Source organism: Alosa pseudoharengus, unplaced genomic scaffold (genome assembly GCF_046254945.1).
Source record: "Alosa pseudoharengus isolate Yale_2024_CS ecotype anadromous, Long Island Sound unplaced genomic scaffold, YU_APseudo_1.1 YU_APseudo_1.1_scf_14, whole genome shotgun sequence".
Classification (NCBI taxonomy): domain Eukaryota; kingdom Metazoa; phylum Chordata; class Actinopteri; order Clupeiformes; family Clupeidae; genus Alosa; species Alosa pseudoharengus.
Window position 1 is genome coordinate 26,807,180 of NW_027468609.1, and position 288,358 is coordinate 27,095,537.

Genomic DNA, 288,358 nt, shown 5'->3' on the forward strand with positions numbered 1-288,358 from the left:
GTAGCTTTTCTGCACTGAAATCAGCCCACTCTGTAGTGCCATTGAAAGCCAGTGAAGCCGAGCGTCTATGGGTTTTTTGCATGGTTTTTTGATAGATCGTGTTGTTACAGCAATGTATTACGGGTGCGAAATATTTTTTCAGCATGTTCTAGTTGGAATAGTAGGCTAGAAGCTGATGTAATAGTGTTATTTGATGCGATTTTCCGTGATATTTTAGAGGAGGCTGAGCTTCCCCTGTAGTCTTAGAGGAATCGCCTCTGGCACAAACACAACACACACTTATCAGGCCATCCAAATGATCAGTTAGTGCCACAGCTACTATCTCTCACCAATTCCAAAAGCTTGTAAGGAGATCACCTCCTGTGGTTGCGTCAAGGGATGTCTAAGCCAGCGCTACAGTTGCAGGAAAAGTTGCATGTTATGCAGCAGCACCTGTCAGAACACTGCTGGAGAGGAGGAGGATGAGGATAATTATAAGTGTGTAGCCTACCTCTTCATACCAAGAAGTTTAAAGAATTGATTAGAACAGAATGGATTAATTACTAAATAAATAGGTAAATATGCATTATTAAATAAATAGTTAAAATACAGATAAATAGATAAATACAGATAAATAATATAAATATATAATTGAAATATGGTAATCAACCTTGCTTCTAAACACGTTTCAAGTAAATTCTTCAGAAAGCCATCAACCTGTTTCATGGTCCTCTTTTTTCATGAATTATTCATTATCCGAGACAACAATTTTAACCATGTACATTAATTTCAAGCATTTTCTCTAGTGTTGATCTTAAATCTGAGCATGACATTGAATTCCCTATATGTGAAAACCTATAAAAGCACATTACATTCAGGTTTTTACCTTGTACAGTCTAAAAGATAAGTGATTAATTCGATTTTGACCTGGCGGCGGCGGCCATATTGGATTTCTCCATTTTGAGGCATTATGGGACATTTTTGAGCCTGGCATACAGAAGATTTGAATTCAGCACCCTTCAAAACCCCTAAAAATGTTGTATGCCAAAAATTAACATGATTTGCCTTCGGGACTTTAAAGGCGTAAAGGCGCATTCTTCCGGCTATTGCGCAAACGCCTCTTGTTCTGATATAACGACTATACAATAGCCTATAATATAATACAACAATACAATATAACGACTTGAGTTATTTGCTGTTTACATTGGAATTGACGTCCACAGTGTTATGGACCCATTTGTCTGCAACGCAACGTAGCCTACAACATTTTATTTTAGAAATACAGGAACAGCTTACTATGCTGACGAATGACGACTGCGCAACATGCGAGAATTTCCCCTACTCTCGGATGCGCATTAAAACGTATCTTTTCAGTAGTCATTTCCAACTTTTCACGCTGATGGTGCTCAAAATGCAACACAACCGTGTTCAAAGCAGGGATCCTATAGCAATGTATGGTTGGGGAGGCATAGAAAAGTTGGAGAACCTGTGGCCTAAAACAATATTGGTGGTTGCAGGGTAGATTTGAAGTGAAATGGGTCGCGATGGTCTGTCATTTTTAAAAAGTGGGTCGCCAGAAAAAAAGTTTGGGAAACACTGATCTACAGGACATAATATAATTAAAACATTCAGAGAATCCAGAGAAATCTTTGCAAACAAGGGATAGAGCTGAAAAACAAAATTGGATGGCCGTGGTCTTTTGGACCTCAGAGGGCACTGCAACAAAACCAGACCTGTTTCTGTAAAGAAAATCATTGTGTGGGCTCAGAAAAACCTCTGATAACTATTGTTTATGTGCACAGTTTGATACTCAATTCAAAAACATGCAACAGCCAAAATTGTATTGATCATGATGAGGTCAGGGGGCGTTTGTTCAAAAAAGGTTGAGAACCACAGAGGGAGTCCAGATGCTGAAATGGCCAGCAACTGCAATCCTATATCAGGCTGGAATGGGACAACATTTAATTCTCAAAACTCTGCCAACTGGTCTTCTCAGTTCCTCAACATTGAAACATGTTGCTGGCATCAAATTCAAAATGAACATATATTTTCCATTGAATAATCCGAATTTTCATTTTCAACATTTGTTATGTTGTCTTTGTCCTTTTTGGCTGCTAAATATGGGTTTACGAGACTTGTATCAAAGTCAAAGTGATATTACGAAATTACGTTTCCGACTATCCCCCGGTGGAGACGAGACATATTTTACCAATTAGGTCCACAGACAAACATAACATTCAAGTAATATCACATTATAGTATAATATCACATTCTGTTTTTATTTGCATTTTACACAATGTCCCAACTTTTTCTGATTTGGGGTTGTACAAGGGATATGTTGGTGCTTCAGCCTGGCATGGACTGACAAAAAATTGATGCCAACAGGTTCAGCCTTCCACAACTCAGATCCTGAGATCTCATCTCAATGCCTGACTGTGGTAATCCCAACAACATGCAGAGGCGATATCTTAACCTTCCAAACCCCACTAACTGGGAATTCATACACGATCAGTGGCCACAAGATCCTGTATCCATGCTGGTATCCAGGATTTGAATTTGCCTGGTAGTGCTGATCATTTGTTGGCTGTGTTAGTGTTTTAGTGGTGTTTGTTTTCTGCTGATGTTCAGTTTCACTGCTATGCTGATGACACCCAGCTTTATATGTCCACCAAACCGACTGCCTCCCTTCCTCCTGCTGCGATGACTGCCTGTCTGCATGATATAAATCTGTGGATGACTAACAACTACCTAAAACTGAACAGTAACAAGACTGAATTACTTGTTGTTGGCTCAAAAACAACACTGGCAAGGATGGAAAATAGACTCTCCCTATCTGTAGATGGCTCCAACATTGCCTGCTCCACCAAGGTGAAGAGTCTTGGTGTTATACTAAACAGCACACTTTCATTCACTGCCCATATTAACAGTGTGTCTCGCAGCGCCTTTTTCCATCTGCGCAACATCGCAAGACTGCACCCCTCCCTCAGTCAGCAGAGTGCAGAAGTACTTGTATACGCCTATGTTACATCCCGCATTGATTACTGCAACTCCATCTTCTCTGGCATTCCACAGAAATCACTCCACCACCTCCAAATAATTCAGAACTCTGCAGCCAGGATAGTAACAGGCACAAAGTCCACAAGCCACATAACACCTGTACTGTTGCAGCTACACTGGTTACCAGTTACCCAGAGAGTCCAGATCTTACTGTTGACATATAAGGCCCTGCATAACCTTGCTCCCAACTATATCACCGACCTCTTGGAGAGCTACACCCCTTCCCGCTCACTGCGATCCTCATCAGCTGGTCTGTTCAAGGTGCCCAATAGGGGTGGGCGATATGGACAAAAAATAATATCTCGATATTTTTTGTGATTTTGACGATAACGATAATTAGTCGATATCCTTTAAAAAATTGTTTTTGTTAAAGTCTGAGTTACTTTACAGCCCATTATTTATGAATAGCATCATTAGGCCTACAATAATAACCAATAACCTAACCTGTGACTTTTTAACTTAATCAACCAATGCATTGTCACTCTATGACACATTTCCAATTCTGCCCCCACTTGTGTGTGTGGCAATGACATGGTCTAGCCCAGAGGTTCCCAAACTGTGAGGCGCGCCTCCTCTGGGGGGCGCCAAATGATTTGAGGGGAGGCGCGGAAGGTTGATTAAAAAAAAAAGGAAAAACGTTTATTTCATGTTAGAACTATCTATGTTTTTTTTTTCAATGATTATGTAATTGTCAACATTATAAAATCGAAATAAATCATAGACGAGATGTATACTAAATCTTTGGGATAGTGGAAGTATTATTGATCCCTTGAGAATGTATTGTGCCAAACTTAATAACGTAATTTAGCAACAGTGCCGCCAGCCGAGCTAGCTGCAAGTTACCAGTGAACGGTAACTTGCAGCTTGGAGCTTGAGCTCCAAGCGGATTTGTACACGCACACTGTTTACAGCTCTTTGAGTCACGGTAAAATGTATTTTTTGGTACATAGCTAATTTAGATAAACTTATGGTGTGGGTGCTTGCGTTTCTTTAGGAATCCGCCGCCTTGGTTTATAGAAATGAATATTAAGTGACAGATACACGTAAGAGGTTGGACATACGTGACAGTAATATGTGACGTTCTGATAGCTAATTTAAAATGGACAGATTTGTCACAATCGCTGCACGGCCCGAGCCTGATATGGGCAACAAAGCCAAATGTCGAAAATATGATGAAAACTCATTGCATTGCATAGCATAGTATAGCACCGATTTAAGTGGCTTAACTGAAGTGAATATCATTATTTGAAAATTATTGTTGGGGCGCGGAGGTGTCACTGTTTTCAGAGGGGAGGCCCACATTGATGGAGTTTGGGAACCCATGGTCTAGCCAGCTACATTAGAGAAGATGAATAGGCCTAACAGTTTCCCAAGAGAAAGTCTGAAGCTGAAGTTCCTTTCAAACCTTTACATAGGATTCACTGTAAAACTAACAGCAGACCAACAGAGTAGCTTACATCTCAGTTATTTCCTTCTATGTTTTGTTTTAGAGCAATCACGTAGGCTATAGCATTCCAAGTTACAGAATAGAAACTAATGCGTTAGCTTATGGCTAATGTATATGAGAAATCCCATAGAGATGCTAACGGTTAGCATAATCGGTAAACGTAGATATTTAGAGCAAACTTCAGACCATTTACAAAAGAGTTACATGAGAATAGTTATTTGTTTACAACTGACTATTAAAATACTCAAAGGCTAATGTTTTCTCTCCATATAATACAGTGTAGGAAAAAACGTGACTGTCTCATCAATGCTACTTGAACAGAAGTAGCCGCATAAAATCCCAAGTAGGCTACTCTCACCAAAGATTGTTGACAATCTTTGCTCTTGCTGCACAAAATAAACATTAGGCTGCTGGGACAATGTTGTGACCCACTAGTGATCACGTGACACTTGCTCTGCTGCACTTCTCCCGCATAGCCTACCTCCTGGGAATGTATCTTCCGTGCGTGATTTCGAGGGTTTTTTTCCCCATAAGTAATTTAAATACTCGATAATGTCAATTTGCACATCGTTAAAACAACAATCACGATATTATCGCAGACGATATATATCGCCCACCCCTAGTGCCCAAGATGAACCTCAGCACCATGGGAGAGAGAACGTTCTCCCACACAGCCCCAAAGCTATGGAACTCACTTCCAAACGACATCAGGCAGTGTGAATCCACTGCCCAGTTTAAAAAGGAACTGAAAACCTATCTCTTCAGACTAGCCTATGGACTATGATATGGCTAAATGAACTATATATATATATTTAATTTTTTATATATATATAATTTTTCTCCTTTTTTTCTTCTTCTATTTGTTTTATCTGTGTAGCGACCTTGGGTGTCTTGAAAGGCGTTTTTAAATAAAATGTATTATTATGACCGCCGCGAAGCGGTCATATAGGGATTGTCAATTTTTTTTTTATTTTTTTTCGTCATCTACTTCCTGAAATTTTTGTCAACGATACCCGGGGCACCGAAACACCGGGGCACATGAAATTTGGTGGGTATGTAGCCCCACTAGACTTTTACGGAAAATTTTCGTTTGGTCCCCGGGGGCCACTCCCCATCTGCGCTGGGCCCCCCGAAACCCAAAAAATGCAGTTTTTCCTAAATAACTACCTGAACCGTGGCACCGAGGATGAAGACATTTTTATGGTATGTTGGTCTCAAGGGCCCACATCAACCTAGCCCATAATCACTCATTTGTGATTTGCAAATGTTACCCCCCCCCCGGTAAAAAATGAAAATGCAATATCATTCTGCTTTAATCGCCCCTCTCTTCAGTAAAGATGTTCAGAACTGCAACAAGTTTATGGGGTATGCCAAGTTTCGTAGAATTTCATCCATGGGGGGGTCTAAAAAATTAAGTTATGTGTACATTTAGTGACTGTACACTCATTGGCCTGTAGATGGTGGTGCACACATATACACACGCACACACACACACAGGCACGCATACCATCAGTATCGGCAATTAGAACGGCCGATACATAATTACAAATTCAGTAGGATTAAAGGAAAACCAAATATTCATCATAATAATAATTTGGCTGCATTTCCAGTATTGGCGTCACGTAGTCGTTTGTCCACTAGATGGCGCATCGTTGCAGTGAGACAGCGGTTCCCAAACTTTTCCTCCCGCGTACCACTGCCTACATTCCGACTCGGCTCGTGTACCCCCACCATCCGACAAATAAAAACCCCGCGTACCCCCCCCCCCCCCCCCCCCCCACCGAACCATAGTCACGGCTGAAGTGCCCTTGAGCAAGGCACCTAACCCCTCACTGCTCCCCGAGCGCCGCTGTTGATGCAGGCAGCTCACTGCGCCGGGATTAGTGTGTGGTTTACCTCATTGTGTGTAGGCTACACTGTGTGCTGTGTGTTTCACTAATTCATGGATTGGGATAAATGCAGAGACCAAATTTCCCTCACGGGATCAAAAGAGTATATATACTTATACTATACTTAACTACATCCACATTCAATATCTTATAATAGGCCTACAACAACGCCTGAGGATGTATTCGTTTGGACAACATTAGGCTATACAGCCTAGAAAGGCTTAGGCTACCTTTAGTTTGTTAAATGTAAAGCCTAGCTTAATGTTACCTTGTTCTTGCCCATCTGAAATAACTCCTAGCTTTGCTGCTTCCCTCCTTTCTGTTTTTGTTGTTTTCAAAAACCTGTTATATCCGCGAAACTTTCCCCCCACGGACCATCCGACGCATTCAAAAGTAACGCGTCATGTTTAATAAGCTGCCCTTTTTTATGAACACATACAGAGTTTATATCCTTTGATTTCATGTTTCCATATCATTATGACCTGATTCGAAATTATGTATTTATTCATGAATTAATTACAAAAGATTTAACATTTTCATTTTAACAACTGTCCGCCATATCCCTTTTCATCTCGCGTACCCCCTAGAAGCAGCTCGCGTACCACCGGGGGTACGCGTAGGCCTACCACAGTTTGGGAATCCCTGCAGTGAGGGATGACTGAGCAGATGAGGAAGTTAATCTAAAGTGGGTTGGAAAGACACTACGCTTCCTACAAGGACAAGACTGTACAGTAGTTTACCGCAGAGAACGTCTAAGGGTAGGATGATTTATGCATGACATGTAATTCCCATTTCCTCTTGAAGCCGAAATAAATCTGAGAATGTTTATCGGACATGCTTGTTTTTTACTGCAGGTAGGCTACGTTAATCCTATCATAGCAGAACGTAGGTAAAATAATGTTACCGTTAGCATGGTTGAGTGATGGAGGCCAATTTGATTATTGATGTATTTGTAGAAAACCATAAATGCGTTTATACTACCAAGCAAATTGATTACAGCACTAATTGTATCTTTCCACCGTCATCTCATTTGCTTATGACCATAACCTAGGCTAACAGGAGCTAAATGAGTTAGCCACAACACGTTCGCTACGTGATGGTTTTTTAATGGAAAATAATAGGCTACCTGAAAGATAACCTATGATGCATCCTAAACACCGGGCTGGGACATTTCTGCTCAAAGTCTCAAAAAGCATCTGAGTCAACACCCATATACTTCAATCCTCTATTTTCAAAGGTGATTCAAGTAAGGAAGAGCATGGCTCAAAGTAAAGTAACTGAAACTACATAAATTCGTCAAAGTGAATAATTTGTGTCAACTCGCAGCAATGTAGATTTATTAACGCACCCATGATGATCTACATCTCCATTTAAACCAGATGTTTTAGAGCGCACGTTGAGATGTATTCAGGGCAGGGCTGTACCTACACATATTTGTTGCACGTGCTACAAAAATCATTCTTTGCGATGGATGATTTAGTACCAACGTTATACACCGGTCAGCAGTTTTGCCTGGCTATTCCGTGAGACTGAGGCGCTTTTTGTTTGTTCGAAGTGCGTGTTTAGGGTGTGAGAGGGGAGTCGTGCTTTGATTCCAGCTTGGTAGTTGTAGTCTATGCGATTAAAAAACACGTGTGTGTGAAGTATCCAAACAATGATAACGCTTTCATTATGGCTGCTTTAGCCACAGACCTTGAGCTACTGTACAGTGGGTTGGGTTCCATTTAGAAGTGTCCACTTCATTCGCCCTTTCCGTGATTCACACAGCTACGTGAAATGTATTACTGATATGCAAAACTATTAACTTTTCGCCAAGAGGTAGCAGCTTGATACTGTAAGGTGTAAGCCATTGGTTCCAAAGGAGATTTTATTTGGGTCGCCAGCATAGCCTGTTGTGTAATAGGCCTAGCATATGGACTACCTTATATAGCTTATAGTTTGTTAACAGTCACGGTTTTGTCATAACTCCCTCTATGCATTTTTGCATTTAGAATAGCTCTGAAACCGGGGGGCGAACACGCCGCAGGGGGGGGGGGGGGGGGGGGGGTCGCCAGTGCGTGGATATCTCAATCGCAAAATTAAACAATATTTCTATCGGGCGCCTACCATGGACTAGGCTGGGTGAAAATCAAAAGATTGCGTCAACAGATTGAGCTTAACCATGGACCTCATAGTTGCAAAATGCAAGGGAACATGAATCAGCATATTATTTGCACAAATAATAACGGACAGTAGCTCTTCAACTTTGCCCGTTAAAATGTGTATGAACAGTCTCGCAACGCATTTCATGAAGGCCCTTTTGGACATGTCAGTTATTTGCACCACTGGGTAAAACGGCATTTTGTTTTAGACTACTGGTATTTCATTTGTGCATTGACAATAAAGCTGAATATCATTTGAACTAGATGACTAAACTTATGCATATGTAGAAGAAGAAACATTCACAAAAATCCATGACATGACCTCTCTTCTTGATAGCTGTTGAAAACTGCATGGAACTGACAGGGATTGTTTTGTTTAATAATAAATAAATAAATACATTATGCTGCTACCTTCTGCTTTTCCCAAATACAATGTAGCCTACAGGTGTACCTTTCATCAGTCCAGTTGCATGGATGGACTGTGATGAACTGCCCTACTTGTGATTGTTTAGAGATTTTAAAGGTTTTATAACAATGCTACAAATTTTTTGGCCCAAAAACAAATCTATTCACCTTTGCAGCGCCAGTAGGCTACTTTGTGAGCGGAATGTGTGCAAACACACATTCCAAACAAGCATACACAAAAGTTTCAAGAGTGGGGGATGAAGTAGAAGATGGAGACAAATTCATTAATATGATTTATTTTCGCGGAATGGATGTACAGGACTGAGCGGCGGTCATATTTTGTACCGCTATGCGGTACATCTAGTTATTATTATTATTATTATTATTATTATTATATTTTCTTAACATATTTATAAATGAATATGAATAGAAACATGGAGTCAATATCTTAATTCCTCATGTAACATCATATGAGGAAGTAATGTGCTGTCCAACACATGAGATGTACGAAGACAGCATAAATACCGACTTTTTCTGCCAGCAGAAAGCACATGCTACCTTGCCATATCACATGTAATTACTGTAGCTTTCATTTAGTCAGGTATACAGCGCTCATCACCACTCTCTAATGTATTTTGTGGTGCCCACAAATCAACCAATCAATCTCAAGTGTAATTGAATGGAGTCAACTGATGACAACATTAAAGGAATCAGAAGCGATCATGAAATAGTCAACCAACTAGTACAATATATTATAATAAGATGTTAACAACCAGCAAGATAATTAAGGGCAATCATTATTCTTCACTTAAAGAAAAATACTCTATTAAGATCATAGAGTATTACTCTATTTAATACTATTTTGGCAACTACTGTATAAGGCTAGGACAAGTTTAATAGTCTTGATGGTGAAAGTAACACATTAAAAGGTAACCAAAAGTAAAAGTTGCTTTCTAAGTGGTTCAAAGAAGCAGAACTGGTGCCCTGGATAATGGTTTTGTACTGGGGTTTGAGGCCAGGTGGGGTGACTGCTTTCTCCTTTTGCTATACTGTGATGCCAGAAGTGAAAGGGCTTGCTGTGATGCTAAAGGAAGTGTGCTTAAAGTAAGAGCTGTATTAGGGACCCTTGGGTTGACCCCTGCATTAGGGGCCCCCATGGAAAGGCGATGCATTAGTGAGGCACCCTGTGTCTGTGATGAACAGTGGATGGAAGGATGTACGAGGGGCACCTGTTTGTGTTGATGTGTAGGTTGCAAGGCCACTGGTTTAACAGTGTGAAGTGCATGAGTGTGCTTCATGAAGTTTTACAAAATGCCAGCACTATGGTTGAGTATGTGCCCTGACTACCATACCAACATCCATTGAGGCAACAAATCTTAAAAATATATACATAAAAAATATTATTATTACTATTGTTATAGTGTATATTTTTAATTTATGTTAAAATAAGAGCAAGTTAATAAACTGTACGGTCAAATTCGACTGTGAACAGTAAATAAAGGGGGGTAGCAACGAACAGTGTTTAAAGGTTAAAAAGGCGAAAAGTTCCACCACAAAACATATGCCGGAATACCAAATCAATCACTTCAATCAATCATCAACACTTTTCCTCCCTTATGTGCGCATAATACTCCTACTTTTCCCTCAACCTTCCTTTATCGTTGGGTAAGACAAGCAGCTCTCCTGTGCTGGCAAAATACCTTTTCACTCATGTGCCATCTCTTCATAGTCTACATAATGATGCCATGTTTTAAGGCGCGAATAAAGCATGAAACAGGCACTATTCTCTTGGTACATCAGCCCCTGAGATGCGAAATAGGTGGTTCATAGGTTTTGAAGGGGCTCTCCATATCCTCTCTGTGCCTCTGTGTCTGTTCTGTTTCTTCTGTGTCTGTTTTGTTCCTCTGTTTCTATTCTGTTCTTCTGTGTCTGTACCTCCGTATCATTGTCTCTGTGTCTGTTCCTCTGTCTGTATCCCTGTGTCTTAGTCTCTGTATTTCTCTGAACACTCACCAGAACACTCTGTTATGCATCGTCCATTAGCAGCCTGGGGCGTATTGGCCATTTCCCCTCACTTTACTGCTGGGGCACTGTGTGACATCAAGTGCTACAAGTTGTGAGGGAGCCTGTCACCATCTGTACATTTTCCCATTTGTCAGAAAACCAACCTATTTATGTTAACTCCCCTGACAATGATTGAGTGAAGTGTATATGTCCGTCCATTAGAGTGCAAGCCAGGCAATAAACCATCATCATATAGGCTGAGAGGCTTGCTTACCTAATGCTTCTGTGTTTCTCTTGAAAATTACTGGTGCTGTGCACAGCCCTGATAAACGTGTACAAATGAGTATAAGGTTTTTTTTGATACTGGCATAATTTGTCCCATATATCTAAGCATGTGGTATAGGCAGCGTTCATTATGTTCAAGTCTATATCGACAAATACTTAAAAATCAATCAAAATTTGCTAGCCTTGTTGGTGAACATCCACTCATAGGCTGCCAGCAGAATAGATGATGGACCGAGGAAAGATTATTCCTCAGTTGTCTGTCTGCACTAGTGAACAGTGCTGCTCTTAACAAAAAATACACCAGAGAAAGATAATGATGAAATAGCCATCTTTTAAGACCTCACACTCTCTTTCTCTCAAGCACAGGGGGCAGAGGGATGAAAACCGGCAGGTCAGTCCTTTGAGGTAGGCAAGAGGGAGACTGTAATGACAGGTACCAGAATAGCCGCAGACATTAAAAACATATAAAAAGATAAAAGCTGTGAGCGCAAGAGTCCTAGTCACTGTCAGCAACGCTGGCTCATCCAGTTGAACTGCACACAAGGGAGGCAATGGAGTGAGTTGCAAAAACAGTGTCGGTGGGATGGGTAGGAGGGATGTCGAGATAGAATGGCTCGGGGCAAGGTGGCCCAGGGCAACAGTAATGTGACTGCCAATCACAACAGGCAGCTACAGCTACGTCCATTTGTGTGCACTGTGATTTAGAACAGGCAACCTTTACACTACTGCCATCCTCTCAGTCAATTTACTGGTATAAGGGGATGTACTGGCTCTGGGATGAAATAATATGCTCCACAGCTAACTCCAGCTGCCTGTGGGAGAATAGAAAATACATGCAATGCTAACAAGACTGATTGATTGCACATGTGCACTGCTGTTGGTCCGGCAGGCTGTCTATTGTGGAAACGACAACCTTGTTGTTGACCATGCCCAAGGCCTTAGACTCACAAAACCTTGTAACACCTTGAAAACAGACAGTGAAAAGAGCCTTGTTATCAATCTCTGTCATGCCTGACCGTTTTGATCAAGTGTGTGATAAAGTGAAACTATTTATTGGTTTCAGTTGTTCCTGTAACTGCAAAACAAATATTGTTTTTCCTCTTATGTAGCACACTGCACACACACTATTTAGATGCTGCAATCTGTGGTGTACTAAGTAGTGATTATACATTGAGCATGATTCGAAAGTGAAATAAATAGACACGAAATAGAATTGAGAGTTTGTGGTGATGTTTAAAGTTCTTTGAGTTCAATAGAGTATGGTGCATGATATTTATGTTTGTCTGTGAAACAGCAGCACACAAAACAAGCAACAGCAACGCTGCATCTAACCTCAGATTACCTGCTTGATAAAAAGTGTTTATATTCTTGTCAGATGGAATCAAATGTCACTGCTATCTCTCCTTTTATCTGAGCTGTCTCAAAGAACCTTGACAGGAAATGTCTTTGAACCTGCTGCACGGTTGAATCGCAAGTGTGTAGTCTGATCTCCGACTTGTTTTGACATATCAGTGGACTGTTTCAGTCCTTGTAACATTTAGGGTTTTAGAGATAGATGGCATCTTATTAAAAATGAAATAACGCTATTTCCGTTGGTGAGCAGATTGCCCCTGAAAGTACCCAAGGGGGATGAGCTGTAAAAATGTTCTCAACAGTAGATGTCCCCGTGTCAAGCTATATGTAAAAAATCGCAAGGAATATCCACACACTAGCTCCCCTATTGTTCTTGTTTATTAGAGTTTACAGTGTAGAAAAAATATAAAAAATAATAATTATATATGCACACACACACACACACACACTATAATGTACAAACCATTCTAATAAAGACAATGTACAAAAAACATTTACACGATTGAGAAAATAGACATACATTGTAAATAAATACACCTCTTTTGATATTTGTATGTTTAGTGACCCATCCAGCATAGGTTACTTTACTTTAGGCCTCTATAGCCATCATATTGGCAAGCAAACTATACGATCCAGGCGTCTTTACAGTCTAACAGTTTTTACTTTCATTCATACTTTTATCTTTCAGTGTGAAAAAGCACATTCCAGAAAAAAAAAACATTCCAGTATGGGAGAAACTGATCTATAAAAAGGGTCTAAAGCTGAACTCTTCATTTAACACTCTATATGTAAGCCATAATGTCTGGCCCGTGAAATAAACGGGGTGTTGAAGATGGAACTGTCAAGCACAGCTATTGTGCTCTGACCTCCATTTTATGACAAACCGTTGAAAAAATACTGGACGTGGCTGTCGTCAAAGCGCAGGTCAATGGGCTCCTGAGGATTTAAATGGTACATCAAGAGATACTGCTCTCTGTTCTGTTGTGTTGTGTGAATGCTGATCGGTATATCTGGCAAATGGATGAAATTAGATCCTGAAAGTAGCTTCAAGTGGGCACAAGTAAATGATGCCCAGACTGGTGTGATGGACAGGATGCAAGGTTGACATTGTCCAAAAATGTTCTCCGGAATAATGGAGATATTCCTGAATTTCACCTTGGGGATCAATAAAGTATCTATATATCTATATATCATCTATCTAGATATTTTACAGTTGTCAGGACCCGGTTAGTGTACAGGCAAGGTCAGTGCAGCAGAGTATGTTTGGGCAACGGATGTTGGATCTAACACTTACCACCTGACTAGAACTCACTCTCGATTGTTTAAAAACAGCACTCACTGATACACTTATTCTTATTATACTACACCTTTTTTAAAATTGTTCTAGAATTGTTGAAAGAATTGCTTTAAAAAGCTTAAACTGTTTATCATGTTGTTAGTCGCTTTGGTTTAAAAAAAAATGCATCAGCCAAATGTAATGTATGTTGTTTTGCGCACAAGTGAAACAACAAACCAAGGCCCCACACTAGGCCTCTAATGTGGAGGCTCTCCAAAAATACAGCATTATAATCACAGTGGCTGAAGCTTACACAGCTTCTTCAACTCTGTGCAAAAAAAAAATATATAATGTGTCTCAACAACTGCACTGCACTGTACAGCAGGCTGTGAACGAGTGGGAGCTGTTATCTCAGAGATTCAATATTTCAGGCTGAATCAAGAGCCCGAGGTTGTCATGAGAAGACGCGAGTGTCGAAATCTTGGACAAACACTCCACAGAGAGAGAGGGGGGGGGTGGGAGAGAGGGAGAGAGAGGGACGGAGAGAGAGGGATTTCACTCCAGCTCTCACAAAGCAAGATAGGAGGTGATGAAGCTTGTGCTCTGATGGAGAACGGTAGCACTACAGTCTCACAATGACAGAGTCTGGAGGAATGATAGAGAGAATGAGAAAGAGAGAGAGAGAGAGAGTATGAGAAAAATAGAAAGAGATATAAGACTGGACTTACTGAACTAAAAGGGTCTCTAGCAGCGTGGTGTATGTACAGGTGGTATTTCTAAAACTAAGTTATGTCCAAGTAACAGCTGGTGTCTGAGCACAACAGTATAAGGTTACTGTAGCTAATACGATCATTTTGCTGAGAGCAGAGCAGATGTTTAGATACTCGAATGTGAATAACCTATAGATTCATTCTAGACTGCAGAGTTGCGTATGGACACACAAAGCCCTGAACATTTCACAGTTTAAAATGCATACGTCTTTTTTTCCAGAGTTCTGCTTTTTAAGCACTTTTATCTGTGTTTTTCTCTTCCTCTTCACACCGAATCAACTCAAGAGGAAGTGAGCAATTCAACATTTGTTTTTGGCCAAGCATATCATTTAACAGATCAGCTGAGAACTCCTCTTTAACTCAACGCAGAAATGTGTTGCTAAACCTCACCATCATAAACAAATGCTTCATCATCACGGGGCTACAGCAGCATTATACAGACATGGGGAATTAAACTCTGGGAGCTACCCCAGTGTACATTATCTTTTGTTTTTACTTTATAGTATACTTTGTCCTGCACCTGGCCTACATATAGGTGGGATGTGCACGCATTCACTTTACCAGACTTTGAGGAATGGAACCCTCCCATACAATCCCTGGACACACACAATTCCCGGAACACTTCAATAGGCCTATACTGTATTAAGAATGCTTCATGATAATGCCTTGGCATGGGTTATTGAATGAGTAGTGGGTGGAGTGGTCATAGAATGGACACACAGGATCACTCGTACAGCATATTGTTCCCCTTTACATCATCTGTTTTATTTTTTAAAATCCTACGGCTGTACGCTCAGATTAATTGCATTTTGATGTCTGTGTAGATTGTTCCATGGATGTGTGATGGTGTCTGCTTTGGCCTTCATTAAACAAACATAGAATTGGAACATGGGGCAAAATCGTCACAAATCCTGAAGGAACTATGGAACAGAATGCATGCCCAGTGATATGCATCATTGTACTCTGCAAAGTCTGTAACAGGGTAATGTAATTATATGAAGGAAGTTAGAGTCTTGATGGAAGGCAGTTGTCTTGGTGGGTGTAGTTGATGTTTCTAAAGAAAGGGGATTGGGACTTTTTATAAAGCTAGCTCCATATCAGATTGGCATTGAAGAGATGAAATTACAAATCAAAGAAACCTTTGTAAAGCTGAGCCAAAGGAACTCTGGAAACTACCTCTGGCACCCTTCTCTCTTACCCGAAAGTAGGGCCTACTTTAAAAAAATACATCACACGCTTGATGGACACTTGTTGCTTTATCACATTATTTGCTTGCTTTTCGTGGCTATGAAGAATTGCCCCACCTGCTCCCCTTCTTAGAGTGATTAACCTGGATGGTTGATCTGGGCTGCAGGCTCGTTCTCAATATGAGAACCGCATTAATAACTCAAAGCCGTGAAATCCTGAGGATCCAGTAAAAGGTTCATTCTCCTCGTTACAGCTGCATAGATGTGGATATCTGTTTTTTTCCCCAACCTCAATCTGTTCCACTCTGCATGCCTTTATGACATTGCTAAGAGACCTACTAAAAGAGTCAAGACCTTCTGTCTTTACAAGCGTTAATATTTTACGCTTCCCTTCTTCACATGTATATCCACTGCTGTCCTCCCTGCCCTTGTTATAATGTCTACCCACTGTTCAAAGGCTAAACATCAGATGAATCTTTTTTTTATTATTATTCGTTTGGTAATCCGAATGACATCTTGCCCTCGTCACTCCCAATCGAATCATCCTCTTCTTTTCTGGGCGTAAAAGGTACCGTCTCCTACTGTTACTCTCGCACCCCCTCTTTGCTAGCTTTTATCTTCCATCAATGTCCCGCGCTTAACCTCTGCCCTCCCTCACTCGTTCAATCTAGAGTTTCCTTCTCTTATATCCACTGGGTCATGGCTGTGTTTCCCCCCCAGTTTCTTTGAACAAAGCCTATGTTGCAAACAGCTTTGCTTTTTTGCATTCAATCATAGGCCTACTGTAATTGGCCACATTCATTCAATGCAGAATTTAATGCAGGAACAGTAGGCCCAAGTGGTTTCAAATATTGCTTCTCATCACTGGCATTCGTTTCCATCCAAGTCACTAATTCCTTAACTCTGGATCGTTCAGTCCTTGCTGGTTTGCAAGCATTTACTCACCAATGTGCACATTGCAATGAGCTTCCACCCTGTCCCTTTGTAAAAGTTTTCTCGATTATATCTACACTATGTCTGTCTTTCTCTTAATCACTATCCTTAAATGTTGTTTTCTTTTTACCCAAATAATTAACTGAAATAAATTTAGTTTATCGTTCAGGTTAGACCTGTACCATGCTGAAAATAGCAGAGGGGGCCTTTGGAAGCCTAAAGCCTCATTTAATTTCATCCTTAGACGAACTTCATGCTATATTAATAGGCCCAATAATTGATACAATTACTTCATGTTTTTATAAAGAAAAACAAATAGATATTGTAACGAATACTTCCCCTCTAGTGCCAGTGGGGCCACAAGACCGTCTTAGATCAATTTCATTATTCGGCTGACCGCGCTTTACTGAGCTACTGATCTTCGACACAACTTCGAAGTCACTAACCCACGCCTTCCACGATAACCATTGGCTTGATAAGTAAGACATTTGCATAGGTTACCGCAGGATGGATATTATTGGACGGTCGGCGTTTCAATCTCGAAGCGGTGGCTGCAATCGCAGGACATGGTGTGCAGCTGCTGAGAAACTAATGGGTAATGTGCAACAGACGGGGTTAGTCTGTATCAACCGAACGAGACTTGATCAGCCGATGACTCCAAAGGACGCGTTGTACAGAATCTAATCTACATTAACGAAATGCGTCTTACTTGGAAACGATGGACTGTGTGCACCATTAGTATTCTCTTGATTTTTTACAAGACGAAAGACATAACAACAAGAAGTGGGGAACATCAGGAAGCCCAACAACTCAAAGGGTAGGCTACGACACGTTCTCTTTGCTATTGACACCGCTGATCGAATAGTCCATCACAGAAGGTAGCTGATGCATCGCTGTGCTTTTGGATATGTCATGTTGCTTTTCTAGTTGCCGTGAATAGTCTGCTTATGTTAGTTAATGAGTTTGCTGGATGTTAGGCTACCAGGTAGCAGTGTCCTACTATTGGATCCTGCGAGTGGTCCTGCCCATGGCAATTGTGTCGGGATGGATGGCTATTTTCCTTTGTTTGGGCTAGACTGATTATCATTTTGCCACTGGGAAATGTTCCTTCTAAGCTTTCCGTCTGTGAGCTGTCTAACTGTTTTGCCCGCACTGGATTTCCCCCCCTTCATCCAGTATATCATATACATATTGGGCCTATTTTAAATCTACTATAGTTGGTGGTGTCCTGTGAAAGATGACTTTTACTTCTGTTTTCAAATTGCTTCTCTGCTTGGGGCAGTGGTAGCCTACAAGTCTACCATTTAGCCTAAGATTAAGTAATTGTAGATAACAATACTACTGTGTGTGTGTGTGTGTGTGTGTGTGTGTGTGTGTGTGTGTGTGAGCGAGAGAGTGAGTAAGTGAGCAAGATAAGATAGGTTTCAGAGCCAGGAAGGAGGTGAAAAAAAGATGAATGCCGTTAATTTGATCAGATCTCATGTTTTTAGTTTTTGACATGCTCCAACAGTCCAATCTATATATCCAGCCATAGAAAGCCTACATGCAAGAAAGGCTGCATACCGGTATCCTCATCCATTTGTTGGATTAGTTAGTTAGCTCACACTCTCACAGCTAAGGTATTTAGACATGCTGGTGACAGAAAATAAACTGACTAAACTGACAGTGTGTTTACTCTTTTCCTCTGGTTTCGAGAGTGTGTTTGTGGGGAGAAAGGCGCGCATCAAGGCCCAAGACCCAGACAGCACTACAACTGTTTATGAGACTGTGGTTTCCCTTTTCGTGACGAGCAGCAGGTCTTTCATGATAACCACATAATTACAGAACAGAAAAAAAACACCTAGCACTCCATGTCTGTCAACGGTCCTCTACATAGTAATTTCTTCTCAATGTGAAATGGAGATTTCAGAGTACATTTTGGAGGGTCATCCCTTTATACAAAGGGGCTAGGACTAGATGTCTTTATTACCACATTCACTAAAATCATCACCTCATCTTTTGAATTTACACACAAGTTATACTTATCACAGAGCACAAGAGAATCACAGGAACAGTGGAACAGTCCCCCAGAGAATTAGACACAAGGAGGGCGAAAACCGAGACGAGAGTGGCGAGGGATTGCGTGTGAAGGGCTCTCTCTGTGAGACAATAGCAATACTTCCTGTGGTGAACTATGACGCTCTTTAACATACTCTCAAGGCACAGTTATGACCTATCGGGAACATGTTGCATGCAGATCAAGATCAAAACTCTCTGTTAAGTCAGTTCTCCGTCACTGTAGTTCTTGGGAAATTTTCATACAGACTTGTCTTGTCTTGTGCACAATGGTTGATTGCTTCCAGAAAAGCAGTGCAGCCATTAGGAAGTTAGATACAGCTGTACTTGCCTCAATCTCTGCCATTCTGAGGGGCACAAGGATGTGGTTTTTGGTGCTTTACAAACACTCATATTGTGTCTGCACTGGTTTTGCAAGATACCTGGTGTCTGATAAAAAGGTGGGTAAGAGTTCATTAACTGTAGGCGTATGTCGGTATTTGACTGCAGTCATGATATCTCCCAAGCCAAGCATGCTGTGGCATGTTGTAGCAGAAATGGTAGGGAGAAGGATGGGCAAATTATTTCTGTTTTCTTTTTAAACATGTTATTCCCCACATTCTCAGAGCTTGCTTATAATTTCTTTTCTTTTTCCTTTTTGGAATTTAAATACCATTTATAGCCTATCGGCTCATGTCGTCATATTACCAAGAAAGAGAGTTTCCTGTAAAGAAACCATTTGAATCTGTTTGTGTTTGTAATGCCGTGTGTGTTCTCATTGACAAGCATACAATACTCCCCTTAGATACAACTGACACATGCTTTGAATACAGTGAGACGAGAGATCCGTATCACAGCATTCCCCCTTCTCCTCTCCCTCCATCAACCCTCTCTTCTTTTTTCCCCCTCTAGGGATGGTGAGCTAATAGCCTTCAGACTAATGGTCAATAGCTCGGAGAAAAGCAGCGGGAGGACCGTGCCCGATGCCCCCCAGCCCTCGGTGGACGGCTGGCGGGTCAACTCCTCGCTGGTGCTAATGATAAGGTGAGTGGAGCGACGGGGCACACCAGCTATTTTTGAATGCACGAGTCGAGCCGCCGATGTCACCTGATCCACTATTGGGGCCGACGGAGAGTGGAGAGCCACAGCAGCAGGAAAGGGAAGGGAAGGGGGGGGGGGATCAAGGTCACTACTCCTGCCTTAATTCAGTGCCTCTCCCAATGGTCAGTAATAAGGCATTTAAAGCCTACAGAGACCAGAGGCTGAGGCTGAAAAGATGAAAACGGCAGAGAACATAAAATGGCAGTGAATCCTTTTTTGCCTTTGACCTAATTAAAGCAGAAATGAAGGAAAGGGAATACACCGTGTGTGTGTGTGTGTGTGTGTGTGTGTGTGTGTGTGTGTGTTTAGACATCTGTTCCTCCTGAATCTTTCTCCAAATGCTGTTGCACATTCATTTTATCAAAGGTAATTAATAAAGTTATTATTGTTTTAGCTAGCAAATGAAAATGTAAGTATACAAGTCTCATAAAAAAGGTAGAACTAATATGGCTGCAAATGTGTCCTGGACTGCTAAGAATAGCTCCTGGTCTGTTTCTGGCTGTGGTGTTAAAAAAGTAAAACTAGCCTTGATGGGACATATATATATACACACACACACCCCCTTACTACACTGAATAAAAGTTGTATATAAAAGCAAAACTCCCTCTGCTGGGTGATATTCTATATGGCTTGACTTAGTTCCTTTGCTGCAGTTTCTCTGAGTTATGATGCTGCATTTCCTTTAATGCTGCATGCTGAAATTCAATCAAGATATGGAAATTAGATTTATAGTAGGGCAGGCCCATTTCCTGTGCATGTGAGTTTTTGTGGACACAGTTGCATTCTGTGCTTTCCCGCACAAGTCCATCACAGCCTTACCATTTTGTGGAGTCAGTCTTACAAGGTTAGAGGAAACCGTTGTCTTGTGATCCATAGTATCCACTCATCGCTGAATTGCATTGCACTGGAGGATCCAGGACACAGTATTCACTTGTGCATGAAATGACTTTGTTTGAATGAGATTCGATTATCATATTATAATCAGCATTTGATGATTATCATATTTTAATCAGCATTTGATAATTGAATAAGCCTACATACAAATCACTCTCTCAAACACACACAGCTTTGTTGGTGGTACATACTTGTTTATTTTCACAGTGAGACCGGAGTGGGCAATTTGAACATCATGTGAGTCACAGGGTGGTGTGTGTGTTTGTCTGTGTGTGCATGTGTGTGCCAGCACTGTCGGGACCACGGACCACATGCCACGCCAACGGGGAACACAAACAGACTCATGTGATGGTGGTTGTGGCTGTTTCTGGCAGCCTGTGACTGTTGCATCAGATATCACTTAGAAGAAGGATATGCAAGTGCTGTGACGTGTAGTTGTTGTTTTTCTTTTCTTGAAAGAGGAACAGCACAAACAAACATAATTAAAAGTGGTTAAGTGTGACATAGCAGAATATCCCTTGCAAAATGCTAATAGATTTGGAGAGGTAGGCTAGGACAGCTGTGAACTAACTTTACGCCAATGTAATCTAACAAATTTGCTGCTGTTTCTTTACACGCTCCCCAACTTCAACCCACCCTAACCACCAAAAAAAAAATAATAATCAGAAAGGACATCTTACGATTCCTGGATGCTGAACGGGATGTGTCTGTGGTGAAGAGCAGCCTGAAGCCTGGTGACACCATCCACTATGTTCTGGACCGGCGCCGGACGCTCAACGTCTCGCAGACCCTACACAAGCTGCTGCCTGAGGTCTCTCCTCTAAAGAACCGGAGGTTCAAGACCTGCGCTGTTGTTGGCAACTCGGGGGTGCTGCTAAGTAGCGGATGTGGCCAGGAGATAGACAGCCACGATTTTGTAATACGGTATGTTATTTCTGTTCTCAGCTTTTTCTTCCTGTCTTTGTTTCTTGGATGCCTTAGTGTGTGTGTGTGTGTGTGTGTGTGTGTGTGTGTGTGTGTGTGTGTGTGTGTGTGTGTGTGTGTGTGTGTGTGTGTGTGTGGTGTGAGAGGAAGCCTGACACTCATCTTACCACTAAAAGCATCTTGCGAAAACATTAATTTTTCTTGGCTGACAGGGACATTTGGGTGTGTTTGCCAATAAATCCACTTTGTAGTACAATTCACAGGCAACTGTTTAAGGAAGGTGAAAAGGCCACTTCTGTTTTGAACACCTGCAACCGTCTAACTAGTATTCATTCCTTTTTGTGTCGCACCTTACTCTGGTGGTGGTAGTGCAGTGGCCGGGCGGGGCTAGCATGCAGTAGCTTGAATGAGATGGACGTGCCCGGTTATGGGCTCAATTCCCAGCTTCCACATCTTCGTTTTTAACTCCCCTTGGAGTGCTGCTGTAGCACCAGGCTTCCCCTGACCAGATTTGAACCTGACTTTTTTTCTTTTTCTGTGTGTGACCTAAAACAACATCCTGAATAGAAGTGGGTATACACTGAGCGCTTTAGCAAATACTGGTGCAGATACGCAAGAAAGGGCTGTTTCTTGTTTTTCATTAAGGAAACCAAACTGCCACGTTAGCCCTCAAACAGAATATAAAAATGTTCTAGAATCATTGTAGTTGAACTTATGACACCCTTCACTGTTATTCACACACTGATGTTAAAATCCAGTGAAATGGGACTGTATTAATTTTCTAAAATGTCCATTATCCATAAATATCTGTAGCTTAAACAGTGTTTGTATTATTATTACTTGTATATGAGATGGATTTTTTCATCGATAGCTAGCAGGACCATGTCCCTAAAATGGACTGTCTCTGAGTTCCTAGAAAATGAAATGGGGTAGGGACAGCAATAACTGTCTGTGTGGAACACATAGAAAATATTATTCGGTTTCACACGGCCGGCGTTACTTCAGGCTCAGGTGGTTCCCCAGGCTACCTGCTAGACCCCTTGCATCAGTTCTCTGTTTGGTGTGATTGCCTCTCACCTGCATAGAGACAGAAATATAAATTAGATTTTAAAAAACTTGGCGTGAAAGAAGCTGGCTTGATGGATGGCGCATAGCCACATGTTATGACAAAAATAAAATTAACTCGCAGAAAACACTAACACAAAAAGGCCTGCAGATTTTATTACTGTTTCACCCTGCATAGTTTAATACTGCCTCCTATGTATCAGAATCTAAATTGCATTTCTGCTGTCAGTCTTTCTGATAACCATCTCAGGGGGAGGGTGTGATTTCATTGAAGAATTGTTTTCTTTTTTCCCTGCTTCAATTCTGATGCCTTGTGGTTTTTCATATTTTCGGAGTACAGAAGATTGCCTCCTTGAGCTCTATTTTTACTACCCTCACAGCATCACTTCTCACCTGCGTGATAATGCCTCTATAGATGGAGACTGCTGATTTGCCCCTGAAAGCCAGCTGAGCTTTTCCTGTCTGAGAGCTCCAGCCTAGCTGGATGTGAAGGTGTTCACTGCTGGGTGATTAACGCATGTCCTTTGCCTTGGCGCCTGGGTCATGGTGCTCTCTCTCTCTCTCTCTCTCTCTCTCTCTCTCTCTCTCTCTCTCTCTCTCTCTCTCTCTCTCTCTCTCTCTCTCTCTCTCTCTCTATATATATATATATATATATATATATATATATATATATATATATATATATATATATATATATATATATATATATATATATATATATATATATAATGTAAAAAATAAAGAGAGAGACAGATAATAATAAAAGAGAGAAAGATAATATATATTTCTCTCTTCTCTACCCAGATGTAACCTGGCCCCGCTGGCCGAGTTTGCGGCCGACGTAGGCCTGCGCTCAGACTTCACCACCATGAACCCATCGGTTATCCAGCGGGCGTACGGGGGCCTGCGCAATGCCACGGACCGTGAGCGCTTCGTGGAGCGGCTGCGGGCGCTCAACGACAGCGTGCTGTGGATCCCCGCCTTCATGGTGAAGGGCGGCGAGAAGCATGTGGAGGGCGTCAATGAGCTCATCCTGCAGCGGAGCCTGCGTTTGCGGACGGCCTACCCCTCGCTGAGGCTCATCCACGCTGTCAGGGGGTAAGCATCATTTTAGCTATTTACTTTAAGACTCATGGCGGTATTATATAGAACTGAGAGTGAGGAAGTGGCACCCCCATTCATTTCAAAAGCCAATGCTAGGCTAGCTAATTCAGCCAAAAATATACTCAATGGGCTGCCACCATCTTTAAAAAAACAGCGTCCGACATGCTGTTCACTGGTGTCGTGTTGATCGCCAACTGGGATGCTAACTGACTTGAGCTAATCCTCCCAATCCTGTCCCCCTGATAAAAACAATTTGTTTTGTGTCATCCTTTCCCTTCCTATTTCATCCCAGTCCAATCTGCCAAACTTTACTAAGATTAATGAACTGAGCAACCACTCTGATGTACGTGTATGTTGATATCTGTTTTGAAAAGATGGTATTTTCCATCAACCTGCATTAAATTGAAATGGGGTGGGACACAGAGTGGGTAACAGAATTAAGCAAGAGACTGATGAGGAAATGAGTCGGTGAATAGAGAATTACAACAATGGCTGAATGGAAGAGCTGGTAATACCTTCAATTTACAATATAAATAGGCCAATTATCTGTCATAAGTCATTTGACTCTTGTTGTGCAGCAATCTTTGCTTAAATTGCAGAGTTATCGACATATAAACAATGCCTCGCCAATATAAACTGCAAATATATAATATAACAATATAAACTGCAAATAAACTGCCATTGCAGAGGAATCTGCAGTAAACACCAGATGCCCAGTATAGACATAGAGAGTAGTGGGTGCCTATGTTTCCTGTGTGATTGTCAAACCAACAGACCACAACCAGCACATTTGTACAGCACAAAGGCCACAATGAAGACAGACCAGACAAATATCATAAAAGATTAGTTTTCCTAGTTGAGGAAGCCATTTACTGCCTCTCTAGAGATAGCCGTCTCTTTTTTTTATAACAGACTCTATAAAATCCAAACTTCAGTGGCAGACGTATCAGCCCCATACTGGCACAGCACTTGTTGGCTCCCGCCAGCAACCCCTGCATCAGTCGGCTGTAAGAAAAACAGTCCCTTCTGGCGACCCCATTAGAATCAAAGCAGGAACAGAGAGGTCTCCTGTGGTGAGGCTGCGCGAGATCGTGCTCACAGCGTGATGAGGCAAGGCTACCCACCAGCCTTTAGTCTGTCTACACACAGTCAACAGGCAGACTTGTGGTGCAGATCACCCCTCCATCCCAAGCCCATCTATAGCTTATCTATACGCTCAGTGCACTAATGCTCGTTTGATGGGTGTGATTGACGTCTGTATCAGGATGCTCTTTAGGTTCACATACTGTGGAAAGGGTGTGTGGATCAAGGATTCAAGGTTGTGATCAGAGTGTGATCTGTTTGTTGATGCAGAGGAAGCCAGGTAGACATTTTGATTTGATGGGTCTGCACCCAGTGTTGACAGCTTGTCTGGTTTGTATGAAATAGTGAATGACAGAAAGAAAATGATGTCTGGTTCTTATCTGGGCTCTGTTGATTCCCAAAAAAGGGCAAGTGTATAAATGCTATGCCTTGATCATAAAACAATCTGATTGATCAGACAACCATGATAAAATGTTATGGTATAAACCAGGCAAATGGGGGGAAAAACTTGGACTCACACACTCAACACGAGCAGGCTTTTAAAAGGCTGATCTTTGTATTACCATACAATTTCAATGTTCATATGCTAAACTATGTAAATGTGATGGTAGCCTAGTCCAGTTATATGAAAATTTGCATAAGCCGGGTGAGTTGTGATTTTGCTCATTCTATCAATTCCATATGGAAATGGATGATGGCTATGTAATTCTATTGCTGTGACCGATGGCCTTGAGTTGCCATAGCAGCCATGCGCCATTCTCTTACAATGACATCCTCTGGCTAGCCTGTCTCACAGCTAAATATAGTTCTTTAAAGGAGTACTCTTAACAGTCAGGTTCAATGGTACACAGGTTCATTGTAGTTGTAAGAATGGCACAGACCTTGAGTATAATTTAGTCAACTTTTTTTTTCTCATTCTGCCCAACTGGATCATCTACATCAGTGGTTCTCTGTGAAGCAAAATGAGGTGTGCAGTGTAATTTTGAGGCACGCAATGTGTTTTCATACAGGCTCAAGAAATAGGCTGTAGGGTCACTAAAGGGCCTTTGAGTTTTAGTTTGACCTAGTTTGACCTTGACCTTGGAGTTTTAGGGCCCCATCATGACAGTCTAAAATGCATGGTCACAAAAAGCTTATTTAAATTTAGTGGGACGTCCAGTCCACATTGGGAGTGTTCTCGTTATCGGGCGTAACATCGTGTTTCGGGCGTAACATCATTTAAACCAATGAGAATGACATCCGTCATTCTCTTTAACAGCACGCAGCACAATTTTAAACAGCTCAGCAGTTTTTTCATAGTCAGTGGCCCATTTGAAAGAATTTGCTTGCACGCGAGACTGTATGGAACAGTTATTCCACTAAACCAAGCTTTACTAAAACCTAGCATAGTATAGCCTACATGCATTTGCACTTGTCTATTAACTTCACCGTGTTGTCAGTCAACGACAAAACGGTAAATACACAGTTAATTACTTTCACTATTGACTGACAATGGGTTACCATCGAAAACTTACTGTAGCCTTGGAAAAAAAAACACTTGCCCCAATAATGTTCAAATGACTGAATAAAATAGTTTATCCTGCAGAGTAGTTGCTTACATCTGGTGACGATGTGTCTTCAGCTGTGCTTCTTATTTGCCTCTCAGTCATTACCAATTTGCAAACTACTCGTTGTGAGATGTATTTCGGAATATCTTTATTCTAATTATGTTTCCCATTGTAATCGTGTAATTTGTAATGTTTTGCATGGATGTGCGTTTGTGGATGAGAAGCATGGTGCGTTGTGACCCCCCCCCCCCCCCCCCCTATATCACTGTTGATAATGCGATAAGAATAATAAGAATTTAAACGTTGCGCCAAAAGTTGAGAACCTCTAATCTACATCACCGCCTCCTGCATCCAATAGAAATGAATGGAACACAGAGCTTCACTTCTCTTGCATGTATTTTTAGTGTTAGTGATAAGTAGCCTATCTTGGGCCTGTAATTAAAAATGGAGGTCTCCGCAATCTATTGCTTTCCATGAAACTGAAGAGGGTGAATGTTATGACCTGAATGTTACTCACTGAATAATGATTGTATTTTACCAAATTAATATTTTGGAACTGTATTCCAGGAAGGTTTTATTTCAGTTTGTGTCAAATTGCAGCAGAAAATATATTCAGTACACATACTTCAACAGGCTTTTTGCATTGACCTCTCCAGAATAAGTCCCGCCTCCGTAACTTCCGTATCCATCCAACTTCCGGGCGTGGATTGTCTATGAGAAATAACATGGCGTTTCGAAATATCATACCGGTAAAACATATGTAGGTAGCGAAGTTGAAAAAGCTGGTGGGCAGATTGGCCTACACACTTCTGCCATATAGTTTCCACTGGATTTTTTGATTGTCGGTGCCGTTTAAGTAGTATACTATAGACTATACTACTTAAACGGCACCGAAAATCAAAAAATCCAGTGGAAACTAGATGGCAGAACTGTGTAGGCCAATCTGCCCAGCAGCTTTTTCTACTTTGTCACCTACAGAGTTTGACAGGTACGATCTTTCAAAACGCCATGTTATTTCCCATAGACAATCCACGCCCGGAAGTTGGATGGATACGGAAGCTAGGAGGCGGGATATATTCTGGAGAGGTCTATTTAGAACTAATTACACTTCCAGGTACAGATTAGTTAGTTCAGACGGTTCTCTTTCGATTTTGTTGATTGTTCATGTGTAGATTGAATAACCAATTAATTTAAACTTAAACCTTTATTTTAAATATTTGATATACTGTATATAAGATTCAAGAACAACACAATAATACAGTGCTTCTTGAGTGCTTCTCTCAAGGGTTGGATTGAGACTACATCACTTAACTACTGCCAAATATTCAATCTCATTACAGAGCAAAATTACTTGCTACATCTAGTTACACTGATGAATAACTTCATCGGAGTATTGCTGAAAATCAGCTGTTATTGGGACAGTTAAAGCTCAAATGAACTACAGCAAGCAATTTATTACCTGATATTGGAGTCTAGTATTTTGTTGTAATAGAAATGAGCCTGTAACTGGTTGGTTGGATGGATGTAACTGATATATTTTGTCTTCTAGGTACTGGCTCACCAATAGAATTCACATCAAACGGCCAAGTACTGGATTACTCATGTACACCTTGGCCACTCGTTTCTGTGATGAGATTCACCTCTATGGCTTCTGGCCCTTTCCCAAAGACACACATGGGAACCCAGTGAAGTACCACTACTACGACACACTCAAATATCGCTACTTCTCCAACGCAGGGCCGCACAGGATGCCATTGGAGTTCAAGACTCTGAAAACATTACACAGCAAAGGTGCTCTGAAGCTGACGACCTCAAAGTGCGTGCAACCTTGAAGTGCTCTTTGCACGCAACCTTGAAGTACTGATCATGATGTCGTTTGGTGGCATTCGTGATTGATATGCTATTTGGAAGAGAGTGTATGTACTCATAAAGAGATCATGGAAGAGACTCATTAGGCCATGGTTCAGTTTGTCAAGAGAACAGGTACTGAGTGTGTTGCCTGAGTGCCTTCAGTATTGGAACCGTTGAATGACTGGATGTTAAGACTGTTCGATAATATAAATTGTGTTTTGGATGCAGTACATCGCTATGGAACTCAAATTCTGAGTTCTGTGACCTCTTTCAGAGTCAGACACTGTAATTTCCGCAGTCACTTCTGGTTTCATTGAACCATTACACATAAATTACAATATTCTGAATTCCCCTATTTGTCTTTAGTATACACGGATAGAAGGATATATGCCAAACGACCTATTGAAGCAATTTGGATGTTCCAAAAGGGACTGGGTTCCCTTCATTTTAAACCCAAAAACGGTCATTTCTGTTTCACTTTCTTTTAGAGATTGTATTGTTCTTCAATGCTGTACTTTTTAGAAGTTAGAGGCCTCAGGTCAAAAATTATTTTTATATGTTTAGATAGTGGCCAATGTGAAATTTCACACATACTATTTATATAATTGATTCAGCTTCTTACACTAATGTGCATTTCCCTGGATAAATTTCCCCTTTTGTAAAACTTGGATGTAAAACATTGCTGAATGTACAACTGCCTAAGCGATGTGGGCTATACTGTCTTGTGTGCTGTGTAGATGATAGAAAAATTATTACTTAAGAGTATTAAAATTACAGTCACTTACTGACACTTGTCTTTTACTCTTCTCCATATTGATGTCATCATAGGCAATAGATTACACAAAGAGTGTAACACCAATCATACTGTTTCCATCATCTGAATTCTTGTGCCAACCGACTGGCCTGCTTTTGTGAGACATAGCCTAACTGAATAAGATAATTATACTATTGGGCATACATTACCCTCTGCATTCAAATAGTGAGGTCATGTGTTTAGCTGCTGATGTTGGCACATTGAGTCTGTCTTACATGCTCATCCTTCACAACAATGTTGAAAAGCATGTTCTGAAATACACAAGGGTATGCCCCCATCCAAGAATGTGCCGTCGAGGAACATATTTGCCAGAGGGAATTGCATTTAATTTCTTTCTCGCATCATTTGTTGTCTTTTAAGGTCAAAACCACTCAAGTCAGGTATCAACAATGTGAGTATGTACATACATGATAGTCTATTGAATATAGAGCAACAGGAATGAATTGGAATGTCTCTCCATTTATGTAATGATTATGTAATAAACTGTGATCTGCCTTTTGTAAAGAATATCAGTATTCATTTAGAATGAATAAGGAAAGGTCATTTAGATAATGATGTGCATCATGCCTTTTATTGTAATATATTTATTTATTCTTTATTCATGTGAAATCTGCTGTGTTGTATATTATTTTTTATATATGTTCATATGTCTGTAATTTATATTAATGTAATGTTTTTGTACTTCAATCAAGCCGACTTAAGGTGTTGAATGTGATAGTTAGCCTATAGGATTTGGATCATTTGTAAAAGAAATTTGATACTTTCCCTCTTACATTTTAGTTACAGTTTTTGTTCGAATTTGTTTTTATCAAATTTTTATGTTTGTGAAAATGCATTTTAGAAATGTTGATTAAATATGAATATTTACTATGGAATAGTGTCATATTTATTATGAAATATTGAGTTAGAGCCAGCCAGATAGATGGTGACATCTCCAGCCAAGGTCAGCCTGCATTTGAGTTAGCTCAGCCTAGTCAAACTATCACTATCTCTGTAACAACTCAGGACAGTCTGTTGCTCGTGCTGGATGACTAACAGGCTGCTACTACAGCTAGGCATAAAAAAAAGAAATTCTTGGGTTCCGGTTTCCGACCGACCCTGTCAATTTATGTGCGACCCAAATTTATTTTATGAGCATGGGGAAGAAATAACACTAAATAGTCTAGGCTACATTAAATAAATCCACAAGTAAAAGGCGAACTATAATTACATTAATTACCCCTTGCGTTATGTATAGGGATGAGCGTATTCTCTCTTTTACAAAGTAGCCTATGCACAGCTGTTCACGAAGACGATTGTTTTCGTTACCAAGGCACTCGCAATTTTGTCCAAACACCGCAACTTTTTCGCAAATTTGACCAATCATCGTAGTTTTACAGTGAAATTTCACCTACCACAACAGTCCCTCGCGCAAAATATTGAGCCAGATAGCACACTTACTTCTGCATATGACACCAAAGACTGCCCTAACGTGTTCGTTTTTCTGCAGTTTTGATGATAAATAAAAGGCTAACGTTAATAATCTGCTTACTTGCATCTCTCAACCTGGTGTTGCTAACCAACCTACCTAGGCTATGAAAGTAATTAAGTAAGCCTACTTGGTTTACTGACATTTGAGTAGGCTATGCAACCCATTGGCAAACATTTAACGTTACCTGGATATGTCCTTTTAGCGTCATGTTTGCTAGCTTGGGCTTAGTTTGAGTAGTGCTACCAAAATCATAGAAATTAATAAAATTGCAAGACATTTACCTCTTCTATGATCCAAGAATGATTTCATTCGAGTTGTTTTTTTTAACATTTATTTTAACTAATGACATAAAAGACATTCCCAATTGCATCCACATATCGTAGGCCTAATGCACTATGCAAAAAGTGATTTACACTCGTAGCGCTCTAGAATCTTTGGTCAAGAGCTTAGAACGTTAAGAATTTTAAATATTAACATAATATTGCTGACAGCATGGTGACATTTGGCATCTAAGGTATTTGCATCTCTTATAGTGTCTGAAGTGGCTACTTGTTTGCCATCAATAAGTTACTATTATCCATGTTGTGTGAAAGTATGGTTGATAGGATAGCTATGAACGTTAACATTAATGTCAGCGTTTCGGTTGCTAACGTTGTGTAATAACTGATGGAAAAACTTCACGTTACGTTATATTCCAACTATTTGCCCGTCTTTGGTTATTGGTCTTTTACGAAGGAGTAACATTAACAAACAATCAAATTATTTTATCTTAAATACCAATGGCGGTTACAACAGTATCTTAAGTGCTAACTGCTAAGTTATCACTAATGCTTTAAGATGAATTGTCGTTAGGTAGGCAACGCTCTGTTATGACTAGAGCCAGCTCTGCTAGAGCGCAGACATGAATTGTACAACCTTGACTGACAATGCACATGATATTAATGGGAGATGCAAATATGTAAACTAAGCAAAGGACTTGTCAGTTTCCCTTTCCACTAAATTTAATCTGCAACAGTAGCCTACTTTTTAGTTCCTTAAAAAAAATAAGTAGGCTATGTATAGCTAATAAGTCAATGAAGAGGAAAGTTAGGCCTAACTGTTTTTGTTTGGCTTTTGGTTTCCTCAGATAATTCCTCATTTTTGTCCAGAGAGGGACAGCTGATTTTTTATTTTTTATTAAGCAACAGTTCCAACAGTGACAGACAAGGAACACCATTTCCAGTTTTCAAACAAGATCAAGCTCAGTGTTTTCTGTAAACCAGATCAGAATATACCATTCTTTCCCCTTGGGAATCCAGAATCAGAACTGAGAATCTGCAAAGCCATCCTTATGCCAAGCTGTGGCTTTTGTTTCAATGCATGAAATTCCTTGCTTCATCTCACACTAATACCTGTTTGGGCACTCAAAAACTATCCCTGCTACACTGTTTATCTTCTCGTGGCCATGCAGTTGTTGCTCGCAAAAGGCTGTTGTGGTATGACTCCACATGATGGTTCCATCGTGGGTGGCCTTTACTTTATGATGGTGGGCGTAATGCAGTTGGTGTTTGAGGCAGGCAACCTGCGCATTGCCCTGGTAGGGCCTGCCAATGGCACCGATGGCACAGAGGTCCCTGCCATCGGCATCTACTGCTACTACTCCTTAATCGCCCTGGAGTTGGTCTGTATTGCGATGGCCGGGCTGCTGCTTGTGTCGACGTGGACTCGCCGGTTTCTGGGCATATTGGCCTTCGGCACCTGGCTGATTTTGTTTGACCTGGCCTTGGTGGCAATCACCACTCTGCTTCAAGTCGAACTGAGGAAGGTGGGCTTGAAGCTGGACACGTTGGCCTGGTGTGGCGTGGCTTGCCGTATCATTACTGACCCCTTCTGGCTGGCGTTCGTCATTACACACGGGCTGAAGTTGAGAGAGGAAAAGACGCAGCAAGAGGGTCCCAGGAGGAGGGCAACCAGTGAAGGTGTAGCAGGCGTAGTGAAATTCAAGGGCTTTGACATTGGCATCTGACCTGAAGAAACAGACAGAAAGAAAGAGGTAAACTGTAGAGGCTGATTATGTCATAATTGTCAACTACTACAAATTGAGACTCATTTTTGTTTGTGCTATATATGTATTTAAAAGCCTTATTTCTGTTTCTTACAGGTAAAAAGCAGTGAAACAATGAAATCAATTAAAAGGAATTAAAGTTCACTTGAAATGTTTATGTTGACAAGTGTATTATTTTATTTGCCTTTTTTTTAGGCAAAATGATTGTTAGGATTGCGCCCATATTTCTCTGGTCAGTGGTCTAACATGCATTGTGGTGTACTGAGTAAATGAAAACATCATCTTGAATTTGAGATCAGTTATAATTTAGGGTTTCGGTGTCAGGGTCTGTGAATTGATTTTCTGAATACTAAAAAAGACCCCGACCATTTGTTACAGTGAGTGGCAAAAGTACATTTATCTTCATATCAACACTCATTCAGTTCTTAGCCCTAAACAATGTTTGTTTATCCCTAAGGCTTCTATTGCATTATGCTCCATTGTATACAAAATAAATGGTGTGCATTACAAATGACTTGACTATGAATCAATAATTATAGGGTAAATACCTACTACTGAACTTGACTGAAGGAGAATCTAGGTCATATCACGTGGCCCATGTGAATAACAATAGTGTAAGGAGGCCCCGTAACAATATGGCTCACAGCTTTTTGTTAATCATCTTTGTTCGAGGTTTCTTCTTTTTGAAATTTCTCTAATGCAAAACTCCAATCCAACTTGACAGGCATTGCCCAGAGCTTGGCCATTTGCCCTCAAAGGACACTGACAAAGCTCAAATAGGCCTACTAGCTTTACCAGTATCTTGGGTAGCATGTTGACTAACGCAGCACGCAGTATGTGTGTTTGTGGAGGCACATTGTAGATTAGATTTAGATTTTAATTATTTGTCTGTTAATTTCCTGTTTCTTTTATTATACCGTAAGGTGTAATTTCTAACCAGGAAAATGTTAAAGATGCACAACTGATTGATAACGGTTGATTTCTTGAATGTTAGTTTGTGCACAAACTTTTCAGAATTTTCTGTGTAATAGTTTCTCTTATAGCTGTACAAAAAGGAAAGCTGACTTAATTGTTACAGAATGAAGATATTAATATCAGTTATATGACTGTAAAATCCCCTCAATCAATGTAGATTCTTCTGTCCCTGTTTTAAGACTGTTGCCCATTAAATGTGGAGGCATATTGTAAAATAATTTAGATTTTAATTATTTGTCTGATTTATTTTTCTTATGAAGTGTATACAATTTCTTACCCGGTGAATTCGTAACAACAACTTTAGGTTTGCAAAGACTTTAAATTAAACTGATTGTTCTAAAGCTGTGTGATTAATATCCCTTGAGCAATATTCTTTATGGGTGATTATAACATGTTATAGACTTAAGTAAACAGAAAAACATCCAACTCTACACTTAGCATTGGCTTCAATAAGTTTATGTGTCATAACTGCTCATAAGAATATAATCATGTGTCAGAATTTAAAATCGCCCAAAAGGAGCTGAAAATGAAACTTTCTTTCCATCCTGTGTTCTAATGAATTAGATTTCTGCAGGCTAACATTTTTACACTGAATTACTGAGAGTTTCAGTAGTTTTCTCTGTTTTCGGCTTCTGTCTTTTACATGTGACGATTGATATTACAAGCCCTTACAACAAACACTAATATCTGTTTAATATAAAAAATATTGTGTTTTGTTTTCCAAGATGCATTACATGGGGTAACAAAACGCTGTCCTGACGTCACTACCCGGGGTTTCCACACTCGACATCGTTTGAGTGTATGAGCTCGACGGCGTCATGGCGGAGGCCGGCTGTCGAAGGACCCATAGCTAAAATGCCTGCAATCTTTAACAGTTAGTACTGTTCAGCGATATACTACCAGTTACCACTTGGAAGTTTTAAAGGAAGACAAAGTTCCTCGTTTGAAAGAAGAAACCAAGGGAGCTTGGTTTGATATTGTGAAGGACCGCTGGGTTGCTCTCCCTGGGAGCAAGCTAGCGAGCTAGCAACCGTTAGCTGCTAGCTCAAGAAAATAGAAAAAAGGACCTCGGCGTCGGACGCGGAGACGGAGTGGACCCTCGCTTGAGTGAGGTAACGTTACTATCAAAAGCAAAACAAGGCTGAAGTGTGATGCGTTATGCATTGGATTAGCATTGCTGTGTCTCTGTTTAGTGTTTATCATTAGCTCTTAAGATCTTCTCCCGGTTATAATGTAACTAGTACAGAGCAGAAGCTTTTTGGTTACATTTTGAGAAGTAACGACGGATGAAAACAACTATTCGCCTGGTGGTAACGTTAGCTAACGTTTACTAGCACTGGTGGCTACGAAGCTTGTAGTGCAGTGCGGGATTCAGCAAACCTGATGTGTTGATATTGGGATCTCGATAAGTTTAGTACATATTATGTGGACTTCAGTGTTGTTATGATAAATAGTAACATCAGCCAACCTATCCACAGTTGGTTTGTTAACTTTCACTTTGATATCAAGTTAGCCAGCTATAGCTAAATAGCCACAGTAGTGAATTCTTACTGGCGTTGTCCAATGCTATCGTATGTTAGCCTGCTAACAGTCCTTCATTTCACGCCGTGACCTGGTTTGCTTGATCTCGCTAACTAGCTAAATATTAGCCAATAGCCTGCTAAATCATATGACCGCGTGAAGATGTGCTCTTATGATCAATTAAACTTGACATTACACCGGCATTGCAAGAATTAACCTTTTCCTCTTCCTTATATGAGGCTATTTATTCTATTTTGCAAAACACTGGGAAGAGCTTGTTAGTTTAAGTTGGCTAGCAAGCATGCTTCTCATGAGCTGTGATGTTGGCTACCTAGCATTCCCTAGCTAGCTGGATAGTTAGCTACTTAGCAACTTTTCGCTCAGAAAGTAAAGACACAATTTCAATCATTTGCTGGATGGTTACGTTAGCTTGCGTTACAAGCTAACTTACATTTGAAATATAGCGCGAAATACGCCTCTTTGGGTCTATTGGAAATATTCCTCTTGCTTAACAGTTGACAAAGTTTGGCGATCATATAGTCTTTTTTAAGGTGTGCGCAGCTCGCCTATCGTTATTTTATTGCTAACTGCGAATGGCTTGCGATTAAAGAACGTCCTCAGAGTCGGTGCTCTATTGCCTCCTACTCACGTTCTCGTCTTGGGGGCATTGTCCAGGAGAGTCCGCTAGAGCCCTATTGCTTCTCAGGCCTGGTGCAAGAGGCCTTTGCGGTCTAACGCGATGTTGCTTGGTTTTTATTTCATTGAAACACATATGACGGCGGACTGATTGAGTTGCTAGTTGTTTTTAACAAAACATCCTGAAAAGAAAGTTACAGTCCGCGGTTACATTTCCTAATATTTTTACTAATTGTGCGTGGAAATGATGAAATCGCGTGTTTGTTTGTCACTGTTTATTTTATCAAACGGGTCATGCCGTGAGGGCAATTCATTGGGTTTTAAACCAACATGTTATTTTGAGTATTCTACAGATCTGCACATCTGTTATTGTAAAATGAACTCCAAGGTAGTAATTTAGGTTCAAATCCTATCATTTAATAACGTATTTCTGGAAACTCGGGCAAAGCTGTCGCCGCTGTCATTTAGGTAAAAACGGTATTATTACAGTACACCTTAATGTAACCAGTACAGTTTAACTAGACCTAGCTAGCAGTACTAATTAGCTGATGTGACATTATAATTGATTGCTTTATTGTGCTGACAAAAATGTATAAAACAAAGTTTTTCCACTGCTACTTGTAATTGATAAAATATTTGATTGACTTGATGATTTTTAGAGGCACTATACTGTATGTGTACCTCTTTTACAGTGATACTGTTATGTGTAATCTTGAAGGGATGTAAGGCTACAGATTTTCAGCGCAGGGTTTAATACACATGTCAACACTACCCCAAAGGTAAACAGTTTACCTGGTCCTTATTGACAAACAAAATGCAAGTGTTCTTTAGATTTTCATCTGTGTTGTTGCACTGAAGGTGTTATGAAAGTCTTTAGGGCACCTGTAGATAAGACACATTGAAGCTCATGGCTATTTTTTCTTGCAGGTAAACTACCCAGTAATTAGTGTACTGGGCGAGACCACATTTCTGAGGCCGTCTTTGGAGACTCCAATATGGACGGACGCAGTGAAGACGAAAGTGTGAGCAACAGCAGTGGAGAGTCAAGGTAGTACCTAAATGTGCAAGCATTTCATTGTGGATGAGGTGGATGACCTGCTCTTTAGCCAAACTCAGTGTGGGCATTGGAGCCCGAAAAAGTAAACACTTGATTCACAATAAAACTATGAGTGTCTTGTGTAATTTGAGACCAAAAGCAGAGACTTTCTAATGTGGAGACACAGCACTCAAAAAATACTCCATAGAAATGCATGGGGCTAGTTTGTCACGCCAATATGGCCGTTGTCTACACATATCCCACCCCTTCCTCGGCAAAACGTTGACATGTGAATACATTGAGCCAATCATATAGTGTGTTGTGAAGACATCGTGCCAATCATGTGTTGTGATCTCGCCGCTGGAGCAAGATTGGTGTAGTGAAGCCTTGCGCACGCGCAGTTCGACCCAAAGACTATGCCCGATGAGTGCCCATAAAACGTTGGTATATGGCCGCTGAGTGGAGGGACTTGCCTAAAAGGACTTTGCCAAAAGACACAACTTGGAGTGAATATTGATAGTTTAGCATTTTGTATTTTGTAATACACTTGGCATCTTTAAAGTTATATAATTGTTTTCAAGATTTCCTGTAACAAAAATTGCTGCTGTCTGAGTGCTATGTTGAAGGATGCTGCAGACTGTGATTGATACAAGCCTCCCAGTCCCCCTGCTGTGCCAGTCATTCCATTAACTTAATACTCGCATCATGGAGGGTTTAGCCGATCACCTCCAGAGATGCATAGTCAGACTGATTCATTTTGCTAGGGTCATTCTTGTGCTCTCCTAGCTTGCTGATTTCTTTCCACTGTGCCATATTGTTAGAGTGGACCTGCACATTTCTGTGTATGACATTACGTTTTCATCTTGTGTTGACAACTTGTCCACCAGTAGTTGGTTGATTTGGTTTGCAGGCAAACGTTCCCCTGCCAAATGTGTTGTTGTTGTTGTTGTTGTTGTGCCTGTATTGTTATGATATTGCATTGTCCACTGATGTGCCCTGGCTGTGTGTTGCAGTAACTCTGATGATGAGTCTGGATCCGGATCGGGTTCTGGGTCAGGCTCCAGCTCCAGCAGCAGTAGCTCCAGCAGCAGCCAATCAGGGAGCAGCGACTCAGGAAGTGGCTCCGACTCCGGCAGCCAGTCCGATTCGGACTCGGAGAAGTCCAAGAAAGCTGAACCGGCAAAGATTGATGGGGCAGAGGTAAAACACCACTGTGTTAACTTCTCTTATTGCTACATGTTAATTTGTGACACAATTGTAGTTTTTATGACATAGAATCACATTTGAGGTATTTGATAAACTTATTTCTTTTGCTTTGTCACAGTTTTGGAAGTCAAACCCCAGTATCCTGGCAGTGCAAAGGTCAGCCATGCTCAGGAAACAGCAGCTTCAGCAGCAGCAGCAGCAACAACAGCAGCAGCAGCATCAACAGCAACAGCAAAGCTCTTCAAACAGCTCGGATGAGGTAACATTCCCTAGTCTCTTAAGATGCACTTCTTATTTTTAAACACTTGAATGGGTTAGCTGATTCACTTGTCAGAAGTTTTACCTGTGCTGGAGTGCTATCTAAGTGCTAGCCAGACAGAGTTGACACAGGCATCTTTCAGAGTGTTTTAAAACTGCTTCTGTTCTTTTAGGACTCTTCCAGCAGTGATGACTCGGATGATGATTCGTCGAGAGAGAAAAGCAAAGGGTGAGTTCACTGCCACTGAGATGCACAACCAGCCACCTTGAAGCTACAAGCGAGTCAACCAGGAGTCACTTCCTGTTGCTGTAAAAAAGAAGAAGAAAGTCATTGTTGTGGAACTTCTGGTGAATGTTCATTATAGTGTGCTGCCTCTTTGCTTTATCTTCAGATGAGTCAAACAGGGCAGTTGAGACAGATGCTGCGTGATGATCAGGTCTACAGTTCAGTCCAGATAGGCAGGAGGATGAGGTTGTTGTATGTTGTAATTGCCTATTTACGTATGTTTTGGGGTTGCAGGTCTGGTTCAGGCTCGGATTCAGATTCCGGGTCAGGGTCTGATTCTGGCAGCAACTCTGGTTCTGATTCCTCTGGTGAGGAGCAGGAAGAAAACAGTGACGCTTCCGCATCAGACTATGAACCAAGTCACAAAGTCAAGAGCCGCAAGCCACCCACCAAGTGAGTTCCTGAGCTCTTAGCTCCTTACGCTGAGTAGCGAATCTATTGTTATTATGATTGAATTGACGACTTGAATCTCCAGCACATGTGCTAATCTCCCTCCTCTGACAGAATAGCTTGTGAAGCGCCGAGCCTGTCCCTCATTATATTTCCACAGGCTGCATGACAAGTGAAATGCCCCTCTGTGATTGACCGCTGATTGAATTTCCTCTCTTTCTGGAGTGCCAGAATAGGCCATTAATGAGAAAGAAGACAGGGGGGGGGGAAACACATGCCTATTTTTTTGCACTCAAAAGCTTTTGTCTACCCAGGGCCAATGCCAGGAATGGCAAAAAGAGTAAAGCACAGAGGAAGAAGCCGCCGGGGGGCTCTTCCTCGGACGAGGATGACTTTGACAAGAAGGCGCTGGCCGGCCCACGCCGGCAGGCTACGGTCAATGTGAGCTACAAGGAGGATGACGAGCTCAAGACCGACTCGGACGACCTGGTGGAGGTGACCGGCGAGGACGTGCCGCAGCCTGAGGAGGACGAGTTTGAGACGCTGGAGCGAGTGATGGACACGAGAGTTGGCAGGAAAGGAGGTGAGCAATTAGAAGGGTGGGGTGAAGGGACTTTTCCTTGTTGGTGTAATTATGGGCTACAGTTTTTTATTTTATATATATATATATATATATATATATATATATATATATATATATAGGTATATATATATAGGTGCCTCCTTTTTAAAAAAAAATTTTTTTTATGAATTTCTGGCACTTGATCAATTTGAACACATAAATGCACACACACTCACTTGTATTTGTGATCTCCTCTTACCATAGCTTTGTTTGTTTTTTTGCAGCCACGGGAGCCACCACTACAGTGTATGCGGTTGAGGCGGACGGAGACCCCAACGGGACCTTCAACCCCCACAAGGAGGCTGGAGACGTCCAGTACCTGATCAAGTGGAAGGGCTGGTCCCACATTCACAACACCTGGGAGACCGAGGACACACTCAAGCTGCAGAACGTCAAGGGCATGAAGAAACTGGACAACTTCAAGAAGAAGAAGTCAGAGGAGAGGAAGTGGTGAGCCCCACGTTTTTATTTCTCTTGATGTAGCACAGCGTGTGGGTTGGCTTCAGTTAGGTGTAGGTGTACAGTAGCTTTTTGTCAAAGCTTTTGAGCTGGCTGTCACCTGCATTTCCTGTTAATTTGAATATGTGCATCCTGGAGCGCTCCTGGATTGCATGCCTTGTTAAATGCTAAACATGTGGTGATCTGGCGACTTTATTTGCTGTCATTGTTTGAATGAAATGCATTTTCTCACTTCAGGCTAAAAGCAGCATCACCAGAGGATGTTGAGTACTTTAACTGTCAGCAGGAGCTTATGGATGACTTGCACTCTCAGTACCAGCTTGTGGAGAGAATTATTGGTGAGGCTTACAGAAATATGTTCTGAAATACACACATTCAATAGTCAGAAGTCACATTTTTTTAAGCCTTACACGTGCAGTGTAATGAGATGTCTTATGCATTGGGACTAACAGGCCACTCAAATCAGAAGTCGGCAGCAGGTTATCCTGACTACCTGTGTAAGTGGCAGGGGCTTCCTTACTCCGAGTGCAGCTGGGAAGATGGCGCCCTCATCGGCAGAAAATTCCAGAAGTGCATTGATGATTACATGTGCCGCAACCACAGCAAGACCATTCCTTACAGAGACTGCAAGGTATCAGCATCCAAGCAATTTTTACTGTCTTTTTTTAGTCTCACTACTGATAATAAACATGCTACTATTGAGCATAATACAGGGAAGGGAAGGGAATAAACCTTGTTCATTTCTGACCGATATGTGCACAAGTGGTGATGCAGTTTATCATGTTTCTAGGTTTTGAAGCAGAGGCCGAGGTTTATGCCCATGAAGAAGCAGCCCAGCTATATCACAGAGGGCCTAGAGCTGCGAGACTACCAGCTGGATGGCTTAAACTGGATGGCTCATTCCTGGTGCAAGTATGTTGAGATTGAATTGAACTGAATTTGCCGCCACGGTAATTTAAGTCAGTCGTGAACCATCTTAACAAAACACGAAACAATATTTTGTCAGTCTGGTGTTGATGCTAATGGAAGTGCTGTGGTTTGCTCACACCAGTCAGCCTCTATGATGAATCAGCATCCTGTACAGTCGGTGTGCCACAAGATTCGCACATCGAATTTGCTGTGAAAATGCAGGGTTGAATTACTATAAAAAGTGAAACACAGTGAAATAATATATAATGCCAATTTTTGGAATTGTGCCCTGGCTGTAATTGCACCATTTTCAGAACAGTTAATGTACTGTAATGTAGTATGTATAACATTACAGTAATGAGTGTAATGTACTGTAGTTAGTTCTGTAACATTGCTTATACCTATCCGCAGAGGGAACAGCTGTATCCTGGCAGACGAGATGGGGCTGGGGAAAACCATCCAGACCATCTCCTTCCTCAACTACATGTTCCATGAGCACCAGCTGTACGGGCCCTTCCTGCTGGTGGTGCCCCTGTCTACCCTCACCTCCTGGCAGCGCGAGATCCAGCTCTGGGCCCCACAGATGAATGTGGTCGTCTACCTGGGCGACATCAACAGCAGGAATATGGTAGGCTGTTGCACACAATAGCACTTTATTTTTTTGTGGTTGAATTTCTGACCTCTAAATCCTCAGGGGGTCACTAAGGGCAATATTCAGGTTTAGATAAGGAAGAGGTGCAAGATCAACAGCAGTTGGACACAAAACTAGAAAGGAAACGAGACACCAAAAAAGTGAGCGTTGTTGTACCCAGTAGCACCTGTTTTTTTTTATATCTAAATGTGACATTTGACTCCTCAGTGGCAACATTCAGGTTGAGGAAGTTAAGAGATGCTCTGTTTGTTTCCTGCATGAATGTGGCCAGATGATTTGAATTCATTCTCCCTCATTAGCTGGTCCTCCTGTTCAGGAGCTGCGCTAACATGCAAGTCCAGATTGTTGATGCAGCCTCTGGGCAAACTTCCATGTCCCAAATAAAAAAAATTTCACCTCTAGTGGCACCTTGAAAATCAATCGATAAGGGGAAATATTTGAGCCAGGGAACCAAACATTGCAATTATGCCAGATGTGCTGCTGATCTACTGTGAACATTTGTGCAGTGTTTACTTTGAGGAGCTGGAACAATATTAACACCATGTTTTATTTTTCTCATTTTCAGATCAGAACGCATGAGTGGATGCATGTTCAGAACAAGCGACTGAAGCTCAACATATTGCTCACCACTTATGAGATTCTCTTGAAAGATAAGGTACGTAGTAGTCATTACTGCACTCTTCTACTGAGAGTTTCTCACGTGAAGAGATGTATATGAGTGAAAAATGACCTGGCAGTTGGCCACCTCCAAGTGAATTCTCAGACACTTTTGAACGGTTCTTTCTTGTTTCGCATCAGTCATTCCTGGGGAACGTGAGCTGGGCCTTCATCGGCGTGGATGAGGCCCACCGGCTGAAGAACGACGACTCGCTCCTCTACAAGACGATGATCGAATTCCGCTCCAACCACAGGCTCCTTATCACAGGGACGCCACTGCAGAACTCCCTCAAGGAGCTCTGGTCGCTACTGCACTTCATCATGCCAGAAAAGTAGGCCCACCACCCATACACACGTCATTCGATGATGTCTTGTTATTAGGGCTGTCAACGTGAATGCGTTAGTTGCGATGCGATTAAGGACCAAGCATAACACGTTCTTTCCTTTTAATCGCGTGCCGCCAAATATTTTTTATTTTACACCATCACTTGTTCTGTTATTAGTGATTCTCTTTGGCTGCTACTATTTTGATCCTTTGATGCGCCATTTCTTGTCCTCAAATTGAATTAAATGGAATTAAAATATCACTGAAGCACTTCAAGTTTAAGTGTAAGTGAAATGTGCTGTAGGCCTAGACTACATTTTGCACATGCACTTGCAAGCAGTGATTTTTGCATGCACTTGCATATTTCTCAATTTGAAAAGTTTTTTTTGTTCGTTATGCCCTTTATAATGTGTGTACATTTTGTGCATGCACTAATGCTGTAGCATTTATTTCAGTTTATATCGGCTATATTTCTAATTGTGTTGCCTCAGGCCCACTGCACATCTTTTTAAGTTTGATTTGAAATAATCAAATACATCTTAAAGTAAAATACAATACGTTCATAAAGTAACTTTCTTTGCATTGATTTGATTCCCAATCAAGATAGACTGATAATAATTGATTTACATTGTTAATATGGACTTAATTATTTATTTTTTTAAATGCAAAGTAATAGAATTTTAATCATGTGATAAAATATGCAATTAATCGTGATTAACTTTTTTGAAATTCAGCTGTTAATCGGTAAAAAACCGCATTGTTTGACAGCCCTACTGATGTTTTTATATTGGAATTATATGAACGATAGATGGTGTAAGATGTGATGGAATGTGCCATTTTTCTCATTTGGTTAAATTTAAATGTAACACTTTTCGTACACCCCTCGGTGGATTGCCTACTATATGGTGTTCTTGTCTGAAATGTCACACCACATATAACCTTGCTCCATTGTTCTTGCTGGGATTGGTGGGACTGGTAAGGTTTCGCGTCTTATCACTGGATAACCTTTTAAAGCGTGGTTGTGGCTTTGCTCGATGTCCCCCCGTGGTGTCAGGTTTCACTCGTGGGAGCTGTTCGAGGACGAGCACGGGATGGGCCGCGACTCCGGCTACGCCAGCCTCCACAAGGAGCTGGAGCCCTTCCTGCTGCGCCGCGTCAAGAAGGATGTGGAGAAGTCGCTGCCCGCCAAGGTGGAGCAGATCCTCCGGGTGGAGATGAGCGCCATTCAGAAGCAGTACTACAAGTAAGAACAGCGGAGAACGAGAGCTCTACCCTGTTTCGGCCCTAGTCTGTCCCCATCTGTCATGTGTAGACTGGCAAGTCTACAAAAATTAAGAAAAAAAATATATCAAAAGACATTATAATTCTTGAATAGCTCTGTAATGGATATATTGCTTTGTTAAAGTTAAGGGAGGCGAGCATCACCACATGGGTTTAGATGAGGGCCTAATTGCTTGCTTTGGCCTCCGTAGGTGGATTTTAACCAGAAACTACAAAGCTCTTAGCAAAGGCACAAAGGGCAGCACGTCAGGCTTTCTCAACATCATGATGGAGCTTAAGAAGTGCTGTAACCACTGCTACCTCATCAAGCCGCCAGAGGACAACGAGTTCTACAACAGACAAGAGGCGCTGCAGGTAACCCAGCAGTTCTTCGTCCTCAAGCTTAGAGCTTCAAGCCTTGGCCCCGGCAGTGGCGCAGCTGGCTGGGGCACCTGCACTGTACGCCAGTGACCCGGGTTCGATTCCCGCCCCGTGGTCCTTCCCGGATCCCACCCCGAGACTCTCCCACTCACCTCCTGTCATTCTCCATATATATATATATATAGAGCTTCAATCTTCCCTTACTGACTGACATGTTCCCTGTGTGTGCCTAAGGCATGGAGAACATACCATTTTCTGATCTGATTCTAATGTGAAAACCTTCATTATCTTTCAACGCATTCGTTTATTCATTCACGTTCACAATTCATTAACTTTACGTGATGTTGTAATGTAAAAAGTGTGGAACTTATTTCCCTCCTCTATGTTTGTGTGTGTGCAGCACTTGATCCGTAGCAGTGGGAAGCTGGTGTTGCTGGACAAGCTGCTGGTTCGGCTGAAGGAGCGAGGCCACCGTGTGCTCATCTTCTCTCAGATGGTCCGGATGCTGGACATCCTGGCCGAGTACCTGAAGAGCCGGCAGTTCCTTTTCCAGGTTTGTGTCGCACTGTGCCCAGTTGGTTGTGTGTTTCTTTGGTTCTGTGTTCTCTTAATAATAGAAATGGGTGCCAGCACCTACCCCCACCATGTGATCCATACCCAGCAGGGTTGTGCACAATTTGAATTGCAATTCTGCTTCCTGTGTGCTACCTCAATTGAAATGCAAGTGAAATTCAAGATTTGAATTGGAATTTAAGAGCCAGTTTCAATTCAATTCTGGAATTTTGCACAAGCCTGATACCCAGGCCCTTGTAGTATAAGTATAAGTATATATACTCTTTTGATCCCGTGAGGGAAATTTGGTCTCTGCATTTATCCCAATCCGTGAATTAGTGAAACACACTCAGAACACAATGAACACACAGTGAGGTGAAGCACACACTAATCCCGACGCAGTGAGCTGCCTGCAACAACAGCGGCGCTCGGGGAGCAGTGAGGGGTTAGGTGCCTTGCTCAAGGGCACTTTAGCCGTGCCTACTGATCGGGGTTCGAACCGGCAACCCTCCAGTCTGAAGCGCTAACCAGTAGGACACGGCTGCCCCCACCTATGAGTGTGTTCCTCATAGGTAATCATGTGCTCTCTCTGCAGCGGTTAGATGGCTCCATCAAAGGCGAGATGAGAAGGCAGGCACTGGATCATTTCAACGCAGAGGGCTCTGAGGTAACCAAATCCGTTTCTTATTTATTGTATGCATATTTGTCCAGTTTTTTTTTTATGCCTCTGCGTCAGTGATAGCCGTGGCTGAAGGCATTGTGCCATCTGTCCATCCCCGATCTCGTGAACGCAATATCTCAAGAACGCCTCAAGTCACATGCTTCAAATCTGGTACAAAAGTTCAATTAGACTTAAAGATGAACTGGTTCATTTTTGGAGGTCAAAGTTCAAGGTCACTGTGACCATGAAAGCCCCATTCTTGTGAACGCAAATATCTCAAGAATGGTGTTGGTATGAATTGTTCACTTGGACTGAAAGATCAACTGGTTGATTCCTTTCAGCTCTGTAATCTATGTATTTCTTCTCATCACAGGATTTCTGTTTCTTGCTGTCCACGCGAGCTGGGGGTCTGGGTATCAACCTGGCATCTGCAGACACAGTGGTGATCTTCGACTCTGACTGGAACCCCCAGAATGACTTGCAGGCTCAGGCCAGAGCTCACAGGATTGGTCAAAAGAGACAGGTACCCTCACCTAGTTCTCATCTCTGCTCAACACCATTTTTTTTATTTAGCAAACACTTTTACAAATTCAAGTAGATTATTGTATTTCCTCCCTCTTAGAGACCTGTAGTGGACCAGCAATAGTGTGTCCAACAGAGCAAAAGAGTGTTTGCAACTCTTTAGCATTACTTTAGCATAACTATGAATCATCTGTTATCTTCACTCCATCACCTTTCTCGGCTGCGTCTAGGTGAACATCTACCGACTGGTGACCAAAGGGTCAGTAGAGGAAGAGATCATCGAGCGGGCCAAGAAAAAGATGGTGTTGGACCACCTGGTCATCCAGAGAATGGACACCACCGGCAAGACTGTTCTACATACGGGTGCTGCTCCCTCCAGGTAGGGTTCCAGGTCTTTGTAGTAGCAGGGCTCCAGAGTGCGACCAATTTGGTCGCATATGCGACCTAATTTTTCAAAAGTGCGACTAAAAAAAATCGGAGGTCGCACCGGTGCGATCAGCTATTCGAGAGAGGAAAATGTGTCCGCATTGAAACTCTCTACCTTTGGTTCAATAACAGACACATATTTGGCCAATATCGTGGTTTAAACAAATCACAGATAGAGAAGGGCGGGACCTCCCCTCTGATTGGCCGTGGCCCAGTGCCTGTGTGTAAATTTGAAAATGCGTGTGCTGCAGAGAGAGCGAAACAATGCATACAAGGCCTTCCCGAACGACAGAGATACAGATATCGCCGAAAAGGAGTGCGTCATTGACCGCAGTTACATGCAGGGAGTAACCCGGTTTTCAACAGCAATATTCGTTTTGCGCGCGAGTTGTGTAAACTCATTCTGATGGCATCAATCAATTAAATCCGGTATTTGGCACAAACCGAATATCGCTGCTACATTTAAAGCCCGAATATTCCCTGCATGTATAACTGTGGTCATTGTGTACGGTGAATTGAATGGACACATTTAGATCGAGCATGGCAAGTCATTGCAATAGCCTATAATAATAGGCCTACCATTTCGTTACTGCATTAACCATAGTGATGTTCTTATTGAAAAATTAAAAATACTAAAATTAAAAAGTAAATTGCATTGTGGGGCTGTCAAATGATTATTGCAATCATCATTGCAAAATCACATAAAAATCCCCCAGGCTACTTGGAACATCTCTTTAAATTGTGCTCATACATTTCTATGGACAGTGTTGGGCAAGTTACTTCAAAATCGTAATGTACTATGCATTACTTATTACTGTCATTTCAAAGTAATTTGTTACATTATAATATTACTGTCTCTGAATTGTAAGGCATTACACTACTATTGCATTACTTTTAAGTTACTTTCACCAAAATATCTAGAAATATGGATTTGCCATTCTAAATGCAGTTTATTACGCTCAATGCAGCTTGCTCTTCCAATGGAGGGAGATGTGGTATAGCATAATGACTGAGCTAGGCTTAAGGCAACAGTAGAATGCAATAGGCGCAGTGCTCATAATGCAATACAAGGAACAATCATAGTCAGAATTTTGTTAAAAACCGACAAAAGGTCAAAGTCTGGTAAATTGTGATAGAAATACTGTAACTTTAAGGCCTAGGCCTACTCATTAAAATCAATAGAGAGCCTACTATATTGTAAATCAAAGCTTAAAGGAACCGTATGTAAGATTGTGTCCAAAACGGGTACTACAATCACTTTCAAATTACTGTAGAGCGGTGTATCCCCTTCCCCTCCCCTCTGACTGGCAGAGTTGGCAACCGGATGACGAAACACTACTGACTTTGTGATTAGTAGATAGGTGGAGGGTGGCGCATTAGGCCAAAACACAACATGACAACATCAACATCAGTTGAGGGCTGCAACTTCACTTTTTAAATGACAATATCCTGGCCAGACTACTGTTGTCAGTGATATAAGTATTTGAAATGAACATGATTTCTTAATGTCTAGTGACATATCAGGGCAATTTTATGATTAATTGAAATACAATTTTTACATACGGTTCCTTTAATAAAGACATGTCAAGATGGTGGCCTGCTGGCCATTTCCGTGCCCTAAGTGAGTGGCTTTGAGTGAGTGACATTTAAATGATAACTCAAACACCTAAAGTAAAATAAAAGGCCTATTATTTACAGACCATTACTGTGTATTTTTAAACATTAATTTCTGAAGAAATTCTGTTTTACTTATAAATGGTGCACTGTCAATTTAAGAGCATTGATCTTTACGTTGGCATAATGCCCTTTTGCCAGCTCTTGTTTACAAGCCTTATTTGTTTGAGTTACATTGATAGCACAATATTAACAATAATAAGCACAATGTTAAGTTGTTTTAAGCAACCTTCATTGCTTTGGAAATGGAAGTATGCAATGACATGTTGCTTCACATTTCGTTTTGCGAATAAAGTGAATTATGAGCCTGGTATCCACCTAGCTATCTGAATGGAATGCATTTCAGTCGACTCAGCATATCATGTCCTTCATGTAGCCTAAATGCTTGGAAAACGAATGATTGAAGACCCACCAATTCTAGTACTACGTGGTGATTGAGAGAACCCAAAAGGTATCAAACTTGCATGTAACATCGTGTTAGTGCATTTTGACATTGTAAACGTTATTGATGAAGAGTGAAACGCAGTTTGCAGTAAAGCTACTATTCATTGGTTACATTTGGGTGCTCCCTCTGTCCTTTGGTGCCCAATGCAAAGTGCGTGATGCGCGTGGTGGGAGCGGTGGCACTGCCAGGCTACACAATGTTTTTCTGCATTTCTATCCCATATTCTCTTCAATTTAAGTTCACAGCACAAAGCTGACATGCACAACAGCATAGTTTGTGTTTTTATCAAGAATCAAAAAGATTAGCGTGGCACTATAGATGTTTCATTAATTTACTTGTGCTATTTCGCGAGCTGAGAGATCTTTCGGTTTCGCACACAAAGTGCACTAACTATTATGTTCTTCATAGCCTTGTCTCTGACAAGCTGAAAATAATGAGCGTAGGCTTATGTCCATCCCGCAAATAGAGTCCGCCTGCGAGTCTGCTGCAGCCACAGTCATATTCAACCAGTATCAGGAGATAACGTTCTACTATTTTGCGCGGATTTTTTCTCCTCTGTTGTTCTCGCGTGGTGTTTGCGAATTTGTATCAAAACCAAAACAAGCGCTTAATTTTGGGTTAAACTGCATTGTAACGCGCGTTACTGAAGTTCGTACCGAGTAAATATTACCCAATTTTTTTTTTGTAATGCCTTACATTACCGCGTTACCGCAAACAGCAATATATTACAGTAATTACATTACTTTTGTAACGCATTACTCCCAACACTGTCTATGGAAGATGCTAGCATGGCGAGCTGGTTTAGCCAAGGCTTAAAGATCATGAAGGATAGTATGTAAGACATTGAGCCATGAGATTTGAAGCCCTTAAAAGACATGCACTGTTAATTTACTCACTGTTATTTTTATTTAATTCATCTTGAGATGTTTTAAGTTTACATTTCAGCTCAGTGAAGCACTTAAAGCACCAACACTTCATTAAGTTACTTTTCTTGTAGAATTGTAAATCATAAGTCATAGGACAACCTATATAGGACAGTAATTAAGGGAAAAAAGTGAACCTGCTGCGGTGTTAAATGCGATGTGGTTGAAAATTTGGGTGCACCTAACTTTTGTGCTGGTGCACCTAAGAAAAAAAGTTAGGCGCACCAGTGCAACCAGTGCAAAAAGTTAGTCTGGAGCCCTGAGTAGGGTTCAGACATGCTTGTGTACTGATGTTGTCATTCCCAGCTTGATCATTGCTAGGCTAGGTTTGTCTTAAACACAAATGTATTTCATAGTAATTGAAAGAATGAATGGCAGGTATACTTTGATTTTTGGGCAAGCTGTGTCTAGCAGGCTGTTTCAGGGTCAGTGTTGTATCTCGTGACGGATACATGTTGTTGTTGTTGTTGTTGTTTCTCCTCCTTTCAATTCCTTAAAAAATGATTTTTCTTGCTTTCACTTGATACATTGAGGTCGTTGGTCACAGCATTGACCTTCCAGCGCCACCACAATCTGAGATTTGCAAAGCAAACAGCAACCATCTGGCACTGTCAGAGAGTCAAAACATTTGATTTGAGATGATCACTGATAAACCACAGGCCTATATTTACTCACAGATAGAAGAATGAGTATCTATCCCTTTGTGGGCTCGCACGGCGGAGACGCCACACTAGACAAGGGGAAGAACAGGGGGCGAGAAACTGTAGGGTGTAAAGGAAAAAGCCAGTTCTTCAAGAACAAGGCCCACATCTGGAGTTAATTAGGTGTTTTATGGGTATGTAAAAATTGTGAACATGCTGCCAGTCCTTTCCTTACTGGCTCTCAAGTATGCCTTGAGGTGGAATGTGTAAGAGTGAATATATATGCACAGCTTTTTTTTTGGTTTGCCTTGGTTGCCTGGGAAATTGCAAATTTACACTGATTGCATTTTCTTTGTTTCGGTCCCGATCCTTGTGCCTTTTTCACAGTCGCACGGTTAATGGTTTGAAATTGAGTGTCTCGTGCTATCGAGGTCAGAGGTATTTGCCTCTGAACCCTCGCCACCGCACTCCACAAATGAAACATCCCAAGAATGCAATTGGATCTCCTCTGCCGCTCAGTTTAAATTTTTCTCTCTCGCCTGCAGTTCCACCCCGTTCAACAAGGAGGAGCTGTCAGCCATCCTCAAGTTTGGTGCAGAGGAGCTCTTCAAGGAGCCCGAGGGGGAGGAGCAGGAACCACAGGTTAGTCCACCCACAGGACATCAACCTGGCCAGAGTTGTGCACTTTATATGTAATCATGGTTGAATTCTAAATTGAGGCTATTGAATAATTTACCGCCAAAAGCAGTTCAGATTAGTGAACCTTCTCAGGAGACTCTTGTTGACCAAGAGGCCTCAATCAAGTTGGTGTGTGAACAGCCACTATGTGATCTCTTTCTGGCTTCAGAATTGCATATTTTTACTGACCCCCTTATAGTCTATATTTGTCCAATACGAATATCCAGTGATGTAGTGTGCTTTAGTCCCCAACATCATTGTTTTTGTGTGTGTGTGTGGCAGGATATGGATATTGAGGAGATCCTGAAGAGAGCAGAGACCAGGGAGAATGACCCTGGCCAGTCAAGTATAGGAGAAGAGCTCCTGTCTCAGTTCAAGGTATTTTCTCTCTTCTTGTTTCTCTGTTCTGCACATGGGCTCTGACACATGGTTCTAATAACATTTCTAAGACTTTTTGAAAACCTGAAAACCTTTTTGTGCCTCCTTACTTGATTTATTTACCATTTTGCCTGGTTGATGGGGTCTGTAAATGGGGTTTGTAAATTCCCGACCTCCAAAGTGGGGCATGACTGAAAATGTTTAAGAACCACTACCATAGGGGACCATAAACAACTATCTCACATGTCAATGTAACTGTAAGGCTTTAACAAAGCCTAATTCTCAACAACCTGCCGAACAACTCTGAAGTGTCAACAAACCCTTTACTTAGCCCTAACTACAATGGCTTTTTGTACTGCTCATTGTCAGCAGTCCCTCAACAGGTGGCTTCATGATGGTTTATGACGGGCTGCCCGAATAAAGTGACACCCACCCACTCACTCTGGACTCACGTGCATGTTCCAACTGTGTCCTGCAGGTGGCAAACTTCTCCATGATGGAGGAGGAGGAGATGGACATGGACCCGGAGCGGGGCCACAGGAACTGGGACGACATCATCCCCGAGGAGCAGCGGCGGCGCCTGGAGGAGGAGGAGCGCCAGAAGGAGCTGGAGGAGATCTACCTGCTGCCGCGCATGAGGAACTGTGCCAAGCAGGTGAGTGCTCTTCTAGAACATTCCATGTGGTTACTGCTGCTGCATTCACAGAATTTTCCAAAGCTCACCTGGAATGTTATGTGACACAAGCAAGGTACTTGATCTGTCATTTATGTCAGGGAGGTACTTCACTGGTGTTGTAGTGTTTGATGTTAAAATGTACAATGTGCATCTGTGTTTTTTATAACAATAGAACATACCATACAATTCACATAGCCATGCAACGTATCTGCACACTATAGTCATGTTGGCTTAGGTTGAATAGCAAGTAGAAACATTGCATCTGTGAGTTGACAAGACTTGTTTTTTGCCAGTTCTGGGAATATAATAAAATGACAACACAGATACTGTGAATAGCTTGTCATGCTGCGTCAAATACTTCTTGCATTCCATACAGGTTGGAGTGCCTCTGCCAATTAACTTCTGATCAGTCTTGTGTACGCGAAACTTTCTGAACTGCCAAGCCTTTTATGTGGAGAAAGTTGAAATCGGATGAGATTGAGGCCTTGTAATGGTTCCCTTGGCAATAGTGTTATGTAGTTCTTCTTGCATTATGATGAGGTCATCCTGTCCTATGATTGATTTGGTTCTGTAGGCATAAACTGCAGGGACTGAGAAGAGAAGGCCTAGCTTCTGTGAATATGCACTGAATGAGGCAATAATACCTGCCTCATAGATATTTTGTTATGTTGATATATTCTGAATAATATTTGCTCCTTAATCTTGAGGTATTACCCAGCTCAAGTGTCTTGTCAGACCTGTTTTCGTCGCCCTTTTAGACCCCCATGCTTGTTTAATATCTCCAAATAGTGCCTTGGCTGCCCTGGAGCCATTTTTCTAAAAACAGTTGACCTTTAGCAAGGCACGCTCTCAGCACATTGTGATCCTTGTAGTTCACCACACATAACATCTCCACTTTGAGCTTTTTGAGTGACGTGCCAGTGTTGCAGTCGGCAGTTGTTTATTTGTTTGTTGTTATTATTTACATTTACATTTGGCTTTTCAGATAAGCTTTAACGGGAACGAAGGCAGACGCAGCCGGAATCGGAGGTACTCGGGCTCAGACAGCGACTCCGTGTCCGACCGCAAGAGGCCCAAGAAACGCGGCAGGCCTCGGACCATCCCGCGAGAGAACATCAAAGGCTTCACAGACGCTGAAATTCGAAGGTAAAAATTATGATACTGTGGAGGCTATACTATGATACCTCCATAGCCTCCAGTTGCATAAGTCCAGTTTGAGAGGCCTCACAATGTTTTTAAATATATGCTTTCCTCCTGCAGATTCATCAAGAGCTACAAAAAATTTGGCGGCCCTCTGGAAAGGTAACTGCTCTCCTCTGTCTTTATTTTTACCTAGTTCCTTTCATCTAAATCCAGTCAACTTTTACTACCTTTAACTTTAAATCTCTTTAAAAGCACTATAAAAATCAAGGCATTGCAAAATCACTCACCCTTCTGATGGATACCAGGTTAGATGCAATTGCGCGAGACGCAGAGCTGGTGGACAAGTCGGAGCACGACCTGAGACGACTGGCGGAGACGGTGCACAACGGCTGTGTGAGGACGCTGAGGGAGAACCCCTGTGGTCCAGAGAAGACCTCAGGTAGCGGATCACTCGCACATTACACAACAGTACACACCTCACACATCTCTCACATCTACCAACAGTCTTTAACAGCTACCAGTGCTCACAGTGTTAATGAAGATGTAAAACAGGTGTGGTGAAGAGGCTGTGATCATCTGTCCTGCTTCAATATTAGCTTGCTGTTTCAGTTAATATGATATTAGGTTGAATCATTGATTTATTTAGTATGGACTAGCCAAGGGTATGTTTCATGTATACCTTCGTTTGGCATCTCACCCCAAACAGGAATAGCTCTGCTCAGGATGACTTCTTACCGTGGTTATTTAAACATTTGCAAGGCTAGCTCACTTTGCCTATTTGGCTGCTAGAGCCTGTTTTCAAGCACCTTGCTATTGTTACAGATTTGAATGTGAAGGATACTTGAGTGTCAGGGTTAAATGGATACACAATCTCAAGTATGTTAAAGTAGGAACTTGCTCAACACTTCTGCTTGAGTTAACAGAATTTGCACCCACAGCCTCATTCTCCCAGGCTGTCTGTGTGGTAGATCTCAGCAATGATTGTGATTTATGTGTTTTTTTTTTTTTTTTTTTACTTCACTTTTCTGCTTGTGCAATCGCTTTTACTCATACAATGCAAGGTCTGTCCTAACAGAGTGTTTAACTCGAAACACTAGCCAAACTGGGTATTAGATGCACAAGTAGTTGTCAATAGCTTTTCTTCCTTTTTTGTTCTTGCTTTATGCTGTAGTGTACTTTTAAAACTGAGAAGTCACTCTCCTTTAGAATTTACACAAACCAACTTCTCCTTTCCAACGAGTGTTGTCGCTTGTGTGTTTGGCCGCAGGAGGCAGACGGGGTAAAGTGAAGGGGCCCACATTCCGAATCTCCGGGGTCCAGGTGAACGCCAAGCTGGTCATCTCCCACGAAGAGGAGCTAGCTCCCCTCCACAAGGCTATCCCCGCAGACCCGGAGGAGAGGAAAAGGTGCGGACGCCCCTTAGCTCCTCTTCCTCAGTTACTTTTGACAGATGGTTAAATTCTGCAGTGGATCCAATCCAATTTAGTATAGATAGAGGCAGTATTGTGGGGTTGGAAAACAGTGCGCATGTTGTAAGCTCATGATCTAGGCTTATGTAGAGCATAAGTGTCTGGTATTTGAAAATATCAGTATTTGCATGTTACAAGCCTTTTCTGTTATTTTGCTTCAGGTATAAATTACCTTGCCATTCAAAGGCAGCTCACTTTGACATTGAATGGGGCAAAGAAGATGATGCCAGTTTGCTCATAGGCATCTATGAGTATGGCTATGGGAGCTGGGAGATGATCAAAATGGACCCAGACCTCAACCTGACTCATAAGGTAAACCATGGACCACAACATCCCTAGCCCCAGGCATGAAGCACTGTTAGCACTTGAATGTTGTGTCTACACAAAGCTGTTCTCTGTTTGCCTAATGGTGCTTGGCAAGCTCATCACTTAAGGCATCCCATAGCTATCATTCCCACACAACCAAAGCAATCTTTGTGCTGGTCAAATAAACTCCACCCCATTCATACTAACCGCTAGGCCTTGTAACGACCACAGACACTGACAAGGCAGAGATTCCACAGCAGAGAGATTGTATGTACCCTCCCTGTGTGTAAAAATAAACTGGAATGGAGCTAGACTTGAATTGACGCTTGTGTTTTTGCCCCCGAGCAGTTGTTGCCTGACGACCCCGACAAGAAGCCCCAGGCCAAACAGCTCCAGACGAGAGCGGACTACCTCATCAAATTACTGAGCAAAGACCTGGCCAAGAAGGAGGCGCAGCGACAAGCGGGCACGGTAAGCCTCGGGTAGACAGCACCTGCACACACCTGGGCCCACCTGTGGTCTGTCGACCTGGGAAGGGTGCGCTTGTGCTGAGTCTGCAGTAGAATAGGAACATGTGGTGAAAACAATGGTGCCTCTGCAAACAGGTGCTTCCTGGATTTACACCTGTAACTCGCTCAGTCTGAGCATTTCAGACGGATTGTTTGTTTGTTTGTTTATGTACATCATCTTCAGCTGGTTTGAGCTGTGTCTGACCAAGAAAGCCTTGATATCTGGTGTGTCAGATTGTCGAAAGACATGATCTCCCTGCAAACAGCCTGCTTGTGTGTTTAAAGGCCAACTCTCGGAAGAGGAAACCCAGGGGCAAGAAGAACAAAAATGTGAAGCCAGCAAAGGTGGACGAGGCGGTAAACAGCATGTCCTCAGCGCCTCCTTCAGATAAGAGCTCAGAGGAGGAGGAGGACAAGGAGGAAGAAAGGGTACGTTGGGATCAAAACTTGAGATGGACTCGAGCCGCACATTCAATCCATAGAAAAGATGCACCACATGAGCTCTCTGTTCTGATATGGCGTTAAGCTATCACTACATTTCTTTTACTAGTGGGAGTGGAAATGTAATTTGCATTTTAGTAGGTTCCCCATAAGGTATTAATGAGAAGAGTCTTCTAGCTAATTGGAGTTGTGCACGGCTTTGTTCTCAGCGCAGTCCGGCGTCAGAAAGTAGTTTGGTGTCCTCTTAGTTTTTGAAGGCCTGACTGTAGGTGAACTTGAATCCTCTGACCTCATTTCTCCTCACCTTTACAGGAAGTGGCCCCAGTGAAACCTCCCACCAGAAGGGGGCGGGCGGAACCTGTGGTCGTCAAGCAGGAGGAAGAGGAAGAGGAGGACTCTGAGCCTGAGCCCCTCACCCCCAAAGAGCCCGAGGAGAAGGAGAAGGAGAAAGAGAAGGACAGGGAGGTGAAGAAGGAGATCAAGAAGGAGAAGAAAGAGGATGGTCGCGACGGCAAAGAGAAGAGGGAACCCAAGGAGAAGAAGGAGGCCAAGCCCCCAGAGCCTGTGACTCGGGTAGAGGAGCCACCGGTGGAGAAGGTAGGCAACCTCCAGGGGAACCGCACTGGTGTTCTCACAGTTTTCTGTAGTTTCATTCTGGACATGCTTAGAATGCATGAATATTCTCAAAAGGCAATGCATTTATGTAAGTCCGCTAGCTAAGCAGCAATCTGATTTTTATTTATTTATTATCTTTCATTATTTAGTTGTTTTTTTTTGGATCCGTTTGCCTCTTGACCACAGAATTGACAGTTGAAGTGATACACTGCAGAAGGAAATTCACTGTTTCACCGATATCTCTACAGCATACTCACTGACATGATTGACAGATGATTTAGTCTGGAAGGTGCAAGAAGCCCGTGGCTGATGTGCATGTCTGACATACGGTTGAGCAAGTTTTCGGTGTGGGCAAAGTCAAGTGTCTGACACTGTGACTGATTGGCAGATGGTGGAGATAAAAACCGAGGTTCGGGAGAAGGGAGGGAAGAAGGCCGACACGCCAGTCCACATCGCTTCAGGGGGAGAGAATGTTCCCATCTCAGAGGAGTCAGAGGAGCTGGACCAGAAGACCTTCAGTGTGGTGAGTTATTGTTATTGTTTTAGTTTTTTGCAGGCACTGCAAAAAGTCAAATGACATGATATCAAATCAAAAGAGGGAATGTTCAGGTTCCCAAGGAGGGGAAAAAAACCTTCAGACAAGTGAGAATGCTCTGACGTAACAAAAACAAGTATCTTGGCAGAAACCAAACAAGGATATAGTGTCTTGACTGACTGGTTTACTTCCTTTTGTTTGTTGGACATTCCTGAGATGATTTGATCTGTCAGCAAATTTATGTTTTGCTACTCTTTGCTATGTGAACAGCTAGTAAGGAGAAATGCCTTTTACCTTAAAGTAACCTGTCTTATCTCTGGTGAGCTATGAAGATATTGTCGTTCCTGGTTAGTCTATCCTGACTGACGTAAGTGTGTCTGAATTTGCCACAGTGTAAGGAGCGCATGCGGCCGGTGAAGGCAGCCTTAAAGCAGTTAGACCGGCCGGAGAAGGGCCTGTCGGAGCGCGAGCAACTAGAACACACCCGCCAGTGCCTCATCAAGATCGGAGACCACATCACTGAGTGTCTGAAGGAGTACACCAACCCAGACCAGATCAAGCAGTGGAGGAAGTATGTTGCTGACTCACATATGAAAATCCTGTCATCCTGTCAGGCATTCATTTTACCATAGTGATTTAGCTGTGTTGAAGTATATAATTATTAAATTGTATCTATTTGTAACTAATTTATTTAAAAATATATATATATATATTAATTTATTTCCCTGATTTAAATAAATAAATCTGTGCTGAACTTGAAGGCAGTAGGAACATGATGTACATTATTATGTTGAACCCATATTCTCAGGTAATGTCCCTATGGAATATCCTTGGCTAAATGTGGATCTTTTCATTACAGAAACCTCTGGATATTTGTGTCAAAGTTCACTGAATTTGATGCAAGAAAATTGCATAAATTATATAAGCATGCCATAAAGAAAAGACAGGAGAATGCTCAGGTCAGTTTCCATTTTCTTATATATTTATTGGCCGTCAAAACTAAAGTGTGTATTAATACTGTTTTGCAATGTTGGCCATAAAGCCATAAAAAATCAATTAGTCCAAGATATACTACAATTATACTCTATTTGTGTGCAGTTATTACACTGTTAACAACTGTGTCTGTTTTTGTTGTAGGCAGCGGACCAGAACACTAGCACTGTAAATACTCAAAGCTTTAAACACTCGGGTATGTTGTCTTGTGTGTGTTTCTATGGTCAAGCCAAGCTCTTTCACTATGAAACGTTTACAAATTTTCACTCACTCTTTTGTATGGTCAATCATTAGTTGTAATTCTAAGTGATAAAATCTATTCAATTAATTCATGTAATTAAATCCCTAATGCTATGTTCTGTTCACATTTGACTAAAAATAAAAACTCATTGCATTGTCTCTATCAGACATTGAAAGGTTAAAGGACAACTCGCACCAGGACGACAGCAGCAGGGACAGCTACAGTTCAGACCGTCACCACTCGTCGTCAACGCGCTACCACAGCGGCAGCGAGCAGAGCAAGGAGCCGCGGCACGTCAGCGAGTCGTACAGGAAGGGCAGCGACACCCGCAAGAGGCCCTACTCCTCCTTCAGCAACGGCAAAGACCTCCGGGACAGGGACCGAGAGAGAGACAGAGATCGAGACCAGTACCGATCAGAGCGTCAAGACAGCAGGTACACTACTGAATTGTCTGTGTGGCTTTATGGCACTAGGCTAATGAATTTAGACCTCTTGTTTAAATCTGAAGGGCCATGTGCCACTGCTTCATGCTAATAGTCTGCTAGACCTTAGAAAGGAAGTGAAAATGAAATATTACACCATGTATTTCACTGACTCAGTGTGTTTCGTGGTTAGAATAAGTGGGTTTCCTTTTTTCCTATCCTTTAACACTTCTCTTATTATAACGCAACATATAGTACATGGTCTGCCACAACTTCTTTAATAGTCGGTTTCACTCAAGCTGAGTCATTTGCATGCTTCATATATGTTTACTGCCCAGTGTGGTGCTGCTCTGACAGGAGTGTTGTGCAAGTATCAGCCATTTTAAATTAGCACAGAGTAGCTGCTGGCATCTGAACCATTCGCATTCATCTCTCTCAGATACTACAGCGACAGCAAGCACAGGAAGTTAGACGACCACCGCTCGAGCCGAGATCATCGGGCAGAGAGCAGCTCCAAGGACCGGCACTCCGACCACCGACATTCAGACCACCGGTCCGACCGCCACTCAGGCTCGGACTACAGCAGCCATCACAAGTCGTCCCGCGACTACCGCTACCACTCGGACTGGCAGTCAGACCACAGGGCATCGGGCAGCGGGCCCCGGTCGCCCCGCGACCAGCGCTCCCCGTATGAGTCACGCTCGCCCATGGGCCACCGTTCGCCGTTCGAGTACTCGTCCGATCACAAGAGCACGCCCGAGCAGATCTGGAGCAGCCGCAAGACATAACGAATGCCACCTGTGTTGAGGGTTTAAAAAAACCCTAAATGAACGATTGATCGAACGAGCGAACAAACGAACAAACTCGCTGCAGACTCACTCAGCCATAGACACAACTGAAACACAGGAAATGCCTTATGGGACTGTCCAAACGCTGTATCATGCACACACTGCGTCTTTATGGGGGTCAGTGTGGACGCCTTCTCTCTATCTCTCTCTCCATCTCTTTCTATCTATCTCTTTGTATCTGACGGGTGTCTCGGTATTAAGTCCGAGGAGTGACGGGATTTTGGATGCGTGGGGGGGGGGGGGGGGCACAGACATATTTTTGTATTTAAAAGCAATGCTGCACTGTTTCGCAAAGGCTGCGGCATAATTTTTCCCTTTTTTAATTATTATTTTTATAAATGAACTTTTTCTTTTTTTTCTCCTTTTTTAAAAAAGACAGAAAATGACCTGAGTGCTACCCACGTCCCATCAACCAACACTGGATCCTGGCATTGGCTCATCACTAAGTCAATGTGGTTCGTGGCTTATTTAAGAAGTGTTCAGACACAGTTGAAAAAGTAGCGCAAAGTATCGTCCTGTTATCATGCTAAGTGTGGATTTGAATGGTCTTTTTTCGAAAGCAGTCTGAAGGACTTGGGTTCACCTTCCAAAGTACCTCGTTTACAGTGTTTCCTGTGACCACCTTGCCGATGATTCTTCTTCGTTTTATTTTTTTTTCCCTTATTGCATCATGCTTGAAATATTTAATTTCTGTTTCAAATGTAAAATAACCTGGATTTTTTAGTGCACATCTGAGAAATGTCCCTTTTCACACAAATTGTACTACTGTAAATTATTGTATAAAAGTAAAATCAAATGGGCTTTTTTCTCTCAGGCTTTTTTCAGTTTGTTGTTGTTTTGACTCTACTTTTTCCCCATCAACTCAGGCTTTTTGTCAACTGTAAGAATTAATGATCAAGTTCTTGTTATGACAGTTAATGATAAATATTCTATTTAGAATGTAACTCGGGAACTGGCGGGGGTGGGGGGTCTATTCCATTTGTGTATGCCTCTGGGGGTTCTTTTTTTTTTTTTTTTTTTTTTTTTTTAAGTCTAGTCTTTGGATAATTCTGAGTTGTGAATATATGTCAGTAACCAGATGGCAAACCTCACGTTTTAAAGCATCATGTGATAAAGTGTAAGGGGTCTATCGTAGATAGAGGCACTTATATGATCTCAAATAAACTAGAACATTTTTATGGACTTTCCTTTTTCCTTCCTTTTTTGTTTTCCTTCCTTTTTATACATAATTGTAGGCAATAATGTCAAATCTATGCAGCCCAAGTGTATTTCTGGCAAACGGCCCAAGCAAGTCAAATGCTGTTACAGTACACACTGATGTATATAGATTTTCTCTATATTTCAAATTGAATTTACACTGAAAAATGCATGGATTTTTAAAAGATATTGTTTTATATAATTGTTTATAAAGTCATTAAACTCGAATCACTGTTCTCACTTGTAATCTGGAGTTGTGTACGAAAATTCCACTTTAGAGTGTTTCCCTATGGTATTCTTGCCAGGTATAGATAAAAGAAATACTTACACTTTAAAGAAGCCTGTGTCTAATCCTTTCTGGCAAAACTCAGGGAACATTTCATGAACACATGGCCAATCATTTAGGTGACAGCTGGCATACCATGATTCTGTTCATCACCACTGACCTGTGTGGATGACTGGACAGTTTTTTTGCCTCTTTAGAACATGTCGCTGCCTGCAAGAAAGTGTTCATTTCTCCTGTGAAAAATCTTGTGGTTTTGATATGATCATTTGACTTCTGTGATGGCAAAATTTACATTTTGAATATTTTTTGTTTTCAGCAAATGTTTCCCGATGCTTGGCAAAATGGGATGTCATGACTGTAACTTATTCATTCTCACAATGAAAGTGGAAGTGTAGTCACGTTGCTGTGTTTGTGTGTGTCAGTTTTTACCAGGCACAGATTTTTGAAGACACTGCGTAACTGGAGATTGCTGTTAAAAGCAGTACAAGTTAAAGAGGATCAAAAAACTACAATACTTCATTGCACATGTGCACTACCTGTTTCCAGTTCCACTTAAAACCCTTTTTAATTCACCGTAGAATATAGGGAGCTTCTGCTCCAGTTATTTGAATGGGCAACGTTCACCAGGTGTATTGTCTCCCAAAGACACACCTCTTCATTTGTTTGACAAATTATGGTACAATCACTTCTTCCGGGGACATGCACAAAAGTACACTTGCAAAAGAGACAACAGACTTCCTACTAATGAAATTCTCTCAAAGTTTATACCTTTACCTCACTGGTTCAGTTCAGTGCTACCTTAGTTCTGTCACACTGACACAAAAAAGACCAACCAACTCCGGGGGTATAAAACTACATTTACATGAGGATTTTTTTCTCATCAGAAGTCTGGATCTAAAGATCTTTTCAGCTCTTTAACCCAGTTTGTTTCATACCAATCAGAAGTCCACTGAAAACCTGTATTGCCATCACAATAGTACACTGCACAGCTGATGTTGAACACATGGTCCAGTCCGCCACATCTAACAAAGCAAAAGACAAACGAAAGCAAACTCTGGAATGTGATCAGTAAGACTTGGTCACTTGGGAAATCACTGTTAAGAGTACAAAAACCTTTGACTGATTTTAAGTGTGTATATAAAGTGAGAAATAAATGTTGATCCAAACTCATGAATAAACAACACAAGATTCAAACAGAGAACAAGGCTGCATTTTAGGACTCCAACACCGTGGTAATTTCTAACTTTAACAAACTGCAGTTGTTTTGTCTTAAATAGACAGCCATAATGTTCATATGAAAATGACTTAAGTGATGAACCAGTTTGACCACTTTTGGCTTTATTTAGATATTTTAAGCATAGCAAGAGAACAAAGTGACTTTCAGCATTAGGATATACAATTTAAATGTTGTGAAATTGTCTTGCAGATATCCGACTGCATCCAAAAGGCCTTAAATTAGTTATAATGCTTAGGTCTATTTGTTTTTACCTTCAGAGACAGGAGAGGTGCAAAACCAAAAGCTATCCTCCAGTTTTGTTTTATAAAATAAACATTTAAAAAAAAACTTCAAGGCAACATTTATTAAGGTATGTGACAGACATTCTCCTCGGGTTTTCAACGATTGATATGAGATCCACTCCAGGATTTTCCTTAGGTGCTCTTCTTCTCTTCGAACATGATGTTGGCTGTGGCTCTCTTGGCTGCAAAACAAAAACCAAAAACCTTTGCTGTAATGGGTGGTTTTCACAAAGACTTTCTCAGTAAGAGGTTTTTATGAGAAAAGTAAAAATACAATAAAGAATGAGATAAAACACCTTAACTGACATTAATGTAAAATGTCATAGAAGTACAGGTGTGTAATGTATGGTAAACTGTTACATTGTAAGGTATGGTAATGTGACAATACATCGGTCAGCAACATGGAAATGATCATGTGTGTTCACTTCATTACTGAAATGATGTCAATTGGAACAAATGACTTTGGATGCTCTTAAGCTTTGTCTTTCGTGTGTTCAGCATAGAAGGTAAGAGGTCACAAATCATTACACAAACTAAACCTACATGACATCAATTTTAAACAATGCTCATGTATCGACACATCCCACAGAGTACCAAACTGACTGTTTGCACTTCCTCACCCTCATCTTTGAACTTGTCAGCTGCTTCGGATGCCTTGTCTTTAATATCCTTCATGGCACTGTCAATCCTGGCTTCATTCTTCAGGAAGATGGGACGAATGATGCGATTGTAAATCAAGATGGATCCATTGGAGGGAGTGGGAGCCATGCACCACACCAAGAAAGCACACTGTAGAGTACCAAACAAACACAGATCTTTACATTGTACATTGTGTTTTTTTCCTCATTCCAGAAACCATTGTTAAATATATCCATGCAAATAGTTTTATTAGATCAAACACTGGTGGTTCAGTGGGGGAAAGGGTTGCCATGGAGTTTTTGATAAGGCTACAAAAAAGAATGTGCATGGGACTGGTCTGTGGTTGGCAACAAATAAAGCACTGTTTGTCAGTGCTTCTCAAAATACTTTTTGAAATAGACATTTATTTGTCTTGGACATAACATTGTGAGAAAATTTAGGAAAAGTGCAATAATGCTCCTTTTAATGTAGTAAACTACATACGGAACAAAAAAACTAAATATAACATGAATGCAATTTGATCTTATTGTTTGAATAGCAGGTATTTGCAATATAAGTCTGTCTTAGCTAATTACATTACTGAATACACTGAAGCCAACCCTAAATCAAATATTTGCCCTTTACCTTCAGCATATAGTAGAATGGGAACCAGAACAGGAAGAGGTCAGCGAAGAACTCAGCCACACTGAACACCCCATATACCACCCAGTAAGTCAGCCATTTTGTGTCGTCATCTTTGGTTATACTTTCAATTGCTTTAATCCTGAAAGTGACACAACCTCATTAAGTGGATGCCTTAACGGGGAAATAAGCACGTAGAGACAATGTAATTACCTTGTCAGTATCATAAATCGAACAACAGGAAAAAACAAGTGTGCCGCCTAACCATGTTACAGGCAAATACATCGCTCACAATTTGGGTATCCTCTCCTTGACACACTTCTCAGTGCCTTGCCACTGACTCACTGTTTTACTATGAAACTGGGCTATTACATTGAACTTTATACAGACTTTGTGTGTCTGTAGACTGGTGTCTACTTGAACACTAAGATGCATGTGGAACCAACTACCATGCAGCTGTGGTCACTACTGACGGAGATGAGTCACTTGCCTTCTCGTGGTTTGGTAACCCTGTATTTCTGTGCTTTGTAGGCCTACATATTCTTGTGTAACTACGGACTTACCAAATCACTACAATTCTACAGCAGTCATTTTTGCAAAAAGTACAGCCATTTTTTTGTAATTCTTTTTAAGACCACTTGAAGAAAATGATTTGACACGCTACTCTGTAATCTTTTATCTCAACATTTTATGTAATACTCAACTATCACAAAGGCTTATGTTATCAACATGTGAAAGGTGTATCCCTTTAGGTAAAGGCCTACAGGTCTTAAATTAATGGAAGGGGGCAAGGCACTGATGGTGCAATATCACCCTATCGATTGACATCCTCCATTTAGTGTTCCCAAGAAAAATTATTCACTGGGTGGGGAGGCTTAACACAACTGGTAACGTTGGCCTATAGGCCTGAAACAAACCAGTTACTTCCTAAAGGTTAGCTGTATGATCCTACATACATTTTCATAGGCAAAGAAAGGTGAGGTCGACCACGTGGTCCACATCTGTGTGCTACTGTACGTCACGTCTCCCACTTTGCTATCACCAAAAGCTACCATGTGTTTAGAGGGTGTGTATGACCTATCCATACTCATCACGGCAGTAGGCTATGGCCCGTAGGAGGGTGAGTGACGTAATTCACTGACAATTGTTCCGGCAATGGCTTTTTCATTTGTAATGTTACCATGCTACTGCAGGTTATACAAGACACAATATACTCACGATATATATGCTGGGTAAGCGAATCCAATCAGATTACACAAAAGAGAAGCTCCGTATCCAATCACGAGATATATAGCAATAATGGCGATGATGGCTGAAATAGAAGGCAGCGTGATGAACATTTTAGATCTATGTCAAAATAGAACGGACATTTTATTCACATTATGGAACTGTGGCGGCAGAATACATCGTATCTTACAGGGCAATCAACATCTATTACCAATGACAAAAAATGGTGTAGGCTATGCAACGCATGCAACGTTTTATAATGGTTGAGATACATTCACATATACGATACAATAATGTGTCCAAATTATGTACAAAAACTATTGCTATCAGAATACTTGATTTGGTAATATTGGAAGAGAGAGCGTATGGCCCTATGTACAGCATACAGCATAACGGCTTTTTTTTCTCAGTTCTTGATGCCGTGCTGCGCTAGTGTAGGCAACTTACCGATTGAAATATAGGACCTATTCACTCCCGTTTTCGTTTCAATCTTCTCCAAAAGATCTGTCATAAGATTTTTCTCATGAAGAAACTTATCAAATCGTTCCTTTAATCCGTGTGCCATGGCGCCGTTTCCTGTATGGCCGTGTCAGTTGATTATTCAATAAACTTCATAAACTGCGACACCCATGCACAATAGCTCTTTTCTGCTTCACCCAAAATGATGGAGTGAGCGTAACAGGGTACGTTTTGCTACGTAACGGCGCAACCACACCCTTCCTTGTGGGCAAACAGTATTGTTTATTTCTTGTACATAAATTATGTCACTATAAACATTTCTACTGCTAACGTTGCTCATTAGCCATGTATGTATTACTTAAAAGAGGAATATTAAGTGCGCATCAGTGCAAAACGTTAACAATATTATGGTAGCAGCTATTACATTTTGACTGCGCCTTTACTGTTCATGACTCAGTATCAACATACAAAGTCATGATGTTCTGTGTCTTGTATTGTTGATAATTGTTTATACTTTTATTTGATGCACTGGGATCTCTGCATAGACTGAGAAAGAAGCTTAGAACTTAATTTTATGATAGCTTTCCTCCTTTCCTCTCCTTTCAAGTTATTTGGCATCGTTGTGAATTTTGATTGGATTTGCGAGATGCCTGTCATATATAGCTTAATATTACTGGTTCGATATTTTTTATGAACGCCCTTATTTATCAACCATTGGTTGAAACGTTAATATGTTCGTGGTTTGAGCCCACCCTGCATGGACAATAACGTGAATTTGCGCGGCGTCTCACTGTATTTTTAGCAGAGTGGCTAACTAGCTAACTACGTAGCTAGCTAATTTCCGATGTAGCTAGAATACTTTCTAGGTTGTTTTATGAACTTTGCTAATGTATAGCATGGCTATGTCTCTCTGCCAGAACTGGCTAATGTTAGGGTAGCAAAAAGAGTAGCTTTGCGCTGTACACCTTCCAAAAATAGTTTGGTTGTTCGGGATGTTTTTATCTTTAACATGGAGACAAAACGAGGGGATATTCCCAACGGCGTATTGGACGACCTTTGCAGGTAATGTTAACTAGTTAGTTAGAAAGGGTTAGCTTGAACTATCTAAAGTAGTCTTAGAGTGGCTATTAAACAATAGGATTGCAATGAACATTAGCATACCATTAACGTTATGGCTTTCAAACGCATTCAAGCATTTTAGCTGTAGCGAATATTGAGCGATTGAGATGTTTTTGAGGTGGAGAAAATTACATATTCTACCCCTTATTTGTTTGTATCTACATAGGTTAACCTGATAATAACATTAGCTTACCTGCAGAAGCCAGCTAACGTAACTTAGCTGTAACGTTATCCTTTTAAACTGATTTTTTTTTAATAGCAACAGTTAGCTTGGCTGTAAATCTGAAATGTGAAAACATTAACTGTATGCTTTATAACCAAGCTAACTCAAATTGTTATATCTGCCTCCCATTTTATTTTCAACCAATTCAGCTAACGTTACTCTAAATGTGAATGTGTCATTTGCAATGTTATTTGGGAACGTAAATGCTAGCAAAGGTTAGCTAGCAAAGGAATCCTTAGGTTGATTCCTTGAAGTTACACAGCGTATGTCTAGGGGGGAAACGAAACCTCCTCTTACGTCTTGTTAGATATCTGCCACCCATTTTATTTTCAACCAATTCAGCTACTCTAAATGTGAATGTGTCATTTGCAATGTTATTTGGGAACGTAAATGCTATCAAAGGCTAGCTAGCAAAGGAATCCTTAGGTTGATTCCTTAAAGTTACATATTTGTCTAGAGGGGAAACGAAACCTTCCTCTTATATGTCTAGTATGTCTACCCATACAAATATTTAGCACGTTAGCCTTACTTTCAATGAAATATTAAGTTGTTATTGTTGATTTGAAACATAAAATGGCGCGTTAATTGTTTCCTTACGTTTAGTTCGAGAGTTACAGTATGTGTTGCCTTGATATCCAGAAGACTGGCTATCAGCTAATGTATGAGTCATTTCCTCTTAAGAAATTACACGCCGCGAAATGATGATACCTCTTGTTCTATCACCTAATATTCTATTACCTTTTAATGTATGTATGCACGCATCCATATAGCATTTTATTCCCAACCTTGTAGCATATTGAGATAGAGTACTTGTTCTGTTTTACTTACTACATGATTTATATCGATGAATTTCTTTCTCACTACAGCCGCTTCATCCTTCACATCCCCAGTGAAGAGAGAGACAATGCCATTAGAGTTTGCTTCCAAATTGAGCTCGCCCATTGGTTTTACCTGGATTTCTGCATGCAGAATGCACCAGGACTACCTCAGTGTGGGATAAGAGACTTCGCCAAGGCTGATATCCTTTGTTGTTGCTATTTTGGTTGTTTTAATCAATTTTGTCCTTAGATACCAAATCTGTCCTTGCATTGTATTTTATTGCGCTGTGCTTTATCTCTGAGCCACAAGGCCTTGAATACTCACTTTCCTTAACTATCATACTTTTTAATCATTGTCCCTTTCTGCTGCCGCATGGGGAGGACGTACAAAAGGTTTTAGATCAATGGAAGGAATACAAGATGGGTGTTCCTACATATGGTGCAATTATCCTAGATGAGACATTGGACAATGTAAGTAAAACATTGTATGGGCCCATGAAGGCCTACGGTCACTTGACTGCTCTTGGGAAAGTCTAGAAATTCTTGGAAAGTTTTTATTTTTAAGAAAGGTTAAGTTTTCAAGTTATGCCTCTACAAAGAATCTCCCTTAACTAACAGTGATTTTTGTTTACCAATGAGGGAACTGAGCACATTCTCTAGTCTAGACCATCATAAGAGCTGTGTGTGAGTTGGGCCTGTATTGTCTCCTGCAGGCATTGCTAGTTCAGGGCTACCTGGCAAAGTCAGGATGGGGTTTTCCAAAGGGAAAAGTAAATGAGGATGAGGCCCCCCATGATTGTGCAGTGCGTGAGGTGAGAGATTAATTTTTTTTCTCTCTCTCTCTCTCTTCTGATATTGCAATCACATGAAACATTATCATTACTGGTAATATGCCGCTGTTCCTGTGTAGTATGTCTTGATCTGTTTGAATGCAGTTTATGTACCCTTGTGAATTTCTTATGGTTGGACCTATTAAAGGAAAATTCCAGTGATTTTTCACAATAATCTCGGTTTCTCAGACCTACACTCTGGGGTCATGTTCATGAGCCCCCATGTTCATGCCCCTAGAGTGTAGCGCTCTAGCTGCTGGCTGTAGCAACTCAAGCCAGCTAGAACCGATTGTTTTCAGGGTTTTTTCATACCGACAGTACTCGGTGACCTTGAGAAACAGAGATCTATGTTAAAAATGAAGGCAATCAGTAAGAATTTCACCCTGTATTTCAAACTTTATACTAAATTTATTCACTTTTGATGTTTTTTGTGTAGGTGATGGAAGAGACGGGTTTTGATATCCGAGATCGTATCTGCAAAGATACGTACATTGAGCAGAAAATCACAGACCAGTTGGCTCGACTGTACATAATACCTGGAGTCCCAAATGATACCAAATTCAATCCCAAAACAAGAAAGGAGATTAGGGTACGAAGAAATTCTTGTCAAGTTGCATATTTATTTTTATTTCCACATTATAAATACTGGAGAGGTTGATTTATTTATTTATTTGTTCCTTTCCCCAGAACATAGAATGGTTTGCTGTTGAACAACTTCCATGTCACAGGAATGACATGACTCCTAAATCCAAACTTGGACTAGCTCCCAACAAATTTTTCATGGCCATTCCATTCGTTAGGTCTGTATATAATGGCTTTCTCTTTTTTTTTTCAAGTGCAGTAGCTATTGTCTGACACACATAACTCTGGACTGTATGACAAATGTTGCATTGTTATCAAGTCTATGACAAACTTTAACTAACGAAAGTAATACGCTGAGAACTGAAAGGTGAAAACCGTCTCTTGGATGTCCACAGACCTCTCAGAGAATGGATTGCCAAGCACAAAGGGGAGTCTACAGACAGTGATGAGGATTTTGCTTCCAATGGCAGCACTCCATGTAAACCACATACCCGGTAAGCCATATGCCATGCAAACAAACATATTTTCAGAAAGCAGTGTTTTAGGGAGATGGTTGGATGGATGGGAGAGGGTTGTTTGAGCAGTTGAGTAATTTCTTAAATATTTATTTTATAGAAATTAATATGATCTATACAGTTGGTGAGTTCAGCAGTTTTATCAAACAGGCCTTATAATTATCTGTAGAACAGACACTTAGTCAAATATAGTGTAATAGGCTCTTTGCACATACGGCTTGTTTGTTTCCCGGTGGAGCCAGGTGTGTTTTTAACCTGCCGCTATTGGTAATGTAATTAGTGTCTACACGGACCCGTTTGGGTGTTGCACCCAGTAAATCAGCACTTTACGATAAAAAAGTATTTATGCAAATTACAACACAGTTAGTGTTCCACCAGAAACAAAGCAGCCGCATTGAGAGACTTTTGTGCAAAGAGCCCATTGCTACGTTTCCTCATACTTCCCTCATGTGCATACTTGAGCCTCACTCAGTATAGTAAAATGTCTTGCAAATTTGCAGTATTAATATTTGGACTGTTACTTCTGTGAATTTTAGGCTTGCATTTGAGCTCTTTAAATTGTCCTAAAGTCTTTCCTGGACCATGGATGGATAACTCGAAGAATATGTTTTTTTGTGAATCAAACCGCATTTTACAATCAAGATACATCTGCCCTTATTAGATTGCAAGTGGGTTTGGGGTATATGATAAATGTTCCTGTAACCCACCCTTTAACACGGTCCCTTTTTGTTTATCCTTCTCATTTTTATTTCAAGGTCTAAATCCAGACGCACCCCATTGTTGACTGAAGCATCCCCAGGAGATGTCTGGTCCAAGCAAAAGCAACAAAAGCCGTCCGGGCAACCAGCACAGGAAATCAAGGTTTGTGCAAATATGTTCACACGTTGCCCTGGTAAATAATTCAAGATATGTATTGGTAGAGGTCGCGTCTGACTAGACAATGGCTTTGTAGCAGTCAAAATTATTTTTAATATGTTTTAATATATCCAATGACTGATGATTGTGTGTGTGTTCACAGCAGAACCACAGTGCAAAAGGCAATGGGAAGAAGAACCAGGGCTCTCCCAACATGAAAAAAAGATCAAACGGGGTCAGCACACAACAGGTGAGCCCGACTTCAAAGAAAACATAGACTAGGGCTGGGCTGAACAAAGCCATCCCTCGCCACCTGTGGTCACATGCTTGGCATGTTGGAGAGAGAGGTTTTGATAATGGCTGCCTTAGTTAACAAATACACCTAAACCACCATAATGTGCAGTTTGCAATAGACTACACCTACACCATCATAGTATGCAATAATGCCTTTAAAGTAGGAGTCATTTGTGTTATTTGTTTAGTAATTTGTGAGCAATTTGAGTTTGTTTATGTAATTAGAAAACCCAAGATGGGCTGATTTGGAGATCTACAATGTTTATGGTCTTCTGGACAGTCATTGTTTGCATAGCTTGGTGAACAGTAGTGGGTGTAGCTGCCAAGGAGACAATACGATACCATCACGAGGATATTTGGACAACAAAACCATTATTTATATTCTACCATCAAGCAAGTATTGTGATTTGATTCTGTGATTTAAGGTTACGTTTGGTGTACTGGGAATCTCTACAGCCATCTTAACATGGTCAATTTGTTAACTGCTTTTTCTGACTTCCTTGTTCTGCAGTGAGACAGCAGATGAATGAGGTCTTGTGCCATCTTGTGGAAGTCAGAAGCAGGCACAAGACTGCAGACGTTTAACAATAGAGTTGCTAATCATATAAATGAATATATACCTTTAATTCATAACCTTATCATAGTACTACACTGTATCAATTTTTTTCCTACCTCAAATAAACAGTGAAGGTGTTTTTTGCTAGGTAATGTTAAGAGATACCATGGAAATAGTTGGAGAGGTACAATGTCTAGTTTGTTCTGTACCTGTAATTCAGTTTATTGCAGTGGTTTCATGGCTGTTTATGGAAAAAAACAACTCCATTCAGGGCTCCAGAGTGCGACCAATTTCTAATTTTTCAAAAGTGTGACTAAAATAAATCGGAGGTCGCACCGGTGCGATCAGCTATTCGAGAGAGGAAAACGTGTCCGCATTGAAACTCTACCTTTGGTTCAATAACAGACACATATTTGGCCAATATCGTGGTTTAAACAAATCACAGATAGTGAAGGGCAGGACCTCCCCTCTGATTGGCCGTGGCCCAGTGCCTGTGTGTAAATTTGAAACTGCGTGTGCTGCAGAGAGAGAGAGAGAGAGAGAGAGAGAGGTCAGAGACCCGTCGGATAAACAGTGTGGGTGTAGTTGCATTACAGTGTGGTCACATAGGCCGAGATAAATGTCCCTCTCCTCACTGCCTTTCGGCGGCTGGCAGCAGCAAACCGATCAGACGAGCCCGAGATGATGATCAAGTTTATCGTTGCCTACGATAGATAGGCCTAGTGAAACTTCCCTTCACCAAGTTCAGTCCGAAATAATTATTCATCAGAAAAATAGTTTGAACGTAAACCCGACGTACAGGAATGCCACTTGTGCCAAATGTATAGGAGTCATTGTAGATTAAAAGACGTCTTAAAATTGCGAACAATGCATACAAGGCCTTCCCGAACGACAGAGATACAGATATCGCCGAAAAGGAGTGCGTCATTGACCGCAGTTACATGCAGGGAGTAACCCGGTTTTAAACAGCAATATTCGTTTTGCGCACGAGTTGTGTAAACTCATTCTGATGGCATCAATCAATTTAATCCGGTATTTGGCGCTAACCGAATATCACTGCTACATATAAAGCCCGAATATTCCCTGCATGCATAACTGTGGTCATTGTGTACGGTGAATTGAATGGACTCATTTAGATCGAGCATGGCAAGTCATTGCAATAGCCTATAATAATAGGCCTACCATTTCGTTACTGCATTAACCATAGTGATGTTCTTATTGAAAATTTAAAAATACTAAAATTAAAAAGTAAATTGCATTGTGGGGCTGTCAAATGATTATTGCAATCATCATTGCAAAATCACATAAAATCCCCCAGGCTACTTGGAACATCTCTTTAAATTGTGCTCAAATACATTTCTATGGAAGATGCTAGCATGGCGAGCTGGTTTAGCCAAGGCCTAAAGATCATGAAGGATAGTATGTAAGACATTGAGCTATAGATTTGAAGCCCTTAAAAGACGTGCACTGTTAATTTACTCACTGTTTTTACACACATTTTTATTTAATTCATCTTGAGATGTTTTAAGTTTACATTTCAGCTCAGTGAAGCACTTAAAGTACCAACACTTCATTAAGTTACTTTTCTTGTAGAATTGTAAATCATAAGGCATAGGACAACCTATATAGGACAGTAATTAAGGGAAAAAAGTGAACCTGCTGCGGTGTTAAATGCGATGTGGTTGAAAATGTGGGTGCACCTAACTTTTGTGCTGGTGCACCTAAGAAAAAAAGTTAGGCGCACCAGTGCAAAAAGTTAGTCTGGAGCCCTGCCATTTGAAAATCTGAACAAATAAGTATAGTATGCCTATATGTTGTACCTTTTTTAAAGGGTTACACTAGACAGTCTGCAGCCAATAACAGCAGGGTACAAAAGTGCTATATTGGGTCGAGTGTTTCTGCTTGCTTAAATAACCAGCGAGCCAGGGGTGTATTTCAGGTGCGTGGTTTAGTGACCTAGCTAAATTAACCCAGAGGAAGTGGTACATCCTCTAATAGAGGAGCCCTATGGCTGTATTCCCCCAACAAAGAAAAGCCAAAAAGTTCTATTAGGAGGTTTACTGCTTTCTGTTAGTCATCTTGCCCAGGTTATTCACTAAACTACTCAGCTCACATCTGTTCATTTTGGATAATTGGTTGTCATGTGTGTATTGCTGTTATCATTTTGAAGCCCCTGAAGCCACCGGGTGGCAGCAAATCTAATATGCAAATACTGACATGACATGCACTTTTGCCTAAAGGGGGCGCTACAGCCTTTAAAAAATTGCTCTTAGATCCACAGAGCATGTTATGACACTATGATGGCAAATTACTACTTGGCCCAGTACTACTTAAAATTGGGGAATCCTGTGTGTGCATGTGTGATGTATTTATGTCAAAATTTCTGTTGTGCAGAAAGATGAAAGGAGACTTCAGCCTAGAAGACTACAAGACAACTTCGACACAGGTCAGTTCATTCATGTTGTTTTATTATTTCTGGCTCTTTCGCGAGCATGCTAGGAATAGGACTCGCGCTTATTTTTCATGCCACACGCAAGCGTGTTGGAAGCGTTTCCGTTCAAAACAGTGAAGGAAAAAAATTACGTGAGAAAGAGACGTTTTAATTGGCAGAGAGGCCGCCGCAACGCCGCATCAGACGCGCTTCTGGTAAGCAAAGACATAGAAAACGTTCACGTCACGTTCCTGCTTTGAAACAGGCCTAACTGTGTCACGGTTTGTGTTTGTACAATGACTGTTCTCACTCTCTGCCAGCAGTATTTGGACACTGAGAGTGTATGGTTTCTGAGGCTTTTTCGTTGTAGTTTCATTCTGTAAATCTCTCTCTCTCTCTCTCTCCCTCTCTCCCTCCCTCTCCCTCTCCCTCTCCCTCTCTCTCCCTCTCCAGATGCTGTCTACAACTCGTACGGCCTCAACGGCCAGGTCCCAGGCCAGCCGGGCGCCATCAATGGAGACTCCGAGCACATCCTATCCTCACGGTCCTTCCTCACCTTCAAGTTTGACAGGGAGGCCATCATGAAGTGCTTTGACTCATGAGGCTCCACGTCCACAACGCACACCCACTCACAGTATTACCCCCCACAATGACACTTTACTCGTCGCTGGGCAGCACATAGCTATTCTCTCTCCAGTCAAAACAAAGGAAACCCGTTTGCAGAGGTCAGAGTAGGGGATGGGGACAGTGAAGGGCCTGAGAGGTCTGAATCGTACCAACTTCTTGAATAAAGTGGAAGAAGTGTTCATGTGTAGATATATATTTTTCCACCCCTGAAAAAGGCAAGAATTATGGTTGGGCAATTGGCTCTGGAGCCGTTTGTTGCTGCACTGTTGGTACCAGCTTCCAGACTTGGCGTCTAGGACCGAGTGAGGTGTGAATGTGACTGCAACTGCATCATGTCGTGCACACGTGGAAACCACTTGGGGAGAGCCCACCTGGCATGTTGAGTGCACCAGTTGTTGACTGGACGGGCATGTGAGTGTGTGTGTGTGTGTGTGTGTTAATGGGTGCGCTAATGGGTCTGTTATAATGTTGTGTACCCATAGCCAGCTGCGCCTCCTGCTTCCTCTGTGTGTCAGATATACGAGACATCTGCAGGTACTGTACTGCGAATATTTTGCACCAACGCGCTAAGTACCATCAATAGTTGAGGGGCGGGAATTGTTGCAGAATCATCTCTGTGAAGGTCTTGCAGAAAAGAAGGGCGAAGGAACTCTTGCACTTTTTCTAATGCTGTCGAGGAATTGGTCCTCTGGTGATGAATGTTACTTTAACAAAAGAAGCAGTTTGTTCGAAAATGATGAGGGTTTCTTCAGGGAACTGTTCTCCTCTTCTGCCTCACCCTAAACATACACTTCCACCCATCTACTCAATAAATGCATTAGAAAGTCACTGTTTTAATGACCACATGGTTTAAGCAGTCATTTTTCAGCTTTTTCTGAGCCATCGGTGACTAGTACTGAAACCTGATTGTGGATCTGCGATGGCTTTTCCGATCATCATGATGACTCATCATTTACTTATTTGCTTCTCTTACATTGAGCTTTTAAAAGTGTCAGTTGTGAACACTGTACTGTACATTTCTAGCAGTGTGTCTCTCTTTGTAAAAAAAAAGAAAAATGCTTCCTTTATTTTTTATTATGTGACTGCTTGTGTTGTGTGAGATGTCATCAGGAAAAAGTCATTTCCACGTTGTTGTCAATGTTGTCTTAAGTAACCTTTCAGGTTTGCTATTTGTATTCATATTTGAACCGGCACTGATTTTGTTTATTGTTTTTCTCATTTTGGTTTCCTTTTACAGTAAATGCAGTAACGTTTGGACTGGATAGTTTGAAAAATGGAGTTCCATCAGTATGCAATGTGGTTCGCTTAGTTACCGAGCCTTGGGGGGGGTTGCGTTTGCTGTATATCGTCTTTTGCAATAAAACCTCGTCTCTTTAGAGCTAATGATGCTGTCTTTCCTGTCTTCATTTGGGAGATCTAATCATGGCCTTGTCTTTTTCACTGAAGTGGAGCATCATAATATACCCATAGACTTCATCTGATAAAAATAATCCCAACAGACTTTTTCAGCGCACTTCAAAAGACTGTCAAAGAAGTCTCTAAGCCGTTATCTTGACAGGACTGGAAACTGATTGGCTGGCATTAATTTTGGACGGAAAATACATTTAATGAATTCATTAGTTTTATATATGTATGTATGTATATATAAATATATATGTTCAGTATTGTGACACTCATGTAGGTCTTGTTTATGAGCTATACAAGTTAAATACGTTGGGTCTGGTGTTATAGATGCCCAAATACCCCAAGTGGACTACAGGGACTCTGCAATGCTTTATTTACCCACAGATTTGATGTATGCCTTGGCGCCGAACATCCGAGTTTTGTGGACCATATACTTTAACAGATAGCAGGATCAAATAGATAATGTCAGAACAAGGAGTTAAAAATCAACCAGGAATAGACTGATGGATAAACGGCACCCACTCTATGTAAATATTGTGATAAACCATCTTGTTGCATGTGAAAGGCATGTAGCACACATATTAAAAAACCGTTAGCAAGGTCCCCAGAGCTAAAACATGAGGCCAGTGGGTCCACATGTACCCTGTCCCTGGATGTCTGGGCTTCTAAAGGGACACAGCTATAGGTAAACTGACTTGGCTAATGAGTCGTACGGAGTCGTAAAGCAACCCATGCTGTCTATTTTAGAAAGTGTAGGTTCTCGTGCTTGGTGTAATCAGTCAGTCTTGGGGAAATTGCTCTCCCTTGAGATATTCTTATGAAACTAACAAATAAAAAAGAACATTTCTTGACTTGGAAAAAAAAAGACTAGCCACACAGATGCACAAACTACATACAGACCTCTGGATGTCAATGGAGGTTCACAGCTCAGTGTTTTTTTCAGTGGTCATTTTCTAGATTGTGTAACACCACTCTTGTAGCTACAGTATATGTAAATCAATGAACCCAATGTAACATCAGTGGAACATCAGTAAAAATTACTTTGAATACTTTGATTCTTTTATTACACATCTTAATTGCTTTTTAACAACTGCTTACTCACGTTTTACAAACTGCACTTACAAAATACAAAACACTACAATGAAGCCACATGTAAAACAATTATTTACTTTTTAATCTGATTATATTTTTCCAAACTTGTTTTTTGAAGGACAGTGCCTTAAAAAGTACACAAGTATTTAAGGTCTGACCTTAAAATTTAAACCATGGGTGTAATGTTTTGCAAAACGTGTTTTATGACATTGAAGCCTGAGTCAAAAGCTGAGAATTAGCATATGGTTTTGCAGATTTGGTGTAGGTTTTTTGTTGTTTGAGTGACAGGTTTCAGAAATTGTCTGAAAGATTTTGTCTGTAGCAATTCATGAAAGCTGTAATAAGGAACCATATAAAAACGTCTTGCCTGCATTTGTTATGGTTATGGGATTTGGCAGATGCCTTTGTCCAAAGCTACACACAAATACAAAACAATATAATACTTAAAAATTGTAGGTGTCATTTTCACACAGAGAAATATGTGAAACCATCAAGTATTGTCTCAAAACTCAGGTCTGAGTTTAGCCAGTTCATTCAAGTAGAAACCTTCTCCTCTCCTGACGTAATTGGACAGACAGAAGTTATTCATTAAAAATTCTCTTGAGGAAGGCGTGAATTTAATGAGGGATTAGTGCACTGATTGGGGCTTTTGATGCCCTTAACTTCGTCTGAAGGCATTGTTTTTCCTCATACTGGAGGAAATAAGACCACATACACCAAGGGGTCACTTGTGCAAAGTAAGGCTTGAGACAGCTGGAGAGGAGGGAATAAATCTTGTGAACGTGTTTGTGAGTTATAGGTCACTTTCACCTGAAGTCTGTAAGCCCTGTGGGTGAATTCAGTCCTACTCTTTTAGTAAATCAAGTATGCTCACCACCATATGACTTTCAGTCTCTGCCTCCCTCTCTCTCTTTCTACCTCTGTCTCTATCCCTACCTCCATCTACAATTCATCCTCCCTTTTGATGCATCCCTCTCCCCCCAACACTTCATTTCCTCTTTCTTTTCTCCACCATGCATCCCCCACTTTTTCTTTCTTCCCTCATCCCCCCTTCTTCCTTTCCTTTCTTCCTGTCTGTCTCTGACCTTTCAGGTATGTTATCTCTCTCTCTCTCTCTCTCTCTCTCTCTCTCTCTCTCTCTTCCATGTGAGCCTCTGTGAGACTCAGACCCATGCCTTAGAGCCAGAGACGCGGAACAAGGGTGACTGGTTGTAATGGGATCCCTCAAGTCTGGGGGTGTCCCCTAGGTGAAGAGTTAATTTATAAGACACACTCTGATGACCAAAGACTGCCGGTAAAGTTGGACACATGTACTCTCTAAGCTCCACTCTCAGAGGAGGAATCAAGGAAATTGCATATGGTCCTCAGTCATCCTTTCATACTAGTGAGCATGTTTGATTCATGAACGGTAGGGTCATTTTAAGGTTAGAGACACAAGGCCATTTTTTACTGGCAGACGAGACATTTTTAGATTAGGAGGAGAAAGTCTCCAAAAAAGAGAACTGCTAAAAGTGGATGGTCAAGTGTGGTAAAAGACATCTTCCTTTTCATAGAAATCTTACATTAACCTTTACTTTCAGAATGAGCTTTAAGAGGGAATTCTCTTTTTTCCCCAATTCTAGGAATCCTTAAGCTGACATAAGCAAAAGCATTTCAAGAAAGATGAGTTAACCCAGAAGTGACGAGTGCTTGAATCATCAACGTGCAGAAGGCAATTCTCTCTGTTTCTCTGGGACAGACAAACTTTAGCTGCATTTGGCAGAACCTTTGCATGTCGTCAAATGGACTTCAGAGGTAAGTAGCAGAAGTTCTGAACTTCTGACAGCACTCGGACACACGACTCTGCTGCATGTTGGAGCGGGTTCTCTGGGCTGCCACACCTCCACCCCTCCCACTGAACGACACTCTGGACTTTGCTCATAACCAAGGAAAGGGGGGTGGTGACATGCTGGGTGTGTGTGTGTGTGTGTGTGTGTGTGTAGAAGTGGGTTTGTCTGGTTAGCCAGAGGGCTGAGACCAGCCGATTAGATTAGGTTGCACTTTTTGCATGGGTTAGGAGCAAATCTGAAAAGGAGAAAGAGAGGGAAGGGGAGGGGGATGGAGAGAGAGAATGTAGAGGGTACCTTCAGTGGCCTCAGGGCCCTGATTGGCCCTTGCTCCATCCTTGGGGGGCCTCTATTTAAAAGTCCAGCCCAGGTGAAAGAAGCCCAGAGTTGGAAAGCAAGACGGCGGTTAACAAGAGCCTTTCCAAGACGTCTAGACATCACCACACAGCCCAGATGCTACGAAAAGCCTTCCTCACAGTCCTCTTTCTCCACTGTTTGGTGTTGAGTTTAGCATCTTCCTCTTCATCATCGGAGGAAGATGATGGTAGCAGCGAACAAGAGGGCGAAGAGCACAAAAGTAAGTCTGAGTTCTTTACACTGCTGTTTTGTTGTATTCTAAGAAAAGGATATCATTTAACAGGAGTTTTCCTGAAATAAGATTTCTAGGTTGTATACAGATGTACATGTCGAGGTTTGTGAGTGTTAGCCTTGGAATTGAATTGGGAGACTAAATACAAGCGGTGCTCACAAGCACTTTAAAAGGCAGTGTGTCTGTCTAGACAATAGACATTAAATAGACAGACAATGCATTCTGAAGGCCATGGCATTGCTGAACCAGTTCCTTTTTGTACAACTGATAAGCCAGCCAGGTCCTCCACAGTCTTGTTTGAGGAGTCTAAAAAAAAGCCTTGTGAGACTGATAAGGCTAAGCAGCAAAATATTGCATTTCCCTGTACTGGACAGTTCCACTTCAAACATTATAACTTGTGGTGTATCACCACTGATATAGCTGCCAAAGGGAAACGACTGTGTATAATTATTACAAACTAATTGTTGTGTTGAATTCATTGACATCAGGCTGTTTTCTGTGATTTATGAATGAAAGGTAAAATAATGTATGACTGTGTGTGATGATGCATGACAAATTAACTAGCATGAGTTTTAAATTTCATTGACATCAGGCTGTTTTCTGTGATCTATGAATGAAAGGTAAAATAATGTATGACTATGTGTGTGATGATGCATGACAAATTAACTATCATGAGTTTTAAATTTCATTGACATCAGGCTGTTTTCTGTGATTTATGAATGAAAGGTAAAATAATGTATGACTATGTGTGTGATGATGCATGACAAATTAACTAGCATGAGTTTTAAATTTAGTAGCATCTATAAACAGTGGAGTGTCACTATAGGGGGAATAATATCAGAGAGAAAGATAAAGATGGGAGATAGCATGTTAGTTTCTCCTAATTTGTGAAGTCTAAGCTTGATAGATTTGACTTTGTTGGCTTTTATCAACTTTGTTCCCACCTTTGATACTTGTTCTTGTGGTAATAGATTTGTTTCAAAAATGAATAATCAATCAAAACACAATATTTCTAAATCGCACAGATTGTGAAAAAGTGAAGCCATCAGGGCATACTTGTAGAGATTATCAGTTAATACAGAATTTATCTTAAAGGCACAGTCCCGGACTTTAACTCATTGTAAACATTGTGACTTTAACACATTTTCGGTTACACTTTAATTGACGGTATCTACATAAGAGTGACATGACACTGTCATGAACGTGTCATAAACATGATAAACAAGTCACAAATGTTTATGACATAGCGCTTCTGTTATTAAAACGATGGTTCGGAGTAATTTCACCCTAGGGTCCTTTGCACCATGACCCCGAGCCAAACACCCTCCCAGAACCTGTTTTCCCTTGGTCGAACCCTGGTCGAGTAGCGCTGTCAGAAACTAATGAGTTTCTGCAGTCTAATGGTACCAACTTTTATCTCGTAAATTACCCCACTAATAATGCCCTGAATGGTATGAAACGTCTACAGTATGTTCTTTACTCATAAAACGAGGCATTGAAAAGTTTGTAAATACACCAGGAGTTTATTTAAATAAGACTTGCCTGATGGATGCTACTATCTCTCTCTCTGTGTCTAATATGTGTGTCAGGGTGATGTGGAAAATAGCTTATTCCCTTAGACATTCTGTGTGACACGGATGCTGTGGACACCCTGTGGTTTTTGTAGTAGAGGCTTCCACGTCTACGTGCTGTGGAAGGAGTACAGCCAGTCCCGGACGAGTCAACGCCTGAGTCCTGTCTTTCTGTGCCAGTTAGGACATCACAGGCAGGAGCTATGTTAGCGCAGCTTTAGAAGGATCATCAAAGTCTCACTGTGGGACAGATGGAAAAAGACACATGCATACAGGCGCACACACACAGAGACACACACACACACGCACGCACGCACACACACACACACACACCTTTCTCTCTTTCCTATGCATACACACACTCACTCTCTCTTTTGTAGCCACAGGCAGGCAGACATATTCACACACACACACACACACACACACACACACACACACACACACACACACACACACACACCACATTTTTCACAGCAGACATTTTTCACACCAGGGTGCAAACAGTGAGACCAGAGAAGATCAGTTATTCATTCATACGACAAATTACCAGCAGGATTGTTCAGAATAAGCAGAGACTGTATTAACACAGTGCTGGCCAGTCTTTTCCTGTTAACCATCTCAGATGGACAAAGACCTCAGCTGTCCACATAGTACACAATGACTTCACTTCAAGCACCTTCTATTCTGTTGATTTAAAACTGTAAGGAAAAAAGGGGAAAGGTCTGATAAAAGTGAAGTCACAAGCACAGACACTCCTTGATTGATTGGTGTCAGTTAAGGTACAGGGCAGGGGCCTGGTGGGTGTGTGCCGTGTTGCCAAACTCCTTTATGATCACGTGTGCAGAATCACCCCAGCTTTGCCCAGGGTATGATTCTGCTGCGTCATTACCACACAGCCTGAGATAAACCAGGAACAAGGAATGCTTTGGGCCGCAGATATTCCAGCTTGCAAGATTTAAGTGGGAGAATCTTGGCACCCCTCACAGTTGCACAACAAACAACAAAACAGATTGACAAGTGTTCACCCAAGGCCAACGCCTGCCAGTGCAAATTAACAGCTTAATTAAATGTTTTCTGTTGGTTGCAATAATTTCTTTCAACTAAGCAATCCTTTAGAGTAGGCTACTTCCAAACCATGGTCATGGTTTTGTAACCATATAAATGAAGATATGGAACACAATGATTCATAGGCTAGCCTACATGTATAGAATGCTGAAATAGGATTTGGAAAAAAAGATTTATAAACTTTAGTTCACACCCAATTTCCTGGATAATTCCTTCTGGTATGCTGACCTTTCCTCTGTTGTGTATGTTTTATTCCAAGAGAAACCTTCACATCATCTAACCACAAAACATAGCCTATTCCATGTTTTTTAAAGGTTTGATGTGTTTTGGTCTACATTGCATTAGCCTGGGGAAGCATTTGCAATAGGTGTATGGCTTGTATGGACCAGTTTGAAAATGAAGAACATGAGTTTTAGCAGGAAACGCAGACTAGTGAAGGTGAATGCGAATCCTCTGAGTCAGCCACATCAGCTGCTGGAAAGGGGAAGTGAATTCCATGAACATAGCTGCCAAGGTTATCATCATTACAAGTTTCAGTGACTTCAACACTTACCACATCATTTTACTGGAACCGGATTATACAGTGGTGGAAAGAGTTCTCTGAAATACAGGAATACGTGGCCCTGAATCATAGCCTTCCCATTTCAGGACAGTCCTGCCCGTACGTGCGCACAGTAACGTAGCCCTGTGATCTGCAATGTTGTATGACTGGCTGACTGCAAGTAATTCACGTAGCTTTTCAAATATAGGGCAGTCTGTCTAAATTCATCCGCGACTGATGGATACAAGGGACTTAATATTTAAGGAACAGTTTGCAGAGGTGATTCCCAGCCAGGTCGGCTAAATACAGGGTGTTGGACGTGGCGAGCTTCGTGGTAGGTAAACCAAGACAGCTGTTCCAGTAATGCTGTCCTGAATTATGAGTCAAATTGAGATGGCCACTTGTTTAATATACAGAAGATCTGCCAAGATGTGGTGGAACACGTGTGAGGAAAAGGAAAGTTTCCCTTCAAGGTTTGCAACATTTGCTTCTATGTGGTCTGCAGCAGAGCCTTCCAATCCCAATATATTGGGCTGAACTACCTGTTGGGGAAAATGGTGCTTATTCCAGAATGACTTAATTGAACTCACTGTCCACTACATCATTTTCAGCGCTCATGTAATTTCCACATCTACCTTTACAAACTTAAAAAGAGAAGTTACACACTGACAGTCACATGCTAATTCAAGAAACAGCTGTTGCTAGACATCCTTACATTACTATCAATACAAGTGGTCACACAACCACCAAACATCATGAATCCCTATATTCAGATTCCTGGATGCTGTGATGTATCAACTCACACAGGTGAAATAAAGCCTCAGCTCTGTCTGCAGCTGCTTTATTATGTGGTGCTGTCTGGGCACTTTTAACATGAGGTAGCAGGTAACCTGACAGTGGACCTGGGGGGCACACAATGGGCCCAACACTCTCAAGGGTTCCGGAATGGTCCTGCGTTCAGCTGGAGCATAATGGTGGTATTCAGCTTCACTCATGAAGGGGTGATTGTGTTTGTCTGCCGGTGTGAGTCGGTGTGGAGGAAAGCTACGGGTGTTCTGTGCCTGCAGGGACAGCATGCACTCTGTTAACTCTTAGTCCCTTCTTAAGGTTTAAGGCTGCTTCACTTCAGTTGTTTTGTTTCATGGATTCCATAAAGTACCTAGGTGCAAACAAATCAATGCAATTACCAATGTGAATTTTTGGGTCAAAGTTTTCTGAGCTAGCAAAAAAAACATTTATTAAACTGAATGTACCCAGGGCAAAAATGTCTGGCTGTGGCTGTAATTGGGTCATTCAGTATTACACAGCCTTTCTTCTTTGAACTGTTTTTATTAGTGTCGTGAAATGCGTGTTCATTTTATAGACTAATATAAACTCAGTTTAGTATAAATACTTTGTCTGACAAAAAACTTTGCATAATAATGAGTGACTGAAAAGTGAGGTTGCATAATCTGGAAGGGTAGCCTACAGTACATCTGATTACAGTACATCTGCCAGTGATCTTGCAATCATGTCCAATCTTTGGAAAACAAGCTAGATGACATGATGGCAAGATGGACAGAACAACTGATTCTGGTAAAACCAGAGGAGAGGGTGTGTGCATCATGTTGAACAATAAGTGGTGTGATAGTAGGAATGTAACCGCACCGTCAAGACACTGTTCACCTGGCCTGGAATTCATCACAGTCCAATGCAGACCCTTTTATCTACCACGGGAGTTTACATCGTGACCGCAGTTTATATTCCACCTCAAGCGGACACTGACAAAGTACTGATGGAGCTTTGTGGAACTCTCAACAAGCATCAGAGTGACAATGTGGATGCAGCGGGATAGTGGCAGGGGATTTCAACGAGGCCAGCCTCAAAAAAGTTTTGCCTAAATTTTACCAGCATGTTAAGTGTAGCACCAGAGGGGAGAGGACACTGGACAGTTCAAAGAGGGATACAAGGCTCAGTCACTTCCACCTTTCGGCAAGTCAGATCATGCTGCTGTATTCCTTATGCCCAGATACAGGCAGAAATTGAAAAACGTGAGCCTCCAGCCATGTGAGAGATCCAGCTCTGGGCAGAGCAGAGTCCCCTCACCAGGATGCGCTGGAATCTGTGGACTGGGATATGTTTAGACGTAGCTCTGATGACAGCATCGACAAGTTTACAGAAACAGTGTTGGCGTTTATCGGGAAGCTTGTGGATGATGTTGTCTCCAAAGTCACCATTAGAACATACCCAAACCAAAAGCCATGGGTAAATCATTCCATCTGCGAGGCCCTGAACAGTCACACTGCTGCTTACAACTCGGGGCTAGTATCTGGGAACATGGAGAAGTACAAAGCTGCCGCGTACAAGGAGGAATGTTAAAAAAGACACCAAACAGCAGGATGGGGCAAAGATCCAATCCCAGTTTGAACAGTCTGACACCAGATGCATGTGGCAAGAACTAAGGGCGATGACAGGCTACAAAGTGCCTGCTTCCACCATCCTGAGCACTGACGCCTCACTGGCAGATGAACTCAATGCGTTCTACGCGTTTCGACACAAACACCACTGATAACATCCAGGCAACATGAGGGAGTCCTGCCGATAAAGGAGACTGCACTCACCCTTTTAGAGCATGACGTGTGGAGAGCGTTCAGAAGCGTGAACACCAGGAATGCAGCAGGTCCAGACGGCATTCCTGCACGAGTATTCAAAACCTGCGCAGATCAACTTGCTCACAGAGATATTCAATCACCCTTTAGCCCAGTCAACTGTAGGCCTACCAACCTGTTTTAAAAGATCAACAATTGTTCCTGTTTCAAATAATTCACATCCTGACGGCCTGAATGACTACCGCCCTGCAGTGAGGTTAGTCAAAAACTGCATTTGCTCCTCATTGCCCCAAAATCGAGATCCCCTGCAGTTTGCCTATCAGTCTAATAGATCTACTGATGATGCCATTAGATCAAGCAAGCCCATTATTGTTCTTCTTAAGGGTACAAATTATGTAAAAAAAGATGGGACAGCGCAAAGCCAATCCATGTCAAACAAATCTTTGTAGATCCACAGTAGACCATGTACATGACCTGGATTGGCTTTTCGTGCTGTCACATCTTTTTAACTTGAACTGTATACACATGGTTTGGCTTTAACCCTAGCAACCACCATAGCAACCACCATATGTACCCTAGCAACACCCTAGCTACCATCTTAATTTCCCTAGCAACAACCTAGCAACCATCATTATAATATGACCCTAGCAACCACCATAGCAACCAACATGATTACCCTAGCAACCACCATAGCAACCACATTATTCAGCATTGCAACCACCATTTGTACCCTAGCAACACCCTAGCAACCATCTTAAAGATGCTATAAGCAATGCTGGCTAACGTCACTTCTGTTGACGTTCAAACAAAACATACTCCAACAACAACCTAGCAGCCACCACTATAATGTCAACCTAGCAACCACCATAGCAACCAACATGATTACCTTAGTAACCAGCATAGCAACAGCATTATTTAGCAAAGCAACTACCATATTTACCCTAGCAATGCACTAGCAACCACCTTAATTACCCTAGCAACACTCTAGCAACCACCATAGCAACCAACATGAATACCCTAGCAACCACCATAGCAACCGTGTTATTTAGCATAGCAACCACCATATGTACCCTAGCAATGCCCTAGCAACCATCTTAAATACCCTAGCAACAACCTTGCAACCACCTCTATAATGTCAACCTAGCAACCACCATATCAACCAACATGATAACCCTAGCAACCACCATAGTAACCCCGTTATTTTGCATAGCAACCCCCATATGTACCCTAGCAACACTCTAGCAACCATCTTAATTTCCCTAGCAACAACCTAGCAACCACCATTATAATGTGATCCTAGCAACCAACATGATTACCCTAGCAACCACCATAGTAACTGCGTTATTTAGCACAGCAACCAGCATATGTACCCTAGCAATGCCCTAGCAACCATCCTAATTACCCTAGCAAAAACCTAGCAACCACCACTTTAATTTGACCCTAGTGCCACTATAGCAACCAACTTGATTACCCTAGCAACCACCATATCAACCACATTTATTTAGCATAGCAACCACTATCTGTACCCTAGCAAACACAATAACAACCATCCTACTATAATGTGACCCTAGCAACCAGCACAATTAACCAACCAGCATTCGTTTGGCTTATTGGATGTTGCGTTAATGCAGATAACTTTTGATCTGTGTGCCCAATTTTGAGGTACTGTTGCAATCCTTTTGGCAACCTGCACCTGATCAAGCCCACTCTTTATTCAATTCTAGTTTTATACTGCACACTGCCTTAGCCCACCTTGATAACAGGGGAGGGAATTATGTGTGAATGCTGTTTATAGATTTCAGCTCGCCATTTAATACAATTAAACCTGTTACACTCATCACTAAGTTGGAAGATCTTGGACTGCATCCATCTCTGTGTAAATGGATTTTCAATTTCTTGACTGGTGGTGAGGGTGGGTAGCCACACCTCTTCATCCCTTACCCTCAACACAGGAGCACCACACCACAGGGCTGTGTTTAAAGTCCACTGTTGTATTCCCTTTACACACATGACTGTACGGCAGTACATGACTCCAACATCATTGTCAAGTTTGCTGATGACACAGCAGTAGTTGGCCTCATTTCTAAGAACAATGAGCAGGCTTACTTGAATGAGGTAGACAGACTATCAAACTGATGCCAAGACAACAACCTACTCCTAAATGTTGCCAAGACTAAGGAGATGTTTATATATTTCAGGCGTGGCCAGCAGAAAGTTTACCAACCACTCCAGATCAACGACTCTTAGGTGGAAATGGTAGAGAGTTTTAAATATCTTGGTGTTCATTTTTCTTAATATCTAACTTGGACCAAACATGTTAATACACTGGTGAGAAAGGCACACCAGCGTTTTTTCACCTCAGACACTTGAAGTACTTTAGGCTACCTCAGCAATTACTTTTACAGACAACAACTTTTACAGAGCCACCATTGAAAGTATTATTACTGGGAATACAACAGCTTGGTATGGAAACAGCACTCAGCAAGACCGTAAAGCCCTAAAGAGAGTAGTGAGAACGTACTACCAGGAGTGCACCAACCTAGAGGGAATATAGACATCAGGAGAGTCCAGAGTAAAGAAAATCACCAGAGATTCCAGTCACCCCAACAACTGCCTCTTCTCTGCCCTACGCTCTGGGAAACGTTATCACTGCCTGAGGGCCAACATAGAGAGAATGCGGAAAAGTTTGTATCCCCAAGCTATCCAGATACTGAATGAGGACTGTAGCAGGAGCACAAGCATGTTGGAAACACCTCATGCACTTTAGACATTTCTTCTTCTCTTCTTTTTCTATTTATTTCTCACATTGCACAGCCATGGACAAAGCATTTCACTACAAATACTCTGTATACTCTGTATAATTTTATGTGACTAATACATTTGAATTGAATTGAATTGAAATTATATTACTGTGGACAACATCACTGCCAATGAACCTGTGCATTTGGAATGTTTGCTGAACCAGCAGATTAAAACAGTGTTTTGTGTACTTATAAGAATAACCTTGTGGTAAAAATAAAGTATTAGAGAGGCAAAAAGTAACGCACAGGCAAGCCTACCGTATGGCAAAGTACAAAGCTTTATTCACAACGCCGGAGACAGGTTACGAACACACAAGCATCCTAGGCAAGCATGAGAGCAACAAGTCTTTCGTAGACAAAGTCTTTCCGTTATTTATAGGGCTAAACACGCTATTCTTTAAGGATTACATGAAATAAAGAAAAAAGAGCTGTCATTATAAAGAAAAACTATTATCACTCCAGACTCCCAAGGGAGGTTGACCTCAGAGGTCTTGGACAAGAGAAAACCAAAATAACTGAGATCATCCTTTCAATGTCTACATTTCTATAAAGTGTAGCCAATTGGACAACAACAACCCCAGCAGACATTTAACAGCTAAAGTATTTCCCCACAACCTAGTTATACCATGTCTTTTTTCTATTTACAGAATCACACTCACATCACTGGGGCTACACTGGTAAGTGTACAAAACCAATCTGTAAAGTGGATATGCAATAGTAGTATATACTATTATGATTAGAGATCATTTACATTGATTTACCTGGCAGAAACTTTTACATAAGGCTGATTACAATCCAAGTAGCAGTAGGAGAATTGCCACTTTTGGTCTAGTTATAACCCCAAGTTGCTTATTCATTTCCATCCTCATGCAAGATTCTATTGAGATATTGTATTAGTGGTGAAGGACAGACTGCATCTGTATCACTGAATGTGGTCTGATAAAATGTCCGATACAACGTCATTAGAAGTTCCTGTCATTCAGGATTGACCTTGAAATCGACATTCAATCAGTACTGCGATCTTGATAAAGTGAACATAATTCTCGGAAACATACTCTCCCTATCATCTCTGATAGACTGAGATCACGGTCTCACAGTTTATCGATTATTGTTTTGAATATCATTTCATAATTGTGATACATTGCACAGAGTGGCATTCTTACGCCATACCAAGGCCTTGAGGAAGGATTGTATAAGATTATGATCAAAAGATGGAAAACAAAATGGCCTTTCCCTCTTTGGCTGACACCTCTTTCTTGCCACTTGGTCTTCATTCTTCCATGTGCTGTGATAGCATTGCTGACCTTCTGTCCTCACTCTCCTCTAGACCAAGCAACATGGGGTTCTGTTTTCACTGACTGCAATGGAAAATCCCAGTCTCCCATTGACATCAACACCAAGACAGCCATCTACGACGACAGCATGCCCTCTATCAAGCTGGAGGGCTACGACCTGACCGACAGCCCTGCTCTCACACTGCTGAACAACGGGCACACACGTAAGAATCAGACCCAAGATAATGACACAGCTGTTGTTGTAGGTCTCAAACTGTGACGATTAAACTGATACAAATCAAACAACATAGTAATTCAAGTATGATCACATCTCTTCTCCACTTGAAATCCCTTGAAGCCACATAACTGCTTGCATTCCCAGCATGCAGCTGCAGTGAGTGTAGGCCTACTGTAAGCAGTGTTTAAACAGGGTGCTGATGAGTGATGTGATGCCCTGTGTTTGACCTGCCTGTAGTGCAGCTGAGCCTGCCCCGCAGCATGCAGATCGTCAGCGGCTTCGACCGGGTCTACCATGCGGCCCAGCTCCACTTCCACTGGGGCTCGGTGGAGGAGCCCGGCTCAGAGCACACCATCGACAACGTCCACTTCCCTGCAGAGGTGAGAGAGAGAGAGAGAGAGAAAATAGTTAAACAGAAATGGATGATCAAAAGGAAGAGTACAAAGAAAGGAAGAGAGGAGAGGAAATTAAGAGAGAAATAAAAAGGTAACAAATGAACAAATGCATGAAAAAATAAAGAAAGACAGATAGAGATGTAAGAATTATCTGTTATCTGAGTAGGACTATGTTTTCTGGCATGTTGTAATGTCGAGTTGATATATCTCTCCCTAGATCCATGTGGTCCACTACAACTCTAAGTATGCCAACCTCTCAGAAGCAGCCTCTAAGCCAGATGGGTTGGCCGTCCTGGGAGCCTTCATCGGAGTAAGTACCATCAATTTTCAGCAAGATACTTTCCCACACAGGGCTTCAAGTTCTCATATCACAGATATCAGTGGAAACTGGACTGAGTTTGGCCCAGATCTGGGCTGCATGTGGCCCGGTTCTGATGTTTTTACCAGATCAGGACAGGAGTGGATTTGTGGCTGAATTAGTCACTCTCTTGGAAGAGAGAGAGCCATTCTGAATGTTCAGAATGTGCTAGATGTGCTAAACAACCCATATGGCTAAATGGATCATTGATCTGAACTCATTTTTGAGGTAATTGTGTTCCTGTTGTCCAAGTCCCTGTCCTAATCAAACTCTTCTTTAATTCAGATCGGTCTGCGTGAGAATGAGAACTATGAGAAGATCCTATCAGCCCTCACGGATGTCAGCGTGGAAGGTAACATATCACCTCATTATTCCTTTCTCACAACACAGACTTACTTGGATGTGTGTGTGTGTGTGTGTGTGTGTGTGTGTGTAGGGGGGTGTAGCCCCAGGGCCTGAGCAAATTTACCACTGAGCAGGACTGAAATGATGCTCCACTGGAATAACGTCTGGGCAGAAGTATTCATGGCATGTCAGGCATACCTGAAATTCTTATTTCTTTTTTGTTTCAGAAACTAATACAGAAATCCCAGGGTTCAATGTCCGTCATCTGTTGCCAAACAGTCTGGAGCGATTCTACAGATACACAGGATCCCTGACCACCCCACCCTGCTTCCAGACTGTCAACTGGACCATGTTCAATGATACCATCACAGTGTCCAGAAAGCAGGTCAGTTGGCTTTGTTGAAAGTGATATTGTAATAATGTAATATTGCATCGGCCAAGTGCAGTGTAAGGGTATTGTTAGTTTGGTTTATTGGTTATCATCATAAAATCCTCAGAAAAAAGACTGCCAGCAGAAATCATTCTGCTGGTATTTTGTAAGTGATAGAAAGTAGAAACAAATGACATATGACAATTAAAATGAACACAGTCTCTTCCTGTTAACTCGGACTGCCATCCAATTTCGTTGTATTCTGTGCAATGACATTAAAGAATTCTATTATATTCTATTCTATTAACGAGTGGAGACTTCCTGGAACCCTCCATAATCCCCCCTCTCCTCTCTCCACCAGCTGGCAGCCCTGGAGGACACGCTAAAGATGGAGCAGAACCAACTCCTGCGCTTAAACTTCCGGGCTCCGCAGCTCCTTTATGGCCGACAAGTCCTCTCGTCCTTCAGCGCGTCGCCTGCTCAGCCGAGTGAGTGACCACTACCCCCCACCCCCCCCATCCCATGTTTCCGCATACATGTGGCCATTACATATTAACCATCTACTCACCCCTCGTAGTGTTGAATCTACGAACCTCTGATCCAAATCCTCTTAAAGTAAGCCTGAGCTTAAGGCACAAGTTTCATAATTGTTTGAGGTAAACAGTGGTTTGTGTGTGTGCGTGCATGGGTGTGTGTTTTTTTTTTTTTAAATGCAAAACATCTCCAAAGAGACTTCTGCGGAAGCTTTTTTCTCACAGCTTTTCAGGTGGCTCTTGAAAAAGAACCTTATCTTCTGGGAGAAAAACACTTCACACACATGCACTGTCTGTGGTTAATTCATGACAACATGCAACCTTTGGAGCCTGAACATCCTAAAGTGAACCGTTCATGTGCTTCCAGACTGATAAAACCCCCACAGCCACACGTGCATATGTGATGGTTCTTATGACCTGTATGGGACAAAAATATATGAACGAAACCTCAGACACACACACACACACAGAGAGAGAGAGAAGTGTACTGCATCAGCTGCATGTGTCTTGTAATGAGGATTAGCTCCTTGAACAAGTGTATTTGTTTTGCAGGCCCCAAAATCGTTCCTCTGACGGAAACCGATACCAACAACCCGAGGGTTAGAGCATCCACCGGCGGTCTCGGTGAGGAGCAGACACACGTTATTTTCCATTGCTCAAAGAACCGCTCTTATCTAAACGTTCCCATTAATGTCCTCAAGCCATGTGGGCATACAGCAAACTTCATCTCATGTATACATTGCCATAACCGGTGTTACGTAAGCAAAGACAAGGTTTGTGCAAATACATGCCGTTCATTTCAGACTGGCAAAGTGCATACCAAATGACCTCCAGTTTTCACTGATCCTCGAAATGTATATGCAGACAGGTGTATATAGCTAGGACAAAGTGCAGTTGACAAAGACTAGGGGCTTTGAGGACATACATTGCATAATGTGAATATATATAATGTGTGTACCTGTATTAAACCATTACTTTATGTTCTGTCTTTCTTTCTCTTTTGATACAGCTGGACTGTCCAGAGGTATGTATTTAGTTTCATTACATTACTCATAAGATTGAAAAGAATGCACTTGACAACGCATATCTCAATGTCCGCCCCCTTAGAATTAAACAAACAAGTCATTTCATATGTGCTGTGAGCTAAGAATGGATGTCTCTCTTCTTAGGTGATATCCTAGCCATAGCATTTGGAGGACTCTTTGCTGTCACTCTTCTGGCTTTCTCATCATATGCCTACCAGCAACGGAAAAAAATTTCCAAGTAAATATACCATCTCTCCTTCATCTCATTTAGTTATTTAACTTACGTACATGACTGTTTAATTTGGGCAAGGCAAATATATGTCCTACTTATCGCTGATAAATTGTGAAACAAAATGTCCATATGTGTGGTGAGGACAACTGATTACTACTGGGAAAGAAACGTAACTTCTGCTTCTTCAAAACATTTTTACAAAAGAGAAAAGTCAAGTATTTTGTTGACCTTCTGTTCTCTGGCGTGTGGTCAGAAACCAATTTATCTTCATTAAACACACAGTTGTATGCCATTAGACATGTCAATATTTAACTGCATGTGTGTATGTGTATGCTTGTGTTTTATTTGTTCGAATGTGTGTGTGTGTGTGTGTGTGTGTTGAGAGACTGACACAACCACCTTTCCAAAGACTAAACTTGTATGTTTTGTCTGTGCAGGATAAAAAAAGATTCCCGTCAGAATGTCATCTATAAGCCAGCAACCAAGGAGGAGGCATAGACCCCAAATCTAATTTCCTTACCACTCACTTGCAATATTTATGCTGTTCTTTTAGGATTATTAGAAAGCTTTTATATTGTGCACAAGTATTAACCAGTACCATGCCTGGTGAATGTGACATGTCATAGAGGTAGTAGTGTGTACAAGAAGTGTCCTTACTGTCTAGACATCTTGTGTCATAAATGTTTGAAGTTGGTTAGAAGTAGGCTGAGGTTGCTGTATTTATTTTTCACTCTGCATAGTTAGATGTCCCACACAGAGTTCCTCTAAATTACCTCATAGATACTTAAGTTTGTGATGCAGACGACAAAAAAACGTGTACTGTACCTTTAGAAATCTGTACTTAGTAAGGAAGAAGGTCCAGGTTTGTGTTAATATTTAAGAAAGACTGAATGTATTTAATGTATGTATTTTTATGTCTTGCTATTGTTATGCAATTGTGTTAACCCTTGAAGCCTACAATATCTTCTTCTCATCACTATGCTTTCAGATGTATGAAAATTTTATGTTTTTGATCTGTATATGGAACAATAAACATGTTGTGTTTAAGTTTGCCCCCTTTTGACTTTAAATTATCATGATCACCAGCTGTCTCTTTAACCTCAAAGTCTGCTTTAATGTCAATTTCTTCACATGTCAAGACATACAAAGAGATCGAAATTACGTTTCCCACTATCCCACGGTGGAGACAAGACATTTTACCAATTAGGTCCACAGACAAAACATAACATTCAATTAAACAATATAAAAAGTAGATAAGAAGGCACATACAGTGAAGAAATAAGAGCAGCAAAAAAATGGGTTGAAATTGTGCAATTGTGCATACAGTAGACAGTCAATATAGTAGTGCAAAAGTCAGGCCAATAAATGGCTGAGGTAGTTCTGTTTGACCTAAGTATGCAAGTGGCATAGTGGTGCAAGTTATGTAAGAGCAGCACTGAAGTGTGTTCAGAAGTGTTTTCAGGACACAGGACAACAACAACAAGTTGCAAAGTGTGCAAGTGTACAAGTGGAGTAGTGCAAGGCAGCCATTGTGGGTCCAAAAGTCCAGGATGTTATGTGGCTGAGGGTGGAGGGGGGAGAGGGGGGAGAGAGTTCAGCATCCTAACAGCCTGGTGTATGAAGCTGTTGGTGAGTCTGGTGGTGCGGGAGCGCAGGCTTCTGTACCTCTTCCCAGAGGGCAGTGGATCAAACAAATTGTGAGCGGGGTGACTTGCATCACTCACAATTGTGGTCGCCTTGCGGGTGAGGTGGGAGGTGTAAATGTCCTTCAGGGAGGGGAGTGAAGCGCCAATAATCCTTCCAGCTGTGTTCACTATGCGCCGCAGGGCTTTCCTGTTGTATTCAGTGCAGCTTCCGCCCCACACAGCGATACAGCTGGAGAGGATGCTCTCAATGGTGCCTCGGTAGAATGTGGTCATGATGGCTGGTGGAGCACTTGCTCGCCTGAGTTTCCGCAGGAAGTACAGGCGGCGCTGAGCTTTCTTCGCCAGTGATGCAGTGTTGGTGGTCCAGGAGAGGTCTTCACTGATGTGCACCCCCAGGAATTTGGTGCTGCTCACTCTCTCCACCACAGCACCGTCGATGGTCAGTGGCAGGTGTTGGGTGTGACCTCTCCGGAAGTCAACAACAATCTCCTTGGTCTTGCTGACATTCAGCAGGAGGTTGTTGTCCCTGCACCACGTGGTCAGAAGGTTGACCTCCATCCTGTATTGAGTCTCGTCGCCCTTGGTGATGAGACCCACCAGAGTTGTGTCGTCAGCAAATTTCACTATGTGGTTGTTGCTGTAGGTTGCAGTGCAGTCATGCGTCAGCAGGGTGAAGAGCAGCGGATTGAGCACGCAGCCTTGGGGGGCCCCCGTGCTCAGTGTGATGCTGCTTGAGATATTGTTGCCAACACGTACTACTTGAGGCCTCTGACAGAGGAAGTCCAGTAGCCAGTTGCAGAGGTAGGTAGTGAGTCCCAGTTTGTCAAGTTTGCAGATGAGTTGTTGTGGTATTATGGTGTTGAATGCAGAACTGAAGTCTATAAACAGCAATCTCACATATGAGTCTCTTTTTTCCAGGTGGGTGAGGGCTGGGTGGAGGGCAGAGCAGATTGCATCCTCTGTGGACCGTTTGGCCCGGTATTGATGGTAATTTGGAAGGGGTCCAGGGTGGGGGGGAGAATGGATTTGATGTGTGACATGACAAGCCGCTCAAAGCACTTCATGATGATGGGTGTCAGTGCCACGGGGCGTTAATCATTGAAGCAGGATGGAGCAGTTTTCTTCGGCACAGGTATGATGGTGGCAGCTTTGAAACATGATGGGACGATGGCTTGCTTCAGGGAAGTGTTAAAGATGTCTGTGAAGACATCCTTAAGCTCCTCAGCGCAGTCCTTCAGCGCACGACCTGGGATGTTGTCTGGGCCTGCTGCTTTACGGGTGTTGATAGCAGCAAGTGTCCTCTTCACGCTGTCGGCAGAGAGGCACAGGGGCTGTTCGTGTGGAGGGGGAGGGGACTTCTGTGGGCAAGTGCTGTTTTGTGCTTCAAAGTGAGCAAAGAAGCGGTTCAGGTTGTTGAGCAGAGGGATGTTGCTCTCACAGCTCTGTGGCACGGGCTTGTAGTCCGTGATGGCCTGAATGCCCTGCCATAGGCTTTGTGCGTTCCTGCTGTCTTTGAAGTGGGTGGTTATCTTGTGAGTATATTCCTTTTTTGCTTCCTTGATGCCACGGGACAGGTTGGCTCTCGCTGTTCTCATGCCAGCTTCATCCCCAGCTCTGTAGGCTTTGTCTCTGGCCCTCAGCAGCCTGAGGACATCCCCTGTCAGCCATGGCTTCCAGTTAGCCCGAGTGATGATGTCTTTTGTGTGGGTCACATCACATCATCAATGCACTTGGTGATGTAAGAGGTTACAGTGTCTGTATACTCCTCTATGTCTGTCTGGTTGTTGTAAGTGGCTGCCTGCCTTGATCCGATCAAAACCACACAATCTCCCACTGGGATACATGGCTTATAAAGTTACATGCAATAACAGTACTATAGTAACAGTAACTATTCATGAAGCCTCTTTTCATCTACCATAGAAATAAACTTAACTCAGGGATCCGTCAACAATCACACAACTCAAGGCTAAAAACAGGTGCCCACCACAGTTCACTCCAACTATATTTATGAGATGACAGTTGTTTTGCACACAGGGGCCTCTGAGACACCACAGATTTATGGATTGTACATCCAGCAGAGATTGTTGGTGCATAAGTAACTGTCAGAGAATGTTTTGAGTGTCTAGGGTTGAAAGGTCAAGCAAAGGGTGGGAGTTCCACAGGCTGGGTTTAGAAGGAGTGGTCATTCTTCTTTAAAATGTAAACACAACAGATGTGTGTAGCCCATGTGTCACTGTTGAATGAAAAGGCGGATCAGCTGCCCTACAGAGATATGAAAGAGGCAAAACCATATAAGAGCTTCCTCTTATACATGACTTCCTCTGAACATGACTTGTGGTTTCTTTGCTAGTGGCTCAGGATACGTCAGAGTATGAGACAGAATTATAACCAGCACTCCTCCAGCTGAGCTTGAGGAGATCATGCACACAATGGCAAAAGTAAAACAAAAGTGGTCAGTCAGCTAAAACACTATAGCCAATAATGATTCAAGCCACACAGAATTGTGGTAGTGAATAAATGCACTTATTTTAGTCAATTGTGTTGGGGAAGTAGCTCATAGTGTTAAATTGTAGAAGTAAGAGTGCTTTGCAACAGCTCTTTTGACCTATATGGTTCCCATATTCACTATCTGACAAAAGGACCCTGAACAAACTGATCAACATCTTGGACAATGAGTGTCACCCACTCCACAGCACTATTGTTAAGCAGAAGAGCCTGATCAGCTGGAGACTTCGCTCACTGCCTTGCACAACTGACAGACTGAGAAAGTCATTTGTCCCCAGGGCCATTGAACTGTTCAATGCCTCACTTAAGGGAAGAGGAGAGATAGACTTCTCTGCATAGTCTGCCTGCCTCTTCACCCCCTCCATGTTTGGTACTGTCTGTCCACTATAGCCACCTGTACCACTGTCTTTTTGCCTCACTGTTTGCGTGCTATATTAGCACATTAGCACATATGCATAACCCCCCCCCCCCCTCCATGCCACAGCAAACTGTGGCCACACTTATACATTTTCTTAAAGTTAAATATATAGATATATAGACTTTACTTTATTTCTGCATTGTTGCACTGTTGACTTACTCATTTGCACTATCACCATGACCACTATCACCATTGCACTACCACCATAACACTCATTCACACAGAGCACCTTAGAGCACCTTACCTTACCTTACTATGCACAGAGAATCACAGGCTCAGTCCCTGCCTCAGTCATCGCAAGCGCCTCTGATTTATTAATCACCACTATGTGGATACTGTTTTTAGAATTGATTTAGATTAAGTGTTAGTATAATTTGTATTTTTGTAATTTGTATTTTAGTATATTTTTATATATTGTATTAAGTGTTAGTATAATTTGTATTTTAGTATATTTAGCATATTCTTTATCTTCTACTGTCCTTACTGCTTAGTTGTGTTTTTACATTATATACTTTAATTACTCTTTCTGCTGTTAAAGAATGTGTTTGTGTTGTATGTATGCTGCTGAGACCTTGAATTTCCCCTGGGGATCAATAAAGTATCTACCTATCTATCTATATTTTTCCCATAACTGTGCTATCACACAGGGCGACATGAAACAGTGTCCTAACAGTCTGACCAGAGGTACATCACCAGCAGTATAGCCAACATATACAAAGTATGTTGTTACACAAACCCAACATGTGTCATATATGTAATTCTGGCCTCTCTTAAAACAAGAAATGTACATGATCAAGGATCTGTGCAGTTAAACCAGAGGTTAAATAAATGAAATATATGAGCATTATCACATGTGACCAGCTGGGGATGGGTGTGTTGCATGTGTGCATGAAAGGTTTTATGTGTGAAATGTAACTGTGTAATGTAAATGTGAAATGTTTTCACAGATGGTTACATCGGTAGTGTATGGAGATGTTTAAGGACGACTTCTGACATCAGTGTCTCACACAGACCTTCAAAGTTCCTTTCAAAAAGACCATGCTGGCATGAAATGTGCCTTACAAAGAAGCTTTAAAAAAAAATCTTGGAAAAAAATATTTACATGTAACCCTCATCAGCCCTGTGAGGGTGGGGTGAAGGTGCCTTTCTTTAAAAACACTATATACGGGACAGACAGTAAGTAATATGGAAAAACAATCAACATCACTATGAATGATATCAGTTGTTTTTAATATCAAATTGCAGGTATGTATCAACACATTGTGTCTTTAGGTTTTCTGTCCACCTCATGTTGAACAGGAATCTCCAGGATCCTGATGAAGAAGAAGACGCATGGTGTATGCGTGGTGTGAGACATGTGAGCGGAGCACAAGACATCTCCACCTCCACCAGAGCCCATGCCAGCCGTCTCAGACATTCCACCGGGCAGATCCATTACACTGAGCAGTCAGCCTGTCAAAGCCTAGCGCAGACTCATCTGTACACATTGCCATTATATAGAATATACACAGTAAATCTTTAGGATTAGTACATAGGTTTCTGCCATGAATCAGAGGCATACAGATGGTGTGGTTGTGGGGGGGGGGGGGGTTAGTATGGGACAATGGGTTAGCAATCGATTGTGTAGATTTTTATATTAACACACTAGTAGTCTGTTCACACAGCAGACACGGAAAGAAAATGCCTTCAGTTAGAATGTCAGTGCAGTTGAATGCGATTAGCATTAGACAGTGCATAAGTGGTTTGGTATGGGATTCAAATGGTGGTCAAGAACCAACCAAGAGGATGAAAATACTCAATAGGGCACTGAGTATGTCATATGTAACTAGTGACAAAAAGTCTAAAGGCTACTGATTCACTTATACTAATGAACAATTCACAATTCAATGACACTCTACAGATTGAGGATTTGCTTTTCAATGTTCTGAAGCTTATTAAAGTTGTGTACAAGAAATTAATTATAGATTAGATTTTGTACATTGCCATTCTTAAAAAAGGAAGAAGTACTATTTAAAATATAGACGTTTTGAAAGAAATCACTGTTTAATGTTGTGTCACACCATCCAAGAAAATACAGCACACTTTCACAAGCCATTTTTTATTGATGGGTTAAAGAAATTGTTTGCTTTTTTGTGAGAAGGGGAGCCTTTTGGCACCAGTTACAAATTCTATAAAGCAGCAGCATTTAAACATCACGTATCCAATATTGCACCAATCACTGGAGTAAATATTAGTTAAACAATAGTCAGCACCAATTCTGATGACTGAATTCAGATTGACAAATTCTGAGGAAAACCAAAGGAGCAAAAATCATTCGATAGAGATTCTTTTTTTTTTTTTACTTACTAATTCTACATTCTACCTTTGAATACGAAGTTTGCCCATTTGTAATGATTTTAAATTGTGATTGAATTTGCTTTGTTCTAAAAACATATACAAGAAAGATGGTGGGGTATGAGAAAGCCATGACAATAATGACAACGGAGTCAGTGGGAAGGCTAACTTCAGCATCTGGTAATAGTGATCAAACATCTGCAGTACTTTGCACACATTCACATATTGGTTGCCAAGACAACTGGGCACATCTTTTCCCCAAACACTCTCTGCCCCAATGAAATGTCTGGAAACAGACACCGTCACACAGAGGTGACGTGCAGTTGCATACGCAGACAAAAAAAGAACACACACACACACACACATTAGGCAGAAGTACTCACACATTCTGAAAGTCATAAAGCAGAGGACCTTACACACGTACATGTACCCATGTGCACGTACACACACACACAACCATTTTCTGTGGAATGTCTACATTAGTCACTGACTTTGTAGAGTCTGAGATTGCCAGAGCCCCTGGCCATGCCCGTCTTGCGTCGTGGCACTGCTGAGCGATGCTGACTCCGACACACACACACACACACACACACACACACACACGTGACAGGGCCTGGCACAAGTGCCATGGGAGAGTGGGTTGAGCTGGTGCCAAACCAGCCCAGCTGCTGGAACGCTCCGCAACCTCTAATGCTTGAGTGACGCAGAGGTGACTTGGCGCTCTCCTCTTCGTTACATTAACCCAAACGGGCATGTGATAGGCCCTGGTGACGCAGAGATAACAATTCCAACGAAGGCAGAGTAACGTACAAATTGTACCAGAGAGAATTGGATTGTTGGAAAAATAAACACTGCCACACATTCTAATGAGCTTAAATATTTCTGGCCTAACTTAACAGAATTGCTTCAAGTTGAGCAGAAAAAGATAGATCACAACACCGGGTACAAAGGCCTGGCAATTAATCCTATCAAAGTAAAAAAAAAATATGCATCAAGGAAAGCATGTCATGATTTTTTTATGCACCTAGAAAGCACCAGAATTACACTACAGAATGTCCAGAGAAAAGAACAGTATTTTGTCGAAGATATTGCTTGTATTTGCTAGAATGGTTTGACATACCTATCATACTTTGACATATTTGACAAATAATGATCAGACATTTTAACTCTCATCCTGAAAGATGTATATTAACAAGTATGAAATGTCCACTTATACTACCTGTGTAGTCTGTTAACTTTGAAAAATAGAATCATCAGAAGTATAATATTTGTACAGGTTGTGGTAAATACCCTACGTAGTGCAAAAACTAAAAGTTCAAACATAATGCAAAACCAAGTAAATTAATGCCATTAAAGTAAAGATTTCATTAGGGGTATTTTTTTTCTCTATTTTCAATTACAGAGGTTACATTTCCTGAAAACTCCAAAGCTGGGAACATGATGCAATTTTCTTAAACAACTGAAAATGTTTTCTACAACTGAAAATTCTAACAATCTGTGAAGCCAAGAGTACAGCTCACACATGTGGAAAGACCCCAAAACTAAACCCAGTTGCATCTCTTGCTGGGAAAGGTGTCAGTGAAATACAATACCCACAACTCAGCTCTGCGATACTCTTGAAACAAAGGCCGTTTTAATGGACAAAAAGGATGTGTAACAGAAATGGATCTGCTTACAGTGCTTGGCTGTTCTGTTGGTCAGTTAGATAGATGGACATGATTTTGAATCATGAGTCAGTGTGCATGTTATCCTCTGACGGAGCTTGTGTCTGAAGACCCCAAAACTTCGACCATATCCTTCAGAAATGATTAGAAACATGGCTCCCCATTTTTTTTTTTTACTCCAAATTTTTTACTCCTTGAGGATGTGTGTTACAGAGATGCATGAGTAAAAAGGAAAATTAAAATCAGAAAGGAAAGAGAAACATCTACACAGAAGCAGGTTCAGAGTCCAAATGAATCCAGTCCAGAACCAAAAAGGGGTGGAGACGAAGGAGGAGGAAAAAAGAAAGAAATCGAGGAAAGACAAACCACCTCAGTTCCGGTGTGTCTAGAAAGTTCTTTGAACCACACAGGCCTGTGTCTGACGATGTGCACGGGTGTGTGTATCTGTGTGTATGTGTGTGTCTGTGTCTGTGTGCATGTATGTGTGTGCGTCTGTGTGTGTGTGTATGTGTGTGTGAGTGTGAGTGTGAGTAAGGTATGTCAAGCTATTTACAGTGAGAACGATTTAAAGAGAGATACGTTCTACAGTCCCGACTCCCCAAGAGCCTGAGGAAGGCTGTAAAAAAATGATGGGCGTTTAAAGGTTTTCCTCCCCGAGAGAGACACACACATACACACGCGTGATCCAGACGATTGATGCGTGGCTCCTGCGACGAGCGGCTTGTCTGTTCCACTAATGCACCGAACTCAGCAACACAATGTCCTGTCCTCCGACTCCTTGAGTTGTCAAAACAAAAACCAGTTAGGAGGAATTCACATCAGTTTTCCTACCTGCAACGAAAAGAACAAGACACATCGAGTAAAACTGCCCGAGAAGAACAGAAAAGGAATCATACTAAGCCCCACTGGGCGACTTATGGTCACTCAAAGTCACCAAAGGACAGCCCAAGTGAGACCAGGGACAGATCATTGTAAGAACTGACGTATGTAAGTTGCTTTGGATAACAGCGCCAGCCAAATGAATAGAAAAGTAAACACTAAAGCTCCTACAATGAACTGGTAAAGCAATAAAACCAGTGGAATGGGATTGGTACTTAGGCAAAAAAACAGGTAGAAAAATAACTCCCACAGCAGAAAAAAGCTCCTATTAATAATTGAATGTGTGTGACGTCTCAAGCGTACTGCTCTTATTCAAACTGCTTTTTTCAGGTACTCAGAGAGCTAACATACTGATGAAAGTGTATTACGTCTTTTGAGTAGCTTTGAAGAAAAGTGTGGAATTAATACAGGAAAAGGCGAGGGGGTTTTATTCTTTGGTGACCTCTCTCTGTCCCTGCCAGTCTTGAGTCTCATGATCCTAAATGCTTGAAAGAATCTTGGTGAAGGCCATTGTGTCAAACATCACAATGACTAAACAAGGCAAGGTAGCGATGTGAGGTCATACCTAAGGATACACAAACAAAAGGCCACACTAATCATTTTCAAAGGCAATTAGTGCTTCCCCGAGGCGTAGCGCAGAGTGACTGCTAAACACATCTTAATAGCTAAGACTCCACAGACGTCAACGTGAAAGAACACCACGTCTGAGGCGTTATAAAGAGAGACTCATGTAATGAATACATGTCCTATATTAAATGGTACAGACATGTTACATAACACATGTTGCTTTGAGTGTGCCGCATGCCGACGGAAGAAGCAGTTGGATTTTTCATCAACACCCAACAGAAAACAAAAGGGATTAAATGAAAACTATAAAAAAAAGTTACATAAAGTCTGGTGGTTGAGGAAATTGTTCCAGTGACCGAGATCTTCAACTGGCCAATATATTTTCTGTTTATCATAATTTTTACTATATAAAATTAATACAGTGTCGTTTATGTACTGAATTGTAAATACTAAGGTCTCCTGATATATTTTTCAATGTTTTCAAGAAACCACCGTGGAAAACAAATCTTACTGTTCAACCTGCATTACTCTTAATAGTTTGTCATATGGCCTAACTGACCACATAAAAATGTACTAGGACGTCAGCACCATTTTTTTCTTTCTTTAGTATGACCTTTTCCATTGCATTTGCTAAAAAGAGTGTCTATTTGAAATTAAACAAACCAAGAAAGAAAAGACCAAAGAGACACCCACAAGCTCATGGTGTACATGAGCAAATAAACAATGACCTCAGACAAAAAGCTCATCTAAACACCCTGATTTCAAGCTCATTTCAAGAGAACGCAGTGAAAACTATAAAATGAGTCTGTTCAGTTACATAAGTTCAACCTGTGAGGCACTGTCATGTAAAAGCAGCCCTGAACCATTGAAGGTAGGCAACTGACATGTGACCAAGCACAGATATAAAAGCTAGTCTTCTGAAAGCTTGCTCTATTCCAAGACTCAACGTCCCAGAGCCTAACGTACGTATGTTCTAAACGTACCCCTGGCCGAACTTGAATGACCTTACCTGGGGCAACCGGACCACTGAGAAAAAGCCTATATGATGTGCTTACGTGGGTCTGCGAAGCCCTAGCACAGTGACAGCGTATCTCTATCTGCACAGGCTAGCTGCCTTAAAAACAAGCGGCTTGAACACATTCCAAACATTCCCCAAATCAGCATCTCACGAGGCTAAGCCACTCTTGGAGTGGTCACCGCACACCCTGTGATTTTCCCACTTTCAGGTCTTCTGATGTTGGATGCGAGCACTTGCTTGGTAATTTAGTGTTCCCTTGGTGTTCCCTTGGTGTTCCCTTGTGGATTTGAAAGGGAGCTAGAGGCACTTTCGCACATCTGTGGGCTTTGGCCTCAGCAGACTCTGCGGATAACACTGCTGTGTGCTGGAGTTGAATTGCACTTCTTGTGATCAACAATGCGATGTGACAGAGAAAGCAGTAACGTTTTATTGTAAACAGGCTTACTAGACAAGATATTTTGAATTTTTCTGTTCTAACTTTAGAACTTTAGAAACAACGAATGATTATGTTCACAGTTGATTAATCTGTCAATGTCAGAAAACTGTGAAAAAATGTAAGGACAAAGATTATGCCCTCAAATGCCTTGTTTTGTCCACAAGCCCAAAATGTTACGTGTACTGTCATAGCGGAGTCAGTAAAGTTAAAATAAGTTTAAGCTGCTAACAGAGATTTTTTTAGTTGTCTATTAATGTAACACTAACAGTTAACAAATAATCAATGTTGTTGCAGCCCTGTTTAAAACTACAACCTTGATTTTCAGTCCATAATTGTAATCCAGTAGTTTTTGTCAAATTCATTGTATTGCTCCTCATAGTTCTCTAGCTGTATGTTCTGTGTGCTATAATGTAAGTGGGACTTCCACAAATAAACAAAGTAGCGTAGACAGCCATACATTATTCCAGCCAAACAATACATTGTTTTAGAAGTATGGCAGGAAAGGATGTCATTTGATTGGCTGTTGGGGTCAAATATCAATAACCCATGCCTAGAATCAGACTGTTCCTTTAATGATAATAAATAATGTACTGTACTGAACAATGTCAATTTATCTGTTGTGGCTTCTATCTCACACAAGTATCTAACTTCTGACACTTTCATACATCCATCAAATGTCATGCAACTCCTCCACAACTACATACACAAACTGCCTCCACAAACGGACAAGAGAAACTGATGGAGTGTCTTACGTGAGCAGAGCTGGGTCACACTTGCTAGCGAGCCGCCGGCTGAGAAGAAGGCCCAGACGGCCATCAGGACCATGATGGCGTAGACGGGCGGCAGGCTGCCAGAGTACAGCGGGTTCAACAGAGACTGGCAAAGAGGAAGCAAACAGGAAGACAACGGCAATTAACGCACAAGTTCATTTCAAAGAAGTCGTTAATCATTAATCTAGTGATTCATCTAACATTTACAAACACTTAGACAACTGGATTTTGAATTGACAGCAGTTTTGTATAATAAAGTACCTAATAAATGATGGATTATATAAATATTTCCCTTGACTACTACAGGCCCTGGCTAACAATCAAACCCACTACAGGCCTTTCCCAGCAGAGAAACTGATGCAATTCTGGACAAAAGCCCTGCTGTCAGTTTCAAAATGCATTTCTCTAACGCAACAGTCTTAGTGATGTAAGGTTTAACACCACACCTGTTCTCACGAGTCATTCCGTGTCAAATCAGACAAAATCCAGGAAAATGGTTGCAGCACTGACTCCGATTTCCCTCAAAGTTTGTCTACACAATGTTTAGGTTCCATAACTAAAACCTGTAAAATATTTTTATTCAATTCTATTGATTTCATTGTCTTTTTGCCCTTGATTGTTTACACTCTCTAAAATACCTTATCTTGGAGGCCATGTTTGGACATTCATATCTTAAAAAGTAGTTTTCCTAGCCTGACCAAACTTTGTAGAATGGAAGACAAACATGTTTTCAGTACCACAGTCTCATTGGTTTTATAGAAGTCCCTAATTTCAGAAAAAGATGGTGCAGCAACAACCTTATCTGATTTGACACGGAATGACTCACATTCAAATTAATCAATCCCCTATGTCATACAGAAATATGTGTTGTCAGTCATTGTAAATGTAGTGGCCACATTAATATAAATATACATAAAAGAGGTTTGTCTAAAATGAGGACTTTTTGTTTCTCTGGCACCAACGGGCCCAGGCTGTAGCATAACCATAAAATAACTGTAGCCAAGTCTTCCTACATCAACCTTTGACCAGACTATAGTATAGGAACCAAAAACAACCTGTATGTATAGAGTGAATCATTCCTTTACACTGTTCTGGAAAACACCCCTTGTCAGCTTTTAAAAACTCAGTGATTAAACATACATCCAGAGTGAAGTAACTGGCCACGTTTGGACATCAAGATTGAGGTTACACCACAAAGTAAAAGCAGCTAGGCAATACTATTACCGCTTCTGAAAATCATAACAACAAAATGTCAAGAAAGTCAGAAAACTACTAGCATGTAAATGACCAAAGAGTCTTTTGGAACGAGATCTTGTCACACCCCTATTCTCTTACTGTCTATGAATTCTCCAAGAGACAGATTTGAACCTTGACATATTTTATACAGTCTATGACCTTGACGAGAAATATTGTGACATTTTTGTATCGCCAGATCTTGTCACACCCCTCCATTTCTAGGAACAGATGATAATCTGCCCTAGATCTGCCCTAGAGCAGTGTTATTCAACATTTTATGAGCAACGGTACATTTTTTACATTAAGAAAATCCTGCGGCACATCACCAACCAAAAATGTAACAGAATTACAAACTGTGGCCTAATATAGCAAAAATAATGACAATTTAGTCTCTCATTTGTTTACAGTTCAGTTCAGAGTCTGCATATTTCCTTTTCAAGTAGGCCTATTTATCCATTGCTGTTTTAGGCCCTACGTCTTTTCACCTATAGATATTAGAAAGCTAGATACCGGACTGTCCGTCGGATTCTAGCCTATTAAGTAGCATAGGCTACGTGAATGCGGCAGTCATATTGCTGGAAGCAAACACCTTACTGTCTATGGGCAACACCTGTTTCTCCATTGGCCTCCAGTGATTGTTGCCCCCACCATGATCGCAGCGCTATTTACGTATGTTCTGGAGCCCAATGTGGTATCTAGCTTTCCAATATCCATTTTTCACCGCCAGTTTCGTGCACAACACTTGATTAACAAGGTCATTATTGCGCTACCTACTGCCACCCACTGACATGAAAGAGTATTTATTTACTTAGCAAGTCACTACTTTGCAGGCACAGATGCTCAACAATGGCATATCCTAGCCTACTACTTGCAACAACTAAATAGGCTAGTAAATGTTTTGGGACCGATTAAGTGAAATTGGACAAATTCCCACAGCACACCTGATGACACACTGGTGTGCCGTGGAACAGTGGTTGAAAATCACTGCCCTAGAGGAACGTGATCAAAGTACTCCCTCCAGTGGAGAAAGCCCAGTTCATCAGTGAGGGCCCTTTAACCGACTACAGAGTACTGACCCTTGTTGTTGATTTGTCTTTCTAAAATACACACTTCAATACTAGTACACACCAACATTAAATGCTTGGGTACTGGGCAGTGTGTGTGTGTGTGTGTGTGTGTGTGTGTGTGTGTGTGTGTGTGTGTGCGTCTTTACTCACCAGACAAGACACTAGCAGGTGTAGCGCAACCACAACACCGATCACCCACCACCGGCTTTTCTCACATCCCTCAAAGAACACCACGCCCCAGAACGTGTGGAGTAGGGTAATGGCCAGGGTCATGAGAGCTGTCAAAGGTCAACAAAACAAAACTCAGTCTACATGCCAAAGGGGTACAAAGACAGCAGAAGCACAATAACAAACATATGACTTATATGAACTCTGAATACTGGAATTGCAATTGTATTATGTGTACTTTGCGTGTGTGACGGAGAAGCGGTAATGGTAGGTTCCTGAACTTGCCGTTGCGAATCAATGTCGCTTTGCATAAAAGCATCTGTGAAACGTCAGTTGCCCAACTTGCCCAGATCTTTTCTATCCAGTTCCAAACTTCAGGACCTACCTGAGGTGATGAAGTAGTATTGGGAGTCTCCGAAGATGCCCACGGTCCCCGGCCCCAGTGAATCGGAGAGGATGTTGATCATGGAGAAAGCACCGCTCATTATTCCAAAGCCCAGCCCAGCAACTGTAGCCACAACAGTGCAAGGTCATCATAACAGCCAAGACAAGATTAAACTACATCATATTCTTTCTCCACACAAGAGTATAGCTGGCTGATTTGATTATACTTTGGAAATGTCAGATGTTATACCGGTAATGTTGGTTCTTAATGAACAGGTAGACCATCTATCCAACACCGTCTCATCATGACCATAGACATTTACACAGTTTACATTTTAGCAGAGACAGACTATGTCATGGGTTTTAAAAATATCAAAATCTCTGCCAAATTGTGCTGCTTACATTGTACTATGTGGCCCATTACGAATGGAAATATGGAAAAAGTCAAAAACCTCTGCATGAAACCTTTTTGAACTTATCTATCTATTGTGTTTGCTTGTGTCTTGAAGATGACCTCAGTCCAGTAAGATAGACCCCCACCCACGCACACACTCTCCCCATATGTTTATGAGTCATCAGCGGATTACATTGTGAAATGATAGCCATCATGCACCTCTCCTCAACAACCAGACTGATATTTCATAGCATATTTCCTTACTGTCTGCTTAATAAATGAGGGATGTGAGAAAAGTGACCTGAATGAGATAATGCGCGCAGGCAACCTCGAGAGAAGTGTTTTTTAGTGGATGAGCTGCTACTACTACTGGGAGGAAGCATTACCTCATCTCTGTAAGCTCCCCCTGTTCAAATTATGCCGCAAATCATAAGGTAAAAGGGAGATTTGATGGAACAACCAAAGCCACAGTTGTAATTTGAGTGAGGATTAATTTCACACTTCGAACACTTTTCATTAACACGTCCTCTTCCACAACGATTAATTCCATCTGAGTAATTACAATGAATGACAATCAGACAAGAGGCATGCCACCATGAGAGCTGACATTTAGTGTATGGCTTCTTATAGCTTTTTTGTAACTGGTAAGATAATGTGTCACTTAACAAGAGATAGCCAGAACCCTAACAAAACAACTTTTGTTTTATTTACCACTTTTCAAGCAACACAATTAGTGCCATGCCGATAAAACTCAATCTCACTCAAGATTGTGCTGTTATACCGAACATCCCACTAAATCATAGCTGTTTTCTTATTCATTATGTAGGTAAAGGTACGCAAATTCATACCAAACCGTTTAGGTACAGGACGTTAGGTTTAAAACATCTTCTTTAACAGTAATCAACAAAAGGGTTCTTTTGCTTGCAGATCATGTTTTACTAGACGCAGTCTAGTTTGCACTGAGGATGGTCTGAATGGGACCGAAAACGTTTTGCACTTTGGGAGCACTTTGCACTGACTGGATTAAAAAATTGCATTGGCAACATTGGTGTGCGAGTTCATTCTAGACTGAAGAAATTTGTGTTCCCACACAAACAAGTGTTGGACCATATGTCAGTTTAGTCAATTTACCTAAAAAAACATTTGACACCTTTTTAAAATACTATTCCCGTTGTGCATCAGCAATATGGTCAGTGAATTTTATGTTAGCAGTACCAACAGGCTTACTGTACCGAATATTAACCGAACAGTGACTACAAAAACAAGGTACACACTGAACCGTTATTTTGGTGTACCATTACACCCCTATCGTTATGACAGTGGTCTCTTTAGTATAGCTTGAAAGATGTGCTACAATATTTAAGCAAGGCCATTAAATCATGTAATGCGTATATGCGGCCTTCCCTGGACTAGAATGTTCCTTTCTCTTTCTACTTGACATGAGCTAAGGCATACATGCAGTCAGTGTGAACTCTGAGAGAAACTCTGAGACCAAGAGAAGGCACTCAGATAGAACAACATTAACCGTACCGTAAGCCATCTGCCGGACCGATATTGTGGAGCTTTCATCTTCACTGATTGCAGCCAGGCCTTCATTCGCTTTCCTGATTGACATGCACAGAATTGACAAAGGTGTTAAAATCAATACAATGAGCTACGATTGTATCCATTAAATTTGTGTCCATCTGAGGGACGCACAACTATATAATGTTTACAATAGGGAGGAGATAAACTTTGTTATAGCAGCAAATTAACAATTATGCACAATATACAGAGATGTAAATAAATATCTGTACAAACAAGATATTTAAGAGTTCTTTACAGTATCTTTACCAGCTACTTAAAAAAAACACCCTTGAGATAAAAGAAAAGCTTTTATATAGGCCAATCTCCCTAATGTGTGACGCAAAATGTCTAGGGTCATTTATGAGGATAGAGCACAATGACCTGACTTGTCATTACTCTGGCTGTATATTAACCTTAAGGCCTTAATACCACTAGAGTACATGCACGTTTCCTTATCATTTTTTTCTGATAAGGACACAAGAAAACTATCAACAGGGGAGCCACAGTGGAGGCTTATTTTGTTGGTTTCCATTACCCTTCATCATATGGAATTATTATCTAACACACAATACTAAACCTATGGTCTAAATGTGCCTGTATTAGAGTGAAACCGGTTGGATGAACAATTAGGCTGATAGGTTGGTCAAAAGAATAGTTCTTACCTCAGTATCCTGTAATAGGCGTAGCGGAATACCTCCTGCAGCAATACAGAGAATATGCCCCCAAATATCAGCAGGCCTCTTTGTAGACTTGGATCATCTGAATTGCTGGCCTTTACAGCAATGAACCATACCAAAGAGGATAGGAGAAGGGAAAGAAGCCAAAAGAATGCCCTGTAGAAAAATACAATACATATTATCACACAGAAGAATAGCTTTTTCGAATTAGTTTTATTAGATACTGTACATATTGAATATCCATATTTATTGTTAAAATATATTCTGTTAATACACTGCATAAATCTGTATTATTCTTACTACTCTTGTTACTGCTACTACACTGCACATATCTGTACATGTTGTTCATACATTGTTCATACAACATAGCCATATCTAATCCGCTCTTATAAGGTTACTGCTAATACACTGCAGATATTTATATTTAATTTATATTACTGTAAACTACCTTCTGTAAACCAACTGTATACTACTGTCCGCACTATATATCTTGTTCTGTCTATGCACCACCTGTCTATACTTTGTATATCATATTGCACTTTCCTGCTTTTTTGCACTTCTGGTTAAACGCAAACTGCATTTCGAAGTTGAAGTTGAATCGAATCTAATTTAGATCATAGTGTAATGTAGAAAGGGACAGTGAAGTGACGTCTGTGTAAACCGCTTCCCAATTTCAGGAATATTTTCATTTGACAGTAACAACAAAGACTATTCCAGTTATTTAAACTTTAGGACATAAAGAACACTGGGAAACGCAACGATGCGTCACTGAAAAGGGAAGGAGGGTAGAAATCACATCAGCTGGTTTAAGTCATGTGCTACCGGGGTGTTCACCTGAGGATTACACGTTGGTTAAAAAGTCAAAGATCACTTACCCAGCAATAAGGATGATTACTCGAAGGGGGTCCTTAGCAATTGTGAATATAAAAAGAGAGAATGCTGGCCCAAATGCAATAAATGCACACCCGAAAAACACCGCAACCGTCATCGCTAGCTATTTGTACCGTAAAAAAGGGCGAGAAGAACAACGAGCTACACTGCCGTTAGCTACCACAAGTCCTTCACTTGAAAGCTAAATATTACGAACTGAATACATATTAACGATAATGTTAATGGAAAAAATAAAATGTTGCCTATAAATGCCAATTTCTCGCCTAACGTTACAGATCCAATATCATTGAAGGAACAATGAAGCGCTAGGCTATTACTGAAAACCACTTGCATTCCTCTATACACTTGATCACTTAAACGTTGCCTAAGCAGACAAGTTAATCTATAAGCATTACAATCTGCAATTATTTATACGCACAATAGCACAATTTTTCGCGTTAAGTCTACTTTTTTGACATCATTATCACATATTTTCTTTCAATGATGAGAACAAAACACTTCCAAACTTAACGTTTTACTTCCTCTTTCTCATGAAATACTTGATGCGTGAGGTCATTTCCTGGGATTGGCTTTGTTGTTTTATTGTACTTCCGGGTGTCTTCATCCCTGTAGTACTTTGTCACAGGCACAGGGGGCCGCAGCATCCTCTTGCTTGCCTTCTCCATTAATGATGATTCAGATAGACTAATATGAATCATGTTACAAGACAAAAAGTGTTTGTTTTAAGTGAATGCACGTTATTGAAAAAGTAGCCTAATTAACCTATGGTGCAAGTGCTAGTGGCTCATATTTGAGAGCCTTACAGTGGGCCTTGAGCTGCTGAGATGTATGTTGATTTTGTTTATTATAATTTCATTTGGAGCTACTATGGTTTAAGGTTCACAGAAAATATCTGAAGAGAGAGCCTAAACTAAATGGCCAAGGCCTAATAGGCAATCACTGGGTTAAAGGAAATATAATAAGTAGTCTGATTTAAACAAACAATGCAACAAGAATTGTTTTGTATAGGTTTACATGTAGTGGCATTTACCAAACCTGGCAATCCTCACTGAGCAGCACTCACTGCTTTACTCTTAAGCTGCCATTGAGGGAAGACAACTTTGCATGACTGCACCCACCACCTTGTCCTCCATGAAAACTGATACCACACACTAGGCAGCCGACACATGTAGGCTACTGCCAAAAGAGACCTTGACTAGTTAACACTCACCTGTTTATGGTTCGTCTTCCTCTTTACAAGAATATTGGCTGGGCAACTGGGTCGCAGGAGTTATGTTTGGATAATTACTATGTGTGCTCACAGCTTTTGTTTTATACATATTGTGGACTGGATTTGACAGTACAATGAAATAATGGTAATACTGATATATTGGGAATAAAAGGATCCATAGTCCTATACAGTTACAGCAGGGGTGAGGTTGCAGAGATCATCAACAAAACTTGAAGCTTGTTTCAATATATTATGTTTTATTTTAATTTAATTTTTTTATTGTAGGTCTATTACTTACAGTATGTGAGGGAGTGTGTTGATAAATTCACTGCAGAACAGAACTTCTCTCGATCATATGAGGCTTGTGGAAATTGGACATTACAGTCCTGATTCTCAACTTACTGGATTTCAATCAATGTAAACATTGTAACCACCGTAACTTTCACTCAATCGAAGGGATTGATGAACTGAATATACTGAGAGTCACTGGGTCAAATGTGAATGTTGCATGGTGTCATGCATACACTATTGCTCCATATACTGCTTGTGGAATATCTCTCAGGCATTTTGACCTACATTATATTCACTCATTTGTGCCTAGGTACTTAAGGTCAAGGTTGAATTGTGTCCAGAGCCATCAGTGTTCATTTGATTAAAATCCTGATACTGTGTTTCAACACAGCATCCAACTCAATGGAAACATGTATAAACAGCATCACTTACTCACTGTGGTAACTGGTTTACACAGTAATGTTTTACTCATTGCATTCCACACATTCCACAGACTACACACATAATTACCATGTACATATATTGATATGTATTAAAATCAATATACTATATTATATATAATATATATGATATATAATATATGATATGTATTGATATATTTTGCATTTAATCTTCAGGTATAGAACAGAATATTGTTGGATTTCATAATCAAGTTGGAGCAAGCACAGGTTACTGTCTGGTTTTGGTTTGGAATGTATAGTTTTCAGAAAATGGTGCATCATCCCAGGAAGTGTGTCTTTTACATGAAACCACAATAGTTTGTTCATGACATACATTAGACAACCATATACAACAGTCAAGAAAGTACACAGAGTAGCCATTGTCGTTGCCTTTATTTTTCCCCCATCTTAAAATAGCGTACATAACAATTTGCATAGAATACATAAGTGGGTTGTAAAAAGAGGGCAAAAAATGTCAAATACAAAGGTTAAAATGTATTTCATTTTTTAAAAGTGATCAATTCCCTTTAATCTACTTGCAAATTTCAAATGTCATTTTTTTCCAGAATTTACAAAAGGATGAAGTAGAACATTATATCTACCAAAAAAGGCTCAAAGGACTGTGACCTCAAGAGAGACAACAACAAAGGAAATGCTTAATAGGCAAGTAACCAATCAAGAAGGAAATTTCATCGGTGACCTCACAAGAATCTTTTAGTAAATTAAAGCAATTGTTTAAGACTTAAAGTACCAAACCAAATGTGGAATAAGTTGTTGAATTTCACTGGAACAAATATGTTTTCAAGTGTAACCCTACATTTCTATATCAGTACCATATTCCAACTGGTACAGACATTCATCTTCTACAAACTTCTAGAACTGCATAGAAGTTTATGTTATTAGCCAAATCGTAAGACTGCATCGATTTAATTCAAGTTCTGGTCCAAAAACCTGATTGAGGGCCACAAAGATCACCAAGCACTTTCATTTTACTGTAAAACATTTGTCTGTGATACAGTAAAATCCTCTGACTTAAGACTCAGAGCAAAAAAGCAGACAAAATGTCAGAAAAAGAGTGGTTAGGGAAACAAAGCACAAAGCGATGCCAGCACATTTGGATTTAGTAGTGTTCAATACAGTAAAAAAAGACACTGAACCGAAACACAACGTTGTTAACAGTCTACTAGCTGCACACAAAAAATGGCCGTCAGTAGTGGAACTTTGGTACAGCACGACTGATATTGGCTTGGGTGGCAGCAACAAGCTGGTAGTTTGGATTTCATGCGTTTTGGTGTTGATCTGTCCACATGCTTGATCCCTACGAGAAATGCTTCAGAAACGCCATAATGTCTGGGAGTTAGCTTTTCACATTAAGCATCCAATTTCAATGGAACTCTCTGAAGTGCACGCTTATGCAAAATGCCAGCTGTGATGCACTTGGACCTTTTTTCTTTGTTTGTATTTTTTTTTATATTTTGTAAAGCTAAGTGTGGTTTCAGACTCTTGTCTTGGATCGTAGCGTTAGAGCTTGCTTATAGATTGTTGAGCTCCAGTAGAGTCTGGTCCAGCACTTGGTGCATGCCCAGGTTCTCTTCTTTGGCATGGGACAGTTTCTCTGGTGATGGGTGAAGGGAGAACAAAAGAACAAAAGTCAGGTCATGTTTTTCCCCCAAAAAAACATTTGCTAGGAACATTAAGGAAATGTGTATATGTGTGCAGAAAAACAGATTAAAATAGACAAAAAAACAAACTATGGGAAAAAAATCAGCGAAAATATTGCCATAGGAAGTAGTTCATTTAAAATAATAAAAACAAAAATGCTATTCACTGGTCCTCAATAGTGTGGTTTAGATTGGTCTCTGTCTTAGTATTGGTCAATGTAGTACTGAGGTGTCTTTGTGTCAGAGCAGCACAGTGGTCTGAGTGTGTGTTGGGGAAATGTCAAGTGAGGTTTGAGTTTCCTTCATTACAATGGGCCACTCACCTAAGGGAGCATATGCTGTGTGTGTGTGTGTGTCTGTGTGTGCGTGCGTGTAACAAATAGCCATCTTAGGTGTTAACAAATATAATTATTCTATCAGACATTTTACACCAAAGTGCATGTGTTCTCTTGAAGTGCCTTGAAACCAACATTAATATAAATTACAAGTATCTGTGACATCGTTGATTTTTTGACATTTGAAAATGAACAAACATCAAGTCAAGTTTGTAATTATCCAAAAAGTGAACTCTTTTTTTTCCCTGAGAAAAAAAAACAGCGCCCTTTATAAAAAAAGTATTGCACTACATGCTAACATCAACAAGAGGTTGTGCAATAGTGCATACACAGTGGTACAACAGCTGAAAACATAGTCTTTCAGAAAAGAGTGGAGGCATGCTGGTCCTGAAATCAAACTAATCCACACGGAAGTACCAACAAACATGCTGAATCATGACCGTCTGCATAATGTATCATACAACATAGATAACATTTTGAGGAACATTGAATAGAAAGTTGGTACAGTGACTAAATTGATTCAGCAAAATTAATTAAATTAAGGAAATTGATTCATTTAAATGGAATGCTTTTTTCAGGATAACGTAAAAGTAAAAAAAAACTTAGTGTAACAATATACAGCTTACATGTTTTTGCAACATTAAGATAAGACAAGTCTGCTTTCAGACCTGAAAATTGAAGTGATCTTTGGATCAAATCTAATAGACCTTATACGCTCAAATTGAGAAACTTCTGTCTCAGTTGTTATACAGCATCTAAAAGGAATATTCCAAGTATTTCCAGTAGCAGAGATGGTTCAATAAATTACTGTGCAAACTCAAACTGACAATGTAATTGTGTTTAAGCACATTGTTACTATGCCCAGTATTTGAACAGCTTTAAGTGTATTCAGATGCAGTGTACTGCATCCATGCAATCCTTCAGAGATCCTTAAGAGCCAGTGGATGGCTTCAGCTGCTGTTAAAAGCTATTTTTCCAGTATAATATGTGTGCACCATAGTACCATAACATCACTAAAACATGTGCATTACACTATAGCATCACTAATATACTATTTGACCTACAGTCTGGAACTGGCCGGTATTTTGAGGCTAAGACAGCAGGTATCTGCGGTACTAACACTAGCAGGACGACAGGAAGATTAGAAATGTACAGACAGAGCTTTTCTCGTGATGCGAGGTGGACACAGATGAAAAATTACTCGAGGAATGTAGTAAGCTGGGATAATTCAAGATGCACAACCCTCAGTAATATTCAAAAAAGCAGTGAGTAAAAATCATTATTAATAAATGAGGGAAAATGTTTGCAGTCATACTCTATGTCATATTAAAGGAATGTTGAAATTGTTTACTACTTTGGTAGTTTTAACTGAATGTTGAGTAATGCGTAACAAATCAAATGTAGAGCGGAGACATTTTGTCTTCTTTGACAGTGTTTTTAAATCTAACGTTCAGTCATACTGAATTGATACCCCAGCTCATCTACAGTTTGTGGCCTGGTACTGGTCAGATTCAGCTGTTTAGTTCATTAAGAACGACCCTGAGTTCGTTATTGAGAATGCGATTTTTCTCCACCGTCGAATGGAAGCGATCTGTAGCCACGGTAACATCAGTGAAAGCCAAGGAAAAGATTCAGAAAGAGGGAGGAAGAGAGAGAGAAAAAGGGAAAGGAGGGAGAGAAAGAGAGAGGGCAGGGTTAGTGCAGTGAAGATCAAAAAGGTATTAGCTGACAGAAAAGACAAATAGCTTTTTAAAATCTTTCTTAGCAGTAGGAAACAACACTCAAATTCACAACACAGCTCAGAGAGTGTAAAAGCAGAGGACATTGTAAAGATGGAAACTATAGATGCACACCTATGGATTTCCATAAGGTGGCTTTAAGTTTACAATGTGGTGGGACCATCAGATACTAGACACCAGAAATAACAGCACAGGAAAAATGGAAATCCTTTCACTGTAAATGTGTGATGCATTGCTTATAATTATACACTGTTTGCTTTACAGCTCACTGATACAAAGACTGTGGAGCAACCATTTCAATTTCTACAGTTTAACACTGAGATATCACAGCTAAAATCCCTTCAAAAATATCTAGAGATGACACTAAGTTGTACACAACCTATATTTCTGCTATATCTAATGCATCCAGGTGCATTTTTCAGTTGGAAATAAAACGAGTAACACACACTATAAAGTATATAGTTCTGGTTTGGTTTGGGGTTGAGCAAAAGAAGAGAAATGCACTAAACACAACCAGAAAATAAAGAAAAGGGGAGAAATCAAGTGAAAGGTTTTTTAAAATGTTTATTAAAGAAGGAACGACAGAAAAGCAGAAAAAAAGGGGGGGGGGGGGAGAGTACAGCAACACAAAGATCCACTTATAGCACAGTGTCTCATGAGAATTGTCAACATTGCAGCAGTGTCTTAGAGCCTAGAGGGGGATAGGGGCAATCATCATTCTCATCATATGTGTACTTAACACAATGATGGGGAAGAGGTTAACTGCACAATGCTGAAACCTCCCAACACAGAGTGCTACAGAAAAGGAGAGGGGGGGGGGTACACAACTCACTCTTCACCACTCTCGCTCAGTGGCAAACTACACCCAAATATGCTCCTGCACCTCAACAAACAGCCTATGACGCAGAACTGTCTGAGTGCTATATCCTTAATATGAGTGGCAGAATGACAAACTGACACGGAGGAGTGAACCGAGGGACGAGAAGGATGAGCCCCTGAAGACACAGATGGAGGGGGGGAGAGGAGGAGAGGAAGTGAAGCACAGAGGAAAAAAGAAAGGAGAGAAGAAGGGAGGGGAGGAGGAGGAAAGAGGAGGAGCAGAGAGGAGCGGAGGGAAGGGAAGGGACTGCGTCTAGAGGGTGGTCATGTCGTTGAGGGCCAGGTCCAGCTCCTCGCTGAGGGCCTTGCCCTTCAGTTTCTGAGCGTACACCTCGTCTGGACAGAGGGATGGAGAGAGAGGACAGGACAGGATCGGACAGCCACAAAGACCCGGACAGGAAGGTGGGAAAGAACATAAACATGGAGAGGTCAGAAAAACACTAGAACTCAAAAAATCTTCCATGCCTTCAGCTACAAACTTAATCTACAATCTTACTTCGCCACCACACTCAATGCCTCAAGACCATCCATGCAAACGCCTTTTATATATGGCCTCAATATTGTCTCACGCAGTAAAAGAAAATCCTCTGTGTTAGAGAATGCACCACATCTTCAAAAACCAAAATCGGCAAACCTCACTGATCATGTAAGTCAAGCCACCAGACTGCACCTCACACAGGGTTAGTGAAACGTCACAAGGAGCTCTTCCTGCCTTCCAGCAGGTGCTGCAGAAACCTGATGCCTAATGCATTAGCAACCGCGCAAACAGGTTAAAAATGTCAGTCTCAGCTGAGCTTTCTATCATACAGACACAACAGGAAACAACTATATTAGGTCATTGGTAAGGCATACAAATTAAGAGTGAGTTTCGCACACATTCATCACTATTCAAGCTGACCACTGGGCCACCTGCGGGGGAAAAAAAACATACCTTCCAAGTCATCAATGGTCTTCTCCAACTTGGCCACAGACCTCTCAGCAAACTCAGCACGGGTCTCAGCCTGGACAAGGGACAGGGTGCATTTGAAGTGAATCTCGCTCAACACGTGCAACATGTCACAGCAAAATTTAAGATGAGAAAAACGTCATAGAGGAATGAATTAACATGACATGAAGGCATCTTTAGGAGATACAACCTTGAGACGGAACCTTTAGGAGTCTAAAGACCATACCCACCTCTTTAAGTTTTTCAGTAAGGATTTTGATTTCTTCTTCATATTTGTCTTCCTTTTGTGAGTACTATAAATGGGATACACAATACCGTTAATGTCTCTCAAAGGCATTGCTCAAAACAACACTAAAGTATTATTCATGCTATCAAATACTTCAAATAAAACATTAGCAAGATGAAAAAGAGAAAAAACAACACCACATATATTAATGTCTGGGTAAACATTTCTTTAAAGGAGTGATCTTATCACTGACAGTCAAGAAAGGCAGTAAGATGTTTTAACAGTTTAGATAAAGGGAAACTTAAAAAGGGCTGAGCCAGTATAAGAGCCAAAAAGCAAAGCAAAGAACCCTTACAACTGGCAAATTCCGAAGGTGATCTAAATTCACTTCTAACTTCATTTCCTAACGTAAGAATTCTACCTCTAAATGAATAAAACTCATCATGAGAAAAGAAATCCCTAAATTATGTGTGAACTGGAATGAACGTGAAAAGCTCTTGACTTGATGGCTATTCTTCTGACTTCCCTTTAGTGAAGGACTGAAGTCACAAAGGTAAGTAAAGGCAGTCACAACCTTTCTCATCTAAGCTTGCCTAATTTGTCAGGACAGTCCTGGCAGATCTTAAGTCTTTGTTATTGCCAAGTTATGCTCTGTGCTTCTGTTACACGGTCTCCATGACGACTGCAAACCTCGGATTAGACTAGAGTGGCCTGTGCGGCTGTGGGATACATTTGGCCGAAAAAGCGGTAAACTATCACAGCTGTTGCCACGGACAGCTTCATCCCTACACGTACAAATGATGTTCTTTCAAAAATGTTCATTGTGATTTGCAGGTAGGATGGTTCGAGTGCAAACCTGCACCGCTATTGACAGCTTTGACCCCCTCCTACCTTCTCAGCCTGCGCTTCCAGAGACTTCAAGTTGTTGGTGACATTTTTCAACTCTTCCTCAAGGTCACCAGATTTGCTAGGTGGCGGTAGCAGCAAGGAGAGGCCAGGAAGGAGAGAAGAGAACAGGAGAGGAGGGGGGGAAAAAATGGAGAGAGGGAAAGAGAACGAGAGCAATTTGAGAGCATGGAGAAAGCACAAGTAATGCTGAGGAAAACGCCCTTCCCCAGAGGGGAGAAAATGACCCAGTCCCCAATGTTTAATAGTCCATGTCTGACCAGCACAGGGACATCTTAAATCCCCTGTGTGGATCCCATGGGAGAAACAGGACTCCTATGCTTACAAAATGCTAAAAACAATGAAGACTGATAAGAGATATTTTCAAGGTTCAAATGGGTGATTATCTAATTAAATGTCTTGGAGTTTCATTTAAATTGCACAAGAAGTATGATTTCTAGTTCTATAATCTTTTGTTGAATTTGAACAAGTTTCATATCTAGGATCTAATCTGTATAGACTGTATTTTTTATTTAGATTATATAGCAGTCTTCTTTGGCCTACAGCATTAGTCTAAGCTAGTGACTGGGTCATCTTTGATTAACAGTTCATAGCTGATATGTCCCTCAGCAAAAGCAGCAAGCCACAAGAACCTTGCACACCTCAGGAGGGCAGAACAGCAAAGAAAGAAAAGTCACAGGAATCCAAAGAGTCATACAGGGATGCTGAAGGGGAAAGTACAAGAGACCTCTAGCATAGAGGAGGCAAGCAGGTTAGTCACTATGACAACCAGGAGGAGAGGCGAGACAAGGCGGGCCGAGGAGAGGAGAGATCCGCTATTGGTGGAAAAAAGGGGTGGGCGTGGTCTCAGGTCAGAGTACCTCTTCCTCTCCGCACATCATGGACTTCATGTTCTGGTCCATGAGTCTAAGCTCCTCCTCCAGTGTTCGGCCACGACTGGGATTGGACCACGGTGGACGGGGGGTGGGGTGGGGTGTAGGGAGGCGAGGGGGGAGTTCACAAAACAAGGCACGTCCCAGGTGATGGATGCATTCAGGCATGCATTACCACAACACAACAAAAAAAAGGGGAGGGGGAAAGATCCAGGGTGCTTCACTGTGGTTAGTGTATCCAATGGCTCCAGTTACACACACAAACACAAAAACACGCTCTGCATACTACTCCACTACAAACCGGGAACAGCAATGGGGAAGTTTTACAATAACATGCAAATGTCTGGAATTCCCATTCATACTTACAAAATCTGTATATATTTTCATTTAGAAAATATAAATATGAATAAATCAACTCAAATAAGGCATGTAATCCATTTAACCATGCTGTTACAATGAATTCAAATCGATCAAACGATCAAAATAGTGTACTGTGTCAGTACACTGGATTACAAGCAGGACGATTCAAGCTAAATTAAATTAAATTAACAAGCTCATAAAACAGTGGGCTCTACACTTTAAATATGAAGCATGCAGTGGACACTGCATGCTTTGTGTAGACCCATTTAGGTTCTTCAGTTTCTTCAGACAAGGTTAAGAGTTCTTCAGTTTCTCCACACAAGAGGCCTTAAAGTTTCCATTACTGAACTACATATTTTACAGAACTCTTCTATGGATTCTTTCATCATCATCATCATCACTACTATACCCATCTGCGATAAAACCTACATCAGTTACAGCCTGTGGATTCTTGTGTGGGAAAAAGGCTCTAGATTACTTAATTTCAGACAAATTGATGAAGAACCAAAGGAACCAAAGAACCTTCTCCCTCTGAGCATGTTTGTAAATACGTCGTAAAGAGGGTCCACTTACGCCTCAGCCACCTCAGCCCTCTCCTCAGAGCGCTCCAGGTCACCCTCAAGGATCACCAGTTTACGGGCCACCTGCAAGCACAACATCAAGCTGGTCTCATCACATGCACATGTCAGAGGCAGAGCTCCACACTAGACACCTCATTTGACATTCAGGGACAGACTGACAGGGGAAGACCTGCCAAGTTTATGAGTTTACATATAAATACCACCAACATGGAAAGGTCAATTTACCACAGGCAGCATGAGAGTTAGATTTCTTAGATTCTGAACTTAACAGGGAAATGGACATCTCTGTACAACCCCATTGAAAGCAATATATTTCATTCTCTCTCTGTATACATACTGATCCTCATTTTGTAGACATAGGCATCCAATGTACACTGTTTGAACTAAATAAACTGGAACATAGCACAAGCTAACAAGTCTTTAAAACAGCCATGTTTAGCGGTGTGTGTGACCGTGGGGGTCTACAGAATCAAGAGATTTAAACTCATTGAACCCGTCAGCGCCTAAGATAACAACTTCACACTAGCAGAGCCCCCAGCGTGCCTATACCAGCTGGCCTAGCCACAGGGGGTCCCCACAGGCGAGTGTGTGTATGTGTGTAGAGAGGCCATCAATGACAAGGCCTCAGTCAGTGTAAGAACATTAAGAGCCTACTTCATCTGTCAGTGTAATCTGCTGTGGGGGCAACGACCGTCCTCTAACAAACTGGCGCTAAGCCCCCAGACAATCATGTGCAAACATGTTTCTCCGTTCCCTTACAGAGAGGGGATATACTTATACTGGCCCAAGAGGGACAGTGGGGTCCTAGTGCTATCATTTTCCTGTCTTTTCAAAGGTAGGGTAAGCGATGCGAAGAGATATCTTTTTGCAACATTCAGCGAATATCTCACGATTTGCAAGCTCTTCATTCTCTTGAGTACATTAAATAAAACAAAAAAATCTTCTTACACAGCCCTGGCTTCATGGACTGGAAAGTTGGGGGCAGCCTGTCCCTCAAACAATAACAAAACACTGTGTGTAGTTTTTTTGGGAATCACTGAAGTGTGTTTTGTTTGTTCTTTGGTTCAAGTATAATGTAACGTAAAGCATCTACTAAGAAACATAAACATGAAACATCATCCAACATCGCTTACCCTTTAACGGATATTTATAAACACATGTAACATACGTGTGCTGTAACTGGGATGCCTGATGGGAAAGAAGTGAGCGGGAGCACAAACTGTGCGGTGGTCACAAGGGGCCCGTACAGTTCTCCAGTTTACAGCTTCCTCAGGCATCATGGGAACACAGACTTAAAGTGTTCCCAGACGCGACGTCTGAGGGAATCCCTGGGCTAAGTCCGCTCTCACAGTATAGAGTTAATGCCTGGGCGAAGGTTAATGAACACTAACAGGCATGGAGAGAGAGACAGACGTGACCGCCCTCTTTCACCCTTGAAACTACATTCAGTGGTCAAACTTAATGGGAGTCTCTCTGTGCTAATGAAGATATTCCATTGACAAAGGTGGTTAACGACCCATATACCATGAGGAATATATGGTATTTTGAGATGATTAGATCCATGATTAGATACAACATCCACCAAAAATGAGTTTGAGATCCAGAGCAAACTGTGGGTTTGTATTCTATAAACGAGGCTGTCGAAAAGGAATGGTGAGGTGAATAACATTACAAAAATTTTAAGTTTCATCTAAAACCTAAGCTAAGATCAAGGATAAACGGCTGCTCTTTGAATCCAGAATAAATTGTTGGACGTCTGGAACGAGCAGACAGACGGGCGGGCAGGGGCCAGAGACGGACCTCCTCATATTTGCGGTCGGCCTCCTCAGCGATGTGTTTGGCTTCCTTCAGCTGCATCTCCTGAAGCTCCATCTTCTCCTCGTCCTTTGTCGCTCTGTTCTCAATGACCTTCATGCCTCTGAAGACAAAAGAGAGATGATAGGAGAGAGAGAGAGAGAGAGAGAGAGAGAGAGAAATGCAAAGAAAAAAACAATGAAGAGATAAAAGGTGAGAGCGGAGAGAGAGAAGAGGGAAAAAAACAGAAGCGTTCAGAATGACTTTCCCACCAAACAGGCCTAGTCAGTTAGACAGGTCAGGTTTAAGGTTGGCTTTAAATGGAACAGTCCTGTCCTATCCAGTCAGAAACTTGTTTGTGGAGACCTCTGTTCTCATCAGACATGAGAGGCATGCAGCCAGGCAGCTAATCCTAGGAGAATTGTCAGACTCCACCATTTATCTGTCTCTCTCACACACACACACATACACAATAGGAGTATGATAAATGCACATACATCAAGGACAACTGGAAAGGGAAAATGGCCATTATTATTATGGCCATATGAATTAACAATGTGAGTGTTATTAATGATCATTTTGTTTTATTGCGCTGTTATAATATAGAATTATTACTTAGTAGACATGAAATAAATACCACGTCAAAGTTTAATGAAAATATGACTCCCCTGCAGTCCCCTGCCCCCCTCTTTAAAACAGGAAACAATAACAGTCTGTTCCTAGACAAGTGTACGGTGCAACTATGCAGTAATAATTGATGGGAGCCAGTACAGTCAGCAAGCCAGAAAACTGACCATTGTGTTTTGAATAATACTCAAAATTAATGGTACTTTTGGTCTACATACATATTTTTCAATACTGTATGGTTTCAGTATATTGAGTGAAGCAACTTTTGTCTTCCACTCATCTTTGTTGGACTCCAGATTACTGTATTGTTTCATTGGTATGTTAAGGTTTTGACTGAGTGTGCAATTTGTCAATGATTATGCCAAGCACAAAGTACACATTCATTGTGAAGCCCTTATCAAGATTATACAACTGTATGAATGAACACAATGAACAATCTATGTCCATATGTGAAACAATAAGGGGCAAGTACCTACACTGAAAAACACATTCACACACATGAAGTGAACAGCCATGTGTGATGGCATGTGTAACTCCATATAAGATCACAATCTGGGAATATGTTTTCACTATGGGTACTTGGCCCGCAAGGATTCATTCACAAACAAACACATTTACAGGTGATGATCAGCCATTTTTGATGGTTTGAGCAATGCATCCTGAAGGAGTGTGTGTGTGTGTGTGTGTGTGTGTGTGTGTGTGTGTGTGTGTGTGTGTTCACCTCTCGCTCTCATCAGCAGCCTTCTCTGCCTCCTCCAGCTTCTGCAGTGCTGTGGCCAGTCTCTCCTGGGCGCGGTCCAACTCCTCCTCTACCAGCTGGATACGTCTGTTAAGGGAAGCGACTTCAGCCTCAGCCTGTAGGACAAGACAGGACAGCGGTCAATCGCACTGGACTGTACGTGACAATCACTCTGAACGTTAATCTGGAGACATTCCACTGGGGATGTCGGGAAGTTTCAGAGAAATGTGTAAGTCAGTATGTCAAATCAATATGTCAGTAGTAGGACACGTCATACATTCTGATCAAAGTGATACTCGGTGACAACTCCGTTTGTTTGTAAATGCCATGTTTTACAAAAAACAATCACTTAAACGACAGAATCAAATTTCATTCAGAAGAGATCGTTTATTCAGAAAGATATTGGTAGGGAAGAAAAGATCAAACTCAGCCAAGTTGAAGCTACTTGGAAAAACCCCTGCTCCCCAATCATGGTCCCCTGACAAGGTTAAAAGCTCACAGCTGAAACATCAACATCTTGAGGCAGAGACGGCTAAACAAAGGCTGCCACTCAGTGGGGGTATTATAGCCCCTGCACCGTATGGCCATATAGGAGCAACACCGACATTCCTATGCTGTTCAAACGGACACACATTAGTGTAGTCTCGTGACTCTGGCCACTGGCTTGTGGAATGTGCACGGTTCGTTAATGACTTGCAGGGTCTCCATTATGCTCGCGCCGCCCCCAGACAACACCGTTTGCGCCGAGAGGCTTGAACAATCCCAGCTTTCAGGCGGTGGGAAACTCGACGCGGCCGAGCAGCAGCACATGAACGAACGAGGTGGCGCTGGTGTTTGTCTAGGGGAGGGGCTCGCTCACCCTTGATCTAATATGTGTTTGCCGTTGGAAAACAAGACCTGCCTTTGGACCAATAATAGCATGAGCTGGCTGACCCTCCTCATATGGACACACTAAATTAACCTTCGATATAAAATCCTTCCAGGACACTGGGATAAAACCTCTTTGGACAGTTTCCCGTGCAAGGAATAGACTAGAGTAAAAGCTTGACTAAAAGCTTTTTGTCAATGGAGATTTTACTGAAGTTTCCCTTTTAATCTCAGACTAAGCTTAAGCCATGTAGGAGAAACAGGACACTTATGGCTAGACATAGGGTCTCAAGTCTACCGTACTATCTACATATTATGATACTCTTACAATGACATGGATAAAACTGTCAATGGGCAATGGGCTCTCATGAGTAACTGTACAGTATGTGTGTAACTATGTGGCCTTAATCAGTCTCAACACCCTTCCTGGTCTCCAGGTGCATGGCTGAGACAGCATCGGCCCTATGAGTAGATTCCGATGACAGAAATGATTTGGGGAGGGGAAGCTCTTGCACATTCCAGCATTCCAAGATCTCCACCCCCCGCCCCACTGTCCCAACCCCACACTACAACCTCCCCTTGAGAAGATCTGTGGCTCTTCAGCCGAGACAAAGGGGGGACTGTTTTCTGACCATGACAGAAGATGGCTAATCATGCCGCCCCCTCTACAAAAATCCCATAAATCTCTGGGCTCATTCCGACAGCGCGCTTCTGGGGAAGAGCTAGAATGTTACTGGCATTCTGAGCATTCCAGAATCTTTGCATTGGTCCTGTTAATAGTTTGGCCCGCTCGGTTTCACTGGCAAACTGTATGTGTTATTTTGGCACGAGCTTAATTACCAATTAAGACCAGACCATGAAGCCCTCTGTAAAAACTTGGCAGACTATCAAATTATCCACTTATTTGATGAGCATAGTCTGACTATCAGGAGTGGCTGGGATGGTAACAACATTACATTCATTCAAGCTCCCTCAAGAACGAATTACCTACCCACATTAGCTTCTGAGTGTCTCTTGCAGACCTTTCAGGGTTTCTTATTATGCTTAACCGATGCAGTTATAAGGGGGTGGAGAGACTTGGGGATCTTCCATCTCTGTACTAGCCCATTAGCGCTGAGGAAATGATTAGCCTAAGCCCCTCCACAGAGAGAGAGGACAGAGCAGGGCAGTGTCTGGCAAACACACCAGAGGACAGGGGCTTAGCATGTAGACACACAGAGTTGACCAAACAAGTGATTACAAGTCCACCACTCTAAAGAGAAGGAAAACCCCTTTTTAATAAAGAATGGCAGAGACTGCACTGACCCCACCTGCCCACCTCAAAACTTTCAGAATATTGCTGATGAAGGAGCAAGTTACCACAGATATGGCTGTGTAAGTAAAACTCCTGTATATAGAGAGCCTTACTGCAAAAGTACACAGTCTGTATCAAATAGGCGAATACTAAGGACTAACTTCACCACTTATACTTCACAAAAATGCAGGTATCCACTCTATAAGACATTCGTAAGGGCTTGTTCTGCTATTGACAAGACATAACGTCATCCAACACACAGATCTCTTGATATTAGACACCAAGCCCAAAGATGGAATTACGCCGAGCAGTGAGTGCTTCTTTAAAAAAAAAAATCCAAAGTTAATATCCTGACCACTATTTTATGGCAGTGATAATCTGAAATGTATACAATAGCCTATAACTGGGTCGACTCGGCATGTTATGGCCTGTTCATTATGTTGATTTTAATTAAAGAAGAATAATAGCTTTAGGCGGCTGAAATGCTGTTCACTTCAATGTCATCTATTGTAGGCTACTCTCTCTCAGTGGAACCAGTTTCAACTGGGCTACTACAATAGGTTAAGCTCATCTGAATGGAGTCGATGGTCTGACACGACCATGGACACGACAGACAGATATTGGATTTTTTTACAATAGGCAGAACGTTTAAAGTAACAGTCGCGCTACATGATTCGCTAGGCCTATTAAAACAGCCACATTTTAGGTTAAAGAAAAAAGCCCACAACTAACTAATTAGCCTTTATCTGTTTGTCTATGGCATGGTAAGTGAAAGCTCGACGACAAAACGTATATCTGTATTACCCTTTCTCTGGCCTGCCTCTCGGCATCCACCTCTCTTTGAAGACTTTCGGCACGGTCTTCGGCATCGTCGGCTTGTTGCTGTAGAGTCTGGATTTTCCTTTTCACAGCCTCAATAGATGACCCTGCCATTGTCGTACCCGATGAGTGACCAAGTTGTATCAAAGTACCGACGAGCTCAAGAGTAGCCTAGGTTATGCGTCTTTGTAGCTTTCGTCGCTGCACGGCGACACCTTGGAATTCTTGTAGATCCAAAGCACTCCTAAGCCTTCGCGCACTGACGACGGAGTGACTGAATGCAGACAAATGTGAATCCGATGTTTTATTCCTTGCAGTTTACTTCCGTATTCATCTGAATAACTTGCGAAATCTGCAATGCTTTAAAAAAAAACGATGCTCGTTATGTGTGCATGTGCCCACCCGGGACCAGGTAGGCTAGTCGGAATTCTCCAGCAAACAGTGAAGTTGCTCTTAGCTACATTCCCCACTCTCCGCCCTCTCTTATCTTTTCTAGCATGATGTCACAGGTCACAGGCCGTTCACGTTTTAAAGAAATAGTGGCCTACTTAACAGCAGCGTTACGCCCAGCAATATGCTTAGACTTCAAGTCTCTGGTGGTGGCTAAAGCTTGCAGAAACACAACTATAATGCAGGCTCTTTGTTAAGACTCCATGTTCAGGCTGCACAATCAAGTAAAGAACAATTGAAGGGAATAGATGGCCTAGACTATAATATAAATAAATAAAGAATAAACTAACTCCACAGTTTATACTGTAGTCCATGTTTATTTGTATTTTTAGAGCATGTTTGTAGTGTTAATATCAGAGATTTGAACGTAACAACATGGTCTGTAAAGAATGGCAGGGCCTCATAAAGCTCTTTACAGATCCCTTGAGTCTCCAGTCATAATGATTCATGAAGGTCAGAGTACTCTGAGCTGACCTCAGATCAGTCGAAGAGCACAAAGAACTTTGCAAGAGAACCACCAACATCCTGGGACTGCGGTTCTCTTGTCAAATCTCCAGACATGTTATGTCTGGTAACTACGGTGGCGCATTGCATTCACATCACAAAAAAAATAAATAACCAGGTTATCTCATAATTATGAGATATTATCTCGTAATTATAATTACGAGATAGTATCTCATAATTATGACATATTATCTGATAATTACGAGATAATTATCTCGTAATTATGAGATAAGGATAGGATCCGTGCTGAGGATGTACAGTCTTTCAATAAAAGCAAAGCAAGCACATATTTCCTACTGATTTCCTGCTTTGAATGACTTTAAGATTAACATGTCTTTAAGTGGCATGAAACATAAGCCAACAACCCCAAAGCAAAGAGTATAGAAGCTAATTCTGTAACTTGAAATGCTAGTCTACGTGATTGCTCTTAAACAAAACATCGAAGGAAATAACTGAGATGTACTCTGTTGGTCTGCTTAGTTTTACAGTGAATCCTAAGTAAAGGTTTGAAAGGAACTTCAGCTTCAGGCTTTCTCTTGGGAAGCTGATAGCCTAGGTTTATCTTCTATAATGTTGCTAGCTAGACCATGTCATTGCCACACACAAGTGGGGGCAGAATTGGAAATGTGTCATAAATCATAATGATCTCGTAATTACGAGATAATTATCTCGTAATTATGAGATAATATGTCATAATTATGAGATACTATCTCGTAACTCGTAATTATGAGATAACCTGATTCTTTTTTTTTTGTGATGTGAATGCAATGCGCCACCGTAATTTTAAGAGTAGGCCTAGGGCTTGTGTGATTGATAGTATTTGGAGTGTGTGATTGAAATGTTAGGAGTAATAATAAAGTAAAAAAAAGATCTAAAGCATACCTCCCACCTCATCTCATATTTGAATTAAAATGTATAATATATATTATATTATACATTATATTATATTATATTATATTGGACACTGTAAATTGACACTTATTACCCTGTACCTAAACATACATTCACCAGATGTGATATTAAAATTCTCAGCATTTATATAAGCCTTTAATCTTCCTTGGAACCATTTCCGTTATACTTCGGAAATGTTTTATCCGCCACCCCCCCCCCCCTCTCTTTCTCTCTCTCTCTCTGTGGTGCAGCAATGGCTAGAGCATGATCCATAATCCTCCATAACTGACCTCCCGTGGACCCTGCCCCTGTGGGTCCCACCCTGGGTATGAGAGAGCCCTGAATCAGCCCTCCACCACCACCACCAGATCACCGGGAGGTCAGTCTCTCTCCTCCACCCAAAGACTGGGTGTCACATCCAGTCTGATCTATGATCTGCTTCTATGTTCTGCTTTTTTCCCTTCTTATTACGCTCTGGTATTTCCTTTTTAATACACTGAGCATATAGAGTTGTATTTCTTGGAGATGTTTTTAGCTTGTGTCAATATGGGGTTGGCCTTAAGTGCCTCTCTCTGACAGAAGCTTGGGTTAGTGCTTATATGTATGTATGCATGTATGTACAGTATATCATACTTATACTGTCTTTACAACTGTGTTGTATTTATTGGAATATAAAGCCCTATAAGCGTAATGCACTGTGGTTGGATGAATTCCATCAACATATACTTTGTAAGGAGATCAAATTTCTTAACAGCACGTAGCCCATAGGTCCTGTTTCCTGATGTACAAATCAGTGATTGATTAAAAACGTGGGTGGCTGACTTGCACAGTCTTGCTTTGACAGCGGTGTCTCACAGTCGTGTCTGGGGAAAAGTCGGTAAGTAAGAAGCCACTAGAAAGAACTGGAAAGCATGACTTCACCTCACCATAAACAAAGGCCTGCATTCCAGCCATTCTTTTCCTTCTTTGGTAGCCTCACTTTAATACTATGCACTCCTGGTGTTACCCTCAGGAGCCTGCCAAAGACACATTCATGCATTCTGATTGGATGGGTGATTGTAGTGGTGTTGTACACAATCCATGTCGGTGATGGTGACAACACAATGGGATGGCTAATGACTGCTCTCAGAGGGAATTTTCTAGTCCCATCTTGTTGTAGCAGGAAAAAGGTCGGCAATCACTCATTCCATAGTTTTATGAGCAGCTGATTACATGAATGTCTTTTAGGAGGAACTCTGGTATTATTTGTCGTATAACTATAGGGCCCCTGCTAATGTACTGCTAAGGTCTCCACAGAACCACAGAGGAAGGAGCCAACACAAGTAGTCCTCTGCACCATTACATATGTGTCATGTAAGCTGATTATCATGGGTAATAGGTCATAATTCTGCTGATTGGTGTTTTAACAGGCTGGAAGTGAGGGAAAAGGAAGATGACCTGTCAAGGCGTGGGGCAGGAAAAGGAGAGGCCGATGAGTGATGCTTTAAAGGTTATATTCCCTGACGTCAACATTACACGGTAACAACGACATGTTGATGAGCAGACAGATTATGTTCAGAGTTAAGTCACCAGTCATAGCAGACAGAGTGGACCATTTTTAATTATGATCATTGCATTCCTGGTAGAGACACTATTGGTTGTATTAGCAGCCAGGGAATAAATCTACTACATGTTAACAGTTATTAGGGAGTTTATTGGTGTGTGTGTGTGTGTGTGTGTGTGTGTGTGTGTGTGTTTGTTTGTTTGGAGGTTGTTAGGGAGAGGGAGAAATCAACCTAAATATGTATATATCAGAGGGCGACCTGTCAACAGCACTGTGTGAGGTCACTTATTTAACTGAGAGGCCCAAGACCTCTGCACAACATATTTTACATATCAATGTGCAAGATAGGGAACAGGCCAAAGAAGTGGTCTAGAGGTCTAGAGAAAGAAAAAAAAAAAGCAAAGTGAGCTCCCTTTCTGCTATCTTGTTCAAATTCATTCAAACTTGGGGAATTCACCGGAGGGCGCTGACAGGCTTTATGATGTGTTTACAGAACCTGATAGGAGGGTGTAGTTTTGGCACTTTCCCCCACAGCTGTCAACAGCAAGGTCAATGCTCAGCTTGGCTCCAGTTGGGAGTGGAGGCAAAGGAACTGGAAGGGGTGGCCTTTTTGATGGACAGGCACAGACTGTCGGTTTAGGGCATTATGGTGTTTCGCCACTAGAGGAGGACAGACATCTCAAACCTTGACTTGAGTTCTTCAGGTTGTGGATTTATATGTCAGCATTTACATTGTGTTGCTTGACAGATAAACTGCAATTAGACTACTAATGGGGTAGTTCTAGTATTGGACCACATTAAATTAGTTGTATTTAGGCTGTATTTAGGATGGCCTGTTTTAGCACACTGTTTAAGGAGACATAATGTATGCTATTGCATGATTCATGCATAAGTATTTTTGTGTGATTATAAATATGTGTTTGTGCATGTACACGTCTGTGTATCCCTGCATGTATATGTGTGTGTGTGTGTGTGTGTGTGTGTGTGTGTGTGTGTGTGTGTGGGGGGGGGGGGGGGGGTTGTGAGGTTGGGCTGAGGGTCGGGCTGAAGGTGTGGCCCTCTTGTGACTTGCATCTCAGTGTGAGAATGTGCGACCGAGTGTGACTGTGTGTGCATGTCTGTGTAACCCTGCATGTATATGTGTGTGTGTGTGTGTGTGTGTGTGTGTGTGTGTGTAATGATGCTTTGTCTGGGTGTCACTCACGTCTGCGGCCTTCTTCTCGGCCAGCTCCAGCTTCTCCTGCGCGTCCTTCAGGGCCTCGGAGTACTTGTCTAACTCATCCTCCACACCCTTCAGCTTCTTCTGCAGGGCCAGCAGCTCCTCTTCAAGCTAGGACATAGGCACACATAGGCACGCACACACACACACACACACACACACAGTTCAAGTAACAATAGGAATATGGAACGTTTGTCGCAAGTGACAAGTTGTTCCACTGACGCAATCAAACAAATATAATCATGACACATCATCTGTCGGGGGTTTCTCTCAGAGTCCTCTCTGAAGCACATAAAATACTATTATATACTATTATTATACGACTGAAGGTGCAAAAGGACTTAAGTTTCAATGTTACTTCCTCTTCCTCAGAGTCTGTGGAGTTGGCTGCTCTGGCACCATTTAGCACTAGAATGTGACTGAATGTGAGGCCATGGCAGTTCCCATATAAGGTGCAGCAGTGCATCCGAGTGTGACTCACTCAGCTGAGGAAGAATCTTCCAAACTGCGCCTGTGACTTCAGTGGAACTCGAGGGGGGGCTCTGCTAATCACCATTTTCATAAACAGACTTAAAGGTAACATAAGCTAAGCTAAACCAGATTAGACAGCCACTCTGTCATGTACTTTTATGAGGGCAAGGTGACTGGACCGGCAAAAAGAGAATAATGTTTCAGACCTTAGCTGTCACTTTCTTGTATTGAAAAAAAGTGTGCAAGTTTTGACTTTGTCAAGTTTTGACAAAGAGTTGATTTATCACTTACGATGAATGTGATTTACCATTTGATTTTTCCAAAATGGTTGATATAATGATAATTTAAGATTCTTACAGAATTTCAATGAACAAATCCTGTATATGTGTGACCAATAGTTGCTCTTATTCTAAATAGGTATCTTTCTAAATCTTTTATTTTGGACGTAAGCTATGACTGCTGCTAGATCTCATCCTCTTGCCTGCGTGCTGTTCATAAATTCTCAGGTAGCTGACCTGTGGCTCAGACCCTGGCCAGGTGGGTTATGGCATAGAGAGAAGCAGGATTATAAAGAGAACTGCCCCGCCATCAACTGCTGTTCATGGGCATTAGAACCATCAGAGCTGCCTGCAGATGATGGTCTCTGGCCTTTCAACACTCCAATACCTCCCTATCCCTCACACACACACACACACACACACACACACACACACACACACACACACACACACACACACACACACACACACACACACACACACACACACACGCACGCACACACACGCACACACGTGCACTTACTCATCAGCCACACTCCTGTCAAGCATAAAATAGTTCTGTCTCATAAAATGTATTTATTGTGTTCTTATGACATTGTAGTTCAGTTTGTGCTTCTGTAAATGGAAACAAGAGCCACCAAGTCAGTCATGGAAGTGGACAACTGTTCATAAGCCAACCAATCATAAGATAGCTATTTCAGAGACACCATGGTACTTAACCAGGAGATTAAGGCAGTATTTGTGGGAAAATGTCAGTCCCCTCACTGCATTTTCATCACTGACCAAACCCACATACTGAACCCCATTCAACAATACACACTAATACCTTGATTAGCTAACGTCATAATCATGGAGATCTATAAAAAGGCGCTCTATGAATGGCAAGGGGGCGTATACAGCTCGCACACAATGTGCTCCTGATGAATGTCGTCCTTATGTTACATCTGACAGATCCTCTTTGGTGAACTGGGGTCCATGTATGCCAGGCATTGTGGCTCCAGGTTCACAAATAGCCCAGGCTGCTCATACCCATCTGGGGGCTGGCAGTGGAGTGCGCAGGGCCACAGTACTTTTAATGCGGTTTGCAGAATGACGTCTCTGACCCTTCCCTGGATAAAGGCTTGACCCCCTTTTTGTGCGAAGCAAGCATCCCACAATGGTGTGTGTCACTTAAAAAAGAACATGGAATCACACACACACATAAACACACACACACACACACACACACACACACACACACACACACACACACACACATCACATACACACACACTGGGGCCGAGAGATTATTTACTTTTTTTGCTACACATAGTAAGGAGTCAAAAATGGAGTCAAACAGCATAGTGTGAGAAAAAGTAGAGCTGAAAGATCCCTGGGGTTTCTGTGATGGCCTGCCAGTGTGCAGCATTATAAATATGTAGACATTAGCTATCTGATACCTCAGTGGGATATGGCCTCTATTGTATTACAGAACTGTGCTGGGGATTGGCATGCGTTCAAGGACATGGTCTCTCTTAAGTTCCGCTGCACTGATGGCTCTCTCTCCCTATAAGGGATGGGACTAAGCAAAGCCATGAACTCCAAAGAAGTCAAAATGTCCAAACACGGTCGAGTTAATTGTGAAATGTATTTACTTTTGTTTGTGCAATGGGTTTTTTTGGTCTGTTTTAATAAGAGGTTGTAGAAGCCATAAGTTACTAGTCATTGACCTCTCTTGATTCTCTCTCTGAAGTTCAGATTTTCCAGACTAAACTGTTTCAAAGAGATTTCAGAAGACAGACTATATTTGGAAAGTGTTTGATGGGAAATTATTTTTCTAATGTAAGACATACTACAGAAAATACAGGACTATGTGTATTTTAAGACAAAGCACTGGTAAATCAGTGATAAATCTCCATAACAGTCAGACAACATTGGAGAGGGCAGTTACTTTAGAGAGATTAACATGTTTAATATAAAAAGATGTCCCCCTCAGTGGTCAGCATTACTAACAATGGCACAGTCCCATGAGAGAGACACAGAGAGATGCTGACTTCACACCAGAGGCCTCACAGACCTACCAGGATCCACACCGATACAGTAATGGAAACAACAGGATCCTGACAACTGGCTGACCCCACCCCGCTGTCCAATACAGACAGGATGACCATCCATCTTCTGAAACCTGCTCCTGCACTGAGCTTTTTGGCTGTAATAATATCCAACCAAGTCTCTAACTTTCAAATCCTTGGCTTGGCCTTCTGTGACCACAAACTATTTTATACATTCAATATCTATGGGATGGTGAGTTCAAAAAATCCAGGTTCGAGGCCTCATTAGATCCTAGCCTTAGGCGCAGATTTATGGTTGACAGTATGGGGTTGGTAAAGGCATGTAACTCATTCACATGGAGAATGTGACACTGCCTATAATAACTCTCAACTAGCTGGCTTGTAGACCAGTGCCACTTGCTAGTTCCCTGTCGTATTCAATCAAATAAGCGAACGTGTCACACAGACGCAAAGATGGGGCCCCTCTATAATCAAGGCCATAAGCCGGAACCACCATATACACTCTCTCAAAGTGAATACTAACACCCTATGTATTGGGTGTCTGTCACTCTGATTATTTATAGTTGCCACGCCTTGTGAAATAACAAAGTGTGGAAAGCAGTGTATTGAATTCATTTTACACTAATGATGTTCAGACACCCCCATGTTGTACACTGGTCTTATAATCTCCCCTAAAGTTACTGAGTTTTCCCAAATCCTTTAATCAGAGATAAATTACAAAGTAGCCTACAAAATAGCAGCCTAATAGGGGATGCAGACTTGCCATATTTATACTACACAGTGTACCCTAGACTTTTTGACATTTGCACTTAATTCTGTCAATTATGCTTTGAGGCCAACTACAAATTCCTAAATGGGTGTTACATTCCCTAAATTAAATCTCAGAGAAGACAATGAAGGAATGAGCTTGGCATACCAGACACCAGACAGATTCCTAGTAGTCTTTGAAAAATAAAATCCCTGAGTGCAGGACAGTTTTGATAGGCCAAAAAGACCCTATAAACTTCAGTGGCATAAATAATATATTTACCTGCTTGCATTTGTCCTCTGCTGCCTTTTTGTCCAACTCTGCTTGTTCAGCCCGATCGATGGCATTCTCCTTATCCAATTTCAACATCTGCATTTTCTTCTTGATGGCTTCCATGGTTGCGTTTGGTGTGTTTTCCCAGTACCAGGAGAAATCGGGACAAAAAGCAGAGTGCCTCTCGACTGTGCGGGGAGAGCCCTAAAGAGACGCGGAGGACAGAAGAAAGCTGGACCTGCACCGCGAGCAGAGTGGGATGGCGGAGCTTATTCGGATTGGGTGATGCGCAAGGGAGGAATTCTGTCCGCGCACTAGACTTTTTTGGAAAGTTCTGTCCAAGTCACTCCGTGGGCTAGTGTGACGTCGGGCGCCTGTGATTTGCCCTTCGGCAACCACTTTGAATTTAGCACTAAGATTTTGCCCATCTTTGGCAGGCTTTGATTCGACGTAGCTAATGTATTAGTGTACGTCTGACAGATTATTGTATCTGTAATTATCTGGATGCATTAATGAGATGATCCCAGTCCGAATACGATTAGGATATGTAAATGTCCGTAATCATATGGTCGTATGATAAATGTCGATAATTTGCCTTAATCAGACTGGAAACTGCATTAAACAATCTAGGCTTTAGTGTTTGCCTAGCCAAACTTATGCGTTTAGTTATAGACTGCATGTAGCCTATAAATTCATCCTAGTCTGATAAAACATTAATCCAGGAAATCTGACAGAGCCCACTAAAATCTGAGATAACGGAGATAAGTGATTTAACAGTCGCTAAAGGACTGTTATACTGTTTATAATAATAATATACTACCTAATATGATAGCCTAGGTTGCTTCTCTGGTCGTAGAGATTGAATGTCTTCATAATTACTCAGAAAAATCACAGGGGATGCCATATACTTTTTTTGGCATACGGATATTGTACAGCAGTTTATTCTGACAGAGAAAAGGTACTACTGGATGTCACCTCAAGGCACAAGCACTAGCACAGGTGCAGCGTCATCTAATTTGACAGCTGTGCTCTGAGGTAAAAAACTGTATCACCATTACCAGATTGACCACCCTCAGTAGGCCTGCACAATATTATTATTGGCGTATGAGAAGTTTCCAACGAGGGCGGCTTTATATTTTTTATTTAGACAGCCCAGTAGTTCACCAATGATATTTGACCGTGTAAGGAATAAAAACATTTAATTTTAGGCAAGAAAAGCAACTTTATTGACCCCCATGAATAGGTCTTTAACAGTGCTGGGGCAACTATCCCATTGCACTACAAACAGTAGGGTATCAAAATGACAATCACTGAACAACAAGAGTGAAAATAATATGTGTAAAAGAGTGGATTATCTGTGGTTTTCTTTAAGTTAAACAAGTGCACAGTGGAAAATAGGAAATGTTAACAGTTAAACAGATACTGTTATAAAAACAGATTTTTGAAGGCACTTTCAGATGGACTGATATGTTCAACAGACACAACCATGTAATAACGAAGCCTTGTAAATGCTCTGAAAACACTATACCCCAACTATGAATTCATATTCCTTGTTCATCTTGACTAACAGTCAGATGACAGAGGAACCACTCACTTAATATGAACTCCCTCCCTCCTTTCTAATATTTGCATATACCTCCATGATGTACATCCACATCTCAGAGAAAGCTCTACCACATAGCACCAAGTAGGTCCGAGTAACAAGACAAGGGCTGAGTAATAAAAACAAACCAAGAGAAAAAAATATGGCTTTCCAAACTTGACCTCATTCAAACACAGAAGGTCAAAGTGACAGACGCCCTGACTAATAGAAAACGAACACCCACAAACTCTCTTTTTTTATTAACATAGACATTTAATAGAAGATATTATTTGTAACACAATTCATAGCTTTATTATTTTTTCTTTTCTTAAAAAATGATATGTTTTCTTTCTTTGAATTGTTTAATCGCAAAAAAAGGTACTCATTGCACTGCTGGTCCAAATTGCCACACGATGCAGTTGACTGTCCCTGGGTTAAACCACCAGAAGAAGAAAGGCTATGGAGGCCACTCACACATTCACAACAATCTTCTTTGGAACCTGACTAAATGTTAGACATATCTATGGAACAAATACTTTTTTCTTCTTTTTTTATAATTTCCACCCCCCAGAAGTTGATGAGTAGAAATAAAATAAAAAAGACAAAGTTAAAAACATCATTGTGCTCGATGATATAATATTTTTCTTAGCCGTGTTAACTGAGGCCATTTTACTTTAGTGAATTGATTGAGTAAATTAAATGTGTAGCCTCAGTTAAGACCCGTGCATGCTAGGTCCAGACAATCTACTCTATTGGATCTAATGCTAAATTAAATCACATGGAGCTATTAAAAGCGCAGTTACTTTAGAGATTTGCATAAGTTGTGCATACATTATCCAAAAGACACAAACAAAACAATAAACAGTTAAGTCATGGCACGGCAATGCTTGTAAAAGTGACAAATAGAAAAAAGAACGGTGAAAACAAACAAAAAAATAACCCAAAGTTTAAAATAAACATCCTGATACATTTGTTCACTTTTTACCCCTATTTCATCTCTTAGAATTGCTTTGCCCAGAATGGTGCATGGTCATCATCATAGTTACACTCTTGAACAAAAATATATAATAAAACCGTGGCACGGGTCCAAAGCCCAAGCCGCTGATTTGTCTTTGCTTGCATGGCATCTGTGTGTGTGTGTTGTATGTGTGTTAGCAGACAAACAGTGGCGGTTCTCATTGGTCTTCCTCCCGGAGCTCCGAAGGCAGGAACTTGTACTGCTGCTGGCGGATCATGGCCAGCTTCTTCCTGGCCTCGTCCAGCTCACGCTCCTTCCTCAACATCTCCTCCTGAGCCGCAATAATCTAAAACACACACACACACACACACAACAGGCTCAGGGTCACATCGCTTATTTAGTCACAGTGCCTAAGTATGTGGTACCACCTAATACCACCTAATACTTAGGACCAATTAACATTATATAGGAAGATGATATTAATAACATACATAGAATAAATTAAATACATACAACAGTACTAATAATAGGCTATATGCTATTTAAATCGGTGACAATTGTGTAACATAGGTGATGTCACATAAACAGTGAGATGCACAGCCCAAAAAAGACTTCACTGTCCCATCATTGGCTCAGTAAGGCTCTTGAGCCCGCTCTGTTACATAATAATAACACATCCTCATAAAGAGGATGTCTTTATGAGGATGTGTTATTATTCATGAGGAGGCGCAGTTCTACTGGCAAATGCTACAACTGGCTACTTTCCAGCATATACAATGATTTATAAAACAAATATACAATATTTCTGTTAACAGTTTAATGAGTAATTACAATAATGCTGCGTACATTCATGTATGCATTTACACTTATGATACTATATCAGATATGTACCATGTACCATTTCATATGTTTAAAACACACTCTACTCACAACATACCACTAGAGCCTAGACTGTTAAGAGTATTTAAACAAAAATGCGTTTCTATTTATTAAAATGTCAGGCTAGACTCTTCGTCATGAACAGGAACCTAATGCTATATCCAGACTAAGGAGATGCCAGTATGCTGTGACCAGGATTAGAATCAGAATCAGGTTCATTTGGCCAAGTGAGTTAGTACATATAAGGAATATGGTTCTGAACATTCCTTGTGTGTACTGTGACTGTATGAAGACTTGCTTCAAATTCTCTGGATCGAAGTCTAAGGCTTCCAGTGTGTGATTTATGCCTACCTGAGCGATACCGCCCACCATCTTGCTCTTCACCATGACGGCCTGGTCATCCTGGGCATCGAAGGCGGCCTTCTGGGCGGCCTTCACCAGGTTGTCTGAGGCCCTCTTGACAGCGTTACCAGCAGCCTGCAGGAACAAACAGCACAACCGTTGCAACAACAGATCAGACACAAACAAAACCACAACCATTACAGCAACATTTCTGCAACACAAACAAAAATCACAAATTTCTCAGACAGACAAAATCACATCAGTTACAGCAACATTTCTCAAATGACTGAAAATGTAGGTCTGGTCTAGCAACTTCTTAATCACAATTGTCCTCAGCTGATCTTCAATGGGCTTAGTGAGACTGGAGAGTACTCATTGCTTGCTCAGAGCCACCTCATCCGTAGTAATATGCCAGGACAAAGCTTTGTGGTTCAGACTTAAATTCTCTCTGATTTCACACAAAAATGTAGCCTTCTGAGTTATTTTGTCTGTTTGGAAAGGTTTGCAGCTGCTGCCAACACTGACGCAGAACACAAGCATGAGGAAGACATCCAACCCCCCCCCCCCCCCCCGCCCCCAACATCACATACTCCCACAATTCACTAATACATACACAAACTCACACACATTAAATCACTAATACAAAGACACACTCACAGTCTCTCTCTTTCTCTCTCTCTCTCACACACACACACACACACACACACACAGTCTCCTTCCTCCATCTCCTCCAGAGCCAGCACAGGAGCCGCCCCCTCCCCTGCTGGTAAGGATAACGCCAGAATCTGTCTGAACTGCTTGTCAACCATAACACTCCTCCAGACTCCGAGGCCTAAGGATGGCTTTAAAAGGCAATGCTGGAGTGAAGTAGCCCAGGCGCTCATCGTGAATCAATTGAAGCAAAACACACACACACACACACACACACACACACACACACACACACACACACACACACACACACAGACAGACAGAACACACACGCGTTCCCGCACACTCATTTGGCAGCCTTTCGCAAACACTGAGTGAGCGTTTTTTTCCCTTTGTGTGCAGGGCCCTTTAGAGGCCTTTGCGGTAGAGCAGTGGAGTTGAAGGGAAGATGAGGAGAGAAGACACCCTGCTGGTCAGGGCCTACCCCCTTTGCTGCCGCGGCTGGCCGGGTCTCTCGCTGTCTCAACGGTTGATTTATGGTTCTTATTAGCATGCCAGAGTTAGCCTGGCCCTGACACGAGCCACAAGCCAAACTCAAGGCCAAGAGGCTTTTAAAAAAAACACACACAAAAAAACAGCTGCTACTCAGGATATTTACATCCTTCATCTCAAGACCAGTAAGGCATCTCCTGTGATGTGATGTTAGCCTTCCCTTAACGTGTCTTGCCCAAAACAGCACCAAGTGTCATAAACAAAACATACTACTCTGTTCCGTCACTTGAAATGGAAGTGGTCGCTTTATTTTTTGTAGCATTGTAATTATATAGCATCACACTGTACCTGATAATGGTCTGATATGGCTCCTCTCTAATTACAATACTTTGATGTGAGATTAGCTGTGCATTGTCAGGGTCCAGGAAGTGTGACTATTTAGGCCACCTGTGTCAGGCCATCGGACCACCTGCTGCTATTGCTTCAGACCACTCAGTCTCGCTCACGCTTGCGCGCGCGCGCACACACACACACACACACACACACACACACACACACACACACACACACACACACACACACACACACACACACACACACACACACACACACACACACACACACACACACACACACACACACACACACACACACACACACACACACACACACACACAAATATTTCTTCTCATGTGAAGTACCATTTATGTGAACTCACTCTTGTATGGCACTACTAAGTAGACTTGTGTTGGCCATGTTGTTCACAGACGGCCTCAACTCTTGAGTCAGCTTCCTCCACCGTTTAGCAGTAATTAAAGATGCTAGTATGACTGTTAGGGGGAGGGGTACAATTTCCACTGACAACTCTGATATTTGGAGAGTGACTCAGGTGAGGGGGGAAACTCAATCTGGAGAAGTAGGCTTTGCCCAAGGAGCAGCTGTGTGTTAGGCTACACAGGGGAATAAGACTCGGGTGGTTAGTTAGGCCAGAGGAACACGAGACGTCCCTCAGGGCAGGGCAAAGCTGAGGGGATGCGGCTATGGAGCTATGCAGCACGGTGCCATTCCCAAAAGTGCAACCGCTTGAGAGGTCACGTGACCAACGACCGTGATGGACGCTGAAGACTAGAGCTCCTCACAACCCTCCACTTTTTTGCTAATTTATCAGGTCTTTTTGTTACTTTTGCGGTTAAACGTATTTCTACCACCACAGCCAGTAAAAATGCAGCGATCAGCGAAGAAAACGGCATCTTTATCGTCTAAATTAGCAGCAGAGAGGGAAAGATCCACCAACACAGCTAACGACAACGCGGAGCTAAACATGGAAGCCATCATCGCTCAAGTCCTGCAGCAACAACAGAGTACGCTCGAATTTGTAGTCCAAAATGCAGTGAAAGGAGCACTACAAGAAATCAACACCTCCCTGCAATATATCAGAACTGAACTCGAGAGACATGACTCCACTGTGCAGGATCTTAAGCAACAAGTGGATGATAACAAGAGAAAAAATAAGGAGATTAGCAAGTCTGTCAAAGCCTGTGCTAGAGACCAGAAAGAACTCGAGCAAAAGCTGGCTGAGTTGGAGGACCGCTCTCGTCGCAATAATATACGTATTACAGGGCTAGAGGAAGGTCGTGAGGCAAATGATCCCATCGGATTCCTACAACGACAGATACCCGTGTGGATACCCACTCTACAGAACAGACCCACCATTGAACTGGAGAGGGCACATCGAATTTATGCGAAAGGAAAAGGTAGAAAACCGGGATCCCGTACCATGATTTTCAAATGCCTTAGATACCAAGATCGCCAAGCAATCCTTAATGGGGCAAGGCAAGCACAGAAAACCGGGCCAATTACGGACAATACAACGACAACGATCCGATTCAAAGCAGACTACAGTGCGCACACCATGCAGAGACGCCAACAGTTTGTGGATGTACAAAGTAAGCTGCATGCGAAAGGGGTCTCAAACTTCCTCATCTATCCCGCCACATTAAAAGTGACCCACAGAGGACAACAGCGACTATTCGAGACGGCCAAAGAAGCTGAAGACTTCTATGAAAACTTGGGCGAGGAGGATTACGCGAGCGACACAGACATGCAGGTGCGACCTCGTCAGGATCATCAGGCGAGTATGAGCGGACGCCCGGAGGAAGAGATGACCTCATCAGAGATGCTGCGACAAGAGTCGTCTGAATCATCTCGACCAAGCTCACCTAGTGGGAAATGAGAACTGAACTGTTGTGGTAAAGTTATTCCAGAGGATTATGTAAGTGCAGCCGCAATTCTAACGTTCTAAACTGAATGGACAAAATCGCAAGTAAACGGCGATCATAGGCTATGCTTTAGTAGGCCTATGTCATATGACTTTATCAATTTCAGTTACTCCCCGTAAAGGGCTTACCATTGTTACTGTTAATTGTAAGCCTACTTTTACAACTTAAAATGTCCGAAACTGTTACCTAACTGTTTACTTAACATGTGGAAACCATAAGACCTGTGTTTTCTTTTTCTCCGTTACGTGGTGGAGGGAGGAGTGGGCTGGGATTGGCGTTACCTGCGTTTGATGTGGCCACGTATCTTATTTTTGTGTGGGGGGTGTTGCGGTCTCGGGGGGAAAGGGGGATTTTATATTTTATGTTTTTATCACACCTTGCTTATTTTTGTAACTATACAGTCTGTCAAGAAAATTCTTTTAGTAGAGAAGTCAGGTAGAGTACATTTCAATCTGCAGCAACATTTAGAAAATGGCTGAACTTTCTGTTATGTCTGTCAATATTAGAGGTCTCAATAGCCCAGTCAAACGTCACAAGTTTTTGGATTTTCTAAAAAGAAAGTGTATAGACATAGCGCTCATACAAGAAACACACCTGCGCCAGAAAGATGTGAATCGCCTACAAAATAAACATTACAAAGTAGCAGCTTCATCCAGCGACAATACCAAGACCAAGGGCTCCACTATACTGATATCAAGGAAGTGTGGCCTTACCATAGATAAATGTAGCAAAGACATCACTGGAAGAGTATCTTATATATGCACCACCATAGGGGAGAGGAAAATTGCTTTTGTCTCTGTATATGCACCAGCCATATTAGATGAAACTTTTTTCCCAAGGTTAACTAATGAACTGCTTGCGCTTTCAGTAAGCGAATACTCTTTAATTGTTGGAGGAGATATGAATGCAGTGCTGGATTTAAAACAAGACAGGTCAGGTGCTACCCACACGACAGCTCAACAACAGGTGTCAGAGTTGTTTAAAACAACAGTGGACAGTTTGCACTTAACAGACATTTGGAGACTTCATAACCCAACTAGCAAAGATTACACATTCTTCTCCACGCGTCACCTATCACATTCCCGCATTGATTACATGTTGTGCTCTACTGAATTGAGACCAATGTTTCCATCTATAGTTATGGATCCAGCTATCTTATCAGATCACAGCCCAATAATATCAACATTTAACTGTAATACTTCAGGGGGAAAATCTAGAAGGTGGCAATTTAATACATCTCTTCTTCAGAACACAGAATTTGACATAGAGTTTAGAGCAAAAATGGCCGAATTTCTAGTAATTAATACAGCTTCAACTGCAGACCCAGCATATGTATGGCAAGCTACAAAGGGGTTTATTAGGGATTTTACATCCTCCTTTTCAGCCCATTTAAAAAGGAAAAGACAAGAAAGGGTTAAAGAGTTAGAGAAACAGTGTCAATCTTTGGAGCACAAACTTAAAAGTAAATTTTCTAGAACAATTCATAATGATCTTGTAACAAACCGAGCGGAACTAAATGATTTACTGAGAAGGAGAGCTGAATTCTTAATGCATAGAGTAAGACAAAACTATTATTCCAATGGCAGCAAACCAAGCAAACTACTTGCTCTCAAGCTAAAACAAAATGAATCCAGGGCCACAATTAATAGCATATTCACAGAGAATGGCATCTCAACAAATTACCAGGATATTAACACCACCTTCAAGTCATTTTACTCAGAATTGTACAAGTGCCCAACCAATTCCAACACAGCACAATGTCAAGAATTTCTTAAAAATCTGGAGCTACCTCGTCTGAGTCCAGATGAGGCTGAAAAATTGGGCCAACCAATCTCACTAGAGGAACTTAAAACTGCATTAAAGGGCACTAAAAAGGGCAAAACCCCAGGCTTAGACGGAATCCCATCAGAACTATTATTGCAGTATTTTGATATTCTTGGACCTACAATCCTACAAGCTTTAACATCAGCTATGGAGAGAGGCACTTTTCTACAACAAACAAATACTGCACTTATATCAGTCTTACCCAAAAAAGGCAAAGATCCAAAACATTGTGCCAATTACAGACCTATAAGCCTACTGGGGACAGATATCAAGCTGTTTTCCAAGGTGTTGGCATTACGCTTGGAACGTGTCATTGAGAAGTTAGTTCATCCCGACCAAACTGGCTTCATACCCAACCGCCATGCAGCGGACAATATACGCAGACTGCTACACATAATCCATGAAGCCAAAAATCTCACAACACCTGCAGCAGTTTTGTCTCTGGACGCGTTCAAAGCATTTGACCGCTTATCGTGGAGCTATTTGTGGCAAGTATTGGAGGAACTTGGTCTTGGGTCAAAATTCATTGACATGGTGCGCACCTTATACGCAAACCCAACTGCTATTGTCTCAACTAATGGTCTACACTCACTGCCTTTTCCTATCGAACGTGGCTCCCGACAGGGATGTCCACTATCACCCCTCCTATTTGCACTTTCTTTGGAACCGTTGGCCCAAGCTATAAGACAAAACAAAATCTGCAATTACCCACTCAAATCGTGTGACAACTCAATATCCTTATTTGCTGATGACCTCTTATTATATATAGCCGACCTTGAAGACTCCATACCTAAAATCCTACAAACCTTCAGTATATTTGGGTCAATCTCTGGTTACAAAATCAATTGGGAGAAATCTAATATGCTTAAACTAAACAATATACCAGTTAAAGGGCCAGTTACTCATCCAATTCCATTACAAAGCAAAATCACTTACCTGGGTGTTACAATTCATACATCTATGAAGAAAATTGTCCAAGACAACTATGAGAGTATGCTAAATAATGTGCAGAGAGATTTGAAAAATTGGGCAGCACTACCAGCATCATTCAGATCTAGGGTAGCGGTGATTAAAATGAATATTCTGCCCCGTGTTAATTTTTTGAGTGCAATGATACCTCTAGCACCACCGGTAAAATACTGGAAGAGACTTGACTCACTTATCAGACAATACATATGGAACAATAAACAACCCAGACTAAAATTTTTAACGTTGCAGCGCACCACAAGTAATGGAGGATTAGCTCTCCCCAATTTTAAAGTATACCATCTGGCCTTTCAATTACGTGCTCTTAAGATATGGTTGGACCCCTTAGCTACTGTTCCATGGAAAGATATAGAACAACAACTTATTCATCCTGTACGAATAGAGGACTTGGCCTTTGCATGTGTTAGTCTGAAAAAATGTTCTTTAAGCTATGGTCCTATCATCACAAACACAATATCCATTCTTAGACATGCAGAGAGACTTTTGGGCTACACAAATAAATGGCATAAGCACACACCTTTATGGCACAATTCACACTTAGTGTCTGGTAATAAACCCTTTACATGCAAAATGTGGAGTGAGAGGGGTGTGTATACATTGGACCATATTGTCAATGAAAAAGGTTTACTGAGCTTTGAAGAACTTAAAACCAAATTTGATATCCCCAAAACAACATTCTACATGTATTTATGCATACGATCAGCCCTGAAAAGTCAGGATATATCATGGGGAACTCCACTTGACACACACCCCATTTGGAAATTGTTTTTTTACTTTCCAGTAAGGAGAGTGGCATCTACTGTCTATAAGACAATGATGGAGGCAATTACAGGGAAACTTCCTATAATTCAAGTATGGGAACGTGATTTGAATATTGGAAACGACATGATTGACTGGGAAGCGGTGTGGGATAATATTTTTCATTGCTCTAAAAACCCAAACCACCAACATATCCACTTTAACATCTGTCATAGGACATATTGGACTCCTCAGAAAAGGTTCATAACAAAAGCCATTCCAAGTCCCCATTGCACTTTCTGTAAACCAGAACAAACTGGGACCTTTCTACACATGGTATGGGAATGTGAAGAAATACAGGAATTTTGGCACAAAATAGCAAAGACTATAGGTGACTTAATAGGCCGTCCAATTCCTATTGACCCCATTATATGGTTATTGAATGATGATTCCAAACTTCAACTGTTTGAAAAACAGAGGAAAATCTGGCTTGCGGGGTCAACCGCGGCCAAGAAAATGATCGTGCAGAGATGGTTGCCACCACACTCACTTTCTATGCAGCAATGGATGGCTTATTTCTTGGACATTGTCCTACTTGAACTTTCTACAGCAAGGATAAACAAGGCAAAACGGAGAACCATTAACCTATGGAAAGACGCGGCTGAGCAGATCTCTGATATGTTGAATTCTATTGACAAGGAACCAGGTGATACTTCTGTAGAGACTGATTAGACATGGTGTGATTTATGTTTTTCTTTTTACTTTTATTTTGTTTTGTTCTTCTTTTAAATGTGTGTTTTTTTTTCTTTTTTTTCTTTTCTCTCAGCAGACCGCGGGGTGGGGGGAGGGGGGTTATGGGTATATGGGAGGGTGGGGGGGAGGGGGGTGGCGGGTGGGGAAACCTAGTTCTGTGTTCATATATCATTCGATGTGATTAAGGAACTTAGTACAAAAAGACGTCAATATATTACACTTGTACAGGAAGATTTTGTAAACGTAAAACACGGAAAGCAAATATTTGTAAGTGTTGAATATTACAATTGATGTCAATAAAAAAATTGATCACAAAAAAAAAAAAAAAAGTGCAACCGCTTTCAACTGCAATGTGTCTATGATATATTCTATTACAGAATGTAAGTCATGTTTCAGTGTTTATTAGGAATCCTAGAACCAATTAAAAACTCAAATGTGAAAACAAATTAATAGCCAAGTTTAGTCTGTCTGAGGCACGGTTCTCCTTTGTGTTAAGAGAGAGAGAGAGAGAGAGAGAGAGAGAGAGAGAGAGAGAGAGAGAGAGAGAGAGAGAGAGAGAGAGAGAGAGAGAGAGAGAGCGCACTATTGCAGAAGCTATTACCGTCCTTTTAATACCATTTACCATCTATCCTTTCATTATTATTATTATTATTATTATATATATATTTTTTTTTTTACTTTCCTTTCATTATTTCATTTTATCTCTATACCAATACTTATGTAAAGTTGATTATTAACATGTTATACTTGTAGCTTTGGCAACAGTGACTTTACTCATTCATGCCAATAAAGCACCATTTGATTTGATTTGAGAGAGAGAGAGAGAGAGAGAGAGAGAGAGAGAGAGAGAGAGAGAGAGAGAGAGAGAGAGAGAGAGGGGGGGGGGGGGGGAGGGGTCTAGAGGTGACAACAAGATGCTTTAGCTGAGAGATACCACATCTTGCCATGATGACTGCCTCCTGGCACACTTGCCAAACTCTCTCTCACTAATTCAAAGCCAGGGCTTAACCAGGAGGGACACACTGGACACTAAAACCACTGCTGGCCAGGACAGAAGCCCGCTCTGCTCTATTATGCTAAACACAAGGGTCCCCATGGACAGAGGTCCAGCCTCAGCAAAGGGGTAAATTTAGCCAGGCTAAAGCCCAAGGTGACAGCTGGACACGGGTGAGCAGCCCTGTGTAACCCTAGAAACAGAGGCCTCCACCTATTTCTGGCCTTGGGTTCCGTGCTCACCCCTGTAATTGTTGACCGGACAGAGAGGGACAGGCGAGCCGTGAAACAATAGAAGGATTTAACAGAAGGGAAGACCCACAAGAGATGCCTGACTGCCTGTGGAACTCAAACAAGGGTGAAAGAGCAGCGATGTGATGGCTGTTTGGTCTCGTCTTTTGGGTGAAGAGATAAACAGGAGGACTAAAAGAGGTGCTGCACTCAGCTGCCAACCCTATGGCTCCTAGTTCATAAGCCATGATAATCCTGGAGTGTTAACGTTCTTACATAACATGGAGAGTAATGGATTTTGAGAGAGAAAGGCACAGAAATGTAGCAGGAACGGAGAGAAGTAGAGGGAGAGAGATGAGAGAGAGTGGGGGGGGGAGAGAGAGAAAGAAGAGTACTCAACCAAGTAGAGAACCTAACAGAGGCTGGCAAAGTGAACGCCAAAAACTGCCATGATGGCAGGCAGAATGTTAAAGTGTCCCTCACGTGTCCCCCTCATTCCACTGACCTGCAGCCTCTTCATGGTCTGGGAGTCCTGGTCAGCCTTGACCTTGCAGGCCACCAGGAGCTGGGCGGTGGAGGCGGCCACCTGCTTGGCCGAGGAGATGAGCTTCTCCTCGCTGGCGTGACCCTGCACCGCTGAGTTAGCCGCCTCGCACAGGTTGTTCGTTGCAGCAGCAACCATGCGTGCCTACGATGGCAAATACAGTCAGTATACAGTACATTTGATATGGCAACACTGCACTTAGATAGCCTGCCTAAAGACATTTTATAGATGGCTTGTTGAAATTCAAATTTAGTCTTGGTTGCTCAACATTTACTGAATATTACCTTAACCAAACCCATCACCTTGAGTGTTTGTTATCGGAGAATCTGTAGATCTAAATCTAGGCTAATGGAGACCATCCAAGTACCATCCAAGTGTGGTTGTTTAGAGTACAGTATGAGTACTGTAACACTGTTATTCATCAAATTTGGTGTATAAAGAAATGCTGCAGGTTTCTGTAAAACAGAATTCTCATCAAGTGGGCCTCAAAATAGTTAATGAAAAAAAGAAAAGAATTGAGACACTCCTGTATGAAGCTAATTGGTTGTCCATTTTCATTCTTACTTTTTAAAAGTAAGAATGATACAAAGTAAGCAGTACGCTTAGCACTCTAGCACACTCCAACTTGGCCAGGGAAAGAGTAAAAGGCAGCTAACTCTATAATTACAACGTCACCTCAGTGATATTTCAGTCTACTCTTTTTCTCCCCACAGACAGTACATCTGCTCAGTTATAAATAAACATCCAGCCTCTTTAATTATTGGTGTGGTCTCTCTCTCTGTCCCTCTCTCTTTCTTTCTTTCTTTCTCGCCGTTCATTACATACAGTAGGCTACACCACCTGCTGGGAGTGATTAACTATTATACTAAATGCTCAGCTAATTCATCTTAAAAAGTTGTTTTTTTATTTAGTGAAGGTTGAATCTTACAGCAGAAATGAGACCCTGGGACCATTGTCCATCGTCCACGGCATTGGCTTGGATGGCCCCAACCTGGACAGAGACAGAGAAAAGACAGAAGAGGAAGGTTAAGAAAAGTACTACGGGTCGACATGCAACACTAAGAGCTCTTTATCATTTTTCCAACAAATCATGATCATGATATGAATATAACTTCTGACGTGTAAAAATGAGAAATTATGCTTATGCTCAAGCAGCTTTGGGTAATGCTGTTGTGAAAAGACTAAATATGGATGCAAAGAAATTATTTTCGCTTTTCCAAGAAATACAATTATAGTCACAGTAGCAGGAACTCCTACGGTTGTTGTCCCAAACTAACCTTGCCCTGGGCCACCAATTCCCTCTGGGCGGCCGAGGCTGCCTTAACCAGTGCACTGGTCGCCGCGGCAATGGACTTGGCCGCCTCCAGGATCTGCTCCTCAAAGTTCAGACTCTCATCTGCCTCCTGTGGGAGCAGAAAGCGGGATCTGAGTGGGCGACATCACCACTTACAGTACAAGAGACGTGAGACTGAGCAAGACCGGGACAGAGACAGAGAGATGTGAGAAACAGAGAGATGTGAGCATGCTAGCATGCTGACCGATACATACATCCACAATCGGAGGGTTACCTTCCGTCCATACCTTGCAAACTGCGTGATATAGATACAAGTGAGAAAGGGCAGTGTAGAGTAGATCATTATGTTATCACGTTAGAAGTTCTTAACAAGACATAGTAGTAGGTTATCCAAAAGTACTTCATCACATTGATTAAGTATAGATAGATCATCATCATCATCATCATCATCATGCTTTATAGAAAGGCCCAGAAATCAATCCCCTTTAAGCCGTAACATCCATGAGGTGTTAGTCATGTTTTACACAATGCAGTGTGGTTCTAATTCTGAAGATAAAGGCCAAAAGGCCAACCTTTTGTGCCCAATTAGTATCTCTGCTGACTTCGTAAAGTCGTAAAACACATGCAATGTAAACTGTGGCCCACGGTCACTAAACACATGTGCAAGTGTGGTCTCTGTGTATACTCTGTACATACATGAATGTATGTGTGTGTTCATGTATCTGTGTGTGTGTGTGTGTGTGTGTGTGTGTGTGTGAGAGTGGCTAAGCAGGGGTGGAGGTGTGAGCTATGAGGAGCTCTCCTGACTTGGCAGGAAAAAAAAACACCCTCGTCCTCCCCATCTCCTCCTCCTCCTCCTCCTCCTCCTCCTCACCTTGGGTTTGGTCCGCGGCCTCAGCTGCTCCAGTTTCTTGGCGGCCGCCTCGATGGCCGCTGCTGCACCCAGCAGCTCGTTCTCGGCGATGACGGTGGGGTCCTCGGGGTCCACCCATTCCGTGCCTGTGAGGGGAGCAAGGTTACCAGGGTCAGTGTTCATTAAGCAGTTACTGATCACACTCACACCCGGGTCTGGGGTTAGAAATAACAGGGGTCCCGTTATTTCTTCAGATAGTTAACACAGAAGGGATGTGATTCTGTGACACATTGTGGCTTAAAATGACATGTGCTAGTCAGTGAAGACTTATGGGAGATGTAGGATTTTCTGATGAGGATTTAACACACCGAGTTGGATTCAGTGTTATCTAAATGTCTGAAAGTCTTTGACATTTTAATTGCTAAATGACTTTAGCAGCAGAACCTTCTGTTCACCTTCTGTCTGTTGGCTCCTCAGGTCCTCCTTATTCTGACTAGTGCAAACTAAGCATTGTTTACTTCACTAATTCACTATTTACTAATCATTGCATACTTGCCATCAAGATTGTTACGAGAAGACAAATTAAAATTAACTAGATATAATGAGCACCTTTTGTGCCTGAACTGTAGCCCCATATGAAGGGATGCCCCCCACCCCTCCTTGCAATGTTAACAGAAACCTGACAGGGGCTTAACACAGGCTTGAATGGCCTGACCTATCAGTGGAATGGCCGATTCAGCGCCTTCCATTCCAGTCTAAGGAGAAATAGAGCGGAGGGGCTGTAACCACCTCTTACGATATATATCCATCACCTTGTCCTGACCAGCACACACACACACACACACACACACACACACACACACACACACACACACACACACGTAAACACATGTAAACACATGTAAACACACACACAAAAAGACACACAGACACACACATAAACACATATAAGCACAGACACAAACATACAAAGAGACACACACACACATAGCATCTGTTAAATCAAGGTGTGACATTAGTGCCTTCAGGCCCAAGAGATAGGGGTTCACTTTTATTCTCGGAGGCGGGGTCTATGAACCCAGAATAAGTGAGTGTGTGTGTGTGTGTGTGTGTGTGTGTGTGTGTGTAATTGAGGAGACTAGTTGGAAAAACTTGTGATGGAGTAAGGGGAGGTGGGTGGGTGGGTTTGGCCTGAGTGCTGCTGATGGACTCCGTCACCAGGACCTCCACAAAGCCAAGGCCAGCACTCTGCCACCCCCAATAGCTAATTGCAGCACCCATTTTCTTAGGCATTCACTTTTTAATAATAGCTGTCTAGTGTTACAGCTTGAAGATGGAAGAAAGGGGTCATATGGAACCTGATCCAGGGACAGTTAGAGGTAATTAGGTGGTAATTTGGGACCAATCAGGTGTTTAGAAGCAAGTGGGGTGGGTTGTTTTTGATGGTGACTTGTGGAGTTTATGTACTCGGTGTGATCGGAGGTCAAAGGTTAAGATACCTTTCATGGCCTCGGCAGCCTGGATGAGTTCGGTCACAGAGCCGGCCACACGCTTGGAGTAGACGGCCAGCTGCTGCTTCAGGTCGTGGGTGGGCTTCTGGATGATCTGTGGAGGAGGAAGAGGAGGAGGAAGAGAGGTGGAGAATGAGAGGAGAGGACGAGGTGGTGAAGAAGGAGGTGGAAGAGGAGAGGGAGAGGAGGAGGAGGAGAGGTCGAGGAGAAGTAGAGGAGGAGAGGTGGAGAAGGAAGAGAGGAGGAGGAGAGGAGAGGAGGAGGAGAGGTGGAGAAGGAGGTAGAGGAGGAGGAGAAGGAGAGAAAGAGAGGGAGAGAAAAGGTGGGTTAGGATCTTTTGGGCCCTCTGATAAACCTGCTACGACCCTCTGGACTTTGCGTCCTTTTATTCTGGTCTATAACGATATCAGGTGCTCCCCTACACACCAGATGAACTAGTTTTAGAAACAGATATGAAAAGTGTTAACCACCATCCTACCTCTTCATTGCAACTTTCATTCCCAAGGCTAACATTAATATCTCATGGAGGATCGATTTCTAAATCCATGTCAGATGAGCCAACTCGTAATGAGAACTTCTGCCTATTAGCCAGGTCATTAAGATGAAATGCCAGAAAAAAAGATTTGCGTTCATGCACAAAACACACACGTTTCGCACAGGAAGTTGTCCACCAAACCAAGCAGTGAAACATATATCTTACAGAGAGAGAGAGAGAGAGAGAGAGAGAGAGAGAGAGATAGATGAGAAGAAAGAAGGCACTTTCAGACCTACACTTAAATGTAATGTAGCTATAGCTGTCTCTATGCATGCATGCATGCATGCATGCATGTGTGTGTGTGTGTGTGTGTGTGTGTGTGTGTGTGTGTGTGTGTGTGTGTGTCTGAGAAAGAGGGACGGAAAGAGTATGACAAACGCCCTCGGACTGTCCTCTACAGGGCTAGTGGGGTGTCCAGCCAAAAGCAGATGACAGGTGCGGCATTAACAGTGCTCGTCGTCTACCCATAATCCCGCTGGGCTGGGGCATGCCACAAGTGTGTTCAGATGAGTGGCTAAGAAAAGACCAGCGACCCATGAGCACAGTGTCACAAGCATCAGGGGAATGGCCAAGCAATGGCAGGGATGCACACACAAGTACACACACATGTATATGCATGCATGTGTCCGCACACACACACATCCATCCACACACATGAATGGGCATGCACACAGCACGCACGCACATTTATGAGTATACATTCAAAGAAACACACACACAGTTGCAATGTTCATATCAGCATTAGTTTACGTAATTCCTTGAACTGTGCTAGTACAAAATGTGCATTCAGTGATTTTCTGAGGTTAGGTTCTCCAACTGTTAGTCTAGTACTGTAAATGGCTGATGGAGGTTTCACAGACAGCTGTTCGGGGGCCTGAAGGCCTTGAGGATGTGAGTGGTGGGGGGTTTGGGGAATAGCTCCCTGGGGCTCAAACAGTGCAGCCACACAGTCGTGCAGGTCAATCATACCGTGTGTCTTACTCACCGGCTACCGGGGTGAATAAGGGACAACACAAAGCCAGGATAAGAGAGGGACAGACACAGAGACAGATATTCAGACAGACAGACAGAGACAGACAGACAGACAGATGGATAACAGTGAAAAGTGAGGAGAGAGTCAGGGTGCAGATTCAGAGATGGGGATGTGCTGTAGTAGATGACTGGACAATTGCCTCATAGCTGACTCTCGCATATGATGACATCTTGGAAAGTTTTATTTTGAGAGTGATGTTGGTGATGTCTATGATGTCAGGAGGGGAGTCATCTCTCTGAAATTGACCTCTAAAACCAGGATTAAGGGGGTAGCTAAATTATGCTTGAAGAAATGTTACACTTCTATTATCAGGCATTAGCATAATTTGATATGGCCCGTCACATCCACGCCAACATTCTTGGGAAAGTAGCTTATTTGTCATCTCCCCCAGAGTTAGATAAAATGGTACATACCCTTTTCCATCTCCCCCAAAGTTAGATAAAATGATGGTACATACGCTTTTCGTCTCTGTGCGTGCAGTAACTCAGTCTGACACAACCCCTGTTAGCCTAGCTTAACATACCTCATTGATGTGGTTGGAACCAACTAGCCAATAGCTCCCAAAAGTGACAAAAGGGCTCCAACATTTTCCGATTTTCATGTTGTGACTTGTATAGTTACAACATGTACAAATAGCAATGCAAAATGACAGCATGTCTACATAAGGTGTGAGCCATGTTTAAAACTGAGGGTGTGTCATAACAAACTATAAATCATCTCAAGCAAGACAGTTACTATGAAAATGACAACTTCATAAACTGGTGACTAACAGGTCAGGGGACCAGTGACCGAGCAACCTCTCAAGATCAGGGAAGGTAGGGGTGTGTGTGTGTGTGTGTGTGTGTGTGTGTGTGTGTGTGTGTGTGTGTGTGTGTGTGTGTGTGTGTGTGTGTGTGTGTGTGTGTGTGTGTGTGTGTGTGTGTGTGTCTTTTATGGCCCGAATGTGACAGTTAAACTAACAGAAATGCAGTGTGGGCTCACCTCAGAGTGACACATCTTTCTGTGGTTACCCTTTACAGAAGGATCTTGAAGGATCTTACACTTTACAGAAGGACTGTGGCAGAAACTTAAGACGACTGGCGTTCACCACCATGATGGTGCACTGGACAACTTTTGGGATACCACTGATAGATATGGTAACCAGGCGACATTGCTGTAACATGTCTTAAACATCTGCTAACAACACCTCGGTTATGAGTTTCTATCTCAGGGAGGATATGCACTGGAGAATATGCCTCTCTCACCTGTATTAAAAGTCACTAACCCCTAACCCTGGATGAAAAAAACATCTCCTAAACCAATGACTTTCCACTGAGTTACTCAAGTGACTCAAAACTTGCCCCTTATCTAGGTTATTACTGAATACTGACATTAGCTTTCTTTTGTTTTACTCTGTGCAATACTGGCCACAACCTGAAGTACTACAGAGCATTAATACAACAAGTGATTTTCTGTTGTTACCAAAGTAGCCCTGATAAAGAAAGGCAAGAATCATGGGAGGACTTACCACCAGGACGTGCTCCAGCAGGCCCAGGTATCCGGTGGCACACTCCGATCCGAAGCGCAGGGCCCGCGCCTGCACCTCCTTACTGACCTCGGGGTGATATGCCGCTTGCTGTGGGGCCACAACAAGGACATGTATTCAGAGGATGCCATGTTGGCTTCATTATCAGTGTGTTATTAACTCAAAAGTCACACATCTCAATTGTGTCTGGTAACTCATACTCGTTGATATGAAACAGGTAACCATCAAACAAAAATACTTCTACTGTAATTTCCCAACTATTAGCCGCGGTTTATACATCGACTTCGCATCATTTCTTCAGCTATGAGGTTAATACACGGGGGCAGTTAATATGGTATTAATATGGTTTTGTTTTTTTTACCTTGCATAACACACTGTCCTGCGGTTTATACACAATGCGGCTAATACACAGGAAATTACTGTATAGCAACAAAAACATATTTTTCCATTGTATATCAACGTTAGTGGTTTTAAATTTTCTAAAGCAGATAATCCAGACACAGACGTAAAGGGCTGTTCACACCAAGAACGACAACTAAAAACGAAAACAGCAAAAAAGTATCGCTCTAGGTAATATGAATGACAACGTCTACACATAAATTATAATGATAATGACATAAAGAACGATATTGTCGGGAATAACTTTCAGAGCGATCCAATCAGCCAATCAGGTGTCCTTTCCCGTCTCACCTTGCAGGAGTTGAGCATGTCTGCCATGGCCCGCCTGCTCAGGTTAGCCGTGGCGATGATGTCCTCCTGGCGACAGGAGTTCCCAGCAGCCACTGCTTTGGCAGTGGCCAGCGTAATGCCTTTGGTCATGCGGATGAACTCCTCTGGAGTGGTGGTCTTTGGAGGAGGATCGTGGCTCTTGAACACCTGGGGGAAGACACCAGCAGACCAGTGAGATGGCAGGGCTTTAAACAAGGGAACAGGTAATGCCAAACAGGTAGAAAAACATCATCTGTAATACAAAGTCCTTGTACGCATATCTCCCTTTCCAGATGTATATTCATAAATCTTTGTACAACTTCAAACTTTCCTTGCACATTTTCTCACACTTAACCAAACTATCCAGTTGCAAAAAGCATTTTGCTTTTCTAAAATCATATCGCTCATATCGTGTTCTCTTTTCTCACTGCAAGCTAGTTAGGTCCCTGAGATGCTGGGAGCAGTGGTCCATCACAGCAGGCACTTGGCATATTACAAGTACCAACACCAACATAAAAACAAACACGAAAAACACCACAGGTCTATAATGTCAAGTCTACATCATATTCACATTGCCAATTAGACCAGGATTAAGCCATCGGGTGCCACTTACGGACAGCTCCTGCTTGATGTGCTCGATGGTGGCCTCCAACGCCCTGGTCCCCTTGGTGGCCTCGTCCTCCACCGCCTTCACCGTCTTCAGCAGCGAAGTCACATTGGTCACCATCACCTGCACGACACCGGACAGACATGCTGATGAGTGACGGCCCTCTCCCCAAGTCACACCTTTACCTTACTGCCTTCGCAGAGAGAGTGTGTGTGTGTGTGTGTGTGTGTGCATGTGCGTGAGTCTCAGAGCATCTCAAGACGATTTTCATGGGGGTTTTGTTTGAGGTGATACTTAGAGAGAGAAAAGTACAGAGGGAGAGGGAGAGAGAGAGAGAAAGAAGAGAGAGGGAGGGAGGAAAACAAAGATGGACATGGAAATAGTTCAGGGAGGGGGCACAACAGGGAGGACACAAAAGGGGACGCTGAAGGACACATGCCCGGATCAGATTTCTCAACCTATGCTGGATGACTAAATATAGGATAGAGATATACAATGTAAAAACATAATGCCATCTCAGAGACAAAGATACAGAGAGAGAGAGAGAGAGACAGAGAGAGACAAGGAGAGAGAGAGAGAGAGAGACAAGGAGGGAAAGAGAGGGAGAGAGAGAGAGAGAGAGAGAGAGAGAGAGAGAGAGAGAGAGAGAGAGAGAGATATTGTGAGAATCAGATAAAAGAGGTGAGACAAAAAAAATGGGCACTCTTGCACAAGAGGCAGTGGGGTGAGTGAGTGTGTGAGTGTGTGTGAGTGAGTGTGTGTGTAAGAGTGCCAGGAGATGCCCCTAGTCCTGAACTCTAGTGACTGGCTGGGGCGGCAGGGGGGGGCTTTGTGTGGATTAGGTTAATGTTACCCAGCAGCTGCTGACAGGGATCCCTGCACCCTTTTAAGTGACTCATGTTAGACAAACCAAGATAGAAGAAAGAAAAAAAAAAAATAAACAAAAAGGTGACAAAATGTGTCATTTTTAATTTTGTAGGCAACTGACTCGGGTTCAATTTGACCATGTAGTCATGTATTTTATACACACCGCCAAACCCAGTTGTTACTGCATTTATAATGTCTTTAAGCAGAACTTTTCAAAGATTTTAAAGGAAACTACGTTTTTTCAAATCTTACAACAGGCCAGCCCACACCAGAATTCTGGTATAGAGCCTGAGAACTTTAAGCCCTGGGCATGCATGTAAGGTCATTATGTGAATGCTATGAGAGGAAGCCTTGGTTCAGACCTTCCTGTGGTCCCTTTTTACCTTGGCTGAGTTTTTGAGCTGCAGCATGGCCGGGTCATCGTGTGGTTTGCCGGCCGCCGCCTTGGTGGCACTGATGAGGTCGCCCAGAGCTTTGGCCACATCTTTGACTGCGTTGATGAGGACCACCTACAGGGGGAGCACAAGAGCAACAGTCAGAGGTCTGCACACGAGCGCGATGGCACACTGACACCTACTGACACCAACTGAGAAGACCAAACACACACACACACACACACACAAGCAAAACCATACGCAGAGGAGAGAGGAACAAGGCACAAACAAAGACGCTGTGATCCACGCAAGAGACAAACCCTATTTGTTTAAATTCAAAGCATCCAAGATGTCAAACTACAATCAAAAGTAATGTGAGGATGCCATGGAGAGATTAAGCAGCTAGTGGTAATAGCATATTGCAGGTATGAAATGAGAGAGTGCAGACCTATTACACTATCAAACACTGATATTAAACCTGACATTCACAATAAACAGAAACAAACTTACAGGGAAATAATGACAGTAATGAAATCAATCAAGCTTCCTACCGAGTTCTAACGCACATAAAATAATTTTACTGTGCCCTCCTTAATCCAATAAAACATTATGCATGCTGACTAAATGCATTCCTATTCCTGAACACCTATTCCTACATGACTAACTGACATGAGTAACTTAACCCTTCCTTACAGACTAGTCAACATTTGTTGTTGTTGGTTAATCATTAATGAAAGAGCCAGGCTCTACAGTACAGTAACTACAGTCTGCCAAGGCAATCACTAGGAGCCAAATCGACATGTTATAAGTGAATGCACTGCAGTTGGAGACCCCAAGTAGGTGGCTGGTTAGTATCTTGCAGTCATAGCATTACTGTGGTAAGATCACGACAAACCAAATGCTTCCAATTACGACATCTGTTACAACATCAGAATGAACAAAGACCTCACAAATAGCTCTCATTTCTTGGATCGACACTCGTCTGTGTGGTTGAAAACACATTTATTTGAGCCACCAGAATGCAGGGCAGAGCATTAAAAAGAAATTCCATTCCATGACATTAAGTGCCAATCACAATAGAAATACCATTTCAAGCAAACTACTTCGTTTAGCCTTTAGCCTCCTCACCAGACGGAGAAGAGTTAGCTATATTTAGCCTGTCTAAAATATCGTTGTTGTTTTTTTTAAGTGGTACCACTGTTCAGGCGTGTTGCCATGAGAACATGGCAGAGAACCCTCATTTGGATTTGGCCATGGTGTAGCAGAGTCTTTCTGTGATATCTGTTCAACAGGTGGTGGTGTTGGTGGGACCAGAGCTACAGGGGTGATGAGTACCAGGGCACTAATCCATAACAGGGAGCTTGTGATCCCAACAGTGCAGGCTGCCAACTGCGGTCACCACTTATGGCTGTGTTGGGGTTTGTGAGCAGAGGTTTTGCATAAATGCTCTTCTTTGTTTTAAAAAACAGAAAAAGGGTAAAAACTACAGATCCTTTACTCAATATGTGTGTGTCTTTCTCCATCCTAATGCAGTTTAACCACCCATACTCCACAGAGCACAGAAAGTATACTTAGTAAATGAAACACAACAAAAACACATATGTCTTGAAGTTACATTCGCAGAAAAACACAGAGAGAGAGAGAGAGGAGGGAGGGAAAAAACAGACAGTGGAGTTCATTTCCAGACACGAACAGTACCCACATCCTGACCAACAGCAAACCCGCGGAAAGAAAAAAATGCCTTTTTATCCCGAGAGAGGAGGAAAGAAGAAGGGAGGAGGAAAAAGCCCAATGCCAAAGGAGGAGAGAGAGAACAACAAGAAAAGAAAGCACAACATTAAACATGTAACAGATACAGACAGACTCATCATGCAGGCCTGCTGCACAACTGTAATGAAAGAAGCAAATCTCAAACCAATGTCATTTCATTTCATGAATGCCACATGTTTGAGAAGTGGCCAATATTTGAATGGCTAACAGAATATGGCTTACAGTATAAGAAGGATTTAAAAAAATACACAATAATAATACACAACTTAAACAAAGACAATATATTGTTTAAAATTCTGAGGCATTTTATGAAGGCATTACATCAAGCTGATGAAGTTCTATGAAAGTTCAAATCTCTAAGTACCCCTAGTACAGGCGTGCACTACATAGTGTACTAATGTATTATGTGTACCGCTCCATAGTAACTAACTGTATAGTGCACTATGTAGTAAATGATTGGATGTTCTGAATGCAGGCTGAGACTAACACTGTGATGGTGGCGGTGTCCTACCTGTGTCTCTGGGTCTTCTGCGCCTAGGCTGGCGGCGCCCAGCTTGACCACGTCGGCCAGCTTGGTGATGGTGCCGACGGAGGACTGGGCGGCCTGGGCCAGCTTCTCCTGGCTGGCACCCGCCCCGGACACCAGCAACTTGGTGTCCTCCACCAGAGCTTTGGCCGTCTTCAGGATGTGCTCCCTGGAGGAGGAGCGAGGGAGGGGGAGCGTGAGGAGGAACTCCGTTTTCATCAACGTTTGGAAATACATTTCATTTTCCGTTTATGTCCTTTTCCCTGTCTTTTCAACCACGCAGCCAAAGATGACTGAGAAGTCCAACTAAACTGCCCCCATCCACCCCATAAAAAAGACACCTACAGTCTATAAACTGATTCATTTGAACTGTGATTGCAACTCTTAGTCCCTAGACTGTGACATGATAACGGTGGCGTACCTGTGATCAGCGAAGGTCTCGGCGTTCTCGCGGTTGAGCGTGCCAGCTGTGGCAAACATGATGGTGGTGTCCAAGTCAGCGATGATGCCAGACACAGCGCTGGCGGCTGTGATGCAGGCCTGGGTGCCACGGTTACCCGCCTGGAGGGCGGCCAGCACGTGGGACACCTGGGGATAGCGAGTGAGAGGGAGTGTTTCAATGTGAGCTAAAAGTTCAGTGATCCAATAATATTGGTTCTCTTGCTCAAAATATTCTAGAGGTTTGGAGCTAGTTTAACAGAGCATGTTCATTAAAACGAATAGCATCAATACATTCAGTGATTTGTTTTACTAGTAGATTATTTCACAGAATGTTTTGTGTAATTTCAGATGTATCTAATCAAACATAGTGCATACAAAATGACCACATCCCGCAAACGGTCATCACTTTGACCCTGAGACTGTGGTCTGAGGTCCCAGAGACTGTGCTCACCTTCTCGGAGACCTTGCGGGCACTGTCGATGAGCTCCTTCTTGGTGAAGCTGTCGTTGGGGCTGCACTGGAGCGCTCCGGCCTTGGTGACCAGCCCTGTGCAGCTGTAGCCCAGCTCCCCAACCTGCTTCTTAATGTGGGAGCCAATCTGCAGAGGGCCATGGGAACAAAACATCAGCACTCACTGACCCATCCTCAACATCATACTCATATGCAACATGACATATACACAGAGGGTGTTTTTGCTTTCAGTCAAGGCTATTTTTTAAATGGTGTGTCTATGTAGACAAGCTTCCTGATAGCGCATGGTTTTTGTGGCAAGCTATTTTACTTTTTCACCTTCAGTCTTGTTTTGGTTTTAGACAGAGGGTACCTGTTGGAGTACGTCATATGCACCCAAGTCACAAAATAATCTCATCTTCAGATTTAAAATAGCACTGTTGTGCCTTGCTGCTTTTGACCTCAAGAGTGTAGCTGCTGAGAATGCCTGTTAACTACATATAGAGGTTATTTACCAGTGTGTAGGCTTAAGGTTAACTAAGTCAATCTGAGCAAGGCTAAATCTATGTGCTGACAGAAAGATGGGTACCATAAAATGGAGCAAGAATATATTACATTACATTTAGCAGACACTTCTAACCTAATTTAAATATTGTGTTGATGGTAAGGAAATTAATTGTATGTCATTTTACCTCATCATTCTCTGCAGTGACGGCGGCACCCTTGGCTTCAGAGGCCAGCTGTCCAAACTCAGTGGTCAGCTGATTGGCCAGGCCACCAAGCTCATCAGGGTTGGTGTTTGATTTGGTGACCTGAAATAAAAGAGAGAGTTGTTACATTAGTCATTAGGGAGAAGTCACACATATTTCATCAAAGTATCATTCATTTATATACATGGTTGCCTGTGTAGATTTCAAAGGAGAAGAGGTGGCATGGAGTTTTTTTGTTCCTTTTGATGTACTGCTGATTTTATCTTCTGATGTACTGTGAATTTATGTCAAGCTGTTTTTAGCAGTTATCCCGTGTTCCCTTTCCCAGTAGAGGCTCTCATGTGTAGCAGCACAATATCACTTGAATTGAAATCGGTCTTTGACTAGTTGGTACTCCCTTACCATCTCCTGCACAGTGACTGCGATGGCCTTGGCCGTCTTGACCATGGTGGTCTGGTAGTCCACGAAGGTGCCCTCGGGCTCCACACTCCGGCCGTCCTCCATGGTGTTGATGGCCCCGGTGATGGAATCCACCATGCCTCCCACGGCTCCGGCGGCGCTGGCGGCCTCGTTCAGGGTAGCGGCCAGGTCGTCCACCGCCTCCTTCATCATCTGCACGGACTCCTCCAGGGCCTCCTGAGTGTGAGCCGCCTGGGAGAGCGAAGAAATAGTGTTAAGTATAGACAGGAAAACACAAACATGTAAACATAAACAAAACTACACTAACATCGATATATGAATGTAGACATACAGTATGTGGGCACACATAGACACACAAACAGTCCTATATGGTGTGAAATAAATAATGATGCAAAACCGCAAAATTTTCCAAAGTACATTGCATTAACTATATCTGTTAGTATATAAATGACAATTTCAGTGCGTCAAACCCATTTCTTTGTATGTAAATCACATTTAACAGTGCTCGTTATAATCTGTTACTAATTGCTTGATTTTTGTTTGTTTGTTTTTCAGGTGCGGTCACCTTGGGGTTGCCTCCGGCCTCTTTGGCCGTGTAGAGCATCTGGAGGGCTGACTCAGTCAGGGTCTTGGTCTGGTCCAGCACGTTCATCTGCTGCTGGCTGTTGAGGATCTTGGAGGCGGTGCCAATGGAAGCCATGATGAGAGGCTCAAAGTAGCTGACCATCTGAGACACCTGAGGACAGGACACAAACAAGACAAAACGAGTCAGAGAGGAAGGTCTCACCGGTAAACAAAACACAAAACGACTCCAACCAACCCAAAATAACAGTTTCATTAGACTAACTGCACGTCTTAAAAGCACTGAGCTTGCTTCATTGCATTAAACTGTAAGAAGACAAAGAAGTATAAAAGTAAACTGGGCATACTGCCATGACCCAGAAAATGACAGGAGGTCAACATACAGTATGTAGTAAATAAATGAAGACTTGAAAACTAGAGCATAAAAGAAGAAAAGGAGAGAGTGATCGACTGAAGGCAGTCACGGTAAGCATAGCCCAGACCAGGGGCGTCACTAGACCTTATTCACTGGGGCACGTGCCTTAGTAAAAGTCTCCAGTGCCCCAGTAAAATTCTAGCGCGGCTCTCGCTGGAAACGGCATTCATGAGCGCATCTCCGTGCATGCTTTAGTCATGACTCGAGCCTGTCACTTACCAGTCAATAAAAAAAAAAAACAAGGAATAAAGAAAGGGGCCATAATAGCCAATCAGGAAATAGCACCTCCGTAGCTGGGTAAGATTGAACGCAACAACCAATGAAAATCGTTCACATGATTCTTCCGAGTGTTTTGTTGTAGGCCTACTGCACACACATACACTGTGGAATCCGCTGGAGCGCGTTACATCACTTTGAGCAGAGTAAGTCGTCCCCTGTTTAATGTTACAACAAATTCACAACTTGTTTGCTGTTAAAGAGTGTTGCCCACATAACTAGCATCTGTTTTTCAATGCTTAGCGTCATTGTAGCCTAAATTTAGCAACAGTTTACCTACCAGATTGTGCTCTATCCCTCACACACACACACCATGCTACAGTAGGCTGCATGCACACATGCGGACAATTAATAATGATTTATACGTATACTGTAGAGAGTCCTGTAAAAGTAGCCTATACTGTTTGTGAAGCTGTCCTACTGTAAAACTAAACATAGCCTTCTGATAAACTATTCAGAGATGGACATCAGAAAATTCTTCCTGAACAGAGGCAGAGGGAGAGGAACAGTGAGGAGGATGAAGGAGGTATGACAATTTTGCCCACATTAACGGTAACATTAACATTTATGCTGGTAATGGCCAGTGCTGTGATTTGATTAATTGTTTAATGGCAAACTTAAATAAGTTTACTGCATTTGCAAATGTAGCCTAAGAATCAGAATAGACATCTGTGTAGATTATTATAGGCTACATTTGCTAATTATCACCAAAAGTCAGTATGAAGGCTTTAGTAGGCTATTTAAGCTACAAAGAACTGCAGTATTGCCAGGATGTCTATAGGACCCTTGCCTGGGAGGGAAGTATCTCAATTTTGACTAAAAATAAGCTTCCCTTGTGTTAGTAGGAAAGCCTATTAAATTCATGCAGTGAGTATAGGCCTACTTATGCCTATGTGTTTGGATGTTGCTGGATAGTGGCTGCTACAACAATTGAGGGAGAGAGTGCTGGAGGAGGAGAAGGTCGAAGAGAGGGAGAAGAGAGGGGAGAGAGAGCACAGGCTGGGCAGTCCAGTACCAGGCAGGGGGAGGAGGAGGAGGAGGAGGAGAGACATGCAAGAGACGGATGAGGACATGATGGGGGCTAGACGTAAAACTATTCAGAGTATGGAGGAGGATGTCTGTGACCTAGGGGAGATATATGATGGTCCAAATCAGGCTAGCCATTTATTTCATATTGCGCACACAGTTAATTTTTTTGTTTTTTAATGTATTGGGAGTTGGGGGCCTATGCCCCAGCAAAGCTCTAGGTCTAGAATCGCCCCTGGCCCAGACTATGGAGATGACTGGGGCCAATAGAGATGGAGCTGGAGGAGAGGGAGGAGCGTCTCACCTTGTGTCCGAGCTGAGAGGCGTCCGAGCGGGCGGCGATGGCCACTGGCTCGATCAGGTTGCTGATCTCCTGCACCGAGGCGGCCATCTGCCCATGAAGAGCCTAGAGCCGGACACACACACACACAGTCAGTCACTTGTGCTAATTTCTCTTGTCAGGCTGACCCGAGTGACCAACTTGGTAATGACTACCTAAATTGGCCTACATGTAATATGTGAGTCTGTATGCAAACACTTGTTTATACAGGTCGCAGAGGTTAATTGTGAGTATATGAATCTAGGATGAATTGAGTTTATCATTTTGAGTGGGTTTCTGTGCATGTGTCCACATGTCTTTAGAGGACATCTGTGAGTGAGACCAATGTCCAGCCGTACCTCGTGGGAGATGCCCTCCCGTGGGGTGAGCTGCTGGCTGATAGCAGCCAGAGAGGCCTGGTCCACGTCACGGATGCAGTTGTTGAGCACCTCGATGGCCTCGTCACACTCTCTCTGGCCAGGAGCCTTATCTCTGCACGCGCACACACACACACACACACACACACACACACACACACACACACACACACACACACACACACACACACACACACACACACACACACACACACACACACACACACACACACACACACACCACATACACACAGAGAAAACATGTTATAACAACCACCAGGCCAAAAGCCTACAGTGTAAGAATCTATCACTGCTACATGTTTCATTACAGTAGTTAAGGTTAAGCAGCTGCAGTAGTGTGTAACCCTAAATAGTGATATTGTTAGAGTACTGGTCTAGTCCAGAGGTTAGTAGTGTTATAGTGATGTTTTAGGCATTGCTATATACCGGTAATTGGTAATTCTGCTCTGTTTTAAAGAACTGACTGTTCTGCACTGATCTGCACTCACTGTACCTCATGTTGGTGATGAGCTTCTTGATGGAGTCGGAGACAGTTCTAGAGTGGCCTGCAAGCACTGACCACTTGGGTGGGTCCTTGGGGTTGACGGCCAGGGAGCGGGCCGTCTGGATCAGGCCAGTAGAACTCTCAAGCATGGCCTTTGCCGCGGCAACAATGGGCTCCATGGCAGCCATACCCTAAACAGAAACACCCACAGGCAGATAAGGCACAAGCACAGAGCATGACTGCTGTTTCAATTAAACAGAATGCATCTAATGCGCCATGTTGTTGTCTATAAAAGTAGAGCCAATAATTATAAGATAATGAACTATTATAAACAACTAGTCATGTACAGTATAAAGCATTTGTTTATTATGTTTTTTATTTTGCTAACATTAAGGCAAAATGGGAACTTACTCAAACACTCAAATGGGTGTTTTATTCCAGTAACATAACGACTTTATCTAATACACTCACCCCAGGAGTCTAGTACTGATCAAGATGAGCTGGGTGGTTTTAAGAGCTGCGCTGTGTTTTGCACAGACAGATGGCCACGCTGCTGTAAACGTTACCTCTGGGCTGATCTGGGCAGGCATGCTGGCAAACTCCGGGTTGGAGGCGAAGGCAGTCAGGTTGTCCACGGCCTCAATCAGCGGGACAGTGGCGTCTTTGCACTTTGCACGGTTCTCCTCATTAAAGGCTCCGTCCAGGGCCTGGTGAGGGGGTTATCAGAGTCAGTGTTCGCCCACACACAAAGCTCTCTCTGAATGCAATTTCTATACATTTCTGCCATTTCTGTAGTGTGTGGTCATTACAATGCAGAGCCTGCACCCTTTGAAACACTACCAGAGCTACAGAAGATGTTTTTGAGCTGTACACTGTTCATCTAGAACCTAGAACCACACAGTCCTAGAACCACACAGTACTTCATCAGACTGTTCTAATAAGTGTTCTCAACTGCACATTTGTTTCACAATTTCAAGTATTCTTAAAATGTGCTAACTGAACCTTTTAGCTCACCAGGATTACTTTGTATTTCCATCTGTGTACTGACTTTTCCAAGATGACCTTCAGACTTTTATGTTACACAATGTTCCCATCCACACACCCAATCTCACTTGACTCACACATTCCAGCTCCAACTTACACCCACACACACATACAAACACACTCCTCCTTGAATCACGCTCCAGCAAATACATGCCCACGATATATTCACATACATTCGCTCATGGACAATAAACACACCCACACAAAACTGTTTACATGTTATCTTACGGCCACACAAACAAACGTAAGTGCACTCTCCTAATCAAATGAAGCACATACATACTGTACATTCCCATAAGAACCAGTGTATAAACATCTACAGACAAACTGTACTGTATATACAGATCTATTTATGGTGTTTACTCTCTCTCTTTCATATGACCCCCCCGCCACACACACACACACACACACACACACACTCTCCCTGTGAAATGTCCTGTTTTGTTTTGTCATCCTAACCCCTCATTATCAGATCAACAAGAGCATCTCATTATCATTATCAGTCTCTTTGCCAGTTCTCTCTCAACTTGCGTTCACATCCCACCACAGGACTGACAATAATGACACCAGCCCCCCTGCCCAACCCTCCCCCGCTCTCCACTCACTTTGATGGACTTGACGAGGTTGGCGGTGCTGTTCGCAACCTCCTTGGCTGACTGGACGAACTGTCGCTTAGCAACAGGGTTGGATGTTTTGGAGGAGGCGAGGCGGCAGGCGTTGCAGAGCGCAGACGTGTGTTTGGCAACAATGGTGGCGGCGGAGAGGACCTTGGGATTCCAGAGAACAACGAACAATTAAACACAACAGAAATGACCATAGACATTATGGCAATAGAGGACAAGCCCTAGTTTTGGGACAATGACACTCCATCAACATGCCACCCTGTCAGTGAAAGTGAACCACTGATGTTGAACACTTAAATCAGCTGTGGAGTCTAACAATCACTATCTCTTCCCCAACCAGGCAGGTAACTAAGCCATAAACCTAAGAAGGGTTGACACACAGGAAGTGTAGCAAAGTAAGACCTAGTAGAGTAGAGTATCTAGTAGAGTATGCTTTAATTACAGTCCTCTAATAAGTATACTGTATTTTCTACACTGTACACTGTATTGTGAGTCACTTCAGATGACTCACTTTAGGCATCTGCTAAATAAATGTAAATAGAAAATCTCCAGAGCAACTTGCAGAATAAATGAATCCACCTCAAATACTTTTAAATACAGAGTTTAAAGGCGTGGGAGAAAGTGCTTTGAGCCCTAACAGAGTTTCGGTTCAGTTGCCCCTACCTGGGACTGCGTGCAGGCGGGGTCCACTAGGTTCTGGCAGGCCATCTGGATAGACTGCCTGGCCCGGGCAAACTGGGCTGGGTCCACCAGGCCCTTCTGTCCAGCGTGGCTGTTGGGGTCAGAGACGCCCACCAGGTAGGCGCCCTGAAGCACAAACAAACAAACAAACAAACACAAACAAACAAACAAACAAACAAACAAACAAACACAAACAAACAAACAAACACAAACAAACAAACAAACAAACACAAACAAACAAACAAACAAACAAACAAACACAGCCATCGGTTAGTCCAGTCGGGTAGGGCACAAAGAAGCAAACAGTTCACCGAGTCGGCACAAACACACAGTCACTCACTCAACAACAACAACCTTCAGCGGTCGGTCACGCAGATAGAGCAGTGAAAGCCAGAGGGCTCAAGGAGGTCAGGGGAGGAAGAGGAAGATGAGGAAGGTGACGAGAGGAAAATTAGTATGGTTGAAGACCTGTTGCAGGGAGAAGACTATACATAGGAACTATACACTAGAAAGCCTGGTGATTAGAAATAGAAGTGGTGTGGTGTGTGGTAAAATAATAGCCATGTGATGGTGATGGCAGGTTTTAGAGCTGCAAATGTGTGTTTGTTAGGTTTCAACAGTTGTAAAGCATTCCAGGCTGCAAGAGACATAAGGACGCTGTTCTTTTTTTCTTTTCCACATCCTCCAACTTCTTATCAGAGTCGCTCACCCACCAAGTTTTTTCTGGCTATCTGCCATGGCAACACCGACTGGACTTCACAATCACTAATAAGCACCCCCACCACTCCTAGCCCCACAGACACGAACACACGAACACACACACACACACACACACACACACCTGCATGTGCATGTGAACAAACACTGCTGACTGAGACTTCTGAATCATAACGGTGTGTTTCTGTATAATGAGACGTTCTAAATGCTGTAAAAGTGGGGAGCACACAAAAAGATCGGCGCGAAAGCTTTTAGAGAAGCCAGAACGCGGAGCATTTAAAGATGACTCATTCCTCACTCACTCTCTCTCTCTCTCTTTCCTCCTATTTCCCTCACTTCCATTAAGGCCCAGTGTGAGGGTCGGAGAGCGAGGAGAGTGACGGGCAGGTGGGAAAACAGTGAGGGGACGAGAACGAGAGAACAGCAGAGGTGAGGAGAGGAGGCAGAGCGGACAGCTTGAGAGACAGAAGGAGGATGGAGGGAGCGAAGGAGAGACCGCAGCCAGTAGAGGATGAGTGAACTAATGAATGATGGGTAAATAATAGGCATAGAGGAAAAGAGAAAGACACACTGAGAGAAGCTTGAGAGAAATAATAGAGAGAATGAAACTGGGTGGGTGAGTGAGTGAAACAGTGAGTGAGTGAGTGAATGCGTGAGTGAGTGAAACAGTGAGTGAGTGGGTGGGTGAGTGAATGAGTGAATGCGTGAGTGAGTGAAACAGTGAGTGAGTGGGTGGGTGAGTGAGTGAGTGAGTGAGTGAAACAGTGAGTGAGTGGGTGGGTGAGTGAATGCGTGAGTGAGTGAAACAGTGAGTGAGTGGGTGGGTGAGTGAATGAGTGAATGCGTGAGTGAGTGAAACAGTGAGTGAGTGGGTGGGTGAGTGAATGCGTGAGTGAGTGAAACAGTGAGTGAGTGGGTGGGTGAGTGAATGAGTGAATGCGTGAGTGAGTGAAACAGTGAGTGAGTGGGTGGGTGAGTGAATGCGTGAGTGAGTGAAACAGTGAGTGAGTGGGTGGGTGAGTGAATGAGTGAATGCGTGAGTGAGTGAAACAGTGAGTGAGGCAGCAAGAGAGCATGTGTGTGTGTGAGTGAGTGAATGTATGTATGTAACGTATGTATGTATGAATGTATGTATGTAACGTATGTATGTATGAATGTATGTATGTAACAAGCCCCATCAGACAAATCCCATTTGTGTTCATTTGTGATGCACTAGTAAGTCCAGATGTTGTTTTCAGTAGTTTGTCCAGAGCATGCATGGTTAGAGAAGCAGGCTAATTATGTAGCACAAGTGGAGTGGAAATCACGCCGACTGCTGTCTGCTCGTCATGAACTGAATGTTTTCCCACACATATCCCATTACACGTAACGAAAACACTCTAGTGATGCATGCTGGGGTTCTCCACAGTGTGGGAACACCAGCTGACAAAACACTTGTGATCTTCTGTCCCCGTTAGCTTCGCACCTCAAACAGGATGAGTGTTACCGGTTGCGATACTAAGGTGCTGTCTGATTCTTTACACAGTGATGGAGATTACGTAACGCAGAGAGAAACACGGAGGATGGAGGAGGCAGATGGACCGTGCGGCGCAGTGCATTGTGGGTTGTGGAGAGGAAGGGGAAGCTCGGTGGGGCGTACCTGGGCGGCAGCCTCGGTCAGTCCACACAGGGCCTTAGAGCCCGAGCTGACGGAGTCTCCAAACTCGGGCAGGTTGCTGTTCTTGGCGTTGTGGGAGATTCCAGCCATGGCTTCACCCAGAACCTATGATGGAACAGTCAAGAAAACACTATAAATGTAAGTCATCTAACAGTGTTGTATTAGTAATAATGCCCACTTTTAATTAACTGAAATTAATTAATGCAGTCTGTGTCTTTAGGAAAATGCTATATTTTTTACTGTAGAAAGTCAACGTAAATAGTTCATTCCAATACTCGCACATACATATGAAAATTATGAAGGAAACATTACATGAAGTCTGCTACATCACATACAGTATGCTGCTATGGTGCTGAAGGCATTGAAATGGCGTAATCCACATAATACAGCATTAGCATAGTAAGCATAACACAGCATTACACATCCCCATTATATGTAATAGGCCTACCATCTTGCTATATAAGTAGTTTTCATAGAAGGGGGGGAAGATGAGACTCCTACCTTGGAGTTCTCCATGACACTATCAATGCAGTCAAAGTAGCCCATGTCGTTAACAGCTTCAGTTGGGTTCTCCAACATACCCCTCACCGTCTGAGATGGGGCAGCACACACACGCACACACACACACACACACACACAGTTAGAGAGCGAGAGCGAAAGAGAGAGAGAGAGAGAGAGAGAGATGGCAATATGTAAGGGATAAATGACTCAAGCATGCATATGTATATTGTAATTAAATCAATGACTAAACAATTTGACTACAAAGAAAATATGCATAAAATATCATACTGCTTTCCCAAACATCAACTCATATTTTGGATGCAATATGCCAACAAGACAATGACAACATCAGGGCATATGTTTTGTAGACTTTGCTTTAGCTTCCAGCCTTCTGTCCCCTTCTGCTACCCATCACTCAGCATGTGCCATACAAAGTAAAATATAATCTACTTAGAAAACAGAAAGAGTGCATAAACAACATTTGCTTTCCATATAAATACTGAAGACTCTGGGAAACAGACTATGCCACATGCAGGATACTTCTGCACTTCTGCAAGTAAAATAATAACAATAATAAAAAAAATCTGACTCATTCACACGCAAACTGTTCGTGGAAAAAAGATTAAGGGACGGAGGGGTGGGGGGTGTTGGGGAGGGAAAAGAAAAAAATGAAAAACCCAAAGAAGAAAAGAAAGAGAGAGAGAGATGAGCGGTACCTCGAGTTCCCTCAGCGCGTTGTCACACTCCTTCTGGCCCGGGGCCTGCTGGGTGCACATGGTGATGAGCTGGTTGATGCTGTCTGTGACGGCTCTGTGTGTGTGAACAGAGTCAGAGAGGAAGAGAAGAGAAGGAGGGAGAGAGGGAGGGAGGGAGAGAGAGATAGAGGGGAACGGGTGTTAGTCATAGAGAGCGGAGTTGATAATGCAGAGGGAACGAGCGCGAAAGAAAATGAGAGGGAGAGCAGGAGGCAGGGGGATGGAGAGAACAGAGAGAGAGAGAGAAAGAGAACGAGAAAGCTAGATAGAGAGATGGTGTTCATCGTGGGCGGGCTCGCCCCCACACGAGAGCCTGCTCATCTCCCATGCTGGTCTCTCTCTCTCTCTCTCTCTCTCTCTCTCTCTCTCTCTCTCTCTCTCTCTCTCTCTCTCTCTCTCCCTCTCTCTCTCACTCTCTTCTCTGCCTGCAGGAATCATAAATGCCATAAGCAGGAATCATTGCCTCTCTCTTTCCCTCTCTGCCAGTTTCTATCGGTCCTCCTGACTCTCTTGAGCTACTCCAAAGCCCCAGCTGCTTTGTTTGTGGTGGCCAGACTTTGAGAGAGAGAGAGAGAGAGAGAGAGAGAGAGAGAGAGAGAGAGAGAGTGTGTGTGTGTGTGTGTAAAAAGAGAAAAAGTGAGGGTATACACACAATTTTTCATGTTACTGTTTCCTGTAATGCTGTCAATGTTCTAATTGTTATGCTGTTTTAATTGTGCTTTGGCAACACTGTACTTACTTACAGTCATGCTAATAAAGCAACCTTGAATTGAATTGAATTGAGAGAGAGAGAGAGAGAGAGAGAGAGAGAGAGAGAGAGAGAGAGAGAGAGAAGGTCCCATCAGTTGTCATAGTGTTCCGTCAGCTGTAGTGAAGTGGGATACAGCGAGATCCCCGGCACCAACACACCAACACCAGTGCTTCCTCCCACGGCTGCCAGAACGGCCACCGGAGACGCTGGCAAATAAAAAAAGCCAGCTTCTCCACCAACCAATCAGGTCGCCATTATGCAACCCTACCCAATCCCATACCAATGTGTGAAGAAGAAAGACGAATAGACATAATCTATGATCATAAAGGCTGGAATAATATGGGCCAGTGTGTGTGTGTGTGTGTGTGTGTGTGTGTGTGTGTGTGTGTGTGTGTGTGTGTGTGTGTGTGTGTGGGGGGGGGGGGGTGGTAATGTTGGATGGGGTGGGATCTGTAAACACATTAGATCAGAAACACCCCCTCACTGTTGTCTTGACCATGTATGTGTGAAGAGCGAGTGTGTGGGTAAGGTCTGCACACTCAGGGTGTGGGTGTGTTTTGAAAACTGGAAACTGCTGTTTGTCTTCAGTGTTGCTTGTGTAACACCTCCCTCTCTCTCTCACTCTCTCTCTCTCCAATAGGCCTATCAAGACAATTCAAGAAGACTACAAGATGCGAAAGCACTACACATATTCACAGTCTCAATGAAAAGACTGCAAAGTCACCGTGTCTTAAAACATCATGTCATTATTATACGCTACCTTAGTGAAAGATATCAAATTGTTTTCGTTTTCTGTGGTCTGCTTACAACAGACAGCTATGGATAAAACAGATGGAAATTCCCACTTCCTTGACCAGTTTTTCAAACAGCGACCTGTGTTTGCAGATTGCACACAGCTTTTGAACCAGAGGATTAAACTACCGAGTACACCCGCTTGTTCAGTACATTACTGTAGTAAAAATGTAGTGGTTTTCCTATGGCACTAATTAGCAGACTAGTACTGGTCTGGACCCCCGATGCCATCCTATTCGGACTCCAAACCCAACCTAAAAGTAACCTAAATTACCGAGATTCATTTTCATAAAATTTTTGTGGTAATAAAAACAGAAATGTTCCGTATAACTTCTGTAGCTTCAAGAACCATCATCTCGCTTGCTGCTACTCTGCCAATCAAATCTGTGCATCTGTGCAAGTCAAGTCAGTGAGTGGAGTTGCTATGGTGACGAGACTCACTGACAGCCTGACAGGAGAAATGAAAGACGAGAGGAGAGAAGAGGAGACGAGAGACAGTAAGAGGAATCTCTGGCCTGATTGAAGAGGGGGGTCTTTACCGAGCGGCAGCGGCCAGCTGGTTCTTAAGGTTGGGGGAGTTGGGGTCAGTGGCAAGCGCTTTGGCGGACAACAGCAGCTTGCTGGAGGACATGGAGATGGTCTTCAGGTTGGTGACCACCTGTGTCTGATCCTCCTTAGACTGCAGAAGAACACAAAGAGCAGAGGTGACCTTTAGTTCAAATAATTCAACAAGATGACTCATTCAATGACTAATTCAAGAACTGACAAAATTCTGCAGTTTCGTCATTAATTCAAAGCAGAGGCCTATGTGCAGCACTAATTGATGCTAGCAGAAGTATGACATTTGAACTAAACTTTGAACTTAATTTAAATACAATCAAATGTAATATGTGATCATTCAAACCAAGTTTCTCAGTAGGTCTAAAGCCAATGAGGGTTCAGTAAGAAGTGGGTCCACATTGCAGCAGTACCTGGGACTGTCCAGCCATGTCCACTCCGGCCTCCAGGAAATCGTTGAAGTTATTGCCGAACTTGCCCGAGGCCTTGGCCAGGTCCTGGGTGGTGCCGCGCGAGGCCTGCACCAGCTCGTTGGCCGACTGGTTGAGCCCAGCGGCAGCCTGGTTCAGGTTGGACTGCGCCTCCTGGAAGCTCTTTTTGCTCGGTGGGAACTGTGGGAAGGTGGAGGAGAGAGGGGGGAGTGAGTGAGTGAGTGAGGGAAAGAGGAGGAGGAGGAGGAGGAGAGGCAGAGTGTGAGAATAAAGGAGCATTACTCAGCTTGGACATGTAGCATCATGTTTTAGGGCATGTTTTCTCTTGAACAATGAAACTGTGAGAGTGGGACAAGAGGCTGAATGCTCTGTTTACATACAAGTCTGTTATTGTCACTCAAAGTTAATAACTTTGAAAAAGCTTGTGAGCTGTGAAGCTTATAACTCTCTTAACAGTCTGTTAGCAGCCGTTGCCTACTGGTTAGCGCTTCGGACTTGTAACCGGAGGGTTGCCGGTTCGAACCCCGACCAGTAGGCATGGCTGAAGTGCCCTTGAGCAAGGCACCTAACCCCTCACTGCTCCCCGAGCGCCGCTGTTGTTGCAGGCAGCTCACTGCGCCGGGATTAGTGTGTGCTTCACCTCACTGTGTGTTCACTGTGTGCTGAGTGTGTTTCACTAATTCACGGATTGGGATAAATGCAGAGACCAAATTTCCCTCACGGGATCAAAAGAGTATATATACTTATACTATATAACAGTAGTAAAAAATGAAATGTTCTGTTCTGTTTAAATAATATAGTTAAATAGAGTTAAATAGACAAATTAAAAAACTGTGCAGAGTCACTGCAGGTCAGGGGAGGACTTCCTACATCACCAGTACACTCACTGAATCAGCCAGGAGTTTCTTGCTGGCCTCTCCGACAGTCCTTAAGGCGTTGTCCACATCTCTCTGTCCAGGCAGGCAGTTCACGCTCCTGTTGAGTGCCTGGGACACGGCCTTCGCCACCTGACACACACCAAAAAAAATTAAGCTCAGACAGTATTCCACATGCAAGCACACGCACTAAAGTGACACATAAAAATGCACCGTGCAAGTTCCTCCTTTTCTCACTGCATTAAATGACCCATCATGGATTATCTCAGCTTCTTGCAACCTTCTCAAGTATTTCACCAAACTAACATCTCCTCTCTAATGCCAATTTACCCATAACACTGTGCATTCATCACTCCAACTCAGTCAAGGCCAGTATAGTGTACCATAGAAAACATTACTGCAGACCCAGCTGTGCCTTGACATCTTTCCTATGTCTGGTTCTGTGCTGTATTTCTGAGTGGATGAACAGTAGTAACAAACAGAATGAAAAATGACTCACTTTCCAGGGTCAGTGTGTGCTAGACTAAGGCACTACCCAAGGACCAATCTCTTGCTACAGTTTGCAGTACTGTATTTCACTTGCCTGCTTTAAGCAATGAGAGTCTATGATTTTTATAGGCTAACTTACCATTCTGGCTTAGCATATGAAGCAGTAACTCACTAAGCAGGAATACTGCTGAACAACAACCATCATTAAATGCTTAAAAGTGAGTGCTCAAAATGATAGCCTAAGCGGTCACAGTGGTCACTCAAGGATACTTTCAGGAATTGGCGGCCAGTAGGGTTGATATCAGTTAACAACCAACCTGGGCCAGTCTCTGCTGGCTGTCCGGGTCTCCAGGTTTGGCGATGGCTCTCTTGGTCTCCTCGATGAGGTTGGCCGACTTGTCCATGGTGTCGCTGGCACAGTCCAGCATGGCGTTGCGGGCCTGTGGGTCATCCGTGTTGGCTGCCACACCACGAGCGGCCGAAGCCAGGGCGCGTAGAGCCTGGGCAACATCTCTGGCAGCTTGGCCTGTGTGTATGTGTGTGTGTGTGTGAATGAGAGAAAGAAAGAGATGGAGCATGAGAAAGAAAGACAGACACAATGATTATATATACACATATGTGTATGTGTTTGTATATATATGTATGTGTGTGTGTGTGTGTGTGTGTATGAGTGAGAGAGAGAGATAGATAGATAGAAAGAAAGAAAGAGATATATACACAAGGCATGCTATAACATGAATGACAGACAGGGGGCACTGTAGGACACTGCAACAGCACATCTACTTCTATACAAAACAATCCAAAACTAGACAGCTACATCTGCAACAACTGACATCTTAATTCTGCCCAGCTGTTCACAGACGCACATGGACGCTCACCTTATCAGCCTCAAGGTCAAGCTAACGGACAGCGAGCAGTAAACTTTTCTGGGTCAGTATGTCCCCTCAGCGCATACTTAACTGTAGGTCAGCAGTACACACATACTGGACTTACGTAAAACTGTTTAGGTTTCTGTCCCACCATGATATATGTTCTGGGTGTATTTCAGGAACACTGTACATGCATATGGAGGCCTGTGCTGTCCTCCTGCAACATCCCCACACTCATCAATCACACTCTCTCTCTCTCTCTCGCTCTCTCTTTCTCTCTCTCTCTTGCTCGTCCTTTTGATTTATGCCTTTAACGCTCTCACTGCTGTGAATAGCTTCTCACTGGATTATTTCTCACACCTACACCTACACAGTTTCACTTAAAGTCCATGTCCTGCATATACTACACCATCTTAGTCACTTCTGTCTTACACTTGTACAGTTTGACCACATCTTTTATAAAGCATTCCAACATTCACTTTCTCTTTCACACCTGCTCAACTCTCACCCACCCTCCCATGTTCCCTCTCTCTCTCTCTCTCTCTCTCTCTTCACTCATGAATCCCCCCATCGCTCCTGCTCCCCTATGTAATCTCCTCCAGAGCCTCCCCACCATACCTGTTAACACCCCCGTTTTTCCCAGGTTTCTCCCGTATTTCAAGGTCATCTCCCAGCACCCTGCCGTTTTGTTATTTCTCCCAGAAAACTCCCGTAATTGCCATCAAACTTTATTTTAAAATCATCATCATCCATTAAGGTTGCCTGACTGTGTATGAAATACACCCTACACATACACAATCACTTAGTTTCAATTTCAACCGTTTTGTCATAGGCTAAAACCTGGCAACCCAAAACCCAAATAAGGAAGTGGGTGCCGACTGCGCAGCCTGAGTCTCGTCGTAAGCAAGCGGGCTAGTTGAATGCCCTACTCCAAAACTACCTGTTGTGAAATTGTTGGGAATTTAATTGATTAACACAACACATAAACTGTTATTGAGTGTTGTTGATACACTGAACTTGTGCCCTCGGAACCAAATCTGACAGCAAGCAGCTTTGGAGTTTTGGAAGTAGGCTGCAGGCAGGCAGCTGGTGGATACATAACTGGCATGCGTAAGGTAATGGTAAGGTAAAAGCAACGACCGAAATGCAGTGTTGAAACACGTGTATGAAACGTATTAAATATGCAAACACAGATCCGGTATAAACAAACCCCCCCCCCCCCCCCCCCCGAAAAAAAATCTCCCGTTTTTTGAAAGCTAAATGTTGACAGGTATGCTCCCCACCCTTCCCTTCCCTTCACTCTCTCTTCATCAACTCATTCGTTCATTTGCTCACTCACTCCCCCCCTCAGACCCATGTCCAGTCCTGTCCCTTACCGGCGTAGTTCTCGTTGCCCTGGGTGGCCTCGCTGAGCAGCTGGGCAATGGCCGAGCTCACAGCCTTGGTGCTGTTGCCCAGGTCCTGTGAGCACTTCTCCAGCTTAGGACAACAACAACAACAACAACATGTTTACTCTCAGCTCTGCATACTTACTGTTTATATATCTGCTCACTCATTACTGCACAGTAATGGCTTGTAGTAGACACATTGTATAAATTATGATTGACAGTACTCTGGGGACCTCCCACATCAGCAGAAGCCTACAGCACAACTCATAACTACTTATTCGCTACCATCATGCACCATCAAGTGAACTGTTTGGAGACTTTAGTCGTAAGGCACAGACATGAAAGTTGACTGTTTGCACTGTTGTACAAATGCAGCAATAAATAAATATAAAGCATTAACACTCATACTGTAGCAATTTTGCAATCTCAGCAAAATACTAAACAACAGAAGTTGAAATGTTCACTATAATGTTTTTGTGCTGTGAATATTAAGAGAAAATACAGGTTAGAAGTGTAATGTGTTAGGCCTGAGCCATTTCACATGGCGTTATTTAAAACTGAGGACAAGCACTCTCGCTGCTCGCTGTGGGTAAGGGGGGAAGCCACAAACGGCTGCACAGGGTCATGTGACAGGAAGTAGTGCTTGTTCCTGAGTGGGGGCTAGATGGGAACATGGCCATGTTTGTATGTGTGTGTACACGCACCGACACAAGGAACTGTGTGTGTGTGGAGGGGAGGTTTGAAAGCAGAGCCATAAAGCTGACAAGGCCTATTTGGAACTACCTAACTATGACAAAGGTCACATAGATAAACAATTTACTGATTTACTTCAACAGGATTTTGCGTAATTATCTGAAGTTATCTCTTAAATGTTTGTAATTGAGTTGAATTGAATTACAAAAGCTATATAATTAAGTAAAATATTCAAGACTGGGTGTGTGAACCCTATACTTCAGAAAACTGGTGTCTTGCATCAGAAGTGTCTGTGTCTTCCGTGTGAAAAGAGGAAGGACTGGATGTACATTTTGTATTCAGAATTTACCTTTGTATTCAGAACTTTGTGTGTCTGCATGTGCATGCGTCCATGTGTGTGTTCGTTCGTGTGTGCGTGAGAGAGAGCGAAATGATATACATGTACGTGTGTGTGTGTGTATATATGAATACGAAAGAGTAAGGGTGCATGACAGTTTGTGTGTGTGTGTGTGTGTGTGTGTGTGTGTGTGTGTGTGTGTGTATTTAGTGGCCACCACTCACCGTCTCCCCGGGCAGAGGCCTGAGTTTGCCCTCGGCCGCTGAGGCCTTGGCCTCCTGCATGTCCTTCTCCAGGCTGCGCACAACGGCCAGCGCGTTATCAATCTCCAGTGGCCCGCACGCTTCCTGAGCCTGCGCCCCCATGGCCACCGCACGCAACCCAACAGGAAGTGAGAGGAGGAAGGATGGACAGACAGAGAGCAAGGGTGTGTGTGTGTGTGCGTGTGTGTGTGTTTGTGTGTGCGTGTGTGCGTGTGTGTGTGTGGGGGGGGGGGGTGTAGAGACACAAACAAGTTAGGACAACATTGGACCATGAGACTCAAACAGTTCCAAGAAACAGTCACACTCATGGGTCACTCACGAGGAACACTGCTCATCATTTAGCAATATTTTGACATTTATAATATTTCAAAAACATTGCATCTTTTTTAGTGTCAGAAAAGCTGACTTGAGTGTTCAAACATCTCTTGGAATCTAAGAACTCTATTTAACTCCATTTAAGGTCTGGAATGGAGACAGCTGGAAACCTTGAGCCTCCTTGTATATTTTTTTCCCCTTTTTATACTGTCCAGTCAAGTCAAGTTCATGATTAATGCCTTGAATTAAGGAGATTGCTACAACAAATTAAGATTATTACCCACCATTGATTAATAAACCACTAGCTTTTCTTAATTACTACTCCATGCCCCCTGGACATAATCCATCACCCCCTCCCCTCCCCATTTCTCTAGGTCACTCTCTCTGCCCATTACATTACCTTCTGAGCGGCGGTACGAAGCTCGGCGAGGGCACTGGCCAGGTTCTTGGCACACTGGCTGAGCTGCATGGCAGAGGCCTGGTCGCCAATGGTGGGCACGGTGGCCTTGGCAGCGGTCACCATCTTGGCACCAGGCTGGAGGCAACAGCAGCAGGGGTAGTTATTTCAGATGCCTCTTGTTAACGTCTCAGGATTCAAACATTCATGCATGCATTAATGCCTATATCCACCCAGAAATGCATGTAGGCACTAAATGTATATATCGACAACCACAGGACTAGAAGGATCACGTACCATACATTTGCTTCTTCATCTGAAGGCAATTAGCTACTTAACGTTTTTCTCACCTCCTGTACAAGAGAATGACTTAACCCGCTGCACTGGCAGGTCGATATCTAACAGGGTTTTCTTTTCCTCATACACTGGAGTTTGTCACACTGCCAATTCAGAGCATGTTCTTTCTTCTCCATATGGAGTTTTATGTCGCGGAGTAGCACTTAACATTTCTCTCATGCTAAACTCCACTTGCAGATGTTGGCTTGGTGCTTGAAATGGTAGGCATGCTGAACAGACCATGTCAAGAACAGGGCCTCCCAACAGAACACGCACACCGAGATCCAATGTTATTCTAAGCAGTTAGTCACTTCCAAATGCCGCTGGATGCCTTTGAAACGACACTGTTGAACTAATAAAAAGACTTTGTAGCACTGCCAATTGATTGTATGTTCTTTCCTATCTGTAATATATACACGGAAACAAAACCATGAATTCTATTTCTGTCCATATTCTAACTTTGAAGAGAGTGCTGAACTTAAACAAAGAAAATGTGTGTCGTTAGCAATTAAAGAAACTACACAAGTAACAACTGCCTAAGAATTGTCCTATTGACCTAGCACCCTAACAAACCAACAAACACAGCTATGATCGCGGTCGGTGATGGTGACTGATCAGTGACAGTGCTGTGGGTGGGCAGTGTTACCTGGAGGAAGTTCTGGCTGGCTGCGATGAGGGCGAGCTGAGCACTGGGGCTGTCGGGTTGGGACTGGCTGCCCCTCACTCCCTGGACCAGCATGGGGATCTGCTCAGCTACCCCCTGTGATGGGAGAGGAGAGGAGAGTTGACATTTAGATGAATTACACAGACCCAGCCTTGGGTTTGTTTACCTTTCAGAGGTATTTATTTGAAGTGACTTTCAGTAGAGGGATGGAGACCTGTGAATGCCATTGTTGTGCACCTTTGGATTCAAAACAATGCCCTCAAATCGAGTGCATTAGCATCTTTTTCTGACCTATAGTTTATTTACCAACACTATGTCTGTACACTTCTAACCTAAAATGAGTATCTGCCAACACTATGTTCTGGTAACAACATGTTCTTACAAATATTTTTGTGGCTTCTTGGCAGAACCATTTTAGCTTACTTTAGCAAGCTAACAACCACATTTGTTTAAAAGTGTTGTTGTGTGACCATCCATTTTCCCACAGCTAGGCAGTGAGGGAGAGGCAGCGTGAGATGTGTCCTCATGTTCACCTCAAGAGGGCAGGAAGTCGCGGCTGCCACAACACTCACCTTGCAGCTCTGCACAAGCTGCTGCTGGGCCGCAGGGTTCTTATTGGACGAGGCGGCATGTTGGGCGGCGGCAATTGTTTGAGTAGCGGCGGCGGCTGCCTGCTTTGTTGCGTTCTGCAAAAACAAGAGCGGCAGATTACAATCAAACTCGCAAACTCACTCAAAATACAACTCACAACGCTTTCTTTCACACATGTGCATCTTTCTAGTGCCAATGTGCTCAAATATTTGTCCACACCAACCAAGTTTACTATAAGATCTAACATTTTAATTGCAATTTCAATGCAGTTTCAAGACAGTTGGAATTCTGGAATTCCATGTTAATTTCTTCATTGAATACCATCGTGGTCATTAGAAGTAAAAAAAGAACACTTTACTCGCCCCACGTTTTCCTGCAATTACAACAGAGTAAACAGTGTTTTCCGCAATGCATTTCAAGATTGAAGATTTCAATGGTCACAACCGTTTAAAGGTGATTGCTTCCTCATTCCACTTTGTCTCAAGAGAGAGAGAGAGTGTGTGTGTGTGTGTGTGTGTGTGTGTGTGTGTGTGTGTGTGTGTGTGTGTGTGTGTGTGTAGGCGTATTTAAGAGGGTGTGTGTACAGTGTGTGCAGACTGCTCCACTACAAAGCCCTAAATGCTCTGCAATTCAGGGCTATTTCAAATCAACCTTTACAATGAAATACCTTGAGAGTTGCCCACAATAGAAATGCTAGATCTCATCTTATCTCGAATAAAGGAGAAGGGACTGTATTCACAGGCCATCTACCTCGGCCTCTAAAACGCAGCTTCCTCCCACGCTAGCACCGCTAAACAAGTCGAGACACGCCTCTCATCCGAACGTCGCCAGTTCAGAGAAAAAGCAGCCATTTTTTGCTGATCAGCAACCCCCCCCCCCCCTCCCCCCAAACACACACACACACACCCACCCCCATCCCTGTACACACAGGCAACATGTTGTGGCCAGTTGTTCAGCATTTTGTAACTTCCCCCTAAGGCTATCCACAGCACTCACAAGAACAGTTGCATGGGTTCAACCTCCTCTGCTCTCGAGGTTTTTTTTGTATCGCTTAAAGGCCCTAAATCTGCCTTCATGACATCTGATGGAACACACACTCATGATAACCAATGACATTTACTCCATGCTGACAGGCTCTAACAATGCCCATGTATGGAAGAGCTAAACATCCAGGGTATCGGAGAGACCCCTGTGGCTATTTGGGTTAATTACAACCTTCACAGGAGTCATATATCTTCACCATATGAAGACACCTTTCAATTTAATAGCTGAAAACACCCAACAAGAGGTTTGCAGCATACAGGAAATGATATGTATATAAGACTGTGAGGGTCTGCATACATCACCGTGTGTTTGTTTGTGCTTCAGTGTTTGCGTGTATGTAAATGAGATAGAGATAGATAGAGAGAAAGTGCATGAAAAAGAAAGGCCTGTATACCTCCAGCTTGTTGATGAGTCTCTTCTTGATGGCGTTCTGGGCGGCAGCGTTGGTGGCCATGCGAAGACCCTCCGCAGCCTCACGCAGCTTCTGCTGCTGCTCCTCACTGTCAGGGTTAGCTGCAGCTCCCTGTCCACACACACACACCAAAATGTTGACCGATATCAAATATCCATTACTTTGAGAAAGACTCAACCTCAATGCAATCAAGAACAGGTAAAGCAATGAGGAGTACTTTAAAAGGGTTTGCAATGATGTACTGTTCAATCACCCAAGTGCGTCAGTGGACCTAAAAGTGCTGGCTAGCACAGCCTGTCTTAAAAAATCTTGAAAGAAAGCTTTTTCAACTATTCAAACGCTTCCCCCCCTGCCGTTCTCTTTATTTTCGTCTTGGCAGCATTTAAAGCAGAACCACTTAAAAAAACAACCCCCCACATAACCCTAATGCTGGTTCCAACTTAATACAGTGTCTTTGACAACCCCCCCCAACATCCTTTAATGCGCCCCCAACCTCCATAGGCTGCAGCAATAAATTGAGCTGCCGAAGGTAGGGGGGTGGGGGAGACAGGAGGGGGAGCCATCAGCAGCCAGACACCCCCACCCCCGCCAATAGTTCACGTCTGTCCCACAGTACCTTGGCAGCCTCCACCATCTTGGCGGTGGCATCGGCCAAGAGCTTGGCGGCCGACAGCAGCTTGCGGGAGTTCTCCAGGTCGGTCTCGCCCTCCGCGTCCGCTTTGATGGCGTTGACCAGGTCGGAGGTCGCCTGGGCCAGGATGCGGGCCTGACGCACCATCTCTCCTGTTGGGAGACAAGAAAAAGGGAAGCCATGAGTTACTGTGCTGTAAGGAGAGAGAGAGAGAGAGAGAGAGAGAGAGAGAGAGAGAGAGAGAGAGAGAGAGAGAGAGAGAGAGAGAGAATTGAAGAGTTTGTAAAGGAGTCATATGGGACAAGGCTGCATGGGGTTGTCGATTTTTGGCTCTGTCTAGACTCATCGGCTGGGGGGCCATTTCAAATCCTTGTGCTCTTGTTCAGAAACTCCATATAGACATTTTGTGACACGGCACACTTCGTAAACTGGGATCTTCAGAATGCATTTTTATTGGAAACAGAGTTCAAGGAGAGAGAGAGAGAGAGAGAGAGAGAGAGAGGGAGGGAGAGAGAGAGAGAGAGAGGAAAGGAGGGGGCACTTGAGAGTCATTTCGAAACAGGTTACATAATTCAGATTTTTTAAATCCTCCGGCTTGAGCCTCATCTGTCAGATGCATCACACTCACACAGCGCTGAAGAATTTGGCAGAGGGAATCAATTATGTGGTTCACCCTATTCAGACTCATCACATCCAAACAGGGCCATTTTTCACACAAGTGCACACGCACGCGCACACGCACACACACATGGTGTGAATGTTCATCTGAGACCTAAAGTTTTGCAATTTTTATATATTTCAGCCTTTATGAAATAAACTAAGTTTCTATATTGACGAACTTAGCTGAGTCATTGTGAGTCTGAAGAAACATGCACACAATCTAGGGCGGCTGTATAACCAGAAGTTAAAAACAAAGCGGAACTGCTGTGACTTTTCCTATGACATTTCCTGCTGACAATATATTTTAGAGAATGAACTAGAATTAACTTGTTGTGTCTGACCCACTCTGTTAGAGCTGCATGCTATAGTACTGAAGCTTATGACATGAAAGTATCTCCGTGAGAGAACAGCATTTTTATTCATATCTAGAAGGTCATTTTTTATTGTTGTTTGTTTTCCATGACATGGAGTACATTGTAAAATGGCTTAAAGTGACAATAACATTGTTTGTCGCAATGTTTCTAGGACAATATCTCACCCACCAAAATGCAGCTACTGCGACAGGTCTAGTGGCACATGTTGAATACAAAAACACACCCTGCGGCAGCGCCTTGTGGTACCTGCATCTCCCATGGAGCTGAAGATGTTCTCGGTGACGTCCAGGATGCGGTCGGTGGCCTCGCCGTGGCGTCCGATGGGCTGCCCGCCGCTGGCGTACTGCTTGATGTGCTGCAGCAGCTCGTTGAGCGCCTGCGTGACGCCGGTGGCCGCGGCGCCCACCTGCCTGAGCAGCTGCTCGTCATGCGTGGCTCCCTGGGAGGCCTCCACGCAGCCCTCCACCGACTTGGCCACCAACTTGCCTGCCTCGATCAGCTGCTCCTGGCACACCGGCGAGCTGATGGTGGGGGCAACCACCTGATGGAGGAGGAGGAGGAGGAGGAGGAGGAGGAAGAGGAGGACCCGAGGTATAGAGTTGGAGAAGACAGACAGATAGATCATTGTCCATCTTCAAGGAGATTTGTTGCCACACACTACACTATACTGAGCCTCACATCTACATCCAAAACACATTAACATAATAAATACATGGTGGAGGAGATGGATATGTAGGAGAAGGGAGAGAAGGATAGGAGATCTAGGAGATGGGTGTTGGATAAAGGGGGGAGCAGGGAGGGAGTGGAAGGTTTAGGTAAGGGCACCAGAGGGGGATGAGGTGAAGGATGGAAGAGCAACAAGGGTGAGGGTGATAGGAGGGAGGGGGGATTCAGAGGGAGAGAGGGAGGGAGGGAGGGAGGGAGAGGGATGGGATATGGATGAGCATCTGGCCGGCCTGCGCAAGTTTGTCTGTTCACATTATCTACAGCTGACTGGACACTGAACAGACCTCTGGCTGGGTACACTTACATAGATCTAGAGACTTCAGCCCATTTTTATTTGGATTTTGTTCCACCTGTCAGCACTTACCGAGTTACAGTTCTGACAGTGATCCTAAAAAAATGAGGACCCATGATAGCCATGACAAATAGTAGTCTTTATGGTGCTGACCACCACCCTCAATCATGTATTTATGAGACAAATCTAGAGCTTTCTGCAGAGTCATCATCCTATGTTGACAAGCTGAGTGATCAATGGACACTGGCAGACATTTTAATGGCCACCACAGCCACAGAAATTAACAGCATGTCGTCTGTGTGTCGGCTCTTACCCGGGTGCAGGCCACCAGCTGTGAGGTGGACAGGGCGCACTGGGTGGCAGCGGCGATGACTCGGTTCTGCTGGGCGGAGTCCTCGGTCTTTTGCGCCACGTTCTTGGCCTTCAGCACCAGGGCAGCGGCCGCGTTAGCCACAGCCTTGGCCAGCTGCATCAGCATATCCTGCAAGGGGGAAATGCCGCACCAGCAAAGAACAACAGTTAACACCAACACATCATCTACATACGTCTCCTAATGCAGCAGGACTTTAAAGGGAGGATTAGATGAAGGTGAAAGGAAAGATTAGTCCTGTGTAATCATACATTTCTGATGTTTGTGGATTTTTGCATTATAATTATTAATTATGATGTGAATCTATATATGATTTGTTTCTTTTAAATAATCATGATTCAAGAGCATAGACTCCATCAGCATTATGGGCCTATCACATTATTCACAATTTTCCTAATGGACGCTGAAGTAGTCAGCTTCACTGGGCTTTGAACAAGAGTCATTTATAATGACTAACTCATGGAACTCATGGAACTATTCTCCAGGACTATTAAATTAGCAGTGAGTTTGTATAGTCACCTTTGACTATGGTGAATGAAGAGAATGTAGACAGAAAATCATGTTATCTACCACCATTAACATTTCAGAGTACTTCTGTTGCGCACTATGCTATATTTAAAATGCCACAGCGGTATCTGAGGCATGCAGGATAATGAGGCAAGTTCAGGGAATTTGATATCCGGGTGACTTCTGGCGGGAAAGATAATGACTCTTTTAGTTGACAAGTGCAGGCTTTGTGCAGTGTTTCTTCTAGACTTCCAAAATTCTGGGCAGAAATGTGTCTATTTTCGTCTTTTCATACTTTGACATGCCACACTATATAGTCTTGCTATCCAAGACGTCATATCTAGAAATGTACAGGCTGTCAAGTACATGTGTCAAGTGCATGTGTATACCCTGTATGTCAAAGTTGTGTCGACTAAAGGGGTCAGCGAAAGCTGCACAACTTTGATTAAAAGCACCACACACATTAACCGACCCCCTTGCAGTCTCCTCAATTCCAGGGATTCTTAGCATGCCGGTTAACTGGGGGTTCCAGCGGTCTGGACACCTCTCAGACACAGATAGCAGCCATGCTGCTACTTTCAGGGTGTTCATGAGCGGAGAATGTGTGAAGACGAGAGGCACGCAGAAGCGTTACGTAATTTGCGGCCGCTGCGGTCAGGCCACATTCCAGCATGTGCTATAGAATGGAAGGTAAGCAGCCGTTTCATGCCTGCAGGAGATGTTCTTTGCTCAGTCGCTCGTTTTCAAAAACAGTTTCTTTGGAGCTGAGCCAGCGTCTCTTAACCTGCGGGCGTCTTCCCCCCCCCCCTCTCCACTGGCCCTTTCATTCCACTGTTCCACAACTCCGGCCAAACCCGGTTATAAAGACGTGGCCATATTTGTTTTTATATGTCTCAGGAGTCTGATGTTAGATCAATGAATTATTACAAATATGAGTTCTTAGAAGTCTCGTACCAAGTATTGAATTAACTCACTTTAGGAAATTAAGAGACCTTTATCAGCATTCAATGGACATCCACAGGTATGCCTGTACACAGTTGTCTGATCAAATTATCCCAAATGAGGTCGTTTCAAACACATAATATTTAATTCAATCAGTCTGAGGTTATTTTTTTTTTCAACAGATAGCCATTTTATGGCAAGGGCAACATTTAACTGTTTTTGGTCTGTTTGTTTTCTTTTCTGGAGAAACTTTTTTTCTGACTCTTTCATGGATACAGACTGCCTGTGGATGTACAGTATAGAGGTGAACAATCCCAGAGAGATCCAACTACGGCCTAAACCTCAGGACCTGTCAATCAAGAGGCCCAGAGGCTATAGGGTAGTCTAGTAGTGGATAATTACTAAGACAGACTACTGTTTGCCCTGCGATTTACCCATGGTTACTCCCAATATTAAAAGAAAGATTTTAAAAAGTGCTTCAGTTCCTGAGAAATGTTTTAGGTGCAAATCTTACTAACAAATTAAATTCAATACTTCTATGATCTTAATTGGGAATAGATTAAAAAGTTGCAGCAAAAGTTCACTGTTTTGCACATAAACTCACACAGGAAGAGAGCACCAAAACAAAATGTCTATACCTACAGTATAGGGAAATTGTTGTAATTGATCTGATAGCCATTAGTTTGATTGTCCATTCAAAGAGATTTGCACTTCTTTGACGGTTGTTTATTTGCTTTGTTTTGTTTGTTTAGTTTAGTTTTGTTACCAGCATTTGACCACTACTGAGGGTCTTCCGCCTGGAACCCCTGAAAGCTCCGTTACCTAGAGACTGAGTGATGCAGTCACAGGGGAAAGAATGGGTTATAGGAACATGACATGTTGTTACTTATTTCACACACTAGTGGACCAGTTTACGATATCCTGTAGCATAATATATTAACCAACAAATAGATAGGGAGAGGACAGTAATCCATGCATTACCAGTAGCTACTGTATATTAAATTTCGTGGTGTGTGTGTGTGTGTGTGTGTGTGTGTGTGTGTGTGCGTGTGTGTGTGTGTGTGTAATCCACCTGGAATCGTGGGTCCGTGTCACTCTCTCCGATGTGCTGCAGCAGCTCTCCGCTGGCCTGGCCAACGTTGCCGGCCGCCTGCAGGAGGTTCTGCCGAGGCTGATGGGACCAAAACAAAAACAACATCAGCAAAACTACAGGCTAACACTGACATTCCTTCAAAGATTTGACTTCAAAATGAATCACTGGTAACCATTTCAACAAGAGCACCAGTTTGGTTACTCAGCCAAGATTCATCAAAAACACAGTCATAACATCCCATTATTTTGAAAGAGGCAGTGGCTTGTGGATCTTCTTGTGGTCTGGCAGTTTATGAGTTCAGGCACAGATAGACCCCAACATCCCCACATCAGCAAGAGGTCCTGCGCTATTTTCTATTATCATTACTAAATGCTTTTCCGATGATCTCAGGTATGGTGGTATCCTTCTGCAACTGGGTCTGAACATTAAAATTCATAAAACGTGTAAAAACATACGAAATACCACAGTCTCAGCAGGGGCCCTCCAGGGCTACAAACAGTATCCAGCTGACATGCAGTTCAACCACACTGCACGCACCACTTGATACCTTGTGGCATAGCCTTCCTTAGTATATAATGTGAACTTAGCTATTAACTCAATTCAGATGGACATTTCTGGTTGGATCTGAAACCAGGGGGAGCATGCTTCTCTGGAGAATGGACTAAGGATGATGGGCAGACATCTAACACGTAATCATTTACCACCACTCTGACTTGAGGCACGTTACCATAAAGGAGAGAAATTTATCTCTGTTGGTGTTGCTTTGCAAATTAATCCTTGACCTTGGGCAACAGTTAGCGGCCTTGACTGGTGTTAAACCTGCAGTAGCTACCTTTCACCACACAAACCTGGGCTTTTGCACAAGATGGATAACATCCTGCTTTAAGACGTCTACAACTGGTTGTCAGCTGTATATCTGCAGCTGTCTGTTGTGTATCTGGAGTGTGGTGGAGCAGAAGCAGCACTGCTGACTAAGAAACAGTAAGCTCCAGTTTGTGGAGTCTCTGTCACCTTGGGTAAAAGCTGCTAAATCCCTACTCACTTTACTTCACTCTAAGTTTGCATGTTAAAACACCCTCCCATCATCTCCTTAAGGAATTGAACCCCTGACCCTGGAACTGCTTGAACACATGCTTCACCCTCTGACCTGAAAAGAAAGTTGCACCCATCCATCTCTCCCCCCCCCCCCCCCCCCCCGCCCCTCACACACACACACAACCCCAAACACCTCTCATGCGACCCCCATGGTGGCACGACCTACCTCGGTGCTGGCGGGCTGGGCAGTCTTGAGCATGTCGGACACGGCGCAGGCCAAGTTCTTGGCAGCGCCAAGCAGCTGCTGCCCGTTGGCGCCCTCGTCCTCCATGAGAGCGGCCAGCAGCTTCACGCCCTTGGACATCTCCGTGAGGTTGGAGGAGATGGTGGTCACCGCGCAGCCCACTGCCGTGTAGTCCGTCTCGGCAGGATCACCTGAATAAATGTGGAGCAGTGCAGACGTATGGTACATGAATAGATGCTGAAAGTAGGGCAAGGACCACCTGTCTGAATGTCTATGCAGTGGATCTTTATCTGCATTTAACTGCATTACCCCCCCCTCCCCCCTCCTCACCACACCCTCATCCAACTGGTTATCACGGATCCTTTCAACAATTCATCTCAATAGCCACACAGACACACTAATTGATAAAACAACAGCAAAACATCTTACATCTACAAATAAAAGTACTTCATAATTAGCCTTTAAAAGATTGAAGGAGCTACTTATAAAAAAAAAAGTTGATGCGTCTATGACATCCATCCAAGTTCTGGATGAAGATTAGAAAATCAGAGGATTAGATTAGAAGATCAAATGCTCACCTGCTGTAAGGTTGACCATTGAGGCGGTTCCAGCAGTGATGGCATCCACTTGGGAGTGGATCTCATGCTTGGACTCGTCCATTTTGTTCTTACGCCATGCTTGTGAAGCCTGACAGGCAAGCAAGAAAAGAAATGAAAGACATTATCCACACAGAAAAGTGTTTTATAATGGTCTTTAGTCTTGGATTCATGACTATAAACTTTAAGAGGCATAATCACGTTCACCACCAAACAACTAACAACAAGCAAAATAATATTTCCACATCACATTTTTTTTGGTCTTGGAGAGCTGAGATGAAAGACAAACTCTATTATTGTCACAAAGAGAATTTACAGTGGGGCCACCATAATGAGAAACATAACGGAAGTCTAGACTAGAATATGGTAGCCCGACATCCCAGCTGTAAACAGAGTAGGATAAATACATTTGAAAGAGAACTTTGGACAGTGACCACAGGAAGCAGTGTGTTATTCTACAGAGACCGGTATGTTACGCCTGCTATAGATTCCCGCCAGTAAATGCTGAAACATGCAGCATCAGAACTATGACTAGCACTGTTAAGCAATAGCTGGGAATTGCATGGGAATGTGGCTGAAATGGAGAAAAGTGGGTTCTGACCGCGTCGGTTCCCAGGGGAGGCAGCTCCGACACCTCGCCCAGAGAGGCCTGGGCAGCCTGCACCGCTTGCATACTGGAGTTGATGGTGCCAGTCAGGGCCTGCTGAGCTGCCGTCTGAGAGAGGGAGAAAGGGTGAGGAAAGAGAGAGAGAGAGAGAGAGAGAGAGAGAGAGAGAGAGAGAGGGGGGGGGTTGCCATACATGTGTAAATACACACGTACATGTACACAAACATAGCATGAGAGGGAGAATAAATATGTGAGACACACACACAAATCATAAGAGGGAGAGTGCAGATAGTGTGCTCACATAAACACCCCGCCCCCCAAATATGAGTCAATGTGAGTGTTACAGCAGTGTTTGCATGTGTATTGAACAGTATCTTGTGTAGTATTCTCCAGGAATATTGGCACTTATTGATCTGTAAATACATTTTTGTGTGTGTGTGTGTGTGTGTGTGTGTGTGTGTGTGTGTGTGTGTGTGTGTGTGTGTGTGTGTGTGTGTGTGTAGTACCAGAGGGGGCATGTGTCCGCGGTGCATCTGCCCGCTGGTGATGTGCTGCTTGGCCTGAGGCATGGAGCCCATCTGGAAGCTCTCCGGTCCCCCGGCCCCTGAGCGCATGATGGCCGGCAGGGCCACGGAGCCCGTCTCCACCTTCCCCATCTTATTGAACTGCTGCTGCAGCACTGTGGACCTGGGACAGGACAGGGGCCACACAGTCAGACAACATAGATATGCCACAATGGTGGCATCAATGCATCATCAATACAGTGTCAAAGTATTCCACTGTACTGTACCGTATACAAGCCATACTACAGAGGCCTTTATACACACACAGAGATATAAATCATCCTAATATTTACACATAGATATACTTAATGTATTTATAGTACACAAAGCTATACAAGTGGATCTTGTAATATACACAGTGACTAATACTGTAATAAAAGTGTAAATATTCCATTTATGTTTTAAATAACCCAATGAGTCCTTGTAGACTTTAAAGGGCGAGAGGTTGGCTGTGTTAAAAAACACTTTCAGCCATAACTCTTTCAGCTCACTTTTTGGGTGACACAGAGTCCTCGAGCATGGTGGATTCTTCATCGCCCTCTAAGCCAAAGTGGTCTTTGCTCTTTTTCTGTTGGGAGTGAAGCGCAGAGGAGGATGAGGAGGGGAAGAGAGGGGGAAGAGAGAGAGAGAAGAGAGAAACGAGAAGAGAGGAAAGAAAGCGAGGTTAAGAGGAGTAGAGGTTGGAGTGCTACTTCAGACAGCGGAGGGCCTGAATGAAGTGCTCTGTTGCTGCCTGAGCCCCCCCCCACCCTCTCCTTCCCCCTTGAGCCCCTTCAGGTCAGCGGCGGAGGTTTGTTGTGGAATTCCTCGCACCACGGTGAATGGCTGCAAGCGCTTTCACAGTGGAGGTGCAGAGCAGAGCAGAGCAGGGCTGAGCCTTGGGGCTGAGCGCGGAGAAAGACCCTAAATCTCACAGATGAAGACGTGCTCAGGAGCTCGACCCAACACAGCTGGCTTCCATCACGGGCCTGCTGCCGTGGATTCATCAACGGCTTACAGGATTGATAACGCAACCTGACACTTCAGGAGTTCATAGTAGCCTTTCAAAACACACGAGCACACAGAAACTGCAGTCCAGGGTAGCTATGAACTGAATAATAATCATCATAATGTTACTCTTACCCCCCACACTATGGAGAACATAAGACACAAAATATGTTTGGTTCACATGACAAACAACACAACAACTACTCTGGTGAGGCAGGTGGTTTTTTTACCGCAAGATATTTATGGCATCCAGGTTAACCAGGGATATATTTATCTGCTTAAAAGAACTACAGGCCACCACATTACCACAGTCTGATGGTAGGACATACCTTTTTCAGAATGATGTCAATGTATCCAGCAATCAGCTGCGCGATCTGCTCTCCTTCTGTGGTCTGCACGGAGTAGTATCCATCTTGGTAGTCTCCAAAGTCCTGAGAAAACAGGGTTTAGGGGATTAACAGCACATATTAGTAAACAAGAATGTCCTAAACTGTGCCTGTAATTGGTATCCCAATCTTTTTCTACACATTGGTTTGACATATCAAGGAATCAACACTGAGTGTGTGTGTGTGTGTGTGTGTGTGTGTGTGTGTCTACAGGTGTCCATGAAGTTGTTCTTTGACAACCATCCTTATTTCTCATGAGTGCACATAACTTTATTTTGGCACTAAAAAACATATGTGCTCACTGCCTTAGCTGTCTAGATAGGGTCAATTTCCCAAAGGTTCCATTTTAACGCTACATTCTATCACCATGCCTTCATCAATCTAGAATGAGTGGAAAGGCTTCTAGCCCATAAACGACAGGGGACCAGCACAGAGACAATACACTAGATAAGAAACAGCCTGTGAGGAAGTGGGACCCAAAGTCATCTTTAGCCCAGATGTCAGCAGAAGGCAGCCAGTCCTGACCTGGCTGCAGCTACCCGTGACTGGCTCTCTGGTGAAAAATACCGTCTGGCATTAACTCAGATGAGTGTGCTCAAATCACCGACTGACTCAGTGCGGCTGGCTGGCTGGCTGGCGGCATGCTTTAGATGAAAGCTCACGGGCTAACCTTAGATCTACAATCAAAAAGCCATCTCTTTCAGTGCCTCCTTGTCCTCCCCAAAACACAAAAAAATAAGAGCTAGCGGAGCCAGCTGCTAATCCTCTGGTGATTTGCCAGGAAATACTTGCCTGAGTATTTCCCCAGACCTAAAAATAAAAATAAATACGGACGCACGCACTTTCGATCTCGGGAGCCGCAGAGAAATAAAAGAAAGGGGGCCTCCGGAACAAGGAAAAAGGGGAAGTGGATGGGTGGATGGAGTAGGTTCCAAAAAAAACCCCAGTTTGTTGATTCAATGGTCTTCAATATTTGAAAGAAGAAAGACGAGCAAAGACAATGAAGCGCGTTCGTTATGGAGGAGCGTTGGCCGCTATCGCAGGTTCTGCTTCCCTTCTCTCTCTAATGGCCCGTGACCAGCGTCTGATCCGCTGGCTGAAGGATCACAGGGGCCACTCAAGAGACACCCGCCACAACGCTAAGCCCGCGATGACAGAAATGAACCCTGTTATTATCCTGCACATCAACTGGGCTCTTCTGCCTTTCATTTTGGGAACTCTTGTGAAGCATCCAATAATATTATTATTATTACCAGTTATTGGGCTTGTTTCATAAGAGCAGGTGTGGCAGTGAGACTATTAAATAATAACTATTAAACTCAAGTCCACAAAGCTGTTCACAGAAGTGTGGCACAATCACAGTAAGAGGTACAAGGCACTCATCATACTTGGCTTCTCCATCTTCACATTTCATGCACATCAAAGGGTTTGTGAGCAAGGCGGAAAGAGACAGAGTGAACCTGACGCAAACACTTTTACATCGCCACATCCTGATATGGGTAAACAAGGAAGTGTCAGGCCGAGAGGTTAGGATTGAACTGAAATGCTGACTGACCAGCGTGAAGCTCTTGGGGGAGGCGGCCCAGCGTTTGATGTTGGTCAGGCTCCACTCCTGCATCACCTCCTTGGTCTTCTCGTCCACACGCATCACGCTCTCCTTGGTGATGCCCAGCAGACGCGGGACCAGCTTGTTCTTCCCCTTCATTTTCTCCTGCAGATGGCAAACGGACAACAGCACAATGACATGGCCCACCGAAGTCAGCACTATTTCTATCATTATTATCCAAACAACAGGTACAATATACCTGACAAACGCCCTGAAATTAGTTCAGTAAAACACCGCAATGAGTCAAAGGGCCCTAATTCAAATAACGGGCAAAATCTAAGCAAAGCTAATATAATTCCATATCTTGGCAAAATCTATTTGTTAATCCAATACCAACTAAACACTTGTTTGTTTTCTGACTTTGCACTTTGCCCATGATTTAGATTATTAGGCCCACGGTGATACTATAGGGAAGTGTAGTTTTTGGATTCTGTAATGTTTATGATGCCCTTACCTTGACCAGGAAGAAAGACACTCCGTAGGTTTTGAGAGAGCGGGCCAGTTTGACATAGCTGACTTTGGCCTCAATCTCAGTCATGTTTTGGTAGTTCTTGTGGGCCTGTTGGAATATGGTCATATTTACATACAGCTGTTCCAACTCACACAGCACCGTGATGACCGATGTGTGGGTTTAACAGTAAATAAGCAATGCAAACATAGACAAACCTGGTCATATTTTCAAACATACACAACTATTGAGTTTCAGCGGGGTCATTGTTATATAGCCAAGGCATAGTTCCCTTTGATTTGATGTGGCTTTCCATAACTTCACCACTTCTAAACTGGCGCTGACCTTAGGGGGGACCAGCACACACTGAGCTGCAAATGGTTCAGATTTGCCTGTGTGCTGGGTCATGTGTTTTTAGTCTGGGTTTTCATCCCTCCCAGGAGCAAAATAATAAAATAAAGAGTCCTCGCCACAACCACTGAGGAGCTGCACAGCGCACAATACTGATGAACTGAGAGCGACCTCGGTGGGAAACAGACTCTACACGTTCACAGTCTCAAACACACACACACGCGCACATACGCACGCAAGTCCATTACCTGGAAGATCTTCCTCTCGCCTTTGTTCTTGATGTATTCTTTTGGAAGGAACTCTTTCATACTGTAAAGCAGAAGTAGAACAGAGTGAACTCAGAGACGCCTTCACATGACTCCGCAGAGACCAGGGATCAGTGAGGCCACATTCACATGTGCTTTTGCCCTGAGTGGCGAACTGGATCGTTTCAGTGGTGCTAAAAAACAATACTGTGGCCCCCGTGAACAGAACATGAACTCACTACATCTATTGTTAGACTTGGCCCGACTCCGTCTCATACTATACTCACTAAAGGTTTGGCACAAGATCAAGTCATAATATTTCAAGTACATTTAAGAGAAGACAAAGACAATCAAAAGTTAGAGGTGGAGAGAGAGAAAGAAAGACAGAAAGTTAGAAGTGGAGAGAGAAAGAAAGAAAGAAAGAAAGAAAGAAAGACAGGTGGAGAGAGACAGAAAAAGCAAAGGGAGGAAAGACCAGACAAAGAAAGAAAGAAAGAAAGAGACATGGAAAGAGAAAAAAGAAAGAGAGAAAGAAAGAAAGTGCAGGAAAGGGTGAGGCAAATGAAAGACAGAAGCTCTCCGTACTCCAGGAATCCTGGCTTATGCTTGGTCTCGTTGTGGTCTCCAAACTGGATCTGGCACTGGAAGCCGGCGAAATCGCAGGCCTTGTCGAAGGAGACAGGATGCGAGCCGTTCAGGATGTCATCACGGGCCTGGAGAGAAGAGGCAAAGCAAAGAGAATGGACAAATTAGTGTCTTTTTATTTCCCATTTCACGCTCTTCGATTTAACTGAGATTAAACAGAATTCAATCTACACCCCTGTGCCACTCTCCAACTGTGATGGTCATGGGCAAAATGTGAAAAAGAGTTTAACATTTTACAATCCAAAGCCCAAATTATAAACAACACCATAAAAATTAAGGGTGTCACGATTTCGATTTTATTTCGAAATCGATCGAAATTACATCTCAATCTCGAACTTCGAACTTAAAAGTAGAATCGACGATGCAGCCACACCCCCAATATCACGTCCAGCATGTATGCCAAGACGCACAAACACACATGCACGTGCTGAACTGCAGCATCAACACTCCTCTAATTTTAGGCTGCAGCCAGTTAAAATATAGGCCTACACATCAACCTACCGAAATCAAAGCCCCTCTTGCTACTTTGAAATCACCGGTGTGGAAGTATTCGTTCATTCACGTCAATTAAACCTAACTTAGCCTACTCAACTTAGCAAGTGAAAAGATGGTCTAATTACAGTCCAAAGTTACTTTAAGGCTTAAAATGTACATTTATAAGTACATATTCCATGAACACTATTGGGTCTCTTCGGAGTGTGCTGAAACAATCAAATTAACATTCTGTGTTGTTTCATTTTACTATGTTCACGTCTGTTTTAGCCTAATGTTAGTTCTGTTTACATTACAACCTCGCGGTTGGAACGGTTTCAAAGCGGTTTCAAAATAAAAGCCCCCTGAAAAAGAAAAGGAAAAGGCCAAAAAGAGTAAATAACATATAAGGAATGCATTAATAGTAATATTTTTAAAAATCGAAAATCGAATCGAATCGTGACTTTAAAATCGAAAATTACATCGAATCGAGGATTTGGAGAATCGTGACACCCCTAATAAAAATATACTACATCATTAAAATAATATGCTGATACAATAAACTGCTTCCTGTGATTGATTGTTTAACTGATACGCACATGAGATGATTAGAGTCAAATAAACAGCTACTGAGTACCACACTATCATCCAAACTATTCCTTCCAGAAATATGGAGGGACAAGTATAAACATGGCTCACACATATCAATACCAGTCATTCCCATAATGATAAATTCAAATAGAGAAATCAGCAGTCGACTGCGTCCAGTGTAAGCACTGAGGCCCTGAAATGTAATCTCCCTCCCCCTGGCCTCCTGTCGGGCTAGCTACTGTCTCTTCTGTGGAGACTGGCGAGATATAAACAGGGCCGGTGTGAGTCGACGGTGCGCTGCTTGTGTTGGCCTGCCGAGTGGCGTGCGCGATCCTGCTCCAGCTGTGTTTGTGCTGGAGGGATCAGCCGGGCCGGAACAATAGAGCTGCCCCCAGACGAGTGGGCGGGACCACACGGGCAGAACTGGGGCAGGACGAGCAACGCATTTCCAAGAAGCACTGTGCCAGTCGCACTGGGGTTGGATTCGAATACCATAGGAACTATATTAAAGTCTTACTTTATATAAATTTACACTACATCAATAATTCATTTCCCCAAGTACAGTACATCACCGCTAGAGAAAGGGTCAACAAGTTCAGATGATTGTGGCATTTTCGAGTTGGGCTGGAAGTCACTTCTCTAATACTACCTGCCCCATTTCCTCTGGTAAGGAGCAGTGACTTTTCTCACAGGAAGTATCCATATCTCCCTTCATGGGAGAGGTCACACACATGTACATGCAACCCCACCCTTGATGCTGTGGAGACAGAGCACGGGCAGGCAACAGGGGGGGGTTTCCCGACACACACACACAATCACACACATCAGCCCCTGGAAACTTTACACTGGCTGCCATCAAAGGCTAGGATCAATCTTCCCTTCTCACACTGCTCAGTAACGTGAGGATCGATCCTCTCAGTATGCTCACACCCCTCCCAGTGTACACTCTTCTCATTAGCTGCTGCCACGGCGATATGCTAGTACATCACTGCAGATGCATAATTAATGTTCAGGGGCCACTGTGTGTGTTTGGGCCTAGGACCCAAAGACCCTGGGGGGAGGGGGGGAGGGAGAGAGAGAGAGAGAGAGAGAGAGAGAGAGAGAGAGAGAGAGAGAGAGAGAGAGAGAGAGAGAGAGAGAGAGAGAGAGAGAGAGAGAGAGAGAGAGAGAGAGAGAGAGAGAGAGAGGAACATCCTCTACCTGCACATAGAGCAGATTGAGCTGCACAGGGTCTCTGGAGTCCACGTTCTGGTCTGAGTAGAAGAACTTTCTCCTGAGGAGCAGCATCTCTGTCTCCTCAATGCCCTGCTCACGCAGCGTTCGCCCGTGATCCAGCCAGTTCACTGTGGACACACACACACACACACACACACACACACACACACACACACACACACACACACACACACACACACACACACACACACACACACACACACACACACACACACACACACACACACACACACACACACACACACACACACACACACACACACACACACACACACACAAATTCAGAGACAAGCTTTGCAAAGACAATAAAGCCATTACTCTCATAAACAACAATATATTTAGCTAAAACAGCTCTTAGGTTTACTGTGCTTCCCCAACACCCACCTCCCTTGAAGAAACAGTGAACATTGTAATTTTCATTTAATTTTCATGACCAAACCAATAACCAAACAGACATGCACTATGTTGATACAATGTACTTTGAAGTGCACATGCAAAACTGCTTTTCAGGATAAAAACAGATATCCAGCAGTAATAATTTGCTTTACAATAATCAAAGGGTAGAACATATTGTTTTGAATTTGGCGACAGATTAATCTTTTTTTTTTTTTTTTTTTTGTCTTCACAATGTGACCTGACCCTTGCACTTCTCTCGTAGCACTACTTGCAACTAGTCTTGCTGATCCTAGCACTTACCACCTGACTAGAACTGACACTCGACTGTTTAAAAACAGCACTCACTGATGCACTTCTTTAAATTGTCCTGGAATTGTTGAGAGGATTGCTTTAAAAAGCTTAAACTGCTTACCATGTTATTAGTCGCTTTGGTTAAAAATGCGTCAGCCAAATGTAATGTAATGTGAGTACATGGGAACCCACTGTGGAACACTACTCACACTCATCGTCTGTGTGGAGTTTCTGCTTGAGCTTCTCCATCTTCTTGTCGTCCCTCAGGAGCGTCTTGTCCCTCTTCAGCGTCCCCGTGGTCTCCTCCTTCTTCTCCTCCAGGATGTCACGCACCAGCGAGTACTCGTCATAGTTTGTGATGCCTGGGGAACAGCAGCAAAACACCAACTGTAAGCAGTGGTTTCTACAGGGATTTTGTCGTCTCAAAAAGACTGAGAAGTTCTCAGACCTGTTCCTGTAGTTCCCCTGAACAGAGGAACTATTGCTGATCCAAGCACTGCTAGCAAAAAGTTGATATTAGCACTGACGAACCATTCAAACCACACCCCTTGTTTCCATACTCCTGAAGCAATGTGTTGATTGGCTAGAACTGTTAATGGCTCATTCTAAGCCACTAAGCTTGTTCTCCATTTAGAGAGCCAGGACTATACACGCACACGCACAGAAAGGGCAGCTAGAGGCCTTTGAGTAGCAATTTGCTGAATTCAACAAAAAGTGTATTAAATTACAATCGTCAACGTAATTTAGAGAGTCATGGAACGAAAATCAGGTTTGTTTTGGCTAATGAAGAGAGCATTGTCGGGTTCAGACAGGCATGCTGAACAGGAAAGATGGAACAAAGGCTGAGGAAGCATATCAAGGCATGTTGTTCAGAAAGCTAGAAAATCAACGCTAGACTCACCTATCCTTGCGCAGATGGTCATGAGCATGTCGCTGACGATTTTAGAGTCGTCCACCATGACTGTTTTCACTGTCCCATCCAGCATGCGAATCTTCAGGGGTCTCTGTTTCTTCTTGTACTCCAGGGTGTCCTGTTAACAACACGTTACCTTGGTTACTATTAAGGCCGCAGCATCATGGAGTTCTTATAAAGGCACTGATAAAAGTTTTCTTGGATGTTTATTAGTGTCTTTTGGTGAATGGTGATGTTGTTGGTGAAGGTGATGTTGTTCTGCTCTGTACCACAGACAGGTGGTAGGTGGTAGTGGAACGACATGTCAAAATTAATTTAAAGTTACCAAATACCACATACAAAAACAGTTGGTTATTAAAAAAACATCCCTCAAAAAGAGGTTAATTTTTGCATAGCGTTGCTTTAACTTTCTCTACAACCAGTAGAATGATACAGACAGGCCAAAAGCTTTTCTGCTAGCAGTGTGTCTCTTAATCATATCATAGTGTACTGTATGTGTGTGGTAAAAATACACTCGGAGTGAACCCTATTCAGTAATTAACTTGTCAGGCTACTTGAGTGCGTCATGACATAACACATCCCGTGATGCGTCATGTATATTTGGAACACGTTATGGGATGGCGGTAATATGACATGTCAGGTATTAGCTTCCATTTAGTCCTTACGAAAGAGAACTGAATCAGATCTGGTGGGAGCATCTCAGGTAACAGCTTACTCATATCGCCTGGGTTTGCATGGCTTACTGTAGCCCTATTCTGAGAAGTTATCAAGCGTTCTTTTTCCCACAAGCCCAGGTCACCTAGACCATTACGGAGTTCTGTCATACTCCTGAGGAGTCATGGGTGGCTCATGTTACAGCTTGAGTGAAGGTGGTGATGGCACGGGGAGAATGTTATTCATCTGGAGTGGGTGACACTCGATGGCTCGTGGGACTAAGTCGTGTGATGACGCGCTTGGTCACTGTGGCGAACGGTCATTGTGTGACCCCACAAGGTCGAGAGTGGTCAGGGGCAACACATGCTGCGATATTACGCCATCACAAAGACAAACATGCAGACAAACACGCAGACACACACACACAGACATCAGACAGAACACTACCATGAAACCTACACCTCACTTCCACACACTCAAGTCACACACAGTAACTCACAGAACACACACACACACACACACACACACACACACACACCTCCTTGATCCACTCACCCCATTCCTCAGCATGTAGTAGTCCAGGGCTTTCCCCGCCTCCAGCCAGATGCCCTTCTTGGGATCCTCGTCAGACAGGAACAGGCCGTAGTCGTTGGCTGGCGGTGAACAGAATAGAGCAGCATAGTGAGTGGGTGAGATTAGATTCCCCGCACTGGTCACCGGCACACACCGCGGTTCCCCAGTCACAGGCAGCCATCATTACCGCATTCATTCCACTACAGCAAATCCTGCACTCATACAGTCATTCCATCGTACGAGTGGAATCTGACATTTGAGAAATTGGAATCCCCAAACCTCTAAAATTGGGCATGTTTGCTCTAGTGGGTTTAATGCCTTGGGTTGGATAGCATGACGTCAATGAATGGGTACATAGTAATGTTTTTTTTGGTTGTTGTTGGGGAAAAAAAAAAACTTTCAGACAGACACATACAAGCTTATATGTCATCAATGTCAATTTCAAAAACACAGTCTGAGGAGAACCCATCATTTGGCTGTTAGGGAACACTTGACACTTCCTGCACATGAAGCCCCGGTCACACCACAAGGGCCCCCGCTCTCACCACCATCTCCCCACTTCTCTGTGGCACATCAGCACTTTAGCTTTAATTCAATCCTCACAGGGCCTTGGGTTGTGTGCTTTCCTCCACTCCAATGGCTTGCCAAAGCTGAGTGGATCCTGCCATTTAAGATGCTGAACATTCCACATTAGCTGTTGCTGTTGGCCATGGGGCTGTCTCCCCCACCCCACCCCCCCCCATTCCCCCTCTCATAAAAGTGGAAAATTGCTCACAGGTTAGGACAGGCATGGAGCCTGGGCTGGCCCACCAGCCCCCGCAAGCGGTAAGAAACGCAAGCGGTAAGAAACGCAAGCGGTGAGAAACGCGAAATGCTTTTGCAACACCGGGGGACCTGCCGTGTACAGGCCCGCCCCCGCCTCCAACCCCCACCCACACTCCACAGTGGAGACAAGCTGCTGGAAAGCATAACTAAATGAATTGCACTGACTATCGGTGGATACCTAATCCAGAATCTGTCATGACAGAATATTCCACAAGAGTCAAAAAGGCTCCACAGAGGAGAGTAAATAATGACACAGATATCTACAAATGGGAATGAATTTATACGGGGGGGGGGGGGTGGGGGTCCAGACATGCTTTGTGTATTAGATTGCGGAGCAAAAGTTGTTGGCAAAACCAGAGACATCTGAGTAGAATAGGATTTTCCAGGATTAATCCAAGCATTGCTGATATTCTGCCCAGAAATGACTATCAAGAGCCAATCAAACAACACACAAATGTGTCCATCTGAGTGTGTGTGTGTGTGTGTGTGTGTGTGTTATAATATATTTCAACATTTTGCCTGAAGTAGGACAAATAATGAAGCCATATGGTGAGTTGAGCAGGCTGTTTGTTTTTGTCAGTGCCGCGTTAAAAGCCCAAATCCCTGACGCCACAGGGCCAGCCAGCCAGCTGGCAGGCCGCAAGGGACCCTCTGTAGCAGGGTGTCCCCTCTGACCGCAGGAACAGCCGAACTCATGGTGAATATGACCCACTAAGGGTCATAGGGCGGGCCTGCTGTAAGACACATCACGCGCAAGACATTCCACACTCAGTGACACGAGGGTGTGGAGGGGTGAAATCACTTGCTTCTCCAATATCTTGGCGGCACGCTGCCTAAGGCAACCTCATGTGCAAAGGGAGAGAAAAAATGCATCATGAGCTTGGGAATGATTTCATTTTGGTGGGGTTCAGAGGGAAAAAAGGAAAATTCCGACATGGGTCGGTCTGGTGCCTCATTTCGTGCGAATGCACCATATTCACGTTTAGGAGTCACGTTATGGTCTCGCTTGCATTCTAAGACCTACTACACGGCATAAATGGGCTCCTGAGTCAAATAATTCACAGAATTAAACTTTTGGCACCCAAAGTTGCATAACTGCTAATTCTCAAAATTGAGTTGGTATGCATGTAGTAAATCTCCGAGACTGTTAAATCAATCCATCTGCCTAACTCCATGAACCATGACATCACATCAATAATGTCAAGTTCTACACCTCTAGCATGCAGCATAGTTGGCCAGTGACCCTCTGAAAGCATGCTGACGAAGCAGCGCTTTGCCTGGATGATAAAACAAGCGGACCAGCGAGGTTAACACTGCTGCCTAAGTAGAATCGTCAATGCCCACCCTGAAATCCAGGTTAATGCCAAGGCAGGGACTACACCATCATTGATTACAGGTTTGCTCTTGATGGTAAGGAAGGATGTGTGTGTATTTGGTTGGGTGGGGTTTTTTCGTTAGGACAAACATAGTTGGATCAGTGTGTATGGGAGCACCTATGTATGTGTGTATGTGAAGAAGGTGTTGGAACTGTGTGTGTGTGTGTGGGGGTGTTCTTTGTATGTGTGTATATGAAGGTGTTGGAACTCTGTGTGTGTGTGTGGGGGGGGGGGGGGGGTGTGTGTGTGTGTGTGTGTGAGAGACTCACGCTGGCCGAGCTGTGCTTCGGGGACTCTCTCCCGTATGATGCGACAGGCGTCGTACACCATGGTGGAGGGCTCGAACTGCATGGTCTTCACCACGTTCCCCACGCTGATCTTCAGTGACAAGGCCACCATGGCTGCCGCTGTGTCTTTGCCGCTACTTCACCTGAGAAAAAACAAACACACACACACACACACAAGCAAAGGTTGATTGACATAAGAAACAAAATGCCCTGAGAGATTATCTGTGTGTTCAAATCACCTATTCCAAAGGTTGCCAAACACTGACTGTGACTGTGTTTGTCCACACACATTAAAGCCAACATATCATCATTAGTCAGATGAGTTGTGTAAACAGCAGGAAATAAGTCACCACCATTCTGGTTAACATACCATAAAATTGTGTTTGAAGAAGACATCAAACAATTAAGTTTTTTTTAGCCCTTTTGTGATGAGGATGTGAGTAAGTGTGTGTTTTTTTTACTGAGAAAGAGTGCTTTTGGTTTCAGTAGGTCAGCATGTAAAGCCACAACTGTGTCTACTTCCCCAAATCTGAGGGGATTTTTACAGGAGGGATGCTGAAGCCTGAAAAAGGAAGGAACAGGAACATTGCCGTGTGTGAAACCTGACAGTCAGGCTTTATGTGGGCACAACTGCACATTCAAGGTTGCTTAAAATAACTACAAATATTTCCAAGGACATCAATTGTGTCCAGGAGTACGACAGCAGTCTGGCAATGTCGGCCGTGTAAAAATTAGGGAAACAGTACACCGCAGAACGGATCGTAATATTCATCAGAATTCAACTGCAATGGTTTCCACATGAGCCACATGGTTTGTTGTTGCTAAGCCAACTTTAATGGGGCTCTGCTAAAAACAAATATGTCATTAGCAACAAAGCAAGTGAAGCAAGTTCCAGACATTCTACGGCGAGTTCCGGAACGACTCCACTCAGGTTGGCTTGGCAACACGTACTCATGCATTGGGACCTGGGTTGATACAGAGAGAGAGAGAGTAGGGGAGAGAGAGAGAGAGAGAGAGAGAGCGGAAGAGAGACTGGCCTGCCAACATGGCATCCCAACTGGATCACTTTCAGAGGAGAGAGAGAGAGAGACAAAGACAAACTTCCTTTACAGAATGTAGCCTGGCACATCCCTCCTCATCTCACGCTTTTGGGTGGAATAAAGAGAGGAGGGGGCGTTCAACTGCCTCTGACCAAGACTTCTGTTACACTTCAGACTCCCTCTCAAGTCAATTTATTAACAGTGATCACACTCTGCCTTCACATTCACACATGCAAGCACACACAGACACACACACACAGACACACACACACACACACACACACACACACACACAGACAAACACACACACAGACACACACACAGATGTAAATCACCCATAGTCTACAGGATGTGGCCTGAAGTCAGGCGAAAGAATGCTGGCCAAGGCACAAACACAACAGTCAGGGATGGGCTCCAGGATGAGAAACAAACAATGACTCTGGCCTACCACTCGGAGTGCATAAGATACAGCCTTAGCCTCGGTCTGTAGTCTCTGGCCCACATGCAATCACTCTCAACTCTCTTCAGTACGCAGCGATCACTGACATTTCACCCAGTCAGCAGAAACATGTGGGTGTACGTTCTGTGTAGACCTGGGGGGATTTAGTCACTGGCGCTATGTAGCAGCCACTTTCAAGCGCAGAATCAGAAACAGTCTAGAGTCTAAAGTTGTGACGCAAGTGAGTTTAAATAAACAATAATACGAACTACTCACGTTCCATTTGCAAAGTTGCAGAGATGCAACACCTACGAGTTTGGCCACCGCAGCTTTACACTAGAGTGCCCTAAGCACTTACTTAGATCTGCAACGGAACGTTACACAGCACTAACGTCTCCTAACCATGACCACTGTAGACTAAATGCAGCTGTTACCACTAAAATGACCTGTGCTCTGCAGTGAGGTGCAAACAATAACTGTAGAACCACTGACCTGCAATGCTGGGGAGTTATTTATATTCTGTATATAGATCAAGGGTGTGTATGGGTGTCCATGACTACGCATGACTACAGCTGCGCGCTGCACAGCTTATGAACTGAGAGGAGCATCAACTGCATTCACATTCTGCTATTCAACAACTGAATAACATCCTAAATATGTCAACACAGGCCAACCTGCTGGTGTGAATGAGGACTTTTACGATGTTTTGGTAACTTCCTATTTGAATGAAAATGGCTGGATTTAAAACCAAAGGCATTCCCCATAAAACATGTCTGCATAAAGGGTGGGAAATAAAACAAGTGCTTGAAAACACATTTATTTTGTCCAGCCAAAAGCTGCCACAACATGTGGAACAGCCCACCAGTTCAGGGTTTACTTGAAATGATGCAAGGGTCTTAAAGGGTGATGTGGTTAACCAGTGCGTTTAGCATCCTCCAGTTCCAGTGGAATTGTGGACACATGATAGGAGCATCGATCCACACACACACACACACACACACACACACACACACACACACACACACACACACACACACACACACACACACACACACACACACACACACACACACACACACACACACACACACACACACACACACACACACACACACACACACACACACACACACACACACACACACACACACACACACACACACACTGTAGTCTGGGCATGCCTGAAGAAGAATGTTTCAAAAATGTGATGATTCAAGGCTTGTGCAACAGGTAATGTTCTCTCAGAGGAACAATTGGTTTTAAATGGAGTAGGCCTTAAAAAATACAATTTTTAAAAATAAAAGATCATGTGCCTCACACACAGGAACAGAGTTTATCCAGATTCCCAGGCTGCGTTTGTTCAGGAGTGGATGCCTCCAGCAGCCGGATCCTTCACAAGCCCGTGGGGATCTTTCCTCACGCTCATTGACTACTGGTGTGGTCCCCGCTGGGCATTTGGCCTGGTTCTCACATGGCCTGAGGGGAAGGTGTGGGGGTTCCTGGCAGCATTCCAGACCCCCTGATCAGCACTCCAAATTTAGGAGAGTTTGGGGGCGAGGGATGGGGGGGGGGGGGGGCGCGCGCAGTGCTTTAATGGCGGGCTTTTGACGTCGTCTTTTTGGCTGCAGAGTTAAAGAGGCCCCAGCAGCATGTGAGAGAAAGAGAAAGAAAGAAAGATAGAGAGAGGGAGGCATCCCCCGGTCGGAAAAAACAAGGTCGAGCTGTGGATGAAAATAAAACAAGACACCTACCACAAAGCCCAGAGCGGTCACTCAGGAAGAGTCAACTAGCAATCGGTCACAGTGCAGCAGTACTTCTACAGCGTACACTCAAAAGATCCGTCCCATGCTTTGAAGTGAACAAATTGAATTGAATAAATATTACTGTGCACTTCTCATGTGCGCGTACATGTTCTTACACGTCACAGACCCTAAACTTCAAAGTAACCCTTGCCTAAACCCCAAGTACAACATGTACTATATAAAAACTACACTGTTTTCATCTACTCATATTATCGGTGTTGTTAAGTACAAATAACTACAGGATACTTAATATAAATCGTGGCCAGAGTGCCTTTTGTCTGGTTAACCAGAAACACACGTGATGCAAAACAAAAAATGCTCTTCCACATTTTTAAACTTAAGCTCCCCGCCTCCTTTCCCCAGTTCATAGTCACAGACGTTTTTTTTTTTTTTTTTGCATGTCAAAGTCCTCCCTCAGCTGTTTGTGGTCGAATGCGACAGAAATTCCAAGGACGAGGCTTTGATGCCTCATCTGAAAGAGTTTGACTCCTGCTCCGACTTGTTCCCAAACTTTGCCAGAGATCTGAGGAATGTGCAGATCCCTTGCCTCAAAACAATGAACTAATAAAAATGTCTATCTATCACATTTCAACACAACCACCCCCAACGTGGCAGAAAAAAACACCACAGGCCTTTTGATAGTTAATGGATAATGTGGCTTTATCACCAAGCTTGTTGGTATGCCAGTAATTTTATAAGAGGAGACATGCTGTATGGAAGGTCAGCTCTGAGGTCCAGTTAATGGGGTGCTTTGTTTCATGATCCCATCATGAAAGCCTCAAGAAATTACCAAACAAAGACCTCAATAAAGTCCCAAACTTAAAACATGCTTGATAACCAACTTCATGACAAAAGACACATTGTCAAGGAAGGCAATATTTCTCAAAAGAGAGACAAACATCTATGAACATCTACATCCAAACCTAATATGATTACTTAAAAGTAGAATAACTCAGCTTTAATGACTTTCTGATATAAAAAGTAATGACTGTCACCCTAAAAATCCCCCCGTTGGCAGAAATCTGAGAGAGGGTAAAAGAAGTCACACATCTGCTTCTGAAGATTAGCCAGTGACTGAATTCAAAAGGCCAGCGGCCCGAGGTACCCCTATTAACCACAGACCTCTCTCTCCAAGCTAGGAATGACAGCACACAGCTGTGTGTGGGGAAGAGATGAGGGCTCGACTGGAACAATGATTTACACAGCACCGAAATGATTAAGCTAGTGTGCCTACAACTGAAGCTGGTCTTATAATGGCATTATGTGTGTAGCTGCATGGTTGCAGTGCACTACGAATGTGGACTAAAGTGGAGCTAGCCGGCCCATTAATTATTTGTGGATGACGTTTTAATGTCCGTCTCTCCAATGGCGTACCCCCTCCGTCTTTCTTCAGCTGAGGAGCATACTGTGGGAATACAGCACTGTGCAAACTTCTTTGCTTGAAGTATTTTTTTCCCAGGAGTTCATGGTTACGTCCCAAATTCAGTGCTCAACAAAAGACCATCTATAGTCTTGTGCAATGTACGTGTGTAAGAGAGTAGTAGTCAATGGTATGGTGTTATGTACCTCACAGTCTTCAACTCCAATGAGGAAAGTATGTGTGGACACAATAAAATACAACAAACGTACCATATTAAAGAAAACATTATAGAGTTTTGGTCTAAAAATAGCGTGCTGCCTGGTTAAAAAGTGCACAGAAACCTTGTAAACACCACAGACTGCCTTGTTTACACTGATAAAAGCCTGCCAACATGTCATGCTGTGATAGCTTCCCTCACATTTTCCTGAGGTGTTCTGACCCATACCACAGAACATCATAACGCACAGCCTGGATAGCCAGTGGAAATGCCAGGTGTGTACTCCTGTCCTTCACATCACCACGTCATCAAAACTAATTCAAATGATTATACTAAAAAGTATTGCTCATTAAAAACCAAATTATGCTGAAAACCAGCAAATAGTTTTACAGTATTGCTTCAAGCTGTAATCAGCGCACCACATGCATTAAGCTGCAGATAATGTGCACTTGCTATTCAGAAAGACTTGTACATGATAATGTTCTTGAACTGTCCGCGCTCTGCAGCTGCAGTGGGCTGGTCTCTCATACTTCCCTTTTTTAAAACAATGAGCTGTTTGGAGGGGGAGGCCGGGGCCAGTGGTATAAATAGAGCTCTTACTCTTTGGCCCCGTGTGGGCCCAGAAAGGATCAGTTTCTGGGGTCAACGGCCTAAGCCCTACTGCCCAGCAACTCTGAAAATAGATGCACAAAAAAGTTATTGAAAGAAAGAGAGAGAGAGAAAAAATATGTGTGGTTTCTCTTCTGTCTCCAGACCTCTCGACACAGTTTCGGCTGACTAGGTGAGAAGAGGACTTGAGCATGTCACGTTTCGGTTTCTGATTGAAAGACCTGCCTCAAGTTCCTCTGTTTGAGGCCAAACCATTGCACTGAGCAGTAATAACACAATAAGATGCAGATACCCATGTCGATCGCAGCTCAAGCCAAGATTATTACTTAAGTCATGACATCTTCATTGTTACTAATCACTCTTAATCAACAGTGCAGTTTATTTGAACCCAAGACATTTTAAGATAATAACACAAAGACTAAATATGAGGTGAGAAGCTGTAAAGCTCTTTAAGAATTCCCGTAAATCCAATTCACTGACCAGGTACACAATGACCAGTTTTTCACTGCCCAAGAATTGACACGTCAGACAGAAGACTTGGCAGGTTGTTTAAATTTCACCTCCTGTCCTCAGACAACAAACCTCTGTTGTTTATAGTCACACTGAGGTCACAGACTAAACAAAAGCTTAAAACAACAGCTAATCCAGACAGTTGTGTCATTTTCAGAGTAAATACCAAAGTCTGATAGTATTTACAAACCCAATTAACTGCACATACAGCAGAGAGCCCTGATGAGCCTTTCTGGTAAAATCTTAATCAGTGGCTCGTGCGCTACTCATAGAATAAGCCACTATTTCCACTATTAGAAAGTGAGCAACATTCACTCATACCTCTGGCATCTGGTACTGAAAGAAAGGGTCAGAGGTTGAAATACTGAGACGCCCGTGACTAACATCCACCCTGCCAATCACGGCACGTCTAACAACATAAATACACTTCCAGTGTGTGCTAAGACTAAATAATGGAATATGTACACACTTGGGATGAGAGGAAATGGGGCAGAACATTGCGCTCTTCTTAAAACATGCAAGTGTACAGTGGTCCCACCAACAAGGCATGCAAATTATAACGCTGTGCTAAGTGGTGGCCCCAGGGTGTATCTTGAGACAGCTGTTGGCCTCAGCTTGCAAAAAGGGGGCCCCTGACAGCATCAATTACGTGTTCACACATATAGCTCAAATGACACACTTGGGTGCTTTCTCGGTAAGGACAAGTCCTCACCGTATTAAACTGACAGGCAGTTTTTAAAGGTACTACATGCAAGCATTGTATGTCTATCACTGGCAGCACAGGTTTCCACGGGACTCTACTGTGGAAACCTTCAATTAAATAAAGAGGAGTGTGGCTTGGTGGATTTTCTGTTAGTTCAATTAGTGACAGCTAGATCATAGCCAAAAGGAAGTAATGACAATTGAAATTCCAAATTGAAATTGAAACAACAGTTACAGCTACAGCTAAAGATGGGAAAGATGTGATTGGATAATCTATTTCGTCATAAGTTACATGTATGAACTAGTGTGGAAACCTAAGCAGTCACAAAGGGCCTTCCTTGATAGAAAAGCTGTAACCTGGAGGATCTGCCAGTTTAAATCTTAGAAGTTCCAATAATATATTTCTGATAAAAAATACATTTCTGATAAATCCTTAGTGACATTCTAAACCAAATTAAAACACAGTCAAGCATTTACTGATCATCCACAGTAGTAGAGATGATCAATAAACACATTTGAGTACAGACCTCTGCAATGGGGGTTCTCATTAGAGTGTAATGTTACCTGATAGAAACTTGTGGTTATGGGAGAGGTCCTCCCGTTTGAAAATGGCAGTCTGGGGTCTCCTCGTTTCACTGCAGAGAGAAAGAGAGAAAAATGTAAAAGTGATATTGTGCTTAACACAGCTTACAATACAGAGTGTATGAACGTCTTTCCTTCATGTACGGAAACTAATCAAGTATAGAAGCAATGATTCATCATGGTGATATCTATTAACAGATCAAAACCTCAGCAGACAGCTCGATGAAAATTCAGTCTGCACTGTCTGTCTTGATCGAGATAACTGAAAGCTTCCCCCGGTGCCGAAGTACTGCTGATAAATGACAAGCAGTAAGGGGAGAGTTGGTATGCACACTAAGAATAAGGGGTGAAAAGCTGATAGGGATTACATGCAGAGTGCAGTCATAAAACTCACACCAGAGTAGGCAATGCCACATCTCCTGGAGGTGTCAGATAAGATCTCCCTGGTCTCTAGACTTACATGTTTAGCGCCAAAAACAAATCTTTGCCCTCCCATGCAAAACTTAAATCCACAACAACAGTCATCACCAAAACACCTACATGCAGAAATGGGCAAACACCTACTTAAAAGGGTAAGAGGCAAAGCTTATTCTTTCTTTAATATCCATCTGCAATGCAGTCCAAACTTTTCGAAGCCATGTTTAAAAAAAACAAAAAAAAAAAAACAATCAGAGTGGTCTCAAGGGGCTGGTAGCGTTGCACGGGATTCCCCCACCCAAAGCAAATGATGCATACACCGGTCAGTTTCGTTATTTCTTTTCTGGAGAGCGGCGAGACTGAAGGGCTGGGGATGAGTGTGAGTAATGTTCAGCTGAGCTGTGTGTAACGCTGGGCACGTCCCACTCTGGTACTGCTGCAGACCTGCTGCAGCTCACTTACTTCCTGGAGGGAGGGGCAGCCTAGAACGTCACTACTGTGTAAGAGAACGTAGAGCCTCTCCCATTACCGACACATACAGTCCACACACACACACACACACACACACACACACACACACACACACACACACACACACACACACACACACACACACACACACACACACACACACACACACACACACACACACACACACACACACACACACACACACACACACACACACACACACACACACACACACACAATTTGAGTGCAAAATGCAGAAAATACTTTATTGGTATGACCATTTAATAACAAATAGTATTGCCAAGGAATAGAATGTACAGAAATATAGCAAGCCTCAAAACATAAAAATACAGAATATAATATGTGTAGTTAAATCATAAGCTCTTGGTCTCATTCTCTGTCTCATACATAAAAGTACACCCTCTCTTTCACATGCTCATGCACACATATTCACACCACACACGTACAGGGTTTCAAAAGCACTGTTGCATCTTGCACGTCCTCTGCAGCCTTCCCCTTAACTGATGTCAACACCTAAAACCTCACTCTCCTTTTCACTTCTACCCGCGTGAACCGAATTCTTTTCTGGTCACTTGTTGTCAATCAACACAGTCCCCGATCAGTAAAAGCGCCTGTGAATTTTATTTTGGCCCTGCGTTATCACTCATTCCATCGCCCATGAAATAACATCTCGAGCCTGGTGATGCCACTGCTGCCGCCACGGCTGCAGCTATTTTCTGCTCCCGTCTAGGTGATTCAAGTGTCAGGATTCAAATTCTGGGCAGACAGTCTCTCAGGCCATACGGAATGCTTTCACAGTAGTGGCAGAAGCTCTCTCTCTCTCTCTCTGTCTCTCTCTCTCGCTCGCTCGCTCACTCACTACCTCAGTCATGATGTCATTTCCTGTCTCGAAAGCCTCTGCAATGCCATAAAAGGGAATTTTAGCTATCTGGAGACGCACACAGAGCACAGAGCGCAGCGCAACCAGCTGGCTCTCCCACAGCTGGGAGCTCTGCATCCGGTGCAATTAGACTCAGTAGAGGGACGGGAGTGTTTGTTTAGCTCCAGAAAAAAAAAAAACAAGGAAAATAAAACATGGAAGCCGTCTAAGGCAAAACATGTGCATAGTTGTAGAGAGAAAGAGGGAAAGACAGAGAGTAGTTCATCACAAAAGGAGATCAAGTTGAACGGTGTAATGTTAATGCATGTCCACAATGTTTGTTATGACAATGATAAAAGAAAATCTATACACATGATTTTCTTCAAACGTATTAAGAGCAAGATTACAACTGTCTGGATTGTTTTCTCACAAGAATGTCCAACTCTGTGAAAAGGAATTTCCACTATCAAAATCCAACTGCCATTTACCACAACCACATATCCCTAGTAGTTCCCTGTTGTGTTGTACTAGCAGAAGTGAAAGACCACACTGCGGACCCTTCCTCGAGCTGCACCCAGCCCATCCTGAGTGAGAGGAGAGGAAGTCCGAACTGGGCTCCTCATAACCTCCCAGCTTCCACACACAGAAACAATCCGGGGGCTGGTGGGGGCTTGGCTTGGGTAGGGGTTGGTCTTCCAAGAACCAAACAGCCCACAAAAGCATTAATTGGCAAAACAGGGCACTCATTCTCTGACCAGTCCAGCATGTCCTGTGTTGGGTGCCGCTCATACTCTTTTGGGTGGAAACTAATGGTGGGGGTAGGAGGTTAAAGAGGGTTGGGTCTGAGACAGGATGCACTACTATGATTAATGTTTTACTATGAATAAAGTAATTGTTACTTTACATGAGCATGAGTAATGATTGACAAATTCTTTAGTGCTAGACATCATAAAGAACCATGGGCAATATAGAATTGCACAATAGTTTTGCTTTCATTTCATTTATATAGTGTTATTTCCTTGGACACTTGGACCTGATTGCGGTACAGACACTACAGTCTACATGCAGCAACCCCCCCAACAACCAATTTGTTTTTGGGTACAAAAACCTGAGAGGGGTCTGACAGACTGACTCCAGCAGCAGTGGCTGCAGACAGACCGCTGGTCAGACAGGGGCTGGGCAGGGTCGGGTGTTTATGTTTTTATTCCTGACCGCTCCTATCAGTGACGATATGAAAATGCAGCGGGCGAAAGGCGAGACGCCCCCACCCCCCTCCACCGCCATCTCTTTTCCCACCCCGGTAACCGTATCTAAGCAGGCGCCAGGGTGTGAGCAGGGCGGCAGCCAGGACAGGAGGGACGTCCGCCCGTCCTTTGGCAGCATGCGAGCGGCTAATTAGGCAGGAAGAGGGGAGCTGATGCTGTAATCAACATGCACAGCACTGCACGCCAAGCCCCTGAGGGGGCCAGCAGGCGCATTAGCCCCCATTAGTATGGGGCCTCTGAAGACGCCTGGGCCTAATGTGAGCAGCTGAACCCTACTTTTCACTTCCAACGGGCCAAGCGGGACGCTCTGCCACTTCTGGAGCTCGTGACAACAGTACTGAATCTGCAAGAAAAACTATTTCCTTTTTGCCTCGCTTCCATTCATTGAGTACTTATTAAGTGTTCTCCTCAGGTTTTGCTACTGACTATTTACAGACCTCCAAAACATTTGGCTAAAGTTTTTCTTGAAGAGTTGAGGGCAGAGAGGGTTGAAGCGGAGCGGTCAGTAATCAAGGATCTTTGGTTGAAGAGTAGGTGAACTGTTGTCAGCCATTTGCATAGAGTTTGACTATTTCATCACAAAGGGTTTCAATGTCTCTACAACTATTAAGGACTTATCTGATCATTTCTGTGTGCTCTTTGATGTGGCTATGTCTACACACCGTCTGAACAGATCTATTAATTTATTTACAATCATTTACTATTCTTTGCTTTTGTTTATGTAATGCACATTGAATAACCCATGTGTAAGAAATGCACTATATAAATAAACTTGCCTTCTCTTGCCTTGCCTACCAGTAGAACATCAAATGCCAACATTAGCCAAATACTGCCTTGGCTAGTTTAAGATATAAAAAGTTCCATGACGACACAGAAAGTAAGTAAACAGTCTTGGCCACCATTCAACCGTTGTAAGGTTTAACCTGACGTGAGCGAGAGGGTGGCCAAGTCTTCCCTGATATGATACACAGGGAGGGAGGGCTGGAAGACTTATTTCCTTCACTCGGATCTCCTGCCTGGCTGGACGGACGGCCAACCAGCTGCTAAATTCAGCACCGCTTTAAATCACTTCACGGAAGGCAGACGCATTCCGCTTACAAAGGGTCATTCTGGGGTCATTAGATAGACATCACACCACCCCCATCCCAAACACACACACACACACACCAAAACATGCTGGTGTATCGGCCCTCATTTAATATGGTGACGTTTTCACTCTGCACCTGTCTCCCTTTAAGGACACTGTCTCCCTGAGTGTTTTCTTTATATATTGCTGCAATATTGTTGAGCAGAAGTTAATGAATGACCTTCACCATGGAACTAAAGTATGATTCCAGCTGCTCAAGCCGGCTGATGAGAAACATTAATCTTTAAAGAAAATATTGAAGGAAAAATTGGGGGGGAAAAACATTAATGTCAAGACAGGGTATTCATTCCAAATGCAGATGGAAAAAATGATGAAGGGGCCAGACGGAGATCAGTAGCTGAAAAGGTCATATATTTGTCTTTAAAAAGTCATTTTAAAAGTCATTACACATTTTATGGATTGGCAGCGGACAGAATAGCCAGACCAGAACGTTGTTCTCTCGAGGTTTCAGGTCACACCATGATGACTCACCAGTGCACTACCCCATGGCAGCCATGACACAGAGATGCTGTACATCTCAATCAAGCTGCCTGCGCACTTAATTAGGCCGGTTTACCATCTCCGCCGTCCGGTGTTCCCACATCTGACTGCAGCTCAGCAGAAAGGGAGTGTCAAGCTTTTCCGCTCATGATTCTTCGAGTCGTGGAAAAATGACTCCTTTGTCAGATTTCTTGCAATCCAGAGGCACCATGCGAGTGTTCAAATAACTCATCCGGGGCAGAGAAGATGGTGTGTTTTTGTACGGTCGCTAAGAGGAACCTCTGACAGCGGCCGCCACTCCCCGAGTGGACAACAGGCTCTCTGCCAGTGGATTATAATAGCCCATGCCTGACACAGCCCAATGCAGCCAGAGTCTCACAGCCTGAACTGAACTACAGTCAGTCAGGCGCTCCTCCCCAAAACAAGTTCTGCTCTACCACACAGCAAAGTCCAAGAGCGAAAAGGAATCGACAAAAAAAGTGAAAGATACCACAAGGTCAAGCCACAATGTGAAATATGCGAGTGTGTCCTAGTAAACAATGCGACGTGGTCAAGTGCATATTTTACCTTCAGAAACAAGTCAAACATATTGCAAAGCTCATGCACATGTGCTCATGCACATGTGCCCAATTCATCAAAAACTGACAAAAAGGATCATGCTCCTACCCTTGACACCAACATTACGAGTTCAATTCCAGGTGTTCCAGGCACACATTAGCAATGTCAGAGACTTCATTCTCCAGAGTAGCATGAGTTTGAAGCCATTATGTTTAAGGTAAAATAATTACATTGTGTTTCTTTAATATAGCTACACAGATCCTAAACCAGGGTCTATTGCTTAAAATGAAAAAAATACTGTTCAAAAGAAACTGTACTGACAGTTTCAAGTTACAACAATTGTCAAGTTACACAATGGCCATGGAAACAAGTCTGGAGCTGCTCTGCTCTGCTTTACAACATTTCGCCTCAGCGGATCAACCAATCAATATGGGCCTTCATATAATGACAGCGTGAGCTGTATTCCATGACCTGTATGATTTCAATGGCCAAGGTCAGCACGCAGCATATAGGGCATTGTGTTTCATAGCAGGGGGTATGGGTGTTTTGATGGATGATGGATGGAAGTTGCACGGTTGCAGACAGAGAAACCTCTTGACAGCGAGACTCTTGTATGCAAGCTGCCAGTACATGTCTGCGCTTTCTGCCAGAGATTACGCAAATCCTTGTAAACAATGTTGGCCATGCGGTTGAGAAACGGGTGGCTTAGCTCTCAGTCTGGGGAGAGAAGGATGGAGAACATCGGTATGAGGCCAAATCCGGAGACTAATTAAAATCTGTGTTTCTGACTGCATGCGTGTCTCCAGAAAATCTCCTCCAAAGAGATAATGAATCGTGATAATGCAGTGCTGATCCTGGGCCAATCCATTAGCTGGATGTGAAGTGTGAAAGTGCAAGAGATACTGGTCATTTGCTTGGATGATTTTCTGCTGTTATAATGGGAAAGTACTTTTCCTTTGAATTTGCAGCTTGTAGATATTAAATGACACAACGTATTTCTTCCAACAGCTGTGCGTCCAAGTTGTGTGTTAATTGTGTGCTGGTGACAAATTCACACTGTTATTGTTACTTTTTGCACATCAATGTTTGAAACGGTACCATAACACTGTGGTCTGTTTACTTTGGCTCAACTGCAAACACCTAAAATATGTGGAAAACACTAAAATCCATCTTCAGACACAACAGTAAGGCCAAGTCAATATGACTATGATGAGGGGGATGGTGTCCAGTAACACTTCAAATCTTTCTTTTCCTGTGAACATCTGTGTCTAGTATGATTCTGCTTTATCTGGACAGATTCACTGAAACCAGATATCTTCTAAAGGGTCCCATATTATTATTCACATTAACCAGTAAATGCATTTGAGTTCACCATGGTTTCTAGCTAAAGCTACAAAACCTACCCACCACCATTTATCCATCACCTTTTGTGTTGCTATCCTGTATGGTCCCTAATACACATGTGGCAACAGTGTAACATTTTTCTGTAAGGTAAGCAACACAGCCTTCTCTGTCTACATAACTAGACACAAGCATAGACACCCTGCCAGTCACTGTAATTACAACCATGGTCCTGATGATGCCTAAGCAGGCAGTCCACTTGACAATCAGCCAGTCGTAATCTGCCCTCTTTGCTTTCCCTGCTCAGTCTAGTCATTTCCTTGACCTCCTGGTCACTGAAGGACAGCGTTTGAGGGAGAGCTGGTTTGCATCACTTGACCTCCGGCCCTCGCCTATCTCTGACCACAGGCTGTGTCATCGCATGTCTCCCAGGGAGCCTATCTAACCGAACTCCATGGCAATCAGCTGACCAAGGCAGGACGGCGCTGGCCCACACGACAATGCGATTATTAATAATACGACTTTATCTCTGCAGGCCAGAGGAGCAGAATGTTGCCATCACATCAGGAGAAGCACCACCATTCATTCATCGGGCTCCACCACATGGAAGTCATGGGGCTAATTTCCGTGTATATTTACAAAACACACAAGGCTGGCGTCTTTTGGTCTGTCCTATCTGTTGTAACAAATGTGCACATTGAAAATATGGGATGGGCAGGGGAGGTCCTACTGGGTTAACGCAACACAAACAGTGGATATGGACAGGTATCTCAAGGTTTACCTCGAGCAAACATCTGGGCATTTCACATCTGTTAGAGTTCTGGATTTGGACCAAAATCCAAACTGTTAAACTTCATAGCATTTATCTCACATTTTCAGCGATCCAATTCACAGTAGGAAGTCTACACAAGAATCATTAGTACATTCTCTATGCATACACGCACCATAAAAGTGCCACTACAAAGAAGAGTCATGCATTTAATTTCCCTCCACAACTTTACCACATTCACTCCACAAACCCAGCTGTGGTGTATGACTGCGAGCGATATCTGGGTAAAGGGTTTTTTTCCGGTCTCTTGGTGCACGCACCAGACCCATATGTTGTTCCCAGCTCGGGCCCCAGCACCATTAAACTGTGACTTTCGCCACTCCAGTGTGAAGCCCACCAAGGCCCACTCCAGTCTGCTCCCCCAGTCTCCCGCTGACAGTGGATCTGAAGGGGCTTTGATGGCTTTAACACGGGGGGGAATGTAAGCAATAGTCCTCGAACATCTGCTTGATCTGTCAGATAAATCCGTGGCTTTAATCTCTTTCTCTCTGTACACATTCAAATGTAGAATGCAGGGTATCTGCCGTGCATAGCACAGTAATCGGCTGAAGAGCAAAGAAAAGTGGGCTTGTCTATGTTAAAAAAAGGGAGGCAGTCCAGTTCAACTCAGGAAAGGCTGTTGACAAGAGTGATGTCTTGGACGCATACTCTGCATTTTCAAGCAGATACGCAAAACTGAGCTTCACCATCTCTTCAGTTGGCAGTGCAGTGCACCAACAAGCTTTGCAAAAAGTTTCAACTGAATAGCCATCTGTTTAACAAAGACAGTTTGGAGTCTAGATAACTGCTTGTGGTGAGTCACTGTGCTACTGCTCTGGTCCAATTCATAAAATGTAATGAGCTAAATCCTTTGAGTTTCAGCAGAAAGTTTCCCTGCTCTGAAATTTCCAGTGATTTGAAGTTTAATTTCCACAAATCAACCTGGCATTAAAATCACCAACACCTTAAAAAATTCAGTAAACTTCAAAGGCCAGCCAGGACCTTGAAACAGACCCAGGTCTGTTGAATCTGCTGGAGTGAAAATGTATAGCAAGGAAGTAAACACACACACAGACACACACACACACACTCCTTCACAAGCTGCAGCTCCTTGGTGGAATTCCGTCCCGCATTCTTTCAGAATTCCTCAGTGATTCTCCATGGACCTTTGGCCAGTGAGGTTGAGAGGGAGGGCCGCCGTGTCTCCTTCACAGGGCCGTAGGGGACGGCCCAGAGGAATACACTCATCTCACACTCCCTAAAGGCCTAGGGCCAGAGGGACCTCAGTAGGAAACTGGGAACTTTAATTAGAACTACAGAGGGAGGATGTGACATGGACCATCAAGAAACCAGTTGCATCAGTTGTTGTTCCATATAGGACAAGAGGCACGGTAGATGAGTGTTAATTAAAGTAATTCAATTAATTAGAGTATAAATAACATACACCATTTACGTATGCATGCATCTGTATATGATATGTTTTTATATAAAGGAAATCAAACTTTTACATAAGTCTGAAGCTTTGGATGTAGGTTTCCTTGCTGGGGAGGAGTATCCAAAAAGTTTCTTTTTGAAATGGTGGAGCCAAACTGATAGGATGCCAGCCAAGCAGCAAAGTGTTTACATTGTGGGCCTCGGGACCCGGAGTTACAGATCTGGCATGCTTGGGTAGAGAGTGACCGGGCCTCTGAAGAATTCAAAGAATTACTAAAGAGTAAAACCCACCCAAGTAATTGTGCTGGGAACAACATGTGTGCAACTTTGCCTAAAAGGTGTCTATAACAAACACTTAAATACATCTATTTGATGTTAAAAAACACAAAAGAATCTTTTTTATGTAATATTTGACAATTATTTATCTAGAATATTTGGATGAGCTTTTCATTTCACCTCACAATTGTGATGTTGCATCCTAATGCGATTAGGCAGAGAAAGCCCACTCATTTCTCTAATATTAGTTATCATAAGAGCCTAGCCAAACAGACCACACTGACAGAGATTAAAAATGATGGCTCCCTATGGGCAAATTGGTTCATTTCATCGCAACAAAGCCATGGTCAGCTGCAACAATGGGGGTCTTTTACCACACGCTGAGAATGAGCAGTCAGAAAGAAAGCCTCGCGCTATAGCATGAATAGCACTAGCTACTTAGCCATTAATCCAATTACACTGTGACATGTTGTCATTCTTCCTTGGCCTCCATGTGCAAAAAGAGTGTCATGGCACTAAACAAATCGAATTCACCTTTGTAGCCCACACACAAGGGCTGTCTCCAACCTCTGTGAAGTTCATTAATAAGGTGGTAAAAAAACACACATGCTAACTCCATGGTGAAATGGAGAAAAGAGAGATAATAATGACTGACATATATAACCCTTACAAACTACATTCACTTCTGCTTACTTACTGTGCAGTGAGAGCTATAAACTTGACTGATATAAAACACTGCTATTTTGAGGTCAGTTCTAATGATCACAGCACATTCCAAACCCTAAAATGCTGACACTAGTCCATGGTGTAGATGTGATTGGTCTGAATGTAAACTGGCTGGAATTGAACCATGTCCTGAATCACAGAGAAAATAAACAAGAATCCTGAATGAGGAGGACCCTGCAGAACATCTACCGTGACAATGAAGTTTGCGGACACCGCAGAATACCAGTTTTAACAAGAGCTCTTTTCTGAGCCTGTAGGGCAGAAAAACAAACAATTATCAGACCTGAATCTGCCTTGTTAAGACCTTGTACAGCGTCTTTCGCAAAAAGTGTCAGCTCAGTGACAGTAAGTGGCAGCAGTCTTGTGCTGACAGGGCTGGTGTTGTAGAGACGGTGTAACACTGCAGTGCTCAAATTCTGAGGGCAAATGCCAGCAATATATAAGGGAAGAGCCTTACTGAAGATAATTTACTGTCCACCATCTTTCCGCTCACACTGATACCTGCTATTTGCAGTACTTCTTTGAGGAAGTATCTGCTTGATAGTGAGGAAAGAAAAGTGCAAAGCAATTGAGGGCTGCATGAATAATGGCAGGATATACATGCCACAACAGATGGACAGAGGGGGAAGAGAGAGACGGACTGGGAGAGAGAGATTAAAAGAGACCAGAAGAATGAGAGAGGAGGGGGCGAAAGGATCCTTGTTTGTTCATACCCATCTCAAAAGAGGAAGTGGAGAGTTCCGACATTTTCACATCATCAAAACAGCTTTTAAAATTACAGCCTCGAGCTGTGCTAACACTTGACGAGCAGCTGCTTCTTCACAGACCAAATACCTCAAATTAAAGTGTGCACAATTATCGTCAGTGACACCACCAGTAAATGCGTGTTGCTTGCTCTCGCTAAATGTGGGTCAAGGACAAGAACAAGAACTACCATTGGTGCACAGAAAATCTATTCAAAGCTGGGCTGTGTATAAACAGAATGCCATTTAGTGACCGCAGAAATAAGCCAGAGTGAAGGCAAAACCTGCGGTTCAATTACTTTCACCTTACGCTGAAAAAGAGCCATCAAAAAAAATAAAAGCTCTTCCCATTATAAACAATTCCAGGGGAGTATTTCAAAGTGAATATATCTGTTGTTGCGGTCCTTCAGTTTTTCAGAACACTGCTTGCAAACAAAATGGCTTATCTTAGACTGGGCCATAATATTTCACTTTCACTCAAAACTTTTTTGGAATTCATCTCTCCTGAAAGGACAGCTCCTTGTAAGGCAAAATAAGTTTGGTGAGGGAAACGACACAAACACTGGTGTATTGGTACCAAAGAGGGTTGAAGCAGATCTTTTTTGGTAGAATGGGCTTGGTTTGTACTACGAGCTCCATCATGCCAGTGCTTGACAAGTTGCTACCATATTAAGAACAGACAAACAGATATAACTGACATGAGTAGACAGCAATGAGTCAGAGGATTATGACTAGAAGGGTAATATTTACAAAGACTATAACCTGTGTTGTTCTTCAAAACTTTGCAGTAATATCCAACTCATTTTTTCCAAATACTGTGGTGACCAGCTCATGTTTTTCCCTTTTAAACGCTAAACTGAACTACTAGAATTGCTAAAAATATTGGGTTTGGCCAGCAACTCTGTTCATACTTGGGTCTCAAATGTTTCAGGGGGGCAGTGCTTAGACTCAGTGCGGCTTGATTCCAACTGTAGCAATGACACAACCGCCCAGCAATGCCAGAAATCCTACATGGGCCATAAGCTCCTGGCCAAACACAGGAGAGGAATGTCTTTTGTGTATCTTTGGTAGTGTTGCTTTGTGTAAACCATCACTTGGAGAGAGATGAGGTAGGGCAGTGGATAACGCTCTCAGGGGATATGTGAAAAGGCAAGGATGACACAAACCAAGGCAGAAGCATTAGCATATAGCAAAGGAACTGGTGAGGGAGTTCATGGCCATAACTCTATTACTAGAGGAAAAACTGGCTGCTTATTGCTTTGGAGAATTTATTTATATCAAATAAAAACTCTTTCCTACCACCACAACATTTATGTTTATGCTTATGGTGTTTAGCAGATGTCTTACTCTTATTACATTGGGAACTATTACATTTCTGAAAAACTAATAGAGTCTACAATCCAATCTATGAAACCTTCATCATGGCATTTAAAGTAAATGCTATAAGTTTGAACTAAACGAGAGGAAAATGCTTATTTTGTTAGGCATGTTCTCCACACATTTTGGAGCTTGAAATAAAAAGTACAGAGTGCAGACGCTCCTGAAAATAAACTACTGAGCTCTATGTAGTTAACATACACACACACACCCATCCTGTTCATATATAAAATATCAAACATGCTTCCACTCACTGATGTGAATCACATTAGATCCCTCTACAACAGCAAGTCCGGTTGTAGTATCACACGGATGATCTAAAGCCAACTGACCTTGATTAGCTTTTACACATTTTGAGCCTATTACATGGCAAGGGAATCCGCCCGCCCTCCCAAAACAAATGATTTCTTGCGCCACAGTAATAACATTGGCGTGGCGCTTTGACCAAATATGGCTGGCTCGCAAACACACTGGGAAGAGGGCGGCCTGCTGCACCTTGAGACAAACCACACGTCCAGATCTCCTAAATGGGAATGCGGCTGGGCCAGGGCATGCACGGTGCTCGCATAAATCCAACCGCTGCAGGGGCTTCCAGCCTTCCTCTCAGCTCAAACCGCTTCTACCATACTAGGGCGAGAGAGGACGTGAGATGAGAGCACACCAACTGCAAATGCTGGCAATGTGGTCCTGGCAAACAGCAGATAAATAGACGATTGATATGGTTTGTATTGAAATTAATCTGCTGATTCAGAATGATGCATGTGCTGCAACTTGACCTCTGTTTATCAATACTAATTGCAACGGGCACAGTTGTGGCAGTTTGTTATGGGGACAGAGAACAGAGGTCTACTGAGATACTTAAGTCTGCTGTTGTGAACGAGATGCTCCTTATAGTTTCTCACCATTGTTGGGGTCAGTGACACACCCAGTGACCTCCCTTATGGGGCATCCATAACCCCTGTCCAAAGAAAACATCCTGTGGCTGTCTCTTTCCGTCTCTTTTCGCTCTTCCCTTCTGTTTCTGTGTCTTTCTTTTTTCCTCTCTTCATACATCCAAAAACACTTTACGCCAGACCCACTGTGTACTTACCGTGTATAAATACATGCGGGTCGCCACCACTACTTACTGTAGAACACGGTGAAACCATCTATCCCCATACATATTCTCAACAGTTAACATTCGGGCCATATATAGTTTAATAACACACTCTGCCCAAACACATACGAAAAAGGTCTGATAAGGTTTGCATATGGATGAAAGACAGGGTGCTGCTGAGTCAACAACTGAAGGAATGATGGTGGCTAAATTAGGACCGAATACACCCTTTTTCAAGTAACTGTCTGAATGAACTGTGACTAAGGCACCGATGAGGACAGAAGTTTATATTTGTATAACTGGTGAGCCATGCAGAACTTTAGGTTAGTCATCCATCCATTTCCATTCATCCATCCATATTACATTAACAAACAAACCACTACACACACACACACACACACAGACACACACACAGAGTCTCTGCCACACAAGATAGTACCCTGATTAGCCTGACTATATCAGTCCTCCAGTGCTGTGGTGATGGAGGAGGCACAATACGATCAGCTGTTCCAGTCGAGTGAAACAACAGTGCTGTAGTAATGCTGCATTGTAGATCATGGAAAACAGCATCATGTGCTCGAAGCTCACATCAAATGATAAGGCCAGCCGACTGGCTGGAAAATAAGATGGCTTTCACATGATTGGTGCTTTCATGTAGGCGATACATGTGATAGAGCAGAAAAAAGAAGAATTCCTCTAGTGCAAAAACGCAAGGGAAACGAAGCCATGACCTCAGTTGAGAAATACGAGAGAACCTTTTGGAAGAAAAAAGTACATGAAATGTACCACTTGTAACATGTGGTTAATGGAGATTACTCAGTGAGGTGGTTGGGACACAGTGTTACTGTGACAACAGAACATCCGCAGAAAGGGAACCATACAAGTCAGGAGTCAGTGAGAAAGCAATCAGTTTCCAGTTTCAAAAAAGCCCATCCTCTAGACATCATACACAACATCCTCTTTCCTTGCTGTCCTTCAGTTCTGTCTCCAAGACTTTGGCTTCTAGCATTAAAAAAGCTTTGTTTGATTGCAATGAAAGATCCAGCTCTGTTAAGTTTTTTTTGCCGCCTCTAGCCAAAGAGACAACCTCACATGAGTTAGTGCTAGCAGTTACTCAAAGGACTCGTATCCAGCACCTGAAACGTTAAACGAATTTTCAAAAACAACAAAGGCTCGGATTGTAAGAAATCACATTTGGGAAATATCCTTTTCTTCCCTTTCGTTCCTTTAGCGCGTCTTTTGTTTTTCATGAAAACATCAACGTGCAAAAACTGCAGTACGACTAGTCTCAACTGGCAGACCCATCGGGAAAGGTCAACTTCAAAAAGTAAAAGTGCAAAATATTATGACTGGCATTAGCTTCCAGCTGCTGGAAATACTTCAAAGGCAGGAGTCATGTCTCCAATCCTAACGGCCTTTCCATGGGAAGGGGCAGCCTAAAACCTTTAGAGCAAACACAGGTAGACCATCAGACCATTAGCATACATTAGTGTGTGTGTGTGTGTGTGAGTTGGAGAGAGAGGGAAGGAGAGGCCGGGATCAGACTACACAATATTTTTGTCTTTCACGATGGACACTATGTCAGATGTCAGATTAGGCAATCCTAGTGCCATATATTCATGCCATGTCTAGGTCGGGACACTGGCAACAAGTATGACCCTCACCAATCATCATTTATGCTCTTGCATGCCATCGGGACAGGAGGAAGATCAAGAATTTGTTTGATGCTGGCTGTCTTGAGTACTGAAGGGAAAGAAAAAAAGATTGTGAACCCTTTCCTGGGTGTCACAAGGAGGACAGTATGGGTCATCTACAGTACCCCTCAGAGAAAACTTGAGGTCACAAATGCATTATGTCAAGAAAGTTCCATCACCTTTCCTCTTTGTCATTGTTCCACCTGACAGCAACGACAACATCCCTGTCTCTTATGTTTACATATGCACACACCACATTTCTAGTGGACAATGTCAATGTACACATGAAAGTACAAAAGGTGTTGTGATGTGTCTCAGACTCCATAAAGCTATTGCAACGATTATGCCACACTGCAAGGTCAGTGAATCTCGACTCCCCGACCTCAACCCTGATACCCCACCACCACCACCACCACCACCCTCAGTGAGGGCAGTAAATCATCAGCGCCTCCTGCCCTTTACCTCTCGTCTCAAAAGGAGTCGGCCGGGTCCTGCAGTAGCAGCACCCAGACTCGCTCTCAGACAAAGGAGGCCTTCATTCACCTCCCAGCCCACTACAATACAACACAGTGTGCTATCAATGGCAACCTTGTTGCACCAGACGAGGGCGACTGAAGAAGGAGGGTAGTATGGGGTGGGGGGTGGGTTGGTGCAAAAGGCTGGTGCCCTGCTGTTCTCCAGCTTGACTGGGCACCATCATAATAGCGCAGTAGTGTCTCTCAGTAGTTACTCCTTGTAGCCAAGTCAAGGTCTTTTACGCCAAGTGCTTTCACACCACAGTAAATCCATATCAGCTTGTACTCACACACCCATAACAAAATATTATGCAACACTGAATTCTTTGCATTTCTTATATGTTGTCTGTGCAGACCACACACACACACACACACACACACACACACACACACACACACACACACACACACACACACACACACACACACACACACACCACACACCACACACCACACACCACACACACACACACAGCAGCAGCAGCAGTGAAGTAATTGCCAAATTATTAGTTCAGTAACAGAGATGTAAAACAGCATTAGTATGGTTTTGTCTAATAGCATCAATGATGGTGCTTCGGCATGAAAGTTTTCGCTGCAAATGTAATTCAACACTATTAACAAAACTGGTAATTAGTGCTATGTTTTGGTTGTTGATATTGTTGTTTTGTTGTTTATTATGATGGCGGGCATTGTGTGGTACATGACATGACTGCAGGGAAAATAGATATTGTTGGAAGTGTACTCTCCCAGCAGTAATGACTAATGGCATATGGGACATCAGCAATAATCAATACAGTACTACAAATATGATGTGCTACATCACAGGATGGAAATGCACCAGACCGTGATCCATATAACACAGAAGATAGAACATCGCAAAGATAGCCTACACTGTTATATCATTTCTCATCTAAAGTATGAAGTGCTCTACAAGTCAGCTGGTAAGAGAAAAATGCAATTCCCTGCAATTCTCTGCATCCATCCTACGATAGCAACAAACAGGAGAGCATACCAACTATCAAATGATATTTACCCGTTAGCATTAACCCTTTTTACAATAACAGGTCGATAGAGTATTGCCCACCATGACTAGACTCGCATATTCCATGGCAGTGACTCCTCCTGAGCCATTAGCAAAGTCTATGACAACTGAGCAGTGAACAGTCTGCATGGATGTGATTTCCAATGCCAGACAAGACATAATTGAACTGAATAGTCTTCCAAGCACCCTCGAAAAAAGCCCTCAGGCGGGATGAGACCCAAAAAACACGGCCATAAGTGAGCTACTCCAACTCGGTACTGTATGTGGTGTGTGTGTCTGTGTGTGTAATTGCTGTATCATGATATGTGTTGAATGACAGTACAAACAGAGTAGCAATGTGTACCTTAATCATAGAACTTGCAACCATATCCTGTTACCTATTCAGGCAATGTGTGTTTTATTCAGGTAATGCATGTGTGTTCAGACGCTTGTCACATGTGAACATACTGTCACCACTCACAACAACAAGTAATACAAAGAATATAATTAAATCCCAGGCCCTAAACCACCACACTACCATCCCCCAAATTAAGGAAATATTAATGCAATATGCAACAATCAGGTGACTAAGTCTAAATGCAACTATAAAACAGACCTCTAAGCATTTTGTAGGCTACTTCGTTAAAGCGAGCACTCATCATGCAGTCATGTTCTGCAGTGTTTAATGAGTAACTGGTATTTGACCTACAAATACATATCGCCTGCGGCGACAAAACACAACTTATCGCTTCTTAATGCCTCGGAGAGGGATGGGCACCACACCCCGGGCCATTCTAGTGTTGCAATTCACACCCTGAGGGCCCGTTTCACTGGCATAACATGTTGGCCAACTGGAGGTGACCCACACAATGTAAAGAAACATTTAGTAGGCTAGGTTACAGTTATAGGAGAGATAGAGATAGAACGAATAAAAAGTATGATATCTAAGTGTGGACGTACATGGTTTAGCTTCACATGGGCCCTTTAATGGGCATTTAAAAAAAAATGATGCAAGTCATGTTACTCTATGTGACAGAAAAAGTCGAAACGTGTGACGCTAAAAGGTTAGACGTTTCTCTTTACATGGTTACAATTGTTGCAGGTCTTCTTATAGCTTAGGCTACTGTTGAGTGAAGGAAGTAGCTAATGCATGTTCGATTTACATAGAAATAGACGGTTGAGTTACGTTGATAACGATTCTCCTCCCTACCCATAACTCCACGATAAATCTCGGACATGTAGATAAACACACCTAGGCTACTGGCTAAATTGGAAGAGAACCATAAAGGACTCACCTAAAACTTTTCAGAGGAAGTTGAGACACTCACATTGCTCACGTAGTCGCACTGAACTATGCTACGTTTTCTCTGACGCAGAGCCTACCTACCAGTCACGAAATTGTAGGCCATGCTGTAGTTTTCAGCAAAAAAATACTGACACCGTTAACAGCTTCAGCAAAGCAAACTATCCAACCACATTAAATATATCGTAGGTTACTTCTAATTATAACAGGTTTTTACAGAAATATGTGATTTACTGACATTATCAGGCAGGATTTACTATGTGGAAAAAGTTGACTAGATGAGGAACTCACAGCCGCTTTCTAAGACAGCAGACTCCAGAGGATACTTCGCCCACAGCAGTTCCTCAAACTGGTAACGTTGCATCCGCACACATTTCGAATATTTAATCTATTTTACGTTTTTCCCCACCTAAAGTTGTTAGAACGGCGGAGTCAGAGTAAATGCCTCGAGCAGAACGCCCTTACCAGCAAAGTTTTCTTATGAGGGGTAGCGTAACCTACGACTGAGTTGCGCAAACAAATGAACATTTTGCTTACCTCGTCCGTCCTCTACCTACAGTTCCTGGCCGTTTTCGGAGAACAGTTTTCGGAGTTTACAATCCCTTTCCCCCAGCTGAAAATTATGTTCCGAATGGCTGGTAAATGTCAGATTCTGACTTCTTTGCTCCCTCCCTGCTCCGGTCCTCCGAGGCGGTGTTGAAACTCCACCCTTCCGAGTCAGAGCCCACTGAACTATGATGCGGCGCGGGGCGTAGGGAGGGGGAATGTAGGCAACTAGTTATAGATTTTATTTTCCACCAGTGAGTCAGAGTCAGTGTCAGTGTCTGTACATTTACGTAGAGATTAATTGATCAAATTCATCATCATTGAAGAAAAGTTATTTCTATAGCCTACAGGCATTTTATTTTGCACAAGGGACTAGGCTGTATAAGAGATTTTAGGCCTACAAAGACTTTGTCTATATGCAGAAGTATCATTTTGAGGTAATAATAGTATTGGAATACAGAAACTGAGCTATTCTGGTAAGATTTCAGCCTGGTAAAAGTGTGCACTGTGCATGGACAGTTACTTTTATTTCTTGTGACAGTAGGCTGTGCTCTCAAAAGCTGCCATCTTTTGGCATTAGACTGGAATTACATCTTCGACTACCTGAATAAAATGGTGGTGATATGAATGTCCTGTTTTATGAGGAAATGTCTTGAAGTTGAGAACTATCATCGACCCTTTCCAATACACAAACGAAACGTTTCTCATAACTAGGACTTATTTGGCAACACGCACGTGTTATCATTAACAAAGGCAATTCAAGGCACTCTAGTCTACTTCAAGATGGATACAATTCTAATCTTGTGAGGTCTACATATTAAAACTTTTATGTTATATTTTCTGAGCAGAGGTTTCTTACTTTGTTTTAATGTTGCGTGCGCTTTCATTTAGTATGCCATGAAAGCGCAGATTATCAAGCGCGTGTAGTCATTGCTCCACCTACTGGTGGTTTTGCAGTCACGGCTACCATTGAACACACACTCACACACGCAAACACACAAGCTCAATGACAATATTTAAATGGACAGAAATTTATTTTTCAATTTCATCTGTTCATTGTACATTCCTACATACAATGGTATACATGTTTAATTTTCTAAAAAAGTTATACTTGATCTGACAATTCATTTATTTTATTATCTACAAAATATAAATAATTTTACAGTTAGTCCTGTACATCACTCAAAAATTAACTGATCTGAGATAAACATCTTGTAAACATTTGCCATTTTAAGTTGAAGCCTCTGAGGCGACTCTACCTGGTAACCAAAAAAAATAAAATAAATCTTTTTATCATTATGCAGAATATAACTCTTTGAAGCTGTGAACATACTTTTGAATAAGGCTTCATGAAACTTGAACATTCTGCATCATTGTCCACACGTGTCCTCTAGGTTAAACCCAAAATGTACATTAATGCATAAGATATTTCATTGAGGAAATGCAATAACTGTCAATAATAGGACCAGCGAGTCCACAGCATTGTCTACACAGGGTTTCCCCATGGTATGGAACCTTTCACAAACTCAACACTAACATACAGCTAACCTGCCTTCATTTATGCAGTTACACACACACACACACACAGTTTCCCCTTCTACTAGCCCTTGTAAAATAAGGCCCTAAGTATTGATTTATTTCACAGACAAATAGCTTGGTTACTTCTACTGCTACTTCCCAACTAACACCAAAAGGCAACTCTCTTTTGTGTGTGTGTGTGTGTGTGTGTAAAAACTGCAGCAACATTTTGAAAAGAACTGTGAAGTGTTCTGTGAAGTGTCTCAAAACTAACTGCAGGTGCGACCATGAACGAACACTGAGGGTGTCTGTCTGCATGCACGCCTGCATGCTTGTGTTAGTGTGTTCCGCTTTCTCTTAGTTTGGCACAACAAAAGGAAAGTTGAACACTAGACACACAGTTAAGGATTTCTTTCCCTCTCTCAATGACATGTTACTTTTGCAAAGTTGTAAAAAGTAAATCTTCGAATCATATAATCATATACAGACCATGACTACTACACAGCATCAGTGGGAGGCAAGTTTATTTACTCCCTATGCAATCCAACACAACTATTGTATTTCATAATATACCATTTTTCCATTCTTTCGTTACTTTTTCATTATAAAATGTCTTATATTGGTTCAATGCCAGCAAAATTGCTGGAATTATTTTTTTAGTTAATATAGTTAAATAATTAATACAGTTCCAGATTAAGGAAAAAAGATGTTCATCCTCTCCTTCGGAGGAATATTCAAATGCATTAAATATTAACTCATTCAAATAATGTGTCAACTGCTTACACATACTAACTGCACCATTCCTTAATTGGACCACGTATGCAGACCAACATTCTCAAACTTGAATTTCTGTTAAGTGCCCATGACTGAACAGTCTGCATAGGTCTCTTATTCCGCTGGTCACAGTGGTTGCAACAGACAACAACACGCACATTCACGTCATTCTAACTACCCATTCCTTTGCTATACGAGGTATTTGGGAAAACCATCAACTGTGCAGGTGTGTTAAGGTTGTCCAGCCACTAAGTGGTTCCAACATGTGGAGGAGGAGGAGGAGGAGGAAGCAGCAGCATTTCATACCTGTGAAATAAACATAAATGGACAAGACCGGCATCCCTTTTTGTCCCTTCCGGCTCCCTGTAAAAACCCTCAGTCCTTAATTCAGGAGGCTCTACTTCCTGTTTGGGCCTAAGGAGGGAAATCCCCGCCCCTAAAGTCATGCCCACGGTAAGATACTGAGCGTAATGCAAGCATGGACGCCGGGAGAACTATGCAGCTCTGGGTTTGTGAAAACATTGCTATGCCTACTAGAGTCAGGTTAGACACACACCTACATGTAATGGGTGGTGGGGACTGCAAGTTCCCCCATGTCCATAATATACTCAGACCAGTCCTATGAGTGTTATTTTTTAAAAAACAGACACAAACAGAAAACAAATAAAACAAACAAACAAACAAAAAACAAAAATCAAATATAATAGACAAAAACATAAAGCATAGTAATGATGATGGCAAAATAAATTTTGAGTGATCAAGCTGGGATGAAAAAATAAGTCATGTGGTACACAGTAGTTATTGATACGGCGAGGATTTGGTCAGAAACAGTTGCTTTCCGTCCTTTTCTGTTTCCCTCTTCCATAACCATTGCCATTTTGATACCTCTTAGAGGTAAAATTAGTGATCCCCGTTGCTAATGGTGACGAGGCCAGGGCCAGCATTGGAGGCAGGGATACGGGGCACCTTTTTCGCCGGGCTGGGGATATGCTGAAAAGAAAAGAGAGAGGAAGGATTAAAAAGGATGAAATTATTAAAATTATTCTTCCCCTGGTGTGTACAAACACAGCTAGTTCACCTCAAAAAGATAGACATATATTTACAATATCTATCTTATATGAAAATACACAGATAACTTGCTGTTTATCAAATTCTAACAGGAAGCAGATTACAACTTATATCTACAAATTAGTTTACACTAATTACACACAATGCTGACACAAATTTGTATCAGTCTCTCTGGTCTGTGCTGGTGCTGCAGTACTGTGGTCAACAAGCTCTACCAACTGGGATGCAGTCTAGTGAGGCTACCTCTGTTTTTGTTGTGGAGTTGACCAGGCCTGCTTCCAGAGGCGTGTCGTCGCTCTCTGAGCGTCTGGAGTACTGCCTGCGGTGCTTCTCGTCCACGTGTGTCAAGTACCAGGTGCCAGGAAACAGCTCATCTACCGAACCCTGAGGTGTGTAGCTTGCTGGGGTGAGTAAGGAGAAAAGACGGCGGTCAGAATCAGATAGATACTTTATTGATCCCTAGGGGAAATTCAAGACATCAGTCTGTGAAATTGCAACAGTAATGGTACAGTTTCATGCACACACTTTCTTTCATGTGAACAACGTATGACTACACTATGTATTATAGAAATTGATTTCAGCCAAATCTGCTTGCTAAATAAACAGCCGGAGATAAGCACCTAAGTGGTGAGTCTCCTCCCTCAGTTTCATGTTCTCAGCAAAGACAGCAGGAGACACTTTTTTCCTGGAGTCCAGCCTGGCCTGGAGATCACTCAAGCTGGCCACCAGCTTATCCAGTGCTGACCCTGGGGTTAAGAAATGGAGAGCAAGAGTTAAGCTTGGCATGGTTGCACACTCAGGCAGAACAGCAGGGAAACTCAGAAGTAACAAAGTAAAGGATTGAATGCCAATCTTACTTTTGCTATAAGAAATGTATTGGAAATGTGCAGAACATCACATGTGAAATGTTTCAAAGTTTATTTGCAGACAATCAACTAAATATGTTAGTGTTTGTGTTTGTGTGTGTGTGTGTGTGTGTGTGTGTGTGTGTGTGTGTGTGTGTGTGTGTGTGTGTGTGTGTGTGTGTGTGTGCGTGCGTGCATACCAGGTGTGGCGTCCTGTGTGACTCGAATGGAGTAGAGTGTGGCAGCGAACCCAGAGCCATACGAGAAAACCCCAATCCTTTGGCCAGCCAGCTGCTGAGGCGTCCTCCTGATGAGACGAGAGGAAAGAAACGATAAAGAACCGAAATCTTTGCAAATACCATGCCACTCAAGAACAAAGAAAGTGCAAGTGAACCATCATGACATTATTAGGATTCAGTCAATACTGTGCTGACACAAAAATGGACACTTCACTGGTTTCTAGTTCCTATACTCTGCCCAATAGCAAAGTTCAATCTGATACAGCCGCAGGTGCAGCGAGACTTACTGGGCAATGACAGAGGCTAGGCAGCCGTACACAGATGGGGTGTACATGTTGCCATTCTGGTTGGACACCAGCAAAGAGTCCTTGGTCTTCTGCTCGAACATCTCCCCACTCGCTTTCAGGAAAGCTTTCTCCACATCCCGGTCAAAGTAAGTGTCCTCTGGTTTCACATCCCTTTAAGACAAACACACTAACATAAGATGCTGTGCTATCAACGTCTGGGATTAAGTCTTGTTGTGTGTAAAATGTTGCATGCTCATTTATTTAGTTCATTTAGGCATTTACAACCTACATATACGTAAAGTAAATCAATTAGCACCCAACTGGGAGCCCTTTGCATTGATAAGCACAAAACAGGATTAGTGGTCAGACTCGGATGCACTGACCTAAAAGCCTCCAGGCCACTGTATAAGCCACTTTCAGTGTTGGGATTAGGGTGGGACAGGAAGTCGTCGAGGAGGAGACGTGCCAATGACTTCTGCACCAGCTTACAGTAGGGGGAGTGGAAGACCATGTAGTCGAAGTCCGCCAGGCTGAAACGCTTGTCGACACCCTCTAAAAATAAAAACATTTACAAAATATTTAATAAATAAACAACAACCACGAAGTAAAAAAAGTTCACATAGTTTATTAGTTGGTTTGTCAGTCGCTATACACGAGCCTTGTATCTTGTTGGGCGTGGGCTTTGAGGAAGCTTTCACTTTCACAAGGTGAAGTGAATCTTTGTGGCCATATTCTAATACCGTAGGGATATACATCCCATACTAAGCCCTCTTCAACTGCTTACAGATCAATAATGCCCAAGAGTCTATAATCCATGACACAGTGACCCACCTCTCTGCCACTGGGCGTGGATCTTGTTGCGGTATACACTGTAGCACCGGTCCAGCGCACTCAGGTAACACTGAATGGAGAGCTTGCCGTCCACCACCGGGTATTCGGACACCATATCTGGCTTGTAGAAGTCATAGGCGTGCTGCATATGTGTCCCCCGCAGACCTGCATGGGTACAGGCATCGTCAAAACAATGTGTAGACACATCAGCTGTGCTTTGGGCATACACAGTGCCCTTATCAGTCAAAACGCGACTCTGGAATGCTCCCAGGAATCATAAACACGGAGCAGAAAGTAGCCGACATCTGTGAGTCAGCCTTCTTGAGATTTATTTTTGGCTGTTATATGGCTGTTATATTTTGCAGTGAAAAAACACCAAGCATGCATTTTTTTGCTGAATTAGTATCAATCCCATCCCATGCACAATAAGGTGCACAGCAGAATTATTTCTGCTATACATTCCACCTATTACCTTCAGTGTGTTGTTGGCTAATACAGTACAGATAGTTCAGTGACATTTGTATTGATGTTACCAGAATGTCTGCAATTTTTAAGACACATCAGTGGCTGAAAGTATTTATTTGAAGAGAGTCTAAACATAAGCATGTGTATGTAGTCTTATCCTTTACCTCTGTCAAATGCCAGTGGGGCATTGGGGCCCACAAGCATGGCGACTGCTCCGGCACCACCTGTAGGTCTGGCACCGCCCGTGGCATAAACGGCAATGTCTCCTGCCACGACCAGAGCATAGCGGCCTACGTTGCCAAGAGAAAGAAAGCAGCTCTGTCATACATTTGCGGATTACATCATATGCAAAATAACCACTGAGGTTGTTAACAACACTTCTTTAATAAAGGTAAACATTGACGGTCTTTATGCAAATTTGAGACTTTATGTGGTTTCACACATTTACAATACAAACAGGTCCAATATCATCCGTCAAAAACCAGATGGGGCAACAAAAGAGGCTCTTACCGTCCCAAGAACTGGACTCCACCCAGTTGACAGCGTTGAACAGGGCTGCCGTACCCCCATAGCATGCGTTTGTGGTGTCGATGCCCTCCACGTCTGTGTTTCCAGACTCCTCGAACAGCTGCATGAGGACCGACTTCACCGACTTGGACTTGTCGATGATGGTCTCCGTGCCCACCTCGAGGCGGCCTATGCAGTCGTAGGACAGGCAGTTTCTCTCCATCAGCCTCTGGACCACCGTCATGCAGAGGGAGTTGATGTCCTCGCGGTCGGAGCAGAAGCCCATCCGGGCCTGGCCAAGGCCGATGGTGTACTTTCCCGCGGAGACTCCGTCAAACTGCTCCAGCTCTGACTGCTCCACATATTGCGAGGGGATGTACACCTCCAGGGCGATGACGCCCACATCTTTAGGCCAGGTGGCCTCACCACTTGCAGGGACTGATCCAGGCATCCTGTTAGACCTGTCAGGACAATAGGTTATTTCAAAACTGAGAAAATGGGTGCTTCAACTGTCTGGAACTGTATATCATGGCAAAAAAAAAAAAGACAAAGTAGAAAAGAAAATGCAGTCAAGTAAAACCAAAGAGTGACAGATGATCCTTGACGCACAATGAACAGACAGACGAGTCTGAAGGATCTCACAGGACTACTGTGCGTATGCGCCATGAAATCCGTTTCATGAGCACTCAGTCTACCGCACATGCCCATTCCTCTCAACATACGAGTGCGCTGCTACCCCATAATAGGATCTATGTGGTAAATAGGGTAAAGGGCGTACAGATGGTGACTGTTGCTCTATAACCTTATTCAGCAAACAGCGACAAATGTTAGCAAATAAGTAAAATGTTAGCAAATAAGTCTACAGTGGAAATCTCATGTCTTTGCACAACTAAAAAATATATATTATGGTTGGTAGATTAACGTTAACGATTTTGACCGACAGAATGTGACCTTATTGACCACAAACACCTGACGCCGTTAGCCAGCTAAGCGGGCCAACGTTACCGCACACTAGCAAGGGAAAGGAATGTGACATTAGCTTTATCCAACTCAACCAGCTAACTGGGTATCCAAACTATCTAACTAGCTGAAGCACTGTAACATACCTTAGCTTCTCATCAACAAAGCTAATATTACAGTCGAATTACTCAAGTCATCCTAATGGTGCCTCCCGCTGGCATTAACGATAACGTGCGAGCAAATAATGGGTTGAGACTTGAGACAACGTTAGCTAACAACAACAACAACAACAACAACACTCTGCAAATATTTCTCGTTGTATAGCTATTCAGCGAGCTATCCAAGTTAATTTGAAATATTTCCCAGATTTACTGACGTTAACGTTTACATGAACCAAGCCTCGACCAAACGTTTTATGTTAACGTTAACGTTAGAGAAGAATCAAGACAAGCAAACATTTAACAGCTACATCTATAAAAACAGATAGGTCCCATCAGCTGTAACGTTAGCTGCTACTATAGCATAACGGGCTTTTCTTGAACCACCGCTGATAAGTAAAGTTATGATTTGCTGAAGTTTGATCAACAACGTGTGCTACAGAAAAATCTAGTCACATTAGCTACCGTTAGCTGGCTAAACCAGATATCCCCTCTTTGCTAGCTTGCTAAATAGCCGGGTTAATCTGTGAATACCGCTGAAACATAAAATTAGCTGCTACTTGTCTCACGCATTTGTGCTACGATTGGGAAAGAATCCAGGTACCTCTCCTTACCTTGCGATCATATAGCGTTCTAGTTAACTGTCAGTCAGAGGGAAAGTCCTTTTCTACGAGATCATAAGGTCAATTTCGGATGACGCCCATGGAGCCGGACAAATTAGCAGACGTACTTCTTCCGTTCAAATTCCTCATAGGAAGTACCGATTGTTTTGCTCTGTAGTTTTGGTACATTTACGGTGCAGTTTTTAGTGGCTTCGCCAACTCATTAAGACACTTTACATTGCTATTTGAAAGCACGTAATGCAACACGCTGTTGCCGTGTTAATGCGCACGGTTATCATTTAGCATACACTTTTTTTACATTAACGTTGGCTCTCTACCCAGATAGAAGCTTCAATCAATCAGTTCTACACGTTTTTGAAGCAGTCATCAAATAGCAGCAAAAGGTTGCCATAGTTTATTTTACCAAATGAATTATGTCCCAAACATTGTCCCATTTGACAATGACTTAGTCATGATTCCCTAATGATTTGCTTGAAAAGTTAGATAATTATGGCATAAATTGTTAGTTAATTATGGCATAAATTGTAGCCTACACATGCAGAGAAGCTTTACAATGTTGCAAATTGACTGCATCGTAATTATAATGAAATATGCATCACTCACCTTGATAAAATGATTACTTCAAAGAAATCCTATGTGGCTTATCGATTAATGAATGCTTGGCATCTATAATAATCAGAAGAACGGTGAGCATCTATTTATATATTTCATGAGCGCTGTACCTGTGCGCCGGGCTCTGTTTGACCAAACGCACCATTCACGACCAATCGCATCGGAGAAAAGTTCTGAAGTTTACATTTTGCCCGCCCTCTGAATATTTTCGCCAATCATCACCCAGCAAAGGCATGACCAGCTAACGCGATACTCTCTGTGGTTCAATGGTGTGAGTGAATGACGGTATATGGTGAGAGAAGAGAAACCAATCAGGAAAGACGTCTGACTCCTGGCCATGTAGTGAGAGCTGTGGGAGCCACTTGAGCTCGAGGAAGCCCAGGTCTGTCTCCTTGACAACCAGTGGCAGGACTTTCGAGTTCATCATTCAGAATCATCACAACAACTTCAGCCTATGGACAGTATTTGATGTTAAAAGAAATGTAGGCTACCATTCGTGAGATATGAGCTAGATAGGCTAAGTGTTGAGTTATGATGGTATTGCATGTGTGTGTTGGCTGTTCTAATCTTAAAATAATGTAATTAGGCTTTACATCCTAGGCTATGGAAATGCTTTGCGCTTGTAGGCCGAGGGCGCTTTAGTATCGATAACGAGCTCTGCGAGGAAAAGATTTTAAGGCAGACCTGGGAAGGCAGACCAGGGAAGCCAGACACAGCAACAAACTTTGTAGCCTACAACAACAGTGTTCTCAAACGCTTTCAAGTTTATTACAGGAATCAATCAGTAGGCCTATAGGCTAGGCTACTGACTGTAGGCTAGGTTATCAACATGGAGAAGATCATCCGATGAAGAGAACAATCAACAGTTGTAGGTTAGGCTACATATTGACATTGTATGACTCCAGATGAAAGTAATTATGTAAGTAGCCTGGGCTAAATCTTAGCTAAAGAGTTCCCATCCGGACAGCACCTGTTCTCAGGTACTGAATAGTGCACAATGTAGCCTATTATCACATATAGCCTACATATTACACTCACACCAAAATCAGAACACATTAACAATAATTGACAATGATTTGTGTGCTATTTTATACAGTCTATGTTTCTGTGACAGTTTGTGGCATAGTAGTAGCTGAGGGAATGTCAGTCAAAGAGAGTGTGTGCTTGTGAGAGAGAGGTGGTGTGTGTGTGAGAGAGATAGGCCTATAGCAGGCCTCCATCATAAACAGAGAATTTCCCGCTTCAGGCTAGGTTACATAAAAGGCTGACATTCCAAATAAAACCATTTTATTTGTCACATAGGCTATGTAGTGAAATGTTTTGTTTCTGTCTTAAAGGGACACCAGGCAAGCCTGATGCTTTTTCTCTACGAAACTCCCCCTCGCTCGGTCTGAAGCTCTTTTCCTTTTCTTTGCAACTTCCGTCAAGGGTTTTCGCTGCTTCTTCGCCGCTCTGCCATTATTGCCTACACACGTTTGCAACAATCACTAGCGTTTCGTTAGCCTGCCTCTGTGCTGTGGATGCAGGATGTAAACTGATCCTGCTTCGGTCGGCGAGTACGATACACTGAACTTGCAAGCGGGATATTCTTCCTAGCAGTAGGAGCGGGCAAGAGAGTCTTCAGTCGCCCTGTTATGAGTCATTTAACTATAACGACTTACGAAGAGTAGCCTAATTAACACGAAAACGTTGCCTGGTGTCCCTTTAAATGTGCAGTGTGTAGGCCTACTAATAAACATAAATAAAAGACAATAAGAAAAGAAATAGAAGGTTGAAGATAAGTTTTATGTAATAAATAATGCATTCATTGAATAATCTTTTTCCGTGATTCCTGTTTGTTTTGTTTAATTAATCTGTTAAATCATTCAGTAAAGAGATATATGCATCAAGGCTTCAGAGGTATTGATTATTTGCATTTGACAGTTTTGTCAGTTTGACAGACAGAAAACATGCTTGAAATTCAATAATGCAATTCTATACAATAGGCTATAATGAATTAATATCAAAACATCAAAAAAGGACATTGTTGGCGACATCTGCTCTAACGAATGCATGAAATGGGAGGGAGATGGAGCACCATAAGTTTTCACAAAGAATGCAAACTGTTTCCATGATTGAAATGGTGTGGAATGGTATGTGGATTCTGTTTGCAGACAGTAGTAGCCTGATCCCGCCCACCTAGATCTTCTTTCAGGGAGATCTAGTCTGGAACTACCCTGGAAATCCAGAGTTCTCGCGAAGGCACAATTTGAATTGTCTCTCCGAGACACTCTGGCAATGAGTAATGATGCACGTTACTCTCACCCCTTGCACCGCTGCAACAAATCAGTCAGTAAACATTGGTTGTAGTGTTATCAAATTGAGTCGAAGTCCAGAATCAGTCAGTAAACATTGGTCGTAGTATTATCCAATTGCGTGCAGTGAGATTTTCAAGTATAAGTATATACTCTTTTGATCCCGTGAGGGAAATTTGGTCTCTGCATTTATCCCAATCCGTGAATTAGTGATACACACACAGCACACAGTGAACACACACTAATCCCGGCGCAGTGAGCTGCCTGCATCAACAGCGGCGCTCGGAGAGCAGTGAGGGGTTAGGTGCCTTGCTCAGGTGCACTTCAGCCGTGCCTACTGGTCGGGGTTCGAACCGGCAACCCTCCGGTTACAGGTCCGAAGTGCTAACCAGTAGGCCACGGCCAAATGCATGCTTGGTGCCTCTCTTGAGTTGGGCCATTTTCATTATTTGTGGCCAGACCCTTAATCTTTCTAGATTACCAGGGTCTGGATTTTCCAGGCTAGTCTGGAACACCATAGCCTAGTTCATAACCGTTTCCCTCAGACAAGAAAAATGTCAGGCCAATCAGTGACGAGAGGGGAAGACGAAACCAAAACTTTTTGTGATAAACAGATGCAGCAACAGATGCAGAACAGAGCAAAGTCACACTTTCACCAGTGGACTGCACTTTGAAACACTTATCTTTGTGAATTCTAATGACATAATAATATCATGTTTTACTTCTCTGGCAGCCAGTGTAGGCCATAGCCTAATTTACTGTACATTAGCAATTCACACATACCAGTAGGCCTAATGTAGAACTCAGGTGTTTTTGCGCACATCATAATTCTATGACACAAAGGTGTGTCTTGGGAGCTTCAGAGAACATGTCTGGAATGTCTTTGTGCACCAGTTGGAATGACTTTTGTGACTTAAACTCCGAGTTACAGACTCTTGAAGAGTCACCTGCACTTATACCGTGGAGCAACTTCACAGTCTGTATTAGCCTAACAAGGGCTGCCCACTGCTCCGGGTGTGTATTGTGTGCTCCTGAGCTCAGTGCTCCAACTGTGTGTGTGTGTGTGTACGTGTACACACTACCCCCGGATGGGTAAATGAGAGGACAGATTTACTACAGGACAAAACAAGTATACTTATGAGTTAACTTAACTCATTCCACTGGGGGACAGATAATGATTCTGTAATTTAAAACCTTCCTGTTTCTATTTAATAAATGTTATGGTCTGTTATACAGTAACTAGGGGTGGGCACAGTGCACAATCGGGCCAGATTCTGTTTAGACCAGTCAAAAAGCAGTCCTCCTCTCAGGCGTTGACATGCCATTACCATCATGCTTCCAGATATCAAATTAACTACTTGCACTGATGGTAATAAACTCAGAGACTGTATCTTATCACTTGACACCTTTCAACTGTCTATTCAGTGATTGGTTTTGTATCTAAATATCATTTATTTTTAACAAGCAATCCTTATGTGCAAAAGAGAAACTTTTTGTCTCCTTTTGACTATGCTATCAACCTGTTATTTTCCCTGTTCATTGTGCACGATGACGTAGAGGTGACTGCTGATCTAATTTACCCCGCCCCTTTTCTTTCTCACACGCATTCTCTTTCTCTCTCTATGTCTTTTGGTCAGTGACTTATTTATTTAGGCAAACTGGTGGAAAAGAAAATGTGTAAAGTTCTGAAGCAGGAATGTGGAGAATTTATGGGTGGCATTAGATGTGTATATGGATTTTTATGGTTCAGTTCAACTTTAAATCCCATGACTCCAAGTAACACATGGCGTTGGTCAACTCTTCACAAGCCCCTGGGAGACTGTCTCTGTCACTTTTACTGGGCTTACAACCTGCTCCTACTTTAATACACATTAACTCTATTTATGGACTTTAATGTTTGGATTTTTTACATGTGTGGATTACCTGAGTAAATACTAATGTCTGGTGAAAATTTAATGCGAATAGCCTCACTGGAAGTATACTTTATTGAAAAAAATGTTGACACGTTCAATACTTATTTCCCCCGCTGTATTCCATGAAAGTGCCCATGTCTCCAACCTTATCTTTTTTTCCTCCGTCTTCCCTGGAACCGTATCAAGAATATTTGCGTCCAAAGGGATCCATCTCAACACAACTCAACACGTTACTTCATATCCCAGGCCTATAGTTGGCCCTGTTTCTTTACAGAAATTGATCAAAGCTTGCGCGCTGTAGGCTATACAAACAGACAGAATAGGCGAGGAAAAGGGCTAGTAGCCTACAAGGAAACCAGAATTGTTTGTGTGGACTGATAGTGAACTGTCGACTGTAGTCAACTGTAAAACTAATAAACTTAATTTTTACGGTTTGTGAAGGGTGCAGTCCTGTCCTTTATTTGGCTAACGCAGGTACAAATAATCTCCTTTACTTTCTTTGGTTGTAGGATATAGTCCGCGATTCACATTAGTTTTGGATATCACAGCATAGGCTACTAAACGCTAGGCCTACCCAAGTTCTAGGCTATTCCGTCGCCACATTTATAATATCGCTATAATACCTTGTTAGTAACAGTCGATACTTTTGCCTACATCAAATCGCGCATTCGCATTTAGTGCGCATCTACCATAGGCTTAACATGAGTTCTAAGCGTCTTTGTAGCCTATGGTCATATCTAACTTCACTAGACTATGAATGCATTTATTTATGTTGTAAGACATGTAAAATAAATTAATGACACCGGCACCACTATGCACAAATTAATTTAAACTTACACAGCACTTCCCTAACAACTTCTGACTAGTTCTCTCGCGTCACTGACAGTAGCTAAAAATCGGTGTTCAGTCCACCAAGTCAAGCTATTGGCGCTGCGCAGCACCAGTTGTGATATTTATCCTACTGAGTGTAATCGTAGGTAATGTCATGTATGAAAACTACTATTGTTAGGCAATAGACCTCTGAAGTTCGCCTACAAAAAAGCAGCCATCTTTGACATCTGGTATCTGGCGATTTTTCCTATGGGAAAATAACATGGGGATTTTGAATTATCACACCTGTTAAAGCAACACCAAAGAACTTTTCCTCTGTCGCACGCACGCTATTTGTTTATCCAGCAACGGCTTTGCAAATAACGATGTCCATAGACAAGGTAGAATATGTTGCATGATTTTATGAAAGTACGATGTATTGCGACATCATGCAAGTCAAATTTGTAGTTTCTTATGTCTCATTCCATCGAACTACAAACCCGCTACCCGATCTGGCAAACTTGCATAGTGCGGTTACAGCCGATAGAGGGCCGCGAAGCGAATGCAGAAGTGCCGTTCACCCTGTTAAGAGTTGATGAACCACGGAAACAATTTTGGAAACATTATTTTAAGGTACAAAAAACTCTTTGGTGTTGCTTTAAACTCTTGCGGGGATGAAAAAGTATGAAATGCAGACGTTTTCCTAAACACACTTTTGTCCTCTGCTTTCGAGTGGATACTGTGATCTCCGGTATGTGAATGTGGAACACTTAGGGCCTGTTTACACGTGTCTAGATATTTGAATAAACGCATACTTTTGTATGCGTTTGGCCCTTTCGTTTACACGTAAACGGAGATTTATCTCCCTCAAACGCATACTTTTACAAACGCACTCCAAAGTGAAGATTTCTTAAAACGATGACGCCGGGAGGCAGGGGTACGGGACAGCCTAGCAACTCATGGATACCTACCACACTTACATCACGGCAGTGTTACATGTCTTTATTAAAATGCAGATATATTCTCATGAATTAGCCTAGGCCTACTATTATTGGATGTAATTAAGATCGCAGGATGTGTGGGCGTACTGTATACACGCACGGCATTCTAAATCGCCTGTTTACGTTGTGGATAGCTAAATAAATGTAGCCTAAAGACGACACTTTTCGCTGGCCGAAAATCGCGAGGTGTTTCGCTGTGTGGAAACACACCGTAAGCATACAACATATCATTTCGAGTGAAAAAACGAAGAGAAAGTCCAAAAAAAGTCACAGGTACAAGACTGTGTACAGCGAAGGAACTACTCATCCCATAAACCACCGCGCCTCACTGAAAAATATATAAGCAGCACGAACCAGCGCGAAATCACTTCCAACCATGTTTCCAACCGGCGACAGCATGTGAACCCTTTCCTCCAAACAATGATTTTTATATAGTTAATAGCAGTTATTTCAGGAGTAATCGTGTAAATAATAGTGTTTTGGTATTGAATGTTATATTTACCATCGTGTATTTTATATAGTTCGTGTTTGAAACCGGTTAACGTTAACATTAGCAACATTGTGCAGTGCTTCATATCTGACTGCCATCCTGATGCATGGACCGGTGCATGGTCTGCTCTTGGACCACCATATTCAGTTTATTAACTTGCTGTGAATTATTACACAAAATGTTCATTAAATGTACGAAGAAGTATTTCTAGGTTAATGATTGATGATATGGCTCGTACAGTATGAAGGCTACAGTAGCCTAGCTAATGTTAACTAGCATTACCAACCTCCCTGCAAAACTCACCACTCAACTTCGTAGTTTGATAGGTCTTTTCCCTCATGCTGGCCCTTACAAAACCCACAAGCTGACCCTCGACACACAACAGTCAATAATGTGACCCGATTTAAAGTGGTTTTCACCCCTTTGGACACTCTTGATTTCGTCCTTGAAACAGTGAAATATTCACGGGGGCATGGACGGTTTGCTAACCATTTTACTGCAGTGTCTAGCCGGTGGTAGCATCCAGCCTGTGCTATCAGCTAGTAGCTAGCTAGTTCAAAGGTTTAAGTACTTAATGGGGATATACAGGGCTTTTTATGCCTCGACTAAGTTGATGTTTCATATAAACAACAATTCATATTCATAGAAACAACAAGGTCACTAAAACATAATATATTTCATACCTGTGTTGCAGCATGTAGGCTAATGTTAGCAGCATTATAATGAAATTCTAATAGCCTGTCGGCTAACTGAAAAGTTAAGTGTTCAAACTAGATCTAGCATTTCCAGTGTTCTATTTGATGGTGTATCGGCCCTGACTAAGTTCGTGTGATATATAAACCACAATCCTTGTTGATACAAGTACCAATGTTCGTCTAGAAAGTTTTTATTCACATTAAGAATTTCGCCATAGGCAGTAAAAAGACTCCGCCATTTTTGTCAATAATTTTCGTTAATAAGTTTCAAACTATGACCTTAACGGCCTTTCCACCAATCAGAGGCATCACTGTGGGATTGTTCAGGATTGTGGGTAATGAAGTACTTATCCAAGACATCGCGAATAAAAGACATTTATCTCAAAACAAGGTTAGTGCCCCGTTAACTTTTGGCGTCTATATGAGCATACACAATCGCTTACTTCAGCCGTAGCTGGTTTTGAGTCTACCATGTGCAGTTAAGTTTTTATGGCTTATACCCGAATTGTCAATGGAGAAATTGCATTGATTTCTTACTTCCGGAAACTCCTCTGGGGGGGACTGTGATGCTCTATAGAGCTGCACAGTCCACCCACAGCCAAAATGCGGTTAGGTGCCGGAAGTAAGATTCCCATTCATTTGTCCCATTGACGTTTTGGAAAATTCCGTATCTAAAGAGTTTTACAGCACGTCTTAGGCTAACCAGCTACGGCATAACTCATATGCATACAACATATCATTTCGAGTGAAAAAACGAAGAGAAAATCCAAAAAAAGTTAAAGGCTGTGTACATATTTTCATTTCCGAGCTAAGGAACTACTCATCCCATAAACCACCACGCCTCACTGAATAATATAAGCAAGGATTAAACAGCGTGAATATTGCCATTTGAACATTTGAACACCAGCGACAGGACGCGAACCCTTTCCTCCAAACAGTGATTTTTATATAGTGAATGTGCAGTTAATAGAAGTTATTTCAGGAGTAATCGTGTAAATAATTGTGTTTTGATATTGAATTTTATATTTATCATCGTGTATTTTATATCATGTGTGTGTGAAAGCGGTTAACGTTAACGTTAACGTTAGCAACATGGTGCAGTGCTTTGTACCTGACTGTCATCCTATGCTGTACTGCTCAGTCAGGCTGATGCATGGACCGGTGCATGGTCTGCTCTTGGACCACCATATTCAGTTTATTAATTTGCCGTGAATTATTACACAAAATGTTCATTAAATGCACAAAGAAGTGTTCCTAGGTTAATGATTGATATGAATCATACAGTATGAAGGCTACAGTAGCCTAGCTAATGTTATTTAGCAGCACGTTACCAATCGTCCTGCTTAACTCACCACAACTTTGTAGGTCTTGTCCCTCATGCTGGCCCTTACAAAACCCACAAGCTGACTCTCGGGACACACAACAGTCAATAATGTGACCCGATTTAAAGTGGCTTTCACCCCTTTGGACATTCACTAAAACATGATATATGTCATACCTGTGTTGCAGCATGTAGGCTAATGTTAGCTGCATTATGTAATGACATACAATGTCGGAAGGAAATGCTAAAGGTTAGCCCAGAGAGGGTTAAAGCGGAGCTAGTAATCATGGATCTTTGGTTAGCCTGTCGGAAAAAAAGTTTGAGTGTTTAAACTAACATTTACAGTGGTCTATTTGATAGTGTATTGGCTCTGACTAAGTTCGTGTGATGTATAAACCACAATCCTTGTTTATACAAGTACCAATATTCGTCAAAAAAGTTTTTAATCACACTAAGATTTTCGCCATAGGCAGTAAAAGACTCCGCGACAGATGAGAAAAGTTTGGATTGGCCTGAGCGTACTGGTGGTAGAGCTAGACATCGTTCGTCTGAGGAGCGCAGCGGTCTGGAGGTAGCGTATGTCTGTATGAGGGCATTCAAGTAGGTGGGAGCAGAACTACTTTGTAGGCAAGCGTTAGAGCCTTGAATTTGATGCGGGCCGCCATAGGTAGCCAGTGTAGTTGGATGAGCAGCGGGGTAACATGTGCCCTTTTGGGTTGGTTGTAGACCAGGCGCGCCGCCGCGTTCTGGATCATCTGAAGTGGTTTCACTGCTCAGGCTGGGAGACCTGTCAGGAGGGCGTTGCAGTAGTCGAGTCGTGAGATGACTATTGCCTGAACCAGAAGTTGGGTAGCATCTTGAGTCAAGTAAGTCCTGATTTTCCGTATGTTGTAGAGTGCGAAACGGCATGACCGGGCGACTGAGGCAACATGATCTGAGAAGTTTAGTTGGTTGTCGAGAACAACTCCTAGATTTCTTGCAGACCTGGTAGGTGAAACAGACAGGGAGTCAAATTTGATGTTGATGTCGTGGTGTATGGTAGGTTTAGCTGGAAGGACCAGCAGTTCAGTCTTTGAGAGGTTCAGCTGGAGGTGGTGTGCCTTCATCCATGTAGCTATGTCTGAGAGGCAATCCGAGATCCGTGCTGAAACCAAGGGGTCATCAGGTGGAAAGGACAGATAGAGCTGTGTGTCGTCTGCATAGCAGTGGTATGAGAAGCCATGCGAACGGATAATCTGTCCCAAGGAGGTGGTGTAGATAGCAAAGAGAAGGGGGGCCCAGCACTGAGCCCTGGGGGACCCCTGTGGTGAGATGGTGAGGTGCAGATAGCTGACCAAGCCATGATACGTTAAACGAGCATCCTGTGAGGTAGAATTGACCGATCCCAAGCCCCTCCTCCCATTGTCAGTCCCATAGTTACTGTTGCTAAGTCGGACAAGTTTGCAGGAAAGTGTGCGAGAACGCGTGTTCAACATGGATACGCAGCACCATTTAGCCGAGTGTAACAGACAGTGTATGCTAGATTTCTGGGCGTCAAGTAATATTGATATATTCAAAAAACAGAGGCCAGAAAGGCCTTCAGTATTCGGAAGGACACATTCACAATGTCTGCTGTTATCAACGAGGTGGAACACCACAAATTGAGTACAAACCAATCTGGTGTTACGGATCTTAATGGGATGCATGTTATGTCTGGGGATAAACAATTAGCACGTTATCACAAGCAGGTAGTTTACCTTATTTGCTGCTGATGTGACTGATTCAATAAACAGGTCTGTGCAAACATATGGTGTTGACGTGTCCATAACAAAATCTAACCATATTTCGAGGATTAATTGAAGACGGGTCCAAGTGCTGCAGATCCAAGTTCTAGGGAAAGTGGCTAGCCTGTCAAGCAGCTCATGTTGGAGAGGTGGAGAGATAGCTTTGCTTCGGTAGGCCGATAGCCTATTTATTATTTTGAATGGCTGCTGAAGAGTTCAAATAAACATGATACAAATGTAGGCTATTGAAAAGAAACTAGATCTACCCGAGTTTACCCATACAACTCACGACATATCTGCAGTTTGCAGACGTGATTTGTCTTGCACAAGACTTCATCAGTGCCCGCTTATGCTATACTTAATTTAAATGTGGGCAATGTAGTAGGCCTAATATTGGCGATTTTGAGACTGCATAGCCTATACAGCAAGGCATAGTTTTGAATCGGCACATGATTTTATCTTTCTCGTTCAGCCATCAATGATGCATCGCAGTAGGCTATTATTCCGTTTGTTGAAAAAATGGTCATTAGCTTATTTCTGTGAACAGTCTTCTATCGCAAGTTAAACATGGCAAGGTAGCCTGTGCCTAAAAGCTGAAAGTATTTCTATTGTGTGTAAGGCGATACGTGATTGAAGGTGTAGCCTATTTGCGCGTATGAGTGTGCGAGTTCAGTTCCTGCAAGGTAGGTATAATTTTTTGCGTAGGCTTATGTTGTTGTTTCAACAGTGGAAACCAGGTTTAGTTATGTTTTTGTATGTAGTTATGAACACACAAAAAAGGGAACATTTTCGTACACACTCAGATTTCTTTACTGAAAAGTAGCAGCCTATCCAAAGTTATGCAAAGTTAGGCCCAATGTCTGTTAACGTTTCACACGGTCAGGATATCGGATGTCACTTCTACAAGTATCCCAGGCATATATTTGAACCTTTTTGAGCTCTTTAGTTATTTAGTTACTTAGGCTACTCGCAAAAGAAGCATTAGCATTCACATAACCGGCGTACTGTAGGCTACAGATGGACACTAGAAAATTCAAAATTGACCGAGGTTGACCGAGGTCCTCCGAAGTCCTCATTGTGACATGGTAAAAGGGGGCGGGGCTTGGGATCGGTCAATTCAAACCAGGAGAGAGCAGAACCGGAGATTCCCATGTTAGCGAGTATAGAGAGAAGGATGCGGTGATTAACCGTGTCAAAGGCAGCCGATAAGTCAAGCCGAATGAGTACTGATGACCGAGCGGTCGCCCTGGCTTCTTTTAAGGCTTCTGTTACAGACAGCAGAGCTGTTTCGGTAGAGTGGCCGCTTTTGAACCCAGACTGATTTGGATCCAGAAGGTTGTTCTGTGAAAGGAAGTCAGAGACCTGTTTGGAGACTGCTCGTTCAATGCCTTTGGATAGGAAAGGCAGGAGTGAGACAGGGCGGTAGTTCTCGACTTGAGCAGGGTTGAGAGAAGCTTTCTTAAGTAACGGTGTTACCCGGGCCATTTTGAACGCTGTTGGAAATGTGCCGGAGGTTAGCGAGGCATTGATCACATGTGTGATAGCTGGTGCGATGGTCGGGCTGATGGACTGAAGTAGGCTCGTAGGTATAGGGTCCAGTGAGCATGTGGTAGGACGGCTGCATGTCAGGAGTCTAGATCATTCTCGGAGAGAGGCGTGAATGCTGAAAAAGATGATCCAGCAGTCCCTAGCAGTGTTGGGCAAGTTACTTCAAAATCGTAATGTACTATGCATTACTTATTACTGTCATTTCAAAGTAATTTGTTACATTATAATATTACTGTCTCTGAATTGTAAGGCATTACACTACTATTGCATTACTTTTAAGTTACTTTCACCAAAATATCTAGAAATATGGATTTGCCATTCTAAATGCAGTTTATTACGCTCAATGCAGCTTGCTCTTCCAATGGAGGGAGATGTGGTATAGCATAATGACTGAGCTAGGCTTAAGGCAACAGTAGAATGCAATAGGCGCAGTGCTCATAATGCAATACAAGGAACAATCATAGTCAGAATTTTGTTAAAAACCGACAAAAGGTCAAAGTCTGGTAAATTGTGATAGAAATACTGTAACTTTAAGGCCTAGGCCTACTCATTAAAATCAATAGAGAGCCTACTATATTGTAAATCAAAGCTTAAAGGAACCATATGTAAGATTGTGGCCAAAACGGGTACTACAATCACTTTCAAATTACTGTAGAGCGTTGTATCCCCTTCCCCTCCCCTCTGACTGGCAGAGTTGGCAACCGGATGACGAAACACTACTGACTTTGTGATTAGTAGATAGGTGGAGGGTGGCGCATTAGGCCAAAACACAACATGACAACATCAACATCAGTTGAGGGCTGCAACTTCACTTTTTAAATGACAATATCCTGGCCAGACTACTGTTGTCAGTGATATAAGTATTTGAAATGAACATGATTTCTTAATGTCTAGTGACATATCAGGGCAATTTTATGATTAATTGAAATACAATTTTTACATACGGTTCCTTTAATAAAGACATGTCAAGATGGTGGCCTGCTGGCCATTTCCGTGCCCTAAGTGAGTGGCTTTGAGTGAGTGACATTTAAATGATAACTCAAACACCTAAAGTAAAATAAAAGGCCTATTATTTACAGACCATTACTGTGTATTTTTAAACATTAATTTCTGAAAAAATTTTGTTTTACTTATAAATGGTGCACTTTTACTTTAAGAGCATTGATCTTTACGTTGGCATAATGCCCTTTTGCCAGCTCTTGTTTACAAGCCTTATTTGTTTGAGTTACATTGATAGCACAATATTAACAATAATATGCACAATGTTAAGTTGTTTTAAGCAACCTTCATTGCTTTGGAAATGGAAGTATGCAATGACATGTTGCTTCACATTTCGTTTTGCGAATAAAGTGAATTATGAGCCTGGTATCCACCTAGCTATCTGAATGGAATGCGTTTCAGTCGACTCAGCATATCATGTCCTTCATGTAGCCTAAATGCTTGGAAAACGAATGATTGAAGACCCACCAATTCTGAGAGAACCCAAAAGGTATCAAACTTGCATGTAACATCGTGTTAGTGCATTTTGACATTGTAAACGTTATTGATGAAGAGTGAAACGCAGTTTGCAGTAAAGCTACTATTCATTGGTTACATTTGGGTGCTCCCTCTGTCCTGGGTGCCCAATGCAAAGTGCGTGATGCGCGTGGTGGGAGCGGTGGCACTGCCAGGCTACACAATCTTTTTCTGCATTTCTATCCCATATTCTTTTCAATTTAAGTTCACAGCACAAAGCTGGCATGCACAACAGCATAGTTTGTGTTTTTATCAAGAATCAAAAAGATTAGCGTGGCACTATAGATGTTTCATTAATTTACTTGTGCTATTTCGCGAGCTGAGAGATCTTTCGGTTTCGCACACAAAGTGCACTAACTATTATGTTCTTCATAGCCTTGTCTCTGACAAGCTGAAAATAATGAGCGTAGGCTTAAGTCCGCCTGCGAGTCTGCTGCAGCCACAGTCATATTCAACCAGTATCAGGAGATAACGTTCTACTATTTTGCGCGGATTTTTTCTCCTCTGTTGTTCTTGCGTGGTGTTTGCGAATATGTATCAAAACAAAACAAGCGCTTAATTTTGGGTTAAACTGCATTGTAACGCGCGTTACTGAAGTTTGTACCGAGTAAATATTACCCAATTTTTTTTTTGTAATGCCTTACATTACCGCGTTACCGCAAACAGCAATATATTACAGTAATTACATTACTTTTGTAACGCATTACTCCCAACACTGGTCCCTAGAGGTTGTAGGAGTGCGGTATCTGAGTCAGATGGGTTGAGTGGGCATGTAGAGAATTGACTGCTGATTGCCGCCACTTTGTTTGTAAAAAATGAGGCGAGGGTATCTGCAGTAAGGCTGGATGGAGGAGGAGGCAGCTGAGGGTTGAGTAGCGATTTGAAGGTTGAGAAAAGTTTTTGAGTGTCTGTAGCGCTGTTGATTTTGTCATTGTAGAAAGCCGTCTTCGCAGCTGCTGATGCGTGATGCTGGCTGAGAAGGAGGTCAGGAGTGTCTGGTAGTTTTTGAGGTCATCAGTTAATTTGGATTTGTGCCATTTCCTCTCCGAGTTTGGTGCGCTGCCATCGGAGGGTATCATTTAGCCATGGATGAGAGTGTTTGGATCGAGCTGGCCTTGTGGTAAGAGGGCACAGCTCGTCTAGACACGAGCTCAGTGTGGAGCAGAGCGAGTCTGTGGCCTCAATAACCTCCAGAGAGGAGAAGGTGTTGAGTGGAGGTAGACCGGAGGCAACCACAGAGGAAAAGTGCATTGGAGACAGGTTCCGGATGTTGCGGCGGAACGTGACCATCGGCTGAGGAGCTGGAGGCTGTTCTGTCAGGCTGACGTTGAACTGGATGAAGAAGTGGTCAGAAAGATGGAGAGGCGTCACCATGAGGGTGTCTGTGCTGCAGTTCAGTTCCGAGTGAAGATCAAGTCAAGCTCTTTGCCAGCTTTGTGAGTCGGTGGGCTTTGAACCAGTTTGAGGTCAAAGGAGTGGATCAGGGCCAAAAAGTCCGCTTAGCCTGGGGCATCTAAGTGGATGTTCATATTGCCGCGAAGGTAGGTAGCGAAGTAGAAAAAAATGGTGGGTCGATTGGCCTACACACTTCTTTCATCTAGTTTCCACTGGGTCTTTTGATTGTCGGTGCCGTTAAAGTAGAAATACATCAGTAAGAAGCACTAAGCTAAAGCACGCTTCAGACGCCGCGACTACCCCAGTCAAGGTTGCATAGCAACGGCAATGTTTCATAGTTTGTCTTCACCGAAATGGAGTTCGTGACACCAGAGCCTGTCTACGGAGGTGGCACTAACCCTGCGTGAAATCATCATGTTTGATAGGTTGTTAATACATTCTGAAAACGTTACTGTTCTGATCAAGGTCATGCAAAATAAAGCTATCGACTCAATACGATTCAGCCTCTGATTCCTAGTCTGCTTATCATTAGGCTATCTGTTATTCGTGAAAAAAAATCTCATCTCGTCATGTCTTTAGTGTCTTCGTCGGCAATTTCTTTCTTTTTCAAATATTTCAATAACAGCCAACAAACTCGCACAGTCAAACCAAAGTTAAGTCATGTTGAAAAGAGGCTGAACCTTGCAAACGATTTACATTTATAGACCACTGAAACCACGCATGAATCACACGTGAAAATGACCATCACGTTAGGTTGTGACTTGTTCTATGGCAAGATCTAACGCCCTCCTCCGCCCGCGTACATTGGAACTAGCTCCCGGTTAGCATTAATAATCGTTTACTACTTAAACGGCACCGACAATCAAAAAATCCAGTGGAAACTAGATGGCAGAAGTGTGTAGGCCAATCGGCCCACCAGCTTTTTCTACTTTGTCACCTACAGAGTTTGACAGGTACGATCTTTCAAAACGCCATGTTATTTCCCATAGACAATCGACGCCCGGAAGTTGGATGGATACGGAAGTTACGGAGGCGGGACTTATTCTGGAGAGGTCTATCTATGACCATAACGGCCTTGAAACGAAAACAATACAAAATTTCTCTTTGCCACAATCTCCCGCCTGACAAAGAGCCACACTGAAGTAACCGAATCTATTCCTATTTGCCTAAACAGTAATGACTTCATGAACTTTTTCAATGACAAAATTGAAACAATTAGAGATAAGATTAATATCCAGTCAGTCTCACCAAATATTCATACTCCATTGCTGAACGGTAGCGAAAACCTAATTGAATCACAGATGAGACGAACAACGTTGAATTCATTTACACCTATTGACATATTAGACCTCACTTCCACAATCTCTTCATCAAAATCTACAACTAGTCTACTACATCCTATTCCTACTCATCTTCTGAAGACTGCTCTTCCTTTCTTGGATAATTCTTTGCTCCAGATTATAAATAACTCACTGCTATCAGGCCATGTACCACAGTCGTTTAAGTTATCTGTCATTAAGCCATCCCTCAAAAAGCCTACCCTTGACCCTGACAACCTGGCCAACTATAGGCCTATATCTAATCTCCCTTTTTTGTCAAAAATACTAGAAAAAATAGTGTCGAAACAAATTGGTACCTTCTTGCATATGAATAAAATCCAATCAGCCTTAGTTAAAGTTTTTAATGACCTCCTCATCGCTGCCGATAATGGACATATATCAATATTGGTCCTCCTGGACCTCAGTGCTGCCTTTGACACCATAGACCACAACATACTACTCCACAGGCTTGAACATTCGATAGGCATTAAAGACTCAGCACTCGCTTGGTTTAGATCATACCTTTCCAACCGCAGACAATTTGTACAGGTTCACAATGAACCATCTACCCAGACTATGGTAAAATATGGGGTGCCTCAAGGCTCAGTACTAGGGCCCCTGTTATTTTCTCTCTATATGCTTCCTCTAGGCTCAGAAATTAGGAAACATGGCATTACATTTCATTCTTATGCAGACGATACACAACTATACCTTTCCATAAAACCTGACGAATTGACTCCGTTAGCCAAACTTGACACATGTATACGAGACATAAAGACATGGATGACAAACAATTTCCTGCTTCTGAACTCCGATAAAACAGAAGTCATGGTTTTAGGTCCTAAAAAGATGAGGGATATCCTATCCTCATCACAGGCTACATTTACTGATCTCTGACTATCCTCATCCACATGTGTTAAAAATCTAGGAGTTACAATTGACCAAGACCTATCACTAAGTAATCACAGAAAACAGATTACCAAAGTTTCATTCTATCATCTAAGGAACATTTCAAAGATAAGGCAGTCTTTATCCCTACCAGACGCTGAGAAATTAATCCATGCTTTTGTCACCTCAAGGATTGATTATTGCAATGCTATATACGCTGGCTGCAATAACACCTGTCTGAAGAGCTTACAGCTTATACAAAATGCAGCTGCTCGCACACTCACTAGAACTAAAAAATATGAACATATTTCCCCTATCCTGGCATCTCTACACTGGTTGCCTGTTAGAAGTCGCATTGACTTCAAAATATTACTTCTAACATACAAAGCCATTAATGGCCAGGCACCAGAATATATTAAAGATCTCCTAGTCCCATATAACCCACCCAGACCGCTACGATCACAGAATACTGGCCTTCTTGTAATTCCAAGAATCTCAAAAACTACACTAGGAGGCAGAGCTTTCAGCTATCGCGCACCCCTCCTTTGGAATAATCTTCCTACCCCAATTCGACTAGCAGACACCCTCCCTATTTTTAAGTCTAGACTTAAAACATACCTCTTTACTGCCTCCCATAGTTAGGTATGGTGCGTGGTAATTCACCCACCTCAGGGTTTTTTGGAATGGACCACCCTGCTGAGTCCTCGTGTGACTGGCACCCCAGTCGCGCGTGCGATGGTGGTCACTGACCATACCTGCGCTGGTGTCGACTACCCCTCACCATGCCTTAGTTATGCTGCTATAGCATAGTGCTGTCATGGACTTTTCATGTGTCACGCCGTACAACCCCCCCCTCTCCTCTCCCCCCTTCTCTCTCTCTCTCTCTCTCTCTCAACTCTCCCTCTCTTGCCTATTCTCACCATGGTATACTGTAACAATATATAGTACTACTGATTACTTATTGACATTAACCATTTTGATTTTCGGTAATACTAACCCACTCTACATCTCTTTCTTCCCCCTTACTGTACCTCACTTGTGAGGTATATCATCACCAGTCATCAACCATCCGTGTGTTGGCCCTCCTCTCACCCATCTCACCTGAAGTCCCATCCTCGACTGCCCTATTACTGCTCCCTATCTGGACTCCTGGCCCGTACGGCCTAGCGACCCACCACCAGCCTATGACAACTGTGCCCGGATTACTGGCCCGTCTCCCAACCCACCACATGCCCCTCGACAACTCCCTTCCCCTAGACAATTCCAACGCGGGACTATTGAACTTTCTGTCACTAAATCAGGAATAATGAATTACCATAACGGACACGTAATCATCCCACCTCTTGTAACTTTCAGCTCAAGTGCTTAACACCATGTCTTATTCTCTACACCCGACTATCATATGCATTTGTCATGTATACAGACCTTACTCAGAGGCGATTCTAGAGTCTGTGGGGGCCCCAAGCAAAAATTCCAAGGGGGCCCTACCAACAAGTGTTATCACCATTATGTTATACCACCATTATGTTATTATGTTAAATAATAAAAATACAAAAAGCGTATTATAAAAATTATATTATAAAACTCACCACTGCAAGCTGGCAGCTCGACTTGCCTTACATGTGTGTGTAGAGCAGACTGTCCTGAATCTGGCAATATTATTGCCATGGTGGAGGGATTCTCTGGGGCTTAGCAATTTACAGACATATGTGGTGTGCGCCTTACAGAAATAAATGGCATTATTTTTATTTAGTGATGAAAAATGACCTTTCTGCGCTCCATATCTGTGACATGAACTGATCTGACCTGACTTGACCCGAGTTTGCGTGTGATAGTATTTTTTTACTACCATATTTCTCTTGAGACTTAATCAGGACGATGCAGGTCAGAATCCAGGCTTTATTCTTTTCAATGAGGGGCCTAGTGCCCCTCAAGGGAGAAAAGTATATGTTTGTGTCACCCCATCATGGGTTTCACCAGATTCTCAATATTCTCTTCTAACTTCTCTGACTAACAGAGACCATATTTAAAGTTACACACAAAGAAGGAGTGACACCTAGGTCCAACCCAGTTTGAATATGCAATAGAAAGGGAGGATGAGGATTAGGCCTTCATCAGGTCTGGTCAGCTTCTATTATCTTTTCATTAAAACTACCCCCTTTCCTGGGAAGTCCTTCAGAGGCTTGGACACATGCTGTTCTACAAACATTCACACCTTGGTGATGGGCAAAAGGCATAAACAATGGATACACTGCATACAGACCAAAGACACACACACAGGGTACACATGGGTACACAATCACAAATGACCATAAGAACTATACAGTCTTCAAGTCATAAAGACTTGAATCATTAAACCATTCACATAAAATATGAATACAAAATATTCCCTTCACGTGTTAGCCTGTGTGTGCCTGTATGGTCTATGCACTCATAATGATTCACAACTTTTCATAATGATTCAACAACTTTTTACTGCATTGCCATGAACAAAGTAGAGGCAAAAAGGGGTTTCTTTGTTGAACAAATTGGGATGCAATGTGAGCCTTGAATTGGATGCCATGCAGGAATTTGCTAGGATCTCAAAACCGGATTATGAACATGCTTTGCCATAGAGAAACAAACACACGATAGCGTTGGATTATAAACATGCTTTGCCACAAAAACAGACAAAAACGTGGGGTAAATCCAGCTATATGAAGTTATTATTTTGCGGTCACTCCGTCTGTTTTATAACCCAGAAGGATGTACTTGGTATCAAATGATAGCTCTGTGTCTCCTCTTTCATCTGACATGCGTGGCATATCTATGCGATCGATCACGGGTCCGCGAGTAATTCAAAGGAGAGTAATGAGTGTGCAGCGTTGGTTTGTGTACATGACGTTATTATTTTGCAGTCACTTCATCTGGTTTTATAAGCCAGGAGGATCGATAAATATGGTACCAATGGATAGCCCTGTGCCCCCTCTTTCATCTGATATGCTTACCATATCGATGCGATCACGGGTTCGCGAGTATTTCAAACGAGAGCAATCGGTGCGCAGGTGAACGCAGAGAAGTAGACTGTAAATATGATGCAATTTGATTTAATTTCATGATTTTTTTTTTCATACTTCATCGTACAGACAAGTACGTAGTCTCGTTGGAAAGCCCCACTTATGCTCTGTCGCGCAATAAATGTTTCATCTCGCTGCGATGAACAGTTCTGGAGCAATGTAATAAAGAAGAAGGGGTGTGTTTTTTGACGCACTTTGCGTCAATCGGGTTCTAAAAAAATTAACGTGTATGCTTGGTCCTTACTGCATCGCAATTAACATGTTATGGCTGACAGCCCTAATACAAACATAGAAACGTTAACCATCTCCTTGCTTAACTAGTTGTAACAGTCGCTAGCTAGCTGAAGTTTACTTTCGTAGATGTAGCAAACCATGTTCAATCTTTCTGCCAATTAACATTAGCCTACTATAACTTCTTTGAGTAGCCAGGCTAAATGCCAAACTCCGATGTTGATCCGTCATCATTGCACCCTCGATTGACGTTTACCACAGTAGCCAAAATATGTGCGGATTCTTTGAACTCTTTTGAACACAGATCCGCTGTTTATAAGGCCATACCATAGGGCCTACAGATGTACTGTTTGTACAACAACAGGACAGGAGCACGCAAAATACATCATTCAATCTTTATGGACGAAAATCTCACTTGTCCCACCGGCAAACGCGCTAAGACCAGGTCGGGGGCCCCCTAGCGGCTCGGGGCTCCAAGCAGTTGCTTGGTTTGCCTGTTGACAAGGTGCGCCTCTGACCTTACTGTCATGTACTGACCCTAGGCAGATGGGTCAGGCCCTTGAGTCGTGGATCTGCTCGAGGTTTCTTCCTATATATATCTCCAATTCTAGGGAGTTTTTCCTCGCCCCTGTTACCCATGGGCCTCTCTCTCTTGCTTTTATTTTCTTCCTTCTTTCCTTCTTTCTCTGATTGCCTACATTCTGTAAAGCGCCATGATACATGTGTTATGTTTTGGCGCTCTATAAGCACAATAAATTAAATTAAATAAAATTTCCACCAATCAGAGGCATTACTGTGGGATTGTGGGATTGTTCAGGATTGTGGGTAATGAAGTACTTATCCAAGAGATCGCGATTAAAAGACATTTATTTCAAAACAAGGTTAGTGCCCCATGAACTTTTGGCGTCTATATGAGCATATACAATCACTTAGTACAGCTGTAGCTGGTTTTAAGTCTACCACGTGCAGTTAAGTTTTTATGGCTTATACCGCAATTGTCAATGGAGAAATTGCATTGAATTTTTACTTCCGGCATCGGCTGTGGGCGGAACTGTGATGCCAGAGCCCGTTTACGGAGAGCCGGATCACTCCCTATTAACTCCATTGTACCTGCAATCTGCTGCAGTTCCGCTAGGGGCGATCACAAATAAGTGCAAAAACAATGAGGGTCTATGGAGCTAGACGGCTAAATTTGTCTCTTTCACCTGGTTGTCGTTGAAAAATCGAAGATTTGATTGTGGTTTCTGCAAGCTCACTATGGATTATAGATCAAAAGTTGAATGAACGAGTACTTACGTCCTTTCGATTTCTTACAGGTTGGGTCGTTGTTGCCCACAACACCCTAGCTTTCTGCTAATGAATGACGTCATTGACGCTTTTGAAAGGCTTTTTAGAACAAATAAGTGACTCAAAAAATATAATACTCAGCGGTGTGTATTTTCTCTGTCCCCTCTTTCGCATGCAACATTCAAATTTCTGGGCAAAAAATTATATCCCGAGAAAAGTGGATTTGAGGGGTACAGCTCCATAGACCTCCATTAATTCTGCACTTATTTGTGAGCGCCCTAATGTGGAACCAGAAAAGGAACTGCAACCAGTTCAGAAACCGGAAGTTTCCCGAGAGTGGCGGTTCTCCCCTTATTAGTCATTCTCTGGTGATGCTCATAGACTGTATACAGTCTATGGTGATGCTCAAGTCCAGGGCAGCTGAGGTGTGGCGATGACATCATCAATAGGGAAGTAGCCTATGCGGTTTCGCCGTCCAAACAAATTGTCCGGAGTCATGCTGTCTATTATGGTAAAAGATTGCTTGTGTCAGTTCATCTTGGAAACAGAGGGAAAGAAAATGCAATCCAATCTGGTCAGTGTTAGACAGTCCAACCTCAGAAAGTGCCAGGACCTGTTTTTCTTCATGTGTGAGCATGTGCCGTTCATCACATCCAGACTGTAATGCAATCCTGTGGAAGATTTCTGCTTCCTGAACTAACACCATGCTCCTTCAGTGACTGTACCAAACACATGACCTTGTGATTTCTCAGCGGAGGCGTACTGGAAGGCCTCACCGCTCAGACTCAAAATAAAGCTGTGTCTGTATAAGCAGCATTCCAAACGTGAGATCATCTTTCATTGGAACTCAAGCCACCAGTCTCTTCACTCGCTAGCATACCATACCGGCCATTAGTGTGCAAAGGCCATCTTAGGTGAGAAGTCAGAGGATGTGAATGGTATCCACATTCTCAAATTGGTAAATGTGTGGTTAAAGTATAACAATAATATTCAAAGCAGTTTAACCTGCTCATTCTCTAGAACTGCAATCAGTCATGAGCCTGCTGCTTAACTTGTGCGGCTTGACCTCTTGGTCCTTGCACAGTAATGCTGTTAATAATGTAGCCTCTAAAAATAGAAAGCACCTACTGTATGTGTTACTCCAAAAGATCATTGGTCTCCATTTAAATTCCAAGGAGCAGACTTTATAGGATGTTCGATTAATTAAATTGTTACACATTAATTATATGCAAGGCCATAATATACTTTGAGGTGGACATTTCCCCCACAATATTCAAAAATGCTCAAAATTCCCCAAAATTCTGCCAGTGTGGATCCTGACCGTAATTTTTACCAAAATCCCCCCAAAGAGAAAAATAAACATCAGTAGAATGACACCATTTTCCCATTTTTTATTTGCTATAAAGACAAACACCAAAATAAGTCAAATTTGTTATAAAATGCTCCAATGGGGTAAAAACATTAAAATATCTTGATATATTTAAGTTGAAAGATACAGCTTAAGCCAAATTTTACTTTTCTGAACCCAGAGTTTTCACAAGTTTTATTTGCACAATAAAAGGTGCTAATACAAGTTAGCCCTTAAGCCCTGGAAATCTTTGAAGAAGAGAGATCAAAAAACAATGAACAGTCAAAAAGAATATATATTTATATATTTATATAATATATATATTGAGAAAGTGAACTTTGGTAGAGGAAAACTCTATAGGACACCTGAGGTAGTAGAGACTGGAATAAAAACAGCAAAAGACGTTCTTGACAAAAAAAAAAAAAAAAGTACCACCAAGTGACACAAGAGACAGCATCATTCCAGACAAACAAAGTCAGTCCAGCTCAGATAAAAAAAGGCATAAGATTACATCACATAGGCATCAAAATAAAATACATAACAAAGGCCCAGCAAGCTGGTTGAGACACAGGTGGGTAAGAAGAAATTCCAAAGGCATTGAAATATTGGTAAGAATTATAAACATGACATATTGAAGTAATACTGATTAGCATTTATGAATTTGACTGAAACAGATTTTTTTCCAGTATATAAAAAGACAAAGAGTGCATAACTTTAAAGCTTTTACAAAGACAACGAAAGGTAAGAAAAAAAAGAAATAAAAGCAGGAACAAAAATATGTATTTATGGAAAACAGTGTGGTATAAAAATACAGGAGTCAAGTACAATAATTTTAGCTACCAAAATTTCATCTATTTACATTCTAACCCTTCAAGCTTGATAAGCTTGTACTCCATATAAAGAAATCGGATTTGTTTAAATAAAATTTAAATTTCTCGGATTTTTTTATGTGAAAAATTAAATCCCTTGATAATATATTTGTCAAGGGAATCACAAACATAGAATAGCAATGCATATCCCACTTTGAAAACAATTGTCTTATTCATAATCAATGTAAATATCAGTAATCTTTTTTTTTTTTTTAACAAGATGATCACTTGAAGAGTTATGGGTCATATGATTAATAAGGTTGAGGAACATGCGCAACAATTCTAATAAAAAAGAGATGAGTTGATTTAAAAAAAACAAAACAATTATGAGCAAAATGGTCTGCCTTTAGTTCAGAGATATCCCTCCACCAAAATAGTTTGACAGCATTTTTTAAGTTTATATAGAAAACAATCACCTGGAGGTGACTTAGAAAATCTCTGATATACATTCTAAAAAAACATATTTAAAATGTTTTAAGATTTCTTTAAAAAAAACAAAAAAAACAATCACAAAGTTTAAAATCACAAATTATCGGAAACGTAGCATTACATTGTATAGAGGACCAGCACCTAGAGAATGGCTGAACAGTGAACATTTTTGAATAGATTGCTTCTGCATGAAATGACAGCTTGTTTGAAAGGGCTCATCAAATGTCAACGGTAAAATCAAAGAAACAGAAATATCTGCATTGCTTGAAAGTAACAGTGGGTTAACTCTTCCGATCAATGTTTACAGACAACTTCAAAGCATCCTTTCAACTTTTTGCTTATATGACATAACCTCTAAAACTCTGACAATAACTCACTGTCTCAGTTAGACACAAAAGAACACAAAAGCTGTTGAATGCTTTGAAAACACAATCATAGAATCATAGAATGGTGCATGGGATTTTCAGCTTAAAAAATCTAGTAACAAAGGAAACATCGAAACAAATGACAGTATCATAAGCGTTCACATTCAGCGATTGGCTAGCTGAAACTAGCAAAGTTTCTGTTCAAAAAAAGTCACCATTCCCTGATTCACCTCCAAGATGTTTTTCCCCAAGCTATTATAATGGCCTGACAGTAATATGCACAAATGATCAAATCATAATCTTTACACGAGAGGATGCAATTAACAATTTTTTTAACAACATTTTTTACACCTCTCCTTTACTCCACAACAATGGTCATTGTAAAAAGCAGAAATCGACTTTGATTTAAGTTGTCATATCCATTGTCTAATGCTTACATTTAAAGTAATATCACAAACCACTAGGTTGAGATATAACAGGCAACCCCCTTTTTAAACCTCTTGCAAAAGTAATGGCTAAAAAAAAAAATACAAGTGCTGAGACAACCAGACCAACAGCAATTTTGCAGAGTGAGTACAGTGAGCTAATGCATGGCACTCCGACAAAGGCACCGGTGGAGGGAGCTTCTCATGCTCTGGAGGTGAGGGTGGGCTGTGTGAGAGATATGAGGGGAGGTGGAAGAGTGTGTGTGTGTGTGTGTTTATGTGTTTGTGTGTGTATCTCTTTGTGTGTGTGTCTGAGAGAGTGTGTGTCTGTCGGTGCGTTAGCGTGTGTCGATGTGTGTTGCAAAAAAAAGGTACCCGGGTCCTTCGGCGGAGGCCATGTTCCCTGTGTGGCTGTGTGTCCCTGGGCACAGCGACCAAAGCAGTGTGTGTGTGTGTGTGTGTGTGTGTGTGTGTGTGCGTGCATGTATGTGTATGCATGCGTGTGCAAGGGGGACAAGGAGAGGTGTGAGGTTAGGGGTGTGGGGGCAGCAGGCTAGAGGAGGGGGCCTTCAGTAGTATCTCCATACATGTGGCTAAGGGATGATATGTGTTAGGATGAGGGTTAAAGGGGACTTGGGATGAGGGTTTTAGGATTTGGGGTAGACGTTGAGGAGGGGGGGGGGGTCTGCTACCAGTTGAGGCGAAACATAGGGTGCTTGAGCAGTTCCCTGGAGGCGGGGCGGTCAGCCGGCTGGAGTTCCAGACAGCGCAGCGTCACGTCACGTAGCCCCGGCGACAGGTGAGGGGGGATGGTGGGGGCTGTGGTGGCGCTGGCAATCTGAGGGGTGAAAGTTGGATAAACTGAGTCATTCTCACATCCTTGTGATGCGTAAGGATGCATTCATGCATTACCCTAATATCATAAAAGTATTGTACGGTATACCCTTTTTCAATATTGTGCACCAACTATATAATAAGAACATGGCATGAAATAGAAGAAGAAAACAATTCAAAGAACCAATGAGGATGTGGATATGTAGGACAGTCATACCTTGAATATAAGAGCCAGGTGGTTCGAGTGTTTCTCAGCGTTCCAGGGTGGCTTGGCACAGGACATCTCGATGATGGCACAGCCCACACTCCACACGTCACAGCTGCGCCCGTACTGCTGTCCCCTGAGCACCTGCCACAGACACACAAGCAAAACATAAACACATAGTCATGACAACATCGTTCATGACTGATTCAGTTTCTGTTTAATCAGATTTATGGTCTTCAAACCTTCGAACCAAAACAAACAAAATAAAACAAACACAGTCTAAATATCCTCTCCACTCAAAACTCATTACTCATCTCGCCAAAGTACACAAGTTTACTGGTTACAGTGACCGCCAAGCAAACACAGGCCTTGACTAAACCCCAAAGGAACAGTCAACTGAGAACATGTTGTGATAGAATATATTTTTTTTTATTTCAGTAGTGTTTGACTGACCCAGCTGGCATCAGTTGGGCTAAACACGTGTACATGCGTGTGCTCGCATCCAAAAAAAACAAGTGATGCAACATCCACAGACTAGCACGCAAGTCTGGAAGTTATGTGCCCCCTCAATGTGTAAACAGATCAAAAACCACACATCACTGCCTCCTTTACACTGGCTGGGTACAAAGGGCAGGCTTCTGTTTGTGGTAGTGGGCAAAGAGCATGTAGTCTAATTTTGCTCAAAACAATGTGATGAAATAACGTGTGGCCACTTCTACTCAGATAAAATAAATTTTTCGTACCTATTTCGAAATGGCCAGTTTCATATCCTGAACTCACTGCAGGACGAGTACTATCGACAGCCTTGAGAGAATGTTTAAGTTTGCTGAATGAGTAAGCTGGAGAGTGCCGAGCTGTATCAAGATAAAGGAACATGCCGTATCAGTGATAACGCACGCCTGATCAATGATAGGGACAAGTAGGATAACTTGGAGGGGGAGGCAAACAATGAAAAAGCAATCTGCCTAAGAGACTCTATAAACGTGTATTACGCAACGCACTTAAAGCAACACCAAAGAACTTTTCCTCTGTCGCACGCACGCTATTTGTTTATCCAGCAACGGCTTTGCAAATAACGATGTCCATAGACAAGGTAGAATATGTTGCATGATTTTATGAAAGTAGCCTACGATGTATTGCGACATCATGCAAGTCAAATTTGTAGTTTCTTATGTCTCATTCCATCGAACTACAAACCCGCTACCCGATCTGGCAAACTTACATAGTGCGGTTACAGCCGATAGAGGGCCGCGAAGCGAATGCAGAAGTGCCGTTCACCCTGTTACGAGTTGATGAACCACGGAAACAATTTTGGAAACATTATTTTAAGGTACAAAAAACTCTTTGGTGTTGCTTTAAGCGCTGGACATGGAATTCTAGCTTTTCACGTGCTGTACAAATACAGTATGCTACCTAATCCACCTCGTGGATGTTATCCATTTCACTGAAACCGTCCTGAAAAACACAATAACTTTTCCATCTAATCAGGTTCAAAAAGGGCAACTGATTGAATCAATGTTTAAATGTAGGTTAAAATATAAAAGTACACATCCACTATCTTGCTTTGAGAGTCAACAGCCACCAATGTTCCAGTCAAACCCAAATTACACACACCTGATGGGAGTTGAATACCTGATCTTGGTCACTGAAGCTTACAGTACTCTCTGTGATTTACAGAGGTAGGAACAAAAGGTTACAAGCTGATAACATAAGCTCTTGTCTTGGTCTGATGCAACAACACAGGAGATACTTCCTGGTTAAGACACAGCAGAACATCTGTTGATCCCTGACCAACACCACTTTTTTTACAGCAATACCACCAAGTGCCACAAGAGGGCACTGAGGTAACTTCTCTGGAGCAATGTCACAAAGGCAACTGCCATCTGGTAGTAAACTAGGCAGTGCACTAGGGGGCACTGTGGTAACTTCACCATTCACACATATCTAGCAGTCAGGATGAGGACATCTGTACTCTATGGGCAGAGATCACTCGGTCTTCCCTTTCTTGTTCTTTGAATGAGCTCAGAATTAAAGAATAGGATCCAAACAGCTACAAATGCACGCATTGATCAGCCCAATAGTCCAGAGAGCAGACTAACTGTGAATGACAAGTTGTAACACGCAGCCACTTTCTGGAGTTCTAGAGATCAAACCCCGACGCAAAAAGAAGCCGTTTACTCTTTGCATTTCAGAGCCGAAAGAGGAGGAGGAGGCGGAAAGCTACGCTGTTCATTTTGAAGAGGGTGGCCTCCGTGTAATGAACTGAGCTACCCTGAGACCGAGAGAGAGAGAGAAAAAGAGAAAAAGAGAGAGAAAAAAAAGAGAGAAAGAGAGAGAGAGAGAAAAAAAAAGAGAGAGAGAGAGAGAGAGAAAGAGAGAAAGAGAGAGAGAGAGGTAGCTGAGCTCCCCCTCCTAATTAAACAAGGTTCAGGCCACAATGACAACAAGGAATTAAGGGGTCCGGCTATTGTGGCCACCTCAAAAGGATTACAATTTTCTTTCATTTGGAGTTAGTGAGAGATTCCAAATCCACTTTGCCCAGTTCCTGACCGCACACGTGAGACTGAATGCCCCGCATAATGGCCGCTGGATTTCATCAAGCTTTGGCAGTTGGGCGGGCGTTGGGACTGGGCAGGTCGCCATTAACATTTAAATAGACAGAGTTGAAAAAGCTAGAGGAAGACTTTGGTCTTGCCCAAGAGTTTGCCCATTGTGGATGCATAGGACTTGAGGACAACACAAGCCTGGAGGGAAAAAAAAGGGAAAAAAAAAAACGCACCAAGTTGGCCAACTCAAACTTCACCAAAAGCCTGAGTGCTGACCCAAGGGCTGGCGTTGGAAAGCGTTCACCCTGACATCCACACGTCCACACAAGTGTTGTAAATATTCCAACAGGGAGTGAAAGGAGAGCGTAGCCCAAACAAACAAACCCTGACTTAGACTTTAGTCGTGCAGGTCAAAAGTGCGAGTTTCACTGAGAAGACAGTGGATTTTTGTCCTCCTGTCTCCAGACTTGAGACGAATGGGCAGTAAAAGACTGCTTATGCTGGGTCAGTATCTGACAGAGGGGTCAAGAACCTGTTTTCTTTCTTTTTTTTTTTCAATTATTACTTTGAGTGTGCAACATTTTTCAGTGTAGCATGCCAAGCCCATATTCCTATGACCATGAAGTGTATGAAGGAACTTACAATAGAATGAAAGATATTGCCACACACTTCAATTCTGATGCGCTGCCGGTGGGTCACAGATGAAGGTGTGCAATGAAATGTTGTTCTTTTTTTCCGATGGAATAAACTAAACATTTATGCCGCTGTACCGAGAGTCCATACCTCTGGGGCCATGAAGGCGATGGTTCCCAGCAGCTGGCCCTGAAACTCTCCTGCACCTGTTCCCTTGGAGGCCAGCCGGGCAGCCGCTCCAAAGTCTGCTATCCGCAACCTCTGCCCGGTGCTGTCAATAAGTAGGTTGGCTCCTGGGGTACAAAGGACACAGAAGGAGGTAATTAACACAATACATTATGGAAGGCAGTGACGGGGACCAGCACTGTGGATTTTGGAAATTAGAAGTCCTTTTTACATTTTCACCACCAATAATTCTAGGGAGATGATACCACAGGCTACATTTTGCAAATCGAGTGTTTTGTCCCGGCAGGAAGTAGATGAGAGGGTGTGACTGTGTAAGGAGGGGGAGGCTTATCGTGGGGGCGTGGAGTGGGGGGTTAAAAAATAAAAAAGCTCCTCTTAAGCACCTTTCTCTTTGTGGTTCAAAGCCACAGCTGAGCAAGGGAGGCCCGAGAGGGCCAAAGCTTTGGGTGGGAGCCTCTTCCTTCCTAGAGGCCTCAACACTGGACACCTAAGCTTGGAGGAGTCGGGGGAGGGAGGAGTGTTTGTAAAGGAGCAAGGGTGCGTGCGTGTGTGCGTGCGTGCATGTGTGTGTGTGTGTGTGTGTGTCTGGGTCATGGGGGGTACTTCCTTCGTTTCCCGCTCACCTTTGATGTCCCGGTGGATGATCTGGTTCTCGTGGAGGTAGGCCAGCCCTCTGAGCAGCTGCTCGGTGTAGTTGATGATCACGGCCTCTTTGAAGGCCCCGTACTTGTTCAGGAGGTGCGACACGGAGCCACCTGCAGGGTGGGAACACAGAGGGGATGCTTACTTTGGCAAGGCACTTTTATTTTTTTTTAAAAAGCTGCACGAAAACTCCAGGATAGGTTCCTGCATCTAATGTTCAAGATGCGGGAGATAGGAGCACAGCGTTACCCTGCCAAAAAGGAAATGTGAGACAATGGCTCATTACTGGACCATCCATGTGTCAAGGTGAGGGGTTACTTAGGCAACCTTCTGCTTTCCAACACTTCAAACGGCCCTTTATTCGGTCCCCTGATATTCCATGCTTGCGGCCTTATTACCCAACTTTTCCCTTTATCGAAATCAGTTCATATTTGCCAGAGCCGGGCGCAAATATTTGATTAATGAAAAACAAGCCCTATTGTTTGAGGTATCTGAAAACAGAATGAATTCATGGTTGCGGGGCAAACTGTCAGTGGGGCGTGAGGCTCAGCAGGACATAGAGCACTCAAAGAGAGGCTGGTGTTGCAGCTGAGCTACCTCCACCCTCAGGCCCAATCATTATAGTCCACACCACCCACTGGGCTCCACAGGAGAACCAGAACATGAACTATGATTAGTGCTGGGGAGCATCTCTTTAAAGACTCACCTTCAAAAACTTTTTTTTTTTTACATTTTCAAACTGAATTTTTAATAAAATCAGGTGAAATGCATGTAAAAAGATAATGCACATGACAACTTGTTATGAAATTGAATGTAGCAAAACAATCATTATATTTATGTAATTACATATAATTATGTTGTTTTCATAAGTGTTGGAAGTCATAATCATGATGAATCAGTTAATTTGATTAATTGCACAGCCCTATAACCTATGCTGATGAGTTGATAATAGTATTGGTAATACAGAGTGCTTTTGTGGGCAGCCGTGTCCTACTGGTTAGCACTTGACCTGTGACCGGAGGGTTGCCGGTTCGAACCCCGACCAGTAGGCACGGCTGAAGTGCCCTTGAGCAAGGCACCTAACCCCTTAATGCTCCCCGAGCGCCGCTGTTGATGCAGGCAGCTCACTGCGCCGGGATTAGTGTGTGCTTCACTTCACTGTGTGTACACTCTGTGCTGTGTGTGTTTCACTAATTCACAGATTGGGATAAATGCAGAGACCAAATTTCCCTCAAGGGATCAAAAGAGTATATATACTTCTACTTATACTTAACTGTGGTGTAGCGTAGAGTAGAAGTATACTATAGTATGATAATACAGTATATAATGTAGTACTATAGTATCGTAATCTTATGCCATATGGAGTCCTGATGCCCACTGTACCTGCCATCCACTCCACGAAAAGATTGTAGTTGTTCTTCTCACAGGTGGCGCCCAGCATGCGGATGATGTTGGGGTGGTTGAGGTGGCCCATCATACGGATCTCTTCTCGCAGAGCCTCCACCACCTCCTCCTGCTCCGACGACGTGTTGCGCACGTACGTCACCTAGAAACCCGACGGAGAGGGAGACATTAGATTTAGCAGCATATTCAGACATTTCACAGAAAAACTCTTTCGCTAGATTACTTAAGTGAGTATTAGATGATCTACACTACACCATTTTGTCCTATGAGATTTTTGTAGCATTTTAGCAATCACAAGTAGATACTCGGTAGTGGGTATTCTGTGATCAACCCCAAATGTTAATACCTATCCTTGCCTATTTTAAGTGGGTATACTGAGATGGTGATGCTTTTTAAGTGGGTATACTGCGTAGTCCTGCACCACTACACCACTGGTTCTGCTCCTCATTCTCACCTGTTTGACAGCCATGAGAGTGCCGGTGCCCACGTCCTGCGCCTGGTAGCAGGAAGAGAAGGCCCCCAGGCCGATCTGCTGACCCTTCAGCCACTCCTGCCCCTCCCGGTAGGGCTGCTTCGCTTTGGTATGGCCAGGTAGCGTCTCCGGCGTCTACAGGACAACCCAGGAAAGGATCAATGATAAAGAATAAATGATTAATGATTAATAAGAAGAGTTTGTTGAAGGTTTAGCTACATAAACCTGATGTGTACAACTTACATCCGCCTGGATGATGATGACGTCCTCTCCCTTGTCCACCTGCAGCTGGGGGATGATGGGAAGGGCGTCCTGCGACTCCGACATGGCCATGACTATGGCCAACGCCTCCTCTTCCTCCGCCTCCATCTTCTCCTTGCACTTCTGGTGCTGCGCCACGTCGTCCGTGTAGGTGCCGCGGGTGGTGCTTCCTCCGCCACTGCCGCTACTACTGCCGCTAGAGTTACCCCGGGTGCCCCCTTGCTCACCCGGGGACAGCACGGCCACCTCGGACTGGAAGGTGACCGTGCCCTCGCCGGCGTTGGGCATGATGGTGCCCTCCAGCAGGTCCTCCATGCTGGAGTTGAGCTCGGCGGAGGCGTCCAGCCCGCGGAACTTCTCCTCCACCGGCGTGAAGACCGTGTCCTCGCTGGGGATGAGCGTGCCGGCGCCCGCGGGGCCAGAGGCCGAGGCGGACATCGGTGACGACGACGCCTCGGCGGCTCCGGGGCCGGAGGCGGCCAGCGCGGAGTCATGCAGGTCCAGCTTCAAGCTGCCCTTGGCCGGTGGTGGGCAGATGGGCTTGCCGCTGGCGCCAGTGCCCTCAGAGGGCGCGGGCCGAGAGGGTTTTGGTCTGTGGATCTGGCTGGAGGGCAGCGGGCGAGACTGGGTGAACAGGGCTGACGGGTCTTTCTCTGGGTCTTTACTGCTGGCGGCACCGCTGCTGCCGCCGCTGCCGCCCGCTCCTGGTGGCTTCTGCAACGGGTACTTGCGCTGGGCGCCAGGCGAGGCGCCGGCTCCTAGCTTGCTGGGCACAAAGCCCGGCGGGCCCCTGGGGGCAGTCTTGGGGCTGGGGGCGTCCGTGGGGAAGGCGGGGGCATGGGGGGCAGACGGGGAGGGCAGGAGCGCCGGACTCGGCTGAGACTGACCAGAGGAAGACGGCGAGTTGAGACACTGGCTCTGCGGCCGGCCTCTGGCCTGCACGGGGGGCTTTGGGTACTCGGCTGGGGGGGCGCCGGCCGACATGGCCGCCAGACGCTCCGCCAGGACGTCCTCGGGAACCCCCGCCGCCGCTGCTGCAGCTGCTGAGTTCCTAGCAGGACATCCCTGCTGGTGCTGATGCTGATGCTGCTGGTGCTGATGGGCTCTTCCCCTCTGCTTGCCTGCCGCATTCAGCTGCACGGTGTGGGCCGGCGAGTTGCACTCAGTCGCGTTCGGCGAGTTGTGCGGGGCGGCCGGGCCGTCGGCGGCGGCGGCGTAGTGCGCGCCGCATCCCGCCGAGGCGGCGGCGCCTACCCCGGCTCCGCCGCTCTCGGTCGCCTGCAGCTCCTCCAGGCCCAGGTGGATGGCATCCAGGATGTCCATCTCCTCGGCGATGGCGAGCAGGCGGCGGCGCATGCGGGCGTAATGGGTGGAGCTGGTGGCGCTCAGCATGTCCAGGAGCTTGAGGAAGACGTGCGGCACGCGGGCCACCATGCGCGCCGCGCTCAGGAAGACGCGGCGCGACAGCTTGCCCACCATGGAGTGGGAGTTGTCGATGGACTGCAACGCGAAGCTCAGCAGTGGCAGCAGCTTCTGGTACCTGCTTTGGGGATAGGAAGGCACAAGTCATGAACAAAACTATTCTAGTCAACATTCACATTTTATGTTATATTTGGACAGTGTCAATCAACCAATCTACACCAATAGAATATCCAAATATTCACTTGATATACAAGATGTGGATTGCAACATACTGATCACACAGAAATCAACTGTTGGCATTTCTCTATTTCACTTATTCATGTCATTTATTTGTGACTTCACAATGATGGTTCCTGATCCTCACCTCTCCCCCAGGTTCTGCGACTGGTTGCAGTCTCCGGCCGAGACGATGTGAGGGTAGAACTCGGCGGGGAACTCCAGCAGTAGCCGGTCGATCAGGCACAGACGGCCCAGCAGGGCCTGCCAGTTAGTGGACTCCGTCTGGGAGCCCAGGATGCAGTTTAAGACGTAGTCCACCCCACCGATGCCTATGGACCCTGCACACAGCAGAATAGCCCTCACTTTAAATTCACATCATTTAAAGGTGCCATGTGTAAGAATTAAGGTAAAAATATAAAAAAAATGAGCTGCACACATCAAAAGAATGAGAAGAAATAAGGGCGATGGTGTCATTAAAAAAATGCCTGAATTAGCATGCTAAATTACTAGCCACAGCCCGACAGGTGTCATAATACCAGTTTCGGCCATGGGAGGCGGTATGTGGGCAACATAACAGCCAGCCAAACTGCAATACACGTGTCTCGGTTGTTACTCTAGGGTAGGCCAACTCACTTTCTGAAGGTATACTGCCCCCATCTTTTATGGAATGTGGAGTATGAATTGATTTTTTGGCGGACATTACACATGGCACCTTTTTTTACAAACAGTTTTTCAATGAACTGACTTGATTAATGTAACAATGGCTATCCTGTGCCTCTACTCCCAACAGTGCCACTACCCCAAACGGCTTTTTCAGAACGTGCTTTGAATTTAAAATAAACAGAGAAATGTGAGTTGGAAAGGTGGCTTGTGGTCCTTAGGGACCTGATAGCTACAGAGATTTGAATGTTCTACTTTGAGTTATGCGAGGCGGTTTTGAGCTCCTACCTGCTTTGAGGATCTCTCTTCCCACCGCAAGCTCCCCCATCTGCCCTTTGCACAGCTCCAGCAGAGTGGACACAGACAGTTGGCTGGTACGGCTGTGGACAAACACACACACACACACACACACACACACACACACACATCAAACAATGAACACGCTTTAAGCGCCACCACCACCCCATGAAATGAGATCTTATTTTGAGAGATCATTTGTTAGAAAACATTAATTGTACTTAATCCCCAATTTGGCAGATTTACTCTAAAATACAATTAAAATGTTGTGCCCTCATTTGTAGAGGAAGTAGGCACTTCTCATTTCTTTATAGTACAAAAATTCTACCACTAGGTGGCAGCAAATTCAAATTCAAGCAGTCATATTCAACAATCAATAGTCTTAAAACAAACAGGACACATTTCCCACCAGAAATAGAGTGGAGAACGGCTCCTTTTACACAATGGTTAAGTTACTGAAAGGCATTTGGGTTCTAACTCGGTGAAGGTACCTGTTGGCGTCGGCACACTTGACCAGGATGGTCTCCACCACGGGCCTGAGGAGCTGCTGCAGTCGGCTGCGCTCGGCCAGTGAGTGGCAGGGGGTGTACACCAGCATGGCCCGCAGGGTTTTCTGCAGACAAAACGCCAAAAACAAGCATGTTTACTCACAGATTTCATAGTTTAGGTTTCAGTCAGTGACTCGCTTACCTTCTAGCTCGCTCACTCATCTCTTAGGCAGGCATTACCAGAGACACACACATACATATGCCCCCCCCCCCCTTCCACACACACACACCTCAGGGGAAACTCAGGAGAAAGAAGGCCCATGTGAGTGAATCATTGGGGGGTAGACATACTGGAAATAAGAAACACCTGAGGCAAGAATGGCTAAATGTCTGGGCTGTCTGAAACAGCCTCAGTCCTCAAGTGTCTGGGTTCATGACAATAATAAAAAAGCCCCTTATAAGCAAAACTCTGCAGACACAGAGGAGTCTATTTGCGACTGCTAGTAAATGGGCAATGTCGGAGCCGCCGCATGGTTGTAACACGACTCCCGTGGTGGTGTGAAAGAGGAAGGGATGCACTTTTGACCCCGGAGTGTTACGACCCTGATATTCTACGTGGTCGCCTGGGAATGACCCCAAGGCCAGCTGACCACCAATGCACTCGCCTGAGGGGAGTCACACATTGAAACTGGCTTAAAAAAGAGCCTTGGTTCTGTTAAGATGGAGATGAAGCGAACAGATTTTAAGATAGATTGTGACTACAGGATTATAGATTAAAGGGGTCATGCCGCAGGAAACTATTGTTTTCTTTTGGCTTTACAACAAGATATGCTGATGTGACTAGGGGGCGTAGTGGGCTTTTTTTCAAATTGGACTGTCCCCTTTCCTGGCTGTAATGGCCATAGACAGAAAAGGGTCACAGTGCACAGACAGACAGAAAAGCATATTGTTTCTACATCAGAACTGTTCTTATGTATTATGTTCCCTCCCCTGTTAGCAATCTAGCAGTTCACCTGGAACATACCTAACGATGTTGGCCAGAGTGAAGCCTAGGCTATACGGCATGTAAAATTCCATATCAGAATAAAATCTACAGCAAAATCAGCCAAATTTTTCCTATAAAATGAATTAGCATACTAGAGCATCATGACAAAAACTTGCAGACCTTACGAAAGCATCTCAGGAACTGTTATTAAACAAAGTGTATAGTATGGCTCCTTTAAAAGTTTGTTTTGAACACATGCAGAAATAACGGATGATAACGAGTCTATGCAATGTTTTGTCAACAGACACGTCAACACACAAAAATAACTGTTCAGAAGAAAGGTGTTATCCCCAAAATTGACAGCAAATTATCAGTCACTGTCAGTTTTAGGACAAAAAATGATTTAGATGGAACATTTGGGGGTTCATGATTCAATCTTTCCAGCATTACTTTAACTAAAAACGAGCAGAGCAATTAATGACTCAGTGTCCTTGAAAAGAGGGAGAAACAGGGAGAAAACGAGGGGATCTTGGTTCACACTGACCCTGACTCCAAGTGTAGCTGTGGGGAGTGATGAGTGATGGAGGATCGCACTGGCCCTCTGCCCAGTGCAGACAGACCCAGCTAACAGTCTACTCCTTCAGCACTCTACTGTACCTCCCCCTCTTCGCTCACACACACACACACACACACACACACACACACACACACACCTCAAAGCAACACTGAAACGCACACCCAAAGATAGATACAGTATGTACCAACAACATGCATGCATACGGTGTTCCAAAAGACATTTTCATAGACATATTTTGTTTTGAAAGTCACAAAATACTCCCCACATTGCCTTTTAAAAAGCCCATATAATTCCCCCTTGTAGATACTGCACATGTTAAGTGGGCTGCATGCTTTTGTCCAGGCCTCTGCGGCCCTGGACAAAAGAAGCCCTTACGACCAGAAAAGGAGGAGGGAAAAAAAAAGTTCTCTTCAAAGTATCCTTTCGGCTCAATCTCTGACCCTTCCCTTGAGATGCGGACACGCAAGGTATTTTTAGCACAGGGCCACTCCCTTCTTCCTTTGTCGCCCAAGAATATAGAAGCACTGCGATCCATCCACACGAAATATGCTAGAGTCCAATGAACCCCCCCCCCCCCCCCCCCCCCAAGCCACCCCCCCCACACACACACACACACACACACACACACACACACACAGACACAGACACACACACACCACCAGTGTCCCAGCCCCAAGCTAGAGGACAGAACTTTGTTGTTTTCATAAATGCTACTCTCTGAAGAAAAGTGCCCGGGGGAAATGTCAACTCCCAAAGCTCGACATTATGAAAAAGAGAGTGAGCGAGAGAGAGAGAGATAGAGAGAGAAACCCTCAAGAGCTATTGTTCTTTATGAAGAGATTAAATAGGTTAGGAGAAGAGAGAAAGAGACAGAGAGAGAGAGAGACAGGGGAAAGGCAAGAGGACCAAAAAAGAAACCTTTCTTTCAGCAGTTGTAGATCCCCGCTGTCGCTTTTTCAACGTCCCGGCCGAACTGGACGTTTAAGAGGGGCAGGCAGACTGACAGCGGGAAAGTGTGTTATGAGGCTGAACTTTAGCACCGGGCAGATTAGCAACTGGGCAGACAAGAGAAAGTGCACAATCTGGACGTTGCACTCGAGATGCTCTCCCTGCTCTGTGCGCTCAGATCCCCTGGAGCTGATGACTAATAAACAGTCTGTGTGTGTGTTTGTGGAGACGGGGGGTTTGTTTTGTGTGGGAGACCTCCTAAGTGAGATTTGGACGAACTACAGAACAATGAAAGATTCATTCAAAAGGTTAATAAACCTCTAGAGGGCCAATACATGTCAAACCCGTATGATCTTTTATCATATAGTACTGAAGTCTTAATAATACCAGGAAATGGGTTGCTAAATTATAGTGCCCATTGAAGGAATTGATATACACGCTACAGGCTCAAAGGGCTATTTATTCAAGTTTTGTTATTCTTTAACTCGCCTATTTTTATGACCAACTTAGACATGACATCCATAAGGTAAACAAAATAACTTGAATGTCATGGGTGGAAAATGTATTATGTGTGTGTGTGTGTGTTTACACTCATAACCTTCCTTACATCTCCAAGGCAGCATTCCCAAATGGGATACAGGAATGGCTGCACCACACGCCACTCTGTGATTTAATGTTGTGGGTGAAGTTGTGTTCCATTTGTAAGGTGGCCCTTCTTTGCTCTCTCAGAGATGACTGTCTGCTTTGAATAGAATTGATTCTGTGGCCTCTTAATCTCAAGACCAAAGACAGCAAGCCCACAGAACCCCACCCCACACACAGTAATTAAACTGATTAAAGAAAGTGAATGTAACTCAAAGGCCGGTGTGTGTGTGTGTGTGTGTGTGTGTGTGTGTGTGTGTGTGTGTGTGTGTGTGTGTGTGTGTGTGATCTTACCAGAGCGGCCACGTAGACCTTATAGACGGGGTCAGCGCACACCATGGAGAGGACGCTGCAGCAGGACTCCACCACCACCTCGCCGGACACCTCCCCGCAACTTCCTGTCCCTCCTCCTGCTCCGCCGCCACCTCCACCCCCACCTCCTCCTCCTCCTCCTCCTCCTCCGCTGGCCCCTCCGCCCAGCGAGCGCTCCCCATTGGCCAGCAGTAGAGCGCCGCTCACGTCGTGCGACAGCCGCCGCAGCGCCATCTCCCGGATGTTCCAGTTCCGTGAGAAGAGGCAGCCCACCAGCTCTATGCCAAAGACCTAGGGTGAGGAAGAGGAAGGAGAGATGGAGAGAGAGGAAGAAAGAGAGAAAGAACAGAAGGATAGAGAGAAAAAGACAAAAAGAATAGACTGAAAAAAAAAACTCCTTATGTTAAGTGTGACTTCTACTGCTTCAACTGACTTCAAATGAAACAAGCAGAACTGTATTGATGCTTTATGAAGAGCATCGCTGCCCTTTCCATTCCACTCTCGGCCCTTTCCCAAAATGTCCGTCCTCTGCAGCAGCTCACCTTGATCCAGGGCTCGGCCAGCTCTTTGTAGGTCTGTGGGATCTGTTGCACGCCGTACTGGGGCAGGGTGAAGTCGCCCTCCGGCTGGCCCAGGCGCGGGCTCTCGCCGTGGGCCGCCGAGGAGGCCTGGCTTTGGGTGCGGCTGGAGCAGCCCTCCACGGAGGAGGATGGGTCATGGCTGTGGGAAGAAAGGGGGCAGGTTTGTTTCTATTTGTTTTCAGTCAGTAGAGTAAACACTCCTATTTCAACTCCAACTGTGCAGTGACAAAAACAACGCTGCTATTATGAATTTCTGCTGTTACAGCTCTATTGTATGCTGAGACTAAGTGGTCATTCCTTCGAGCTCTTTGCAACTTCTAAAACCTTTTACTTGGCATTAATGAATGGAAGCAAAAGTTATCCACAAACACTCAACCAAAGTAGAAGAATGAAGCTAAAATATGGCAGAAATGGCACACGGTACAGTTGTGGGTATTACAGGTACACAAAAACCTTTGCCAATATCCTTTGCATGCAATGTCAAGTACAGTTGGCATTGCATGCAGTACAACATGACCCTTGAATTGTACTTATTTTGGTATCTGTACCCGTCAAAAGAAACCATCACACTTTCTGTCACTAAAAAGACTAAAATGGGGGATTTGTTTAAAAACTACATCCATCTGGGCTCTCCAAAAAAGGCAGATGTTTTGAGGAAAGCGAGCTTATAAGTAAGTATATAAGTATATTTAATAAGAGCTTGCTCCTTACTCAAAACAAGTGTATCAGATTATTTGGTTTGATCTTGGATTTGTTCAGTCATGTAGCGCTCCCATTTGTGGCTAAATGACATTAACATAATACCATTCCACTGTGTCACGATATCTGTTGGAAGTAGAGCGATGCTCCCTGTAGGCTATTAGCCGCTATGCTATACATGTGAGCAAAACATACTTTTTCTACACATTAACATACACTTCACCCAAACAAGGCCAGCACTTTGTTAAGTAGATAGTCCCCTTCACCATATAATGGCCAGAACTTTGTCTGAAATAGTTGACAAAGTAGTAAAATGTATCAAGAAAGCCTTAAGCTCGTCCTTCACTGTACTTTTATGGATGTGTTAGTAAGCAACAAAAGGACAAAGTTCATACTTCAACACTCAGGAAGGAAAACAAAACATATTTATTCCATACAATTACAATAATTATGGTTGTTTCCCGGGGAAAAACAACGGGCTAGTGTTTCACGGATGCTTTTTTTGAAAGCATGCAGAATCCCCCAAAGTGGCATTTTCATGTCTAGAGGGGGAAAACACCTCGACTCTAAGTAGCTGCTATCATTTCAGACCTGGGCAGAGACACAAAACACGGGTGGTGCCTGGCTGTCTAGCTCACCTAACCACCAGAAAGGGAAGGGATCCAATGGCCGAGAAACATTCCAGAATACTGCCTGGTGGCCCACACCACGGGCCCTGTGCAAACCTGTGTCTTGACAACTTAAATAGCATGCCTCATTTAAAAGGAAACATTACTGTTTTTACTTTCTTAGGGGATCTGAAATCTATTATATAGGTCATGCTTTGAAGTCATAAATCATTCAGACTATGAAATCAGCAAATAACTCTTTAATTGGTGACTGGACAGACACACAGCCATGCTTGACTTATACTTCCTTAGATGGGCAGAGAAAAAGGGGGAAACTATTCAAACATCAAACCAAACTTGGTCAAACATTCGCCCACATGGATCTGTCTTGGCTTTGGTAAATCAGTGACTAGGTCCCACTGGTAGTAGACCTTGGACTTTATCCTTGAGTGCAGACAACACCATCTGCAGGAGGGAAAGCTATGCCCTACTGATGAACAAAATGAAGAGAGAGAAAAGAAAACGCATAATAGAAGCTTGGAGGGCAAGAGGTCTAAGTTGGGTCCAGTTCACACCGACATTCCTGGGCTGCTACGGGGAGGGGGGCTTGGTTGTTGGGATGGATTAGGCTTGACGAGAAGTTACTTGGCACACTGCATCACTCACAGTGTGGTACTGGGGTGGCATCGAGACATTTGGCTGGCGTTTTCAACGGCTTTGTGGTTTTTCTCTCTCTCTCTCTCTCTCTCTCCCACTTCCATTCCAATGGAGACCCAGTTCCGGTGGCCTTTTGCTACTGTGCATAATGCCACCGGCCCCCATGAAGGCTTCCGCTGAAATTTCCGCTTTCTTGTGCTCCGTCTTATCTGTCTGCTCTAACTGCGACGACGTCGGCAGCTGTTCCGGTAGCGACACACACACACGCCCACCCACCCACCATCAGCAGCAGGTGCTTCCTGACACGCGGACAGGACAGACGTCGGCACCTCGTCACCTAATCAACGCAACAATGCACAATATTCCGGCCGCTTCCACAAGACTTTCTTAGAAGAACAACTTCCTGGTGGCTTACAGTTTTAAAATAAAATATCTCCAAAATAGTTATATAACTGAGGCCACTAGCTTTCTTACAAATGTAAAGAAAGTAATGCATACACTCGAAAGTACACACAGATTTGCAGCTGTTATAATTCAAGTGGCTGCATTGAACCATACAGCTTTCCCAGTTTCATTTTCTCAGAGGCCCAGATGTGTATAATGTGTGATATCCTGTCGGTCCTTGAGGATGCGAGCCAGACCAAAAAAGCACACAGAGAAAACATTCTAGAAAGCAATAACCTTGCATTACACTTGCATTCAGATTCAGTTACCTGTAAAAATCATGGGACTTCCACTTGGCTCGACAAAGAGGGCAGATCAGCGTTTCGTGGTTTCGCCTGCATTCCTCTGCCCCTGCAATCATCGGAAAAAAGCAACTAAATAAATATATAAATATATATATATATATTTAAGACTCACATTTCGTCCAGTCACATTTCAATGAATAAAGAAAAATGTCTTTTGACTGGCCGTCAGCTGGGATCGAGCCACAGATGAAGCCCTTGTCCCAATTACATGGGGATGGAGAGGGGGGGCTGGAGGGTAAGATAGACTGGAGGGTTAGATAGAGAGATTGAGATCGAGAGAGAGAGAGAGAGAGAGAGAGAGAGAGAGAGAGAGAGAGAGAGAGAGAGAGAGAGAGAGAGAGAGAGAGAGAGAGAGAGAGAGAGAGAGAGAGAGAGAGAGAGAGAGAGAGCTTGGGGGGGTTGAGATAGAGAGATAGATATGGAGAGGGAGAGTGCGGGAGGACAGGGTGTCTTTTGCACGAGGCTATAGGCTTGTTGGAGAAGGGCAGTGTAATGTCATGGTTCAGGGATGGGTGCGAGACAGAGAGGGACAGACAGAGAGAAGGACAGAGAGAGAGATGAGAGAGAGATGAGAGAGAGAGAATGGTGCAAGGATGGGTGCGATGGCGTGTGGTCTGTCGCTAGGCTCGCTGAGCTGGAAAACCTCTCATGGGTGACTGTCAGGAGTCACTAAATGTCAGATGAGTCCAACACGCTCTGCTTTTTTATCCCTTTTCTCTCCCTCTCTCCCTCTCTCCCTCTCTGTCCCAAGCACTCATTCTCTCTATCTCTCAATATCACTTCATCACTAAGTCTAAATGTGAATCGTTTTAGAAGCCCAGATCAAACCTTTTAATGACTCTTTAGTGAATAAATAGATAGACACACATAGATTGTGTTTTCCAGCAAGCTAATAAGTCATTCTGTGTTAAACCAGAGAAAATCCAGGAAAAATAGTTGCTGCATTCTCAGATTTTGCTCAAAGATGATTCATGATTGGACCATTAAAAGTTTGTACTGCATGCACATTCGTTTTCTATAAAGCCCTAGATATGGAAAGAAGTGCAAAACTGGTGATGTTAGATATTACAAACTTTTAATGGTTCAGTGGTTCATACTGAGAACATGTGTCTTCCACCCTACATAGTTCGGGCTGCCTATGAATAATACTTTTCATTATATTAATGCCCAAACATTGCTTACCAGAAAATGTGATTTTCGGGCTGTAAAACTTAAGTAATCTCAAGGGCTGAAAATAACATGAAGACATAGGATTTGAACAGAAATATTTTACAGACCTAGGTTTTGGGACCCATTCCTGATATATACAAGGTTTCAACAAAATCTGAGACGGTGCAGCAATAACCTTATCTGATTGGACATGGAATGACCCTAATGGTAAATGGTGTTAATTGTAAATACTGAGTTGTGTTTGTATTGTATTTCACTAGGGTATTTGTAACGGTATGCTATGTTGTGCAATGTGCATGGTGGACTCCACAGTGTGATGAGCGCTGTATGTGTGTGCATATGTGTGTGTGTGTGTGCATGTGTGTGTGCATGTGTGTGTGGCACCTTCTTATGGACTTACAGATAGACATGCAGTGGTGGTGCAGCTTGTTCCTGCAGCCCTCCTCACACACAGTCAGGCTCTCTTCGTCCAACATGTCCAACAGACAGATCGGACACATCTGCTCCTCCTCATCTTTCATGCTGAAGACACAAACACACACACTAAGTTACTGGAATGTACCCACAAAGACAGAAACATACACATTTCACTTCAACCACTGGCTGAAAGAAGTGTCTTGTGATCTCTATGTCTTGCCATATCTATTTAGTGAAGTGTAAAAACACCGCCTACACAGTTTTTTTTTGCATGGTGTGAACACACAGAGTTACTGGAATGGCCTCAAAGATTTACCGATACACACAACAAGCAAACATATCACACACAAACACCTTTTCTAGTGTAAAAACACAACACACACACACAAAATGGAGGCCAGGCAGTAAACTGAAAGGAGGATAGGCATACGTGGATGTATGTGTTCTTTAAAAGAAACACCCAACATTACTGTGCTACTGTGCTCCTCCCACGTACACCTCCCCTGTTGGTTGACCCTCTGCTGTGGTGTGGGTGGCTGAGCGAGAGTCCTACCTGCTCTCCGTGCTGGAGGCGGAGGTGCTGGAAGGACAGGTGGTGTGCGAGTTGGACATGCGCGACACAAACTTCTGGATGGTGTTGCGCGAGGGCGCCTTGATCCGGGAGCTGCGCCGGTTGTGGTACTTCTGGAACAGACTCTCCACCTGGGTGACACACACCAGACAGGACCCCACACACACACACACACACACACACACACACACACACACACACACACACACACACACACACTTTAACAACAGTTCCAGTCATAAATGATATTCTTTGAAAAATAATTTTGCAGACACCCACAAATTCTCTTGGTTGAAATATAATACACTCATCTGCCTTCAGAAGCATTCCCCTGTTTAGAGATGCAGTCTGCCATTTGGATTTGGTTTCCCCAAATGTTGATATTTGAACTTAACAGCCAATCAAATTATACCCTTCTCTTCCATGCTGTTTAAGTACCATGTTGATTGACTGGGATTGTATGGCATAGTCCGAGCCATTATGTTTGATTACCATTTCCAACGCCAGAAGAACCAGAATTCTTAAAAGGTGTGGGTTTTTGAAGATTCTAACATAAGATTCTGTTCCGCAACAATTCAAGGTTCTAAAATTCTATGTTGATTTCAATGAACCCAGATATTCTTTAGAACGTTCATTTTCCAACATTCCTGTGATGGTACACCTTTAAGGGTTTAACACTAAATGCACAGCTAGAGGACTGTGAGCAGCAATTCCCTGAATCTGACAAAAAGTGTCTGAGATTACAATAGCGTACTACACCTTGAAATATCTCAAATCCTTCAATTCAACACAAAGAACATAGAAGCCAAAATGGTAGTTTGATTTGCTGCGTTCTCTCTCTCACCTCAAAGTTTTTGAGGGTCTTCCTCCAGAGCAGAGGGTCGGAGGGCTCCAGCTGGAACACTCGGAGCATGACGAAGAGGACATGGATGCAGAACGCACCTCGGCCACAGCTGCAAGTCTACAAGGAAACAAACAAACAAACAAGCATGCACACATAAACACACACACTTTTTATGACTGGCAAATCCCCCAGGCATTCTGCTCTAGTGCCTGTACACCATTTCTCTCAGAGCCAGCCTCATGGAACAGAAGGATAATATAATCATTCATATTTATTTAACAGGCACAGTTGGGTCAAGTATTGCCTGGCATCTAAATAAATACTAATAACTAATAAATAAAAATAAGCATACAACATGTTTGTCTTGAGATAAAAGTTGCGGGCGATTGGGCCAGGCCTACCTGTGGACCAATGAACACTCTGTATTTGTTGTCAGGGCTGTCTCCTCCAATCAGGAAGGAGTTGGGTCCTATTTGCTGCAGCAGGTAGAGGCGGGCCCTCATGACCTTGTTGACCCGGCGACTGGTCTCCTCTGGGCTGTAAGGCGAGAAGCCATCTGGAGAGGGAGCCCTGCGAGGTGGTGTGACTCGCCCGCTCTGGAACTGTACGTGCGCACGCACACACACACACACACACACACACACACAAACACACAAAACGAGTCATGGTGTGAAGATTGCATCAAGCGGACGCGACAGACGGCCGGCTTCTCAGTTCAATGGACATTGCTTTTCAGGCACTCCATTACAGAGCGATATTCCGATTAGGCGAAAGCTTTCAAAAGCCGAAACCCTCAATCTGTTCAGAGAAGAGGCATTTAAGGAGGATGGTGGTTTCTTAGAAAGAGGAGAAAAGAACTCTCCTGAAGCTACAGCTTTACTTTCAATGGAATAAATGAATTATAAATGGAGATCCTCCCCTGGAGAAAGCAGGCCACTTTTCAGGGAAATAATCTAGGAACAAGGAACCTGTTTCAAAGCTCTTATGTAATATAACTTAGTAATATGCTTAGGCCTGTCCATTCCTGAATGAAGCTGGACAACATCTTTTGGTTATGGAGCTTTGTATTGTGGGGATTGGCTTATTGGGCCCTGTGGCAGTGGCAGAGGGAGTGTGTGACTCTGCAAGGGCCAGATTTCGGGGTCAACCGGCACTCACCGGCACTGGGGATGCCCTCTTCCTCCTCACACCGGGGGAATCAGGCTTTCCGCTGAGCTTGCCGTTGGCCGAGGTGGAGGTGGAGGATGACGAGGAGGAGGAGGAGGGCCCTGGGGAGGGGCTGCGGCGGCCCCTGCTCTGTGGGGAGGAGCCTGCGGAGGCCTGGGGCCCCTCCGCGCCGGCCTGACCGGCCTCGCTGCCATCGGGCCGCAGCGGGATGGGCTTGACCACCTGATGGGGCAGTGAGGGGGAGGGAACAAGGACAGGAAGGGGGGAAAGGATATACGTTAGGGGGGAGTGGGCGGTAGGATGGACAATAGAAGACTACATCACAGGAAGAAAAGTGCGTGTGTGTGTGTGTGTGTGTACACGTGTTTATGTCTGTGGGAGTTCTCTGATGATGAATGCCACATTTATTTCCCTGAGTAGTGTGTGTGTGTGTGTGTGTATGTGTGTGAGAAAGAGAGAGACAGAGAGAGAGAGAGACAGAGAGAGTTTTATGAATATGATGATCAATACCACATTTATTTGCCCCAAGAACTGCCCCAGTAAGCTGTTTCTGTTGAGTTGTTTAGGCAATAAGCCCAGTGTCTAAGTGCTGACCAGTGCATCTTTAACAGCATGAACTTCCCCACAGAATAGACTTGTGTTTGGAACTATAATCCTCAAAGTCTGCCTGCTGCTTGCGGAGTGCATGCCTCAGTGAAATATGCCCTCCTGTTTGGCTGATCAACTATGTGTATGCATCTGTGAGTATGTTTATGTATGTATGTATGTATGTATGTATGTATGTGTATAGGTCTGCACTGCTTACATGTATGAAAAACGTGTATTTACTTCGTCCGTATGTGCATGAGTGTGTGTGGGTATGTGTGTGAGTGAGAGAAAGAGAGTGTGTCAGTGTCAGTGTGACTGTGAGTGTGTGAGATTGAGAGTTAGTGTGAGTCTGAGTGTGCATCTGACTGTGTGGAAGTCGGAGTGTGATCGTGTGTGTGTGACCTTGTGCGTGTGTGTTTATGTAGTGCAGCGTATGGCTGGAGGTTCATGAGTGCGTCGGGCGGGTGCAGCTGCAGTCTCACCACAGGGCCTCGACGGCTCCTCCGCTCCAGCCACTCGTGCTTCCAGGTGGGCATGCAGGTGACCTTGAGCTTCTCGCGGATCATGCTCTCCTCCGGCCGGTTGTCCATCTTCTGCAGGCCCCGGAGCGTGTCCTTGTTCTCCATGTCTCGGCTGCTGGGGAAGGGAAGACACAGCACGGGGCAACAGTCAGCCAAGCAGTACTGATACCAAATGACACATTTTTACTCGGATTTTATATCTTGTGTGAAAGGAGTTTTTTTTCCCCCTTTTCGTCAGTGCAACAATAGCTTTAGGGCTTCAAAATAAGCGTTAAAAATGTAATTACTCCAATTACTCCGATTAAAAACTAATCTTATTAGTAGACAGGGCAGTCTAGTTCATGAGGGTTCTAATCATAATCCCTGAACTGTTCTCCACACAGTGTGCATCAAAAGTCTGCCAGCACAGACAGAAAGCTATGGAAGATTGTTTGAAAGCAAAGGCAAGACAAATAATGTACCAGGGGACAGTGGCACCACTCTCGACTCATTCATGGTCTAGTCTCTGCGGAAGCCGGAGAGTTGTAGGGAATTTACAACCAACGAGACACCCAGGGCGCTGTCTGTACTCAAGGCAGGCGAGCAGGAGGAGGACAAGGGGGGAGAGAGAGGGATGGAGGGAGGGAGAGAGGCAGAGGCAAGGGAGGGGAAGTGGGGAGGTGGGGAGCGGGGGGGGGGGGCAGGGGGCTTCAGAGTAAATAGCAGGCCTCATACGAGAGGATGTTATGATAAGGAGCCGCTGCCGTCTGAGCCAGTTAGATTTACAGTACATCATACAAATGAGGTCTGACAGCATTGTTCAATGCCCTCCCCGCGCTACTGAGTGAATGAAGGCCTTTCAGGGCCAAACACTTAGTCTGTCTTTAAAAAGAAAGACAGCGAGAGAGAAAGAGAGAGAGTGAGGGAGAAAGAGAGAACGGGCAAGAGAAAAAAACACTCTACCCAAAACACAACCACTGAACCTTTGACTCTGTCAAAATGCATAATAAAGACCAGGTAGTGTATTATGCATTTTAGAGTCAAATACATGTCAGGTTAAACACTCATTAAACCAATCTCATCTATCTAGCCCTCTCATCTCCCACTAACAGCAAAGTCAGAGACCAGGTAAAGACAGAAAAGGAATAAAAAACAGGAGAGAGGCCTGTACAGAAAATGACTGCAGCAGGACAACAAGAGTAAGCATGAGTGAGAGAGGAACAGATCAAGAGAAAAAGTGAAAGCAAGCAAGGGAAAGATGGAGAGAATGAGAAAGATAGTGTGAGAGAGAAAGAGATTAAGAGAAAATTCTAGAGCAAGCAAGGGAAGAGACGCAAAGGAGAGATACAGAGAGTGAGAAAGAGATGTGAGCGATAGAGTGCCCAAGAAAAAGAGAGAGAGCGATAGAGAGACCGAGAGAGAGAGCTAGTTTTTAATGAGAGGATGAGCGGCTGCCAAGCGGGTCCCTCCTGGGCCGGGGCTTCGCTCGTCCGCTCTGCTCTGCCCACATGTGGTCCAGGGGGGTCTGGGCCACAGGGCCAGCGAGAGGGCAGCTGCAAGCCAGCACCCAGCACCCCCCAGCCCCTACCCTCCGGCTCCACCACCTCCATCACAGGCCTTTTCATTAACAACCCAATCAATAGCCCTGCTTCTCCTCTTTTTGAGGTCTGGTCAGGCGCTCAATAGCGATTAAAAAATAAAAAAAAAGAAGTGAGGAAAAGAGAAAGGAAAAATGAAAGAGTGAGAGGACAGACAGAGCGATAGACAGACAGACTTCCTGAGCTCTGCAGCACACTGATGATGTTTTTTTCCTGACTGACTGCTGCCATTATAGCTCAGAGCAGGAAGTGAGAAACTTTTTTTTTTCTTTGCCCAGTGTTTTGACAAGTCAACGTCTGCTTAATCGGTTTGAATTATCTGCAAGGGACTCTCAGTGGACCCTTCCAAACAGGCCACAACCACAAAACGCTATCAACCAACGCCAGGGCAGAGACACTCCAAAATTGTTTTATTATTTCCACACACAAAGACAGAAAAGTGCTGGAGGGGTTGCAGACACGCAGTCAACAGAACACCACCAACTGAAAAACAGCCGTTTTCCACAAAAGTTTAGGAACAACAACAACATGCTCCACTTGCAAACAAGGGCATTACTTTGCAAGTAAGAGGCTCCAAAGTTGCACCAAAGGAAAACTCTCAGACAAAACACAGAGACCCCCCACCCCTAAAAAGGCTCCAGATAATAAACCCTGAGGATTTCGATTTTATTTCTGGCCTGGAAAATGCGTGGTAGTTGAGGGGCAGTTGACTAACAGGGAAGGGGCAGTTGACTAACAGGGAAGGGGCAGTTGACTAAGAGGGAAGGGACATAAACAAGT

At 43.0% G+C, this 288,358-nt stretch overlaps 10 protein-coding genes and 1 long non-coding RNA gene across 30 annotated transcripts in view; 4 read left to right on the plus strand and 7 right to left on the minus strand.

Moving 5' to 3' along the window:
• The first annotated feature begins 17,286 nt into the window (after positions 1-17,286).
• On the plus strand, positions 17,287-30,018 carry st8sia4 (ST8 alpha-N-acetyl-neuraminide alpha-2,8-sialyltransferase 4). The gene is made up of 5 exons (XM_076284415.1): positions 17,287-17,543; positions 19,673-19,804; positions 21,422-21,679; positions 23,549-23,842; positions 28,028-30,018. The coding sequence occupies exons 1-5, from the start codon at positions 17,425-17,427 to the stop codon at positions 28,308-28,310; spliced, it is 1,086 nt and encodes a 361-aa protein (XP_076140530.1). The 5' UTR covers positions 17,287-17,424; the 3' UTR covers positions 28,311-30,018.
• On the minus strand, positions 20,929-21,525 carry LOC143123205 (uncharacterized). Its single transcript, XR_012986799.1, has 2 exons — positions 21,436-21,525; positions 20,929-21,206 (listed from the first exon to the last, which is right to left on the minus strand). It is a non-coding gene; the product is annotated as an uncharacterized LOC143123205 (long non-coding RNA).
• Positions 30,019-34,451: 4,433 nt separating the features above from the next.
• Positions 34,452-61,214, plus strand: chd1 (chromodomain helicase DNA binding protein 1). Of its 3 annotated transcripts, none has more exons than XM_076284416.1 (37): positions 34,452-34,745; positions 36,718-36,838; positions 37,840-38,026; positions 38,151-38,291; positions 38,464-38,519; positions 38,811-38,969; positions 39,281-39,549; positions 39,813-40,038; positions 40,285-40,385; positions 40,500-40,678; positions 40,838-40,959; positions 41,368-41,584; positions 42,174-42,263; positions 42,407-42,597; positions 43,645-43,833; positions 44,063-44,225; positions 44,632-44,784; positions 45,379-45,450; positions 45,818-45,967; positions 46,197-46,345; positions 50,621-50,717; positions 51,036-51,131; positions 51,610-51,786; positions 52,793-52,953; positions 53,068-53,109; positions 53,256-53,389; positions 54,218-54,356; positions 54,581-54,731; positions 55,074-55,196; positions 55,520-55,663; positions 55,988-56,272; positions 56,679-56,813; positions 57,218-57,396; positions 57,685-57,784; positions 57,963-58,014; positions 58,226-58,493; positions 58,921-61,214. In XM_076284416.1, exons 2-37 carry the CDS (start codon positions 36,786-36,788, stop codon positions 59,267-59,269), a joined length of 5,499 nt encoding a protein of 1,832 aa, XP_076140531.1. In that variant the 5' UTR covers positions 34,452-34,745; positions 36,718-36,785; the 3' UTR covers positions 59,270-61,214. The 3 variants fall into 3 exon arrangements, with proteins under 3 accessions (XP_076140531.1, XP_076140534.1, XP_076140533.1); XM_076284419.1 differs by having other exon boundaries at positions 59,705-61,214; XM_076284418.1 differs by lacking the exon at positions 34,452-34,745 and adding an exon at positions 36,120-36,258.
• A 919-nt stretch (positions 61,215-62,133) lies between these two features.
• On the minus strand, positions 62,134-65,489 carry reep5 (receptor accessory protein 5). Its single transcript, XM_076284423.1, has 5 exons — positions 65,265-65,489; positions 64,809-64,902; positions 63,594-63,732; positions 62,951-63,119; positions 62,134-62,512 (listed from the first exon to the last, which is right to left on the minus strand). Exons 1-5 carry the CDS (start codon positions 65,380-65,382, stop codon positions 62,463-62,465), a joined length of 570 nt encoding a protein of 189 aa, XP_076140538.1. The 5' UTR covers positions 65,383-65,489; the 3' UTR covers positions 62,134-62,462.
• Positions 65,490-66,039: 550 nt separating this feature from the next.
• On the plus strand, positions 66,040-75,509 carry dcp2 (decapping mRNA 2). 3 transcript variants are annotated; one of them, XM_076284420.1, is made up of 11 exons: positions 66,040-66,338; positions 67,485-67,636; positions 67,780-67,907; positions 68,150-68,248; positions 68,703-68,855; positions 68,954-69,066; positions 69,244-69,342; positions 70,119-70,224; positions 70,382-70,468; positions 73,463-73,514; positions 73,953-75,509. In XM_076284420.1, the coding sequence occupies exons 1-11, from the start codon at positions 66,286-66,288 to the stop codon at positions 74,099-74,101; spliced, it is 1,191 nt and encodes a 396-aa protein (XP_076140535.1). In that variant the 5' UTR covers positions 66,040-66,285; the 3' UTR covers positions 74,102-75,509. The 3 variants fall into 3 exon arrangements, with proteins under 3 accessions (XP_076140535.1, XP_076140536.1, XP_076140537.1); XM_076284421.1 differs by having other exon boundaries at positions 70,385-70,468; XM_076284422.1 differs by lacking the exons at positions 73,463-73,514; positions 73,953-75,509 and adding an exon at positions 70,738-73,454.
• Positions 75,510-78,632: 3,123 nt separating this feature from the next.
• On the plus strand, positions 78,633-93,420 carry ca9 (carbonic anhydrase IX). Its single transcript, XM_076284424.1, has 12 exons — positions 78,633-79,025; positions 88,251-88,280; positions 88,931-89,101; positions 89,353-89,495; positions 89,728-89,820; positions 90,154-90,220; positions 90,441-90,598; positions 90,945-91,071; positions 91,669-91,740; positions 92,126-92,140; positions 92,286-92,379; positions 92,811-93,420. The coding sequence occupies exons 1-12, from the start codon at positions 78,902-78,904 to the stop codon at positions 92,869-92,871; spliced, it is 1,155 nt and encodes a 384-aa protein (XP_076140539.1). The 5' UTR covers positions 78,633-78,901; the 3' UTR covers positions 92,872-93,420.
• A 5,604-nt stretch (positions 93,421-99,024) lies between these two features.
• Positions 99,025-111,533, minus strand: LOC143123210 (gamma-secretase subunit Aph-1b). 2 transcript variants are annotated; one of them, XM_076284425.1, is made up of 7 exons: positions 110,978-111,533; positions 110,088-110,258; positions 109,390-109,463; positions 107,467-107,589; positions 107,064-107,191; positions 104,593-104,716; positions 99,025-101,717 (listed from the first exon to the last, which is right to left on the minus strand). In XM_076284425.1, exons 1-7 carry the CDS (start codon positions 111,088-111,090, stop codon positions 101,674-101,676), a joined length of 777 nt encoding a protein of 258 aa, XP_076140540.1. In that variant the 5' UTR covers positions 111,091-111,533; the 3' UTR covers positions 99,025-101,673. The 2 variants fall into 2 exon arrangements, with proteins under 2 accessions (XP_076140540.1, XP_076140542.1); XM_076284427.1 differs by having other exon boundaries at positions 99,025-101,771.
• Positions 111,534-113,308: 1,775 nt separating this feature from the next.
• On the minus strand, positions 113,309-136,317 carry tpm2 (tropomyosin 2 (beta)). Of its 12 annotated transcripts, none has more exons than XM_076284430.1 (9): positions 136,017-136,317; positions 132,172-132,297; positions 124,582-124,715; positions 123,240-123,357; positions 121,432-121,502; positions 119,612-119,687; positions 118,725-118,787; positions 118,480-118,549; positions 113,309-114,549 (listed from the first exon to the last, which is right to left on the minus strand). In XM_076284430.1, exons 1-9 carry the CDS (start codon positions 136,128-136,130, stop codon positions 114,467-114,469), a joined length of 855 nt encoding a protein of 284 aa, XP_076140545.1. In that variant the 5' UTR covers positions 136,131-136,317; the 3' UTR covers positions 113,309-114,466. The 12 variants fall into 12 exon arrangements, with proteins under 12 accessions (XP_076140545.1, XP_076140543.1, XP_076140549.1 ...); XM_076284428.1 differs by lacking the exon at positions 119,612-119,687 and adding an exon at positions 120,487-120,562; XM_076284436.1 differs by lacking the exon at positions 113,309-114,549 and adding an exon at positions 114,569-116,521.
• Positions 136,318-137,189: 872 nt separating this feature from the next.
• tln1 (talin 1) lies at positions 137,190-230,017 on the minus strand. 2 transcript variants are annotated; one of them, XM_076284441.1, is made up of 57 exons: positions 229,839-230,017; positions 211,732-211,802; positions 204,471-204,631; positions 201,983-202,080; positions 200,762-200,891; positions 200,070-200,222; positions 199,138-199,280; positions 196,816-196,943; positions 196,234-196,294; positions 195,641-195,745; positions 195,136-195,291; positions 193,524-193,625; positions 192,699-192,775; positions 192,151-192,331; positions 191,639-191,752; positions 191,020-191,128; positions 190,424-190,632; positions 189,142-189,240; positions 186,564-186,731; positions 185,479-185,773; positions 184,184-184,350; positions 183,550-183,678; positions 182,093-182,206; positions 181,503-181,616; positions 180,524-180,658; positions 179,770-179,898; positions 178,504-178,606; positions 176,576-176,784; positions 175,782-175,901; positions 174,877-175,074; positions 174,445-174,584; positions 172,324-172,417; positions 171,608-171,697; positions 171,089-171,211; positions 168,715-168,858; positions 168,034-168,195; positions 166,951-167,091; positions 166,394-166,575; positions 165,862-165,994; positions 165,488-165,589; positions 163,450-163,620; positions 162,867-163,115; positions 162,447-162,566; positions 161,756-161,902; positions 161,285-161,451; positions 160,849-161,032; positions 158,577-158,702; positions 157,333-157,449; positions 156,702-156,887; positions 155,994-156,101; positions 152,907-153,012; positions 151,429-151,553; positions 150,538-150,663; positions 150,189-150,251; positions 149,222-149,404; positions 139,778-139,903; positions 137,190-138,893 (listed from the first exon to the last, which is right to left on the minus strand). In XM_076284441.1, exons 3-57 carry the CDS (start codon positions 204,598-204,600, stop codon positions 138,765-138,767), a joined length of 7,620 nt encoding a protein of 2,539 aa, XP_076140556.1. In that variant the 5' UTR covers positions 204,601-204,631; positions 211,732-211,802; positions 229,839-230,017; the 3' UTR covers positions 137,190-138,764. The 2 variants fall into 2 exon arrangements, with proteins under 2 accessions (XP_076140556.1, XP_076140557.1); XM_076284442.1 differs by lacking the exon at positions 229,839-230,017 and adding an exon at positions 212,314-212,489.
• A 1,855-nt stretch (positions 230,018-231,872) lies between these two features.
• Positions 231,873-239,025, minus strand: hmgcs1 (3-hydroxy-3-methylglutaryl-CoA synthase 1 (soluble)). 2 transcript variants are annotated; one of them, XM_076284444.1, is made up of 10 exons: positions 238,726-239,025; positions 236,385-236,842; positions 236,039-236,164; positions 235,410-235,574; positions 234,962-235,130; positions 234,579-234,749; positions 234,253-234,359; positions 233,828-233,953; positions 233,451-233,608; positions 231,873-233,129 (listed from the first exon to the last, which is right to left on the minus strand). In XM_076284444.1, the coding sequence occupies exons 2-10, from the start codon at positions 236,830-236,832 to the stop codon at positions 233,040-233,042; spliced, it is 1,560 nt and encodes a 519-aa protein (XP_076140559.1). In that variant the 5' UTR covers positions 236,833-236,842; positions 238,726-239,025; the 3' UTR covers positions 231,873-233,039. The 2 variants fall into 2 exon arrangements, with proteins under 2 accessions (XP_076140559.1, XP_076140558.1); XM_076284443.1 differs by lacking the exon at positions 238,726-239,025 and adding an exon at positions 238,114-238,226.
• A 22,610-nt stretch (positions 239,026-261,635) lies between these two features.
• The window catches only part of map3k1 (mitogen-activated protein kinase kinase kinase 1, E3 ubiquitin protein ligase), a 46,602-nt gene continuing 19,879 nt past the window's right edge, over positions 261,636-288,358 (minus strand). Inside the window, exons 2-20 of one of the 2 annotated variants that reach the window (XM_076284446.1) lie at positions 285,963-286,116; positions 284,884-285,114; positions 284,127-284,327; positions 283,726-283,842; positions 282,864-283,012; positions 282,294-282,415; positions 280,688-280,769; positions 277,972-278,149; positions 277,412-277,720; positions 273,969-274,090; positions 273,469-273,560; positions 272,666-272,858; positions 270,862-272,419; positions 270,601-270,753; positions 270,126-270,288; positions 268,724-268,855; positions 268,065-268,207; positions 264,748-264,879; positions 261,636-264,534 (exon numbers count right to left, since the gene is read on the minus strand). In XM_076284446.1, coding sequence (XP_076140561.1) covers positions 264,385-264,534; positions 264,748-264,879; positions 268,065-268,207; positions 268,724-268,855; positions 270,126-270,288; positions 270,601-270,753; positions 270,862-272,419; positions 272,666-272,858; positions 273,469-273,560; positions 273,969-274,090; positions 277,412-277,720; positions 277,972-278,149; positions 280,688-280,769; positions 282,294-282,415; positions 282,864-283,012; positions 283,726-283,842; positions 284,127-284,327; positions 284,884-285,114; positions 285,963-286,116 — 4,381 coding nt within the window. In that variant the 3' untranslated portion in view covers positions 261,636-264,384. Of the gene's footprint in view, positions 264,535-264,747; positions 264,880-268,064; positions 268,208-268,723; positions 268,856-270,125; positions 270,289-270,600; positions 270,754-270,861; positions 272,423-272,665; positions 272,859-273,468; positions 273,561-273,968; positions 274,091-277,411; positions 277,721-277,971; positions 278,150-280,687; positions 280,770-282,293; positions 282,416-282,863; positions 283,013-283,725; positions 283,843-284,126; positions 284,328-284,883; positions 285,115-285,962; positions 286,117-288,358 lie in introns of both variants that reach the window. The other variant, XM_076284445.1, reaches the window with a different exon arrangement.

Coding starts and splice junctions, on each gene's coding strand:
- st8sia4 (XM_076284415.1), top strand. CDS start 17,425: ATGCGTCTTACTTGGAAACGATGGACTGTGTGCACCATTAGTATTCTC. Junction 19,805..21,421: donor TCGCTGGTGCTAATGATAAG/GTGAGTGGAGCG, acceptor AATAATAATCAG/AAAGGACATCTTACGATTCC. Junction 21,680..23,548: donor AGCCACGATTTTGTAATACG/GTATGTTATTTC, acceptor TTCTCTACCCAG/ATGTAACCTGGCCCCGCTGG.
- chd1 (XM_076284416.1), top strand. CDS start 36,786: ATGGACGGACGCAGTGAAGACGAAAGTGTGAGCAACAGCAGTGGAGAG. Junction 42,264..42,406: donor AGATTCTCTTGAAAGATAAG/GTACGTAGTAGT, acceptor GTTTCGCATCAG/TCATTCCTGGGGAACGTGAG. Junction 58,015..58,225: donor TCAAAGCTTTAAACACTCGG/GTATGTTGTCTT, acceptor TGTCTCTATCAG/ACATTGAAAGGTTAAAGGAC.
- reep5 (XM_076284423.1), bottom strand. CDS start 65,382: ATGGCACACGGATTAAAGGAACGATTTGATAAGTTTCTTCATGAGAAA. Junction 63,733..64,808: donor GCTTACCCAGCATATATATC/GTGAGTATATTG, acceptor TGTCACTTTCAG/GATTAAAGCAATTGAAAGTA. Junction 63,120..63,593: donor CATTCTACTATATGCTGAAG/GTAAAGGGCAAA, acceptor GGTACTCTACAG/TGTGCTTTCTTGGTGTGGTG.
- dcp2 (XM_076284420.1), top strand. CDS start 66,286: ATGGAGACAAAACGAGGGGATATTCCCAACGGCGTATTGGACGACCTT. Junction 67,637..67,779: donor AAGAGACTTCGCCAAGGCTG/ATATCCTTTGTT, acceptor TAACTATCATAC/TTTTTAATCATTGTCCCTTT. Junction 70,469..73,462: donor ACGGGGTCAGCACACAACAG/GTGAGCCCGACT, acceptor TCTGTTGTGCAG/AAAGATGAAAGGAGACTTCA.
- ca9 (XM_076284424.1), top strand. CDS start 78,902: ATGCTACGAAAAGCCTTCCTCACAGTCCTCTTTCTCCACTGTTTGGTG. Junction 90,221..90,440: donor CACGGATGTCAGCGTGGAAG/GTAACATATCAC, acceptor TTTTTGTTTCAG/AAACTAATACAGAAATCCCA. Junction 90,599..90,944: donor TCACAGTGTCCAGAAAGCAG/GTCAGTTGGCTT, acceptor TCTCTCCACCAG/CTGGCAGCCCTGGAGGACAC.
- LOC143123210 (XM_076284425.1), bottom strand. CDS start 111,090: ATGACGGTTGCGGTGTTTTTCGGGTGTGCATTTATTGCATTTGGGCCA. Junction 110,259..110,977: donor GTAATCATCCTTATTGCTGG/GTAAGTGATCTT, acceptor ATTTTTCTACAG/GGCATTCTTTTGGCTTCTTT. Junction 107,590..109,389: donor GGTCCGGCAGATGGCTTACG/GTACGGTTAATG, acceptor TTGTGGCTACAG/TTGCTGGGCTGGGCTTTGGA.
- tpm2 (XM_076284430.1), bottom strand. CDS start 136,130: ATGGAAGCCATCAAGAAGAAAATGCAGATGTTGAAATTGGATAAGGAG. Junction 124,716..132,171: donor CCGAGAAGAAGGCCGCAGAC/GTGAGTGACACC, acceptor CTTGTCCTACAG/GCTGAGGCTGAAGTCGCTTC. Junction 119,688..121,431: donor AGGGCTGAGGTGGCTGAGGC/GTAAGTGGACCC, acceptor ACCGCCACCTAG/CAAATCTGGTGACCTTGAGG.
- tln1 (XM_076284441.1), bottom strand. CDS start 204,600: ATGGTGGCCTTGTCACTGAAGATCAGCGTGGGGAACGTGGTGAAGACC. Junction 200,892..201,982: donor ACTACATGCTGAGGAATGGG/GTGAGTGGATCA, acceptor TGTTGTTAACAG/GACACCCTGGAGTACAAGAA. Junction 195,746..196,233: donor GCGAGAGGAAGATCTTCCAG/GTAATGGACTTG, acceptor ATATTCCAACAG/GCCCACAAGAACTACCAAAA.
- hmgcs1 (XM_076284443.1), bottom strand. Junction 235,575..236,038: donor CCCACTGGCATTTGACAGAG/GTAAAGGATAAG, acceptor GTACCCATGCAG/GTCTGCGGGGGACACATATG. Junction 234,750..234,961: donor AGTGGCCTGGAGGCTTTTAG/GTCAGTGCATCC, acceptor TTTGTCTTAAAG/GGATGTGAAACCAGAGGACA.